This window comes from Falco peregrinus, chromosome 8 (genome assembly GCF_023634155.1).
Source record: "Falco peregrinus isolate bFalPer1 chromosome 8, bFalPer1.pri, whole genome shotgun sequence".
NCBI classification, from domain to species: Eukaryota; Metazoa; Chordata; class Aves; order Falconiformes; family Falconidae; genus Falco; species Falco peregrinus.
The window spans coordinates 46,449,952-46,736,609 of NC_073728.1; the positions used below are offsets into that span (position 1 = coordinate 46,449,952).

Here is a 286,658-nt window from a genome sequence, read left to right on the forward strand (position 1 = left end):
CGCCCGCAGGCCGCCCGCTGCGGCGCGGGGCTCTTCGGCAAAGCCGTTTTACCCTTTTCCCCGAAACCACAGGGCCCGACGGCTGCCAGGCCAGCCGGCCGCCTTGCCCCAGGGCCCCAGGGCCCGCCCGTGGCCCGGCACAGCCCGCGGCGGGACCGCTGCCCGCTCCCCCTGCGGACGGGCCCGTAGGCAGGCGCGGCGGCGGCGGCGGCGCCTCAGGGCTGCGCGCGCGCGGGCCGGGGGCGGGGCCTCAGCGCCGGCCCGTGCCGGGGGGGGCGGGCCGCCAGCGGCGCGTGCGCGGTGCGGAGCGGTGAGTGGGGGGGGGCCGCGCCGGGCGGGGGGCGGGGGCCGGGGCCGCGTTCCTGGCACCCCTCGGGCCGCAGACGGGGCCCAGCGCTGCCCCGCGTCCTGTCCCCGCCGCTGGGCCGAGGGCGGCCGGCGGTGAGGCGTTGGGGGGGGTGCCCGCCGCCGGGCGCTCCCTGAGGGGGCCTTGCCCGGGCGCTGAGGGTGTAGGGCCCGGGGCTGCCTCTACAGAGTGGTCCTGAGGCGGGGGGCACGGCGGGGGGGGGAGGCGGCCGCCCCCGGGGCGGCCTGTTCCGGAAGGACCGGCGGTCCGGGCCCGGTGCGGGCGCCGTGCCGGGGCGGGGCAGGGCCCGGTGCGCGGCTCGGGCACAGCCGCCGCTCGGAGCGGCCGTGCGGGCCCTGCGGGGCAGGCGGCGGGGCTGGTGTGGGGTGGGCAGCTCCCTGGTGCCACGGGGGCGGCTGGGGGCCGTTAACGTGGGTTTTTCTTCGGGTACGCACTCGGTAACACGAGGCGTGGATTTTAAAACGGTTTAATTATTTTGGTAAAAGCTTGCCTGTGGCTTTCTTGCTGGAGAGCTAGCAAAGTTACACGTTGCACGAAGCCAGGGAATGAAAACTGAGCAAATGGGATGTTGCGTATAAGCATTATTTGGAATATTGCCTTAAAATGTTTAACTTCAGTGGTTGACTAACATTCACGTTGAAAGTAATCTTTGATAAATAATCAACACTACCCACCTCTCAAGATGGCCTAGGCTTACCCTAACAAGTTCTGTAGACACAATTTCTTCGAGGCAAGTTAGTTATTTTACAGTGTTCTGTTCTAACCTAGCACGGCTACGGCTCAGAGGCAGAAAGTGTGACTTCACTGACGCTGTGTAGTTCCCTCGCGGAAGGAGTGCAGTCTGCACAGGCAGAGCCGCAAGGAGGCTGCTTGGCATACGGCCCTGGTAGGGAACCTCGTAAGTGCCGCCGTGTCTCCATGGCTCTAGAAGCTGATGGCACACCCTGTCGTTTACTGAACATGCTATTGCAGTGTCTCTTCTGCGTGATCCTTTGGAATTAATTTCTGCTCTGGGAGCAGCATTATTAATAGCTGGACTTTCTTTTTTTCCTGTCTTTTCTTTCCCCCAATCCTGCTTTAAAGTGACCAGCTGGTATCATGTTGGTGTTTTTCGACAGCCTCCAAGGCATTTCTATGGTGGAAGCATCCAAAATACTGGATGTAGAACTGTACACACTTAAAGTGAACTTTAGTGTTGAAATGTGGCTAACAGAGGTGAGAGCAGTGTCTGCAAGTTCCATGTGCATGAGCATACATTTACTAGATTTTAAGGGATGCAAATATGATCCTTTTAAAGAAATAAACTGGAAACTGGCAATTCCTAGTGAGTTGTCAGAAGAACCCTTGAACCTGCAACGCTGCCCCTGCACCCTAAAGCAGCACAAGACCGGTGCTGGTGCTGCCACTGCCACCTTCTTTTTTAGGGTTGAGACTTTTTTTAGCCTGAGCAATAAAAAACAACCCTGAAAAACTCTAGCACCCCCAACCCCTCTCTCTGTCTTCTCTTGACGAGGAAATGGAAGACTACTTAAATGCAGATGTGGTCAAGCTGGGCAGGTGTGGTTGAAAGCACATCAGCTATACCCTGAGAATTTGTAAGGCGGTGGATTATTGGCATAAATTTAGGGATAATAGTCTTTCTATGTGCTAATCCTGTCTGCTACTGACTCCCTCTGTGGCTTTTATAACCCACCTCAGCTCTCTTACCACTCAGCTTTCCCCTCTGAGAAATAACATTTAACTTGTGCTCGTGAAGTAGGTGAATCAGCTTTAATTAAGATTTGTTGAGCAGTTTGTTGATGAGTTCCATATAAAGCTAGTTACTATTTTTTATTAACACAGAGATATTCTTAGCACCTGAAGGGAAAGATGACACAACACTCAGGATTTTCTGGGAAACAGCCCTGTGAAAGGAGACGGCACATGCTAATGAAGGCTTTGTCAAACCTCTTCTGGCTGCGGTTTGTGAGGCAGCTTGCTCCTAAAGCTCTGACAAAAACCCCCAAAGTCCCCTTGAATCACTGGGAAATCGGAAATGTTCCTGGAAGTTAAGCCCCACTTTTACATATGATTTGTAGGTCTTGTCCCCTTGCTGGATTTCTCGCAGAGCTTTAGGTCAGGATCTGCTGCAGCTGTGTGTGTATGGCATCAGCTGCACAGGCACAGCTGCTCTTGCCTGCTTTGAAACACCTTGTTTCAATGATTTCAATTGCTTTCAGTAATCATCGTCTCAAATTATTCTGTGTGGGGTAGGGAGGGCTTGCCTGCTCAGCTGTGTGGTGACACTTAATGGGCTACAGCCCATTGCCCAGGTTGGTGGGGCTGTTTGGGGATAAGGGAGGAGGAGCGAAGTCTTGCTCTTCCCCACAGGCAGCCCAGGTCAGCACCCTGCAGCACGTGGGAAGGCTGTCTTCACTGCCAGATTAGCTTGGTGGCAAGTTAAGCTGAAGAGCTTCGTTTATGAAAGGTAATGAAAATGTGAATTGAAATGGTTATGGCTGTGCTTGTCCTGCGTTGCAGTGTGGGCAGCTCTGTTGTATTTTGGGGAAGAAAAGGCTGTTAATTTAGCTCCAAGATGTCACTGCTGTAGTGGTATAGGAGTGGCCAGATGGAGGATGCTAAAATGAAATGCAGGGCTGGAAAAGCCTCCTTGTCCATGCCCCTGTCCTGGGGCCAGTTGAGAGATGCTCAGCTCCAGACTGGACAGCAGTGGATGTTAGCGCGGATCTGGATGGGGGCAAGTTCCCTCTGGGACTTGATGAAATGCTGGTCTCAGAGAGCCTGATACCTTGTCCAATTCACCCTTGCAGCAAAATAAGCCAGCCGCTTTGTCTCTTGTCTTCACAGAATGGAGAGCCCAAGGTGTGGTTGTCCTGCTTGTAAGCAGCTGTTAAATACTGAGAGCTGGTTCCAGACCCTGGACGGGAGCAGGGACAGAGAAACCTTATGGGTTTGGGGCTGTGTGTTTTAAACTACTGACTGCCCTGCTTGTTGCCCAGACCTTCCAGCTTGTCTGCAACTTTCTTAGGGGTGATACCCAGCACGGAGCATGGCCTTCTACCCCAGAATTAGGGATTCCTAAGTCACAGAACAATGTTTAGGTCTTTGCAGCTGGAGCTGTGGTGCCACAATGCTGACACACATCACGTTTTTAGTCTAGCCCCCAGTTTTCCTCAGCATTACTTCTGTCCAGAGAGCTTTTCCCGTGCTATATTTGGGTCCTTGCTCTTTGTTTTTGCTTCTTTCTGAGTGCAGTTCTTTGCATTGTTTTCCTTGCTTTTCTTTTTATTGATTCATGGGTGTTTTGGGGACTTTTCTTCAGTTCATCAATTCTGATCATGACCTCCAGAGTGCTTCCAGCTCTTAACTGCTGGGCATCCTTTCAGGTTTTAGCAAAGTACTTTCTCTTTCATTGTTCAGGCCATTACTGAAAACGATTAATAGATGCAGACCTGGACTGAGCTCCGAGGGCCCATATGTGAGGCTTTTCTCCCGTTGTGACAGGGAATCATAGATAGCTAAAGTGTGTGTATGAGAGGGTTGCTTTGGTTTGGTTTTTTTTTTTCTTAGTAATGAGCACTGTGCCTCGTTAAGGTGAGCTTGTCTAGTCTGAGTTCCTCTGGTTTGCCTGAACGTGTCGGACAGTTAGAGTGAAGAGCCTGTGTAATGCTGGTCAGAGGTGTGATGGGCAGATCTCAGGAGAGGGGATTTGTGCCCCATTGCTGAGGACCTGGGTGATTTTCAAGAGCTTTCATGAACCTCATGTAACTGGGGCTTCCTGCTGGCACTTGCTAGGACTAGCATTGCTCAGAGGCAAACCTCTGGTCACCCTGCCCTGCTTTCCACTGAGAGCTCCCCAGCTGCCTCTGGTTTGGTAGCAGTGGGGTGTGCGTGGGAGAATTTGTGTCTGTAGTGTCCTGCTCCCCTTTATTTATCCGTAGGTGTGTCCTTGGTGAAAGTTAGACTTGTTTGTATGTGACTACGGTAGTAAAAATACATTTTTCTCCTCAAGTAATTCAAAGTTCCTTGTGTGGTTGCTCTGCTCTGGGGGAAAAAAAATTACTTGCTCTGAAAAAATTAATTACACTCACTTTTATCCCTGAATAGTGTGTCGCTGTGGGAGCGGTTGCGGGATCCCTTGTTGCACTAGGGCTCTGCGAGTCATCTTCTCAGTGGGAACTAAGCTTAAGGAAGAGGAGTAACTTTAACTGGAATACCTTTAACTGGAGAAAAAGTCACTGTCCACACACAACCAGCTCTAAGCACCCCGAGTTCTGTAAGTACTGAGCTGCTGTGTTCAGCTTTTTGAACTTTAAGAGGTTGTTCTTTTTCTGAAGTGCACTTCTACCCACTATACCATCTTTCTTTGCACATCAGTGTAACTGTGGGGTAAAATTTGGGCCCTACTGAATTCAAGGACAACACAGGGTTCCTCTGTGGTTTTGGTCTCTTCCCCCTCTCAAGGCTGCTAACAGCCACAGTTGTTTGCTCAGGCTGTGCTTCCAGGACATCATCAATGGGATAGAGCTGTGCCCTGTTTGTTCCCCTTTATTGATCCATGGCAGACCAAATTTCAGTTCCAGGGGAGAATATTCAACCTCTCTAAAGCACTCCTGTGGTTTCTGTTGGATTCTTTCTCACTTCCCTCTGGGCAGCTGTGCGCTGTGGTAAATAATGGTAGAAAGGTTGTGCTCAGCTCTGGATTACAGCTGAATTTTGGTGGTGGATAGATTGCCTCTCCAGTCCAGTTTGCAAAGCCCTTTGGGCTTTGTGGGATGCAAGAAGCTGTATTTTATTCTTGATGTGGTTTGCTGATAATTCTGTAGGATTTTCAGTGAGCAGGTTGTAAGAGTCCTAATGATACTAGTTCTCTGCATAGTCAGGCTCTTTGCCCAAATAATTCAAACACCTGCTGCAGAGACAAAAAGGAAGGTGGAGGGATGATTTAGAAACCTCTGGGTCACTGGAATAGGTTGGAAGAAGATGCCTATGTTGATCTGAAGAAGCTGCTGAGCCAGGTATATGTGTTTAAGTATCGAATGAAAAGTCAGCATTTTTTTAACAGCTGCCTACTTTAAACCCAAATAATTTCTTTAATGAGAGTTTTTAAAAGTTTAACTGTTGATTTTAGAATTTTTATTTCAAGCATGCTTCCATAAAATTAACTTTTACAATGCAGAACGCTTTAACGTCTTCCATGTTGGTGCTCATTTTGAAGAAATCTATGCACAATTATTTCTTATGTACCAGTAAAATCTATCAGCCAACAGATGTCAAGTGTAGCAAAAATGCTATAATAATATTATGGTCTAATAATAGTTATAATTATTCTAATTACCTGGCGCAGCTTTTGAGAGAGGCAGGCTGAGACATTAATGCAAAGGAGATGTTTAACCTTGAACTGCAGAAGCAGGGCACTTTCAGAGGTGTCTGGGCTGCTCCCCCTCCTCCTTATCAGATATCCCATTCCCTTTATTTCCTCCTGCAGACTGGGAGTAGCAGTCTGGTCTGTTTCAAATGTTCAGACCTTGTTCCTGGTATGTTCAGAGGTGGAGAAGAGTGCTGGCGAGCTGTAGATGAGCATGTTTCTTGAAATACCTGTGAATGTGAAACCCAATCATTTTTAACCTCACGCTGCAGTCTAGCTGCCCCGGTTTCACTGCGCTCCTGCTGCCTGACGATTACAGTGTGCACAGATTGCTCTCACCTCGGGAAGGCTGCAGGAGGCTCAGCAATCTTCATCTTTTATGCAAGCTGGTGGTGCTGCTTTTAAGGAGGGGCGGGGGGGGGCTTTGCCACAGCCTGGAAAGTGCAAAGCCAACCTAAATCTGTATGAGTGCCGCTGGCAGCTTTTGCACTGTCCACTGATGGGAGAGCAGGTGTGGGGGTGTGCAGGCGAGTGGACGTGAGCTGTTGATCCTGAGGGAGGCTTTTGTGGGGGAGGTGAGGAGGGCATGTCGGCAGGTAGGAGCCAGCCGCCTGGCTGGTGCACAAGTGCTGCGCTTGCTTTGCCTTTGACAGTTTGGACCCGCACAGCCTCAGCGAAGTCTCCTTCCAGTGCAGAAAGGATGCTCTGTGTGCCAGCTCTGCTATGTTGGTCCCAATGCCCCTCTACCAACATATTTTCCTATTAGGAAGGGTCCTGGGCTGCATTTTCTGTACTCCAGTGGGTTTTGCCCAAGCTTGCTGTGTGCTGTGTAATACCTCGGGGTCCCAGTGCTCATTATTGTTGTAGCACCAATAAGGCGATGCATAATGGATCACCCCTTGCTGCAGCTGTTCGTTTTAATTTTGTGACGTTGGTGAGGAGTCCCTGATTCACAGGGAAGGATCCTTTCCACAGAGGAAGCCCTGCATGAGCTGGACATTGACAGCTTTCAATGATTATATGCCAGGCTGAACATTTTTCCTTTAAATAATAGATTCACATGCTGATGAGAACTTGGCAGGACCTACGGGAATTCGGCTGTCAGTTGCTGATCCTTGGCATGGGCAGCAGCAGTGAATCTCTTACTGTCTTCCTGTAAAATAGATCCGGAGGTGCCCTTGCAAGGTTTTCTTCCTTGTTTCCAGCCTGCTCCTAGGCCAGCATGCTCTGCTTCTCGTGAAAGCCCTGCCTGCCAGCGCTGCTGGTGCTTGGCGCACGCAGCTCACCTTTCTCCAGGGCTCACACCGGTGAGAGCTCTGCCATCTTCTGCCTTTTCATTGGTGAGGTTTGTCTTCTTGCTGGAGTCTGTACCTCTGTTGGTGCATCACCATGGAGATGGGGCTGTAGGAGCTGCAGAGCACAGCCTTTTCCAGTTGATGTGAGGAAGGATGTGGTAATGGGCTACACTTGTTTAGGCAAAATGATTTCTCGGAGTAAATAATTTGTCAAAGAACATTTGGCATTGCCCCAGATGCTATTAAGGAAAAGACAAATCTTGGATCTCTTCAAACCTGAGCTGTAAAGCTCATGTAATATTCACTTGCTTTTTAAAATGCTGCTTTGCTTTGTTCAGCATCAGGCATTGCTGCTATGACCAGCATTGACTCACTAACCTGCTTGTGTTTTTACTTACCCTGAGAAACCAAAGCTCCCTTTGTTTTCCTCTTCCCCGTAAATGTTAGTGCTGCATTTCTCATCCTGCCACAAGAGCACCTTTCTGCATCCCTTTTCTCACCCCGCTGGGAGTACAGATCTTCACTGCTTGGAGTTGGTTGTTGCAAGGATTTACTTCCCTATGACTGGTATGGCTCTGGCCAGGTTCCCAAAGGACGCAGAGAGTGCAGGCACCTCCCCGGCATGGCAGGCTGTGCTGGCGCACCCCAGACCCTGGATGAGCTTGTGCTGACATCCTTGGGGGCTTGGGGACACTGCCCTTTCTGCTCGCCTGGCACTGGCACACTCTGTCTAGTTTCTGGTACATGGAGAACCGTCTCGACAAGGTCTAGAAGAGCCCTCTGGCACCTCTCTGCCTCATTGCCTCCACGTCTGATTTCAGACTTCATCTGTAAACATCTCTTTGCCCTTGCTAAACACTGTGTCTCTTAATTTTTCCCTGCAAGAGTATTATTTAATTTGTAAATGTTTTAGGACATTATTTGAAAAATACAATATGAAGCTGTATTTCATTTACTGTAATGATCCACTAATGCGGGCATATTTCAAAGGCAGGCTGTGCAGTACTGTAGGGTTTAATTAAATTTTGTTTTTCAAGTAAGCATCAATAGACAGACAATAACAAATGGTGGACAATATGCATACAGAACAAAGTCACTCCATTTTCTTTTCTGAGACTCTGGAAGTGAAAATGTATAGCCCTTAAAATGTACTTGGCTTGCTCACGACCGCTGCTTTAGTGCAGTTACTCACTTTAGGGGGAGTTTTTTCTTCTTACTCTGACTTAATTAATTTTCTTGATGTCTTCCTACCCACAAAATAAACTGTTACAGTGTGGAAAATTTCCAGCAGGAGCCTTGGGTGATCTAAGTTCTGCTGCAAGCTCTGGACTTGGTTTCGAATAGTGCACTGTTGCTTAATGCATTATGGCTCATCAAGGTTACAAAACCAAAGGGCTGGGTATGAGGTGCTCATTCTTTTGGTGAGCAGCTCCTGTCTCTGGTGGCTGGACGTGGTGTGTGCCAGCTCTGGCACAGGGAAGTTGCCGGGATGTAAAAATGTTGTTGTTGTATTGTTGTACCGAAATCAGGAGTAAGCAAGTGGCCCTTGAGTGCATTTCATTCTTTTTCTTCCAGCAAGTGTGGGGTAATCAAGTACAAAGTGTCTGCAGAAAACCTTGGAAAGTCTGTTCAGTGTCAGCAGGAGGATGTTGGAAATCATCATGGCACTCACACGCGTGGCACTTGTACAAGTTTTCTAGGGGTAAAGAAATTCATCGGTGATGATGTAAATGGGCTCCTTTGTTTGGATTTGTGCAGAGCGTTGCTTGAGGAGCTGAGTGAGATTCCTGGCTGGAGCATCCTTGAGTTCTGGCTGGTTTCTGGCGGCTAGCGTGGGTTTTGTTCTCTCTTATTGTTCGGGAAATTTTCCATTGTTTAGAAACATAACCAGCATTTGCTGGTGCCCTGGACTCCTGCAGCACTACAGCCCTTTGATTTCTCTCTGAGATCTCTCCAAGTCAGAGAGCTGAAAAAAAGGTAAATTTTTCAGAGGAGGATCCCCTGTCTCGTGTTCAGAGATGCGAGTTCAAGCCATGTCCTGGATTGATGCCTACAGCTTTGCCTGCTTAAGCTGCCTGCAAACGGATCCTGGGCTGGGGTGGCTGGGAGCAAGGGTTGGCTGTGCCTGGTGCTGGCCCTCACCGCTGGCTCACCTGGCCTGGGTCACTGTCCACAGAGCTGCTGGGTGGAAACTGGGGCGTGTAAAACCTGGGAGAGGCTGTGGGAACCTGGCTTTCGACTGGCGTCTCTGCAAGTGCCTGAAAAGCATTGCTGTAAATGACACTTGTGTCTGCTAACCTCCTCCTTCATGAGATCTCGGTTTAACACTTACTGCATTACGGTAACAGCCTGTGTTTTGCTCCGTGCTGGAAAGCAGTGCTGCGAGTGCTTTACAGCTCTCCTGGTGCATGTACCGGCTGATGGCGTTTTCTGCGCTGGATGAGGCGCTTGTAGGCAACAACCATCCTGTCCAGGTAAGACTGGCAAGATGGTGTCCTGTGCTTGGTGCCAGTTCCTGTGGCTGGAGAGGAGTCCGGTACAGAGAAAATAGTGTCTAAACGTAACCTGTCATGAGGCGTCAGATTCTCTTTTAAATAAATTCTGTAAAAAAAACCCACACAGCTGAGGTTTGTGCTGGTAGTACCAATACCAAGGGGAATGTCCTGTGCCTGCTGCCTTTTTCTTCCCTTGTTCCTTGCTTTAGGCTGCCAGCTTTTACCTCTTCTCACCTCTTTTTTTTTTTTTTTTTTTTTTTGATGTGTAGTGTAACTCAGGGCTCTGTTGTTGGATTTTGGGGCAGGCAGTTGGTTTTTTGGTGACTTGAGGCAACGTCTCCTGCTTTTCTCATCCTTCCTTTGGATCTCCTGCCTTTCTCCTGTTTGCTCTCACTCTGGATAAGCTAACCTCCTCGGTGGGCTGGTCAAGCTTCCTGGCCAGGAACCTCAGGTCTCTTGCAGCCAAAGTTTTCTGGCGCCATTATTCATCCTCTAGGGAAGGAGCAGTTTTCCTGGCTGTGGTGGGACTCAGGTGGTTGGCCCCAGATGAAACACAGTGGCATCTGGAACATCTGGAGCTGGCAGCTGAGCCCTGGGCTGAGGGGTATGGCCTCTGTGCAGACCAGTAGGTGCTTGCGCCTGGTCTTTGCAGGGGCAGGTGAGATTTGGGTCCCCACAGTACTGGCTGGCATGAGTAAATCTTGCAGATGTGCCCAGAGCAGTTTTAGGGGCATGTTCTGCTCAGCAGGATAACAGGGAGAGAGCAACGTGCCCCACAGCAGGGCCAGTGCTGGGGAGTCCAGGGCCAGTGCTTCAATGGTTCTTGCAGGACCATGCGGCAAATAGGGAACCCACAAGGGGCCTCAACACAGGGGCTGGAATGGCACAAGCCCAGGGAATGGGAAGCTGCGACAGTGCTCAGGAGTGAACCAGAAAAGAGGCTGTAGGACTATTTAGAAGAAAAGTAATCTGTAATTCACTTTTTAGTGAGAAAGCGCAAGGCTGGCAGGGAGGGGAGAAGCGCTTGCTCAGGCAGATGATAATCCATCGCGGCGTGTTACCACGCCAGGGCTCTTTGATAAACATTAGCCTTCTTGCTGCCTCTCCAGGATGAGCGAGATGCTGTGCCGCTGCATGAGGAACATGAAGTTTCTGGACTATGAGGAGCTTCAGCCCAGACTGATAATTTAAACACCAAATTCTTTTTAATAATGGATATTGTTGATGGCTGCCTTGCATGGGAGTGCTGCACAGGAACAGATTGCATTGTACTGATGTGTTTTAAAAATGAAAAGTGTGCTGGTCTTCGTAAGCACTTGGGTCTGACATGGGCCGGCTAGGTTTCTTGGATTTCTCCTTTGGAGTTTGGCAGCCGTCTGCTTCAGGGAGTGCAGTGGCCTCATAAGAGTTTATTTGATCTGACACATGACAAATTGTTTCTGCTGGCAGGTACTTCAGGCGCAGTCTGTTAGCTGGCAGCCGTGGCTTTGTGTGCACCGGGGAAGTTGGGGAAGGCAAGCCTGCCCTCCTCTTCCTCCTCTTAGAAAGTGTCAGTGGAGGGAGCGTTATTTTAGCCCACCTCCCATTCCAGCCTCCTCTTTGCCCATTGTTAAATTGTGCCATTTGCATAGATTATTAAAGTTGCTTATGTGCTCGTTGTGCTTCGGTTTGGGGAGCAGAAGAGGAGAAAAGCCTGCATTTCTGGAAATGGACCCAGTTGCCATTAAAGACACTTTGTTAAGTTACTTTTTTTTAGGGCACCCTATTAACTCTGTAATGAGGAGTAGAATATTACATTCCTCAGCAGAATAAAAAGTACATGTCCCCTGTGAGATACTGTAAATACATTTTATCTGTTCTATTACCTGCAGTTTTGAGAATATGTCCCCTAAGCATTTTAGTCTTGTTTTCCAGAGTTGTCTCAGGGTGAGGAATCACTCCTGTTAGCAACTTTGGGAATAATTACTTGTTCATTAATTTCTTCTCTTTCTTGCTGTCCATCTATTATTGCTTCCGAGAGAAAAAAACCTCTCTGTAAATCTCCACCAGAACAGAACTGACTGCTTGATTAGAGGGAGAGTTATGTATGCTGGAAATGTGTTTGTGAGAGAGCATCTTGTAGCAGTGTGTGTGGATGAACCCACGGGTGTGTGCTGGCTCCTTCAGCGCCATCCAAAAGCACTTAGCCACATAGAGCTTGCCAGATGCCCAGGCTGGCTCAGTGCTCCTTACTCTACGATTAAAGAAGAGAGCACTGTAGGCAGCACGTTTCTGGGCAGTCATGGCACACCTGGAGCACTGTGATGAGGCGGGAGGCTGAAGGTCAGATCTGCTCACCCACCCGAGTGGTGCTTTGCCTCCTGAAGTGCTTTGCCTGCAGTGCCTGGCTGTTGTTATGAAATATAAATTAGACAGGACAATAGGGGAAGTGGTTCATCAGCTGTCCTGCTTTTGTCCAGCAACTAAAAGCCAGTTCAGAGATTTTTGTGGAAGCACTGTTTGCTTTTGTCCTTTTTTGCTCTTTAAGTACAGACTGAAAGAGCTGGAGGCCACTGTAATTATTATTTCTTCCTGAATAGCAGAATAAATGTGCCATTTAATGCATAAATGACAGGGTCCTTGCCTCGGAAAAAATACGTGGCCTGATGCTGGTGCTGCAAACCCTTCTACATGTGAGCAACTGTCTCAGTCTGGTTCTGGGTGCGCTGAGATTTCTCACTCCCTGGACCAGGGTTGGTGCCAAAACTTGTCTCAACGTGTGATGTCTGCGGTCACTGGAAGTCGCTGTGGAGGCTGTCATTGAAACAGCCGTGATTCACGTGGCAGCTTTATTTAGATGGCAGCTGATGTAGAAGCTCTGCGGAATAGTTTGTCCATCGTGTGATAAAATCTGCTTGCAGGAGGGGACAGCTGAGGTCTGTGGTCTTCATGGAAGTAGGCCCTCCATACAAATGTGACCTGGCAGTCCTGTGATGGATTTGCCATCTCCCCATCTGATGTGGCAAGATGAGGCTGTGGCACCACCAGGATGTAGAGGAAGCTGCTCAAGATGTTCTTTCTATCTCGCAGCAGAGAGAAAGGTGCTGCAGATCCATCTTCCGTCACAGCTTGAAGAGTGTGAGTGGCTAACAGCCTACTGTTAGCCTTTACAGCAGGCACGGAGATTTGGAGAGTTCTCCTTGGCTTTGCAAAGCTGTGCAGCAAAGGCCAAGAAACAGAGAGCGAAAATCACTGTATCCTTTGGCTGCTGCTTCCCAGGGGTCGGGTGCGTTGTGTGGGGTTCACAGAGGCAGCAGATGCGGTCACAGCCAGGACTGCCAAAGGAAGGCCCCTTCGTGTACTGGTGCTGCTCAGCTGCTGAGATACGCCAGTCCACAAAATGGCTCTTTATGGGGTATTCTTTAACAAAAGGATGTTTCTTTTAAATGACTGGGTCTCATGCTGTTGGTCCAAATGAGAAACTGAGTTGAGTCTTGTCTTTCTGGACTGGAAGGTACTGAGGTTACAAACACAGTCGTCATCCCTTGGAAGAGAAAATCGTGGAGGAAACCCACTTGCTTCTGGTTGCATCTCTCTTCTCTTCCTTGCCCGGTGTAGCCTGGGCTGCTGGAGCCTGCCTTTGCTGTGGCTGAGGGGCAGTGGGATGTAGCCAAGGTACTGCTCCTGAGGGAACCCCGCGGCTCTGAGCACAGTCGTGGAGCTCAGGAGGGACCTGTGGACCGGGAGCAGTCCTACTGCTTGGAAGGTGTAATACTTGGAGTCTCTCCACGAGCCTTCATTTCGCACAGCTCTGTGGCCCAGGCTTGCAGTTCAAATGTCCGTAGCGAAGCGGTTGCTGGAGCCTTCCCCGCGGAGAGGAGCCATGCAGACGCTGCGGCCCTCAAGCGCGACTCTGGTGGCACGTGCAGGGTCCCGTGGTGGCTGAGGCATTCACAGAAATGCTGTTTCATAACCTCTGCTAGGATTCGTGAGACATGCAGAGGCAGGTTCCCTGATTTGTCACCATGTCATAAGGATTTAAGGTTGAGGAGCTCTTTGAAGCACCGAAACAACTTGTTCTGCCATGACAAGGTGGTGATCAGCGGCAGCATGACTTTTCTTCCCCAAGGAAAACGCTCTTTTGCACAGATCACAAGCTGTGGCTCTGCCGCTCTTTGAAGAGACCAGACGAATTGCAGAGATGGGCGCTCTGTGCAGCATCAAAGTCTGCCCATCTGAAACTGAGATGCTAAGGAACTCCAGCGCAGCATCTTTCATGTCTAGGCAGCAAAAGAAAAGAAGTTTCTGAACTGGGAGTCACTCGGGGGATCAAAGCTCTACTTAGCGGAGGCTGATGAGGCAAGAGGCAGGACGACAGCAGGAAGGTCACAGCCCCTGCAGATGTTCTGGGCCATCTAAGAATGGCAGTTGGGCCTCCAGAGGGGTCTGTGAAACCTTCACCTTTGCTGGAGGACTTGGGCTTGCATCTTCCCCTGAGGAAAGATGTGTATTGTCCAGTGCCTGTGCTTGGCTGGAGCAATTCTGTGGTGCCTGAGGGATTTTTTTAATTAAAAGGATGCTGAACTGTCACATTTCAAACTGCTTTTTCTGTACATTGCTACAAGTAACATCTAAAGTAACTCTAAAAGGCAACCCCCCCCCCCCAACATTCCCCAAAGTAAAGGTGGCAGATGATGAAGAATAGGAGAGAGAAGGAGTGATGTTCTCTTTCAGCTTCCCATGTCAGTGCATTTGCAGCCCTTGGAGCGCTTTGCTGTTTTAACTTTCCTTAGGCCAAAACCTGCTGAACGAATGCTGCCTGCTCCTGGCTGGCTTCTGCTTTGGCTTTGGGCTGGGGAGGCTCTTATGCTCAGGGAGCAAGACTCGCTTTTTAATCTTGGTGGGAAATGCCTGGGTAGAAGAATGGGAATCATCATGAGAGTTGCTTCTGGATGATTGTACTGTTAGTCTCTCAGTTCTCTCCTCGTGCTCATTACTGTCCCAGGGCTTATTTAATTGCTTAAGGAAGGCATCCCCTGAGACCACTTTAAAAGTACTAATGCAGTGAAAAAAATAAACAAACTTGGATAATGCCTTTCATCCAGGCACGTCAAGATATCGCTGCAGACCTTAGTGGAAGGAGCCCTGCAATTCCCTTGGTTATAACCGTGGCAGCTGAGCCCCAGCATGAGGAATGGCTTGTCTGGATTCACGCAGGGATTCAGGGCAAAGCCAGGAGCGGTCCCGAGCGAGCCGGCTTGGAGTAGGTTATGTTCATCCCTAGAGAGCTCCTTATTCCCCTTCAGGAGAGGGTTTAGGATTGGCCTTTTGGGGCTTTATTCTGGGTTTTGCTGCCGGTGGCTGATCTGGCAGCTCCTGGGTGGGTTTGGCCCAGGAGGCAGATCCCAGTGGCCTTTTCAACTGGGAGCTTGTTACAAAACTGGAAGTGTGGGGGGAGACCAGTTCGCTTGCAGGTGAGGTCCTGAGCTGGGTATCTGGCCAGGCACCCTGTGCAATTAATCTGGTGGGCTCCCACACCGTGTTGAGCCTGGCCGCGTAGCCGGAGCACGCAGTGGGCGAGCCACATTGCTGCCTGTGTACTGTGCTGCTCCCTGCTGTGACCTGTACCCGTGGGGTGTCATGTCAGGTAAGGGCTGTCGGTGTTGCTTGGTGCACTGCAGAGAGGTGAGAAGATGTGTTTTTCATAAACGTCGCAGCTCACTGTTTCTGGCAGATCAATAGGGCTGCTGGAGGAGCCCTTGGCTTGCCCGGTGTCACGGCATCTCTGCGCCAGGTGCTCCATAAGGCCGCGGCAGGGGGTGATGGGTGATAAAGGAGAGATGGGAATCCTGATGGGAATCCTGATGGGAAACCGCTGAGCTGGAGCTGGGAGCGAGGGTCTGGGCCGGGGACAGGCTGAGTTACAGCCATAGGGGATAGGTACTTACGCTGGGGCAGGTGGCGTGGTGCAGGTGCTGCTGTGGGCGTTTGTGTGCCTGATACATCAGCGCTGGATTTCTCTAAGACCGAGCCTGAATTTTGCATGGTTTTTTAACCTGTTAATTGAGTCCCTTTATACAGAAAGAGACTGGCACCTGACAGGGGAAGGAGGTTGGTATTTGATGGGAGACAAACAACGGGAGGAACAGCCAGAACTTGGAAAATACAAAAAGCTTTTTCCAGAGGGGCTGGGGGTACATCAGTTAAACCTCTGGCTCTGCGGGCCCAGCTCAGCGGGACGTCGGGGTGCCCTGTGGCTGGGCTGGCGTGGTGGGCACCTGCGCTTCTGTTGGATTCTCCAAGCTTGTGGAAGCGGAGCGGGTAAAAGAGATTTGCTGAGCACTGGCAGATTCCTGGGCTAGCCTGAGCCAGGGTGTCAGCGTGCGGATAGGGGCTGGTGGAAACGATAGACACATGGGGGGAAATACCACTCAGTTGTATGTGTGTGGGAAGCTGCAGCCAGGAGAAGGGAGTAGGTACGGGCAGGAGGAAAGACGTTTTCAGCTGGGGTGTGAGGTGGTGAGGAAGGGGAAAGCTGTTTCATGTGGTTGAGGTCAGGCAGCGTGGCAGCTTTCAGAAAGTTTGACCTGAAGGTCCCTGCACATGTCTTATCTCCAGGCAAATCCTAAATTGGTGCAACTCAGCCCCTGTGCTCTGGTACGGACTTGAATGTGCTTGCTAGCCCCGAAGCTTTGTGGAGCGAGGGTGTTGTGTACAGGCAGTCGTGGAGCCCTGTGAGATCAGCTGCCAGAAATTCAGGTAGATGCATTTTTTTATAAATAATAAATGATGAATTCAGTCCTCTGATCTCTGAGGCATGCTGTGCTTTGGTACACAGCATCCTGAGTGGAGCAGAACATCCCCCCATCCTGGACCCAGGGCTCTTGGGCAGGGAGGTCTGAAGACTGCCGGGACGTGCCGTGCAGCCCCTGGGATCGGGGTTCTTGCTGAGCCACGGTGGAGAGCGGCCCCTTCTGCCATCCCGGCTAACGAGTGGGTGGAGAGGGTGACGGCAGCCTTGCTCCGACTTCAAACCACTGAAGTGTAAAGCTCTGCTCTTGCCCTCTGGAGAGCACCGTTTTCTGTGAGTGCTGGTTTCTGAAGAAACCCATTAAGTAAATCTAATTGATAGACTAAACGATGTTTAATGTTAAACTGTGCAAGGCTGTTTATACAAACAACAGGGTCGGAGTTCCTGTGGTCGGGTAGAAGGGGCGATGTTGGCTTTACCCACGAACAACCCACAACAGCCCACTCCTCGCCCCTGCGCAGAGCCACAACAGTGCCGGCGAAGCTGCCAGGTGCCGAGAGCTGCCCACGCCGTGCCTGGGCACTGCTGCGCTGTCCCCTGTCGCCCGATACATCTGTGCTCAGCTCTCGCTGGCATCGGCACCCAGCAGCGCTTGTAGGAAAGACCAACGTTAGGTGGTATCATAGCTCAGCTGTGTTAGAGGGGCTGCTGTTAGCTGGTGGCTAAGAAAGTAGCCTGTAGGGGTTATTAATATTTATTGTTATTATTTGTTAGTGGCGGTTATAAAAATTGCATGATTGCACGGTAGATGCCAGGCGCTGCCAGCAGGTGTTTCTGCCATGGTTACCCTTTTCTTCCCTCCCCATCCCTACTGCCCTGTGTCAAAATTTCTCCCTGTGCACTGGTCCGATTTCAGAGCGGTGCTTCTGCTGCAGGTCAGAGCAGGACCTGCTTCTTGGGGGCAGGCTGTACCTAGCCAGCAGAGCTCGAGCCGTGATTTATTCCTGTAAACCTAAAAGCATGGCTTCATTGGTGTGTGGGTTCTCTGTAGGCAGCCAAATACGGGAAGGTGTTCCCACAACTTTTTCCCTTGTGTAGGAGTGTTTTTAACACACCAGAGCAGAGTCCTGGTAGGAGTAAATGATGAGGAGCAAGCAAGGAGAATAAGTATTTTAAGCAATTTCATAAGCGGCATCAATGGGACGGTCTGTATTGCAGCTGTGCTCTCTCTACTGAAATGTTGGTAGCTTGAGGGTGTTTGCAAACAAGTGGTGCTTGCTGTCCTGTCTTTCACCCATGAGTGTGGGGCTTTGTGCCGGGGTGTGGGACCCTTTGGCAGGGGTTGGGGGCTCTTAGTGTGGTGGGCTCCTGCATGGAGCTGGGGATACTCGCTGGAGGCATGAGCGTGCCTTCCCAATAACAAAACAACAGGAGGAGCAGGGCTGCTGGGAGCGTGCCGAGCATGGCAGAAGTGGATGCAACATCAGACCTCAAAGAAAGCTGTGTGGAGCCTGCCACCAGCCTGGTGTGGAGGGTCTGTACCCAGAGAAGTCTGTTCCTGCCTGGTTTGTCCTGGGGGGCTCGAGAACAAACAAACCGGGGCTCCACTGGGAGCATTGCATCAGTCCCTGAAGGAAGCTCCTTGTTATGTTTTGCCATTCATGGCTCTTCTCCTGCTTTGCATATGGTGATAGATAGGTTCATTATTATTATTTTATTCTGGTTTTATTATTAGTTTTCATTCAAATCCATTTCTTTGATCAGTCAAGTGTATTCAGGTCTCTCCCACAATCTTTGTAGTTTTAATATTGGCTTTAATGAAGGGGGAAATTCACTCCTGCATCCTTTTGGAAATGTTGCTGATCAGGACCTGCCTGGCAGGAGGGAGCTCAAGACGGGTGCATGGAGCAGGATGTTCCTGTGCCTCCCGGCTGCCTGTCCATTAGCCATGCAGAACCACAGCAGTTCATCTGGGCGCTGCAGCTAGGACAAGTGCAATTAATTGCTAGGCCTTGTCTTGGGGAAGAAGCAGCATGAAAAGAAGATGAAGATGGCTTTTAAGGGGGGAAAATTTGTATCAGAGACTCAAAAGTCCTGTTCTTACTGAAGGCAGTAGGGAATGCTCACATCGTGCAAGGTTTGGTAGCTCAGTCTGGTTCATGCAGCATCCTGCCCATTGACTCGCATCTTCCTGCGGGATCCTCCACATTAAAGCGTACTGCAGGTAACCATCTCCAGGTAAACATGTTTGGCAGGACAGGACCTGTGCCATTCTCTTATGAGAGCCATTGAGTTTTTAATATGGGCAAGTTGTCTTCTTGTGGCTCCAGTTTCTCGAGGAAATCCAAGGAATCCTGTGCTTCATGACAGAAACCATGGTGCAATGTCCACGTACTGTCAGGGCAGGGAGAGCTGTGGCAGGTCTTCAGGATAGAGACCTGCTAAGTCACCTGGGCTTGTGCCCACCAAAACACAAGTATTTCTAGGCTGGCTTCTCTTAGCTTGGTTTGTACTTAACAGGAGCCTTTGTGTCTCTGTGCTTCTGGGAAGAAGTGATTGTGTTTGCATATTGGTCCTGCTCATCTCTTTGAAAGCAGAGGGTTGTGCAGACCTGACTGCAATGAACGGGGAAGGGCAGAATATCCTGTGGCCTCCTAGTAATCCTCTGTTTGCCCACCAGCTGTTTCCTCTCTTACATACAGGCTGAATTTCAGATTAAAACCTCCTCTTTCTCCTGTTGGTGTAGCAGCAGGCAGCGGAGGAGGGACTCCCAGCCACAGGACATTCCCAGGGCATCTGACTGACACTGCTCTGCTCTTCAGTAGCAAGCCAGCAAACCCAGGTGCTCATTATAGACCCAGGGACCCTATTGCTCAGAGGAAGAAAATTTCAGGTCAGGTCAGCTAAATTTCCTTCTCTTCCTCTGTTGCATTGCACATCGCTTAGGATGTCATGCTAGTCTCAGCCATAGATGCCAGCGTCATTAAAACGACATTGTGTTTGAACAGGGATCTTGGCTTGACACTGATTGCAGTATGTGTCCTGAGTGCACCTCTTCAATCAGACATCCCAATTTACACATCTATCTTTCAAACAGTTTCCTTGACTGTTATTGCCCATCAAACTGGCTTCAGCGTAAGAGGTTGTGAGTGCTTGGAGGTCTTGGTGCCACTTGGTGCCACAGCTGAAGGGGTGCTTGTGCTGTGTTCCTCGATGTCTTTGATTGTTCTCCAGCGCTGCCCTGTGCTCAGCAAACAGAGCTTTGTGAGTTACTTGTGTTTATAGACACACAACCTGCTGGTGGTGCTTTTGTTACCACCAGCCATCTCGATGAAGGGTGGCTGGGCAGATACTCACCCTGAGCTAGTAAATTTGCAGACAACTTTGCAAGGCTGCACTGCTCTGTCGATCCCTAGGTGAGAACAAGGATTAGCTTATTGTTACTGCTTCCAGTTGGCTGTAAAACCAGAGCCTGGCAAGGGGGCTGGGGAGCTCTCTGGGATGTCCATGTGCTCTCCTGGAGCAGCAGATCAGAATTCAGATGAGGCTTCAGATGGATTTATTGGAGTGGCACAGTATGCGCAGCATGGGCTTTGAGTTAGGACATGAAAGCGTGGTGCGTTCCCAGCAGCAGAAGGCATTAATGAAATATGTTCCTCGCGCTGCCTTGCTTTGAACTGTCACCTGCGACTACGGCAACCGCGTTCACAGGGCTGTGTGGCACTTACTGATGCATAGCTACTAAAATCAGTAAAAATATCCCTGCTAATAGAGAACATAATGGCGGCACTGCTGTTTCTGTGGCCGCTGGTGCAGATGGAGTTTTCTGGGGCCTCGGAGCACAACCTCCAGCGCTGCAAAGCTGAGAACATTGCCTGCTCTGACAGGAGGACTGCTGCCAGCAACAGAGGCTTCTGTGAGTCAGACCCTTTGCTCTTTTCCAAGTACCTGATTTTCTTTGACAAAAGAGGGTGATTGGGGGGAAAAAAAACCCACTTCACCCTGCACAAGGGGGGTTTGTGGTTCTGGTGCTGACCAGCTGCTGCTGTACGTGGGTGCTGCTGGATCCCAAAATGATGTCCTTACCTCAGAGCACATGCTCCCTATGCAGGTAGGGTCACAGTTGCTACCCTTTCTGCTCTGCAAGCTGCAGAGTTTTTTTCTAAAAATGCATTGTATCCACAGAACACTTGGTTTGGAAATCCTCTCATGCCCTCTGCATACGTCTGTCTTGTAACGAGATGTCAGCCTGTGCAGGCTTCTCTCCAGGAGCTTCAAACCCCCGTGTTTCACATGTTAGCTCCTCCTGCCTACCTGGGACCTAAGCAAACTGCTAATTGTTGTGCAGATGTCATCTTCCAGGCAGGCATGAGGTTGTAGGCTTTGAAGAGGCTGTACTGTCATTTGCTACCAGCCTTCTCAGTACACGTGAGCTCTATTTTTATGGGAGTGCGCGTTTTCTTTCAGCCACTGCTTTGTTGAATTTCTTTTTCTTCTTCTTTTCTTTTTATTTCCAGGCTTGCAGGTAAAGTTTTAGGGATACATCTATTTTTCATTATCCCAGTGCTGCTGCTTGTTTTATAACTAAAATAAAGAACCAAAACCCTGTATCCTGTGTAAAAAGCAGCAGTTTGTTCTGACTTGAGCTGAGGGGAACTGTGTGTCATGGTCAGTCTGAGACTGAAGTCCTGACTGTGGCATCAGGCAGAAGGGCATGTAGGTAGTCAGGGAGCAGATGGAGTTTGAGCCTGTGAATTCTGCTCTGGGCTTTCCAGCTCAGGAACCTGGGTGTTGGTTGTAGCCTGGTTGTGCTTGGTGGTGTCCCAAGAGAGATGGAGGCTTTGGCCACAGGTTGTCTTTGCCTGTCTTCTGAAAATGGAGACCTTTGCTACGCCAGTTGTAGTTTAAGAAGGGCTTGTGGGTCCTTGAGGTGGTTCTTTGACCCTTTAGAAAAGAAGAGACATTGAAGGAGCATATCAAGTACCAGGCCAGAAATGCAAGGTGAAATTTCCATGCATGGTGGGACTTGAGCAGGAGGACTCATTGCTGAGGGGTGCTGTGGGTGTCAGAAGTCCAGATCTGCTCCAAAAGCAATTAACAGGAAGAACAGAAATCCAGCTGATCTGGATTTGAGCTCTAAGGCAGAGGCTGCTGTTCAGGGAGAGCCTGGGTCAGGAGTTTTTGGAAGATGCAGAAGTGCATTAGGTGTATTCTCTTTGTGCTCCCTGCTCTGCCGCCTTTTCCTAGATGTCGGCCACTGACCAGCATGATGTGGTGTTTTGCCTTTTATTTTCTTTTCTTGGCTAAAGCAAAAACCAAGCAGGAAGAGGAAGAAGTAACGTAACAGAGTGGGGAGACAAGATAGCAGTAAAGGGGTGGAAGGGGAGGACTCCACTCCCTCCGTGTTCCTGAAGTCTTTTGCGGGCAGAGGTCCTTCGGTGGGAGGACTTGGTACTGGGTGTGCCTGTGAGCATATTTTCTGCTTTGTGGAATGGAAGATGGTTGCTTCAAGGAAGGAAAAAATCTGTGATGTGATGGGCCATCCTGATGGACAACAAAGACAGAAAGGAAGATATTTAGGACTGCACGTATGGGAGGAAATTCTTTTAAACCTGGATAGGAGTAGGAGCAGACTTGATGGAGGGATGAGTAATGAAGGAGTGTTTGAACGGAACTAATCAGCCCCATCTTCTTCCAAAAGACCTCATTTAGTTTAATTTAGCAGCGTGTAAATTTAGAGCCAATCAAAGGAAATACTTCTCCAGCCTGTGTGCTGGCAGGCTGCTCTGTTCCCTACCCCAGCGTGAGAAGCAGCGCGCTGAGCGCTGTGGGTGGATTTAAAGCCTTGTGTGGCGAGGCGGTGGGGACGCTCATATGTGTGAGCGTGGTTACACATGTAGCAGTGGGGCTACGAGCTCTGTTTCAGGGTGACTGGCAGCCACAAGAGCAGGACCCTTCTTTTACCCCCTCTCTTGTTCAGTCGGCGGTCTGTGGTCGGTTGGGGGGGCTGTGTGCCACGGGGCTGCTTCGTGGTCCGCTGCAGGCACGGGCAGAGCCCATTCCTGGGCTCACAGTTTGGGTGAGCTGGCGTTCTGAGCAGCGGGGAGAGCCTTGTGCTGTAGAAACCACGAAGCAAACCTTGTTGACCTCTGCAAAATGTTGTTTTCCTCAAGAAAAACCTACATATGGATTTAGATAAACCCCTGATCCTTTGGCGGATGGTAGTTTTGTTTAATTTGAACTAACGCAGCTACTTCTGTACTTAAAATGAGGCACAGGCATAAAAAGCCTTCCCAGGATTGCACTGATTTTTATTTTTCCTGTCCATGGCAGTAACGCAGTGATTTTAAACAAGACTTGCAGGTCTCTTCTTATTTTCCAGGAGACATGTAAGCCTGCGTGAGGTCAATATAAGCTATGTTACTTGTCATAAACTCCATTAGCAGTAAAATTGGCCCCTTGCTGTTGGCTGCCCCCAATTAGACCCATGCACTAACACCTCAAGGTGTTCAGTTTCCTGCGGTGTCACACCCCTGAACCCATGCTGCGTTGCAAAATGTCATGTAAAGGGTGCTGAAACCTGTGAAAACGTGGACTAAAATATTGCTGGTTTTGTTTTCCTTTGCATTTCAGGCTGGTGGCAATGTCTCACTGGGCTCATCTCCTCTCTGCTGCTGCTAAAGTCAACCTGCTGGTCTTGGTGGTTTCTGCGGTGTTTTCCTGGTCAAGCCTAAGCGACAGAGTTCCTGTAAGTGTTCCTCTCAGCCAGAGCAGCCATGGTCACAAAGGGCTGTCCAGCCACCTGTGTCTCTCCTGGGGTGACAGCCTTACCTGGTCCCTCTGTGGGAGGGATCAATTAAGCAGGGTGTGGAGTGGTTGGTGAAATGCCTCTCCTCAACAGTGGGTCTTCAATAACGATGTTTCAGAGGGCTTCTTCCTTCACATGGCTTGCCTCACCCCAGGAAATCCAGAATATGCTCAGTCCAGAGGGTGTGCAACAGTGCAACTCAGGCAGCTCTCGTTTGCTGGGTGCCCCTTTTTGTATTCGAAGTGGCTGCACACTGGCCCTGTGGCAGGAGGCAGAAGGAATTCTGTGGATGCTGTCTGCCCCTCTGGGCTTGCCGAGTGTGCGGAACTTCCCTGGTTTGGATGTGGCTGCTGAGCCCCAGGTGCCAGGTCCTGCTAGATTAGTAGACCTGGAAAGCTTCCTTGAGGAAGCTCAAGCAGTAGAGAGTGGTGGTTTTTTAGTTTAATTCATGCTGTGGCTTAAAACAGGGGGTCCCCCATCGATACTGGGACGATAGAGGATCGCTGGACCCCATGTTGCTGGACACCAGCTCCTGCCTTTGCATTGCAGCTTGGCCTGTTGGCTGTGACGCCGCTGTCTGGGAGCTGTGCTGTTAGCCAGAGCGAATACAAGGGACAGGTTACAGTATAAGCACTGTAGGCCAGTGCCTTGGGCCCACCTGGAATCATTTAATGATCAAGTAATTTGTCTTTATTTTAGGGAGGGAGACTGGAGAAAGAGCACAAGCACTGGGACAGCCACTCAGTGATACGTGCTGGAGCTGGCAGGCAGCCTGACACTGAGCTTCAGACAGGATTAATGCGATGGGTGGTTAACTGTCCCGTCACCTTCTCCTGCACTCCCCCTACGATGGCTCCACGGTGGTCATATCCCTCCTTTATTGCAAACAGACCGCCCCTTCCTTGCTGAGGCTTTTCAGCTTATTGCAGTTGATTTCAGACCGATAAAGCGAGGAGGCTTTTTGTCTTTAAGGAAATGTCCGTTGGTCTTCAGAAAACATGTTTCTTTCTACTATTTTAATTATGAAATCAAACTGAAAAGGATTTTACCTAATTTCTGCGTAAATGAAGAATTGTTTGTGTGTTGTTGCCCATTTTTGTCAGAGATACTAATGAAAATGGAGTATTGCAAAGCAGCTGTGGGCCGAGCAGGGGCAGTGACGTTTAAACAAACCAAGTCACATCTTTTTATTCTTACCGAATGTTTAGACCACGGCACTTCTCTTAAGCAGAGCCGGTAAACATCAGATATCTCCATTACATGTTTCAACAGATACGACATTCTGAGGCCTGTTGGTAAATTTACAATAGCCTGTATCGTTAAGTCCCTCTTGGATAATAATATAGCAGTGTAAATAAGCTAAGTAATAACTGCTCGGACTCATTTATTTTTAGTCCTGTTGAGTTCTGGCTCAGAAAATGTTAACATTGATTTTCGTCTGCAGAACTTGGCTTTTTATGTTTATGATCATTACTGAGCTTTAACCATTTGTCATAATTTTAACAATTTCAAGTCTCTGATGCACTAAGCAAAAGGAGGAGCTAAGCTCTGTTTTCCCATGCATTTCCGAAATGTCAATCCCTTTTGACAGATAAAATAAAAACATTTTATAGGTTTATCAAACATCTTCATATGTTACCACTGTTGTTGCTACTTGTACATGTTTTGCTCAGGCTGACATTTCTTTTGCTCAGAAATGCTCTCCTAGCCTGAATAATGGATATTTATATGCAAAGCACCCAGATTCTTCCAGAAAATATGCATGCATTTTTTCCAAGAAGTGGAAGAAGTGAAGGCAGAACATGGCCTAAAATTTCCAGTTAACCTCTTCACTGACTTTTTTTTTCCTTGTGAAAGTGTGGTAAGGGTTAATATCAAAACGCTTCATGAAGTGAGCTGTAACTCTTATTCTAATTGCCAACAATTAGGAGTAATCTTTCCCTATAGGCTGGTTATTTGAAATTGTTCACTGGTGGTGTTCTGGGCGATGTTAGAAGCTGATAATATTCCCTGCAACAGAAACTGAGCTGTCTGGATGATTAGCCTAGACCAGCTTATCTGCTCCTGCGAAAACCAGAATAGCAAAGACCTTCTTCCTGAGCCATTAATAGCTTGGTGTGTGATAGTACGAGGTCGTTACTTACTATGCACTCCCAATAATTTTATCTGTTGCAGTTTTACATGACTCCCACCAGCTCCTTAGGGAGACTTTCCAGTGAACAGCGAGGTTTCCCTTGCAGCAAGGATTTTTTTTTCCTGCTTTTAATCCTCATTTTTTCCTTTGCATAATGTCATACCACTCGTGCTAGCTGATCTACCACACCTCTGCCATTCGTGTGCTGCACTTGCAGAGTAGGTGGTGATTAAATTGCTGCCTCATTGTTTTAAAAGACTTGGAGGACACTGGGAATGGGTGGAGAAAAGGATGCTTGCGTTTTTATTGTGTGGGCAATTCGGTGTGTTTTCCCTGTGTCCTATTTTGGAAATAGCTGAACTATTTTAGCTGAAATCTTCTCCAAGCCTGAAATAAATGCATTTAAGAGAAACAAACAAACAAACAAACAAACCACAACAACGCTTGAGGCGTTCCACTCGTGTGGAAGACTTCAGCTGAACAAGTTAAAACTTTGACATATTTTTAAACAAGGGAAAACAGGGTCTTAGAACGTTACACAACCCTAGTAATAGTCAGGGCTCCTGGTTCTGGCTGTAATATAGGTGAGGCTCTGCGAAAGCTTGTTTAAAACCTGCAGCCTGCACTGGAATAGGAAATAAGCTGCGTTGCTTTGTTCAGCACAAATGTCACGCTAGTTATGCATGTTTAACCTTTAATATACTTTAAATCTAAATTTAACCATGTGGAAAGAATCTCGGATGTCAAAAAAAAAATCTGCTGGTGAGGGAAAAAATTCTGTATTCTCAGCTGGCACTAAATTACCCAGATGCAATTGCTAATGAGCTGAATCTCTTCTATCCAAAAGGAGTTTGCCCTTACAAAAATAGAAGAGAGCGACATAAAAGATGACAGTGGGAAAGAGCCGATAACAGAAGACGATGCTGATCCTGAAGACCTGGAAGTGTTTTACCCCACACATCAGTGGCAAACCATCCGTCCAGGTAACATGCTGATGACTAATTATAGCATCCCTCTGAAACCCCACCTGACAGCACTGACAGCAGCCTGGCAGAAACTCAAAATACCTGTTTGTTCCCATGACAATGTATTCTTTTGCTGGTGTTCAGACAAAGAGGTATGGACTCAGTGACCCAGTACAGGGACAGGACACCATCACCAAACTGGCCAGCAACAGGAGCGGTTGCTGAAGTGCTTGCAGTTCACTGGAGCAGGTCCGAGTGGGCTGCCAGTCACATTGCAGGTGGTGATGTGTCTCTGTCACTAGCTCAGAAGCCTTTTTTCTCTTTGTGCACTTGTCAAGGGACAGATTTTATAACGTTTGTTGGCATGCAGTATCCCAGGTCTGCTGTGCTCCGCTGTGGGCTGGTGAAATGCTGCACAGTGGCAATCTGATTAAGAACCATCAATGTAACACTATGCAGCTCTCTCACAATGGGTTTTCTGTTCCTTGGCTGTTTGAAATCCAGCTTTTATCCCTATCCATACATCCCACAAAAAAAATAATCTCTTCCCTTTTTTTGGGTTGGTATCTTTTGTTAGATGTCTGTGGGACACGTATGGTGAGAAAACACCAACTGAGCAGGCTGACTTCACTGCAAAAAACCTGTGCACTGGGAAGGGCTCTGGGGAGGATAAGCCCATTTAAACACACATGTGCAGATGCACGTACGCATACATATTTCAGCAATTAGGTTGATCAGTAAGCTTGCCCTCTGGGGTCTTGAACAAGGTATTTGATCCATTTGTACTTTGGTGTCCTCCTGTATATGCAGGCGTAATACCTTCCCACCTAAGAAAGGTGAACTAAGTAGTAATTACTTTTTATAAAGAGCCCTGAATTTAAGAGCTTTATCCTGTGTGCAGTATTATCATTGAATGAATAAATATGGGATCCATTTGTCTTGGAATTTCTGTGAGATATAGCAGAACAACTTTTCCAAATGTAAATCTTCGTATAACGTAAATGTCTAGCAAAAGCCCCTAAATTTCACAAAGCTGCAGTATATACTTGTATTCCATTTTTGTACCATTATGTATGGAAGGCGTGTAGTGTCCCTGCTCAGTATTCAGACTGGCAGATCCCCACCACCCTTGCTGAAGCAGAATGTGTATATACTTGCAGTCATTATAAACATCGTTGCCGGTTTTGTTCAGTAGCACCTTCTGCATCACTTAAGTGTCTTGTTCCGCTTTATTTTTGTAGCAATTGCACCATGGGCATGTGCAGCAAAGGGTCTGTGGAAGTGGGGAGCTTGTCAGCATTCATAGAGGAGAAGAATTTCAGGTGCTCTGGAAAAAGGCTTAAATGGTGGCCTGCCTCATTGCCTAGCCGCTGCGCATCCTTGTTTCAGGTGTGCGTGCCGATTTGAGCAGAGACATGTCAGAAAGAGGAGTCTTCCTTGGCCTCCCCCTGCCAGCCTGGCTTTTTGTCTCCTGTGCATTTCTCTGAAGCAAAATCTCGTGCATGGACTGTGACTCGCACTTCTAGCATGTGTGTTACCCGAAGCAAGGCTGGGCCACTTGCTGCCACCCTGAGCCCATCCCTGCAGCCTCTGACCCGGAGGGTTTGACAGGGCCCTGCAGGGGAGGGACGAGGGAAGTGGCTGCACGAAGGATATGCCTTTTGGTCCTTTAGCAGAGGCCTGTGCATTGGCAGTGTGTCTGGTCTGGTGGTTCTGCATCTTCCGATGTTTTCTGGTGTGATTTTGCTCGCTCGTAGCCGAGCAGGGTCCCAACTTGCCTGGCTGGCGTGTCTCAGCGCAGGCCAGTGAGAAGCGCAGCGCAGTGCGCGGTCGTTCGCTTCCTGCTGGCTGCCTCTCCAGGATGCCTGCACGCCACCTTCCAGGGATGGTCTCTCCTGGGGAAGGAAATGTTTTAAAATCTGGATCTTCAGTTTTGAATAGTGGAAGGGAGCTCAGTGTTTCCCCCCCCTTTGCATTCCTGTCTCATCTTGATCCTGCTCTGAGCTCAACACAGGATTTCTATGCTTCTGTCCAGTCCTGCAGTTGCTCATCTTTTATACATGTATTTCCAGTTTTGCTCTGCTGTTTTCATAGTTCCCTGTTGCTAATTGCATCAAACTGTGTTTCCACTGAGACTGCAGCAGTGTCATCAACCTGTAACCTGTCAAATCCCTCCACCAAATTCAATTGTTATTGTGTATGTAGTGCTGCTTTGTGTGGTTGTTCCCTCGCTGCCTACAATGTGAGCTGGATTTTGATCAAGTGCTTTCTTGCACTTTGAGCACGCTTCAAGCTGCTGGAGGTAGCTGGATGCAAACACAGAAAGGCAGTTACCTTAAGAGCTCTGCCACCTGTAATCTGGAAGCAAGGAGATCAGTTGTCTTTTCTGCCAGCCAGCTGGGAAGCTGACAGGCCGTGGAAAGGTTGGTGAAACTTCACAAAGTCCTTTAACACTTTGTTAGGCATTGCTGGTTTGGACAGAAAGGATGCACACGCCTTGGAAGGTCTTCTAACACCTCTATTATTTTACTTTTTTTTGGTATCATCTGCAGAAACAATGAAGGCATCTGCAGGGATTCTTATTCTGTTCTTGGTTGGCATCCGTAGAAACTTGGGTTTTAATGACTGGGACTGCAGTGTCCTCTGAATGTTCACAGCCGTGGTCGGATCACTTTTCATGGTCAGGTCACTGTTCCACCACAGACACGGAATTTTTTGAAGTTATGCTTCCTCCGATGTCTTTCTCCTTTCTGAATGCCCTTTTACCAGGTGATAGTACCCCTGTGAGTTGGAAGCTCTCTGGAGAAACATAGCAGAAGTGATTTGCTTTTGTTGCTGCTTACATTAAGCTCTGCCAAGTGCGTGGAGGTGAGTCTGTCAGCACACAGAAACACCCTACCACTTTTCAAGGTGATCTTGCCTGATAGTTACAGCAACTGAAGGCTGATCCTTAGTCTTTGGGATGACAGAGATGAATGGAAGGATTGGATAGTGTTGATGATTTGCAGTTTTCTTGGGGATTCTGTATATAAAACCACTTCTTCCACATTTCCAGGTGACTTCAAATCACCAAATGACCACTCAACATCCTAAAGCACATGAATACTTAATTTCTTGGGAATTACCTACTTTTGTTATCTGGGGCACCTTGTTTTCTTCTGTTTTGTTTAGTATTCCTGATGATGATTGAAAGTTGGATTGCATTGACCATCTAGTCATAACACTGACCAACAGATTTTCCACCTGACTTTATGGTCAGAAGTGGCTCCTCTGGGAAGTTATTGCTGTGAGGATTAAGAAAAAGGATGTGAGGGGCAAGGGTTTAGCTGGGAAAGGAAGAGGGAGTTAATCCTCTCCTCAGCTGCAACCAGCACAGTGGGGAGCCTGGGCTGTGCAGTGCCTCTGCAGAGAGGTTCTGTCCACCTCTGGGGCAGCAGCACTTTCCTGCAGAAACTCGCTGGCAGGTTTCTCAGCTGGCAGTTTGACGTTGGGAAGTAATGTGTCCAGTTTCCAAATCCAGATGGACCAAGCGAGAACCTCATCTGCCTGAAACATCAAAATATTTACAGTCTACTCTGCACGCTTTCCGTGTGAGAGGAGCCAACGGTGGGGCACAGAAAGGCTTCCTTTGGTCCAGGGCAGCTCCCTGCAGACCAGAGAAACAGAGCAGAATCTGGCACTGGTGATGGAAGTGTTGCAGCATTGGATCTCTCTCAGGTTCAGGGAGCACGTCTCAGCGCTCTGCCAGGCAGAGCATGCGTTACAGGAGCTTGGCTGGCCTGTACCTTCATCTGTGGTTAAACTTGGGGCTTGCAGAGCTCAGTGCTGATACCTGCAGTTACTCTATAGTGTTTGTACTGTTCAGAGTCATTTTCCTAAGTGCCTAATTATATTGCAGTTAAAGAATAAGAAGCCATGAACTGCTGCTGTTGATCAAACTGCCAGAGCGAAGTTGATGTGAGCATGCTGTTGTTGCTGCTTCTGCGAAGATGAAACCATCTTAGGTTCAGCGGGGAGCTGATGATACATTACTTAGCATTTAAATATCCATGGCTGCAGCTTCCAAGGATCCTCAGGCAGCTTTCTCCATCAGTAGCTATCTTTGCTGTTCATCCTTGTTTTAGGTCTCATTTGCTGCACAAACGAGGTTTTACATGTATGGAAGCATAGCCCTCAAAGAAAGTGTTCATGTTGGGGAGACTGTTTCGGAAGCTGCTTTGAAGGACTTGCCGTGGTTTTGGAAAGAGCGGGACTGAGGATGAGGAATAACTTGGTGCGGTTTCAATGCCAGTCTTTGTTTTCCGCGAGGTTTCGGTGGGTGGATGAGCCAGCACTGCTGTAAGCCAAGAAGTGGTTTATAAAGCTGGGAGGAGGAGGTAATGGCAGGAGGGATCCCTTTGGCTCCGCAGTCCTGTGCCAGCCTGTCCCACAGCCCATGTGGGGGATGGGCTGGCGAGGATTTCCTTACACCTTGTCAGTGCGCGTCTTGCCTGCTGTTTGCTGGGATGTCCTGAGCTGCACTGGCTCCTGCTAATTGCTTTGCTGAATTAATGAATCTGTCCAAACCATTGGCTTCTCAGTGACCTAGACCTAACTCATACAGCTGTGTGCAGGTTTCTGAAATATTTATGTCAGCACGGTCAAGAGAGGGCTGTGAAATACGGCATTAAACCACCAGGGTATGCTCATTTTTGCAAAACTTGACGTGTGTAATCCTGGAAATAGAAGCCTCATCAGATTAGCACAGATTTGCATGAAGAGGAAAGGCAAATGGGATTTTAAAAACCTCATTTATGCCGCATGAAATGCTTCTTTTCCAGTTTTTTTGATAAAATAACTTGTTACTGATGTGCAGAGGGGAAAAATCTCAAATGTGTAGTTGTTACAATCTTCTCTGGCTAGCAACAGAGAGAGGTGCAGGGTGGTTACAGCAGGTAGGAGAGCCCAGGCAGTCTTGAGAGCAATTGCAAATATTCACTGCTTGGAGGTAGAGTTATGGCCGCTAGTAGCTCTCGCTCTGCTTGTTACCCATCTGACCTCTTGCATACAAGGCTTTTAATAGCTTAAATGTATCTCATGCTTGTCCTCCTTTTTATTACCACGCACTTTCATGCTCTCTCAGCTTTGCCGTCCTCGTGGGCTTTCCTCGACTTCTCACCTTCGTATCACAGGGTGTGTGGTCTCCCTAACACTGGCTGGAATCTAATTCGTCCTTACACTGGAAGTCTTCTCTGGCAAAAGTGGCAGGGCTGAAGCTCCCAGTGCCACTTCTGGCTCTGGTGTGGGGCACTGGAGGGCAGACGTGTCCGTTTTCTGTGCCTTAATCCTGATCCATGTAAGAGGGATAACAGTGTTTCTCTGCCTGTTGGTAAGAGGGCAGGACTGGGACTGCTCGAGAGACACTTGGACATCGTGCCAACAGGAGGGATCTCAAAGCCCTGTTGGAGTAGGGAGTGTTTGAAGGATGCCAGCTTTTGGATGTGGAGATACTGTCTGTACGAGTGTCTTTCCCTCCGGCTCAGCTGCGCAGATGAGGGCAGCGCTGTTACCTATCTCCAGCCGTGCTCTGCATTATCTGCTTGGATTTTCTTTACCGACAGGTTCCCTGAGCTGGGGAGTCAGAGGGCACCCGCCGGGGATGCACACCTGGTCCTTGTCAAGCCATCTCTTCAGTGTGCCGACAAGGGCAAGGCAGCGCTGCGTGGGAGCAGGCTGGCGTCCCAGCTGCTGCTGTGGGCTGCCCGTTCCCAGCGCTGGAGCTGCCGGGAGCTGCCGCCAGCACCCCGACGGGATGCCAGTGTAGGTGATGCTGGGAGCGTTGTAGCCTCGGACCTGCGTAGTTGAAACACTCGTGAAACATCATGAACGTTAGTGAGCTGGGTCCTTAGGCACAAAGCTGACCTTTTCCAGGAGAGGACAGAGCTGCGGAGCCATTGTCATTCACGCTAAGGAATGCAAACCCGTAGCAAATAACAGAAACTTATAGGCCAGTAACTGAGCATGCACGTTAAAATAATAATAATAATAAAAAAAAAGACTCCCACTTTATAAATAACACTTTGCTTCTCTAATATGACAAGTGTAGTAATGCAGTTTTGATTATCTGTTTTGTAGCGTGTTGTAAATGCAGTGTGTATCTGTAACTATATATTTTAATTTTAATAACATGAGACCTCAGAACTATGTAGCTCCTGGTACTAAACCGTGTCTGGGAACTGGGCAGAGATAGACTGCTGTGTGTCAGTACACTTAACTTGCAGGTTTTAATTAAGCAAAATGGCAGGGGTTGGTGGCTGTGCCCAGCCCCAGCACAGCACAGCTCAGGGTGGCAGGATGGGTGGCAAGGTGCTGCTCGGTGGGGCACGTTCAGCATGGCCAGGTACCGGTCCAGCTCATAGGGTTATCCCCTGTGTTTTCTATCTGCTTCTCTGTGACCTGGGAGGTTTTGCAGCCGTTGTTTTCTCAGCATGTCCATGAGGGTATCAGGTTCAGCATTTGTGAAATGAACTGGGAGGCAGTTCCACTGCCCCTGCCCCAATCCAGATAAAATTTCTCTTGTTTTCTGTCATTTCAAGAGCTGCCAGTATCCTGGCATCACTGGTGTTGGTGAGAAAAATCTTTAAATCTATCACTCAGCTTGCTCAGGTTTAGGAGCAGAGTGGGGCTGAGGTGGGTTTTCAGTGTGCTGGCATGAATGCTGTCCCTTACTGGCTGTGGTGTTACTGGTTTCATTAAACAAGGTGGTTATAAAAGTCTTCTGCAGTGATGCATATACTGCCAAAAACTAATTACGCTTCTGAGGAGCAGAGGTAAAAGTTTGCAGCTCCTCTAACACATAGCCGTGGGCTTGGATGTTGGGCATAACTGAAACAGGGGTGTAATGATGCATTTTCACATGAGACAAACCGTGCCTCCTGCTCACTGCGTTTATGACTCCATGCTCCGCAGTGTCTTATGGGTTAATTTGGAGCAGTTATAAACCAGGGGATGGAGGTGTTTTAAGATTCGGGTGGCTTTTTTTGTGCAGCAGGAGGAAGTTAGGCTCCATTTTTCAAAATATTTTCAAACTTAGCTTTAATGGTTCTCTGATTGGTGTTATTGTAATGTAGGTGTAGCATTAGCAAAGGGAATAAGTGTATCAGCTGTGTAGTAGTAGACATAAGTAGTGGGAATCATTCACATGGTTAAATTTACATTGTTTGAAGGGGAAAAATGCTTTGAAAGAAGAGAGACTGTTTCCCAGAGAAGATATCTCTCATTCCTTTCTCTTACCTTCTTTCTGCTAAGCCAGGGATGCTGTGAGCATGCAAGCTGCTGAGAGATGCTGAAACGTGTGCTGGGTGATGAGGAATATCTTGCTATGGTTTTTACGTGTAAGCATGCTATATTTTCTGCTATAATGTTAATAACCTTCCTGTGACTGTTTAGAAGGATGAACCTCATTAAAGAGGTATTTAATAACGGGCCTATTTTTATCTCTGTCTTTATCTAATGTTCTGTGCATTTATTTCAAGCTTGTAGCACTGCTTTGGAAGAAAGATGTTTTCCCTCCTGGAAAACGTTTTGGGAGTGCATCCGGCTTGGTTATCTGGAATTTCCAGTCTGAGTATCTTTCCTCCTCCTTCCAGAGCAAGCAAGCCATACCAGGACCTTGGCTCTAACATTTGCATTGCATATTATGGGAAAATGTTTTTCAAGAAGTGTGACTTGGGTTCCAGAGTCACTGAAATGGTTCTGAAGGTTTGACCTAATATAATCAGAGCAATTCTCTCACACCTCAAATGCATGATCTTGTTTTGTGGGACAAGCATTCCAGGCATTGTAACGTGTGCTGGCTTAGCCACAGGTCAGACCTCCAACCCTGGGAAACCCTGGAGGTTGCTCCTGCGGCCAGGAAAGCATTGAATTCCCACCAAAGCACCATCACAGATGCTGGAGATGAGGCGAGTCCTCCAGCTGCTGCTGCACGCTATGGCCCCTGAGCTGCAGGGTCAGCCTCCTTGTGCCAGCAGGGCTCAGCACCTCCCTGTCACCTTCTGGAGCTGGCCTGCTCCTTCCTGGTGACAGAGGGCTCCAAGAGCAATTATTTTCCTGGTTTGGAAACTCTTTCCTGGGCATGACAGCAGAGCAGCGCTGCTCCCGGAGCACAGGGCTGGGTTTGCTGTGGGACGTGTTTGACCACACGCTCTTGGAGAGGCTGGTAGCTCTGGAGATCAGGCCTTCCTGCAGAGCTGAGTATTCCCCCCCCCAAATTTGTAATTTTACTACATAATTTCATAAATTAATTGCTGACCTACTGATATAAGGCAGATGTGTATTCAGATGGCTCTCCTGTGTTTTGTCTTGTTTGCTGGTCGAGGTTGGCCATGGTGGAGGCAGGTGGTCCGCCCCATCCCCGAGGGGATGCACTGTCTTTCCAGTTCCTTCCATGTCCATCCCTTCAGCATCACTGGCTCTGCATCCAGCCTGCCTGCCTGGACCGAGCGTGTCTCAGAGTAGAAGTGCCGCTGAGCCCACGCAGAACTGCACAACGCCAGTGCGTACAGCCTGTGGGCAGAATGAGCATTTCTGAACCCTTTTCCCCGACACACCTAAGGCCATGTGCTCCGGCACCTTGGGGTTTGGTCCCTGGGGTGTGTTTGACAGTTTTTACAAAAACACCTGGCTCTAGGAGCTAAACCTAGGAAAGGATTCATTGGTGTTCAGTCTAGATCACGTACATCACTAGAACACAGTTTCACAGCATTACCTTTTTCATAATTAGGAAGAAAGTATTTTTTCCCCATGGTCTTGCTCTGGCCATTCCTTCCTGCAGTCTCCCCTGTGGGCTGAGACCCCGCTTACTAAAATTTCTACAAAATTGATTTTAGGTGGGTGAGCACAAAGCCAGATTTATTTTTTTTCCAGGCAGTCAGCACACAGTCAAATGGCTCCTGCGAGGAATATTTCATCCTGGTCCTTCACAGTCCATGCCTGCAAATTAGTGTTCTTACTCAGGTGGGGCTGCTGCTTGCTTATTTATTTTAATTTTTCCATATATTTATTTATAGGCTCACACTGGCAACAGATCTTTTTCCACAAACCCTTTTCAGAGCCTTGTGCTGTGCCTCCCCCATTCTGGCTTAAAAGCACCTTGCTCTCTGGAGGAAACCTCTGAATATCCATCATGCTATCCTGATTTAGTGACGTGTTTTCTCTGACCTCTGCCCTCTGTTCATTCTTGAATCTGCAATGAATTTGGGACTTTAAAAAGCTGTTTGATGTTTCTTGAGGTCTAGAAGCTTGTTTTGGATTTGTTCTTGAATGCACACTGAAACAAATGTCTCCACTTTATTGAAACAACTTCCTTTAGCATCTCCAGGAACTTTCTGAGTTGAACAGAGATACATGTATGTTGTTTTTTTTCCAGCTCTGCTTTACCAGGATAAGCTTGAGAAAGAAACGTAATCTCCTTGGGTCTGTCTTTATGTTTTGTAGAACTAATTCCCATTTATTGCAAGAGCTCAACACTATATTCAAGTTTAATTTTTTATTATGTGTTTACATTTTGGAAGGAGTAAGTGTGGTGGTGTTGGAAATTCTAATTAAGGATAACATTTCTGATTCAAAAGACCTTTCTTCAGAGATTCTTTTTCCTCTCTCCTGATTTTCTGCCTGCTCCTTAAGACTGCAGGAAGTTCTGCTTGGGTCATTCACTTGCAACAGGATGTTATCTGAATACTAAATTAATGTATGCAGTCTGTCACTTGGTATTTCTTCTGTTCTTCTGCTGGAGATCTCCCAGGGTTGCAAAGACCTTGCAAGTGGCAATGGCGAGAACAGGAATGTGCCTATGATCCTGCAAAGTGAAAGGAGAAACACTAAGCTGCATGTCTCTCCCATCACTGCAGGGTGTGAATAAATAGATCAAATCAACAATTTACATTTTAACCCTAGACCAGGTCTTATTTTTAGGATTTGTCGCTCAGCCCAAGTGAAACGTTTCTGTTTCTGTCTGGTGGTGTTTTTAGAAAACACCTTGAATTTATCACTGAGACTGTATTTTAAGATGCATTTACATTTTGATGTAATCTGCTGCTTTTCTTATTTGAAACAAAACCCACCTGTTCTATTAATTATACTATCATATAACCTGTTAACCAGGTTGCTGCAAATTACAGTTATCTCTCTGTTCTGCAGCTGATATAATATGCAAAAATGATTAGACCTGTCTGTATCACAATTAGCTACAGCTGGAAGGAGGTGGCAAGTTGTGAAGGCTTGTACAGGTACTGGGAAGGTATTTACAGACTATATGATGTAAAGCTGGGAGGAGTGGGTGCTGCGCCTGTGGCGTCTGCTGCCCTGCAGAGGGGTCTTGACAGGGAAAATTGAAATGGAAGAGACTGTTCAAACACAGAAAAATTCGGTTCACCGTTGAGTGATTGAACGGTGGAGCAGGTCAGCTCCACCAGAGGGGTTGTGCAGTCTCCATCCTAGGAGATGCTCAAAACCCAGCTGGACACAGTCCTGGGCAACCTGCTGGAGATGACCCTGCTTGAGCAGGGCTTGGACGGGATGGTCTCCAGAGGTGTCTTCCAACCTCAGCCAACCTGTGTGGCAGTGCCTTTTTTAAAATGGAAGATCTGACGGTGGGCTTCACAGAGAGCTGCAGACCGTGGTGGCGGTGATGCTGACTGTTCCCCCTTGCTAACACCAGCTGAAATCTGAAATGAGCAAACATGGCAAGAGTTGTTGGAGACTTCTCTGAAGGGAGGCAGCAGAAAGTAACATCTGAGACCAGCTGCTGGGGCCAGCCGAACTGGAACCAGGAGCCAGAGGCTGGAGTGAAGGCACCCCGTGGGACCAGAGCCTTTGCTGGAAGATAAACCAGGGGGCTTTTCCTGTGACCCCTATTTTACCATCTTTCCACCAACTGATCTTTTCAGGTGCTCTCGAAACCTGTGGATTACATCCTGAAGTGGGAAGGACATGTCCTGAAGGAGGAGCAGAGCGAGGCTGCAGACAGAGGAGAGCTTGTACCTTACCTGGCTGCCTGTTGGGAGAGCCCGCTCTTGCTGGCAAGCAAGAGAGGAGGAAGAGACGAAGCTCTTCCAAGTCAGTCTGTGTCAGTCAGAGGTGTTAATGTGACTGCTTTATGAGGAGCAAGTGTATATGCTCTCCTTCATCCACTCCAACAAATGTTCTCGCATTAGGTCAGGCCGCCTACACTGGCAATTTTTACTGTTTGCTCTCTCTTATACTTGATAAGCTGATTTGTGTATGTGTGAGTTTTGTTGACTTTTTTTTTTCCTCCTGAAAATGAGAGATGGTTCACATGATTTCTTTTTTGTCCTTTGTAGCGTAGATAATGCAGGTAGGAGTGGGACAATAGCATCTTCATACTTGTCAAGTATCCATCCACAGCCCAAGTGTGCAGCCTGAGTGCAAAGGGGATTTTCTTGCAGGCTTAGGAATACTGCACAGACAGGTAAACCAGGACACTTGATGAAGACCACACTGGAGAAGGATTGTATGCATGGTCTAAAGGCCAGATATGGAGTCACCGAAGCACATGTTGCAGTGGTAGCGGAGCTGGGAACCCTGAACAGGGAGGTTTCCTTCTGTTCTGGCATGAGGAAGCAGAGGAGCTCTGGTCCACCATGGTTTTACGTGTGGACCTCCTGACGCCTTGCACAGAGCTTGCTGTGAGCCCGGGCAGGACATTGCTGGTGGGGCTGCCCAGCCAGCGCAGGCCACCGTGCCGCCTGGCAGTGCTCCAGGCGCGGCAGCGAAGTTTGCCCGTCCTCAGCATGCTTCTGCTCGGAAACCTGGCGGTGCGCAACGGTGCCTTGCACCAATGGCTGCTCCTTGTCTGCATCACTTCTGCTGGTGGAGCTGGGACAAAGCAGCGAGCCCTGTGAGCCAGCACCCCTGAGGTGAGGAGGCAGCCTGTACCCCCCTGTGCATCGCCTGGGCACTGCTGGTTCAATTAATTAATCAATTAATCGCTTACCCTTGTGCGTGCAAAGCTCTGCAGCGGTGAAGATGTGTGTATTTGGGGGGCTTAACCCCAACCGGCAGCTCATCAGGTAGGATTTGCAACACTGGCAGCTGGGGAGAAAAACTGTTATTAAGCGTAACGTGGCACCTTGGATACAGAAAGCATGGGGAGGCAATAAATACAGACTACCATAATGTCATTTTATAGTGTCACTCTTCAGAATTTATTAAGACTTAGTTGCAGTGATGCCTGCAGCTTCTTCTGGTTGAATCAGTAAATTCTGTTCATTATCTCCAGCACTTGTTTTGACCTACTGTGTTTTAAAAGAGAGGAAATACTGGAGGCATAAAGACACCCCAATTACTTTCTTTGGCAGCTGGGTTTTTTGGTGTAAATCCAGCTTTTCTCAGGTTTGCTGCTAACACCCATGTCAGTGCTCGTCTGCATGGACGGACCCAAAATGTGAAGTGCTGCTTGCCGAGAGCACTGCGAAATGCAGGCACCGGTGCCCTGCCTCAAGCACCGCAGCCGCCCATGGGCAGCGTGCGGCAACGCAAAGAGCTGTAGGGAGGAGGGATGTGACTCTTGGAGCAAGTTTGCACATCTTGTCCCCCCACCCTGGCACCGCTCCAGTGTGTGAACACCCTTGGACAGGCTAAGGCTGGCTGAAAGTACAGAAGGGTTCACAAGAACTCCCGTAACGGCAGAAAGGTGGTTGCTAAAGCTGCAGGCTGCAAGGATGGTTCACTTGTCACCTCGCTGCAGGTGTTGCCACGCATTCGCAGTTGGGAGCTCACTGCCTTGTTGGTGTTGAGAATGACACTGGTGTTTTTCGAGAGTTCCTCAGTCTACAAATGAAACTGTCCTTGTTTCTTCCATTTTTGTCAAGCATAAATCACAGCGGTGGTGTGTTTGTGTACCTTTACCCCTGTCCTCAGCCTTTAGCTCTCCAGGATGGAAGAAAATGAGTTCAAGCCCAATCTTCTGATAATTTATTACCTTCCTTGTGCTTAAGGGCAAAATTTAAGTTGCCAAAAGCAGATGTTTGCTTGCTCCTTTTTTAGCTCTCAAAGTACTTTCTCTGTGCTTGATTGATGGACATCCCTGCTACATTAATAGTTGGGCTTTGCAGAAAGCTGTTATTACCAGGAGAATCTGGTGTGGGTTTCAGTTTTTCTTCTTGCATTGAAAATCCATTATTAATGTCTTTTTGAGGAAAAAAGGCTTTAATTCCGGCATTTTGCTTTGCTTTCTCAGACTCCTTCACAACTGTCTTCTCTGAAGCACTTTTAAAATCAATATTACAAGCGTTCTTTACATTTCGCTGTGTGGTTGAGGGTTTCTGTGTCTTGCTATTGATTTCTAATTGTGTTGCAGGACATTTGGGTGCACACAGAGAGGCATGTGACGGATTACTTTGTGTGTGTCTTACCCATCATCACTGAGCTGGCTTTTTGCATGTTCCCTCTTGAAGGATGCCGCTTCTGAGTGTGGAAGCTACCAGAAGAGCTTTGCTGGCTCGTGGCTCGTGGGTGCGATCCTGAGACACTAAACTTGTGACCATTCATCTGATTTTGGTTTTAATTTTGGTTTTGTATCAGGCATGGTGGTGGGCTTGTGGGGTCTCCTCTTTTGTGTTGTCGTGGCAGAGTTGTTCTGCCCTGACTTCTTGGGCATCTTTGTGTTCAGCATTGTAGGAACGTAACAGGTTGTCCTGGTTTTGTTTGGGGTGGTCATAAAGCATCTTCATCTTTGGAGCAGCACTGGCACGAGCTGTGGCTTCACCCCTTGGATCAGCTCTGCTAGCAGATCTTGGCATTTCAGAAGCACAAAGTCCAAGTCTCGATGAAATAATATGGAAACATAGAGCGCATCTGTAGCTGCTGTAAAGCTGGATTTGCAGCTACAGGCTCTTGGAGCCCATCAGCGTTGGTGGAGCATGGGCACATCTGTTTGAGAGCTTGTTGGGATCGGAGGAGGGTGTGAGGAGTGACATGGCTGTGACCAGCACAGAGGCTCCAAAATGCATCAGTTACTGCAGGCGGGCTGCGGCAGGGGAAGGGCGCGTGCGGGAGGACAGGGGACCGCACGTCTGTGTGCATGTGGCAGGTCCTAAAAGCACAAAGGAGAAAGAGTGGCAACAGCAGCCGCCTGCGTAGGGAGGGTTTGCATGTGCCTCGAGCTCTGTGAAGCGGGGTGATGAGCAGTCCCGCTGCAGAGCTCTCCAGGCAGGTATGGGCATTGCTGTTGAACACCCGCCTGCAGGCAGGCTCCTTCCAAGCCCTTTGCTCCACGTCTGCTGGGTGCTTTGGTTGCAACAATATGCACCGTGTAGGTGGCCTGGGTGTACAGTGAATTGCTGCAGGGGGGTTGGGGGTCTTTGCTCGTCAAGTTTATCTTCAGTGAGGGTCAACTCCTTGACACGTAAAACACACCGTGCTTCGTGAAGGCCAATTTTAGCTTCTAAAGAATTAGTTGTACTTTATCCATCCATGCTGGGCACCAAAGCAAAAAGATGGCAGAGGCACTGGTCCTGTGTCTCTGGAGGAGCAGCACAAGAGTGCGGGTGTTTTGAACACGTTTGCAGAGGACACGGGCAGCCTGAGATCTGGGGTGCAGTGGTGCCTCTGTGTGCTGGAGCCGGCAGCCAGGAGGGGGATGGCGTGCATCACTGTGGGCAGGCTTCGACCTTGCTGCTGGAACTTAGTTAGCAATTCTGTTGATGTTCTGGAAACGAAAATATAATTCAGGCCACCTTCTCCTCCAGGCTGACCCTGAGAATCTGGGAGGAGAACAACTACTGAATAATTAGGGGCCTTTTTTTTTCTTTTTGCTAGAGTTACTGCTCAGTGTTGAACTGTGCTGTAAAGTGTCATTAGTTTCCTTGAACTTATCGGTCCAAGTGTACTTTGCATTAATATAATTACGTAAATTGCAGTCTTGTTAATCACTGAGTGCTGCCGCATATCTGTGTTGCCTTTTTTGGGGGTGGTTTGGCTGGTGGAACCCCTGTAAGTCTGGGCAGGGGGTGAAGGCTGTGGCGCTCCCCCGTACTCCTGTGCTCGTTCTGGCTCGCGCTCTGTACTCACACACCTCTTGCCCTGCAAGGTCTGGGAGCGTTTGCAGTGCTGCCGTGCCTGCGGAGAACCGCCACTCCGCTGCAGAGGGCAGCTGGGACAGCCGGGGACAGGAAGGTTTGTCTCAAGGGAGTTTTGTCCTACCATGTTCCTGCTGCTGCCGTTTCATTTTGGGTCCGTAGAGGTCCCGGCATGGCACAGCCTGGGCTCCTGCCTTTGCCGTGAATACCTAGAGCCTGAGGTCTTGGGTAGGGGTCCGCTGCAGGGCCGTTTGATGATGCTGTGGCTCTGTCTCTGTGGCAGATCTCTCAGCCTTCCTGGCAATGTAAATTCTTCTGGCTGCATGCTAAAATTACACTGAGTTATTGATTTATCTTTGAGAGGATTTCCTTCCCGAGGGACGTTTCTGGCCGTTGTAATGATTTAGTTCTTCTGCAAGTGCAGAATCCGTAGCAGAGCTGAGCCACCCTCCTGCCCTCGAGCCTGCAGCCGAGGGTTGTGCTTCCTCTGCAAGCTGGTTCTGTTCCAAAGCTGGGGACAAGGTTATACTGCTGTTACTTCTGAGTGACAACTGCAAATAAAAGGGCATTTTCAGCTTTTTGCTGAGGAAGCTGCAAGTCTCGGAGTAGCCTTTATGCCCGGGCACCAGCCTTGTTATGTTGGACTTGTTGCAAACACAGCTCTGGGGCTGGCATGTGGGCAGGTGTGAAGCTGTGCCAGTGTTACGCACCCGGGCTCCTGGGAACGTTTTGATTTCTTAAAGCAAGGTGTGATGGAAGGGGGATCATGCAAATATAGCTTTTGTAGTTTTGTTTGATTTGGGGTTTGGTTTTTTTCGTTCTAATGATGCAGGGTATAGCCTCTTTTCTTCCCTTTCCGCTGACTCGCCCGTGGCGCATCTCTAACACCCAGGCCAGCCCAGTTCCATTTCAATCTCCTGCTCGTACTGCTGAGGAGGCAAAGCCAATTCTCTATTTCTACCACCGGTTTTCTCCCCTTAGCCCTCAAATCACAGTCCACTGGTCATGGCTCAGCTGGTGAGCACTATCAGTAGGAGGACCTGACCCTTCAGGAGCTGGGCCAGATGTTTTGCCTGTTGTGTGTGGATGGGAGATGGCAGGCTCCGTGTCCCTGGGTGCCTGTCGCCAGCGGTGGCCTGCCTCAGGCACCTCCCTGCGGGGTCCCGCACTAGCCCCACGGTGGATTTGGATCCCATCTCTGCTGCAGTGTGCACGCTGATAAAACATCAGGCTGCTCGCATGGGCGGTGTTATAAAACAGCATCCCGTGATTAGGCCCAGGGAGAATGTAAATTTATTTTCCTGTGAAGCAAGTGTGGCACAACTACTTTCTTTCCTGGTGATCTGTCTGCGAAATGAAACGAGTCCTTAGTGTCTTATCTTAAATACTGCTGTGTTGACAAGTTCTCTTGACAAAAATGAGGCTAATGTCCCTTACGACTGCATTAGCTTTAGAAACAAGGCTTTAAATTGAAGCTTCGGAAAGCACTATACCAGTGCTCTCTCCAAGGCATCTTCTTATTCCAGCTTTTATTATTCAAATTTGTTCTCACTATAGCTTGGCAGCGTAGCTGGCAGACGGGTTTCTCCAATACGTTCTGCTGGTCTCGCAGCCAGGCGGTTCAGATCGGGCACCTTCCAGCGCTGAACCAGGAAAGTGTTGTCCAACCGTCGGTGGACCTGGGCTCCCTTGGCTCTGGGGGATGCTGTGGGTTCGGGAAACAGTGGTGCCAGGATGTTACTGTGGCCGCTGGTGTGAAAGTGAGAGATAAGCCAGCAGACACGCGTCGAGTAGTGATGCAGTCAGAGTCAATAAGCTGCACGCCTTGCCAGCAGCGCAGCGTGTCCTGAAACACTCCCGGTGATAGCTGGAGCTGGGAGAAAGGAGTTTGGTTTTCCTCTGTTGTGTCTTATCTTTTCAGTTTCAGCCTTGATTGCGTTATAAACACGGAATCTGAAGACAGGAACTGAGACCTGGTCCTGAAGACCCTTTCCTGAGCTTCCCAGGCTTCCTCTTGAAAATTGTGTCCTTTTTTTGCCCCTTTTTACTCCTGTTGGACAGTCTTAGTCATCAGCTTCTTGTTTCCAACCATGGATTAAGCATGGCCAGCTTAGACCTCCTGGTTCTCACACTGGCACTGGTCCTGGTGGATTGTCCCTCCCTAGAGAGCAGTTGTGTCCTTCCCATGCCTCTGCATTGCTGGGTTTTTTGGGGTGGTTTTCTCTGCCCTGATTTTCATCTGTCGTGACCACCTCAACAGTCACTGCAGAGAGGGAGAGGCTCTCTGAGAGCGACAGATGTGGAAGGCAGCTGTGCTTGGTGATGCTCTGGAGGTGCTAATTTCTGTCATAGTAAAGAAGTGAATGGTACCTGTCTCAGAAAGGTATCAGGTGCCTTAAAATTTGGCAGGATAAATATCATCCTCAGTTCCTTTTGTCAGGTTCTCAGTTCTCCTGGTCATCCAGCTTGTCCTTTGCTGCCAGAGTTCTGCTTTGGTCTTCTCTGAACGTAGATAAGCTTTCAGCTTCCGAGATGGCCTTTCTAGTATAACAAATACACCTTTGGGACGGTAGTTATTGAATAGGTTGCAGTGACATTATGAGGTAGCATAGGATTGGGGTTAAATAATTTAGTGAGTTGGAGAAGGATTAAAACTGGCTTTTGTAATTAACGTTTCTCTTGGATGTCGACTTGGTGGCATTGTGAGAGAAAGGGCGCTGCAGTGTCCCTGCAGCCTGGCACGCCATTTGGTAGCTGAAATAATCAGTGTGGCTGGACACCTTTGATCTTTGCATTTCTGCTGCTGTCCAGACCTTCGTGGGATTAAACTCTCTAAACTACTACAGTTCACAGACTTGAGCCCAATATCAGAAAAGAAAATAAATTGTGTGCTTTGTATTGGATCACTAAGTGCGCACATCGTGTCTAACCAAGGGTGTGTGGCAATGCGTAAGAAATGGGTGGCTTGAAGCTGGGGATGAGGATTTGCTTAGGAAGTGAAAACATTGTGTTTTTGCCAATTTTCCGAAAGGGCAACCCTTCCTCTTCCTTCCGTGCTATTTTTTTTTCCTGGTGTATTCTCTGCTGTTGCAGTGCAAGTGAGTGAGAAGCCTTTGCAGAGAGTGGGGTGGAAGGGCAGAAGCACTTGTTGCGAGGAGCTCTTTGCCATATGAAGCTTTTCTGTGTTGGCAGCAGCAGAAGCTATATCAGCAGATGCTACAGCAGCGACTCCCATCAGAGAGGCACCATATGTCCTCTCCCGAGCCCTCCCGCCGCTCCTTCCCCAAGAGCCTTCCTCCCCAGGCACCTCGCTAGCATCCGCCCTCGCTCCCACGGCGTACTGTCTCGGAGCATCCCGGAAAGCGGCAGACACCTTGCGGGAGGTCCGTGCCTGCCCTGCCCGTGCCAACCGGCTGCCTCGTCTTTGGCGATTGTCCCGCTGCGGGAGGGTCGAGGCTGGGTGGGATTTCAGGCACAGCTAGCTCGGCTCTGTGCATGCCCCTGCACGAGGCGACGCTACGTGGGCAGAATAATCTTTTTGGCTGCCAGTGATGGTGGGCGTGAGTTAAATGGTCCTGCTCTGGCAGTGTCAGCCAGGGTTGGTCCCTGCCACCGCTGGGTTTCCCTGCCTCTCCCTCCCCTTCCGCCCCCGCTGCCAGAGCCAGCGGCGAAGCCGAATGCAGGCAGCAGGGGTCTGGCAGGAGGCGTCGGGAGCTGGAGCCCGCTGCTCACGGGGTGCGCTGGTTTGGATGGCTGGGCTCATGGCCCCTGGCGCTTGCTGATCAATTGAGAGAACATAAATACTGGTGCCATGGGAGAGCACTGGATCAGTTTAAATTGGCAGTCGTAAGTGGTTGTCCAGCTGAGTGTCCAAATGTAACGGATGCTGTCACATGCCTACCCAAACATTACTTACCGGAAAGCCCCATCCTTGCAAGCCTTTGTTCTCTGCTAGCTGCAGATCAGATTGTGGAAAGAGGGATTTGATTCTGGCATCATTTAAAAAATGTTTTTATTATATCTGCCGAGGGAAACAAATTACAGAGAAGACCTCTGAGCACTAGGACAAAAGAGGCTCTAAAACCCTTTTCAGATAAACAAATGTTTGAGCTGTAGGCCTGATGGATGGTGTTTAAAGGCATGGTTATTGCTGCAGCCAGCAAGCAGTTGGCATTGAGAAATAGGATGCAAGAAAGAAAGTTCTCCCGAGGTTGGCTGCAGGCCCGTGTCTCCCTGTAATTCTGGTTGTGAGGAGCCCTTGGCACCCTGAGTCCACACAACGGTCTCTGTGGCACTGGCCATAGGAAAACAGTAACCCAGCGAGCACCAGTAAGTAGCTTCTTTCTTACTTAATAAGAAACTGGAATAGAAATGGCCCTTTCTCTGTACCCTGTTTGGTAGGGTTCAAGCCCAGCAGAAAGCAGTGCTGCTTCTTTGAGACACATGGGGAGCCTGGGCAGGAGCAGGGATGGTGGCACTTTGTGTTGGGATGTCTCAGTGCAGTGTTTTTGGGGTTTTCCCAGGGATGGCTTTGCTGCCAGCAGCAGCGCTGGGTGTGGAACAGGGAACTTGGCGATTGTACTTGTACTCACCACTTAATTGGGAGGAGTGGTGAGTGCCAGAAAGTGAACTAACGCAAGGGGCTGTAGATGGGTGAGCAGGGAAGTGGCAAAATGAAATTCGGGCTCTGGGCTCCCGCCTCCATCAGTAACCTGGCTCTTCCTGACCTGTGTCTTCTACACATCTTCCCTTCCTTTTGCATGTAAAAATGTTCTGTTTTGAAATAACAAGATTCGTACTTGGCGAGCTTGAAAGCATTTCAGGTGGCTCCTGTCCCTGCTCTGCTGCAGCATGGAACAAAATTGGAATTGGAGATGTATTTAGACATCATTTTGACAGATTGGATTGCAGGATATTTATTAGCATAGCTTGGTGTATTATATAAAAGATTTGTTAGATAAACTAACCAACTGAATTGTCTTACATGAAGCATCCTTGATTTTGTTGAAGATTTTTTTAACTGTTCGTTCAGTCTCTCAAGAATTTATCACATTCAGGAGTCTCTGGAAGACACTGGTGCGAGCTGGGGCTGAGAGCTGTGTCTGTGGCTTGGGGACTGGGCCACTCCTGCTCAGCGTTTGTCTGCCTGCTCCGGGAGGCAGGAGAAAGCAGCCGCCTGAGCTGTTTCTCATGCCGCCGTAAGGATAAAACTCCTCTCTCATCCTTTCCTTTGTAATCCCAGGAAGGGAAGGACGTCTCTTTATCCTTGTCAGCCCTTTGCACAGCAGGATCTTTGTATTGGGGTGCAATGATAAGACAAAATAACGGTGATAAAACCAGCCTGAGGCTGCCAGGACTTCTCATTAGCAGGCAGAGGCAGCCCCTCTGCCCCAGGAGTGGTTGCATGGTGCGAAGGGCTGTGGGGGGTCACGGCAGGGGTTTGTCTGGCATCCCATCCCCTGTGGATGCGACAGGCATGTGCTTGAGGAACATGGCAGACTAGAGTGATTATAAAAGGGTTTTCTCTATAAGTAATTACAGTAGGTAATTAGAGCCCCTGCTGCCACTGACGGTGTGGACCCGAGAAGCCGGGGGCAGTGACCAGGGTGGTGCTTCTCCCGGGATGAGCTGTGCTCAGCAGGCACCTGTGGTTTCCCGGGAGAAGTACAGAACTAATGGAAGAAAGAGATCACGTGAAGTGGCTTTGTAAAGCGATTCACATCGTAGGAGTGTCTGCCTGACATGGGGGTGCAGGTGCCTGAGCCCCCCTGCCCCTGGCGGGGACAGGAGAAATGCTGGGCAATGCTGGGGTGGCTGCTGGGAGAAGCTTCCAGGCCTGATGCCGTTAAACCTCGCCGCTGGCTATCTGGAAGAGGTGGTATGTAGCATATTAATGACCTTTTCCGATGGCACTTAATTGGGAGGAGTGGTGAGTGCCAGAAAGTGAACTAACGCAAGGGGCTGTAGATGGGTGAGCAGGGAAGTGGCAAAATGAAATTCGGGCTCTGGGCTCCCGCCTCCATCAGTAACCCGGCTCTTCCTGACCTGTGTCTTCTACACGTCTTCCCTTCCTTTTGTATGTAAAAATGTTCTGTTTTGAAATAACAAGCAATCCAAGGAGCCATATGACTCACCCTTAAAAAAACCAACCAAACCCAAAAAAAGCAGCCAGGCTTTGCTGCTTCCTTGCTCGATGGCGCTGCGCGGTGACTTTGGGGGTCAGAGCACGCACTGAGCCCCTTCAGACCAGGGCTGGCTCCTCCCTGCTCCTCAGAGCCCAGCGTTCAGCCTGAGAAACAGGCAGCATCTTTGTGCAGCTGGAGCACCGTGCTGCGTGACACCCCCGTCTCTCCCCAGGCCCACCCGCGGCAGGGTGGCACCATGAGCAAGTGCCAGCGCAGCTGGGTCCCCCTGTGCGTCCCCAGCATGTGTTGCCCCAGCCTCTCCTATTGAGCCACCTGTGGCACTGGTGGCTCGTGGTGCCTGTGATGCGCCAGAGTGGAGCTCCACTGCTTCCTGGGATTTGTCTCCATGTATTGTTTTGGTTTTTTGGGTTCTTTTAATCATTATTTTATTAAAGGAGTAGGTATGGTGCCATCAGATAACTTTTTGTGGATGCTCTGTCAGTCTTATACAGCCTTATTATTTTTAATATTGCAGCACTGCTGGTTTGTTTTGCTGGGAACATTCACGTATTGATTCACAGATTCTTTTGTTGCCTGTGTTAGAGAGAAAGTCCCTGTCCCCTCACTCCCCTGTGACAAAAGAAACAAAGAGTAAAGAAAGGTAGATGTTACCTGATGCTTGCTCTGATAGCGAGGTGATTTCTGAGAACTGCAGAGCCAGTTACTGACTCACAACTGTGGCTTGTTTTCGTGTTTTTAATAGATTTGTTTGGAGTTTTGGGGGGGTTGGTGTTGGTTGTTGGTTTTGGTTTTTTTTTTTTTTTGCAATGGCAAATAAGGATACTCACTTGGGGAGAAACCAGGGGATCTGTCTGGTGAGCAGGATCGCCCTTTTTTCTGCTTGCAGATGCCTTCCCAGGGGGGCATTTCTCTGCCGTAGGGGAAAAAGGGTGCCAGAAGGTGTTTCTGGATGGGGAGAGCCTCGTGTCCCTTGTGGGCTTCTCTTGCTGAGCAGGTCAATGGGTGGCGGCTCAAGAGTCCAAGGGGTGGGTAAGGGATGGAGAAGCTGCTGCCAGGAGCACAGTGAGTTACTGCACCATCTCGATATGGGATTTGTATGTCTATGTATGATGTTAAACTTACCTGTTTATTTTTAATGCCTGCCTGTTGCTGTGTAATGACTTGGGGCTCAGCCTTGTCCCCACACAGAAATGCAAAACCGCTTGTGGCCAGCACTAAAGGGGATATGTACTGGGAAGGAACAGGGCAGAAAGAGACCTTGCTTATTTTGTGAGGAAGCACAGTTGGTCGTTGGGTTGGCCTAGAAAAAGAGAGATGAGGTTACTTGGGTATTGCTACGTCATGTATATTCAGCACCGCAGCCTTCTGCTTTTAGCTATCCTGTATATTAATGCACCTGATTCTTGCCTTAGTTGTGAGTGTGGTAGAAGTGTGTTCTGTTTTCCATTTGTTTATTTATTTATCATCTTGTTTTCAACCTCTGCGAAGCTTGATATAGGTATAGAGCTTCAGAAACATACACATAACAGAATAACAGATAACTGTGATTTGGTTACAAGGCAATAATTTAAGTCGACAGGTTTAGCTGATAACATAAAACACAAGAGAGAAATAGCATCAGTTTATAAATGTCAGCAGAACCCCTGCAAGTGACTTGCTGCCTTGAAGCCAACTCCAGTGCTGTAACTCCATCTAATATATTATAAGAAGAAATAAACGGATGTCTGAAAAAATCTGGCTGACCAAGATTAAAAGAATAGGGCTATAAATTAAATTCTCCCTTGGCATCACTTTAAGCAACTTTCAGGACAGGCAGAAGACATCCAAATAAGATGAATGCTAATGCACTTGCAGGACCTCCAAAAGTCCAGGAGTTTTTAGGCTGCGGCTGCTGAAGCGGTGGAGCGCCCAGGCACAGTGCCGGTCTGTCCGGGGAGCAGTGGGAGTCCAAGCGGTTGTGGTCCAGCTCCCGTGGGAGAGCAAAGCCTGGCCTGGCGCTTCCGCGGCTGATAAAGGGATTAATCCAGAACGGCAGTAACGCCGTCCCAGCAGCGCCTTGCCACAGGATCAGTGTCTCCTGCTCGGAGAATAAATGCTGTCGTTTTGCTTTGACATTTATTTCCAATAAATACCTTGTCATTTGTGCGGCGGCAAGGGGTTTTTTATCCCCTGGGAGTATTTCACCTGGTGGATGCTATCATTCTGGCTGTGAGGTGGAGGGCTGAGGGACTGAGGGCAGGCGGGTGGCGCATCCCTGACAGGGACACTGGGTCGTCTGCTTAAACCCCCTGGCTTTCCCTTGGATCCGTCAACCCAAGCTGATGCAGTAACGTGTATTCAAATAATTTTAGTTGTGGTTTAAAAAACCCCACATATGGGATATTTTTAAAGTAGTAAATAGTACAAAGCAGTTGTGGGGGAAGGAGTTTGCTGCTTCCTCCTCCGACAGCTATAGCCTTTTCTGCGGGTTCACGGAGGGGTTTTCGCAGCTATTTCTACTAGTAGTCGATTTGGGGGTGGGGAATTAATAAAAATGGAAACTCTTCTTTCCCTTTATAGGGAGCAAGGGAGTAGGACAGGATGAGATCTAGTACCTGTAGGATTTGGATATCTCTGGAAAGTGAGACCATTCAGCTTCATTCACTAGCACAGACATGCAATGCATACCTGCTTGGATAGACATAATCTTTTTTTTGTTGTTTTAATGTATCAAAGAGAAAAAAAGTCAAAAATTGCTTAAATATAAACTTGTTTTTATATTTTTAAATTGTTTCTTTTCCCAAATGCAACTTAATACAAACAGTAAGTGAAAAACCAATTATTTTAGGAAAAAGGCTATTAAGAGTATGATTCTGTATTAAACAGCACGTGAAGCTGTGTAATTGCTTACATATGTATCGCTCCGGTGTGTGCTCCCAGTTGTTGAATAGTATCAAATTATAGGAATCAAAAAGAATCAGCTGTTTTTAAGGGAAGTGTCTAGAAGCTACATAGTGAAACATGATTAAAATTCAGGATTTCCAGCTTGCTCATTTGAATCGGCAATTTTAATCACATTATTCAAGTCAACCCACCCTCAAACACTCTTTATGAATAATACTTCAAAATACCCCAAGCTAAACAAGACTGAAGACCTCATCCTGTCTCAAACGTCTGGAATATTTTTAAGTGACTACGCCAATCTTTTTGCCGAAGAGAGAGCTGTGTGTCTTGATTTATTTAACAAAGCAGTATGTTTGTCCTGCTGCGGCATGAACCTGTGCTGCTGTGCGCAATAGCGAGAAGAAATCCCTGTAGCAACAAAAGGCGCTTAAATACATCGAGGCTGGGACTTCGCTCTGGGGTTGGATGGTCTCAGTCACATCTCGTTTAGCAAAGCGCGAAGAAACAGAAACAAGGAGAGGTTTGTGTCTTCTCTGATGGCAACCTCCTGAATTTGGTTGCGCTGGGTTTGTGAGCTCGTGCATGGTGGGGTTCATGTTTTCGTTTGTTTACTGCTTGCTGAAAATAGTAACTGGGAGGGCTGATCACACGGGAGCCGCTCAGCCCTTCTGCAGGCTGCTCCCGTACTCTCCCTTTTGATGCTTCTTTCAAGCAAAGCCCATCAGCCTTGTTCCTCTCTGCTGGCAACCGAGTGAACTAACGTGGCCAGATGAACCGGGAGCACGACAGTCGGAATATACTGTACTCTTCTAACGGGGACATTTATTTCTGGCTGTGTCTGACAACTCAGGAGTCGCTTCAGTGAGTGCTGTGGCTGTAACCTGGGCTGCCCCGGTGCCTGTGACCCGGCGAGGAAAGGTGCTGGCTTTGGGAGGGCAAGGACCCCGCTCGCCCCTCACCTTTGCCCCTGAGCGGTGTTCGTGCTGGTGGAGGAGGAGGACATCCTCGTGCATCTCTGTGTTCGGCACACAGTGCCGTTTGATAATTATTGCTTTTTTCTGACCCCTGCCTCAGTGTCTCCTGAAATTGGGAGAGGTGGTGCAGCGTGGTCCTTTTTGCGGACATCCTGCAAGCTCCTTTTTGACCGGTGTGTCCCAGCTGCATTGCCTGCATCGCTGTGACGGGGACAGCTCAGCTATCACAGCGAGTTCCTGCAAAGCCCACCTTTTCAGAGTGGGAAGATGCTCCTCTAGATAGACACACAGATTAAAGCTGCTGCGATTCACAAGTAAAGGAGCAGGAGGAGGTCTGGGGCCGTCGGAGGAGAGTGTGCCACGTGCGGGGGTGGCGTGTCTAGCCTGTCCTTGCATAGTTTAAGGTGGGGGAAGATAATCACATCTGTCCCCTCATATATCCAACCAATGCAACTCCCTAGGGACAGGAGATGGTGGAGAGAAAGAGGAGCTATCAGAAATGCACCCTGTTTTAATGTGAAATCCTCCCAAATGGATTTTCCTGATCTTTCTAAATGCACTTATACCTGCTGGATGGCTTTAGGCTTTGAAATGTTTTTGTCTGAATTATGACAAACATCCTGGTCTTATGTAGGAAACACCAGGTCCTTTGATCAGTGAAATGCCTCTTTGGTCTTGAAGAGGGAGGGATCAATCTGGTTGTTCCCTAGACTAGAGCATTTTGTCTTTGAGTACGTGTATTTATTGTACAAAATAATTATCCTTGTCTTCACTTCCCTTTGGTGGGAGATGCTACCTGTCTCCTGCGTGGTGTGCTGTTTTATCTGAGGCATCCTTGTAGGTAAAAGGAAGCAGATAAAGGAAAGGCTGAATAGGGAGACCTCATCAATAGTGTAGCCTGAGCAGTGGGGTCTGTCTGTCTGTCTGTGTGCAGCTGAGATCTCTGCATTCCTGCAGCTGCAGCCTTGCTCTCCTAAGCAGGCAGATTTCCTGCATTAAAAGAAGGGGGAGTGACATCGAGAAACAGCAGCCAGATATTGCCACCTCTCCATCCCGGTGCTGTGGCTGCCCATTGTGATGTGTTTGTGGTGAATTATGACCAAGAAAAAACACTCTGAATTTCCCATCTTTTCTGCATTTAAAACCAAACCTTAATGTATTCTGTGTATTTTTTGTTGGCAGATAGTAGTGATCATATATTCTTTTTAACAGAGTATTTCCAAACCGACACAGCCTCGCCTTGGTGTGCTTCATATCCGGCGTACCTGTCTGTACGCTTTGATTTCACTTGGGCAGCTGTATTTTATGTTGTCTACCCCCATCAGCATCCGATTCCCCTTTTCCCAAACAGCCCCCAAATCTGCTCCTGATGTGGGTTTTACCGCTCCCCAGGTGGCCTCGGCAGGGAGGAGGGAGCCGGTGCTGCGCTGGCCTCGGGGTCCCTCCTGCGCCGCGGCATGGAGAGGCGGGCGGTGAGTTGGGGTGGCATTTCTGCGAGGTTAGAACAGCCCTTGTGTCTGAGGGCTGCTGATGGAGGGCAGAGGGGCTGGCCGGCTGCTGTTCCCTTGCGGGACAAGGCTGTTCTCTCCCTGGCGTAGGCAGGAGCATGTGCTGTCAGCTCCTGCCTCCATGCAGAGCTGGGCTAATGCACGTGCTCTGGAATAACCCGACCTTGGTTTGCAGGTCAAGCCGTTCCTGCAGGGTCACACGTACGATTGAATCTGCAGACGGGAGACAGAGAAGCCAAGCTCTCAGATAGTGAAAATGGAAAACGTGACACGAGAGAAGAGAGAAGAAGAAAAAGGTACGGTGGTGCAAAGCATCAGGTGGGTGGGCTGCGGGGTTCATGTCTTTTATTGAGGCCAGGTTCCCCGGTTCACTTCCTTCCTGGTTCTTCCTGAGACTTAATTGCTGGTTTAAGAGTTCAGCAGTGCTGAGAACCTGTGCTTTGTGATCCCTTTGGGATGGCGGTAGCAGTGCCCTGAGTGCACATTCAGACACCTTCATGGCTTCTCATGCCGTGACACCGAAACTAAATTTGCAATGTGCCGCCTTTGAATGACAGCAGTCCTTTGAAACATCTGCAGCAATCAGCCTGAAACTACTTTCTAAGCTGAAACCATCGGAGCAGTTGTGAGGGGCTTTGATTGTGTTGACCTGATCCAGATACAGTGTTTTTAGCTCTGTACAGTCAGCGGGCTCGCAGCATTCATTTACACATCAGTTACTGCTGGCGTTCTCCTTGGATCAGACAGCCTTCCCTGCACCCACATTTCAAAAGTTGTTTTAAAAGTTTCACTGGTGCTGACTTTCCCCTTGGCACCCTCCTAACAAAGACAGGTTTAGTTACTATGGGAAACTTTCTTTTCCTAAAGTGTGTGGGATTTATCACTGCTTCCCTCGCTCCCCCAGTTACTCCTGTTCAGCGCATGGAGAGGCTCTTTAGCTTCACGATGCCTCAACAGTTGGCTTTCCTTTTTTCTGTGCAAGAGTGTGTGTGGCCCAGATAAACACTCTCTGAACCAATGAGATAGGTGTAAAGAGCAGCACAACATGTTTTTTTTTTAGCACTTCCATGTAATTTCTGCTTGCGTTTACCCTTGCCCTAACTTTGTGTGTGACGATCATCAGAACTTCAGCTGTAAATCTCCATGTTAAAGCTTGCAAGTCCTTAGCAATGATTTAGTGGCACAGTGGCACTTTTTCATTTTCCCTCTGAAACACTTCCTGCTTTTCTGTGTTGCAATGTGAAATTCAGAGGTATAAATTAATCGGCTATTTTTATTGTGTTACGACTTGAGATTTTGGGTCAGTGTGCAGATTACGGAACCTTTTTTGACTGTCAGGGTGAAGTGTCTGCAAACCATGCACAATACGTAGCACTTGGACTAATACCTTCTTGAGCATGGAGGGGTTTTGTGTGTTTTAAGTGAAGTGCATGGAAACATAGTGCTCTTGGGTCCTTTCCTCCTGACATTATCCGTTGCTAGTGTATCACAGTGAAAATATTAGAGATACAATTGTTTGCTTCTGACATGTTTTGTTTTGTTGCTGGGCAGGGTGGATGTTGACTCAAATTCATTCACATCCCAGGAGCTGAAGAAGGCATTGGCTAAACTGAAGGAAAGTGAGAGGGCAGAAAGGAAGGTAAGGGGAGTTCCTTGTTTCCAAAGAAGTGTACAGTACATGGATGTGAATACCCTATGTTATGCATCTCAGAAATGTGATGGTTAAAGTAGTTGCTTGGGAAAATACTGTGCAGACTAACCTTTTGGTGAATATGGACCTACAATACCTCTGCGAGCCTGTTAGTGATGTGGTTCCCTGGGCAACTCTCACCCCGTTTTGTGCTAATCCTGTTTTTCTGTGAGAAGGGAAGACTTCTGTTCAGGTCCACGTTAATAATTTCAAACTTAAAGGCCTTGTATTGCAAGCTGCTTTTAAGTACTTACATATATTCTCAGTTCCGGGGTTTTTTGGTAACGATTATCCCGTGGGCTGTTGAGGGACAGTGGGCTGGGATCAGCAGTTTGGCCCCAGATCAGCCATCAGATGCTGCTGCTTTCTGGTCTTTACTCGAGTGAGATCTCAGGTAGCAAACCAGGCACAGTGTCCACACAACCGTCCTCATGAGCCATGCAGACCCCAATTTCTTACTGCTGTCCTTGGTGTGCCAACACTCAAGTGAAGCCATGAGATCTCTCCTGGGAACCCAAAGCAGGTATGGTCAGTAGGCTCTCCAGTGTGATGCTGCTCCCCTACGTTCTCTGATACCGGTGTGATTAGACCTGAATTAATAATGCAGAGATGCTACTTGCACACACTTGTGTGGACCTGTGGGTTGATTTCCTTTTTGTTGTTTGGATGTATTTTTATCTGCTGTTAAGATGTATTTATTTATTCAGCTGCCACTTGGTTCGCAGAGGTGCCTGCAGGCCCCCGAGCAGACTAGATCACAGCGTGACGGTGTTGGTAAAGGAATTGCTGTTCACTGTCCTCCTTGGTTTAGGTTTCCAACTTGTGCCCTGTGTAGTGAAACCCAAATGGATGTGATGAAGCACAGGTTGAAGTTTCCTTATATAATTTCTAGGTTTCCTGTTTAGTTACAAGTAATGCATGACCCAAAGCAAAACAAAACTGAAGTGCTACTCTGAGCCCTCTCCAGGGCTGGAGCTGGTCCCCTGCCACTGCTGTGACACTGGTGGGATGACACACAACTCCTCAGGTGGATGGGAGCCCTTTTTCCCACTTCCACTCATCAGTATCTTCTTGGCCCCTAGCTTCTGCTGCCTTGACGTTGTCTCAGTTGAAGGAAAACTGAGGTAGGAATCAAGGCTTTAAAGACTTGGAGTCATAGAAAGGCTTTTTTTTTTTTTTTTTTTCCATATCTGGCACAAGGGTGTTATTTCTTTTTCTGTAAGATTATTTACGTAGCAGCCAGTATTACTGAGAGCAGGACTTCTTGAAGGAATGTCATTTAAATGCAAAAATTAGTGATACTCTATTATCTGAAATAAGCCGTATTTCAAAAAAGAACTGTTAGAATAAGTATTGTCCCAGGAACTGGGCTAAGAACAGCTACGTCTAATGGACCTAAAGTACTCCATTTAAAATCACTCCGGCAGGGAGCAAATTCATCCTTGAAGTAACTGTGTCAAAGTAAACTGAGTTACACCAAGCGCACTCCCATCTACGCTCCTGCAAAAGCAGTTCTGTGTGGTTGGGGTGCGGATGGCATCCTGTGTTACCATGTAGTACCTATAGTAATTAGGCCAGTAGTCATTAGCACCAATTGTACGGCTGCCATTAGATCGTCAGAGCTTTCATTTCCATTGCTCAATTATTTTTTTCTCTGACGGCTCCAGCCCTGGGCTTGTGTTCACACGTGGAGGAGCAGCGCGGTGCTTGCAGGGGGAGTGCTGCATGTGCAGACCCTCTAGTTGGGGGTTCCTCCTGTATAAAAACGTGTGTCGGTAATGTTTGTAACAGAATCCCTTTCAAAAGGGGCTTTCTTGTCTTCTCCTGCTCTTGGGGCAGCCCATCTTGAATCTGGACTCTGTTTCCTCCATCTTCTGCCACAGCAGGCTCTGTCCCTGCCTGTCCCAATGCCACCAGTGCTGATGCTGGAGAATTGCTCCCTGCTGGCTCTGGGGCTCTCTTAGATCTCTGGCAGAGCCTTTTCCTTCTCACTGCTCACCTTTCTGCAGCTCTCTTGGTTCATCACGGCCCTAGGGGTGCTGTTTGTACAAGGGAGACAAGCTGTGCTGCAGGACGAGCTATCTCCTGGCCAAGCCCTGTGGTGCTTCAGCTGTCCCCATCTGATGGCTGGTCCTCCCGCTTCACTTCTGACAGCTTCTGTCCCCAACAGAGTGCATACGTGTCCCTGAGGGAGAAGGCCATCCTGAAATGCATTAAGTGATCGGGATGATGGAAGCATCTTTGTGTGATCCGAGATCTCCTTGATGTCACTGGCATGGGGTCACTGGGCAGTTCAGGCTGGATGGGACCCCCGGAGGACTCCAGCCCCATCTCTGGCTGCAAGCAGGATCAGCTGTGAGACTGGGGGGCTGCTGAGGGCTGTTTGCAGTCAGGTCTTGAGAAGATCCACTTGCAGGTGAACAGAGAACAGCAGTGCTGCCTGCCTCTGGGCTTTACATTGTTTTGGAAGGTGTGTAGGACATAGAAAAAGCCCTAGGTACGGGCTTGGGAGGTGCTTGCTGGTACCCGAGGCAGGTATCTTACAGAGAACTCGGTTCGTGGGCTTCTCACCAGGACCACTCAGAACTGTCCCTGCGTCTCTGATGCACAGCAGTACACCCGTTTGCACAGACAGCCAGGGTCCCCGTGTAAATCTGGGGTGGGGGTGTCTTTCTGTGTCTTTCTTGGCTGTCTGTGTCACCTGCCTTCATGTCTGGTTTCCTCCTCCTTCTTTCAAGGCCCACGAGGAAGAGGTGAGGAAGAAGTTCCGGCCCATAGAGCAGCTGAAGGAGGAGTTTGAAAAGCTGAATGTGAAGATGGAAACGGATTATGAAATTATGGTTAAATTAATCAGCAAATTCAACAGCTCTGCCTCCACACTGAATGAAAAAGTAGCGGCACTTTATGATCTTGAATATTATGTTCACCAGGTAACAGAAATGCATTAGTAACTACTGTGTAAAATCCAGGGGATACGGTGTCATAAATGTGGTTTTATTTTTCTTACTGGTATCAGGTAATACATATTGCTTAATTATCATAATCCTGGGATAATAACAGACAGCAGGGCGCTATTGCAGGCTTATTTTGTATCCAGGTTTGAATAAATCATTGCTCGTGCCAGTAGTGGGCAGTTTCCTAGGGGTTAATGTTGCCTGATTTGTCGTCTGTTCTCAGGCTTTTTTTCTTGCCCTTCCTTTTTCTTCTTTTATATGCTTATATGTTATGAAATGGGATTTTATCTGCCATTTTTGGGTAGGTGGAGTGGTGGCTGCTAAGAAAATAATTATTTTCTTGCTCCTTCCACGGAAAGCCTCTGTGGTTGCGGGTAGGTGTCCTTGCACCAGTTTGCAGAGAACGTCTTCGTACCAGTGAAGACAACAGCCACCCAAATGCCTCTGTTATGTCTGGGAGTGTGTAGCAAGTGGCGTGTAGAGCCTCTCTCACAGCTGGGCTGGTGGCGATCGTGACTGAAGGCTCAGGCAAATGGCAAGTTGCTGAGCCTCAGCTGAGCCATGCCAGTCGGCTCTGTGTGAGGTTAAATATATTTCCTGAAATCTCGCTTCCTCAGGTTTATGCTCACGCTTTCCCCACCCCTCCCTCTGATCTCCCTTGCTCTGCTTTCAGCTCGCACATTTCTACCTCCTGTGGGTTGCAGGCTGTGGGCACACCGCTCTCCTCCGGGTGCTTGGTGCCTTCCCACACTGCAGCGGCGTGGGTGCGTGTCTGGGCATCAGGCTGTGCTCTGCCTTGTGGCAAAGGGCCGGGCTGCTCCCTCCCCAGCGACTGGGGAAGTCTGGAATGGACTGGGAGAGTTTCCACTGTCACCCTCAGTGACTTTGTCATTTCAGAGAGTGGATGGGACAGCTCTTGGGAGATGCCAGTGTGAGACCTTTCACTGGAATGACACTTCTTAAAACCAAACGTGGTATTTTGGGGGAAGGTAGTTGGAGGAGTGTGCTGCAGAGAGAGGCAGTCCATGCACAAGCTAATGGAAGTGTTATTTCCAGGGCTCTTTGTCTTGAATTTCCACACTACATCTCTGTCATACGCATGCAGAGGCTTCCTTGCTGTTTGTTCTCAACGCTTTTGTTTCAGTGACGGCATCTGTCTGACTCAGAGAATATGTGTGAACAATGGGCACCCAAAGAGCTTCGTATTTATACTCAGGGCTAATTCTGTCTGGTTAAGGGTGCCAGAGCATCAGGCCAGCATGCTAAAAAGCAGCCCAAAACACCCTGGGGTGCTTTGGATTCCAGCTTAACGGTCTGGACTTTTCCAGCATAAAATCCCACCTGCTTGCAGCCCGGGATGGGGCAAACCCTTTCAGAAAGGCGAGAGGAGTGGGAAGCGGTCCCCGCTCCCGGGGCAGGGACTGGAGCATCAAAGGGAACCACATCCAGCATCAAAGGGGTCAGCAGGGGGGAAATGGCAGGGGGCTGGCAGGGCGTACAGAGGGCTCCTTTGTGCATCGATCACAACGTCGCTCTGTGCCTGCGCTGTCAGGGCAGATGGCTGGGCAGCACCTTCTCATCAGGCAGGAAGCTGATAAGAAATATGACTTGTCTCTAAGCCAGCATGGCTTTTCCTCCTCTTTCTTCTTCCAGCCAGTTGAATGCGTCCAGAGCATTATCTCTGCTTGGTACTGACTTTAGCAGCACTGGCTTAATGTAATTACTGAATAGCAGCCAAATACGCTTGTGCCGCATAACCCTGGAAGGGCTGAACTTGTCGGGAGTCCTCTGCGGCGAGCCACAGCCGTGCCGCTGGAGGACAGGGGTCCTCGGAGGGGTGGGTGGCCCAGGGCACCCTGCACCGACGTGTGGGGCCGGTGATGGGTCTGCTGCTCCTTCTTCTCCCAGCCCCCATCTGAATGGTAATGTGCCATGGCTTTTGATAATTATTTGGCTCCTGGCTGTCCTGCTGCTCTGTCCAGGGCACAGAATGCCCTGTCAAGTGGAAAATGCCATGCCCTATAGGGGCTGCAGGCAAAGGATGCTCTCTGCTCCATGGCGTGGTCATGAGCATCCCAGAGCTCTGGGACGTGAAGCAGCACGTGCCTCTGAGCTGGCTGCCAGGGAGCAGAGGGGAAACTGTGGCCAGTGCTGAGCTGGGGCAGAGGTGCTTTCTCCTGCCATTGAAGGGTCAGCTGAAGGGCTCTGTGTTTGCTCAGCTTTTGGTTGCCAACTCTGGTTTACTTCTCATCAGTCAGGATTCAACTTGGCATGTTTGGGAGCCCGTCTTGGAGAAAGAGCAGGAAGGTTTGGCTTGCTAGGTTATCTGTAATGCATAAAACCCAAATGCAAATATGAAGAGGCCAGAGCATAACTCATTTATAAACAGAATTAATGGTGCTTGCACAGCAGCATGCAGAGCCAAGACCCCTTCTCATACGTTGCAGGCTCTTTTTCTCAATTACTTACTCTCCTTATCTTTCTCTCTCCCCTCCTCTGACATGCTACACCATTTCTCACTGCTAATTTCCTCTCTGTTGCATACGGTTGACATGCTGCTCTTCCTTGCTCTCATTTTCTAACATTTTCTCTCCCACCTTCCCTCCCCATTTTCTTTCTCCTCCGATTGAAAGCTGCTCCCTGAATAACTGCTGTCATGTTTGCTCTTCTCCCATCCCTCTCGTCTCCCACGCTGCCTGCGTACGTTACTCAGGAGCTCTTTTGATCTTTGGCTTTCTTCTGTCCTGATTTCAGTGGACTGAAACAAGGCACGAGCTGCTGCCTCACAGCATCCTCCACTCCCCAGAGAGGTTAATACCTTTACGTTGTTGAGTTTGGGGAATTTTGTTGGTTTTAAACTAGTGAGTGAGGGAAGGAGCTCCCACAACAGACTCCAGTTAATAAAAACCTGAACAACTTCAGAATAAGCTTTACAGCACAATTTATATTCTGCAGCTGAGGTGTCTCGCTGATGCTGGGGCTGAGCTTACAGTGACGGCTGGTTTTACCACGACTGATGCTGGATGCAAACTTCTGCCTGTCTATGCATTCCTTCTTGAGCAGAAGTCAATGTCCAATTCCAGATGTTAAAACAGCCTCCGAGTTTTTACAGAGGCTGAGCAATAAAAGGACCCACTGGCAGCTGAAATTGGGTTGCTGCATAGATTTCTTTGTAGACAAAGATGGGCCAGCAGAAAAGTAAGAGGTCTGGCAGGACCAGTTTATAGGGACAGTTAAAAGACTAGGATCTGAAAGGATACAAAAGCTGCTACAAATCCTGAATCAGCCCCAGCAGCCCTGCAGAGATCGGCTTTCTGTCACCAGTTTTGCAGAGGGACAGCAAGCGGTGGGTATTGTCCCGCTGGGGAGAAGAGACGAGCTGTAGCTCCCCAGGTCCTGCTTTGGTAAAGACATACCTGTAGGACATAAAGCTAAGTAGCTTCTTCATTCTCTTGGGTACCTAAAATATCCAATTTAACGGCCAATTTTGGTGAAGGCACACGGTTAAGATAAATATAACGCTAAGCATGAAGTCATTGTTGAGTAAAGGAGCGTTCACACTGCAGCATGGTGCGCGAGCCCGGTGTACCCCGAATGCCTTGTGGTGCTTGTCCTGTCCCACCCCAGCAGCGTGGTCTGCTGGCTGAAGTCGGGGAGGTTGGTTTGCCCAGCCAGTAACTTGGGTTTATGTTCTATTCCCGTCTGCCAATGTATGCTGTTGTCTACCTGTCTTTCAGGGAGGAGAAATGTTAAAATTCTAAATGCGATCTTTTTGCACACACAGTTCTGAGCGTCCATCAGATTCCCTTTTAAACTGGAAAAAAAAATCCTTGAGAACCAAAATGCATTGATTTGACTTTGGACCAAATTTTGTCCTTGAAGCACTTTGCGCTGTTTCTCTAAGTGTTGTTTGTGAGCCACTCGGAGCCCTTTTCTTTCCTCCTCTCCAAGAACAGATGCCCGCTGTGATTGTGCCTGGTCAGCTCCAAGTCTGGTTGAAGTTGTGGAGTGATGAATCCCCACTAATGTTTAAACTTTTCCCTACTGGTAGTTAGTCCAGTATTGTCTGCTTTAGAAAAATCATCGCTCAGGCTGCCCCGAGGGGAAGCCCCTGGCTGACCCTTCCGAGCAAGGATGACTGGCTTTTTGTTTCCATGTCCACGTGAGGTTGTTGACGGTACTCGTGCAGAATGCCCAGGACCGCCCATGCTCCTCTCTGCGAGCAGAGGTGATGCTGCCCATGTACCGCTGCTGCTGACAGGCTCTTAAACATCCCTACCTCCTGGTGCTACAATTAGAGCATCAATTAATTAATTACATTTGCAAAACATACAATTCCCTGGGTTCCCAGGAGAGGCTTGCTCAGGTGAGAGAGAGAACTGGGTTGTTTTTACATCATTAGACCTACCAAGTTTTTGGCATTACCTGAATTACTGCAATACGTGTTGAGAATAGTTTTGATAGCTTATCAAAGTATTTGGGTTTTTAGCAATGCCTTCTGCATGTGATAATAGCCCCCTGTCAGTGCTTCTGCAGCCAGGACATGCACTGCTCGCAGGCAGCATTGTACGGAATTCAAGCCATAGTCATTCCCTCTTGATTTTTAATTGCTTGTAAAACTCAGAGCAGGAGGGAAGAGGTGCTGTGCTTCCTGAAGCAAGGTGTTCTCCAAGAGGTGTTAAGCAGCATCTCGCTGGGGGTCTCATACTGACGGGGACCTGCTCTCTCCCAGGTGGACAACGCCAAGGATTTCCTCTCCATGGGTGGGCTCCGGCTGGTGATCGATGGGCTGAACAGCACCGAGGCCACGCTGAAGGAGCACGCTGCCTTCGTACTGGGAGCTGCGCTGTCAGGGTGAGCTCTGTCCCGCCTTGGGTGGCAAGGTGACGCTTGGGAGACCAGACGGGCTCTGTGCTTCTCGTCATCTCTCTTGATTTAAAATAGCAGGAACTGGAAAATTCTTTTGTCCTGTGACACACCAAATTGCCTTATCCCCTGCCTAGCCCTTTCCTTGCAGCACCACTTACCCTGGTCTTCTCCTCAGGGCATCCTTGTTCTGCTCGTTAGACTTAGCCAGAAGTAATTTGGTGTGGAAGCTGCGATTGTTTCTTGATTTGCCTGGGCTCCTCGTTTTTGCAGAGTCCAAGGGGAATAACTCCACTTCCCCTCTTCTCCCCTTGGCAGCCCTCTCTGGGGGAAGGTCTGGGGGGTGATGCGGTTATGAGCACCCCAGGGAGCACCTTCCTCCTTGGCTGCTTTGGGATAGCGAGGTGCTCATTTCAGAAATACAGCAGCTCCTGTGTGTTGTCTTTGGAGGGGGGTTAGCCCCACGGACATGTGCACCTGACACCGAAGGGGTGTCGATTAGTCGTGGGGTTCGGAACAGGGTCGGCAGGCTGAGCCAGGAGGAGACTGGTCTGAAGGGTGTTGGTGGTTCATTGGAAGGTGGCTGCTGCCTGGAGGAGCCCCGTCTGCCTCGTGCCGGGGCGTAGCGTGTGGTGCTGCAGGTGGTACCCTGTGGGTCCCAGCGGTTATTGGGGCCCGTTTGGTTTTGTGGGTTTTGGGGTTTTGTGGTGTGTGTGTTGCACATCTGCAGGTGCAGAGGCTTTAGAAATGCATTGGATGGATCAGGGTCAGAAGTGTGGAGTGAAGATTGACAGTCAGGGCTGTTATATCTGCATATTTCTATGCTTAAAGATACGGTCACCTTCTCTACCATTATAAATTATTTATCACTTGGTCTAATATATAGTCTACAAAACTGCATTTCTTTTCCAATCTTATATCCAATGGAGTTGGTCCTCAGCATGTGTGAAGTAACGTGACCTCGTGGACAGCAGCAGGTACCCAGATTTACACCAGGAGAGGACCTAGTTTATAGTCTGAAACAGCTTGACTTACTGATCACAGTAAGATACACTCTTCACATCAGAAACACAGACCCGCTCTTCATATTATGGCCTATCTTAATGTTTGAAACAATATTGTAATTATTTCCTTAGGTTCTTTAATAGCATCTAGACTCCTCATTATACGTTCCATAAAGAGAAAACCATTCAGAGGGTCTGGAAGCATTTGCAGGTAACTTGCAAAATGATGGGGGCTATTAAATTGCGTCTTCCCTGATTTAGCTAACCTGACATGATCAAGACTCAGGAAATTCATTGTCTTGTGATATGAGCGTGTAGCAGTGGCCACAAAACTAATGTTTTTGCATAGTATTCCTCAGCTAATTGAAATGCCTTTCTTTGGACAGAAACAATTTCTTTTCTGATATGACAATATTAAAATACTGCTTTGGAAACTTTCAGACCTTTTTTTCTTTAAAGGACATTCTGACAGATGGTAATTTCGAGTGGTTTAGATGATGTATTGTCTGAGAGCTCAGTTCCGAAATGTGAGGAATATTATGCCTGGGTTTTGGGTTTGCTTTTTTCCCCTTGCTGTGCTTAAACTTTCTCAATAGACACCTACGTGCCAACTCGTCTGCTTTGTGCTATCTGCTTAATTTGTTTATTCATACATTCGCTCAGCTTACTCCATGCTCCATTTAAACTGCCAGGGGCATTTTGAGTACTTCATGCTAAGCATTTTCTGATATGTTGAGTTTTTCTGAGGGGTTGTTGTTTATTTCCTTCACTCGTGGGTGTTCCTAGGGGCCTCAGTTAGGTGGGAGGACTTTCCAGGAAATTCCCAGAGGTGCCACAGCTCACTGGGCTGTAGGGGCATGATCTGATCCGTCCTTGTGTGCCTGGGGCTGGTACCAGATCCCGCGGTGGATGCTGAGCCCTGCCTGGGCAGTAGGCAATGGTCTGCTGCTTACCAAATGGGTCTGTGGCCGCCTCCCAGGTCTCTGCAGCCAGGTTGGCTCAGGCCAGCAGTTCCAAGCTGGGCAAACCTTCCCAGAGGAACGTCGGGGCATGATGATAGCAGCTCCTCAGCCCAGCCGGGAGGTCATCAACTCCTGGAACAGCTGAACCTGGAGAGGGCAGTCGGCATTGTCTGTAGGCAGGAGAGAACCACTGGACACCGAGCAGTCCCAGACATGCCTGGGTCACATCCAGGACTTTTTAGCTCTTACAGATATCCAGGTCTTCCCCACATTTGCATTGCCCTTAACTCTGGTCAGGCAGTGAAGCAGGTAAGGCATGGTGCAGCCAGCTGCATCACCCAGGTCTTGCCTGCGCACAGTCTGTCCGGCACCCGGCTCAGGGGTCTGGCTGTGCTGAAATAGGATTTGGGATAAAAGGGTTTTCAAATGGATCAGCATCTTGAGCCAACGGGCCAGGTGGCTGGCCGAGGCGTTGGGTCAGCAAAGGCAGTAGGAGGAGAAGGCGCACAGCCAGGGCAGCTCAGGATTTTTCCTGCCTGATACCGCCTGTATTTATATGGCTTACGCTGGTCCTGAGAGCAGCCTTAGTGCAGTGGAGTTCGGTCCTCGAGGCGAGGGGTCCCAGGGTCTCGCTGCCAGGGTGCTGCCTGCACGGATGGTGTCCTCCCGGCACCCACCTGCCCCTCTCTGTGGGCCTCTGCCATAGAAGAGGGTGACCTGATATGGAAGAAATCAAGATTTAATCTCTTGTTTCTCTTACATGCCCTTCACTTTAGGCATTTGGGTTTTAATCGCCGAGCGTGTGACCAGATCAAACATTGTTCCATCTGGTAGAGTTTTCTGAGCGGTGCCCTTATTGCGACTCTAAAACCTCATCACAGTCTTACTGTTTTTAAACCTTTAACAAAATGTTTTCCATTCAGCAGTTTGCAAAAGTAAACTTGATTTGAACAATTCTCAAGTGCTCTGATTGCAAATAAAAGTTAAATGCACTAACAAAAATAGTTGCTAGGCATGTGGGATTGTACATTTAGGTATCCATAATTCACTAACCGTATATGCCAATACACAACATTATCTGGATTTTCAGTGATTGCATTAGCATAAAAGCATGTTAGCATTCAGCCGGTGGTACTAACATTTAAATATATATAAGTATGAAATATTAAGATACAGTGTTTTGAAGGCAAGTAAAACTACTGTCTGTAAAATGTTCTTGCATATTTTTGAAGGTACACTCTAGTATCTTCGGATGACAATCAGCATTCGCACCATTGGGTCCAAACATTGCAAAAATGTCAATGTTTTATGCAAAGAGGAGCTATATTAAGCTAAAAAAGATTGCTGATGAGAGAAGTGTCTTCTGATGTCCTCTAAGCTATTTACAGGCAGCATCTTCCTTTGTTCGTAGCACAGCCAGGCCTCCGTGCAGTTTGTATCTAGTTGTTTCACAAGACTGGAAATGTTAGCCAGAAAGGATTATGCTTGTAATTAAAACCTCAATTTTTAAAAACTTTACCTCCAGGAAACGTTTTTCCACACCAATAATTTGAACATTTTAATATTTTGTAATAAAAGGATTTTTATAATCCGTTTAAAAGGGGAATAATAATTTATGTTGAATGCATTCTCAAAGCTTTTTTCCCAAATGCTGCCCGTATGCTTAGGGGTGAATTAGAGGTGAGGATGGAGAGAAGCTAAGCCATGGGTCCTCCAAGGCAAAGAGAAGCCATTTGTATTTCATGGGGGGAGGGCAGAAAGTGCAGAACATGGGCTTTCAGCATGGCCAAGGTAGGGAGTCTGGAGGAAAGTCGCTTGTGCAGCTGCCTTGACAGATCTGTGCCGTTTCAGCCAGTCCTTTAGGAACCCATGTGCTGTTCAAACTGGGGAGCTGGGGACGGGATGTCAAACTGAGGGTCTGAGCTTACATTTGCCATACATCCAGTGGGCAGCGCCCAGAACAGCCTCTTCCAACAACAGCATCTTCGCTGCTCCCGCTTCTGGCCCTGAGTGATGAAACAAATGATACAGGACTTGGTAAAGACTTGGCACTGAACTCATCACAGGTAACTCAAGCACCGTCATCTAGCAGTGCTTAGGAGTTTTCTAGAGGTGGCTCGCATCAGGGTATTGCTTGTCTTAACCAGTTCCCAGGAGATAAAACCCCTTAAACTACGCCAACGTGCATCGTGAACATCTGATCACTATTATTCATGTTACCTGACTCTGAGGCTTGTTTAGAGCTCATGCCACTTTGGCAAAGCAAAAAGAGGCATAAAACACATGTCTGCTTTTCAAGATAAGCCTAAAAAAAAGAGCCCAGAGCGATGGGCTGCGTTGCCTCCCTGCGCAGTGCCCTGCTGGGGTGTCTGAGTAGCGCTCGGCAGAACCAAAACCGGCCGGGCATCACGATGCTTCCTCATCTTCTCTGGGAGGAGGGAGAGGGGAATGCTGTCTCCCTGTCCCTGCTCTATCCATCAGTGTTTCGGTCGTGCCCGTTCTCCTAGGGTGCGTGGCTTGCCATGTTTCGTTAGAGAAGCACCAGCATCTTCAGGATGCCTTGTCAGGAGGAAAAAGCTTCCACCAGATTTAATGATTCTGAATTAAGTCCAGCTTCACAATGGAACTGGTTGACACTCACTGCTGTTAAATAACACTAAGGCCCAAGCAATAAACCCAGGAAAAGTAAAATTAAAGACCTTGCTTTGCTACTGTCTTGTAAGGACATAAGAATTTCTGGGCAGAGAAATAAATCTAGTTAGCTTAACAAGCACTGTCCCTACCCATTTATTTTAAATCCATCTTCATGTTCGTCCCTTCCTCCTCCAGCTTCTCCTTTTACATCCTACAATCTTTGCCAGTCTCTTTATGCCTTTTCACTGTTTTTTCCAGTGGCCCTGTTTGCCAGTGCCATGTGTTTGCCACCTTCCCATTGCAGTAATTCCAGCTCAACTCCCTGCCCGCTTGTAATTTCTTCCTTTGTAGATTGTCCCTTCTATTTTTATTTGAACTCCTGACTTGTGTGGAGTTATCAGCTTCACTGCACTTAATTTTAAATTAATTTGATTGGGTCACCTCAGTTTTTTTTTTTCTATAATGATAATGAACTCAACCTATTTAGCCTTTCCCCATTATGAATAACCTTAACAAAAACTGCAGTGCAGTATAAAACTCTGTTTCATCATGGTTAATTACACAGAAAAAGAAATCCCTAAACATTTTTCAGCATCTGAAATCTAACAAGAAAGTGTAATTAACAATTAAACAGTAAACTTCCATCCTTGTGCTCTCAGGAAGACAGGGAGAGCAGACCCTGCAAGAAAAATCTAGAATCCAAGTTTGCTCCTGGTTTTGCTTTCTGAAATGCTGGTGCCTGGAAGGTGGCAGGGTGCAGCAGCACAGGGCTGGGTGCTCGTCCCGTGGCAGGGGTGTTTTTCTCAGGTGGCTGCGATTGCTAAAGAGTGGACAAGGTGGGGTGGCCATCTCAGCCTCACCCTGTGGGACTGGTTTTCAGCTGAGGATGTTGTCACTCCTGTAAAATGTGGAAATTCTGGAGGTGAGTTACCCCATCCAGGGGGGCTGTGTTGAGCTGGTGGTGCAAAGAGGGGGACAAAGAGGTTGAGCAGCGAAGACGCATATTGCTGAACTTGGTGTGTTTAGCCTCACATCACCCTCCAGCAGCATGGTTCCGTCCCCCCCCCCCCCCCCAGCATGGAGTACTGTTGCATTTTTTCCGTTATCACGGGGCTCAGCCTCAGCTCTGTAGGTGGTCCCTCCCATGTGTGTCCTTCACAGAGAGGTGTGAGCGCTCCCAGAGCTGTGCAGTGTCCCACTGGTCCCCTGTGGTTAGCCCTGCCCGAGGTGGCCTGCCCTGAAACCACAGCCCCGCAGAAGGGCCAGCGCTGCCCGAGGACGCGGCGGGGTCAGGAGCACCAGGAAGCTGCTCCAGCGGAGTTGGCAGCACCTGCTCTTTAGCAAGGGTCTGGTGACACAACCTGCAGGAGAACCTCATCGCGGCCGGGTTGTGCATTATACAAAACACATGGGTCGTCTCTTCTTGTTTAGTGAATGCGCTCTGCTAAAGCATTTTGGTTATTGTGGTGGTTTCCATTTAAAACATGCATTCAGACCCGTTACCTAATCACCTTCTGCATAAAAAACCAGCCCAAACTTGCTGTTTCTCAGTGTAGACCTGGTTTCATCACTGGACGCGACGTGTATTCCCTTGTCTCTTCAGCCACTATTTATTCATCGTCTCTGTTCTCTGTTTATCCTTTTTACTACAGCCTGTGCTCTCGGCTAATGGCTTCACAACCTTCAAAGATTTTCCTGCCTAACCACCTACATTATTTTCATGACCTGCTGTGACTTTCCCATGTCATCCGTTCTCCTGCATTCCCTCCAAGTAATAGGTGCCAAACGCTCCACAAAGAGGAGGCATCTGCGTCTACTCTTTAATCACGGCATACAGGAGGCTGTAACAGCCCGTTGCTAATGTGTTTCAGAAAGGAGTTTGAAAAAGTGCATTGAATAGAACAAAGAAGCAAAGAATGGGAGGAAGATGAACAATGAGAGCAGGAAATGCAGGATCCAGCCTCAATTACATACCTGCTCCCAGCAGGGTTTGGGGTGGACAGAACTGACCCAGCGATTACGATTACGACTATTGTCTGAGCTTGTATAGGAGGCTCCAGATCCCGTCTCGTCCTTTGTGGGTCCTGCTGCGTGCACCCTCCTGCCCCTTTCCTAATTGCAGCTTCTGTTGGGTTTAATTGCTGATGGCTGTACGGTGCCAGCGTGCAGAGGCACATCCAGCCAGGTCTGTGGTCGGAGCGGTGGTGGCAGAGCCTGGCGTTCGGGGGGGGTCCTGGGGGGCTGCCCTAGCACCTCCGGGCCATCTCTGGCTGTAGCCCTGTTGACTTGCTGACCCTCTTGCTCCGCCACTCTTCCCCTGGTGCCGAGGAGAGGCGGGCAGAGCTGCCAGGCTCAGAGCTTGCGTAGGAGGCAAAATAACACCAGCCAGCAGCTGCGGGCTTCCGTGGCATCTAGGACTGGCCCTTGTCTGTCCTGACTGATGAGCGATCAAGTCCCAACAAGGGACCTTCTTCCCAGGTTGGCATCTTCTAGCCTACCTGTTCTCCTGATACAGTGTTCTGGTAAGTTTTTCCTCATCTGGCTATTCATGGCTTTAAGATTCATCGAAATGGTTGATTGTTCATCCATGAAGACAGTTCCCGGGATCTTCCAGCAGATCGGTGCCGGCCTCAGCCCCATCAGAGCTCTCCAGGTGTCTGAACGGGGTGATGCTCCGGGGGGACAGAAATCAATGGCTTACTGGAAATGATCTCTTTCTGAAGAAACTCATCATCGCTGTTGACTACTTGCTCTTCCCTCAGGTGCTGACATTCTGTGTCTTCTTCTGAGCTGGATTTTGATCTCTCTTATTTTAAATGATCTTATTTCTGCTTACAAGGAGATGTCCGCCAGAGCCCTTGGAGCTGCCTGGCATCTTGGAAGGGGATGACTCACTGGCTCTGCTGTCGGAGAAGCTGTGCAGCACTCCAGGCCCTGTGGTCATGGCAGCTGTCTGTGGCCACGAGACACCCCTGGGGAGCTGGACCAGTGGGCAGCCCCCTTCCCCGTGAGGCAGCTTGAAGTCATCGTGCAAGTTGGAGAAACACTGTAGCAGCCGCTTCCCACCGAGTCTTAGCCCCTTGACGCCACTGTGTGAGACCTGAATAGATTTGAAAACTAATTTGCTGCTCAGAGCATCAATAGATGTACGTCACTTGTCCTTTCTGCTGCATTTAATGAGTTTCCAAGGTACTGCAGCCAGTTCCAGAAGGCAACCATCAAAGGATTGAGTTTTCGCTTCCATCAGAAGTGCCTAGCTGCCCCTCCAGCGCACTTCCATTCTCACAGATTCTCTCTGGTTTTGTCTCTTATGAATTTAACGCGGAGTGCATCGTATAATTTCTTGCAGCCATCCTTTCCAGACTGTCTCTCCTTTTTTTTCTGAATGCCCTGAAAGTAGGGGGTGGGAGAGAGAAAGGACTCTTCCCGCAGTCAGACGATGTTAGCTGGAGCCCAGGCAATATGTGGGTCATGGCAAATGGCCTGTCACGCTGCTTCTCTCCACATTTGTGACTCTCTCAGTTATTCTCTCCTGTTGCCCAGCCGTACCTGTTCCCTCCTGTTAATCGCCCTGGAGCTGGCCTGTGCTTTGAGCATCCCTGCCTGCACCAGTCTCTGCTGTCACCCAGGTGGGACCGCATCTTTGCATGGGTGAGGAGTGAGCGAATGCATTGGTGCTGCTGGACCGACAGCTGGGAGATGATGGGCACAGCCCTGCGGTGGCTGTTTTGAGGGACAGGTCGTTAATCCTTAGCTCCATCTGCTGAGATCGATAATTAGGGCTGTTGCTTTGTATAAACCACCAGATCAACATAGGAATGGCCTTATTAAAGTGGACATGCCAGCCTGGCTGGTTGGGAAGCCCCTGTGGCTGGATTTTGCAGAGGTAGGAACAAAAAGCCCGGGGTGGTGACGGTATGGTAACATCCAGATGAGGTTTCCTTAAGCAGCTAAAACATGCCATACCTGATGAACCACGAGAGTTGTTGGGTTTTTTTATCTGTGTCTGCTAGTCCAGCAGAGAGGGATGGAAAGGGTTTCTGGATTCTGGTCCGTGCCTGGTGCGGCAGGGTGTCTGCTGCCAGAATCCCTTTGGTGGGCGCTGCACACATGAGTGTTTCTGATCTCCCTCTGCTTGCTCCTTACCTGCCTCTGGAAGCAGGTTGTGTTACATTTCCGTACGTACTCTGTCATAAAAGCCCATAAATATGATTTTAGTGTGTTTGCATGTCTTGGCAATGAGCAGGAATTCACCTGAGTTGTTTTCCAAATTAATACCCTGCTGCTTTTACTTAACAAGATCTTTTTCCAAGCTGAGAATGGTAACAACTCTGAAATTTTCTTTTTTAAAAATGTGTTTTCCTCTCAGGCACTTCATATTGAAATCTGTCTTAATTTCAGTTCAGCTAGTGTGTGAAAACACACGGTGAGGCATTATTAGTCCCTGAAGGAATAAAGACAGATGGAGCCCAAAATGGAATTGGCTTTATGATTAATTGAAACCTTCGAGAGTGGAATGGAGTCAGGGCTTGGTCCTACCCTGTCAGCAGCTGGAGATCAATTCAGCCAGCATGAATCTCCGTGAGCGCAGGCTGAGGAGCGCAGTGGAGAAGTACAGGTGTCACTTGGTAGAGCCAGCCCTGGGTTGTCCCCTTGGGGTGGGGGGACCTGCTGCTGGGGGAGGGCCTGGGGAGGGCTGGCTGGTGCAGCGGTGGCAGCGGGGTGGGGTGATGGGGAGGGGGTTGCAGGGCACATCGGGGTCCTTGCCGTGTGATGACGTGCTTCAGTAATGAGCTGCTATTTCTGGCCTCGAGCTTCCCGCAGCTGTGCACGATGGCTCTTGTGTGACTGCTGTGATGGAGAGCAGAGCTGGGAGGAGGGGAATTTTTTGAGGCATGCTCTGAAAAACTTGGGAACGGGAATGTGGAGGTGTGGAAGTGGCACTGGGGGAGGGCAGTGAATCCAGGCTCTGCTCTGGGCTCCTGCTTCACGTGTGACCTGAGCCATTTCCCTGGGGGCTGTGGTTTCACATCCTTGCTGGTGGGACACGGAGGGTGGACCTGCCCCTCAAAAGGGAGTAGTGGAGAAATACCAGGTGGTGTTAATCTGCACGGGCATTGGCGTCAGTGGATGTTTCTGGAGTCTGTAGCCGCAAACCTTTACAGCATTTCTAACGTATCTCCTGGAAAGGAAGAAGAAAAGATGTGGCAGAAAGGAGATCTCTACATCATGTTTTGGGAGCAAGCCCTCCCTGCACAAACTGGCTTTACAGCTCAGTAAAGCTCAGCTTTACGGCCACGCTTGCATGGTCAGCAAGTTCTGAGCAGCTGTGGAGCTGTGGAGGAGCGGCAAGTGAATGCAAAACTGCTTTGGAAAGGTAAAACCAGGTCAGTTATGGAGTTGTGCCAGCGCATCTGTTTGGAGAGGACACAAAGTGGGTGGTGAGGTGCGAAGGTGGCAGCCCCAGGAGGTGGCCCAATTTCCCACCCCATGGCTCAGTGCTTACGGTTGATCTTCCTTCTGTGCACGGGACGGTGCTGACATGGGGCACGCTTGCCAAAGGGGGGTTGTGGATGCCTCCACCTCAGCCGGCAGAATGAGGCCCAGGGGTCTAAAAGAACATAAGGAAGGATTTGGTCTAGGAAGCTGATGTTGCCTATGGAGCTCACGGTTTAAGGTGTGCAGAGTGGCTGTGAGTGTGCTTGGCAGGTCTGCGCTCCCTGCACACCTGAGAGCAGGGGTACGTTGAACTGATCTTCCTGGGGCAAAATGGATGGGGAGCGGTGTCTTCAGGTGCACATCAGCTGGGATGAAGGTACAGATCTCCTAGGTCCAGCCAGGACAGTCTTTTCACAGGTGCCAGCACCCCTTCCTGCAGTGCAGTAGCAGCACTTCCAAGTTAAGAACCTGACTTGGACCTTGCAAATTGTCCTAATGAGCGGGAGGGCTGCTGCAAATGGGCTGATACTGCAGATCCATGGGGAGCTGAGCAAACACGTGAAGCACATGCCCAGCACATCACAAAACTTCTGTTGTTAACTTAGTGGGACACATGCTATTTGATTTTTTTATTATCCCTGGTACCCCCAAGCATGGCAGCAAGTTTGCTGGGGTGTATTTTGCGAAGGGAGGAAGGCTCTGTAGTCTGAGCTCTTTCTGCAGAGGGCCTGGCCAGGAAATCTTAGAGAAATACTATAAGGCTTCTGTGGATTTTCTTTTCTTTCCCCGGGCACTCTGGGGATTGCAGATCAGCGGATAGTGGATTAGTGGATCAGGAATTAGAAATGCATTTTTCATTCTTATGTTACACACTAATGAACTGACAAATTTAATTTCTTTAAATCCAGCTATTTTGGCTAGAATAAGTGAAGTTGTCTTCTGTCTCTTTTGGTAACTCGGGAAAGGTTGAATCACGATCTCTCTGGGCATCACATCATCCAAATCCAGTTCTTTGTCTTTAGCATGTGGCTGTCTCAAAACCACAGTCTATTTGCAAGAAAGAGCTCATCGCTCATGGGTGGTCGCCGAGCGGCGTGGTGGTGTGCTTGTTGGGGCGCTGGGGAGGGGGCTGCAGCTCTGCTGGCCACGTGCTGCCTCGCTGGTACAGGGAGGTGAGTTCAGCCACGGGCTGCTGCCTCCGGTTTTGGTGCCTCGGTCCCCTAGCAGGAACTCGGGCGTCCCTACCAGTTGCTACCGCTACCCTTTTAAAACCCAGTGCTGCGGCTCTGCTGGGTGTCCCCACAGCATGTTTGCTTGGCTTGTGTCTAATACATTTTTCTTGCCTCTGGGCTCATTCCTGGTCATGAAGCTGAGGTCTTCCTCCCTCTTTTGGATCCCCCCATGGGAAGGGTCCTGGTGCCTTGGGCAGCTCCTTCTGCTGTAACAGGCTGGGATTTGGGAGATGCTGGTGCCGGTGGGTGTGCAGGCTGCAGCAGGCTCCACGTGCCTCTCCTTCAGCTGCACTGTTCTTCAGGTCCTGTGGTATGTACCTCCCTACCCAAAACCTGTGCCAGGGATAACGCAGAGCAGAAAAAGGCATTTATGTCATTAAAAGCCTAACGGACTGCGCTGTGGGACCCGATCTGCGGGGGGGAAACCGGCTCCATCATTACCCAGTCACTCTTCAGAGCTTTAAATGAGCGCTAAACAAAACGGCCTTGGCTTTCCAGAGCAGGCTTTATTCATTCACTTTGTGATGCTGAAAGCGGGTCTGAAACGCAGCCGCCTCTTGATGCGAAGTGCCGGCACCCCCGGTGGAGCCGTGGGCTGGCGCCTGCCAGGATCCCCGCACTCGCTGCAGGGTGAGCCCGCACCGGTGGGAGGAGAGCCCGGGGACGTCAGTTACTCCCCTGGACTGATGAATGGATTTTGGGCCGTGCCCGTAATATCTTGATTAACAATTAATGTGATGGAACTGGAAAATAGATCTCATTTCTCCCCCTGAACCCGACAGGTGAGGATATATGTTTCCTGGTTGATTGCTGTGCCTTGTTATAGCCTATTTACAATTGATTGAAAAGCAGAGGCTTTGTATGAAGAGAGACCTTTAATCTGGCACAGCCAAGTGCGTTTCCCTTCAGGAAGCGTTCCTTCTCTTCTGCTTATCTCTAACCCCCACTTTAAACCTGAACCCGGCAGAGACCAGAAAGAAGGCAGGATCAAAGCAAAAATAATTGGGATCCCTGGCTTCTGTGGGCAGCCTGAACCCATTATTCCTACTTACTAACTAGTTATTCCTAAATAACTCTTGCAAGAGACAATTCAGCAGTTGCAGCATCTTCTTGATGAAAAGCACTCAAATATAATAACCATGGCAACAGTTGCCGAGGGCCAGTGCAGTGAGGGACAGAGATGTGCTCTCTGACGCAGCGTTGGACAACAGGCCTGACTGTGCTACCAAATGACACCGTAAAGCACCAAGGAGGTGATGTCTGGCGAGCTCTGCGTGCTGGCTTCTCTCCCGGTGGGCACCCAGCCACGCCTGCGTGCTGGGAATGCAGGCTGCCCCAGTGCACCCAGTAATGAGTCACGCCTCGTTAATGGTGGGCATCTTCCTCTCCCAGTGAAAGGGGAGCTCATAACCTGAAAGCCGAGGGGAATCGGGGACACTTGGTCAGGAGGGAAGGGCTGGGGTGGAAGCCTCAGAGCAGACGCCACCTCTGATCCCAAAGCCACGTGCGATCTCCCGGGGTCTGACTGCTCTGGGAAAGACTGTGTCTGCTGCTGTTGGTCCTTGCCCGGCCTGACTGCTGCTGGAGATGGGTATCGCTCATAAATACTTGACGTATCTAATTTCAGAGCTGCTGATGCGTACGCCACCTCTGAGGCCGTGGTTGCAGCTGGGCAGGTGGCAGAAGCCACATGGCGATGCAGGCGGCCGAGTTGGATGAGAAATGGGGCTTTGGCACTGCGGGCAGGGTGCGCGCAGCAGCGTGCTGCAGAGTCCTCAGCCCTGGCTCCTGCTCTCCTCCTGCCCAGGGCTCTGCTGAGTGCTCGCTGTTAGCACAGCCCTGGCAGGACCTCTCCAAACGCTCCGGCCTTACTCCCGGCTCGGGGGCACCTTCGGTTAGGGGATCAAGGCCTCTCCGATCGCTTTGTGGGCATTTTTTATTAAGCAATGTTTTCTCTCTCCGTTGTCTTATTTAATTGGATGATTTTTAAGCCTGAAAAGTAGAAGGAAACACTTTGATGTTCACCAGCAGAGAAAAGGAGCCTGCTGAAAGGCAGCATTTTTACAGATTCCCGAGAAGAAGGCAGTAAATACTCCACCTCTGCTTAATAATAATAATAATAGGCAGGCTAAGCATCTCTAAAAATATAAAATAACGTGGGCCTATTTGGAATAGTCAACATCCTTATCAGCCTGCTGCCATCGCTGCAAACAAGTTTCGCTAGAGATTCTGGGCATGATTTTCAATGGCTCGGAGCAGCTGTAGCTTCTTTGACTTCAGTGAAAAGTCTGAGTGCTTGGCACGACAGCAAACCAAGCCTCTTCCTTTCTGCCTCAAATTGGGTCTTGATTCTAAGTGAGATGAATTTTCTCCTCCTGATAATTCTGTGCATCTGAAGTGATTACAGCTCTGCGTGAGTGCTCTTTTAGGAGATTTGAATGCAGCATTTTCTTCCGTCTTAAAAAGGTTTCTTCAAGCCTTATGATTCTGGAGAGGGGGGGGAAAATAAATCCTGGTGAAAACCGTCACATCTTCCTATGCAGATTAGAGATTAAAACTTTTATTTTTATAAAACACATACGGGGGCTAAATCGGAAAACTTCTGTTCAGGCGAGCGAGTTTTGGCTGGTGGCAACGTGCTGCCAGATTCTTATCTGGCGATGGAGAGGCAGAGCCAGCGAGTGGTATTATTTGGAGTTCTTAGAGAGTGAGCCTTAATGTTTGCTTAACTCCACTAAAAATAGACGCCACCCTCTTTTCCTAATAGGCAGCATTTGTCACACTTGATTCATTTCCTCTCCCAAACTGAGTTCCTTCATGAATATTCATTTCTACTCCCCAGGAATCTGCCTGTCCTCAGAAGCTGTGCTGGCGGTGACTGTGCGGTGACGATGCCAGTCAACCTTCCCAAGCTCCCCCAGCACCCGGCCCAGTCCAGCAAAACGTTGGGATACCAACAGCTCCCATTGATTTCTGCCTTCTCTGTGAGCCATGATTGCTTGTTATCCCTCTTGATGAGACCCTTAACGAGTTTCCATTCCTGTTGTCATAGCAGCACCGCATCGCCCCGTACCACGAAGTCTCTGTCACTGTTAATTGTGAGACAGGAGGATCAGTTTGGCAGGTTTTCTAGTGGGGATTAGGCCAAAAGGTCCCTTCTGAACTCTGTTGAATGCAGTTTCTTTCAGAAGATAATAAAACTTGGTAGTCACAGGAAATTTCTGAAGAGGGAAGCTTTGCACGGATAGCGGAGAGAGGGAGAGCACTCCTTACAGAGCGCAGCTCTTCCCATTCATGCTCAGCCACTACTTGCAGCAGGAGAAAAACAGCCAGAAGTGCCAAGGGAGCGTGTAAACCGGTTGATACGTGGTTAGGGAAACCTGTCAGTACCTCACACCTCCTAACCTTGGAGGTCCGAAGCATGTCAAAGACCCCTGCTACCATCGTGCTCCAAGTTGCTGCTGGAAGAGGAGGAGGAGGATGATGTCCTGAGGGAGCAAAGGGCTGGCGTGGCACTGGAGGGGTGTGGGGCCAGCAGGGTGCTGGGGGGTGCGGGGGGTGCATGGACGGGCATGTGTAGGATCTGGTGTAGGTGAGTGTGTCCCTCACTCAGCAGGGACCAAGGGGAAGCCCTGGTGTGGCCAACGTGCCCCTTTGCTGTGTGAAGGGGTGCTGCCCATCACCCGCAGCTGCGTGGGGCCTTCCAGCACCTCCGGCTGCAGGTCTGCTCCCTGACAGCCACTCTGTCCTCGCTCTGTTTGCTCACTGCGCTAACAATTAGCAAGGTTGAAAGGTGTTAAAGCAATCCAAGGGCTAAAATTGATAGTATCTCAGCAGGCTGGTGTCTGCTGGGCTCGTGAGGGCCACCCAGCAGGTCAACTTCTGTGTCAGTGGGGTCTTTGCCATCAAGGAAGACCATACTGATTTTCAGCAATGTGCTGGAAGAGTTTTATAGGGGTTGCCCTGGTGGTGTGGGTGAGAGATGTGCGTGGCAGAAATGATCTCATCATGCTGTTCACCCAGTGGGTCCTCGGGCGGCCACGTGGCCCTGCTGCAGGAGATGTAGCCATGGTGGCTTGAGGAGGGCAGAGAGGCGCCGTGCTGCTCGCGGCTCGACCCAGCGGAGTGATTTATCAGCGCGGGTGCCATCCTCGACTGGCAGGACCTGCCCAAGACACCAGGTCAGCATCTCTGCTCTTGCACGGAATAGCGCCGCGTGGTTTTTTGCCTGGAAGTGATGGGACCGGCAGTTGTATGTCACCTCCAGGGATGACAGCTCACCCGCAGGCTCGCTGCTGGCTCAGGATGAAGGCAGGGCAGAAGGGCTGGCTGTAAACACTTCCCTGGTCCCTGTGTGCCGAGGGACGGGGATCAGCTGTGCTCCTTCCCAGAGACCTGCTCTCTGCGTACGCAGGGTGGTTTGTCCTCCGCGCTTGTCACGGGGTTTATTCCAGAGCTCTGAAATGTAGCCAGAATAATCCATGAGCTAAACGTAGGCATGAGTGGCGTTTTTAGAGAATGAAAAAGAAAAAATAAATCCTTACTCCCCTCAATCTCTCCCCAAAAATGAAAAACTCCACTGGCCAAGCCCTGCAAATGAGATTTTGTTGTTTCATATGTGCAGTGAGGAGCCAGATTTCTAAAGGCTGGCTTTCAATTTTACAGGCGTTTATTATAGGCATGAATAATTGCTGGCACTGTGCTACCACTGCTGTTGTTTGCTCTTACGGTTAGGCCAATTACATATGTAAGCCCCTGATCTACAAGCAGAAGCAGAACCAAAGTAGCTTTGAGGCCGTTTTTAAGAATGAGTAACGTGTCCGCAGGCAGCTGTGGGTGCCCGGAGCTGTGCCGTGAGACACGGGGTCCGTTGCCATAAATGCGTGGACCCGGGTTGTCCATAGCATTATGCGGCATGTGCTGTCACAGCGCGGCGTGAAGGACACAAACTTGGATGAGCATTTGAGGGGCAGGAACTTGCCCAGAATCATCCCATAGCAAGTGTTGTAGAAGATTCATGCTGTGTTTGGGGAATTCACAGGGAACGCGTGTGGAAGAGAGAGAATTTGAGCTCAACGTGAAGGTTCTGCAAGATGGATTTAAACAAAGCCTGTTCAAGTCCTATTTCCCAGCATGGCAGTTGGTTTGTCTCCAGTTCTTACCGGCCTGTGAGCCCCCCTTGGGGAGAAGGATGGGTGCCATCCATTGCTGAATTTCGTATTGATCAGCAGAGATCAAACTGAGCGTTTTTTCTTGCTTCTGCACCATAGGCAGAAGAAGAGTGGGGAGGAGGCAGATCAGTGTGGTGGCTGATTCTCCATGGGGTGATGGTTTCCAGACCGCTGTTTCGGTGGGTCACATCACCCACGGTACCTGTTGAGCTGGACTCTGCGTCGCCTGGCTGTGCTGGTGCTGCTGGGGGTGCCGGTGGGGTAAGGTGAAGAGCCAGCCCAGACGGCGAGGGAAGAGGAAGAGCTGCACTGATCCTTCCTGCACCAGTGGCAAGCTGGTGTCCTTGCTGCTGGGGAGAGCAGGAAGGGAGGGATGTGAGTAAGGAGGGAAGGCAGGAGGTTTGTGGATGCTGATCTCATCATCACAAATCAGTAGTGGATATTGTCTGTGGGAGGTAAGAGCAGCTCCGCTTGGGAAGGAGCCAGCGCTTCACACGCCAGGGGATGGCCGAGGGAGGGTGATGCACTTGTGTCGTTAGTCACCAGCGCCGAGCAGGCAGTTTCTCATCTTGTAGGGTTTGTGTACTCAGCTGGAGGCCGTGGCACCCTCCGTTGGGCAGACGGCCCAAAATCAGCCTGGCTACTGTGTGCTGAGCTGATGGACTCTGGCAAGGAGATGCTCTGTGCCAGCTCAGTGCAGGGCGCTCCCATGTGGGTTCACCGGTGTCCGACTGGGCCGGAGGCATCAATTCGGGACCATCGGTTCCTGCGGTGATTTCCTTAAGCATCTACCGCTTCTGAGGGCAGATGCAGCACTCCATCACCCCCAGGGCAGGCAGAGCACCTGGCAGCAAGGTCTGTGCCCTCAGCAGACCCACTGGGCAGCAGCTTCCCTCTCTCCTTGGCGCAAGGCAGATGTGAGCGCAGGCCCAGATTTGTTTACTAGGCTGCGACCAACTGGGGTTTTACGTCCCGATAATTACTGCCACGTCTTCTCTCCTCCTGCGCCTTCACAGCACATGTGTGAACTTCTGGTTGTGTCACCTTCCCATCCTTTCTTAACGAAGTCTAGCAGTGGGAAGTGATCATCACAACTAACATTTGTGTAGTGTATGTCTTTCCGCAGTTCCAGAGCGTTGAATAAATTGAACCCCGCGTCCTCCTTCACCCTTCGTATTCAAGCCGTTTCTGAATCCAGGAATCTCATCGTCTGCAACATGTCTCAGTTCTCGGAGCTTTCTGCTGCCCTGGCGATGATTAATCCTTTATCTCCTGCCTTGTAGAGCCCACCTCTGATGCCCGGATCACTGCTCTCCATCACAGAGACAGTGTTCATCTCAAGATCTTTCTGGCTTTTCCCTAACTGTTTCATTGCCAGGCTAAGTCTGTCTGTTGGCTCCCTGCTCCACCGCAGCAGATGAGGGCTTTTTCTTTTTGCCTTCAGGGTCATTAAAACTTAATTTGCATGTCAGCTTTCTTTGTCAAGGTATCCATTCTCTCCATCTGTCTGGGAGGTAGGACACACTGCTGGAATTCCCTTCTTCTTGCATAATTTGTATTATATGGCATCTTTTGTGCAAAGTGTTCCCTTCTGGAAGTGCTCCCTCTCCTTGCTCTAGCCCTTTCCGAGCATCCAGTTTAGCCGTGGTACCTGCCACAGCTTTGTTACTTATATATATATATTTGCACATGAATGAATTGCATTATTACCATATTTTATTAGCTAGCTCGGTCATTTTAACTCCTTGACAGCTTGATTCAGGTGTTCGTAGGTGTTTCCTTCACCCTGTCTCTCAAGGTGGGATCCACATCACTTAGCTTCAGTCTCCCTACGTGAGCATCCACCTCAGGCAATATCCAGGCTCCATCTCCAGCCAGGAGAGAGACTCCTCCAAAAGGCAAATCATCCCAACATCAGACAGCAGTCAAAGGCAGCCCCATCTCCCATGGGGCAAATTATAATTTCTGCTTGCTGCTGGCGACCACGAATTCCTCAGACACTTTTCAGAATAGATGCAGCCCCTTTCAGAGTGACTTGAAAGCCCGGGACTGTATGCTTGTTTCTCTGGATTAGCCTGGGCAAGTCCTGTGGAAGTAGAGAAGCAGTGGCTGGGTCTCCAGGGATGCGCAGACCATGGGCTGGAACATGTTACTGAGGGAGCCCAGGCAGCTTGGCTGAGCTAGATGTCTTAATTTTAGGTGTTTAATGTTGAGCCAGATGAATCTGACACTTAGAAAGGTTTGGGGAAATGTTTCCATCTTATTTTGTATTTAGAAAATATAAAGGTATATAGCGAATGTTTAAAAAACAACAACAGTAATAACAGTAATTATAGGTGGGTGCAATTTTCCTTTATCTTTTAACTGAAGTTGCTAGAAAAACTACTGCTGTGCTGATACTTGGCAGGGACACTACTGCGAGTACCCACTTGTTTCTGAAAAATGCTGTTGGATTTTTAATGACCATCAGCAGTACAACCTTGATTTTTAAATGTCATCCTAAATGTAGCGGTTCCAGCCTCCTCTGCTGTGGCATGTGGGTGTTTGAGTAGGGATGAATCAGAAAGCAGAAAGAATTGCTGGTGCTTTCTGTGACTCGCAAGCTTTCCTCCAGGGCTTCCCACCCAGGAACTGGCTTGAATCGTCTGTGGGTTGTGTTGCAGCATCGCAGTCCCTAGTCCCGTGGCAGCACTCCTGCTGTCGCTCTCCCCTCTATTAATGGGTGATTAAGTTGCATGATGCAGAATGAGTTCATTAGATTTCTGCAGGAGCTGGTGTTCCACAGGTCATGCTTTCTGTTTATCAAAACCAGATAAATAAAAAAAAGGTTTCCCAGCTTTTGCAGATGCAGGTTTTCCATTCTCTCTCTGGCTGGAAGCATTCCCCAGGCTTCGTTTTTGGAGCTGAAATCTGTGCTTGGCATTTGCAAGATGGTGATTTGCTTTTGTAAATGGAGCAAAGTCTCGTTTTTGAATCATGACTCAGTGAAACAAATCTACTTTTCTTGCCTAAAATGATCCTAATAGCAATGTTAAACCCTGTGGGACTCAACAGCTGGAGTTTAAAGCATGACATTGCGGTGGGTGTGATTCTCCCTGTGATCCAGCATCTTCCCTTGCCAGTGGAGAAGCAGGGTGGGTTGAGATGAGGCTCATAAGTGATGGGTGGATCGGTTGTTTAGGAGCAATACCTTCGGTGTGGCACCCCGGTGTGCTCCAGGGCACGTCCGTGAGCGAAACGGGTGGGAGATGATAGAAAGATTTGCTTGATGTAAGGCACTGCCTTGCTCGGCTACGGGAGGAACGCAGGGAGTTGTGAAACAGATGGCAGGGTTAAAATAGGACAGTGCATTGCAGAGATGCTGCTGGAAGGGAGAGGAGTGAAGTGCCTGTTCTCACACTTCGCTTTGTGTCTCGTGGAAGAGCTGGAGAGTGCCTGCGCTCCGCTGGCATTCCCAACAGGGATACGCCAGGCAAAGGCGCTTTTTTGCCGTTTTCTTTTTTTTTTTTTAAATATTATTAGCACTCGTCTTAAAGAAAAATCAGCTCAAATGAGCAAGTAAACAAATGAAGCGAGTAACGGTCGAAGGTCTTAGCCTCAGGCCACCTTTTACCGTCTCTGGAGATTATTAGTGGGATGTGTTATGTAGGTACTCGCTGCCGCTGGAGAACGCGAGCTGCAGTGTTAGCAGCCCGGCGGGGAGCACTAAGGCTTTCTTCTTGCCGCGCTCTCCGACAGCTTTTTGCAGTGATTTCCTGTTACCTAAGGCGTGTGAATGGGTTTTGTTGGAATTCTTGAGTAACTCCGCATGCCTTGAATCATGCGCAGCGCGGTGTGGCAGACCTCGCGGGGATGCTTCTGTGCGGAGCTGCCCCGCTGTGGGTTACGGCCGCAGAGGGGTCAGCTGGGGGGTCTTGCGGCAGCAGCAAACAGGACGGTGGGGCCTTGAGTGTTCCTGCGTTTGCCCCCATCCTGGGCCAGTTCCGTTTTGGAGCCAGGAGGCTGGAGGCGTGCAGAGAGGAGGAGTGTGAAGAAGGGGAGGAGCGGGGAGGCGGGAGCCCAGCACTCACACTCGCACCCTGGAGCGGCTGCTTATGCTCCTGGGAGCGCTTCAGTTTCCCTGTCTATAAATCAGGGGTGTTTTGAAGCCCCTGTGATGAAAAACACTGGATGAGCTCGGGGACGTGGTATTAATCCTGCAATATTGTTCTTGTTCCTTGCCGTGTTGTGATTTTTTTAAAGGAAATACAACACAATTTTTGTGGGCTATGGCTAAAATGGCATGGAAATAAATGAGTTCTGCTTGCACTTGTAGAGAATTGCTTGCTGTTTATTAACGCGGCCTCCGGTGAGACAGGCCCCGTCCTTAGGCACTGATATGCATTTGACCTATGGTAAAATAACAGGCTTTCAGAAATGCATAGGGAGTGTTTTGTAAGCATGGCACATACAGGCATGAGGTTGATTTACGCCTCAAAATAAAGCATCGGTTTGGGTGATTGAGCGCTGGGGGGAGTTCCTGTGATGTCCTTCTCCATGCGCCATGGAGCACTTGCTCATACCTACCTGGAAAGATCAGTCATTCAACACGTTGTGCTGGAAGAGAGCTCACCCGGTTCCCTTGATTGCTGCAGATGGGGCATGAGTCACCTCGTCCAGCCCTTAAATCACAGCGGGCTGACAAACCCCCACCACGAGCGGCTGCCCGGGCGCATCCCTCACCAGCAGAATGGAGAAGACGGGCTACTGGCCTCGGCGGCGCCGCTTCGTACCCTTCCTCTGAAAGGCTCCTCCGGCTCCGTGCTGGCAGTAGCCCCGAGAATCCAAACCCCTTTGCTTTTTGATCGTAAAGTAATGTATGGGTCTTTGATTAAACGTGGGTGTTTGATTTGTGGAAGCTGAGCTGGCATCTGAGGCTCTTGGAAGCTGCACCCCTCCACTGGGCTGGGTCGGTGGGACACCGAGGTGCGCAGCCCCCCTCAAGCAGAGCGGCTGGTCCCTGGCCTCGGCACGGGGGTTGGCGCAGCTGGGATGTATGCACTGGCACCAGAATACAGCCCGGAGCCAAGGGTCAGGAGAAGAGAGGGGCTTTGGGGGTGTCCTCAGGGAGCCTCACGCGTGCCTGGGCTGGCGTTGTCACTGTCTGCGACCTCCAGCCTGTTTCATGGGACCTGTTCCCCTTCAGATAGAAATACAGCCTGTCGCTGCTTTGTTTGTGTGCGTTCAGCGGCACAGTCTGGCGCAGTTATTTTGTTATGGCAGCGAAGGTTTTATTGTTCAGAGCTGGTGTGCACTCTGCTGCTGCACTCCGCAGGGGTGAGGATGAAGAGGGGCTTCGCTGCGCCCTGGCAGGGTCCCTGGGCGTGCATCGCTCCTCGCGCAGCCGTGGTGCTCCGGGAGATCCCTTGCTTTGGCTGACTCCGATGAGCGCCCTGGCCGCGCCGCCCGCTCCCCAGCGGCTGGGCCACCAGCTCTGGCTGCGGGGGCTTTCTGCACCCCTGCAAGGTGTCTTGCTGCAGTAAATTCACTATTCTGTATTTTTATTTAATTCCTTACTTTTACAGCTCTTTGTATAAATCTAATTATCCATCTGTTATGGTACGTTACAGCACTGCTGCTTGTCTGATGTTTTTTGGTGGCTTTTTTTCCTCTTCCAAAGCATTAGCCGCCCCAGCCCTGCGCCGCCTGGCCTCCGGGGGGGCAGGTCCCCTCACCATGGCTCTTGACTCCGGCCGTGCCGTGACGAGTGGCTCCGCTCTGCACTCCAGCCCGAAGCCATTGTGCCTGCAAAGGGCCAGAAACTCACGCTGGGTAATTCCCGCTTGCCTCCTGTGTCTGAGAGCAGGCTTTTCCCCAGTTAAACCCGGTGCCACTGCCCCCCCAGGGACTTGGGGTTGTCTGTGAGGGGGTATCACACCCCGTGCTTTCAGCAGGGAGGTTGCAGGCTCCTGAGAATCTCAGTTCTCCCTGGCCAGAGCCGGGGCCGCAGGTAGATAGCGAGCCAGGGTTCCCCCAGCTTCTCCCAGGCAGCCTGCCACACCATTCCCTGTCCCTGGGGTGACTCATGCTCCCTGGGTCCCGGTGTCACATTAGCCCATCAAAATCACAGAATCACGTACTCAGCGCTAACTTATTCTCTGCTTCTGTTCTCTTCTTAGCAACAAATACTCAATAACCAAATTGCTCATTAAAAAACATACTTGCATCTAGGTAATCCATTATGTCACGTTGAGACGTGTTGCTCTCGCAGGGATGCTGCTGCTCCCCCACTACTGCGATGAGCGCCTGGCTTGGTAGAAAGTGAGAAGGCAGCATTGCATTGAAGTGGAGATTTTCATCTTCTCAGGGATTTTTTTTTTATATCTCTCCTATATTCTGTGCTTTTGAACATCTAACATCTCTTTTATGCCTCACATCTTTCATATGAAATTGTTGTATTGTGTTGCCTATTGAAACCTCGTTTTTCTTTTGTCAGATTTTACCCCCTCACCCCTGCTTTCTTCTTCGCTGTATTTTGATCGGCATAGCTACTTAAGGCTCCATTTTTCTGTGTGGTTTTTAATCTCCTTAAGTCGTAGCTCTGAAGGTCTTTGTGATCAACTCCAAGCTCAGACCTGGTGCTTGGCGAAGAGGCTTTCTGGGCCAGTTCTGCCGCACGCGGACCTCGCTGGGGGCGTTGGGGGTGCCTGTGCTTCGCCCTCCTCCTCCAGCTCTGAACGGTTGCAGGCAGCCTTGTTGGAGTTATTTTATTATTACACTCCGCATCTCATATTGCGCATGCAAACGTCCTTTCCGATAGCTCGGCAATAATGGGGAGCCTCTGTGCTCAGCACGTGTCGGTGTGAGAGGTTCACCCTGCACTTAAGCCCCCTTTGCTGTTGTCCCGGCAGAGCCAGCGTGGCGGTTTCAGAGGGCGAGGGGGCTGCGGAATTGTTCGCGTTGAGTCGTCCCAGTTGTCCTCCTCTTAAGAACAAAGTTTGGAAGGGGATGTAGCCATCCGGTGTGCGTGTACCTGGGAAGCAGTGGATTTGGAGCCAGCTGGGCCCGCTTCAGCTGCTCCGCAGTTATTTTCCATGGGGATAGTTCCTGCTATAGCCAGTGCTTTGAACGCTCCCCATGTGTCACTTCTCACTTGGCCTATTTTAATGCTTTTTTTTCTTGCTTTTTTTTTTTTTCTTCTTAAACCTGCAATCTAAAATTCAGTCGTGCAAGTATTAACAAGCTGCTGATCATCCCGCCTCTTTCTTCTGCCCTTTTTCAGAGTCTCAGATTTACAGCTCTAGCTCAGGCTGGAATTACTGAATTCCAGTCGAGCCTTTAAACGTTGACGTTGTAACCATCAGTTTTATCTCTCTCTCTATTATTTGTCAAGTAATTTTAACGTACATATACTTACAAGAGCTGTCAGAAATCCAGATACAGAGGCCTGTGAAAAAGTCGGCCTTTTCACGTGTGACCCTGCTTGTACTGGTTTGCAGGACTTACCAAAACAACCTTTTCCATTGCCATTCACGTTCTTACCCAGGTGTGACGGCTCGAGGGGCACGAGGGGCCAGGAGGGCTTGGAGCTGTAGTGCCCTTGCAGGCACGTTTCGGTGCCACTTAACTCTCCTGCGAGCAAAGCATCGGTGCACTCTCGTTTTCTTTGTTAACAGATTTTGGAGTGAAAACTGGGAAGGGCAAGGTAAGCCATGCTGCCTTGCTGCCTGTTTCTGATCCTCAGGTTATAGCACAAGCTAAATAGACTACACTAAATTTTTTAGGTTGTTTCACAGACTTACAGTCTTTGATCCCTGGCTTTGATTTCCCACGCAGCATCGCAGACCACTGGTTCTGATGAGAGAAAAGACCCATTAAGTCCTGTCTAGCCTGGTGATTATCCTGCCTTTTCACCATCTCACTGGGCTTTCATCAGAGCATGAGCTCTCCACGTCCCTCCTGGCACCCTGGGGAGGGTGCTGGTGCAGCTCAGCACCGGCAGCCACCACAGCAGGTGTGTGCCGGTGCCGCGCGACACGCTGCAGCCGGGGCAGGTGAAGCGCTGTGCTCAGCACCCTGCTCTGCCAGGCAGGAGCATCCCCTCCAATGCCCTCCCCCATTCGCACCCCTTCTTGGTCTTTGCCTGGCTTCAGCAGGATGCTCAGAGTAAGGAGGTGACCCTTTTTTTTTTTTCCTAGGGTCTCGTGTGTTTTCTACAAGCAGCAGGCCAAGGAATAAATATCCTGTGTGTGTCCTTGCCAGAGCAGTAGAGACAAGGGCGTTTGCCTGCCTGCCCTGCTCTGTGCTTCCCAGTCCCCAGGTCCCTCCACACCACTTGGCTTTCCTTTTCCTTTTTTTAAATTTAAATCTAATTTTGCTGTCATATTGCATGTTCCCACCTAACTCAAGAGCCACTCTTGCCTCAGGGCTGTGTTGCTGCTTTTCAGTCTTCCCACGCCCCTCGTGTGTGCAGTCTGGAAAAACTTTGGAAAGTCTCTCCAAAATTTGTGCACGTGTACTTGGGGTCACGCTAGGAGGAGCAGGGTAAGGGTATCGCTTAACGGACAGTACTCGTTAAAAAATCCCTTCTTCAGCAAAACGGGAGCTGGTTCTGTGTAATGAATTTGCTGGTGAAATGGTAGGGAAGCGCATGTTGGATTTTCAGGAGCAACAGCGGCGTTCCCCGAGCTGGTGCTGCTCCTTGGCACACCGAAGACAGTGTCCAGGGAGCAGGGGCAGCTGTCGCACCAGTGGGTCCCTAATAGCCCACCTGCACGGTGTGGGGCGATTGCAGTGCGTGGGGACCGCGCGGGAGGCTGGAGGGCTCTGATCCCAGCGTGTGAGACCACGGCTCCTCCAGGAGCCTCCATCGTGCTGGCAGGTCCTCTGGTGTCATCCCTGTCCTGTCATCCGCGTCCTAAGGTCTTGCTGCTTCCACAAAGAGCTTTAATGGAAGAAAAAAAGGAAGAAGGATGCAAACATCTTGAGCTGGCAGCTTGTGGAAGGTGCTGGGTCCCATCTCTGCCCGATGGTGCCTTCACCACCCACCCAAGGCAGGACCTGCTACCCGGCACCGGGGTGCCGCGGCAGCTTCATTGCAATTTTGCTCCGGTAGTGCTGATCACAGTGCCTCAGCCCTTGTTTTTATTACTTTTGCTTCTCTCGCCGTGCACTGTTGAGGCTTGTGGTGTTCTGGCAAACAAGCCTTGACTGTAATAATTTCTGGCCCCTTATGGGAAGTTGTAACTCCAACGCAATGAAATATAAACTGGCAGAAAATGGAGTGGTTCCTTCTGCCGTTGCAAGCTGCAGCAGGCAGGCTTAGATGGAGATTTTCTCTTGGCTTTCCCTCCCCTGCTTTTGTTTTTTCCCCTCTCCATCAAAGGGCATAATCACCCTCCTCCAGCCCCCGAGAGGGAAACGTGCTGATGAAATGGCACAGTAAATCTGTGCTCGGCAGTGTCACAGCTCCAGGAGCTTCAGAAGGAGGTGACAGTGGGAAAACCTGGATGTTGTTTGTCTTGTGGTCAAAAAGGCGCGTCGTAAGCGCTGCAGCGTGCTTGCGAGGGCATGGATGGCAGCCCCATCGCTCCTGGGGGAGCCTGGCTGAGGGGCGCGGGGAGAAGCAAGGGGGTCTGCAGGCAGCAGGACATCGTGAATCGGGGGGAGGATCAGCCTGAGCTGGGACTGGAGAGCAGAGCACAGACCATACCCTGCGCCCTGGGAAAGAGGGTATCATCCCCAGGATCCCTATCAAGAGGGTCTGGTGGCCCATGCCCAGAAGCGTTCAGAGGTTCCTCATGATCTGGGATGGATGGCCCATGTCTCAAGAAGCTCAGGAACTTCTGCTGAAGACCAAAGCCCACCTTGCAGGGACCAAAGCTTTCTCAGGAGTGCTCGGAGGTGATGATGGTGTGGGCATCTGTGGGCACTAGAGATTCCTGCTGGTCTCCCCGAGCTCTTCACCCCTGCTCAGCGCATCTTGGCCAGCATGAACACCAGCAGTGTGCCTGTTAACTGCCTGGCCCAGCACCCAGGCAGCTTCTTGCATGGATCGGATCAGTCACGATGAGCCTGGACTCAGCCTTGTTTTCTACTCCTCAGGAACAGCGTGAGAGAGAGATGTAAGAGGCGTGGGCAGCATGGCTGGGAGGCCCCAGGACCTCAGGCGTGCAGTGAGAGCCGCATCTGGAGGGGATGTGGTGTCACCCCACAGGGGGGTCGGTCTTCCCAGGGCAAACTGGGGCTGTTTAGCACATGGGGGTCTCACTTGGGAAGCTGCTTGAGCCTGAGCATGGCGCTTGTGTCGGGTCCCCATAGACCTGTGGCTCTTCCTCACTCAGGTTTGAGGCTGGTTAATCTCATCCACTGAGTGCGCCCCGATCTCTGCCATCACTGCAGCATCACGGGGTGTCGTTGCAGGCTGTATTCCATCCCTGTCCCAGCCTCAGAGTTCCATTTCAGCGAATTTTGTTGTCTGTGCCACCATCCCCTTATCCATTAGCAGATCAGCACAGGTTGAATTTCCCATGCGAGCGCTCCACAGTCTGTCTTATATTTGTTTTGTTCAGGCTGCTTTTCCCTGGGCTTGGCAGTGTAATTTGTACAGATCTCTGCTGAGTTTTCCAAACCTTTAAATGAGCTTTTTTGTTAGCATGAAGCCTGGACTATTGATAGTAGAGACGTTAAACAACAGAAACATTGAGAGACATGCAGCAGAGCAGCACACCTACCATCCAGGAAGGCTTCCTAACCTCTAGAGGTGCTCCTTGGCAGAAGCTCCATGGTTCAGAGATTTAATTAGATCTAATGCTCCAGCTGACCAGCCAAGCATTAAAAGGCATACCAGTTTTTAACTTGCGTCCCTTGCTGGAAGAGCTTTTATTATTTATTTCAGATGGATGTGGCAAAAGAGCTTGGATGTCCCAGACTTAATGTGTTCCTTGAATGGCTCTCTGAGGTCTGCAGCACGGGGGTCTCCTCTCGGCGCAGCTATGCCCAGGAGCAGGGCCTGCCTGCCTGCCGGCTTGCTCTGCACTGACTCTGCTCTTCCTTGGCTGGAGTGACATGCCTGTGAAATTTGGTTGAGTTTTCAGATCAGAAGTTTTATTTTCTGAGTGTCAGTTGCTGACTCTTCCTTGGGGCCTGGAAATGCAGCTGGGATTTCATCACCTCTCATTCACACCGGCCTGGAGCCCCAGTGCTGAAAACGTGCCTGACAGTGGGGCTGGTGATGCGCTGGGCACAGCCGAGCCTCTGCGCTGCGCCTTCCCCTAGAAATGCTTGAAGCAGAAACAAGCCCAACCCAACTGTACACAGACAAAGCCAGAGACCAAAGCTGTCATAGCTGGAAAAACAGAGCTGAAGAAACCTTCTTCATCCCCCTCCTGCCTGGTTTGCAGTGGTCATCACAGCAGCAGCGCTCTGGCTGTGCATCTCCTGTAGCAGCTAGCTGGGGCTTGGGGGTGCATAGGGCTCTGGATCACAGCCCTGATGGCTCTGCTCATGTTGGGCAGCCTCTGCAGGAGAAGGTTTCATGCTGTTCTAGTGAGCATGGCCACGCTCAGCCATCCCAGCTCGAGCACCAGCCATGCCCAGCTCGCTGCTGAGGGCACCTTCTGCGACCCTGGGAGGTGTTTTTCTTCTTACTGCTGCATTTCCTTACTGCATTCTACGTATTGCGTCTCCAGGCTCCCGAAGGAGTCTAATCATAAGCCGTGGCTATGTCTGGCTTATACATCCATCTGAACTGATGGGAGATGCAGGATTTGTTCACTTCTGTAGGGCAGATGTTCCTTATCTCTCGCTCTTTGGAGGTGAGGGTCATGCTTAGGACCTTTGCACCTGCTAGCGTATGTCAAACAGGTCTCCAGCCAACCCCTGGGTGCTCTGGGTGCTGTTTGTCCTCCATCCCAGTGCTGTAGTCTTCCCATCTTTGCCCTGGGAGGGGTCGCTAAGGCTGGATGGGTGCCACGATGCTGCGGGGCTGCAGGACTGTCCCTGTGCTGGAGGGGCTGTGGCTGCCTGTGTGACTGGGGTATGGCTGGAGATGAGGGCAGCAGCAGTAGGCATCCGGCTCCAGGGGCTGCCTGGGGGCAGCTGAAGGTTTTGGGGCTGGGGCTGGTTGCCCGTGTTGACTCCTGACTCCAAAGCCAGACCCAGGCTAGGCCACCAGGGATGCCACCGCTGCTCTGCAGGGGGAGGGGGTTGGCCACGTGGGCCGTTTCCCACCATGTAGAGGTGGAAAAGCACATCCTGCTCCTGCAGGAGGACGCTGCTGCGTCACATGGTGGGGCTGGGGGATTGGCACGTCTTGGTACGTGCATCAGGTCCCACCTGGACCCAGGTGCTACTAGAAGCTGGTTTGCTCCCAGGGCTGCTGGGGCTGCTGCAGTGGCAGCGCATGGAGGTCTGCAGAGTGTGCTGTGAAAATGTCTTCTGCAGGAGGATCCCGAAGCTCCTGGGTTTGTTCTTTCTCCTTCCTGTCCTGTCTGGGCAGGTTATAGATGTCCCCCTCCTCAGCAGGGTGCCTGCGTGTGGCTCTGCCTAGGTGCCTGCTGCAGTAGGATGCAAGTAGGTGAGACGAGTAGGCGGTAGTACCAAGTGGATGAGGAACCTCCTTTTCCTGCCTTGAGATTGAGCTGGTAATTGCAGTCAGGAACCTGCACACGCCACCTGCCACCTCTGAGCTGTGGATGACTCTTTGTGGTGTGAGAAGCAAAGCCTGGATGGGCAGGGCGGGCTGGAGAGGCTGCTGGCACCTTGGCTGAGGCAGATGAGCTTAGTGTTCTGCTGTATTTCTGGGAGCCACAGGTTTAATTCAAAGCTGCTCCCTGCCCAAGTCCATTTGTCTTCTGCTTTTGTTTTTGTATGACCCTGTCTGCCTCTGTCTCTCTTATTTCTTGGATGATGCTCGGTACTGGCTGCTCCAGCAGCTTTCTGGTAGCGGTAAGAGCCGTGGGTGTTTTGCTGTAGCAGGGATCCATGACCTTTGTCTGGCTGCAGTGCAGTTGCTGCTTCAAAGTTGAGCAAAGGCTGAAATGCTGGAGCTCTTCCTTGGAGCGCAAGAAACCTGGGATCAGGGATGCACAGCTGGTACGTTGTGCTCCAACCGTGAAAGCCCCGCTGAAGAGGGACCCTGTAGCATCTGACCTCCACACCACCTTCAAGGATGTACTAGAAGTGGGGTGGCAAAGTGCTGGTACCGGGGAGCGGTGCAGCCGGCAAGCACAGCTTGTCTGCCTGCCTGCACCTGGGGCAGCTGCTCGCATCCGGAGCTGAAACTCTAGCCTGGCTCTTGCAGACGGGAGGATGGATTTAGCCATTTTGTAGTCCTTGGAGAGAAGCGCTCGGTGCGAGAGGCGTGTGGGTGGTGGGATCAGCCGTAATTTGTGATTCAGAGGTACTAGGGACAAGCAGGACCTTCCTCCAGGTGAGCTGGAGCACAGGAGCATTTAAATAAATCAGTACATTAACGGCAAGACAGGAGTGTGGGAGGGGGAACGCAGGAACTGCAATATAAAAGGCTGTCCAGGAATAGGTGCGGTGTGAAGCGGGAGGGTTGATAGCTGTGGGGGAAACACGGGGAGATGGGTGGGATGTGGGCACGTGGTGGGGTGGCCCGGGTGGCCCTGCGTGCCCTTCCCCAGCCCTGTTGCCATCATTTGGGGTTGCACCAGTCATCCACTGCGTGCGAGGTGGCCCGCAGGGCTTCGCGCCTTCTCCGTAACCGCAGGCTGCGGCCGCTGGGAGCTGGGGTGGGGGTTGCTCTGGGATCGGGATGGATCGACCCTCGTTCGTGTCTGCTGCGGCACCTGGGGTCTGTCCCACCCTGCCGTGCCTCACACTGTTGCTGACCTGCCTTTTGCTTTGTGCCTGCAGCAACCCCAAAGTGCAGATAGAAGCAATCGAGGGGGGCGCGCTGCAGAAGCTCCTGGTTATTCTGGCTACGGAACAACCCCTGGCTGTCAAGAAAAAGGTGAGCAAGCGGGGATGCACCACTGGGTAAAGCTGGTTTTGTGCTGAACTTGCTGTAAGAGCGCTTTGGGACATCGCTGGCATCGTGTGGGATGCTACGCTGTCCCCCCATGCTGGGTGGGTTTTACTCTCCAGGGGTGCGGGAGGGTGGCCCTGGGTGCTGGACCACCCCCAGCAGCCCCAGCTGGCCAGTGCCTACTGGCCCCCCGGCACCGTGGGTCTCACCCCCACTGCCAGCAGCAGCACGCACGGCAGCTCTGCCAGCCCTGTGGGGACAGGACTCGATGCTGCGGCTGCTCTGGGAGGAAAGGTGAGGGTCCCCATGGCAGGCGTAGCGATCAGAGCCTAACAAACATGGGAGCTGACGTCTGGAAGGAGCTAATTGCTGGAGCCAGCCCCGTGTCCTGCCTTTGGCGGTGGCTCTGGAGCAAGGCGAGCAGCGCCGAGAGCCCCCAGCCAAATGTGCAGTGCTGTCCATCGGGGTGGGGGCTTCCTCACCGCCTCCCTCCTGCCCTCCTCGCCGTACTCCCTGGAGCATGAGATCTCATTACCCTCTCTTCAGCATGTGATGCCACCTCTGTTTACGGGCTGTAAAATTATCTATCTGCTCCCAAAAGCCCAGCCCCGCTGTTTTAACACGGTGACCTCCTGCAAGAGGGGGTTTGGCAGGGCAAGGAAGCCACCAGCTCTTTCATTCATCTTCCATGCACCTGCTGTTCCGCAAACAGCTGTGTGCTGCCGGTGTTGTAACTAGCCCCTGCAAACATGTTCTCATCCAGTCCATGGTAGGAGTGCTGCAGTGAGGGAGAGGCGTGGGAGAGGCTGGGGAGCCCCTTTGCTTTTGGCCGGGGGTGTGAGGAGGTCCTGGCTGGAGAGGTGCACTGCAGGATGCTCCGTGCTCAGAAGCTCCTCCCAGGAGTGCCCATGGCTCAGTCCGGAGCTCGTTTTGGGGTTGGGGGGATAGCTGGGTGTGCAGAGGCCTTTACCAGCATCGCTTGCACCCCTGGGTGGTGGGTGCGGGACCGTTCTTTCCAGCCTGAACACGTCCCGCTGGTAGCCCCTGGAGAAGAGCTCAGGATTGTCCACATTTACATGTGGCCTTACAAAAACCTCCAAGGGCTGAACCCCTTTTTCCAGGATAGAGGCTTTTAATTTCCAGTTCCCGTGCTGCATACAGTCTCCTACAGCCAGGATCCCAAGAACGGGCTGGTGCCCCAGCCCCTTCCCTCACAGAGCAGCAGCCCACAGCTCCCGCTCTGGTGGGTTTTCTGCCCCAGTGCTTGCAGCAGTGCGCAGCAGCAGGGCCAAAAGTGCATCTCTTCCCTCCCCCATCCTTTGGCCTGTGGTTGAAACAGGAGACAAACATTCTCCGATTCACCAGCGGCAGCTCAGAAGATGGAAAATAGAAACAAATGGGACCGGGGAAGACGTGGCTGTCAGCTCCGATCCGTCCGTGGGGACCGGGGATGCGCAGTCCACCTCGGTGCGGAGGGGCCGGCTCTGCTCGCTGGCGGGCGCCTGGATGAGCATCCCCGTCCCACTGCCTGCGAGCGGCATCAGCCCGTCCCCTCTGCAAACCACGGGTGTCAGAACCAGATGAGTGTAAGAGTGTAAGAGTCAGCTGCTGGCCCCTCATTGCTTCCTGGTTTTAACCCTGTGCCGCTCAAGGCCCAGGAGGCAGGGGCGGGTGGGCTGGTGTCTCTTGCTCGCGGTGCGTGGTGCTGCACCATGACAGAGCCCTGTTTTGGGGCTGTGTCCTGGGAAACATCATGGTGTTGTTCTCTGGCCACGTGGGTGCAAGGGAGAGGACGTTCCCCGGGTGTCCAGATCATCTCAAGGGGATCAGGCTCTGCTGAGCGGTGCTGGATCCCTCCTTCACCTCGTCCTTAGCCTGTAGCTGGGCTCTGTGCCACGGACCGGCAGGGGCAAACCACATGGAGAAATGGTGGCGTTGGGTCTGTTGGGGTGCTGGCTGCAGGGGCTGTCATTCTAGCACATGCCATGACGGTCTGGGTTGGAGTTCGGGTGAAAGTCACCCAAGTTTGGGCAGCCTCACAGCACCAGGGAGAGCTGGGCTCAGGAGAAAATGGAGCTCCCGGGGATGCCCCTCAGCAAGGAGAGCTTTGAGCTGTGCACAGATGGGCTGGAGAGTGTTTCTCCTGTCCCCGTGGGCGCCATGAAGAGAGGTTGTGCCAAATGTGGTGGCCGCAGCCACGTTGCTGATGGAGCTCTCTCCCTGCCAGGCTCTCTTCGCGCTGTCCTCCATGCTGAGACACTTCCCCTACGCCCAGCAGCAGTTCCTCAAGCTGGGCGGCCTCCAGGTCCTCAGGAGCCTCTTCAGGCAGAAGGGGATGGAGACCCTCCATGTCCGTGTGGTCACGCTCCTCTACGACCTCATCGTGGAGAAGGTGAGGAGCCGGGGGGGGGGGGGTCGGGACCCAGCCAGGCACTCCCCACCTCCACCCCCTCCCCACACCACAGGAGCCGCACGAGCATCCGTGCTGGTCTGTGCCGTCGGGATGAGTTTCCCCCAGCCTGTGGGGCACGAGCGCCTGGGAGAGCCCAGCGTGGGCTTAAACCTTTATTTTTCATTAAACTGCTGCCACCGTTTCCACCCGGGGGTGTTTAAATAACAGAACGGCAGGGACACAGACAAGGAGCAGCCTGCGGTGAGCTGGGCTTGGCGTCCAGCCGCCAGCTGCCCCCTGCCCCTCGCCTGCCTGCCCGTCCCTCGCTGGAGCCCGGCCCACAACCTTAAGTGTTTTATTTCCAAATACCGTGGATTACCACTGTAAATGTAAGTTTAAAACCTGTCTTTCCTTGCCATCGCTCGCTGTTTAGTCTGTGTGTTTCTCTTACTCCAGAGAATGGAAATTAAATCCACTTTCACTCAGTTTATAGCCAGTTTGCCCTGCAGATTATTACTGCTGTAATACTTGGGTTTCAGGCACCGCGGAGCGATGCCTGCGTTTTAAAACAGCTGTTTTCCAGGAGACTTTGTAAAGGTGCAAATCATTTTAGTGGGTCTCAAACCTCACCAGGTGCTGGCTCCAACGTGCCGTGGTCCATCCTCGTGCCTGCGGGGGGAGGGTGCCCACGGGGGCATCTCACCTGCACCGCTTCTGCCCGTCCCGCTGCAGGTTTTACAGCAGCCCCATCCGCTCCCCGGCCGCAGGCCTGGCACGTCCTCAGGTTTATGTTCAAATAATGGTTTTTCCCTGTCTTTCGGACTGGGAATGCCGTGTACCAATGCCGGCTCCTCGTGGAGGAGATGGGGGAGCCGGGGTGCCCGCGGGGCACAGGGCTGGTGGAGCCGGGGGCAGGTTTGGGCTGGCTGATGGCCATGGCTTGGCTTGAACGTCCTCTGGCCTTGTCCTCGGCAGCTCTCCGTGCTGGAGCGGGGGTTGCTGGGGCTCCGAGTGGCTTCTTTTGCCGCCTTCTTTCCTTTTCACCCCAAGTCCTGCGCGGCCGGCAGGGGGTTAGCCAGCAGCTCTCTCGGGGCACTGGGAGAGGGGGGGGTCTCCTTGGCGTTGTCCCTCCTCGTCCCCACTGGGGCCTTCCCGTAAATCCATGGGACCGAGCCGCCGGCCACCCGGGGTCCCTTCCAAGGTGGTGAATGGGTCACAGAAAATCCTACGGGCACCCTCGGGGGTGCAGGTGGCCCCCGGGGACAGGGTCAGCCGGGTCTCGTGGCAGCTCCTGGGCACGCTGCCTGCCCTCTCCTCCCCCAGGGCTGCATTTCTGCTCGCCACCCAGCAGAAGCCCTCATCTCCCTGCCAGGGAGCAGCCCTGCGCTATGCAAAAGTAATTAGGGAAGCGAAGACATAATAATTATTACAGGGGGCCACCAGCCAAGCCAGGCGGATCCACTGGGGCAATGGAGCCTGTTTGGGGAACTTCATGCTACCCACAGCCACTCGGCCACCCAAGCCCCAAAGGGTGCCCGGGTCGTGGGGGTGGGACGTGTCCCTGCCTCCCCCCGGCGCTGTCGGGGCAGGTCTCCGGCTGGGAGGGGCTGGCAGCCCCACCTGCCCCCACCGTGCTGCTCTGGGCACCCTCACGGCAGGGCTGCGGTGTTTGGGGTCTTCTGGGCTGGGCTGGAAGAGTCAGGTCTGCCCGTGGCTGGAGCAGGGGGGGGTCTCCATCGGTCCCCCAGGAGCAGCGCAAAGGCTGGCAGTGAGGTGTGCTAGGTGCTGCGGGAGCCTGCCCAGCAGCCTGAAGCAGCAGACTTTTCAGGGTCTTCTGCTGAACTGTCTTCATCTGGAAGTTCTGCTTCCAGGGCCACGTGGTGCTGAACCCCCGGGCACCGGGAGTTTTCCAGGGTGGGCGACCAGGGACACACAGGGAACCGGGACCAAACCTTGTCTTGGTTTTCTGTTGTAAGTCACTCCCGAGGCAGGTGTTCGGGGTGTGTGGCTTCCTCTCCTGCGGCAGCCGCTGCCTCTTAGGGGCATTAATCCCTGTCCCACCACTTGCCACAGATGCTGCTTGAGGACTCCCAGCACGGAGAGCAGACGGAGGAGAAAATCCAGCAGTACAGGCAAGTCAAGCTGGTCCCGGCGGTGGTGGAGCAGGACTGGTGCGTGGTCGTTTCCAACCTGCTGGCCATGCCGGAGCACGACACTCGGGAGAAGGTCCTCAAGATGGTCAGCGTGCTGATGGCCTTCTGCAAGGACCGCTACCGTGGGGACCAGGCACTCAGCACCACCCTCAGCCTCCTGCGCAGCGAGTACGAGGAGCTGGCAGCGGAGGAGCAGAGGGAAGGGGACAAAGATGGCTATTTCAAGGAACTGCTTGGCTCTGTAAATACCATCATTCAGGAGTTAAGATGAAGAGAGCTGTAGGTGCGGTTCAGTCCCAGATGATTCAGGGTAACAGTGTGAGTTTCGATGGCACCAGTGTGAACGCATTTCTGAATAAACTGCGGGAGTAAATGAGATGCCACCACTGGGCGAGTGTGACAACAGCTTTGTTATTAAAAGACAAGTGGTTGGGGTAGATCTTTTGCATGGGGTACTGCTGGGAAAATAGAGATATATACCTTACGGGGAACGAGGTAGAGTCCCAGCTGGCATTGCCTCCAACCCTGGTACCTTACGCGTGTTCTCGGTCCGTCTGCAGGATTATTCGGGGTGGGAAGGGCAGAGGGATGCAGGACTGGCCTCTGCTGCGCGGAGGGGAGCGTTTGTTCGCGCAGCTCGGATCTGCCTTTGTTCTTGCCTGGCGATGACCCACGGTGTCTGTGATCTTTTATTTTCTTCTGTATAATCCATCTTGGCACTCAGGCAGCACCGTTTGCCTTCGGATTGCTTTGTGCTTGTACAGGAGAGCTGAGTGGTGTTTCCTTGGAATGTTGCTTGGAGGGGTGGGCTCTCCGGGGGTCTCCAGCCTTCCCTCGGAGCAGGACTGTCCCTGGTCAAGCCGGTGTGGCTGTGAGCGCCGCCAGGAAGCCCGGCTGTGCCACCCTGCCTGCACAGGGGCCAGCAGCTCTCCCGCAGCCCCTTGCTGCTCGGGGGCAGCCACGTCCCAGGGGCTGGGGGTTCATACGTGTACCCAAGCCCGGTTGTGGTACAGCCGTGGAACCGCTCCTTCCAGCACAGGGTGTAGCCAGCGGGTGAAGCTCACTTCGCCCTACAACAGACCATTGAGCTTGTCTGCTTGCCGCCTTCGTGTCTTTGGAGATGGCCTCCAGGGTGATCTCTGGGGTTGGGGGTGGCCAGCCAAGGCGTGTTCGTCCCCGACGTCCAGCAGGCTCCCCTTGCCGGGGCGGCCGTCTCCCTTCACACAGCCCTTTCGGTTGCATCTTCTGCTTCCCTTTCCTTCGGGCTCATGCCCTGTTCCCCCAGCGGTGTCCTTGCAGGTCCCCGTGCTGGATGGGCGGTTGGGGAAGATGTTCTGCCCTGTCCCTGTTGAGCTGGCTCTGTGTCCCCATGTTGTCCTTTCTCAGGAGAGGAAGAAATCAAAGTGCTGCCCAGCCCCTGGCCTGGAGATGAGTGTTGCCTCCCCCGCCATCAGCAAAGAAGATTATAGAAACGAGAAACTGAATTTTGTCATTTTGTCTGTTTAATTGCAGTGAAAATCCTCTCCTTGTTCTGAACTGTTTTGTAGGGAGAGGCGAGGGGAGGGGAGAGGAGAGAGATTTGGGGTCTGCAACAGACTCAGCAGCACGGCATGGCGGCTTGGGGGTGACACTTGTCTCGCCCCCACCCTGCAGCGGTCATTTTCCTGTAGCAGGATCCCGATAGAACCGGAGTGTTGTGGCAGCCGGGTGCCGACCACTGGCTTGGGCAGTTCAAGCCGTTTTCCTGCCGACCCCTCTTTGAGGTGCCTTTTGCGGGGGCAGCAGCTTTATCCCTGTGGCTTTGCCCAGCAGCACGAGAGGCGATGGCAGAGTGCGCGTTGGGACGCCCCAGCACCGGGACAGCCCAGCACCGGGACGCCCCAGCACCAGGACAGCCCAGAACGGGGACGCCCCAGCACCAGGACAGCCCAGCACGGGGATGCCCCAGCACCGGGATAGCCCAGCACCAGGACAGCCCAGCACCGGGACGCCCCAGCACCGGGATGCCCAGCTTTTGGCCGCAGCGCGCCGCTGCAGCCGCCCTGGCCCCGCTGCCGCCAGATCAGGCCGAGCATGCCCTGCTCCCAGCGCCCTGCCGAGACGATTATTTGTAATTCCTGTGTTCGCTTTCAGACTTGCTTTCTAGCAATAACAGGTATTTCAATCACCGCTGCTCTCGCCACCAGCTTAATGGGACCCAGGGGCTGCTGCAGCACCAGCGTTGCACAGGGGCAGAAACCACATGAGTAACGAACGCGGGGGCTGGTGTCCCCCAGCCCCGACCGGGGGCTTTATGAGGGGCTGGGATTCACCCCCCATCCGCTGCTGCTGCCCCAGACAGGGACCCCCTGCAGCCAGCCCAGCCTGGCAGGCGATCGATCAGGCTGTTTCAAGGCTGTTAGCCTTTCCTGATGCTAAAATATTTCTGGCTACTGTTTACAGCATGTCAGTTGTCACTGTTAAGTAGTGGGGCTAATTATAAATATCGATTATTTTTTTTTTTTTTTGTCCTTTCTGAGTTTTGGTTCAGGCTGTTTTTCTGGGATTAGAAATGATATTTTTTTTATTTTTATTTTTTTCTGAGATGCATTTCCCAGCCGGTCCTGCCAGGATTTTGCTTTGTGGACTAAAAAAAGAAGTAAAAATCTATAATGGCAACAGCCAGGGAGCAGAGCTGGGGTGTCAGCAGAGGGATTTCCCTGGCCCTGTCACTGTTTCACAGCTGGATTTAGCAGGGTCGGGGAGGTCTAACGCCTCTTTAAGGCTGGGCAGGGAGAAGACCAGCAGCAGCAGCCACCCAGCTGGCTCCCTGCCTGTCCAGCCCCCACTCGGTGATGCAGCTGAGGAACTGCATGATATTAAAGGGGAGCAAAACCCCCGACAAACCCGCAGCCGTAACTCCTGGCAACGTGTATCCCAAGCCCTTCGGAAGCTGGGGACGCTCGTGCTGCAAAGGCTTTTTGAGGTCCTTGGCCAAGGCTGATGCTCCGCGACCTTTGCAGCCAGCAGCTATGTCCCAGCCCTGCGGCCTCCCCACCACAGGGCTCCAGGCTCCGGGCTGGGACCCCCCTGACACCCCCCCCCGGTGGGACCCCCCGACCCCTCTGCACCAGCGCTGGCATTTGCTGCAGCCCTGTGCCCCTGGGCGAGGTGTTGGGGGAAGCAGTTGCATCTGGGGGGGAGGTGGGATTGCGCCCCGTAACCCCCCCAGTGCGCTGCTGGTTCGTTACCCGTGCCGGCGGCTGGTGCCCTGGCAGGACCTTCGTGGCAGGGGCTCTGGCTGCTGGAGGCCTTTCGGCTCTCGCCCCGAGCCCTCGCTCTTCCCCCCTGGCCCTTGTCTCCTCCGGGCTGGGGTCCCTGTGCCTGGGGGGGTCCTGGCAGGGGGTGAAGCTGCCAGGCACTGCCCACTCCCAGCACAGCTCCCCTCGGCCGTTGAATACAACAAATTACCTCAAATTACCTGGAAATCCTCAGCACCCTGTTTGACATTTGTGCAGGCTCTGACCCCCCCCCTGCGGCAGCAGGTGACTCCACTCCTGGGCCGGGCTGCGGGGCCACCCCCCGCTGTACCCCCACAGCCCCCCTGAGCAAAGCCCTTCCTCCCCCCAGAGCCCGGACACCACGGGGATGGGCACAGGGCTCCGTGGGGCCCCGCACCCCAGCCGTGGGCTCTGTCCCCGTGGGGTGACAGGTGCGCAGCCAGGGCAGTGGCAGCCACAGGGCCTTGGAGGGCACGGAGGGCAGCCACGGCCAAGGCTCGGTCCTGGGGGCTGCAGCCCGAGAGGGGCAGCCTACCCCCTGCCCTGCCCCCCTGCCCTGCCCCCCTGCCCTGCCTGTCCCTGGAGGGTGATGGAGAAGCACAGGTGGGCGCTGGGCTGACTCCCCCCGCCGTACCTGCTGGCCCAGGCTGGTGTCCCCACTAGTGACAGGTCCCCAAGTGGCGTTGCTGGTCCGCAGCCTGGGGTAGTGAGGGGCTGAGCCCCACTGCCTGCCCCGGGGGCCGTGGGCAGGATGGGGGCCAGGACCAGCCCGTCGTGCCCCGGCTGCCACGTGTGGCGGCACAGGGAGCAGGGGCGCGGGGCGATGCGGGTGCATCCCGCTCCGGCCACTGACATCCCACTGCCCCACACTCCTGCAGCCTCCCAGTGTGGCACAGCACCTTCGCCCCCCCAGCAGCCCCCCTGCACCGGGACCACAGTCTGTGTGGAGCAAGCAGGGACTGGAGGGGCCCTGGGGCAGCTGGGGACCCCAAGTAGGGTTCGCTGCACCGTGCGCCTCTGTGGGTCTGGGGCAGAGGGGCTGGGATAGGCGCTTCCATCCTTGATTTTGGAGGTAGCCGGGTCCCCCTGCCAGCAGCCTGGCTGGGCTGGCGGCGCACAGGGCCAGGCCAGCAGCAGCGTTGTTTCCCCTTGCAGCCGCAGCAGCACCGGGAGGGCTGTGCCGGCTCAGCCCGAGCTCCCCAGCCCCAGATCGCGGCGCGCAGCGGGCAGGGAGGGGGCTCAGAACAGAGACCACCGCTGTGCTTCCCTGGGCTGCCCGCCAGCCTCCACAATCCGCACCACAGGGGAGTCCTGAGCCTTCCGCGCTGGAGCATCTGATGTGCCTTAATGGATTTTTCCTTTTCCCACCCATTTGTTGGGGGTTTTGAACCCACACACCCCCCCCACCATGCTCTGCCCTCCTGTGTAATTGCGTATTTGAAGCTTGGCTGCCTCGGTTTATTTTGAACCCAGCACCCGCGCTTGCTGCTGCCGTCCTGTTGGAACGTGCAGTGTAGGGCGGTTCGCTCCCCTCTCCGCACCCATCCCGTCCCACCCAGCGGGATCCCCCCGCCAGCCAGGAGAGCCCCCAGCCCACCGCCCACCTGGGGCTGGGCTCCCAGCCTGGCAGCGGCGAGGCTGGTCCGAGCAAAGGGAGAGCACGGCGAGGAAAAGGCAGCCGTTGAACAGCATCAAACCTCGGCACAGAAGCCTTCACACGCAATTAAAGCAGCATAAATTCAACGTGGCTTGATTCACTGCTGAACTGAATTAAGAGCACTTGAAATGTACAATAAGACAATCTCCTGGGGCCTTGGCGTGGTTTCACTAATACACCTCAGAAGACTCTGTGGGTTCATCTTCCTGAGACAGGTCCCTGCTCCCGGGACGGGCCAGAGGGCGGCTGGGCTCGGGCACGGCCTCACCCGGTGCTGCAAACCCCCAAATCTTCCCTGTTCAACGGATACTTCGGTGTGTTGCGGGGGGCGATGGGGGGCAGCCGTGCCTGGCTCCCGCCCACGAACGCCGGTGGACAGGGAGGTCCCACAGCCCCTCACTGCCCAGAGGTGCTGCGTGTCCCCTCCGTCCCCAGCGCCCAGAGCCCCGTGATTTCTTCTCCCGTTAGCTGGAGAGCGGCGCAGAGCCGCAGGGAAGGGGCGAGGTGATCGCCGCACCCATGGCGGAGCGCACTGGAGACCCTCCCCACCTGGCACCCGCGCGGCTTTTACAACCCAACACGGTTCTGTTTGCTCCCTCCTGGTAGGAGAAAGCATTCCCCTCCAGCCGCCGCAGCAGAGACCAACTGCACAAACCCTTCCCCAGCGCTTAATTACATCAAGCAGTAATTACTGTAATTCTTTTCAATTGGCTCTCTAATAAAGTTACAGTTTCCCTTGCGCCCGGACCCCCTCGCTGTGCAGCGCCGCTGCCTGCAGTGCTGCTGCCACTTCCACGTGGGTTTAAGGCTGAAATTCTGACACGCCAGGGTCAGCGTGTTGGCACCCAACTGCCGAGTCACCCGCTCGCAGGGGCCTGGGTCTGGCCCCTTTCCACGCGCAGGGACTGAAAAAGCCCCGTCCATCCCCGACGCCCACCGCTGCCACCCCCTCCCCCGCAGCAGGGCTCTCTGCCCACTTAACCGAGGTCACCAGCTCAACCCATGGAGCCATTCGTGAAGAGGCAACGCGGAGCTCGCCCAGCCTCCAGAGCAGCTCGCACCACGGCAGCGTCCCTCGCACCTGCGCGCAGAGCAGGCTCGAGCCGGTGAGCAGCAGCAGCGCAGGTACCGATAACCACTCGTTCCACCGCCGCACAGCCACTGCACTGGGGCTTCGCGACACGAAATCCCCGCTGTGCTCTGGGGGAGGCAGGGATTTGCTTTCCCCCCAGCCACTGCTGATGCATTCCCAAACAGAGCAATTAAATCAGTGACAGACATTAATGGTTTACCTCGATGCGCCCCGCGCAGCTCTCGGAGCAGGGGCACCCCTCGGGTGAGGAAGAGGGGGGTGAGCTGCGCCCTGCTGCCTCCCCCTCCGGCCTCCTGCTTCCCAGCTGGGTGCTCCAACCAGCTTTCATCAGGTGGAACCAGTATTTTAATTTGCTGCCAACTTGATGCTCGAAGTCTGTGGCATAAAATAAACTAACATTGATTTAAAAGCACATAAAGCATTGATTTAAAAGCATATAAATATTTCTGTACATTTTAATATATGGGTTGTGTTTTAAAGCTCCCTAATAGATTGCGTTTTGGGGGAAGTAATGTATGTATTTTGAAGAGAGCCACTGGATAGCCCAGGGAATGTAGCCTTTAAGACAATCACATTAATATCAAGAGAAAAAAAATCATACTTATAAAAACAGTTATTATTTACAAAACAAGATCTAGTTTATCTATTTCGTTAACCCTTGAATGTCCGTGGAAGGAGCAAGTCAGCTTACCCTCCAAGCAGATGCCTGCTGAGACGTTAAAGGCATATGAAAACTAGCAGATAATTCAGCTGTTTATTATCTGTACTCAAGAGGCTAAAATGCTTGAAAACATAATATATTTGGCAAAAATATCCCACGAACTATTTAGCTTAATTCTGATCAGCATTTTGGTAACATGACAGCAATAACCTTGATATAGTAAATTATAAGCTGATCAAGATAAATAAAATTATAACGTAATGCTGCCAAGGCTCGGCTCTAAAATTTAGATGCAGTTTAAAACATTAACTACAGAACAGGCTGCTTTCCATTTTAATGGATGCTTTACAGAAACAGCGAACGCGACTTTGACCTGCACAAGTGCCTCTTCTTGAATACTGGACTTTATTGGTACATGTAAAACACACTGAAATTCATAAAATTTAAATAAGACAGCAAAATTATACCTTGTAGCTATAGTTATCACAAATAATGTATAGTCTAAATTGCAGCCTGAGCAAACATTATTTCCTGGGTGCCTTTGGAAGCCCAAGGCGGGATGCAGAGCAATTATGAGAAATGAGTACAAAGCTGATTTGCATCTGAATGCCGGGGAGGGGGAGCAGGGGCGGGCTGGGAGCCCGCTCCATTCACAGCACCACAATACACCAGCTGGTAAAAGCAACTTTATTAGTGTCCCGCAGCAAAATACATTAGTAATTTGTAACCAGGCATTAAAATTCCCGTCCGGTGTCATACAGAAGTAATCAGCCGCCTCCATGATTGTATGTTTTACTGGATTTACTCTGGGTGCTCCCCCAGCAGAGATGCGTGTGAAACTCCCCCCTCCCGCGAAAAGGCCGGTGGCAAAGCCACCTGTGGGTGCTGGTACGCCGGGCACCCGTGGGAATGAGCCGTCAGGCACACAGCTCTAGCACAGCCCAGGAAAAGCAGCATCACGTAACCAATAAGCGCATCAACAAACACTCCCCCTCCCTCCGTGACCCCCAGCAAAACCCAGCCCAGGCAAGGCTATACAGTTTTTCCAGATATTTTCCAGCTGTGGTCACACAGCTTGCTGCATTTTCACATCCTTTGAGCATACAGAGCTTGTTCCCTCTCCGCCCCAACAGCAGGAATACACTAATCCATACAATACTTTAATTAATTTTTTTTTTGAGTAAAACAATCTAGTTTTCCTCTCTTGATCACCATGAAAAACTGCAGTCTCTGCATAGCATGATTCAACTATTAGTGTTAACCGTTAGTGTTACTGTAAAATCCTCTTTGGTTATAGAATATTTTATTTAAAGCAAGATTATACAAAACAATTTTCAGCTAGAAATACATCCCTGAAATCTAAAAGCAATCTAAATTAACACACTTCCGCAGGCTGAAGCTATATTGATAGGATGTATAAATTTGAGTATTTCCCCATGTAATCTAAACAAAGTTATCAAAATTATATTAAGTAAATACATTTTGAGGAATAGTACACTTTTGAAAAATCCTTAGAATATTAGAAGTAGAGTTCTGGAAGTAGCAGTAGTGGGCTAGAGAAAAAAATAACCAAGGCAAAGACCTCTCTTTAAATACTCTCCATTGCCTTGAATTCACTGAGAGCCTGCACCGGGTTAACGTGTTTCTTCTGGGACGCCCGCTTGATTTTAGTTTGGGTTTCATCTTGCTTCTCCCTCTTGACCAGGGGTTTCTTCTCTGGAGCCTTCATCTTCCAAGAGACGGCGGGCAGATTGAGCGAAGCCATCCCCTGGGACTTCTGGTACTTGGTTGATGCCACGTAGGAAGCCTTCACGGTTTGCACCACCGCATTCATCAGGTTCTTGGCTGCTTGGATAAGAGACATGGCACTGTCCACCTGCCAAACGGTAACGTGTATGCGTTACACGCCGTAAAACCCACACAAATACAGTATTCCACAAAAATGACAGTCTTGGGGCGTAAAAGCACTCAAAATTTGATTTTTCTGGGGTTTCTTTTGAAATCTGAGGTTCCAAATTTGAGGTGGTATTTTTCTTTGGGCATGAAGGAGTAAAAACCTGGCTTGTGCCATCAAAACTAAAAGCGCGAGGTTTGCCCGTGATCTCTGCCTTTTCCATATTAATGACAACTGAAAAGATTTGTATTCTGCTGTTTGCTTTTGTGACTAGGCTTTAACAGTAGCTTATTCTCTAATGAAATCAATAAAGCCGTAGTAATATCTTAATCACTGATAATAAATATTTAAATCGCCCTAGAATATTAAGTTGTATTGGAAAGGAAGGAACGCGACTGCATCTTCAGACAGGCCTGGAGCCCTTTCCCAGGTGGTTCTTGATTTACAAGAGCATTAAAATGAGGGGAAAAAATGCCTTTGCTGAAGCTTTAGCACACGGCAGAGATGAAGAGCCACAAACAGGGCAGGGTGGAAGAGAGAGGGGATGACCACTGAGGTCACCTCAGCTGGGACCCCACTTCTCCGGGTGCCAGTGCCCTGCTCCCAGGGGGACCTCCGGCTGGTGGACGCCAAATGGTCTGGGGCAGGGTTTTGGTCTGGGGCAGGGTTTCAGCACCTCTGCTCGGCTTACACAAGAGCGCAGCTGCCTCTGCACACTTAAATTCCCGCATTGCAAACATTACAGGAAGGTTTTGGGGAAAACTTGAGGCCGTGGCTTGCCTAGCAGCTCAAGCTGAGCCAGCCAAGTTGAGCAGGGGGATGGTCGCTTTTCTTACGGCACTTTTCTTACGACCTTCCTTCCCATCACACTGTGCTTCCAGCACCACAACGGCAGGTCAGATCTGTGCCCTCCAGCAAACCAGTGTCCTGCGTTCCTCACCCCAGTCGTCATGCTGGAAAGCACTTCCATTGCCTTTGACTGTTTCCATGGATTTTCACAGCAGGAAGAATTGTGTTAAATGCAATGAAAGCAAGGAGGCATTTTTCTAAATGAATTGTCAGATTTCTTAGGGTGCAAGCTCTTACTGCCTTGATTATAGCTCTGCTGCCACAAAATTTCTCTGGTGTACGGATGGGGAACACCGAGAAGAATTTTACTTTTAGACAGGTTAAGTCCCTGGCCTGGCAGAGGTCTTCATTTGATAATCTGATAGAAGTTTAACACTGCTGCCGGCAATATTTAGCCCCAGTGGACAGACTCGTGAACAGATAAAACCAGGAGACTAGACTACAGATGCCAGCCTGTTCATATAACTAATTTATGGCAGAAGGGTATGTAAATTCTGAAGACAGCGAACAACTGCAGTAAAACCCTGGAGTACATATTATGGCATAATGACACATCTACTCCTTTGACAGCACGATGCCTTCAGCCTGCCAGCTAACAGGACGCCAGGCATGCAGCAGAGAAGCACAGCAATGTGTTTCATTATATCCCATCACTCGGCTCCACTGTGCTGGAAATCCGAGCCTGTGGGACGGGCAGCAGCAGGAGGTGCAGCGGCGAAGCCCACCTCCCCTGCGAAGGCCCACCACCACCACTGCTTTTGCAGCAGGTTGCTGCAGACCTCCCTCAGCTACTACTGGCCTGAAGCACTTCTACAATTCCAGCTTGTCTGCAGAGGAAAAAGATGTCCTAATACGTTTAAGTACTTGAAATATCTAAATGGCAGAGGATGGGAAGTTTTTTTTCCATTTGCTTTTAAGGATTCAGAGAGCAATACTGGACTATCAGCCACTTCCATCCCTTCTTCAAACCTGCTACCTCAGTCATGACATAGATGGGCAAAAGTACCAGTGATCAAGCATACCTGTGCCCAAAGAAATTAAAAATTTAGCTACACTTCCCTCCCTGCAAATCTGTCAGACAGATTCCTCTTGGGAGGAAGCATTTCATGAACTACAGTGAAAAAATTATTTCCTAAGTAATGGCTAGAATAAGGAAGCAGGCTGGCTGGCCTACGGCAGCTTTCAGCTGTCATCAACCAGAGCAGCCGCTAAACCCCTGCGCTCTCCAGGGCACAGCCATTCTGGAACACCGACATCTCCGGAGCATCGCAGGATCCCAGCGTGTTCCAAGGCTGTGCAGAGACACGCGGTAGGTTTAGCTATGCTGCTTAAAGTGCTTTAACCTCACCAAAAGTGAAAATCAGTCTGGAAAAAACAGTAGGTTGCACAAAGGTAAAGTGAATCTGCCTAAACCCACTAGTGAGTAAGGAAAAGTGAAGTCTGTGTTCTCCCCCTTTCAAACAGTAAGCGTTTCCTCCAAGAACAACGTGGCAGCACAGGCAGCATTATAAACTCTGCATACATTAAAACTTTGACTGAATGCTCTGAAATTCTCTTGTCTATATTCTATACAAATGTTTAGTGTAAAAAAGCTTAGCTTGGAATAATTGTTACCCCTGGAAGAAAAACTGCACGAACTGGACATGTCGTAGCTCAAACCTACCCCAGACACAACCAGCTCCCCTCCGAGGTTTTGAACTTCAGCCTTCACTTTGCTGCAGATATTCAGCTGGTGGCAATACAGCGCGATGCGCTGCAGGTAGGCCAGGAGGTCCTGCTTGCACGCAGAATCGGGACACTGGAAAAACAAAGGTGAAGTTTTACCTTGCCATCAGGAAAACCGGAACAGAAAACATTTAGGGAGAAACCAGACAACTCCATTCTCTAATAGTGAATATGCTCCAGAGATCATTCCCCTTTCTGGTGAGCTTTGGTCTTCTAAAGACAACTGAGCAATCCATGGGCATCACTAAATACATATAAAAAACCAGAAGCAATAAACACAGGCTATCAGAACACAGGGGCAGCTGCTGGACAAAATCACTGGGGCTCCTTTTAGCTGCACGGCTGTCCTTGAGCTCCCTGTGAGGAAGAGGAAGAGGAGGAGGAGGACGACAGCTACCTAACTTTTCCAGAGCAGGTGTGTTAACTATAGAAGGTCCTTCCTCCACATGGTACAGGACACGGCAGCAATGAATTTACATCCAAGATCTCAGGTTGGAACTAGCAGATGTTAGCAAATCCAGCCTCAATTCTCAGTCTTAAGCTAGGAAGTGATAAACCCAACAGTTAGTCAATTATATCCAGCAAAGTAGGTATTTTCCTGACTTCTGCTCCCATCTCTTAGCAGTGTGGAAACTAGATTCCTCACCAGGCATGAAATAAAATTTTTAAGTGCTTGCTGAGGCACTCATCCGTAAGATAAAAGTAACTTTTTCAGCTTTGCAATTGAAAGACTACGTAGGTACCAGAGACTGCAGTGCAGTTCAGAAAGCTGTTTTCTCGGACAGAAACGAAGGGCCATCCCTTGCTTTGCAGAGCCAAGTGGTGAGATGATTAATGAGCCAGCCTCACACTGGATTTCAAAACAAGAGGAGCCCTGCTGAGGGGCAGCCACAGTCCAAACGGGATCCGCAAGCATAAGACAAAAAGGCTATGGGAAGCCTTTTACTACCCATGCCAGTCCTGCAGCATCTTTAGAAATGGCAGTGAGCACGGTGGCCAGCGTTGCTTCTCCCAAGACTAACAGGCCATCTCAGATCTACTGGCACGCTTGGCTGTGTGAGGGCTAGTGAATAAAGCAGCTGGCACGCACTGCCCCCACGAACACTCTGCCCACCAGACTCTCACGCTGCTGCTGAATAAACCCAAGGGCATGCGTGGCACGCTCCTGCCCTGTGCGTGCAGCACCAGCGGGGCACCTACAGCTGCCTGCACCCCAGCGCGGGGCAATACACAACTCACGACTGGGTAAATACTCAGGCGGGCCCGGACCTGCAGACACTGCTGGCGGTGCTGCAAGCAGTGCCCAAGACGACGGATTTTTCAACCAGTCTGGGTATTTTCATGATGGCAGAAGCCAGTGCAATAGGGACGCAGGGGATATGACAGCCCAGCAGGCCATGGCTTGGTGCCCGCCGGTGAGGACACCATGCTGACGGGTGTACCTTTCCGACCAAAGCGGGAAGTTTAGAGCAGGGTGTTACGTTACAGAACACCTATGTCTTCAATGTCCGTGTGCTTTACATTGCATTGTGTCAAACACACTCGCATAAACCCTGGCCTGAGCCCCAGAGCAAGCATGACCAGCTGTACCGCACTGCGCGCTCCCGTGCGATCTCCTCCTCCGAAATGGCCACTTTGTGCATTATCTTCCCCCTGAGCATTCCCAGGCCTCCTGGGCAAAACCAGCATCAGACTGACAATGATTCTTAAGTTTTCTGCTCTAAGGCAGGCAGCACTGTACTCAGCATTATTTCACCTCTTAGCACAGTACCGGCAGGTCAGGAATCCAACCGGCATTGACCAGGGACAGAGCTGAAGGCAGACCCTGCAGTGGTCACCATCCTTCCTAGACACCTGCACCCCATCCAGAAACTCATAAATCTCCAGCATCCAGGGTCTCGGCACACAATTCCTGGTCATTACATGCAGGCTTTCCAGCCCCCCCTAGGCACACACACTCATACAAGATCTAAATGCTTTTCCCTGGCCCCCCAGCCCAGCTTGAAGGCAAGCAGGGCACACCACCCTCCGCTTTTCCCCGCCAGGCAGCGTGTTAGTGGCTGTGGTTAGTGTCCACCCAGCTGCTCATCCTGGAGAAGCCTCCAGACAAGCACCAAAACCCCAAAGAAGCCATGAGTGGCCACAATGATTCACCAGCGTTAGACATGAGAAGGAGAGAAGAGCCTTGCTCTAAGCAGCATTTGCTTCTCTTCGCCCAGCACCTGCTTGCTCTTTTGACCGACCAGATTCAGAGATCTACAGTCTGCAAGAGCTCTTCTCCACACACCCCTGTTCACAGCAAAATCCCATTTCATCTAGTACCCTCACTCTGTACAAGGGACCATCAAATGAAAATTCACAATGGTATGACTGGAAGAATAATCTCAAACGTGGCACCATTTTACTATTTTGTGCTTCACTCAAGCTCAGGTTTCTTGCTTACAGCAACACAGCCTCTCCTCTCCTTTCAGGGCAAAGTCAAAATCCCCTCCTGGGTGTCAGCAGCAGAGTCTGAGCCCCAACTCTCACTGCAGATCTTCTCTCCTTAGCTGCAAGATGGAAGCAAGAACCGAATTCTCCCTTATATAAAAGGCACAAAAGGAGACTTCACCAGAACAGATCGCTGCCTCGCACAAGCAGCGGTGTGCAAACCGGAGGTCACATTTACATGGAGCATTTGCTTCCCACAACAGTAACTGATCTGCCATGACAGACATTCAGCTCTGAAAGGGTGGTGAGCGCAGCTACTAAATACATTTGTTTTTTCCAGGGCCAGAACAAGTGGGTTTTCTAAGCCAACGGGGCATTTCAGTACAGCAGAGAGAAAACAGCTGTACTATATGTTGCGTATAGAGATGCCTCTGTATGGCAGGCTGCTGAGCTGTGAGCGAAGGCAGCACATGCACGTACACACAATGCACCACAACAGGAATTTTGGCAAGCTGGGACAAACACATCAGGATGTGTAGCACAGGCGGCGGAGATCTGGATGGCTTTATGGGCATCTGACCCAGTGTGGCCATAAACTAACAGAAATCACCTTCTTAGTCCCAAGGAAAGTAATGAAACACCTGAAGTATCTGCAACTCTTACGCAGGCACGTTGCTTCCATCAGTAAAGTGAAAACTGTGAATAATGAAGCAGCAAAGCTTGCAGGTTAATTTTTCAAGCTAATCAATATTAGTCAGCAGCACAAGATGTTTTAGAGAAAGTCCACAAATAGCATCGGCCAAAGAGCTAATGAAAAGCTGAAATTACTGTTTTGGAAAATGCTCTCCATCTCCCAAACAGCTCATCTAACAAAGCAAACGAGCAGCACAGAGGCAGATTGAATTGAATGTTGACAAATGCACAATACAGCACGTCAGAAGGACCGCTAAACAATTCAAGGTACTTTATGGGTTGTGAGTTTATGGAAACCATTTAAGGAAAGACACTCTGAAGGAAAGAAGCTGCCGCATGTTTACCAATGGCTGAAGAAGGCAGCAAAACGTTAGTGGGGGAAGGAGTGGAACAGGAAACATTATTTGGTTAAATATATCAATATGATGTGAGTTGGAAAACCACATCCTATACTGTGTATGCTATTTCTATAAGCAGAATAGGGAATTAAGTTCAAAGACAGATGATGTTTAAATAGAGATAAAACACAAGATAAAAAAGAACAGCAACAAAAGGCACTGCAGATGCCTCTATAAGCCCTGTCCTTTCCTACACGGGAACACTCAGGTAAAAACAAAAAAACCCAAAAGGCAACAATTTCAACACTGATTAAGAAAGATTACATTATTGTATTAACCTACAACAGCCACAAAAACACCCATCTGCAGAGCTAGCTGGGGAGGATTCCACAATGCAGTCACAGCAGATAGCTGCTCTGCAGAGAGAAACAAATGGGTGTTGGGGGACACCCCACCTCCCCAACCCCCCCAAAATGAGATGCTGCCACAGCCTCACTGGTGGTTGTTGGCTAAAGCTAAGCTGGGTGCTCCAAGTCAAATCCAGGATCCATCCAGGACAGAGCAAACACACATGCACATTCACTTCCTACCACCCCAGCTGAGCCTGTGGAGCAGCAGAATCACCTTTTTCTCCCTTTTTGCAAAGAAAAGGGGCAGGGGAAAACAGAAGAGCTCTCCTGCAGCGTGTGCTGATTAAGACAAGCACACAGCCCCCCTCCCCACCTGTCTAGTAGGTGTAAGCAAGCAACCAGAGACTTCTCTTCCTCCCGCTGTATCTCCAGTTTAGGGTATGAACACTGTTGTAACAAGAATTCACAATCAAGTGCCCCCACCAGCCCTATGTAACAGCTGGGCTCGGCGCTGTGTGGTTAGAGAAGCTGCAAGCAGGCATTCAGGTGAAGCAGTTACCGCGGCAGGACGGGTGGGTGGCAATGCGTGCCAGCAGCTCTTACCCAGGACAGCCACCAGCCCGTGCCTGGAGCACATCCCTGGACCAACCTCCGCAGCGGTGACTGTCTCGACAGCAAGAGGCTGCTGGAGCATCTCCATGGCAAACAGCGCAACCCCTAAGCTTGCCCCCGGCTCCTTTCGATTTAATGATCAGACACTGATACAACCTCTACCTCCCAACACCATCAAAGAAAAAAAGCAACAGAATTTTTCTTTTGCTTTGTAAGTACTTCAACACTGAAAAAAAAATAACGTGGAGAATCAGAATCTTGTTGCAAACAACTTTCATTTTTGTCGTGCTCACAACTGCTTCGTATTCATTCCCCCATCGAAAACAAGCAGAATGCCGCTCTGAGCGAAAGATGGAACACCTTTGGGAAAATCTGCTGGCTGATGGCTAGACACTTTTCAACAGACGTGAAATACCTTGGATAATAGCTTTTATAGTTTCAAAGGAAATGTGCTGTAAAACTGCCTGATGGCAGGAGTTAGGAGTTCCTGACACACTAACACAGGGGGTCATGATTCACCCGGTGTCACATGGCAAACAGGACATAAAACCCATCCATTTGTTAAAAGCCCGTATTAGGCACAGGAAGGCATTAGTGCTCCGCTGAAATGGTTGCATTGTATGTCCTCTGTAACTGTCAGGTAGTTCTACATTAACAAGTTTCTAAAGAGTATGTAAGCATATCTAATGAAATATGCAAGCTGAAAGTATTAGCAGAGTATGGAGTCGGGAAAAAAAGCTATATTCTTGTCAAAATGACTAACTGTACAGTCCTGCTCATATTTATCTTCAAACATGTGCTTAATCTTTTACATTTTTAAGGACATTACTTCTACTAAAAGGAGCCATTTAGTTTTCTTCTACATTTTGAAATACCTTGGTGCAGAAAACCATATATTGAGGTTGCATAAAACAAGTGAATTAAAAAAAAAAAAAAAAAAAAAAGCATTGTAAACCTTCAGTCCAAGATCCCCCGAGATCTATAACACAAACTGCTCCTTGCTTCATTTACCTACAGCAGCAGCACACCTGGTTCCTCCAGAAATATGGCTGTCAAAATGCTACAGCAAGGAGACCCATTTTAAAAAACGCTTTTCAACTTCATCTCCCCATTGATCATTTCTCACTGCATCATTAATAAATTAGGGTGAAGACAACATCCTCTGGATGCAACATTTAAAGAGAGACCTGCATTACAAAGATTTACTTCCAAAGTGACACCGTTTTATTTAAAACCTTGCATTATGAATTTAGATTCAGAGGACTTACAAGCAAGTGACAGCTGTACAAAATCAAGTTTAGTCCATGATCTCAGACTTAACCTACCTGCATTTCAGGGTCTCTCTGGAAGGCAGAATATTATTACTAATGCTGATGTTTCCCTGCAATTTGGGTGTGGACCGAGACCAAAGGCTTTTTTGCTTGGCCCAACCCAGTTTCTGAAGCGGCTCAGGACAGGCAGATGCATTGCATAAAACCCGTGAGCTGCCCATACTTGTTCAATCCTAGAAGAATTCTTTTCAAAAACTTTTGGACATATAGCACAACAACATTTAAAACAGCCTGGGACAACACTGCAAAAAATCGGGTCACTATGTGCCTTGCTCAAAGTCTTCATCAGCTCTGACCAGACAACAAAAAAAAAAACCCAACAGAGTTTGTCTATGGGGCATTTGAAAATTGTTAATAATAAAAAGCTGCCTCAAAAATAATATTAAAGGTTATACAATAGGCCATATGCAATAATTATGGTGTTGCCTGCACAGCCTCATCGTTGCTTTGGAAAGCACTGGGCATATTCTGAGCGTGACAGAAGTGACACGAATTCAGTTTCAGTCCTGTTCTGTCAGAGAAACTGGCCTAGATACTACGTGACATGAAGCAGTGTTGGCATATTGCTACCTTAAAATGGTAGGTGCTTGACTGAAGCCAAGGAGCTGCTAATGCTACTGCTGGGCGTATTCAGCTGCTTACACCGCTCAGGGTGGCAGGAGAGCAGCTAGAAAGAAAAGGGTAGAATTTCCCAGCAGCAGATCTGGAAAATCAGTTAAAACCCCCTGAAACCTCAAAACTAAACACATTTTCTTCTGTTCATCATGTCTGCAGTACTAAAAGATCCCCTATTGCTCATTTGTGCTGGAGGCTTATGAAAATGAATTGTGACTTACGTGGTCAGCAATAGTCCGTCCCAGCTTGTCCATCCTTGACCCAGCCTCTGCAATCTTCTTGGCTGCACTAATCACATCTGACGTATTTTTCAGTGGACCTTTACCTCTGCAAAACAGAACCATTTACCTTCTAGCACCAGAAAACCAGAAAAGCGAACTATATATTGCTTTTCTCATTCTGTTCCATACAGTACTGGAAGTGATTCCTCACACAAACTGCACGAATAAGGTCGCACAGAAATAGGCAGGTGCAGCCATTACAGCACCTTCCTTTTCAAGAGAGTTTCACCCTTCCAGCCCCTCCCCATATTTAGAATAAATCTAGGCATAAAAAAATCTTAAATTTTACTGGTTTTAGCAATCTAATGATAAGAGATAACGTTTTACAAGACAGATTTGCAATTTTCATGGAATGCAACATCAAGTTTAAAAAATAGTGTTATATAAAATCCGGTAAATGAATTTCAAAAGGCATCAAAACCCCTCTCCTTCTTTTGCAAATAAGTGCGCTAGGAACTATTTCTGCAGTATAGCAATATCGAGAAGCCCATAGAATTTAATGTTGTAAAGAGCTGAGCAAATATAGATATATATATTCCTTGGGACAAGAATCACTCTTAAGAAAGAAAGAAGGAAAGACAGGCAATAACTGCTGTGATCAATTTAAACGGTTATTACCATCCAGTCACTGCATAGTAATGCATCTCCCAAGTTAATACACAGGCTTTAATAGGGTAACATTTAAAGGAAATTATAAGAAGTAAGACTCTTAAGAGTACTTGCAAAACGTTTCATTGAAAGATCAGCATCCCAGTCAGTTCTGAGAGAAGGTGTTGTGTGCTCAAATTATAAAGACTCACCTGGTGAAGTCTGTCATTTCCATCATAATCATACACATTTGTTTTGCCAGAACAATTATATCATTACCGCTGTCATCCCATTTTGATACTTCAGCATCCAATTTACTCTTTTCTTCCTGGAAGCTTGCAACTTGCTCAGCAATCTTAGCTTTTTGCTCTTGAGGGAGCTGAGCCATGATAGCCTGAAAGAGAGAGTTTTTTGCACATCGCCTTATGCCACCACTTGTAGAAGGCTTTTTGGAACATTTCACTAATAACCAATTTAAGTCACGTAGATGGGGATAAAACTTTAATAGCAATCCTCTACCCAGAGGCTTTACAGAACCATTTCCTTCCATTCTGAATCAAAGTTTATGCTCTTTCTTAAGAAACAGTTCGCAGAAAGACAAATCGACACCTGAAATTCAGGCATTTGCATGATAAAACTGTTAAGAATCCAAACAAGTTTGCCACATATTACCCTCCCTCAAAGAAAAACTGCATGGGTGGGTGTGTGGGGGATTGACTTTTCTATAAAATTTAAGGGTTTTGAAAGGAACTTCCACTTGGTTATCTTTCAGTGTTGCAATGCACAGAATAAATATTATGAGTCTCTTTCCTGTAAAAAGGTAGATGTACTATTTTGAAACATGCATATTGAGGAAAAAGTGAAAATAAAAAGCATGTGCTTACTCCTGAATAAAATCTATTAGACTAGGTTTACAGCCTGGATGAGACTTAATGCCCTTGCCTTCATAAATAGTGGGAGCATTCATGTCTCCAGGAGCAGGTGAAAAGGAGCTTCAGTACAGAAAAGGCTCTGGCAGCAGCTGTGCTAAAAGGTAAATTAGAAATGTCTGCATTTAAATAAAAGGAGGGAGAGGGATACAAGAAGAGAGAGTGCTTGTACAAGGAAGGAAAGCATATAAAATACTCTCAGTTAGTATAATTCCAAACCAATGTGGCAGGAGTTTGATAAATCAGGCCTAGCTACTCCTTGCTTAGTTTCAGGCTAGAAGAGCCTTTACAAAAAGTCTTCCATGGCACTTTCCCAAGGGTGTAAATTGTTATTGATCCAGAAGGGGACATGTCAAATAAAAACAACAGGTAAGGCCTGGTTTTCCTTCAATGTACTGATTTTAAGTTTTCACCTATTAATGATTATATATTGCCTATCAATGCTTTCATTTTTAACAGTCATAGGAAATGCGGTTAGTCTAAATGAATTCATTTTTGAGCTCCTCTCAACATTGTCTTGATAAATGCTCAGCGGCCAAACACACTCACCAACACATGCGGGAGAAAACACTCCTGCCCACAAACTCAGTATTTGCCTGTTGAAAATCACATTAGGACAACAGAATGATTTGCTGTGTATCTCCCTGCAGAAGCTCACCAAATAAATGGCATTGCCTACCACATCTGCCATGTCGAAGTATAAAGTAGTTTATTGGTATTAAAAGCGTTTTGATCTTTCTGAACATCCAAACCCAAACGCAGGCGCCTCTCACGTCCGTCAGACCAACATGCTGCACTTCATTTAACCTCCTTTTCAGAAGCAGACTGGAAACGAAGAGTGCTAGTTTTCTGATCCAGCATTTTCACCACCACCCCAAAAATATTCAACCTGGATTTTCAAAGCAAGTTGAACTGTTTCTTGAAGGCAGGTCACAGTTTTATAACACTTAGATTTCTTCCTTACCCTTGCACTTTGTCCAGCGATGAGCTGATCATCTTCAGTCTGAATACTTGTTCTGCTTCGGACATCAAAATCCTCGGTCTCAAAGTCAGAATCATCCAACTCTTCAGGAGTCTGAGGAAACAGTTATTCAGCCAGAGTCAAACAACAGATTTCACGGCTCTAAAAATCACCAAGAACACTGTTTTTCAAGCAGAGAGAATGGAAATCAGCGAAGGTAAAAATTATTCAATGTTTTCAACAAAAAGGCAAACAAAGGGACTGTATTCAGCGTATGAACACATGTGATTATACATGCTTGAGTGCTCATGTTAAACACCATAGGGATCACCAAAATTACATACCAGTAACTAAAAATCTGCGATTTGTTAGGACACTAATGCACTCAGGATTTGAAACACAGGAAAAAAAAGTTTTTGCAAAACGAACAGTATTTTTGCAACTTGGTTAAGTGTAAAAGCCTCACTCAAGATTCTGAAGCTAAAATTACACACAGCTTTAAGGCCTGGTTCAAAACCACAGACGTCTTTAGCACAATTATGAATCAAAGCATCGACTAAATTAACAACAGATAAGATATATCGAAATTTATTCTTATCCCCCAGGAAAAGCTGAAAATTTTTAGCTAGTAAGGGCCAGCTTTTATGCTGTAGGCTAAACACATCTGACCTAGTTCCTGTGTGCCTACAATTTATTTTTGCTACTGCCAGTCTATAGCTGGCAAACTTTTTATAAAGCTTATCAAGTTTAAACAGCATGTTTGTCAAAATACTACTTCTTTGCCTAGAGTGGCACTTCATAACAATTTTGCAGAGCTGGATCAACAAAGAACTTGACTGATAAATGCAATAAATCGTGATTAACAGATAAGATGCAAATAAAGTTACTGCTCTTCAGATTTCTTTGCTCCGATTTGAATTTTACAAACTTGTTTTCCAGTAGACACATCTTGTGATACAGCTAAAATAGAGATGGATATGCAAAACAGTTGCCAAAAAGCAAAGGTGAGCATGCTGACAATCAAGACCTAGGGTATTTCAGCCACCATCTTTTCTCCATGCTTTGAAGAACAGAATATATCCACAAAATCAGCATAAGGACATATACTAAGAAGTAGCTCAGTGTATCAATATTTAAAAATTAAAAAACAAAACAAAACAAAACAGCTCAGCTGCATCTTTAGAAACTGTTGATGATTCTCAAGGCCCCTTCTCTGCTCACCCATCCCAAATCTCATCCAACCTGGGGGATACAAAGTGTAATTCTGCCTTTCAACCTGTCATCAAGGGCAAAAAGTCTTCTGGGGGTGGTGCGAGATAAAGCTTTACTTCACCACAGTAAAGACAGAGTAAAATTTTCATTTTGAAAACATGGCATAAAACCGAAAGATTAGGTGTTTTGAGTGACTTTTCCTTCTGGTTCCTGTAAAGAACAAGTGTCACTGGACAAAGTTTCAAGTGACTCAGCCCGTTTACCCCAGCTGAGCTTAGCAGCATCCCCCTGCGAGCATGGTTACTCCTGCGGTCCAGTTTGAGACAGAGCCCTGGAGAAGTGGTGGCCTGGTATCGCCATTTGCATGGCTCTCTTATCCTAAATACATTCTACACCTTACAGCCCTCTGGACAACAAATACTAACATTTTAACTTTTATAGGTCACCGATGTGTCACCAGCGAGCTGCCGTTAGCTACTGGCAGCTGCAATAAAGCCGTGGCACCCTGACATCAGAGACGCGGCGCAAGGGGAAACGTCAGGATTCCTGGCATCGCCAGCTCAGCTAATTACTAACGACGTGGAATTGGCAGTCATGCCTTCATGTTCTGAATAAAAAGGACTTCAGCAGGGGGTGAATCAAATTAGTTTGTCTGCATAGCAGGAAAGCATTGATATCTTCATCTAACATTGGTTGTCTATAAATGCTGAGCTTAAGTTTGAAAAAAAATTATACAGAGAGCACATATGTGGTTGTCAGCTTTTCTTCTGATTTTCCATCTGACTCTTTGCTTTAAGCAGCAAACATGGAAGATACTATTGCAATGGTTACTATAATCACAGATATTCTGGGGCTGTATGTCCTTAATTTACTTATCACTAAAATGCATCTGCCATGGTTACCATTCTGAAAGATGAAGACAGTTTCTCTGCAAGGCATTTACATTTGAGTCAGAGGAGTACAAGGAAAAAAGAAAAAAAGGAATAAAACCTCTACATTTGTTTTTGCTGTGTCTGGCTCCTGCCCATTTTCACCATGCTAAGATTCAAGAAATATGCCCATAGGTCAGCCTCAACCAGAACTTTCTTTTCTGCAACCCTTCAATCAAATGCAGGAGCCCTTTTGCATCTTCCCTGCACACCTCCTACCAACCTAACGCTGCCTGACTTCCAAGTCACACTCACCGCACCTGAAACACGCAAGCACCGAAGAGACAAAGCCTCTGTGAACTGGTCCCTGTTTACCAAGGTTAGCCAATTAAGCAATTACACGCTCTGGGAACTACAGACTGAACTCCTCTAAACCTGTTTTTGACTAACTAGCATTAATTCTCAAAATGTACTTAATAAAGAGCCATCAGGTTTTATCTCTAAGCTCTCAAACCCTCAAAAAACATCTACAGTTATGAATCCACTCACTGTTGTTAAATCAAAGGTCACTGATTTTAGCACATTAACAAGCAAGGCATTAACATATTACAAAAGATGCGTGAAGGGTATTTAGCATTACAACTTTGGCTATCACTGATGCTCAGATCTGTTTAATGAATTTGAATCAAAATGTACTTCTGGAGTACTCCACAGAGTGATTAGCAGTTTTTAAGACTCTGAACATTAATATGAGCTAAATGAAAGTCTTACACTGCCTGCTCTCAGTAAAACTGATGCCTGTCAGTTCAATAAAGGTGGGGGAAAGCGAGCAGAAAACCAGAAAGCTCTCTGAAGTAAGTTATGCTCACCCGGATCATCAGTACGGCCTTCCTGATATCTCGTATTCCATCATACACCAGTCGCGAAGCATCGATAAATTCATTTTCATCCATTGGCTGGGCAGGGTCTGAACTCAGTGCTTCCACAGCAGCTTCTACTTGCTCAGTAAAGCGTGGCATAACTGAATTAAGAACACAAAATAACAGTCAGTCCCCACCCAATGCCACTTTCTGCTGGACACTCCTGTAAAAGATATGCGTGTGCCTGGTTGTTAACCATCGCTGGAAGCGGTGCAGCGGTTCCGTTTAAATTCAAAACACTTGTAGAAGGACAGCAGTACCATAGCTCCAGCCTTAGTCCACTTCCATTTCTGTTTACCTTGAAATGAGAAGTTGATCACACCCTTCTAGTGGACAAGGAGAAAACACCTGGGGAAGCAGTGAGAAACTATGGGATAAAATATTAAGCATTTGTTTAATGTTCCCTGCAGATGTACATATTTTTTGGAAAAAATACAATACTACCACTATGAAACTCAAGTTTAACGAGGCACTGGAAGAGGGCAGGTTGCACTGCTGTACTTCATTGACTCACTGCACCCCAGGAAGAACATGACAGAACCACTTACAATCTGTTAATTCCTTCAGTGTCACCCACGAATCTTCATTAAAGTAATTAAAGCAAAACCAACAACTAATGGTTGGCACAGGATTCAGTGAGGCAACCTTACCCTGTATGGACGCTACCAGCCAGTTCACAGGAGACACCACCCCCAATTGTTTAGGCATGGGAGACTTCAACCTACTATGTTTCTTTAATAGTTACAAAGACATTTTAGAAAATTTGCCCTAAATTATTACCCAAAATTTATTCTACTGGGCCAATGTGGCAGAAACCTTCTTTCTGGATCTTGAACACTTGCAGAGCCTGGTACAGCACTGCAAGACAATCAGCATAACTTTCAAGCCCTGACTCACGGTTTGGGACTCACTCCCTGGTGTTTTAGCTTTCTACGGCTCAGTCAATGACAGCAAGCACATCCAGGGAGACCTTGCGCACTGCTGAGTTTTAAGCCAGTCAACACAGCAAAATTACATTTCTCATTTTGCCACAGCTCTGCAAATAACTCCCACTAATTTTCATTATAGTATGTAAATGGAGTCTTTAATAGATTTCACGGGTACATTAGTATCCGGCTGCCCGTGCACTTGCAAGCAGGATGAATTCAGAGATCTTGGGAGTAACCGACTCTTACCTGTGTTGGACAGTAACTTCGTTGCTTCCAACACCTTCTCAGTGTAGACCCCAGGTTCGTAGTTATCCATTTCAGAAGTGACAACATGAATGACTCTAGCAGCACGCCCTCGAATTGCACCAGCTGTGCGGTCTAAACCATCAACATCTTTTTCTTGGAGAGCAATGACACATTTGTTTACATCTTCTAAAATATGATTCTCTGGTGGTAAAAGGAGGAGGATTTAGATGGTCATATCTTCTCTGTTGCAGTCATCAGCATTGCAATTTCTCAGTTTGCGACCTGCTCTATAAAACCCCCAGCAAGATGCTGTGAAGCATTAATTGTTAAACTCGCTACAACCAGCAAACAGCTGCCCTTCCAAACTGGGTGTCCAAAAAAATATCAGTCCATCCACCTACTGGCATCCATGCTTCCTGAGCCCGTTTGTATTTGGTTTTACCAACAGAAAAGCTGAGTTCAGTTGAATTCTCCCTTAAACTGTTTCTTTCCACATTCCTCCCCTGGCCTGCCAAAGCCCTTACTCCACGTGCTTGCGAACCCCTCCCCCATCACTGCCCTGCGTGGGGCGGCAGGCACGTTCCCCAGCACCACACCTCATCCACTCCACGCACTCACGCACTGGGCACTTGTTGCACGTCTCTAGCTTCCTACACAGTGTTTTCCTACAACCACACACATACCATCAAAGCATATTAAACTGTTAGCCCTCCATTGAAATTTAAGACACATAACATATGCAGTGATTTATGCAGAAAGCGTTCCAGCGACGGAGTACTCATTGCCTTTTAAGAAAACAAAAAATAAAGCCAAGACCTCTGTTTGCAATTTACTTTCAGAATATATGTTCTCTTTTTATACAGGGATATCTTTGCCCATTTATCAAGTCCAAGAAGCCAAAAATGACTAAAACCACCTCCTAAGAGATTTCTAAAGATGCCTAAAGAGGTTGGGATCCTCTTTTGGGGAAAGCTACCCTAAAGGTCCTCTAAACTCTGTTAGAGACCTCTTTAATGTATCAGTACTACTGCTTTGATGCTGCCATCCAATATCAGCATTTGGGCTGCTTGGTAAGAAACCAACTTGGAAACGTTTCTGCTCTGTCACTTAAAATAGTTTCCAGAATTACTTACCATTGACTTAATCATGCTACACTGCCAATCCGTGCCACTGAAGTGGCTTTTATTCCCTGTGCAGGTAGTAAAAGAGGCATTTTGCAAAAGTTTGTAGAGATGAGAAGCACATAGAGTTGACTGATAGAGGATTTGTATAAACTGGCTGAAAGGACTGCTGCTGGAAACGTTACGCTTAATTTACATAAAATTAACAGAGCCAGGTGCAATACTTCAGACTTCTGTAAGCAACCTGGACAAAACATACACTTGTGAAATACCTCTGAAGCAACTCGGCCTGAACCAGTTCAGCTGAGGGCAGAATGTGGCCCTAAGAGAGAGAAGTGCAGGTTCATTAGTGATGTGACAAGTCAGTGAGCAGGCAGCCAAGGTACAAGAGCTGCAGCAAGATGCACACAGAGTTTCGGTATTTAAAGCAAGAGACAGACATCCCTGCAAGTCACAACAGTAAAAAGAAAAAGCATCGGCGCCAGTCCAAAACACAGACTGTTTATTGCTTGAATTCCTTAATGAATAAATTAAGCCACAGACCATTTAAAAGCCTCTTTGGATTATAGGAACTTTAATAAAAGGCATGGACAAAATGAAGATGAATATTTAAATGCCTGCTGATCATTTAGCGTCTTTTGCAGATGTGAAGTGGCCAGAAAGACACTTCCAGGGAAAGAGAACCCCCCCACAGGGCAGTCTGCAAGGGGCCCTGGGGAAGTACAGGACTGTCAGGTGCATCCACTCTGGTTATACTCTCCCGTTGGATGATAACAAATAAGATTTGACACTTCTGTGTGCTTGTACATACACACACTGCTACCTGTCCTACAGGCATATGGACCACAAGTGTCTGGCACAAAATGCCATCTGCCGAGGCCGGGGTGGCAGAGCCCAAGAAATGCTGACACAGAGGTTCACCACCAGCACCTTCGGGGATGTGACAATGCCGTCCTGCATCAAAGCTAACAACCCTCCTGTTGCTGAGCAGGAGAAAAATCTCACAGCAACAGAATATAACACAGAATATAACAAAGGCAATGGCAAAGGCATCTCGTCCTACCGAAATGACGATAGGGAAAAAATGGTATGGTTTGGCAACAAGGTAAGAGGAAAGGCATTTTTCCAATGAAAATTATTTTTAGAGCAAACAATGAAATACACAAAACCGTGGAAAGCTAACAGAATTAAAAGTCCCTCCTGACTGTCAATCCTCAATCCACCCCCACCAAACAGCTTCCACCTCCCCCTACCTCCCCATTAAAGGGATTAAGAAATCCTTTTCCGAACATCCCAAGAAGTCTGCAAGGGAGTCTGGGGGCTGCAGGAGACCAAAACCTAAGAGCAACAGTCAGGAGATAAAGCCACAGACGCATAAATATAACTGCTTCTCTGCTGTGTCCCCTATGGAAGGTCTTAGAACAATTTCCATGCTGGACCCTGTCTTGACAAGGGACACTGGAGGAACCAGGTCGAGCAGCAGTGTCAGTAGACAGGGTTATGGAACAAATACTGGAGTGTTCATACACTTGTAAAAATAGTATTCATCTTGTAATGAAGAAGGACAATCATTGGGCCCAAGAAATATTCATCTGGAGGCTCTTAAGACAAAATAGCTCCGTTGTGATGGGCAGCCTCTTGCATAAACCTCTGTCAGTGGCAGAGTAACAGAAGGCAGCAAATGGAATGATTTTTTTGAGGGTTTCAAAGGAGATCCAGGTAATTTCAGAACACTGAATTTGACAATTACATGGTGCTATCAGCAACCGCTCCAAAGAACAGAGGTAATGGGCACACAAACATACCCAGAGTGCTTAGGGAAGGTACTGACAAGAGGGTTAAGAATTACAGAAGGTACAGAAGAGCTTTGATACGGGGAATAATGCAACAGGCAAAGACTCTGCAGTTAAGAAAGAGATGACTGACTAAGCGTACGGCAGAAATCTGTACATTTACAGCATGAAGAAAGTGAGTAGGGAAAAAACTCTTTCACCATCTCCTAGGGGCATCCAACTAAGGGGCATCCAACAAAGCAAACAGACAACACTGCAAAAACGAGGAGCTTCTTCACACAGAGCACAGTTAAGCTGTGAATTCTGCACAGGATGATGGAGATGCCAGTGGTTCATACTGGTTGAAAGAACAACTAACACAACACAACTTAAGTGAGGAAAATCTGTCAAGGACTGTTCAGTAGATATCACCTCTGATGCTGGAGCTCCCTGAGCTGCAAATCACTCATGGTTGGGAGCATACAGGAAAGATCTCTAGGCCACAGGACTCCCCTTCTATAAATCTCCTACGCCCTGACAATTAGCCAGACCGTTGTCCTAACTCAAAAGGCGCTTCTTGTGCTATGTCCTTCATAAAATACTGTAACCTGCAAGCTTATCTGCAATGCTGTGCGTTTAAGTACCTTCTTCCATGATATTCTGCTGTTATCTAAACCAACATCTCTTTCATCAAGCCTTCACTTGTGGATAATTGATAAAATTCTGTAGCATAGGCTGAACAATGAAGTATATACTTCATGATGGGTTGTAGGAATGGTGGGGGGGGGGGTTAGGTATACACACACACATATAGACTCACATGAACTCTTTTAAATTCTGCTTACATCCCAGTTAGTAACTGATACAAAATGCCACAAACATCCTAATAACCCCAAATGGAACCTGGTATAAATCATGCCCGTCATGATTTTATCCTAAGAGACATTTAGACTTTTAGCAGACGAATTGGGAGTTGTGGCATTTATATGGAAAACATTTATCAATGTTCAAACAAATAATATTTAAAACAGTATTTATTGCTTTAATATTTTTCTAACATCTCTTCGATAACGAAGCACGTACAAGTAACTGCCGAATGCACTTGAGCATCTGAAGTAGGCCCAAACTACAGCACTTCCATGGCATCGTTTTGGGTGGCAAGCAGACACTCAAGGTGAACTCTCTCCCAAGTCAGCCTGCTATCGCCCCAGAAAAGAAGCGTTCCCTGATTATTGCCAAGTCCTTCAAACTCTTCAGAGCGCCTCAGCAGTGGGCCAACATCATAACCTGTGCCCTCAAAAGCAGAGTACCCATGTCCTCGAATGACCTACACAAGGATGCAGCCCATTCTGTTCCAGTGGCTTGACCCATTTTGAGCCACACCTGTAAGTGAAATACAGCAAGGCAGCTTTATCCAGACTGTTTTCACCAACTGACAGCTTTTTCTCTTTAAAATGTTTTGTACACTTGTGGGCAAACTCTAAGTGGAGCCATGAACTTCTGCACACAATTCCCTCTAAATATATTTCCCCAGAAATAGGCTCCTCACAGCTGTGCAATTTCAACTACTGCTGCAGCGCGAGCACGCAGACAGACACAAAGAACTAGGACATTCAATTGCTTAGTAAGTTTATGCTAACTCACTGCAAAGAAAATTTTTATTCAGAACCCAGGGAACCACAATACAACATGTATAATAATACAGGTGACTCATCACATAAACACTACTTTCTGGGGTTTTTTTTTTTCCTTTTTCTCTTTTAATAAAAAAAAAAAAAAAGGAAATGGTCTTTTAATTCAGGACCCTAAATTTTTCATCAACGTTTTCTAGCTATGTTCACCTGGTACTTCTCACTCCACACATCTTCCTGTGAAATCTCTTTACAACAGGAGTTTTTAGGTCACTCAAGATGCCCAAGCCTGTTTGCACCAGGACAATCAGACCCTCAGTTTGTAGCAGTAATTTGTGAATGCTATTGCAGACACAATTCAAGTGGTTATACCACCATGTCCTCTGACTACAGCTGAATTAGAGGATGTGAAAATAAAAATGCCCACTTATTTCTAGGTCACAGCAGCTAATAGTGGGTCTTTATCAACGACGCTGATAAAAAATATTATCTTGGCAAGCACTTTGCCAAATGGAATTATTAATCTATTATAATGATCTAATCTTTTTCGAAAACTTCAATAAAGCTGTTAAAAATATTCACAGAACATTTTCTATATGAACAGTTTTATTTTAAGGAACTTGTAGGATGATGGTTTGCTATTCATTTTTATTTACATATCAAGAGTCTATGGTGAATTAAGAGATCGTCTTTTTTGCTAATTTGTAACTTCAACATAAACATATTCTATTTCCCCCAATGTTACTGGTGGGGTTTGTCTACAGTAGCTAGATGGCAATTTGTTGGTAGTTCAGCTAGCAATTACAACTCTTGAGACGTAAAGTGTCTTCTCCTCGTGCCAAGATCTCCTGCTCTATGTTCACACCTTGCTCAGCAGAAGATGACGCTTACCAGGTAAAGTGTACCAACACCATCCCTTCCAAAAACCCGAGAGGACTCTGGAATACATGTAGAAACCACCTGTTTCCAGGAATAAGCTCAGTTGCAACAACAATTATTTCTGAGATCAACCCCCTCCTTACCTGATACAGCCAGGAAGTCATCAATGGAAGTGATGTCATCAACAGCATCCGTCAGCACACGGACTTGCTTCTCCCATTGCTCTTTGAAGAGATCCATGTTTTCCTGAGCCAGCTTGCTTTGGGGTTTAGCAGCCAGAGCCAGTGCAGCATTAATGACCTATAAAACACCTCAGGATTTTTAAAATATAGCCTTAATGAAACAATTAGTTTCCCTGTGTTTATCCAGTGAACTCAAAAGTAAACAATGCAAGTTTAATAAGTTTTCAGGATTTTGATGTTTAAATAAAGAAGTGTTTTATCCTGTTGCTCTCACATCCAGCTCATACCTGCTTCCACATTTATTATGGTTAGTTTTTACAAGTGAAAACATTCACAAGAGCTAGCTTCACCTTTCTTTAACAGCTCATGTTAAAAAGGTGTTGCTTTCTGAGCGCAGGTTGTGTTGTTAAGTATTTTAGACAGGATGACATTTAGTACACTGGAGGCTGCATTTCCTATGCTACTTGCCAGAACCTGAGAAAAAAGGTCAAAAAAAGATTAATCTTACACAGTCTGAAGTAGAAACAATATGCAAATACAAAATTAAAAATAATGTTTGTATTTATCTTCTTTTCCTTAAAGCTTTACTCTGTACCTTGCAAATAATCGTTATACCTTAAAATTTCTGTTACGGTTGTGAAACAGCCAGATTAGCCATGGAGCAGGAGAGGATACTCTCTGATGATCCCCCTGAACACCCCCCTACTAATTTTCTTCAAACCTGAAGACTGTAATTCACTCCAGATCCTTTTTTTTTCAAGTAGAAAAAATGCTACGCATACTGCTGGGTAACAAAGTTTATGTTGTATCTACTAACTGGTCAGCTGAAGGACCAAAACAGCCTCTGTGGGTGTGGGAAGAAAGCAGTCTCTCAGAAGCCTGCTCCTGTTTTGCTGCACTATGCTCCAGCAGAATGACCTGGAAACACGCCAGGCGTGAGAAACCATCCACATCCAGACTGACATGACAATCCTAACCTTGTTTTCAAGTACCTGAGAGTCAGAGTTAATTAACTTACAAGTTCAATGTATAATTTTTCTTCTCTACTTTAGGACCATATCAATTCCACAAAGTTGCTGAGCACAACATGCAAGCACCAGATGTTCCTGGTTTTCCAAAATCTATTTTCTCTACCTGCTTCATTTAAAAGTGTCACAAAGCATTTAAAAAATATATATAACTCACTAAACATGGAAATGATGGTGATGTCAAACATATCATGATGGCACTGAATGAATCAGGCAGGAGAAGGAGGCTGATTCACTCAAGAAATGCTAGAAATTAGCAGTGACTGAGGAAAATCCACAGAAATGCTGTACTGCTCTCCATGCTACTGTCCTGCTTCTGGAGGTGGAGGCTGCGAGTCCGGGTCAAATTGAAACGAGCTCAACGGGTTTGATAACACAGACAAATGCAAGAAACAATTTGGCAAGAGAGGCAATCTGTTTAGGAGACCTGCAGGGATGAAACACACCTTTGAACCCTGGCAATAATGACAGCTACCCCATCCTTCACAAAGAGCGTGGGACCCTCTGCTGCTTCCCCTTCCTCAAACCCGCCACTGAACCTGGGCGGCTCACCTGGGCAGGCATGCCCTCTAAGATCATGGTTCTGAAGTCCCAAAAGCCCCCAAAAGAGCCTTGCAACACTCAAGAAAATGGTGTTTAAAATTTTTAAAGAGAGGTTTTAGAAAGGGAAACCTGTCCTCTGCTCAAGAGCCCTGATTCTGAAGTCTAGTCACCACCATTTCTTGCCCCAGTCTGATGGATGTAATGAATTATCCACCTATCAATCAAAATCTATATATCCTAAGTATTATGAAGGTGAATCCGAAAAACAAATGTCCTGGACACAAAAAGGGTAAACAGACAACACTCCAGAAATCTGCTTTTAGATCTTATCCTGCTCGTAACCATAACTACTGAGACACTGAAGATGGTGATACCATGGGTCAGGACAATTGTCTCCTGCTCTCTTCTAGCTGCCTTGGCTAATATCAGATAGGAAAACAACCTCTTAAGCACTGAGACAGGTCAGCATTAACGCTGATGGAACATATGGCCTGTGTACCTGTGTGATGTATGTCTGGACAGTAGCATCTGTCTGAACAATTAATCTTTGTCAACAGCACAATCCAACCCCAGATGCCCACATTAAGCAACTTTTCACACATAATGGAAGAGGTGTCATAAATACAGGGCTCTGCAAGTGCTCAAGAAACTCAAACAGGGTGTTGTCACCAAATCCAAATGCATGAGGCACAAGATGCACCATCATCCTCCTAACAGGCAGCTTGTCCAACTGAGAAAAGGAAATTCTTGCATACATTACAACAGCAAAAACACATGGCCAAGGCAAATATATTTCAAAAAAAATGTCCAAGTTTTATACAATCTCCCTTACAAGCAGACATGTCTTGCATTTGGAAAGCAGCCAGCAGGGCCAGAGATGAGGACAACATGGTGGGGAAATTGAAGGCTATCAACTATCACTGTGGAGCTAAAGACAAAAAACTACAGCTTAGGAAACCCATACAGGGATGTGTGTGCTCAGGAAGAAATTCAAGACAGCAGATACAGCCCAGGAGTCCTTTTTGCAGCACATACTCCATCTCCACGTGCAAAGTGGTCACAACATTCAGTTTTAGCAGGGGTGATAAAACCCGTCACTCTATGTACAGCTCAGCATTTATGTGGACAAGTTATCCCGGACATGTCTCACATGTCTGCTTGAGGTAATGTGCCAGGGATTACCAACAAAACCCTGCAAATTACCGGTTCGAGTCAATATTCTCTTACATGATGCCTGGTATCCAGTACAGAGTGACTGATTTATTTGCCAACAGATGCTTAGACAGACATGGGAAAAGGACAAGGATGCTGGATCTTAAATAGTCTGTGCATGCAGCAGGACCATGATTCCTTTATTATCTAAAAATGAACACTTGGAGGAGGAGGGAGAAGGGACTGATTAAAGTACACTATTGCTTTTCAAAAAAACCATGAAGCATTGGGAAATTAATTTAAAATATGAGTAACTTACAGGAAGGAGAAAGAGAGATATGAAGATAAATATATAGAGTTCAAAAATAGCATGAAGATGCCCAGACTACCTGAAATGCAGCTGCTTCCATGTAAAACATTTGGCAATTTCAGGGAAATAATCTGTATTTCAGAGCTTTTCCAAATGCTGCCAAAGCACTGTGATCACAATGACTCACTGAAGTTGTACAAAGAAAAGAATCAAACAGGGACATTTTGAGACTATCCAGAAGGAAATGAAGCATGGCAAGAAACCACACTATTTTTATCGGTGCTTTGTTTCATGTAGCAATTGCAGTGTTCAAGTCAGACAGCCCAACGCTCGATAACATGATTCTAGCGAGTTACTTGGAGTTGCTCTCCTCCACCTCGCAGCTTCCTGCAGCAGCAGCCAGGACTTGGCAATGCACGCCCCAAGATCGGAGAGGCTTAGGATTCAAAAGACTTGCAATTGATGTCTCAATCTGTACCTCAAATCTCCTTTTCATATCTTTCATGGGAAGAAGCTGCTGCTTTTTTTCGCTTATCTTCCCTATTGAAACTAAAGGTGTCAGACTGGATTTATATATTTGTACCTTTGCAGGACAGGACTCTCCCAGGTTCCCTGAGGAGTGACTTCTGCCTGGGTTACAGGACTGTGGCTGCTTTGCCCAGAAGCTCTCTTAAACAGCACAGCTAGCTAGTCCAGGACAGAAAACACCTTCATCTTAGATATACTTGTGGGCAAATTAAAGCCACTGGGTCACCCAGAATTAATTTTTTTAGGCTTAATTTATGATGGCTTCCAGCCTCACCTTTACAGCACCCCATCTGAAAGACCAACAGAGGCTAGAAGAAAGCTCTCCTACGTGGTGGTGTTCCCACGAAGAACAGTTTTGAAAATTTGGCTGCCATGGCCCAAGGAAGAAACATCACTTGAGGGAAGAAAACTATCACCTACTTATTTTGCATTGCAAACCCTACCTGTCGTACCTTAACATAGTCTCAGTGCACACGTCTGTAAGCCATGTAACTCTCCATTTCAGTGGCTGTAAGCACTTTATATTTTTTGTCTCCATCTTTTTGATAGGACTTTTTGCTCTTCACAGGAGACTGTTCTTTCTGCAGCTGGTTTAACTTCGCCCTGCTCCCTGTAGCATTGGTTTTCAGATGCTACTGTGCTACAACAAGGTTTTTTTCAGTTTCAAAAACAAACATCCAGTCTTCTCTCTTCACTATACAACTTTTCTTTACAACCAAAACATCTGTGATTCCTAAATAACTCACTTGGTTTTTGTTTTTAAATAAAGATCTTGATTTACCAGCTTCCTTATGACATCTGGGTAATGAGTTGGAAAGTAGCTCCATGGCCTTCAAATCCAGGATACTTTGTATTTGTTTAAAAGGAAAAAAAAAAAAAAAAAAAAAAGCTAATAAACCAAGAAGCCATCCATCAGCTATCATCTCGGGGGCAGAGGAAAAAGGGACACACACAAATCAAGCCCCAGCTGTGATGTGAAAACCAGTTTTATTCTGGAGTATGTGAAAGGGCGCTCGTCAAGCACACCACAGGATCAAGTTTGCTTTGGAAAGAAGATCCAAGAGTGAGCAAGGGCAGAAGCAGTGATCTCAGCTTTGCCTTTTAAAGCAACCTCCGTGCAAAGCTGAGTGGAAGAAGTCTCTTATTCAACCCGCCAAAAGTGGTAATTGCACCACACACTGCCCCTTATTTGCTCTGTTTTATTCCTGCTGACGGAGCGCTCCTGTGATACAGAGGGCTAGCTGTAAGGCAGAAGCAAAAATACGATTCTCAGATCACAGCTTTCCAAATGGTCAACAAATGGATTCATGACCTTACCACCAAAGCCACCACAGCAGCTGAGCCCAGCCAGGACTCTCTCCTTGCCCGCATGGATTTTAATGCCTGTATTTTTCTGTACTAAAGAAAGCATAGCTTGCTTATTGGCAGTTTGTAAGAAGCTGCTCATAATTTAATTTTACATACGCCAGATGTCAAAGTTACTTCCAGTGTTCACCCTACTCACGTCTCCTTCCTCACTCCTAATTGCATTTTGTTCTGAGTGGAAGAAAAGGTTCATAAGCAGGACATTTCAGTCGCTTCCAGTTACATCCAACCCCAGGTTTGCATCCACATGTCTACGTGTGCTAACCCTCTATGTAGTTCAATACAGCAAAAAGCACTCTGCAAACTCTGATGAGCTGAAATGCCTGGAAGCAAAACATACAGAAGATTTTTTTGCACTTTCGCTAGCTATAATGGCAGTGACCAGCAAGTGTACGGAGGCTGATGCACCAAAAGAAGGAAAAGTTTGCTTTGATTTCCAATACTTTGTTCCGATGTATAAAAGGTACTTTTGAGCACTTTCCTTTCTTGCGAGTTACGCAGAGAGTGACCGCAGGCATCTCTGCAGAGATACTTACTCTTGTTGTTACAGTGCTATAATGACCCACAAATACACACTTTTACTGGAATAACATGACCTTTTCCAGTTCAGCATACACTACTGTGTGCTGGTTTTGGCTGGGGCAGAGTTAATTTTCTTCACAGTAGCTAGTATGGGGCTGTGTTTGGGATCTGTGCTGGGAACAGCGCTGTTAGCACAGGGGTGTCTTAGCGCTGAGCAGCGCTCACACAGAGCCAAAGCTGCTTCTGCTCCCCACAGCCACCCCAGCAGCGAGGGGGGGGGGGGGGGGGGGGGGGGGGCAGCAGGAGCTGGGAGGGGGCGCAGCAGGGACAGCTGACCCCAGCTGGCCCAAGGGCTATTCCACACCGTATGGCATCATGGTCAGCATATAAAGCTGGGGGAAGGAGGAGGAACGGGGGGAAATGGAATGATGGTATTTGTCTTCCCAAGCGACCTACGTGTGATGGAGCCCTGCTGGCCTGGGGATGGCTGAGCACCTGCCTGCTGAGGGGGAGTCATGAACAAACTCCTTATTTTGCTTTGCTTGTGCGCACAGCTTTTGCCTTATCTATTAAGCTGTCTTTATCTCAACCCACACGTTTTCTCACTTTTACTATTCTGATTCTCTCCCCCATCCCGCTGTGGGGGGAGCGAGCGAGCGGCTGTGTGGGGCTTGGTTGCTGGCTGGGGTTAAATAACAACATACTGTCGAAGTATTTACTGTTTTCATATTGTGTATAGATAATTATCCTATCAACTTCCCCATACATGGAAAAAGTATTTTCATTTGTAGCTGAGGACTGATACTATTGTACCAGTCAACGTAGAAGCTGCAAGAATTTTGCTGCCATTTGTTTTGGTGCCCATTTTTGTTACCTCATTTTGCATTTCACTGACTTCAAGTGCTGAAGCTTTGGGGGTTTCAGGGACTCTGACTTTTCTGGAAGCTTTTCTGCTATGGCACTCCGCAGTAAATACTGCACCTCTGAAGAAAACATAGGGTCCTTACACACTAACATACCTTGTTCTACAGAACTGAATCCCTTTCTCCTAACTTTGCTTCTTTTTATGCATCAGTAACTGCTTGAGGTTCTAATAGTTTCTTTGATGGCCACTCCTGTCCTGTGCTGGCTCTTCTTCACAGCAAGCCTGCATGACACAAAGCTGCAACCCATGTGTTAAGGTTTTAATACAAGTATTTCTAGTCAATGCCAATAAAATGCTTCAAGCACCTGTCATTAAAGAGTCTGGAGATAGAACTGCTAGTTAGGACATTCAAAAGATTTGACAGTCTTTCAAAGAGAAGAAAAAAAGGGCCACTTGTTCAATGTTAAGTCTTTACCGCAAGAAAAATCAGGTTACCTTCTTCTCCAGCAGCCACCAGGTTGCTGACAGTAACTGGGAACTCAAAGAGGAAAGTCTGCTGGTCACATTTGGGTTTGGTTGATTTGGAGGGGGGGATTGGAGGGGTTTTTTGTTTCTCTATGATGCTGCACCTTAAGTTTTTGTGCTATTTGGAACCTCTACGGGGGTTTCCTTATGCTTTGGTATTTTTTCTGTTTGTGTCAGTAGGTGTGATCAGCGTATGTAACCACCTGCCTCATCAGAGATCTATAAGCAGCAAATTGCTTTTCAAGCATTTCAAAATTGGAATGTAAGGATGTGGAACAGCAATTATTAAATATGATGTTATAATTATGTCAATTTATTTTTATTTTAAAAATGAATTTAATCCAAGAATTATCTGGATTATAGTGGACAGGCAACACTCACTTTACTGTTCAGGGGGCAACTAAACACGCTGTTTGTGCTATGGTAGATTTAGAGGGAGCAAGGAGAGGACAGGCAGAGAAGCTGCCCGGTGCCCTCCCTATGTTTCTAATGAGGGATGAGCGATTTGGGCAGCAGAGGAGGAAGGTAACCAGCCCTGGCTCAGAGCAAGCCCTACCTTAAAGTTGAGAGAGCAGGTCCTGCATGCCCTCCCCAAGGAAGTGCAGGTTACCCCGCTCCTGCAACCTGCTTCCCAGAAGATGATCAGTCTCAAGGGCAAGGGGCTCCAGCTTTTGCTGGCAGAAGTGAACACCCAACCTGATGGAAATTCTAATCCACAATTATTTTCAAAAAACTCTCAGCCTGACTGCAATTTGGTTAGAAGTCTATAACTTCAGGAGGCTTTAAAGAATGAGAAAGTCAACATATGACTGGTAAAAGCAGCTGCAAGTGACAGCAGACTGTCACATCAAAAGGCTGGAGCAATACTCTTTCCTTTCAAGAGCTGTACTGGGGCATTTTCACTGTTGCTTTCTAAACACCTACAGCTTGTATGATCAGAAACATTCCTATGGTTAAACTCTCTTCTCAGACATCTTTAATGCAAAATGCTGTTACAAAACAGCTTTTGCAAGCTCCCAAAGCAAGTACGTCTTGGAAACAGAACTCAGAAGACAGTTCCGAGTAAGGATCCAGGTTTTTGAGTCGAGATAAACAAAATCTCTCGCTAATTTACCATTGGCAAGCTCTGTGTTTAGCAAGGCAAAGAAAACCTCCCCCAGCGCTCTGCAAAGCAAGTGGAAGCACAGGCAACTATTCCAAGCATTTCACAGCAGTACTTTTCCATTTTCATTATGAAAGACATCTTCAGCTTTCATTCTTTTTTTTTTTTTTAAACATTTCAACTGTAGTGATGGAAGACTTTTTTTCCTTCATCTTAAGCCACCATAGACTGGCTTGTTTCCCCACCACCTAGCAAGGCATGAAGCTGCAGAACTGCAGGTAACTCCTGTGAGATGCTGGACAAAGTTGTTTCACTTTGATGTGCAGACTTTCAGCAGCATGTGCCCTCAAAAAACAGAATCTGGGCAGGCTTGTAAGTCAAGGCTTTATGAAGAAAGCAGCAGAGACCCCCCTAATGCTGCCTTATTCCTCCCCTGTAAACCCAGACCAACACAAGTCACCCTGCTATGGAGCCGCACTATGGAGCATGCACAGCTCTTCCTAACAGTTCCTTCTGCACCATCAAAAGGGAGCTCTAAATATCACATTAAGTCTTCAACTTCACAATAATTTCTGCGTTAATTGGCTAGGGACTTACAAACAGGAAGGATGATGTTACTCTTGAGGAAGAGCTGATTTCCAGTAACACAGCCACACTAAGCAAATTTAATTGCTTGCTTTTGTAGAGGCTTTTCACATGAAAAATTTTCTGCATCTTCTTTTTCCTCAAATAATTAAATTTTAAACCTGAGAACATCTGAACCTCTATGTGACACCAGCAATGACTGACTTCTTGTCCACTCCAACAAAACTTCCAAGTTTTCCCTAACCAGCTTGAAGTGTTGCATGTTCCTTACTTCTGCTGCCAGCTCAAAAAGTCTAGTTATGGCAAGGGACTGAGTAACTGCTCTATTTGAGATACAGCTTTTATAATTAACTCTACAGATTGATTTCTGCAGAAATCATTCTTTAACCAGGAGTTCCCTACTCCCTGAATGGCTTCTACTCAGCTAAGCTATTTAAGGTTACCTGGGACTCAAGTGCATTAAATTTCACTTTCATCCTTTCAACCACAGCAATACCTTGAATTAAATTCCATACATCGTATTTCTCTGTCATACTGATACATCCACTTGAGTTTCAGACACTATTGTAATTACTTATTGACTTGACTCATTCCAAATTGAGCATCTTCCTGGAAAAATACCATCAAAGCCGGAAAAAAAAAAAGGCAAGAAAAAAAGCGTATAATGTTGGGTTTGATCTGTATTTTATGCCTAATTCACATGTTTGCTCAGCAGAGCCACCTAAAAGGATTCAAGAAGCAGCTGTGACTCTCATTAGGAATAAACTGCAAAATAAACAGATAATTGCCTAAAGAAGGAAATAAAATCCCACTAGGCTGTTCTTTATATCTAGAAGCAATTAGGGATTATACGGAATAATCGAAGTTTGGTGACCATTCAGTAACACAGTTGAGAAGGGTGCTGCATCACTTAGACTGGCATAAAAGAAACTTCTGTACTGTTAGGAGAAAACACAGATGCCATTTGTAAAACAGTTTAGGTAAGTGCCCCTAATTATCTCTCAGGATTCACAACATGTTTAAATACTCTTAGAGCATTAAAGAATCAACCAGAGTACATGTAATGTAATATAAAAGCACTCCTTCAAGTTCTATGAACATCTATAGTGTCATTTACTAATCTCCTGGTGACGCCCCTGAAATTAAAGCAAGACTGTGCAGAAGAGCATCTGAACTGCAGACTTGGAAGTTCAGATATGTGACCTTTGTAAAGCCAAAATCCATTGGTTATAGCCCTTGTCCATTTATAGATAATCAAAGCTTCCAATGTGTGTTAAATATATTATCCTTAATCCCTGAAGTCTAAGGTTAACGGCTGCAGTTCAGTAGATGTGACTGCAGTTTGGTGACTACAGTTTGTTAATTATTTCATGTTGACTATCGTGGTGTTTATTTTAGAAAGGAGTATATTTATATTAGGAGGCAGTTGTTGGAAAAGCAAAGATAGAAGAATCTGAAATACACACAATTTGAGCAATGCAAAGGGGAAAATAACCCCCCGTCAGACTTGGACAACTATCAGAAACATTAGATTCAAAGAAAAACAAACCTCACTTTCTTAAGATGATTATTTTCAAAAGCATCAGCATTTGTTTGGAACAACATGCATTAGATACCCATATTCTTGGAGAGAACTAAAAAAAAATAAATAAATTCACATCCAGCCTAGTCAGCTACTTTAGAGACAAGCAAGCCCTTATACTAGATAAGGTGTATTTTTAAAAGCTTTTTCCACATGCTTTGTTCCAACTGTAAAAATTGACCTTTGGTTTTAACAAGCTATACACACCACTCGCCCCAGATGTGGGAGGCAAAGAACTTCACAGCCAATATAGCTGATGCACCAGACCCAGGGTCTGATGCTGGTGTGGGAACCACAGAAGTCCACCCCTGGATGACAAAAGACCTCCTAGATAATATTTAATGTTATCTTCACCTATTTAATAGCACTGTTACTTAAAAGTAACAGAAAACCTAAACCAGTCCTGCTCTCCATGCTATCTTCACCTGTTCCCTTAAAATTCCCCTCCTGCTGAGGCAGGTACAGGTGAACATACCTGTATCTCTCTTCATTTTGACTGGTTTTGAAAGGACCAATATATATGTGGGAAAACCTGAATGAATTCCAAATAATCCTGAGATGACACACTTTAATTTCATAAACTGCCATTTGACCAATTTTTTTGAGTACATACTTTCCGTTAGCTCCCCATCACCAACAACAGCTTGCTTAGATGTTTCAGATCTTAATTTCCTGTTGCTTTAGAAGATGTATATTACAATAATTGGCAGTGCACTGTAGTCTTCAGGGGTTCATCCAAGTATCTAGTTATTAACAATTAAAAAACCAGGGCTGTCAAAATGGAAGAGGATAGTCTAGTGCTTACATATACATGATTTCCTTGTTTCCATTAAAAAGTTATTAACTAAAAGGTAGTCTCAGCCAGGTTCAAACACTTCATGCATAGCCAGCTTCCTCTGATCCTAGTATCATGAAAATTTTTTGGCATATTTATATTCTACTCAGGCAAAAAATAATATAATTCATCTCACAGCCTGCACAGGAGGAGTGGTAGCATCTTCACAAGACATCTTCCTGAAACATGAATGTGCACAGATAACCACTGAAGGTTCCTGCACGTTACTCGAATATCCTGGCCAAATGAAATTAGAGCTATTATGTAAAAAAGATCCATTTGTATCACTAATTACTCTGTCACACATTTTAAAGTTTCTAAGTCTTGATGCTACACTGCACTTCCTTTTCTACATGCATTAAGGAAAAAGCCAAGTTCTGCAGCAAATCCACAGACAGCCACAAAAAGGCCAGAACATGCTCTAAGCAGGACCAGTTACCCAGCTTATTACAGTATGTCTTTTCTTCTTAGGCTCCTCATTACCTGGGGACACAGAGCTTCAAGTTGGCTGGCTGACATGCGAACCAATTTCACACCTTCTTCATTGTTTGAGATGGAACAGGCCAAGTTGGCAACCTGTGTCAGAGGTGGGAGGAAACAAAACAAAACTGTTAGAACTGGGTTTTACTTCCCTCTGTAGAAAATTTCTTGCCCACCCGCAACAGTGAAGGGTAACCCATCATGAAATACAAAGTGTCCACTTTCATTCAATTCCAAACAATTTTGAAACCACTAACGACATCTGTTCTTTCTCTAGCCATAAAGTCTTAACACATCAGATCAGAAATTCATAGTTATTCAAACCGGACAGACAGATCATTGTTACCACTGATTCGGTTAAGTTCTCTCCAGTAAAACATACAGAGCATCACTGGCAGCACTTGAAGTTACAATTAAAAAGCCCATTCCCACTCCAGTGAAACAGCAGCAACCACACAATTAAAAAAAACAATCCAGCTCCCATGCATGTGATGATGAAGTGTTCCAATTTGTATAAGCATAGGGATGCTCCCTTTTGCTTGAAACACTCCTATATCCTACTGCATGTCAACCCAAAAGAACTTGGGAAGCTCATCAAGCAATTCACCTATGCAAGCAGTGCACAGGTGTTGCAAAGCTCAAAACACTTTGCCGGTGTTGCACAGAGCACACCTCTGCAACAGGACACCGGTATTTGAATGCATTGGCTTAAATGTGGCTTAAACATCTTGATGTACTTTTTATCTACTCAAAAACTGCAGTATCAGGCAGGTGTTCCTCCAGCCCTCCATTTGCTGGTACAGCGATCTTGAAAATGCATCCACAGTTCTCCAGAATTTGAATAGCATCTCGTGATGCTAAAAACTTTACTCAAAAACCTTGACCTGCTGCACAGAAGCATCCTTAACTAGGTCATGTTGAAACAGAGGATCTTTTGAAAACACCTGTCTTTTAAGAGCACACAGGAAAGGGACAGCACAGAATTTTCTGGTAATTGAAGATATTCCTCATATCGGAGCTACTCTCAGGGGAAGGAAGTCTGAAGTAAGTTACATTTCTTAGTTGACAGGTGAATGACAAGCATGTTATTCTGAGCCATTCGAACACAGAAAGCTGTAAAAATAGCACGAAGTGAACTGAGATGAACACTCAGTACTGTCCTTTCAGAGACAGAGCAACCTGCAAAACCCCTCAGTACAAGCATTATCACAAGCCAGGAGATGCTCAGTAACACCACTGAACCAGATTTCTCCATCAACTTTTCTCTATAAGCTGGGGAAATTCCATTGTCCCTTTAATTAAACTATCCTGTGCATTCATATACAAGTCATTTTGAAGTAGCATCTGCAGCTATATCACATGCTTTCCCCCTCCCCAAGCCATTCCCTACGACAGATGTTCCCACACAGAATACATTACTGTCCCACAAACTGTCAACCACATGCCAATATACTCAAACTGTGGTTTTCACCAACCCCATTATTAATTTTGGGACCAAAAAGCAAATTCCCATTGCAAAGCACACAGCTTCTTCCTCCCTCCAGTTCCAAATCAAGTTATAAAGGATAAAACCCAGTGCACTGTTGAGAAGATAGGTGTGTTCCCAACACTGAAAAACCAAGTAAACAGATGCAACAGCATATATTTGGATGAAAACAAACTGAAGTTGAGAGAAAGACTGTGCAGCATCAACAAGACATAGAAAACTCTGCCAGCTTTCAGGAACAGTAGTGTCCCACTCCTCAACTTTCTTTTCCACTAATCTTTGTAGAAAAGACCTACATACTAAGAGGTGGAGTTGCAGTAAGTCTTCAGCTCGTTGCAAGGCTGTGCAGCTTGCACTCAGCCTAGCCAAGGCTCTTTTCTCCCTTCTTTCTGTTACAGCATTTGCTACAGTCTCCAGCACAGCTCCTGTCTGCACCGCACCACCAAACAGCTGTACTCTCTGTAATGCCCTATCAGAAAGGGATTTTATTTTGAACACAGGGTTTTTTGACCTGTAGATTTGCCATGTCTTAAATTCCTAGTTCACAGTAAGCTGTAGTATATTACGCTTTTGTTTAGAGGCTCAAAAAAATCAAAAGACAATAAGATGCCATGATTTAAAAGTCAAATAAAGATTTTGCTGTTGTTTTAAGCATGGGTTATATTTTTGAGAAACACCAGTTTGCCAATATTTTTTATGGTCCATATTTCCACATCGTTTCTGCCTCCACAGCAGCAGTTACAATCTCTAGGAGAAAGAAGAACACAAAGCTCTATTGAGTAGGGGCTGAATAAAAGCGACATTGAAGCACTACAAAATCAGCCTCTCCGATATCTGGAGATGTTGTGCTCTCTCTCAAGCCAAGTGTGATGAATCAAGCACACAGAAACCCCGCTCTGTCTGAATACAGAGAGGCAAAGAAGTTTATAATTGAGTGTCCCCACCATGGTACAATGAAATTTTGCTTTTTTGCACAGTCATTTTTGAACAGTCATTTTTCTTCTGAATACCTCACTGATGGCAATTCTTCTTTAGAAACTGCCCGACTGGGACTGCCAACCTTTATGAAAGAAGTGTGTGTGCTTCCCTGACTGAGGGTCTTTGGCAGTTTAAGACAATCCAACTGTTGGCTGCCGCAGCCCGTCCTACTGCTGCGTCTCCAAATCTCAACACTTCATTTCAGCATGCTTGTCCAAAAGAAAGCTATTCGCTTTGGCGGATTACTTTCTCTGCCAGATTAGCACACAAACTTCCCAGTAAACTATTTGTTGAACGTCAGAGCAAAGCAGAGATGTGGTGGCAGCAGAGAGGACTTCAGAATACTGGCAGACATGGCTGTAAATTCACAGAAACACATTACTGCACCCATGGGAAGACTCAGTCAAACTACTGGAAAACACTCAAGAACCTCTTAAAATCTGAAATTTAAGAAGAGCTGTATCAACTAATTAATCAAGTTGTAAATGATGTTACAATGAGATATTCTAAACTGTCATTAATTACCAGGTGCTCTACATCATGAATTCTAAAATTGCATGTACCAGCTGAGGTGGATGGTTGTATATTTAAGAAATTTAATTTTAAAAGTACCCGAAAAGAACCCATCATCAATAACTCGGGTGTGATACTTGACAAATAACTTCAAACTCCCTGTCTGTAGGGAGGATAGGGTACTGCTGGCCAGTTATTTGACAGGTACACATAATACATGGGATTTTTGCAGCTGAGATGAAGATCAACTACAGCCAAATTTGTTTTAAAGCATGCAGAGCACTTGGAAATCATACATCTCTAAAACTTCCAAATAAAACAGAGCACCTCAAGCAAACAAAAATTCCCCTTAAATCAAACGTAAATGAAACAGTTTCTCTATGGCTCCAACAACATAGCTGACTGACACAGTAAGTGGTCAGACTTGATTTAGAAAGAACACTTGTGCTTGACAGCAAAATAGCAATTGAATTCCCGCTGCATTTGTTCATTCTTACCATTCAGTATCATCAAGTCCCTTTACATAAGCACTACTGGCACAGGCATCAAAGGAGACAAAAAAATAGCAAATAATGTAATCAGCGATAATGAGCAATCTCTTGAAAAAAGTTAAAAATACATTGGGAATGAAGATGGACTAGAGAAACTAGACTGACGCGGTTCAGAGATACCTCTTGCAGCACTGACAGACCGAATTTAAAAGCATCCTTCTGCCGCAGTATCAAGTCTCTCTTAGTTCACAGAGCATACAACCATGTCCCAGAGATGGCTTCGTGTATCCCAAAAGGCAGGACAGACCCAAAGCAGCTGCCCACATTTAGATGAAGGAGATTAACTTTACCCCCGGTGACAAATGCACTGAGCACTAGCGAGAACTGCACAGACACAACCATTTCTATAAACTGAACTAATGAACTGGTGTCAAGTAAAACTCAATCTGGACAAACTCATCGGGAAAGTGGGTTTTGTGTGCTGATCAGTTTTTGCAACTCAGATGTGACTGGTATGAACAATGATATCGGAGTACTGCAAGATGAGATGACTTGAGCGGCTCTGGTGCCGGCAGGATTGGCAGGGCAGCGCTCCGGTGTGGTGCACAGGGGTTTCCCAAACCGGGGGAACCTCAGGGGGAGGCAAGAGACCCACTGGTCTGGGAGCCCGAACCCCGCACGACAGCAGCTGGCAGGAGTTGGGCAGGGCCAGGACCAACAGCGGCCAAGCCCACCGCGTGCATAAAAGAAGCCCTTAGGGAGCCGACAAACTTCAGAGCCTTGGGACAACTAGTTAAGAGATCAGAAGCACGAGCAATGTTCTCCTCCGTCCTTCCAGTTGCAGGGAACAATGAGGCAAGAAACAGGAAAAGCAGGTACGTGGCTCTGAGCCTGGTCTCATTGGCAGAATTTTGAGGGGGTTGTTCATGGGTCTGTCTACACAGCGTCAGGCCTGCTGGTGACAGATGGGGTACAGCTGTCTCAAAGGGAGAACCCGATCTTTGTCCAGGAGTTAGCAGAGCTCACCAAAAGAGCTTTAGACTAGATTTGAAGGGGAAAAGGGATAAAACCAGGCCCGCTAGAGATAAGATTAGGAGCAGCATGCCAGTGTTTGACGGATGGTGTGCTAGCAAGGTGTCCTTTGGTCTGCTGTCTCAGCAGAGGCAGAGGATGGAGATCCATGCAGCAGCAAAGACACAAGGGTTATTGATGTGTCAGAAACCACAGAAGCACCTGAGAATGGTCAAGTAGGAATTAGGGCTTCTCCCCTCAAAAAGGTGGCAGGATCAATAGCCCAACCAAAGTGCATCTATGCCAATGCACGCACAATGGGCATCAAACGGGAGGAGCTGGAAGCCGTTGCGCAGCAGGAAAACTGTGACGTGGTTGCCATCACAGAAACATGGTGGGATGACTCGCACAAGTGGAGGGCTGCAATGGATGGCTACAAACTCTTTGGAAGGGATAGACAAGGAAGGAGAGGCGGTGGGTAGCCCTGTATCTTAGAGAGCCTTTTGATTGCCTAGAGCTTAATGATGGTGACTACAGGGTTGAGTGATTATGGGTAAGAATTGGTGGGAAGGCAAACAAGGCAGATAGCGTGGTGGGAGTCTGTTGTAGACCACCCAACGAGGATGAAGAGGCAGATGAAACACTCCATAAGCAGCCGGGAGAAGACTCACAGTTGCTAGCCCTTGTTCTCGGGGGGCACCCAACTTACCAAATGTCTGCTGGAAATACAGCACAGCAGAGAGGGGGACAGTCTGGGAGGTTCCTGCAGTGTGTGGAAGAGAACTGCCCAACACGGCTGGTGAATGAGCTGGCTGGGGAAGACGCCCACTGGACCCCTTGTTTGTGAACAGAGAAGGACTTGGGGGTGATGTGAAGGCTGGAGGCCAGGATCACAAAACAGTAAAAGTTTTTGCTTCTTGGAGAAGGAGGGGGGTCAGTAGAACTTCTGCCTTGGCCTCCCTGAGGGCAGACTTTGGCCTGTTTAGGTGCCTGGTGGACAGAGTCCCTTGGGAGACAGTCCTGAGGGGCCAAGGTGTTCAGGAAGGCTGGACATTCTTCAAGAAGGGAAACTTCAAGGCTCAGGAGCGGGCTGTGCCCATGAGCTGAAAGCCCAGCAGCGGGGCAGACGGCCTGGATGAACAGAGAGCTTTGGCTGGAACTGGGGGACAAAAGGAGAGTTCATGATCTTTGGAAGAAGGGGCAGGCAGCTCGGGAGGGCTGCAAGGGTGTCACGAGGGTCTGCAGGGTGAAGACTGGGGGGGGGGGTGAAAGCCCAGCTAGAACTCAGGCTGGCCACTGCCGTAAAAGAGAACAAAAAAATGTTTCTTACAAATACATCAGAAGCAAAAGGAGGGCCAAGAATGAATAATCTGTACCCTCTACTGGATACGGCAAGGAACACTGCCACAAAGGCTGAGGTACTCAGCCATCCCTTTGCCTCAGCCTTTAACAGTAAGAGCAGCTTCCCTCAGCACCCAGCCCCGGAGCTGGGGGACAGGGACGAGGAGCAGAATGAAGCCCCCCCAGGCCAGGAGGAAACGGCCAGTGACCTGCTGCTCCGCTTGGACACGCGCGAGTCTGTGGGGCCGGGTGGGATCTACCCGGGGGCACTGAGGGAGCCGGCAGAGGAGCTCGCCAAGCCGTTTCCATCATTTACCAACAGTCCTGGCAGACTGGGGAGGTGCCGGCAGGCTGGGGGGAGACACCATGCCGCCCGTCTACAAGAGGGGCAGGAAGGAGGATCCAGGGAACCAGAGCCCTGTCAGCCCGACCTCGGTGCCGGGAAGGTGATGGAGCAGATCATCCCCAGCACCATCACACGGCACGTGCAGGACACCCAGGGGATCAGGCCCTGCCTGACAGCCCCGATCTCCTGCTACGAGCAGCTGCCCGGCCTGGTGGGCGAGGGAGAGGCTGTGGCTGGTGTGTCCTGGGCCTTAGTGAAGCCTCTGACACCGTCTCCCACAGCCTCTCCTGCAGCCACCGGCTGCTCATGGCTGCCCGGGGGGCTCTGCGCTGGGGTCAAAGCTGGCTGGGCGGCCGGGCCGGAGAGCGGTGGGGAATGGAGTCACATCCCGCTGGCCCCTTGAACCCTGGGTTCGGGTTTGGGCCCCTCACGGCCAGAGGGACATGGAGGGGCTGGAGCGTGTCCAGAGCTGGGCACGGGGCTGGGGAAGGGGCTGGGGCACAAGTGCTGGGAGGGGCGGCGGGGGGAACTGGGGGGGTTAGTCTGGAGAAGGCTCCGGGGGGACCTTATCGCTCCCCACAGCTGCCTGACAGGGGCTGTAGGCGGGGGGGCTGTCAGATTCCTCACCCCAGTAACAAGCAGTAAGATGAGAAGAAATGGCCTCAAGTTGCACCAAGGGAGGTTTAAATTTAATATTAGGAAAAACTTCTTCACAGAAAGGGTTGTCAAGCACCGGAACAGGCTTGTCCAGGGAGGTAGTGGAGTCACCAGCCCTGGAGGTGTTTAAAAGGCATATGGATGTGGTGCTTAGAGACATGGCTTAGTGATGGACTTGGCGGTGCTAAGATAATGATTGGACTCTATGATCTTAAAGGTCTTTTCCAACTTGAATGATTTTATGCCTTTGGAGGAGGCATTACTTAACTGGTTCCTTCTAGAGGAAGGCACTGATTCAGTGCAAAAGGTCAATTGGGAATACGTTATTAGTAGGAAAGTATAGTTCCAATATTAAAAAAAAATATTGTGCCATCTGTCACAGAGTGATTCCATCTCAAATTCCAATTATTTTGTTTCTTCAGAATTTACTAATTTTAAATCAAGAAAAAATCTTGACATTTCTAAAGCAGTTTTTTTCCTTCATTAGTGGCAATTTGTCAACCTATGTTTGTGTTGTCAGCTGTTGCCGACAACTGCCTTCTCTGACAATAGGCAGTTTTTACCTTTTTCACCTGAAATACATTTTCAATTTATTTTTTTTAAAAAACTTGAAACTTGTTCAGATAATGACTAAGCAGCCATGTCTCCCAGCAATTCAAAGACTATAGCAGCCTCAACTACACAAGTTCAGAGTCATTGCTAAGCTTCTTAAATTACACTGTTGAAAATTATCAAGAAATACTGCTACGGCTTTGCGCTTGTTAAACTTTCTCTTTGCACTGACATCGTAGTTTAGGTAGAGGGGTTACTTTACATCAAGCTGTTTATCAAAGGATTGAAAAATTGCTTTTTCAATAAGAGACAAAGAACGCAAGAGAAAAAAGGAACTATAATCTCTAACCCATTAAATCTTTTTCAAGGATTTCAAAGGATAACACTGAAAGTTTGTATTAAAAGTTTTTGCTTCATATACCTGCACTGACTTCAGAGAAGCAACACCAAGTTTTTCCTCCTTGTTTACAGGTCATGTTTTTAGGACATCATCTTCAGGAAGTACACAGAAAGGCCTCCTAAATGGGTGCTGGATGCAATCATCCAGCAGTGGTGTAATCCAAAGAGGCTCTGTAATGTGTTTATTGTTGCATAATTTAAAATTGTCAGAGCTACCTCTGTCATGCAGCATTGTTATAAATAAGGATTATATATTGCTATGCAGGAGACAAACATACTCTAATTGAATCCTAAGAGCCTGACTACTCTCATTTGAAATTGCAGTCATAAAAATACCATTGCAGAAGAGTTTTCAGACTGTCTTACCATTGAAAAAACTTTTTAGTTTAACCAGTATCCTCTCATAACTGATGCTCACAAACCCTTATGCAAAAACAACAAAACCATATCCATTTATACACACAGATGCTTTGGGAATTTCCACAACATGGAAACAAAGCTTTTCAAAGGTGTTCCTAGCATTTTAATTTCTGATTAAACTTCCAAACTTCAGCTTCTTGTTCTATTTTTTGCTTTTCATTTTACAGTTTCTCTGGGAATGCAAATCCCCACTTTTAAGCAGCTTGAAATCACCTATTCTAAAAGGGGGGGGGGGGGGGGGGGGAGGGAAGACAATGGACAGGCAGCCATTCAACATTTTCCTCTTGAGAACCTGCTAAAGAAAAGTGTATCTGATATTCTGACAAAATTCAAATACAGCACATTTAATTCTTCCTTCTCCATATTAAGAAGACAGTCCAGATTCACTTCATGATGGTCAAAGCCCATTAAATTAATTTATCTGCAGAAACAACTGTTCTGGCAAAACGAAGTAGCAACTGAGGACTCTCAGAAGAGATGTGTCAATTATGTAATTTCCATCCCTCTTCAGAAAAGGCTTTTATTATTCAGTAAGTCCATACATTTATTAATTCACTTGTACACTACCCTCAATATTCAAGACAAATGTGAACATTTTAACGTCCAGTCTTAATAGGTACTGCATGAGGGAGAAGTCTGCATTATAGCCATAACCTTATAAACTCACCAGTTTTGCAGAGCCATAACTAATTATGAATTACACAAAACAGTTTCACTTCTTTAATGCATGGAGAGATGGCAGGAGGACTTCAGGTCCATAGGGACTCTGGAGCAAGTTACTGGGACTCACACTGACAACTACTCTGTGATTTTTGTAAGACTTAAGTACTCGCAAGTGGCAGCAGCTCCACAGAAGGTACCTTGCAAGAGTTTGTTATGGGCAACAGAATCCCAATATATTAACTTAAAATAGAAGAAGTCTTTAAATAAAACAAGCTACATGCAGTAAAAAATCCAGACATAGAGCACTGAGGGGAACAACGGACTAAAATTGAGCTAACTGCTATTTCCAGAGCTCTGCAACTTTTAATTTCAGGTCTGGTTATAAACACATGGAAGGGAAATTTCAGCTAGATTGAACAAAACTAGCAAGCAAAATGGTTTCATTTTTGATTCAAAAGTTTTAGACAAGGTCAAACAGGGGTTTTAGGGTTTTTTATTTCAACAGGCTGGCAACTGACCAAAAGGAAGGGGGTCAGAGACAACATATGGTGTACTTTCTGCTCCCCGTAATATTGAGGCAACTGCTTAATATTTTCCTGTGTAATCACCTTTCTTTTGGGATCAAATCTCAAAACTGGCACCTTTCAAGCCGTTATCTGTGTCTAAAAAACTGGTTAAGGAACATAGCTTTGCATTTGACTCTCAACCTAAACAAGCTGTCTCCAGCTACCTCCCTAGCCACCTGGTGCCATACTAGATATAGCTGTCCTGCGAAAGCTCAGTTCAACGCTGGCAAGCTCCTTCCAGGAGGAAATGTCTTTCTCCAACAGAGTGTAACCCCACATGTTCTCAAGGTGTCATGAAAAAGGGAAATTTTTCACACAGTTGGACAAACCCGGAGTTTGTGCCTCATGACAAACCAAACTGGGCTCCATTTACTAAGCAGCAAACACAGAAGGGAAAAGCACTTCTCTCTTGCCAACAGGAAAGCTTTCCAGTCAAAGAAGGGGACGAGGTGTTTGAAGAGAACTAACACATCTATAGCATAAAGCATATCCACAGTAGTAAAGTGCTAGCAGTACAGGAATACCTCTATTTCAGACTGGCAGATTATCCTTTCCATAGACCTGACAGAGCAGAGCTGGTAAAGGAATACCAGTGTGCTACGTGGGCACCGTGCCCCTCCGATGCAGCTGTAGCAGCAGATGTAACTATTGGCACAGGAACTATTCCTTCCTCAGACAAACAAGCTAAAGTGATAAAATGTTATAAGCACAAAACACATTAGTTACACAAGTCAATCTGAACTACCATGACCGAAATCACACCACTGGTATGTAATGTAGATCTTATCTTAAGCTAAAACTTTCAAAGCAAATTCCTTAGATGCTTCTTAGCAACACAAATGTTTTTCTTTAAAATAAAAGCGTTTCTAGTAGTGGTATTTGGACAGTACCTGAATAATTATCCTTAACCAAAAAAGCCTCTATGTTTATCAAAATAGAAATGAAGACAGGCTGAGAGAGTTGGGGTTGTTCAGCCTGGAGAAGAGGAGGCTCCAGGGAGACCTTATAGCAGCCTGAAGGGGCCAACAGGAAAGCTGGAGAGGGGCTTTTTATAAGGGCCTGTGGTGACAGGACAAGGGGGAATGGCTTTAAACTGAAAGAGAGGAGATTTAGATTAGGTATTAGGAAGAAATTCTTCACTAAGAGGGCGGTGAGGCACTGGCCCAGGCTGCCCAGAGCAGCTGTGGGTGCCCCATCCCTGCCAGTGCTCAAAGTCAGACTGACTGGGGCTCTGAGCAACCTGGGCTGGTAGGTGTCCCTGCTCGTGGCAGGGGGGTTGGAACTAGGTATCTTCAAGGTCCCTTCTGACCCAAATCATGCTATGATTCTATGAAATTATAATTCTTTCCTATCTCATTTTGCTTATCACTCAGAGCATGCTGCATTATGATCCTACTAAAGGCTTCCAATTTGGTATCTATTATTAGTTGTTTAAACCAGGTTTTGGTGATTCAGACAACTGTTCATGGCAAGTTTAATGGTAATAAGTACATTATGCTCTTGAAGAAAGCAATAAAATAGTAAGAGGAACTTACTATACACTTCAGTCAACTCCTTGATGACACTACATGACTAATATTCCAATATTGCAAATGACTAAGATGATGAAAATCCAGACATGCATTGAGGCTTTTAGTAATATAACAAGAATTAAAACATTTTGTGCCACATCTATAAAAGCTGTACCCAAAAAGCTACTTAAAAATGCTGTTTGGAATTAAGACAGAAATATCTGGAAAATAAAATAGGCCAGGACTCTGTTGGTTTGTTGTTTTTTTTTCAATCTACTTCTGAAGACATCATGTCAACAGCACCCATAATCAAGTGTGCTTATACTTCCCAGCCTCTTCTACAGATTTCCCCTTCCCCAAATGCTTCTATCTGTTTCCAAAGGAAAAAAAGAACAGAGTAAATACAGGGCTGTTGCTAGTGGGGTAAAAGCACATTAACATAGTTTTCCAAACCCTAACCTCATTCACCTCCAACTTCTACACCCTTCATATCCCCCTTGGCCCAAGTGTTTGAAGACCAAGAACATCCCCAAACACCTCAATTGCTGTCCAAATATGCAAGGGTTTGAATTAATCTTCTATCACTTCATCTATCCCATCAGTTTCGCTGTCAGATTACTGATCACCTTGCTTCTCCCATGTATATTTACAATGAAATCTGGATGGAAAGATTACCCTGTCCTCTTCTAACGTGATTTTTAATCTCTACCAGTGTTCTTCAGACCCCTTTGTACATAAGTTGGTGTAGCATTAGATTGGTCTCAAAAAAAATAACCTTACAAGAACAAGAGTTATCCTATTAAAAGGTCACTTGCCTTTACTTATGTATGATGCATTAAATTTGTACATCCAGTTTTGTCTGAAAATGGAAGAACTACTTCTTCTGCTGAGGCTTTCCTACTTTACTGACTGTGAATGCAAGGAAAGCATCTTCTATGAGTAGAATTTAATTTATTTATTAATCAGTTGACTAATAAAATGAACTTACAAGGAAAGTGCATCGGTTCTTGAAAAATGTCAGACTTTAGAAGGCACATTAGAGCTATAGTGGTCATTTAGTGAAGACATTTGTTTTATACTGCTGCCAAGGTTATCTATAGACAAATTGCAAAAAACGTTCTTGTTATTTGGAAGAGACATTTTGCTCTCCATCCTAAAATGGGAAATTTGTCTCGAGTTGGACTAACTCTGCCTCTCCTCCACATCATAGTGCAAGGACATTTCCCTTGTAATACACAATTACCTTAAAAAATAAAAGCAAGTAAAAGACAAACTTGAGTTTGCAGATTTCCCCACCCCCCCAGTAAATTAGCTTACTGAGCAGGAAAAATAGGTGCACAGCTACCACAGTAATGACTAATAATGACCCCAGCCCAGAAAATGCCAAGTTTTGAGAGATTAATATACCCAAAGTTCAGAAAAACATTCCAAGTCAGTATTTGATTTAGGTGTCAAGTGCTATGCTTGTCTGCACTTTTCAGCCAAGATACATCACCTCTGTCTTTCAGTACTGATACATACCTTTGATGGCAAGCATGAAGAAAGAATATTTAAAGAATAAGCAAAGACAGTCCGCTCCCACCACCAAAGATGCTAGTTTTATAAACTTTGTATATACAAACTTTGGAAATCAGGTGACTAAGACACAAAGGATAATCTTGTGAGACCAGATATATTTCTAGATCTGCTAGACACTTCAATCCATCCTTTGTTTTAAATAAATATATGAGATGCACAAACACGAAGTGCATACCTTTATAACAAAAGTAACTAGCTGTGCCCAGGGGCTAGGCAAGCCTCAATTTTTTCAAAGCATTTGCTGTGTCTGAAGTCCAAAAGCTAGCTATTATTTTAAAGCCAAGCTATGTTTTACCCATTTCAGGTTTTTTAAAAGCCTTTCACATGTAAAAAACTTGCAGCTGTTAAGACTCTTTGAAGAATATTTAGGCTGCAAGGATGGGGAAACCAGGATCAATTGCAATAAAAGTGTTGCAAATGTGCAAGGCTTTGGGCTTTTGGAGAGTGGCATTTTTAGACTGAAGTCTGAAGAATTACTCAGGACGTAGGGCTAGACAGTTAGGGCAACAGAAGGCAAAAATGTCAGCGTGAGTGGCTACAGATAGCTTACGGAGTCACAAGTGCCCAAATGTGATTCTTTCCAAGCAAATAAATTTGCAGTCTGCATCTGTTCGTGGGTTTTCACTGAAGATGAGAAAATCATCTCTCCATATGCAAGATACAACCCAGTCCATTAAAAAAAGGCACAGATCAGTATTTTCATATAAATTAAAGCAATTGGGGGAAAAAAAAGATGTTTATGAAACGTCATCGAGATTTTTTTACCTCCCTGGTCTTACCAAAGTTTCTCTGAGAAAGAGACTTAAAAGTAAAATTTAAGTTCAGAAAAAACATTTGACACAGGGGTACTGGGTTCCAGAATAAGGTTAAGATTAATTGCTGGTTTTAAGGAATTACAAACTCGCCCTTCCCAAAATACTCTTCAGCAAGACAACAGCTCCTGGAAGATTTTAACCTGGACGCTGTGCTTATCTACCTTTTAAGTACCTAATTTCTTCGGGTCTGAAAAAACTCCTCCATTAAAACCATGCAGTATAAACAGTGACAAATTGACAAACCTCATTTTTATTTTTCTAAAGCATTCAATACTGCAGCGAAAGTTTCTTAACATTGACGGCTTTTTCACTTTTCAGCAAATAGCCAGGAGCGCCACTGCAATAACTACAGGGAGCAGCACAAAGGCAAGTTGTGCAGAAGCACACTTCAGAGACTGGCACGAACAAGAAGTCAGCATGGTGCTAAGTGACATCATTACAAACGAGCACCAAGTTGCAGGACAGTCTGGTTTCTTCTAGGGAGGAACATTAAATCTAAGGATGGCAAGCTTTCCTTCCTCAAGAGCAAATTACAGGTTGGAGAGCCAAGGCTACTTCATCCAGCATTGTGAAAACCATCGGACACAAGTAAGTACTTCACAATCCGCAAATCAAGACAACTTTCGTAGTTCACAAATGCATTTCACTTTTTCTTACACTGTTTCCTGAAATGCTGCCTCTTCTGTTATTCTCGTGTGTGGTATTTAAATTAACTTCTCAATTCCAGAATTAAACTCCTTTAACAAAATTCAGGCAGAGTGCTAACTAGTTAATGGACTGCTAGTACAGAGCAATTTTGAAAGCTATCTTTGAAACATACTGTTCAACTGAGACAGGTCTCATTTTAGTATTTTACAGTTACTCAGTTTACAAAAGGCAGGATAAGGGGGTTAGTATTTTGCTACATAAGAAACAAATCAGATGGAAGCCCTTTTGGACACGGCTTTGGTATGGTTTCTCTAGAAGATACAGACCCAGCAGGCAAACTATAATTTTGTGGTTATTGCACCTTTTGGTCAAAAGTGGCTGCCTGAACTTTAGGAACCACAAAGCAGAGAGGGCTCTGTTGCCAAGAATGGAACATTTCAAAACCAAATTACCCAAATCTTGCATCTCTTTACAGCTACTTGGAGGGCCTGTAAATACCTCTGCACTGCAGGTCAAGAACTCCCCATGCAGAACCAACACTGCCACTCCTCCTGTCTCACCAACACCTGCAACAGTTTTTAGTGTGTGTATACACACACACACACACACACACATATATCTCTATATATATATCTCTCTCTCAACTGCAGTCCCCTCTAGTGGCTGGTTCACCAGGAAAGCAGCACTGAGTCCTCCAGGTCACAGGACAAAGGAGTACTAAAATCTAAGATGTAAAACCTCTCACTAATTCTAATAGGGATCTTCCAAGTTACCTAGTGCAGAGCAGGTCTTTCATGTACGCTTCTTCCCATCACTTAGCATTAAAGGAAAGGACACGTTCTCTTCTACACCTAATACACAGGAGCCTGTTAATCACGGTGTGGTACACAACACAGCTCCATTCTGCACTGCAGCTGTTTTGTCACATTTGATGTTTTGAGACGCTCAGCAGTATTTCTGAGGGTAGTTAGGATAAACTCCCCAGCACACTTATCTTCCCCTGAAAACAAGCAAAAGCAATCACTTATCTCACCAAGTGGAACATCTTCTGTTCTGCTCTTACACAATCTTTTATTGTTTCTCCAGATACCTGCAGTCGAGCTTTCTGCCCAAGAGCAGAATCATATGGGAACCTGCAAACATCCTTCTCCATTCTGGCAGAGACACACTGAGACATTATAAGTACAACCCACCCTGACCTGTCAAATTTACTGTGAAGGAAGACATCGCATATGACTCCACAGTGGCTCTCCATCCCCTCGAGACAAGGGCTCTGCAGGAGTACTATTCCCCTTCTGTCAAAGCTAAGCGTACATATTAATCCATCTGCATTCATGGAAGAGGTTTATGAGCCATCTAGATCATGCTACTCTATAGCTATAGTTACATTTTAGACAGCAAAAGCAATAAGCAAGCCTTCCAAAAGTTGTTGCAGCAGCATATCATTTTAGCAGAACCTTTTGATGCCAGTCAGAAGTACTGTTGAATGCATACTTTCAGGGGAATAGTCCTTCTTGAAAGACAAGGCTGTTTGGCTAAACAGAGGTTCTGTAAAATGCATTTGCAGCTTGGCATTTTGCACACAAGGTAAGGTCAGTAAAAAGCACTCTTACATGCCAGTGAGGACAGCCACCCACTGCTTTTCAGACAGCATATGTTTTCTGAAGGAGCAGGGAGTAAGAGCTCACCTAGCTAGGGTGGGAAGAAAGTTCGTGGATGAAGCAGATAAATTATTCCTTTGTAATTACACCGACAAACTCAGCGTGCGGACACCAGGCATGCACTGAAGAGGTGGCAGAACTATGGCAGAATAGGCACTGCTATTGTTATGCCAGCCAAGTTCTCCCATACACAAGCCCTAAAAATCATTTTCTAGATAAAACTGGGCTTGCAACATGAAGAAAGAAGACTTTAGACAAAACCTGCTTCACACCGTTCCCACCACTGCACACGGAACAGCAGTATCCTGCTGCCAAGGCTAGGCACAGCAGCACTGCCTTCCGCCTGCTGTTTTGTTGAACAACATTAGTTACTTAAAATTGAGAATAAAATAACTTTTAAACTGTATGAAGGTTGCATTTATGCTGAAATGCAGCAGGGCAAAAGTGAAGAAATGGTATCTTCAAAGAATTAAAGATTTTTCGTTGCTTGGACAGCCACTCTGAAGAGCTGGACTAGCTTGATGCACCCCAGACCACAGGGCAGTTGCTCACTGCACTCCAAGCCCCTAAGCCTTTGAAAAAAGTGAGGAAAATATACTGAGCAAGAGTCAGAAAATAGTTTTACTGATGTTCAATAAGTCTTACTCTTCAATATTTTAAATCTGCTGAATTGTGTGAAAGCATTCCCGATGAGCCTAGGAGACGCACGGGCTCGATTATCAAACACAGTGATACTAAGAGAGCAAAAATACATCAGCCAGTATCTGACTGTTCCCAGGTCGCTGCTGAAGTTTAAGCACATGAGCCAGCTGATGCCTCAAAGCACACTGAAGCACACAGGAGGGTTTCTGAAGTTTATTCCTAGTGGCACATTTCTTCAACACCTATGTTTGTCCCTTGCCATTTAGAATCAACAAGCACAAAACTCTCATGCAAAAACTATAGCAAGAGGACAAGGTTACTGAGGTGTAGTCATGAATACAGGCTATGAACTTACCCGGTGAAATCGATTACCTTTAATAGCAGACTAATGACCTTTAATGCATTTTAGTTACCACAGGTCAGTCCCATTTAAGCTGATCTTCCCACAGATTAGCTTTAGTCTTCAGTAACACCAGTCCGAGAGCCTTTGGGTTTTTATTAGAAAAAGGTGGCAGGGAACAGTTTTGCTGTTATTGCAAGTTTTTTGTTTGTCCATTGTTTGTTCTTTACACACACAAGAAGGCTTTCATTCTAACAGTCTTCACGTAAAAGGCCTGTTTATATTCAGTGGCATTTTACTGAAAAGCAAAAACTTCCGGGCTTCAAACAATAGGCCAAATTATACAGCAGGACAGTCATGCCATAGTCTGCCTTATTCTGTATCACCATCTCCAATTAACAGATCAAGTAAAGATAACAGTGTATGTTCACATAAGATCTAAACCTACATGGGCTATGTAACAGTAGCTGCTGCTTTTTTGACAAGCTTACCTTTTTAATTATTTAAGTATTAAATTTAATGTATTGAAATTCATTCAAACAAAATTTAAAAAGCAAATTTAACCGAACTTGCCATTTGTTTCAAGAGAATTGAAAAATGTGTTTTGCCTAGTTTCGCCTTAATTGAACTAGTGATAATTTAATTTTAAGTTGTACCATCTTACCTCAATCAATTTGTTGGCATGTTCACGGAAAACCTGGGCATATTCTTTAACTTCTTTTTCATTTCCATTCTTGGCAGCTTCAATCAATACTAAAAGTGGAACATTTGTTTCCAGAAAAGAGTCTGAGACATGGTCCATAACAGCTTTGCGGAGCTAAAATAAAAATAAAAGAATGAGTTATTTTTCAGTGGCTTTCTTTTACTGTATTAACATGTAAAGCTTGAAGTACTTTTGTCATTGATCTTTTTTCCATTGTATGACCAAGGCTTCCCCTGCACTAAGTCCTGTCTATACACTTTTTGCTTCAATTTAAATTAAATCTCCTTAAAAAAATGGATTAGTTATGTAAGTGCAAGTCACCAGTTTGGCCACAAATATTGATTTAGCAGCTCATATTGGTTTTGTATGAATAACTTTGCTGCTTTCCCTCAGCTGGTTAAACAACATGCTGATTTAACTTTTTAATTTTTCTACTAGAATAAAAACATTTTTCAACAAACTTGAACCATAGTCACACTTAGTTGAAAAGAGGAATGTATTGCTTTAAAAACCAACCAGAGATTCATATTACACAAATACAAAGAAAACAGGCTCTCAGAGATGAATACCATCGGAATTATAAAATGTACCTGATTATGTTCAAAATCCGTAAGTGAGAGTTGGGTTTTTTTAAAATCTCTCTTGCCACAAGGATGATTAAGAATCCCACATCTTTATTACACAGTTAACGGGGGATTACATTTCCACCCCGTGCTTCCCTGTGAACCAGGCACTGGAAGTTTCCAGCTTTTAATTTATTAAACACATGCAGGCAAGCCCACTAGAAACAAATCAACAGATAACATCTCCAAGAGGGCAAACATGCAGAAATGCACTCATTTGTCTCAACAAGTATCAACTTTATGTATTAATTACTTGTCTGCGCAAGTCTCTGGTCTTCTTGGTCATTTTATCAATTGCAGAGTTCAGTGCATCACTTCTTTCTTTGCGTCCAGCCTGAAAAACAAGAGACAAAGAAGTAAACAGATATGCAGGGTCTCAAAGTAAAAAATTTAAAAAAAAGCATTATTCATTTCAAGTACATTGTCAGCTTCTTTATTTATTTATATTTTTTAAAGTGATTACACACACTAGAGGTAAAGTCTCCACCTCCTTGATAAAACTCTGGCTGGTTTGAGCAGTCCAGTAACACCTGACACCTTAAGGTTTTACCTTTAGCGCTCTTCGGCTTGCTTTCAGGAGAAACGAATGGTTTCATAAATCTAGCAATCTTTTTTACTCCTGATCAGCTGGAGACCACATTGAACTTCTAATTTTAGATTCCTCTTTTCTGCCGTCTCTGTCAAACGCCCGACAGCTGGCACTGCATCAACCCTCAGCCTTCTACAGGCTCAGCTACAGGGATCGCCCAAGGCCAGCGGACCACACGCCAACATCTCACGCTGCCTTCAATCTGCAGGTCCGAGCAGTGCACACAGCCCACAGGGTTGCGCATCCGATGCAACACTGCTCCCCCACACGCCTTCACACCCAAGGCAAAAGACTGCTCTTGAGCCAAAAATCAATTACCTTAAAGGTAAAATCCTTATAATACATTTGTCACACATGAAATCCAATGTTTCAAGTATCCAGGCCCACCTGCCGAGAGCTGGCTTTCGCCAAGGTTCAAACCAGCAACTTTTGCATTAGCCCTGTTGTTAAAGACAGGACAAGGGGCCAAGAAGCAGTGGCAGCTTCTCTCTTTTTAAGCAGGGGCTGGGTCAAAAATACCCTAATTTGTATCAAATTGGGAGTGTCAGATAAAACAATGGTGGTGGTCTGGTTTTGCTGGGAGATTTTTCTGTATAATAGAGCTTAATATTAGAGTTTTGAAACACACTTTATGCAACTACAATACAATTTCTGAAGTTCAAAGCCACGATCAATACAATTACCCTGTTGAGAAGAAAAACCATTCACCCTCACTTTAGTGCTGCTATGGCAGTTATCAATTCTCCAGGTGACAGGCGTGTTTGAAATACCTGGATGAGCAGCCCTGAATCTAAAACAAGTAGTCCGCTTTACAGCAGAAATAAAAATTAAACAAAATTGGGGGTGAGGAGGGGAAATTAAGATGTTGCAATGTCATTGTAGTTTAAGCAATTATTGAAGATTTGTCACCTCCCTGATCAAGTCATTCGATTCTTATCACAAAAGATAACTGAAGTGTGACTGAAATTAAAACCAGGAGCTCGTTCCGACTACACCACAGCCTTCAGCAGACCTGGCAGTAGTCTGTTCTTCACTCCACATTCTAAAATCAAAGCTGAAGTCTCTAAATAAAGTGGAGATTACTGCTACTTATTTATTGAACAGTTTGCTGTCCCCATCCATGCTTGGTGGATATGAAACCAAAATACAGTTAGGCTAGGAAGACCCCGTTCAGCTTGCTCTGAGGTTGCTTTGTTCCAAGCTGCCACTCCGGGTTTGCTGCTGGTGGTGGGTGCTGCCTGCACCCCAAGGAGGGCAGCTGGCTCCTCGCAGCAGGCAAGGCACCCCAAAATCTGAAACCTGCCAATTGGCACTGCTTCAACTAACAAAAAAGCCTGCTCCAAGAGATAAACCTGCAATTGCAGCCACTTGCTCTTTCTGATGTTTTCACACCAGTTTACCTACTGCAACATGACTACCTCACTGAACACAGGGCACCCCCATCTCACACACTTTTTTTTTTTTTTTTCCAAGAATATCTTTGGATCCAAGATATATACTCATGTATTATGTAGAAAGTCAAACATTCAGCTATTCCAGGAAGTGCCATTTTACTTCTCCCTGGGTGCCCCTACACTACCACTTTAGCGCGAAGCAGGAGCACGCTTTTGAAGCGAGTCCACCCATCGCTTCCACTTTGCTGTCCCTGGCTTCACAGCCCCGAACAGTCTTGGTGCATGAGGGCCAGACACCTTTAGGATGAGAGGAAACCCAGGAGATGGCTTCCACTAATGGACACTCAGTTCATGAGACCAGACCACAGCCAGCCCTATGTAAAATGCCCTGAAAAGCATGCACGCACGCGTGAGCGCCTAACAGCACTGATTTCATACTGCTGATCCGTTCCTATTATGCTACGCCACACATTAGCACAGAAAGAGCTGTATAATCTAAACCCATTAGATTTTAACAAGGCAGCACCAGTTTGTTTCCACCTTGTTGGCATTCAGAAATTCTACTATAGAAGCTTGTCAAAAGTATTAACAGAATTTCCTTCTGAAGGTCACAACACAAAATGCCCTGCTAACTTAGCTGCGGTAATTTAAGAATTTTAGTGCATATAGCTACTAATCCAGCTCCTTCGTTAGTGCTGGTGCAGTGGGGCCGAACAGGACAAACATGGTGGATGCCTGCACCTCTGTGGCTACAGAGATTCTGTTGTTATTAACATCTTAAATCATCACAGCCAGTTCTAACCAAGGTCCTGGCCCAGAGACAAGGATGTCAAGTTTTACCCGTATGACGTTTCTTGACCTTTTTTGCATAAAATGAAACATAAAACATGAACTGTGGGAGTAACTATGCCCCATTGGGCCAAGTGGAGGCAGCTGGTAGGACAGTGGTCGTTGGAGTACATGAAGAGTTGTACAGCCTGTGGCTGCACGAACCCTCCAGGCACATAAAAGTCTTGAAGATCACCCTTGACCACAACAGTCGCTTCGTCCAGACTCCTCTCGCTCCATGAATTTTACCCACCGGTTCCACTCTACAGCTCAACAAGTCCCATTTGAGCTAGTCTCTCTCTCTCTCAAGTAATAGATCATGTTTTAACGGCTCCAAGTGACAGTTTACTACCTCTGGGTAATTTGTTCCAGTAACCAACTACCCTCACTATTAAAAAACTGTTCCTTGTTTGTAGTGTAAACTCTCACTGAGAAGCCAACTAATGACCCAGCAGCACAACACACGCCAGCCATCAGCTTCTTTTATCCATGCGATTAGAAAGACTCACAATAGCAAAGCCTGAATATTCATATTACTAATAGGATTTTTAGATATTCAGCACAAAACTCTTCTAGGAGAATCACAAGCTCTGCAGTCAGTAAGCAGCTAATAGATTCAGTAGATTTAATAGGATCATGTTGACCATGTCAGTCATTTTGCAGTATGATACCACAGCTGTGTCCAGTATCATGGACAATAAATTTAGCCACCAAGCAAATTTACTTTAAATCAAATCAGATCTTTATCAAAGAGACTTGAATTGGTGTTAAAAATTACTCATCCCCACCCGCCCCGTAATCTCTGCTCTTCCCACTACCGTTGCTACTCTGCTTGAAAAGCAATACAGGCAGTCACTGTCGCATCCTTGCTGTTCCAGCTCACACAGCAATCCCCACTAGGGTTTATTTTGATGGCTTAAAGCAAAGAAAGGGGATTTGTATACAGGGAGGCAAGTGGAATCACCGTCTCTGTCACAAAGCATTCCCTTTGTAGGCTTGCCATCTAAATTAAAACAAAACAAAACAAAAAAATACCCAAACTGAACCAAGCTTTTCCTGCAGCTACTGACGTTAAAATCTAACCCAAACTGATTTATAAAGGTAACAAGAGCAGGGGGGTGGGGGTGGTGCATGAATGTTGTCTTAAAGCCACTAGGATCAACAGCATACATATTACAGTGAGTTACTCAACGGTGTGTTTTTAGAGCCAAATATCAAAAACTTTCATTGTTAATCTCAATGGTTCATCATCAGTTTAGGTTAAGCTCAGACCACAGAGCTACTGAGAGAAAGTGTGCCTCCTCCTACCCGGCCCCAGCCCTCACAGCATACAAACCCCTGCAGAGCCCAGCATCCCTGCTCCCCAAATCAGCACCCAGATGTAAGCCAGATGTGCCACCTAAAAAAGACTGTTTGCTTCAGGTTATCTGTGAATTGTCTTCTGTGCTGCTTGTACAACAGGCAGCATCGTGGCTAATGATGGTGATTTAACAAGTGAAAAATGAATGCTTGGCATAGCTTCCTCTGGGCAAGCAGTGGCAAAGGCAGTTGTATGTCAGCGCACCACCACTGAGCCGTGCTTCGTGGGGAGGCAGGAGATTTAATGCTCAGATTCAGTTTCTCACATGCTTCATTTCTGCCTTGACACATATCCTTTGTAGACATGCAGTTAGGCTAACTGTCCACACCCCTCCCTTACCATGGCATTAGGGCTGCAAACAAATGCCAGATACAGTACTGCTGAGCCAAGACCAGGAAGGGTAAGCAGCCAGGTATGCCACACATGAATTTCAGCAGTGCTTTCACATCCCAGGTCTGCTGGTTGAGGAAGCAGGACTGCACACCGCTGGGCTGCAGGAAAAGTCTCCCACAGCAAGCCCATAGCTCAGCAAAGCACAAGGGCCGCATGGAATCACCTAGGGTTCAGCAAGGACTTGCATCAAAACAAAGATGCCTGCACTCCCCCTCCCGCAGAGCTTGCCATGCCTCGCTGCTCCCACCCGACCCCCCCCCTCCCCACCGCCAGGCTGCCGGCCCCACGCTGCCCTCGGCACCCACAGAGAGGGCAAGGCTGGCTCCTGCACTCATCCTGGTACAAAGGGGAATTAAAATGTGGGACCAGTGCCAGGTTCAGAGAGCTGCCAGACAGGGGAGGTGACAGCCACCACGCTATGCCACAGCATACGTGTGTCTTTCGCTCCTAGGAAGGCAGTGACACCCAACCTACAGTGCCCTGCCCCATCCCTCCCACCACCCTCGCCCAAAGGTAGCCTGCAGCTAGCCTGAAGAGCTGGACACATCTGTTGATGATGGATCGATCACCTTGGACATGCCTTCTCCTGACGTGTCTCGAGGCTCACTGCTAATCCAGCTCCATGGTGGCACATCCAAGTGATCACACATGCACAGAAATGCTACAGCCACACGTCTGCTCATCTCCTTTGCCTCACAGACTTACCGATGCAGCACTAAGACCATCTTTCAGCAAAAAAAGCAGCAAATAGGCTTGCGATCCTCAACAGGTTAACGTCCAGCAAAAATTAACGCTATCATTTCTTCAGGGAGAAGGGTGAGCTGTCTGTTTGCACGGTGCCACACATGGGGCTGCAAATCCCAGGTGCCCCGTCCTCGCCTGCAACTCCAGGGCTTGCCATCCTCCAACCCCACAGCACAAGAAAGTCCTGCAGCCCACATCTACATCAAGTAAGATTAGCTTATTTGTTGTTCTTAATACACTAGGAAGGCTTCCACAAGATGTCAGCCTAACTAAATGACAACGCTAGCCTAAGGGTGCAATTCTACTTTTCCAGCACGTGGGTTTAGCAGGAAAACCAGTTCTGCTGCTGCTTCTCCGGACATGGGGTAAGGGAGAAGCTCCCAAAAGGGTTATTTGGTCCTAGCAAGCTTATTCCTGGGGCAGACATGCCATTTTCACTCTTCATGTTGCACATGACTATTCAGGCTGTTACTTCAAAGCACCCGTTCTGGCAGAAGTCCCCAGATAGCACTTGTACATGGTTTTCCTCGTCATGCAAGTGGGTTTCCAGTATTGGGAGAAAGGCAATTGCATCAGTTTTGCCAGCAGCTGGGGTTTACTCCCAGCCTATTACGCCCTGAACCCCAGGCAGCTCTCAAGGAACAATGTGAATATTACTACAGAGTTCCAGACTTAAGAAAATCAGACATTTGCTTTCAGTAATATCTGTTATTTCATGACAAGTGCACATAAAAACATGTTTCGCTAAGAAAAGCACCCATAAAGTTCGTGTTAACAGTTTCCCAAACAGGGAACTTGCTGGCAAGGTGCTAAATAGCCCTTGTTTGGTTACAGGCCAAAGAACGGAGAGCTTTAGAAAGGAAGCAACTTACCGTGTTTGAACATTAACTCTTAACTCTGTGCCAAATAACACAACCTTAATGTGGGAGGAACCTACCAACAGATACTGATGCAAAAAGCAAAACGTTTCGAAAAGATACCTGATTTCAGCCTCCTGGTAATAGTCAATTGACGTAGCACAGGAGAGGTGTAACATTTGACCTTATAGCCATTGTCATTTTATTAATTACACCCTTTGGAATGTTGTTTTTAAATGTTACGTTGCTGTGTTTAGATGTTATTAAAATTCAAATCAACAATTCAAGACTTTGCACCAGATGAGCTGCTATGAGAAGCGCAACCACAGGTACCTCGGCACGGTAGATCCATCAGACAGCTGGCAACTGACAGCTAAGGCTGGATTTCAGCTTCTGTACTTCTTGTACAGTGAACATTAAACATGAAGAAACTCTTTAAACAGGTTTATGTAATTTCTTTGCATGTATTTCTTTCACTCTAGAGCAAATGTGAAAATATTTACAGTAGCAGAACAACTTGAGAAATTCATCTAGCATTTCCTAATTGTTTTACCGTGAGAGATAGTTACTTTCCTAATGGGTTGGGGTGTTTTGTTTTCCTTTGGGTTTTTTGGGTGGGCTTGAAGTTTTCGTTTTGTTTGTTTTCAGAGTTCACCTTTCCTATCCCTTTACTTCCCACTTAGTGCTTCCCTTCAGTGTGCTCTGGATGCGACAGCCCACCACAGAGAGGAAGTACCAGTCAGCATTACAATTATGCCATGGGACAGCAAAGGGAGAAGCAGGCAGAAAAACAAGTACCTCTAAGGAACCCAAGCTTACTGACAAAGGTAAATGGTCATTTTTATTTTAAAACCTTCTTTTGACACAATTCATCAACTTCTTCCATCAGCATGGGAAGCTTGTTATTCTCAGCTCATCCCATATCTTGAAGTCCTAACTGATACCTCACCACTACAGAGCAAACATTTTCAAGTGCCTTCTACTACATTACTGCTTTATATCTTAAGGTGAAAATAGAAAAGCTCATCCAAGTTGCTTGGAGCAGGAAGCTAGCACCCCCCCCATCCACACCAAGTCAAGGCCAGAGCAGCTGTGCCGAAGGCCTTCCTGCATATGCATGCAAAAATCCTAAAAAAGTAAAAATTAAATCAAGTCTGTTCATTTACCTTTCAGAACCAGCTGTCCTGGAGAAGAGTTTGCTCCAGATAAAAGGGCAATGAACCTTTAAAACAAGCAGCCATGACAGCATATTTGCCTCCTCCTCACTGTGCGTGCCTGCTCCAGCCAAAGACCGGCCTGGCTGTAACCGCGTGGGCAGCTTTGCAGGGTCACGGTTTCTGCAAACGCAGATTTCTGCAACTCTAAAACACACAGGGTAATTGTTATGGACCTGCCCAGCAGCGAGATGCTAATGGCAGTAGTGTCCCCCCTTTTGCAGGTTACACACCAGAGTGTAAGCGGTGACCACAAGGAAGCCCTCAAAGAGCTCCGAGCCCCGACTGTAAATGCCAACCTCACAACATCCCCTCTGCACTCCAGTCCCAGCAAAAAGCAAGCAGAAAAGCCACCGTCTGGGGGGCGGGAGGGGGGGGGAAGATTCTCTAGTTTCATAACTGCATGCTGTCAAGCTGGCTTCCAATTAAATTTTTCCTGTGCCCTAGCGCAAGCTTTGCTTTTTCCAGAAATTTCTCATCGCTTGAAACATTTGCTCCTGTCCTTTGCTCCCTGGCTGGGCGCTGTACTTTCTGACACACCGCCTTCATCCAAATGACTGCTCTCTCCCTTTACCACTTTTGCAGGGACCACAGCCACACACAGTTGTTAGGCGTAGCTTTAAGCTGCCAAAGCCCTCTCACCCCTGTGAAAAGCTGGTGCTAACTGGCACCCTCTATTCAAACTGTGCACATTCTGCACCTGAAAGTTCCTTTTATGCAGCAATATTTAACAGAAAACTGGCAGCAGCCAGCACTAAGGCACTTCCAACCGCAGCTCTGCGCTGCTTTTAATGCCAGCGGAATACAGCCAGCACAGATGCAGGAGGGGGGAGCGGGGTGGTGCAAGTCTTTCCTAATCCTATCGTGGGGACGAAGGACTCCTACCGTTGATTTCCCCCCCCATCCCCCCCCCCCCCCCCCCATCAGTGGTCTTTAACACGATCACAGTATGCACCACAATGCTTTAAAACAGCAAAGCTTCTGGAAAACCCAAACAAAAGGAACGTCACCAGGTGACGTCAGCCTATATACAGCCCTGTGTGGTCACAGCGCATAAGCAAATCCATTCTTGTACCGCTTCCCTGAAAAGCTTTTCAGTAAATGCACTCATGCTACTACAGGAGCTTCTCTCAGCAATAAGCCACCCATCTGCCATCAACAAGTTAGGACTAAAGGAAGCCACAGCTGCGGAAAAAGAAAACGTGAGCTTCAATTAAACAGCTGAGCAGCCACAGAGGACGAAAACTTGTCTTAAGAGTTGATTTAAAAATTGCAGACCTGTCAGAGGAGATCAAGCCAGTGATTTCAAAAGGAATATTCCAGGAGAGCATCGTGGATTCAATTTTGCACTAATATCAAAGGACACTAAACCCAGTAAATTATTCAAAGGCTATCTTACATTAGAGCCTTTTACAGACTCACCGTGTTGAGTCTAAAACTACGACTGAATGCAACCTCCAATGTACTCAAAAGAATGGGTAAGTTCCTGCGTTTCTATATACCTTGTATAATGAATGACCGGCTATGCTTTAAAGGAGCCGTTAGATGCTAAAGCAAATTTTTCTGCACTGAACCTTATGAAAAAAATGTTTTCCAATTGTGACACTGTAATGCTCCGTAATAGAGATAAAGACTCATCCTAAGTGTAATAACCAAGTATTCTGTTTTTCGTAGTAAGTTGTTTCTTGCATTTAGAATTAGCTTGTCGGAAATGCATGGCAATGTTATCTGCAGTGAAATCTTCCATCGTGATGTTCAAAGTGTACTGATAAGGCTATCCTATCTTGTTGTTTTCCTAAATTATATTCTGCAGGCTTACATTTCAAGTGGCCATTAGGGGCTCGTATGCTGGCAGCACTATATGCAATGAGTATGGTTTTAAAAATGCTGCCTGCCTTGGGCATGGCTTGTCCACCAAAATGTCGCTGTGAGAAGCTGCTCTTTTACTGTGACTCTCAGGGGTTTCACTCAGTGCCAAACACCACTGAAAAGGGCTCGCTAGGTTTGTCACTGAGGCACAATTATATTTCTGAACTTGAAAGGGATCAATTTGCAAGCTTCAGTCAACTTACTTGGCTTCACTTAGATCATAATCAAATTGCAACAGTCAGAGAAGATTCTTTTCAAGGACTGTATAAACTTAAGGAATTAGTCTTAAGTTCCAACAAAATCTTTCATTTGCCAAACACAACTTTTAGCCAACTGCTTAACCTGCAGAATTTGGACCTCTCTTTTAATCAGTTATCCTCTCTGCACCCCGAGCTCTTCTACGGCCTTCGCAAGCTACAGACCTTGCACTTGCGATCCAACTCTCTGCGGACCATCCCGGTCCGCCTGTTCTGGGACTGTCGTAGCCTGGAGTTCCTGGATTTGAGCACAAACCGCTTGCGAAGTTTGGCTCGCAATGGATTTGCGGGATTAATCAAGCTGAGGGAGCTTCACCTAGAGCACAACCAGCTGACAAAGATTAATTTTGCTCACTTCCTCCGGCTGAGCAGCCTGCACACCCTCTTCTTGCAGTGGAACAAAATTAGCAACTTGACATGTGGGATGGAGTGGACCTGGGGCACCTTAGAAAAGCTCGATTTGACTGGAAACGAGATCAAAGCCATTGACCTAACCGTCTTTGAAACTATGCCTAACCTTAAAACCCTCCTAATGGATAACAACAAGCTCACCACTCTGGATTCCAAGATCCTAAGTTCCCTGACAGCCCTCACCACCGTGGGCCTCTCCGGCAATCTGTGGGAATGCAGCCCAAAGATCTGCGCCTTGGCCACATGGTTGAGTGGCTTCCAAGGTCGGTGGGAGCACTCCATCCTCTGCCATAGCCCCGACCACACCCAGGGAGAGGACATTCTGGATGCAGTGTATGGTTTTCAGCTTTGCTGGAATTTATCGACTGTTGTTACGCCCGTGGCTACGACATACACAGCTCCAACTACCGAGTACACAAAAAGAATAAGCTCTTCTCATTTCCATATGGGAGACAAAGAGATTCCAACTACGGCAGGCATGGTCGTTACCACCGAAGAACATTTCCCTGAGCCAAACAATGCCATCTTCACTCAGAGGGTAATTACAGGAACAATGGCTTTATTGTTTTCTTTCTTTTTTATCATTTTTATAGTGTTCATCTCCAGGAAGTGCTGCCCTCCCACATTACGAAGAATTAGGCAGTGCTCAATGATCCAAAACCACAGGCAGCTCCGATCCCAAACACGGCTGCATATGGCAAATATATCAGACCAAGGACCCTATAACGAATATGAACCCACCCACGAAGGACCCTTCATCATCATTAATGGCTACGGACAGTGCAAGTGTCAGCAGCTGCCATATAAAGAATGTGAAGTATAATACCTACATGCCATCAAAAATTAAATCAGATAAGTAACCTATTTTAAAATTGTAGGGGACCTACATCAGATTCTAATTTTTACAAATGTTGACATAAAGCCTAATTTTCCAAGCTACTTAATGGAAACATTGTTTATGGAGTGGTGCCGTATTTTTAAGTTTTTTTAAAAAATAAATCCATAATATTTTCAGTGTTAAAGAAGCAATGATTACATTAAACTTGCACTCCTAATGTTTAAAAGTCTAAAGAGATGCTCACCTCAAACTATGTAAAATGTTTCATGTTATGTAATTATATGACTGTGTGTAAACATTTATACCCGAGTCTCCATATTCTACTTTTTCTAATGAGAACAGTCTGAGGGGAAGGATGCTGGATATCTGCACAGAGATCTGCGGGGGGACATACACTCCGTTTGTTCCACTGCAGCTGTAGGATCCCAAACACTCCAGCTGGCTCCATTCACTTTAAAGGCAGCCGTGGAGGAAGATTTTCCTCCTCTGGTAATTTCATTCCAGTAAAAAAGGGGAGGGGAAACAAACAAACAAAAAAATAATAATGCAGAAAGAGCAACAAAGGTCCAGGTGGGGATTTAAAGTGCATTGGGAACCAGGGAATTTAGTTTAAATACAATTTTCCTATCTGCACATTCATAGTTTGGCTTGCTTAAACAGACCTGGCTAAAGATCACAACAGATACAGAAAGGAGCAGTTCACACGGTCACAAATTAGCAGGACAGTCACAAATTCGCAGGACAACTCTCCAGGTGCTTACAAAGTAGGCAGTGTAGCTTATTTAGGAAGGCTTAGTATGACGGGATCAATTCTATAATATTAAGCGCATTCAATTCTTATCAGCTCTCTGATTTGACTTGACAATGCTTTTCATGAATTCAGACTAATAACTTATGACTAGGAACAAACAGCATTTCAACACCTTTTCATGTGTAAATAACCTTAATGCAAGTTTTTCTTAATTAAAAGTAAATATCAGCCGGGAGGTTAAGGAGAAGAGGGAAGGAAGGAAGGAAGAAGCCTCTCTTTGTCCCCCCGCTGCCTCCCCCCAGCTGAGGCTTCCTCTCGCCTGGAAGCTATTTTCATGCACTAACTCCACTGGTTTCTCTGGAGACAGAATTAGCCCCTGTAATATAAGCTCTCATTTGTCCTCCTCTTCCAAAATTCAAGGTAATTACCATTTTTTTAAAAAAGCAACCTACACCTTCTTGTTAAGTTTGGATAATGTAATTAGTTTATAGAATAGTTCACTGAAAAATGTTTCATTTCTTACTTGACATGGGACAGAATCTAAACTAGTACGCTGTTTAAAAGAATCACCTATAAATATATACACACACACCCCTCATTCTTAAGGAGTAATTTGATTTCTTTAGCCAGAAGTACCATATTGCTATTTATACTATATTATGAAATTATATGTAAATATTTGCAGAACTATGCAGCGATGGTGGTACTCGGATGCCACGGGGGTGGGGGGTGGGGGGGTCTGCAAAGGATTACATTATTTTTAAGTCAACTGCTCAAATATTGTAAACATTCTAACCAAAGCTAAAAGGACCGGAGGGATGGAACATTTTTTTAATATAAATATATATATATATACATGTCTGTATAACTTAAAAAAAAAATGTGTTGTGTCCAATGCTGCAGTGTTAAACAATTACCAGCACACACCGATGAAGAAATTCCTCACAGTGTTGACATACCTTGAACAAATCAGTAATTACAGTATGCTAATTGTGTTGTACTAAACTATTCTGCAAACTTTTTAAACAGAAAAAAAATCACTGCATAAAAATCTGTTAGCTATTTCACTCTGCTTTTATATATCTGTATTACCACTTAGTGAGCTATTTAGGGTGCAATTATACAACAGTTTGATGTTTTATTGTGGAATGAATTCGTCCAAGGCAATTACAGCAAGCTAAGTGACTTCTGTTAAGATTTTACATAAAGATTTTTCAATTACTGGTTTTGAAGATATTAATTTGCATCATTTTATTTTTACATGCAGTGCCCTTATTATAAAACAAATATTTTGTTTACTTCCTGTGACTCTGTACTTTAATGGAAAAGATTCAGTGAAGCCTAATGGTTTTCTATAGATACACCTTTGAACACTTCTGTTTATACTACAGTGAGCCGATTTACACCTATTCTAGGAAATCAATTACTGCTTTTAACTGAATACGATAAAACCTGTGGGGCAGGTGGACAAAGAGCAAAAATTCTGTTTGATGAAATCCCACACGAGCCAGAAAGCCAGACCTAAGCTGATAAGTACAAAAATGTATTGGTATCCAAGGATATTTAGCTGCTTGTAGAAAGACTTGCTTCGTTCCTTACCATGAGTAAGTGCTCGCAGCACTTCCCTGACATCCAGGCTTTTGCCCTGCTCTGGGCAGGTGAGCGTGCATCGCTTCCTCAGCAGCGACCTGCCCCTGACTGTGCACCTTCCCTTACCTCGCGTTAACCAACATGATGGTCTGCACCGGGGGAACTGGAAAGCAGACACTTTTGGAATGGTTTTCATGTACAGCTGCAGGGTACCAGCAGAGAAAGTTATAACTGAACTCGTTAATTACACTGGCAGCCAAATAGTCTGACTACACTACCATCAACCATCAGGTATCAATACTGAAACTCTGACATCCTCAGCTGCATTTGCAAGAAGGAATTCCACCTTTCTCCTCCACACCCAGCCAGAACCCCTTGCTGTGAGGCAGTTCAAAAGGTACCACGTCAGTCTTCCACATGGTAACAAGAAGTGGCTGCTTGACTGAAGTGCTGAGGTTCTTCCCAAGGAGGTGCTTTCCTAACACCCCAGCTCTGTGCAGAAACCCACTTCATCCTTATTAGCTTATAATTATGCCAAGAAGAGTAAAGACAGATGTTCCAGCAATGCTGGATTTAATCCTCCTCTCCATCCTAGCCACTCACGCCAATCTTCCAAGCATTACAGCACCGTTCCAGTGTCTCTCAAAGCAAACACACCCAGGCACCTAACGTCTCTCCCGCACCAGCATCCCCAGTTTCCACTGGTCCCAGTGCTGCTTTGGCTTGCAGACAGGAAAGCAGGAGGCCAGCAGACACAGCCTAGCACAGCACCGTTCAATTTTCCTTTGAGTCTGTACTACACACTAATACACAGCCCATCTCCAAAATGCCATGGTTTATATCTGCCATTTCCAAAAGCATTTGTTGCCAGGTTCCAGGCATAAGCAAAGCAATTCCACAAACATTACATTTAGGGTAACAGGTATCATAAAACTCACAGAATGTCAAACACTGGCAGTGAAGTCAACTTAAATTCCCTTAGGAGGGACAGCAAATGGCAGGAAAAGCCATCACTCCACACAAGGACACAACCAGAGGCTGTTAATTCTTGCGTTTTTTTTCTTGTGTGGTTGGTCTGCGTGGTTTTTTTTTTTTGTGTGTGTGTGTGTGTGTGTGTGAAGTTACTGTCTTCCATTCTCAATTGCTTGTGACTGCTTCCAGGCAAGGAGGGTATTGTAATAAGTGCATTACTCAGCAGTCTCCGATTTATTTTGTTTATGAAAAAAGAACCATGACAATTTGGTTTAAATTAATTGTATTTCAGCATGAGCACTGGCTGATGACAAGAGGCTGTTAACTTGCTCTCCCCAAATATCATCTCTGTTGCACAGCCTCGGTTTCTACAGGTACTAAATGGCATTATAGGTGCTTCACCACCTCTAGGCACCGCCTCATGCAAGTGCTCACGGCCTTCTGGAAGTGAAAATTTCTTCTACTTCTCTCGAGACCCTCATCCCATCCAAAGATCTCCTCTAGCCTCCCTGATCTCCAGCCAGCTTTTCCTTGTCCCCACCCTCATGTCAGTGAAATGCAAACCCAGCAGTACAAGTTCAATTTTTGAGTCATCATACTGGAATGGGTCTGAATTTATGCTTTTAGTTCCCTTCTCGTTAGTCGCTCTGCATTAGATCATCATTTAAATGCACACAACTAAAAATTACTCGATGAAGAGTAAAATGGGTTAGCGTTTAGTCTCCAGCTGAAGTGTTCCTCTGCACAGAGCTCCCATTTCCTAGCAGACAGAAATATAATTAATAATGCTGTATCAATGTTTGTTTGCTTTTTCCCCCCAAGCAGAAATTATCTGATTTTTCAGCAATAAGCTTAGCCTGCATGCAAATCTAAGCATCTGAGCTTATGTCCCATTACCCCCCTTAGAAGACAGTGCCTACTACTAACATTAAAAATCAGAAATATCCTGTGGCTTTAAACCAGAAATCTGCAACACACTCATTTTTTAATGTGTCTAAGTTAATTTCTATACTACTTTAATGAAAATAAAGTTGATTTAATTTTGTGATCTGCGCAGCTATCAAAATCCATCTGTTCAGGCCTATGAAATCTACCCAAAAGCTGAATTTCATCTTTCTTATAAAGTTTTCCATAAAAATTAAAAGTTCAGAGAGCGATATAGTATTTCTCCTCCTCCCCCAAAAAAGGAACAAGTGAGGAACAACAAAAATCAAAGGCAGCTGCACAGCAGCAGCTCCTCCCTCCCCCACATTTTTCTCCATTGCAAAGGGTCCGATATCCTAAAACTGGTGCTGGGCTTTTGATTTTTAAGCCATCACAATAGCAAGATGCTTTAAGATCATTTCAGAGTCAGCTGGAAATGGAGCATTTCACATCTTGCATAAAAAACCTTTTGAGAAGTATCTAGGGAAAGGTAACAGAAGCTTTGATGGCTATAATCAAGCCTCAGATGGGGCAAAGCTTGTGCTAAGGGCAAAACACCATGCAGCCTGTGCACCTCTGGCATAAGCACTGAAAAGCTACACCTGCTATTCTTCAACTGCTCCTTTGTTAAAAAAAAACACAAAAAAACAAAACAAAACACAACAACAACAAAAAGCAAACAAAACCCACCCCATTTTTCTTTTTACTAATGTAAACATTAGTAAGTGAACTATTCTACCAGCTTAGCAACCAGAGATTAAAAGGAGTTCTAGATGCATTGTATTTAAATTACGTTTAAAGAGCCAACTTCTGGTGGGAGGGGGTGTAAGTAATGGAGTAAAATGAAGTGCAGTGTACAGAAAATTTTTGTTATTAAAATTGTGTATACTGTAAAACTGGATTTGCCTCTTTCTTCCTCCCTTTTCAAACAGAGGTGTCAAAAGCTCATTATTTCACAACACATTAAGGCCAGCCTACATCCACTATCCAAAGCAGACAAGTCAGGTTTGCCAGCCCATTTGCCATAACCACATCAAATACAGCACTTTCTGTCATGCTACAGTAAATGACCTGGTCTGCATGGGTTCTTCCCAAACCACGTTTTTGCTAGTCAAAGAGATGTCTTGTGTAAGCAAGATGAGAGAGTGACAACCAAACCAAAGCCAAATAAACTCTTGGGCCTTGAGACTGAACCCCTGTTGAGTACCTGCATCAGCAGCAGCACAGGCAGCATCACCTCTCCAGCATGCTGGCACAAGCCCCAGTGTGACCCCCCCAGAGGCTGCCTGCAGGGCTGCCAAGACCTGGCTCTAACCCTGGCTGTCCCCCTTGGGTCACCTGGTAGACCACCGTGACCACGCTTGTCATGCTGCCAGCCAGGAGCATGGCATTTCCAATAGGACCACCTCGCCAAGAATTTAGCAAGGACAAATAATCCATATCCTTTTATAGATATGTCAAACTAGCAAGACATCACTTCATCTCTGAATTACAGCCATCTAGAAAGTGTCAGAAATACATCCCCTGTACAAGAAATGTTCTTTATACGGGCTACCACAATGAACGTACCGTTCAAAACCACAGTGCTTCAATAACATGAGAAAGATTTCTGACTTAGAGAAGTGACAAGTTCACAGACACAAACCAAAAGCCTTGATACAACAGCCGAACAAAAGAACAAGTTTTGGGATGTTCCAAGATGATTACATGCACCGAACTGCCAGCTAAAGTAATTTTGGTAGCTAAGCCTTAGCTGCATTTACTTTTTTGCAAAAGGTTTGTCTGGCACAAGTTCTCAAGGGTTTTAAATGTCAGTCAGCTAACTGCCTCTCAATTCCTTCTAATACTTCGAAGAAGCACAGAAATCTAATTTCTTAAACCCCCAAGAAGACTAATTTTAAGATAAACAGCATCTCAAATGCAAACCTAGTTGTTTTCACAAAGGTAAGATACATAAGAGGAAAAAAAATGGTATTCTGAATATGGCATGCAAAACCTTTAAATCCAATTAGTAACAAGGAAATGTCAACATCCCTAGCAACTGGCTTTTAAATGTAGGATGTATTAAGACAACTGCAAAAAAAATTGAGACTCAAGAATCTGACCAGAGAGGGCTGCACAAGCAAATTGAAAACTGCAGCACATCTGGGAAAGCGCCAACTCCCTCCTCCGGTGAGTGCACAGGCTAAGGGACAGAATTCAGTCCAAGTGCTCATCCACCATAAAACCCTGATGTTAATATTTACTGTAATCTGTTCTTAAGAAAAAAAAGCTTTAGGAAGTCATCATTACCTATTCAACAATTTCATTACCACAAAGACACTAGGAAAAGAATTGTTCTATAATGAATTAAAGCTCCATCATATTCAACATCAGGAACAGTGTGCTCTAGGAGTTATTTCGGAAGATTTTTACAATGAGGGTGGTGAAACACTGGCTCGGGTTGCCCAGAGAGGTGGCAGATGCCCCATTCCTGGAAACATTCAGGGTCAGGTTGGACAGGGCTCTGAGCTACCTGATCTAGTTGAAGATGTCCCTATTGCAGGGGCGTTGGACTAGATGACCTTTAAAAGGTCCTTTCCACCCCAAACTATCCTATGATTCTACAAAACAAAAAGCAAACAAAAAAAACCAACTAAACAAAACCAAGCAAGCAAAAACCAAAACACAAGACTACAATTGCTCCATTAACAAAATTTCATGTTTATTTCTGTGATGCATGATTAAAGAGATTTGGCTACTAAGGGCATTCAGCAAATGTTTCTGGGCTGAGAGGTAACTAAAATGTTATTTTAGTTCTGCAGATTCTGTTTTAATCAACAAGGTCTAAGAAATTTGACCTTTTCTTCATTCTTAGTCTGCTAAAAGGGCAAGAACAAAAACTTAAATATAGACAAAAATCATTTGAGACCTTCTGAACTGGCAGCATAAAAACCAGCAGCTAGGAGCTGAATGGTGACCAGAGGGGATTATATCTTTGGTTAAATACAAGCTCTTCTCCCCAGTATGTAACAAAAACACTTCCAGTATACACACAAGCAAAACTAAAGTGGTATTTTCTGCTACTAGGACATTTTAAGAAACTAGTAAGTCTTCCTTTTTAAAAATAGAGTATTTATTTTAAATGCTGTTCAAGTAACTTACAAGTAGTAGAGCCTGCTGGGAGAAAACAGGGGTATGTTGAATACTCAAGCAGACTAGACACAGCGAAAGTACTGGTTTTCTTTTCCACCAATCCTTACTCCTAAAGAGTGTGCAGTGCATTTTTGCTTGATATAGGTGCATTTATACTAGTTTAAAAAAGCAGCCTTATTTCATGAAAAGTCTTGAAGTAAGTGGAAAAGGTTCATCCATCAAGAAAGTTCTTAAATAATGAATGGGTCCTAATTCTTTACAGTCAAAAGCAATTAATTTTCTGTATTATAATCAGGAGAATAAATCTGAAAAATCCATTCTCATGGTTCTGATCTGAAGGTAGTGTTGTTGCAGTTGAATTTTTATCTCTAAATGCAGGAGCAACGAGGACTTCTGCTGTTTAAACATACAATCTTCTACCAAACAGAACAGCTTTACTGCATATTTAATAGGTAGAACCGATTTTGCGAGACTGCATGAGATTAGAGACAGCACTAGATACAAGAAATGCATTTCAAGTAGAAAGGTCCTTCCATGATACCTCTCAACTGTACACCTACAAAAATTCTTGAAATATCCTTTATGAAGTGTACAAAATAGTGCACAAAAGCTTACTGCAAAGAGTAGTTTTACTTATATGTTTGCAAAGAGCTAAAAATATCGAGAAGAGTGTTAATGCGGAATCCAGCTCAGCCTACAGCAAGTATTCTTGCTCTCATTTGCTCTCTTCCCTTTAACTCCTAAATAATCCATCACGTACCCAGAACCTCTGCTTCAAAAGCCATGTGCTGTTAGCTGGGACTATCAATTTCTGCCCTCAAATAGACTGCTTCAACCCTGATACCACCTTAAGGTTTTAATCTCTCAGAGAAGAAAAAAGCCTGTGAAATTAATAAAGCTCTTACTAAAGCTAATAATGATGCAATCTGCTAGCAGTGAGAACATGGGAAGGGGGACAGGGACACAGACGACAAGTGAGTTTCCATCTCTAACAAGGGGAATGTACATACGCATTCTCCTCACTGCAGAGACTTCCAGAAGCCTTGTTAATCTCTGCTTGGACCAAGTCAAATTTTAACTACCCAATCCGACTCACCTGACCCAGAAGGGAGTCGCACAGCAAACACCCTCAGCACACACCTCTCAAGGGGTGCGAGCCAGGAGCAAACTACTAAGTCGGGAAAACCACACAGCAGGCCATCCTGCAAGCCCCCAGGTCTAACCGTATAGTTCTCATTTAGAGAGCAAAAGCATCATCTATGTTGTCCTCAGGACAAGACAACATGCTTCAGTAAAGACGTGGAACTACTTATTGATTGAGTCTAGCCCTGAAGCATGCCATCCCCAAAAGAACAGCAACATCTGTTGGCCTACAGAGACTTAGGATTAACTCCATGCTTGAAATTCTGGTTGAATAATTTAAACATTAAGGAATTCTTCCTCAGTCTTTCCAGATAGCCCTGAAGATGCAGATAGCTGTATCACTGCTTCCAGGTCGGACGAACACCAAGCTCGGCACCCAGGGGAACAGGAGACCACTGCAAGGCAGACCCAAAGCACAGGCAGCCAGGTTTGGCAACTCCTAATGACAGCTGAAAGCTGTATAGGTATCAAGCGTCTATCTTTAGGGTTCAAGCTTTCAGAAATTTAAAAGCCACAGAGCAGGCAGGCAAAGCCATCTCTAGTTTTATTATTCTCTATGGATGAGCAGTTTAGCTCTGGGACACCTATTAGCACCATGGCAGCTGTGAAACTTAGAAATGGGAGAGCTCTGACTACATGACAGATGCCTTTTGCCTGCAATTAACATCCAGTCCTAAGACACCAGAAACTTCAGAAAAGGCTAAGATTAGACATTTAATTATATTGAACTACAGAAAAAAAAAATACGGTTAAGCTTTGGCAGGTACTACTTCTTCAACATGACACTACACTCTTGAGCAAAACAAATATAACAGATACCTTTGACAAGTTACTATAGACTATGGTGACAGTTTTAGGAGCCGTATATACATCCTTTACTGAAACTACAAAGTAGCATGCGCAATGTCCCATGTGTAATGAGCTTTTGCCAGGTATTACTCTCTGCCACCCTGAGTAGAGAGCAAGTCTCCAGACCAGCTAAAATAAGTCAGTCCTTTGGATAAGGGACATCTGCTGCCTATAGTTAAAATAGTTAAACACCCACATATGCACAGCGTAACATAACGTAACAATGAAATCGGGACTAAGGCATTTCAGGTATTTATAGATCACGCGTGCAACTTCAAAACACCTTCAGTGCTGGGAACTGCTGAACAAGTTGCAATGCCTCTTCCACTCCATGTTTTGGATTTGTCAGTGATACAGATATTTGTTGAGAAACCTGAAACTCTGAGAAAACCACCACTTTGTTCCAAATCTGAGAAGTGTTTATGAAATGAACTCAAAGCTCCTGTTCCCATGCTGCCCATGCTGCAGGGATGTACCCTTACCAGCAGGGACCAGGACAGCAAACACCGCCCCACACACAGCGAGGTTCTCGTGCAAAAAGCACTTGCACAGAAGCAGTAACATTACACAGAGACCTGGAATGTGGAAGTGCTCAGCACCCTCCTCTACTGCAGCTCAAGACTACTCCAGGACCTGCCCGTGACTAACGCCATAAAACACAGCGGACAAATGAAAGCACTGACAGTGGAGAACGATTCCAGCACACCACACAGATAAATTTCAGGGATATTACCCCTTCATATCTACAACTGTCTATGGACAACAATTAACTTGACAAAGCATGCCAATGAGAGCATCTAGAGACACATGAAAAAGTTTTATACTACATTCAAATGAGCCGATGCTACTAGACTGCAGACGGCTTGCTGCTTCTTAGTGGGCACTGGATCATTTGAATATGCCACAGTAAAGCTGCATCATCAAGATAGGAACTTCAACATCTACTTTTAGTGTCCATTTATTCAAAAATAGTAATCTTCATCAAGCAAATTAATAAGTGATCATCAGCTTTAAAAAACCATTTCAAATGTTTATGCAAACCTAGCTACATTGCAGCATATTCTGTTAACTGCGACTCTGCTGGAGTTCAACCTGTGCTGTAACAGTCAAGAACCAAAATTAGTCTGTACAAACTGACCATCAGATACCCACCAGGAACCATGAAAATACAAGGAAACCACTCAAAAAAAGATGAGGTTACATAAATAACAAGACAACCCAACCATCCCATTCTTCCAAAACATCGATTATGCACACATAGGCAATGAATTAAAAAAAACAAAACAGGTATGTAACACAGTAAATCCACCTGAAACAATATGAAATGTATGCAACCAGTGATCCTGGGGTACTAACTGAAAGAAGTATTTAGAAATCAAAAGTATATCTCAAAAGAAACCACTAATGGGGAAGTTTACCTATGGAAGGCAGAAAAACTTCTAAAAATCAGTGTCAAGAAGGGTTTGGGCCTCTGCAGATGAGATTCGCTGCAACAGAGACAGTTTCAAGGATATAGGTATTATCTTAGATGAAGATAACGTTAATTGGTTAACATAATAACAGAGAAGTCTAGTACTAAAAGTACATTGGCTTTGACCACATCATCCTACCCTAACCTATGTCTATTAACATTGTGTGCTGACTACTTAACTGAGCTTTTCACCCATCACTAGCTGCTGGTCATCTGTCTTGCAGTTTGGGTATCTCCTGGGGGCTAAACCTCCAGCCAGTCTAAGTATTGCTCAGTTGCCATGAACTGATTCAATTGGGTAAACTATGCTAAAAACAATACTAACGCTTATCCTGGGTGGTTGGTTGTTTTGTTTTTTTAAATAAATAGTATATACTATTCCCTACATTTGTTTGTGCAAGAGAAATGTTTTAAGCTACTGACAGGATTAGGACTAAATGACAAGTCCACATTTTTGATACAGATTGCTCACAGAAACAAGGTGAAAAATATGATAAAGAACATGAACAGTTTCAGTGATCTGAGCCAGGAAGAAAAAAAACCCGCACACCAATGTTAAACAGAAAAGAGAACAACTTTGTGAATCTTAAAACAGCTTCTACCAAGGCCATTACACAGCTTGATTTCTGTTTTGACAAGTGGTTTGGGTTTTTTTTTTTTCTTTTTTAAATGTAATGCAGTTGTAATCAGGAAAGGCCTGTTTTACCAGTGTGTTATCAAAAGCATTCTATGCCTTTGGAACAGATATTTCAAATTAGTAACATATTTCCAGTCTCTTCATTAACAGAAAAAAAATCTTCCAAAAGCTTTACTTCCTCATGTGATAGCTATAATTTGCAACTTCACTCTTGCAGAGTCTGTTCCCTAACAAAAAAGGAAAAATCAGGAGAACATACAAGTTACTCTTCCTACGCATTTCATAACATCTTTTACCTCTAAATGGCAGCTGACCAAAATCTTCAGGACTGCCCCAGGCTAAAACCCATTCCAAATCCCTGTAACTTGCTCCAGAATTCCCACTTGAGGGCAATGCCGAAAGCAGTGGAAAATGCTGGGGCTGGTTTGTAAGCAGTTCACTTCTTAAGGACAATCGAAACTCCACCATATGAAATGATAAATTTGAACCCCAGCCCATGCAGAACCCAGTTACTAACTTGTATATATGCATACACACAACCCTTCTGCTCCAGCCGCAGGGGTAACCAGCTATTTCATTCAAATACCTTCACAGGCAACACAAACTGAGAAAGTCCTCTTTTAAGCAATGGTGAAACCAAACCTTTAAGATTACTGTCTAGTATATCAATGTGTTATTCCTTGGGGGGGGGGAAGTGGTATTTTTGTGCAACAGCACAAAGTAATTGGTTTTTTTTTACTATTCTTTTCACCTATGATGTGGGGGAGGAGGGGAAGAGATGAAGAGAGGTGTCTGTCTGGCCTGGAAAACAACAGATTCTCAAGCATTTTGTACTGCTTTTGTGCCACTACCAGGTAATGGAGCTACTGGTGTTCTCCTAAGGCTTACATCTAAAGAAGTTAACAGCACAGGTTTTATGATATAGAGCACAAAAGTTCTATACCTCTGAAACACATTTCCACTACTATGAGGCAAAAGTATCTATTCATACAGATAAAGTAATGGCAGAAAAGTGCCAGGGTGTCAGGAAATCATCCTGCAACAACAGACATTTTTTTTTTCTTAAGAACTCAAAAGGAAACTAATCCTGGTGACAATACATCATATGCTAAAACAGAGATTTTATTGAACTGAGTTTTCATAGTTTCCATTAAATCGTGATATTGGGGCAAAGTTAGGACCTTACAAGCCAGACTTGGACCCACCATTAACAAAGCAAACATACAGTTTGCAGAAGACTTCAGGTAAAAGGTTTGTGCTTCTTATTACCTTAAACGTGTTTTCTAGTTGAGCTCAGAGCCACCACGACGCTGAAGGGCTCTAACTTGCACGCGGTGAAGTTTGCCAGGTCCCCACCCACACCTCCTCCCCAGAGGCCTCCATCAGATGGCAGCTCATGCCTAGTCAACCGATGGGAGGCAGGAGAGTGTCTAGGCTCTATTTTACACAACTTCAACTGTAAAGAGGTTATTTTGCAGTGGGTCTGCCATCCTACTTCTTCAGGAGTTTGCAAGCTTGTATTCTTCTTCTCTTCCCTCCCCGCCGTGAGCAGGCAGGGTACTTGCCAGGGCTGGGGCTCAGGACTCCAGCAGCCCAGGGCCAGGCTGCTCTTCTGTAGCCAGCTGTGCCTCCACGGCACAAGGGCTGCCAGGGCTCCTCCTGGCCATAGCCCCGAGCCCTGGCTCCCACCCAACCCAGCAGAGAGCAGAAGAAAATGTGCAATGGAAAAGCAGCAAGACAGCACCATCCTGCAACAAACAGCCTCCGCAGCCTGGTAACATGGGTCTACACAGACCCTAGAGGTGGGTCGTAATTGCTGATAAAAGCTCTAATTCAAGCCTACAGTGTTTCTTCATGCAGCGTGCAGGTGAAGATGACACTGCATCACCCCCAACTGCTGTGCAACCAGGTGAGGTCTGATCCAGGCTGCCCCTGAATGACAACCACGGAGCTCAAGGAGGGCAGCACAATATTTTGTCAATACTTACAGCTGTTTCCTCACAAGCTATTTTGTTGAATGACAACTAGTTAAGCTTGGCTACAGGTCAATTCATCTCACTTTCAGTGTGGCTGGGTAGATGGGAGTAGCAGGATGGATGGGGGAATGTCTCAGAATACCAAATCAGAGGGACAAAACACTTCTGCAGGAGCCATGAGACAGCTGCTGGGGCTGGTGAGTAATCCGCTACTGTGGAGCCGCCTTTACAGGCTTGATTTTTCATTTTGATGTTAATTAGTAACCTTATCTAAAGAATATCTCAAGTTTTTCCTTTGCAAATTACATGAACTAATAGATATATCCAGAAATATGAAAAGCAGGCTGAAGTTTACACCCACTGTAATTGTAAGAGCCTTCAAATATTTTAGTTTTTATCATATTTTACATGCATGTGAAAGGCTTTAGAAATAGAACAACTAAAATTGGAACAACACAGACCCCTGCAAACTCAAATTAAAAAAGAGTGAGCCAAGACAGCATATGCCCTTTCCAAGAGGAAGAGAATGCATTATAAATCTGGGAATAAAGCCACCGAACTCCTGGCAAGACAGCTCAGAAACAGATAATAAAACAATCCTACCAATACAGTCATAAGACATTCAAAGCTAGAATTAATGTATCCTTTACTCATTATTAGAAATACCAATAGCTCTAGTTTGTGACGGATCCGTATGCATTTCCTGTAGGAAGGGATTCAGCAGCCTTAACCTGCAATTATAGCAACAAGAAAACTAGATATGAAGTTGCCTTCAACAGGAAGCAGAAGGTATTAAAAACTGGAAATAGCATCAAAAGCTGACTATCTGTTGAAGGGCTAGCTATGGAGCACCTCTAGCCTTACCAGCACTAAAATGCAGAAGTATCTCCTCTCCATCCCACAGGTGCACCTTGGTAACTTCACTTGCCTCCACAGAAGACAAAATTGCTTCAAACAAGAACACTCTCACTGCCCGAGAGGTTGACACTACCAGTTGGGGTTGAAGAAAGCCAGCGACCTCATTCACACACCTCCATTTACCTAAAGCAAGTGACTCGCCAAGGAACCGTGCAGGATTAAAAAGGCACTAAAACCATGGCATGCATAACGTCATCCTTTACAGAGACACTATCAAGCCATTATTTACTAAGCTAACTAATTAGCCAGCCACCCTTGCAGATAATGAAAATGCATTAAAGTATTTAAAATTCTAGCACAAGCCCGACACATACAAAGTGGCTGCCCTTCTTCAAAAGAAAACGAATGTCAAAGGAAATAAGCCATTTAGGAACAGTCAGCACATCTGAGGTGGAGCGGGAAGGTAGCATCACCAACAGTAAGTGTTCAGAAAAAGGAAGTAAAGCAAAGCAGAGAGCTACAGGATGCAGAAGTATTTTGCATCTTTATGGTATCAGCCTCTACTTGTAAAGAAATCATTAGATATATGACTTAAATTAGCATTAGATAAATGATAAAGCAGCAGCTATTCAAAACAAACAGAATTAATGTACAGAACTGTACAATCTGGCAGAAAAAAAAACCCAGGGAAATTGCATGTACTTAAGCTGACAGTGATCCGAAAAATCCAGCTGGTTAAATTCAGTTTTACACCAAGAAATAAGCTTTAACTGAATATATACTTCACTGAAGTCTAGTTCTGAAAGCACCCTTCCCTTTACATAGGCACTGCTCCAGAAGTAGGTAATATAACCAAAGTCATAGAGCAAGTTTACAAAATACATAAAATAAATTAATCCATCTGCTGGAAATGACACCAGGAATACTCCCAGGGGATACAAGTTCCCTGTGTACTTGTTTCTGAAAGAGCAGGACTATATACATTCTTATACTCCAGTTGAGAGCACGCATGATTTTTTTGTTTGCTTGCTTTTTGGGTTTGTTTGTTTTGGTAGGGTGGGGGGAAGAGATTTTTCCACAGCACTATAAAACTGAAAATTGGAGATTTGAGCACCTGTCACCAAAGAGCCAGTTCTACGTTCTCTATGAGTAAGTCTTCATGATAGTGTATGGAGGAGTATCAGGACATGAAGATTTGCTGCTTAATTACTACCTTTTTCTCTACACACATATTCCTCATAGGATCTCCTCATTCATTTCAGTTGCAGTTCCCATAGTAGAGTCCCACAGCATATGCATACACAGAAGCAGCCTTTCGGGATGCGAAAAGCCGTGTATGACAACAGAAGTGGGAGGCCAGTAAGAGACCACCATACCCAGGGCAAGACTGGGCAGCAATCCCGCCCACAGCTACAACAGAACCAAGCCTGTTTCAAACCAGCTCTTGCAACACAAGAACATAAACTTTTAAGTTTGCAATGACTGCCCTCCTTAATTAAAAGATCCCATAGGAAGAAAGGTGACCATCTTGTAGGCTGTTAGCTCCAAAGGGGTCAAGACAGAAGGGTTTTCGGCTTTCTTTTTTAAACGTTTCAGTTATTTCTGCATTATCTTCTCATTTTCTTGGCTTTTTTCAGTCCAGTGACCTCTAGAATTGGGATTCTTTGACTCCTGGAGAAGTGCCCAAAAGCTCATTCTGCCTCTAAGGAAATTCACAATTTGGCATTTAAGGGGAACAATATCAAATGATATAGCTGCAGTCCTATTTTGTACTTGACATTAGAGCTCCCATGTCACCTTCTTCCCCCAAAATGACTCAATAGAGACAGTTCTCAAAGGAGAAATTCAAAGGCATAGCAGAGAAGAGTAAGCAAGCCACGTTACAGATTTTTCCCTATTCAGTTCAAGAAGCTGACAGGTGAGGCAGGAAGACACACAGATGAATCCTCTGAAAAAGGAAAATAAAACTGAAGCCATGGACACAGAAACCACCTTAGCGATGTAACATGGCCAGCTGCTCAACCTCTACACAAGTAGCATTAATTGCTAAGGTTTAGTTGTTTTGAATAAAACTAATGCATACCTAAAAGCAATGCACAGTACTAAGTTAAAAACTCATGGGGATGGTGTGTAATGGAGGTATATAACTTGGGCCACCACTGCCAGCCACAGCTGTAATTAAACTGCTGGGAAGCTTGAACAGGAGAAACATCCATCAAGACCTTCCAACACTAGGCACAGGACAGATGATGTGTGCTACAAACAAGTCCCAGGATTATCTTCCTGCTCGGGAAACAGGATTTTTTTAAAAGCATCATAAACCCATGATGCTAATTAATATCTGGAATGAACCTGAAATCTGTCAACACAAATGACCACAGGCTGATACCAGGAAAGAAAAGAAACTTCAAAAAAGTCTCAAGTAGGTGATGAGGGCTGTCTTGAAGTCACAGAAGATATCTGTGTCTCCAGTATTCCTTAATATTTGTGTGCATTTCTTCTAATTTTGAGAAAAATTATGCAACTACATTCATACACCAAGACAACATAAAGAAATTTAACAGTATCAGAATTATCTGAAGTCTTGACTAGTTTAAGATAATCAATGCCCTGACTCCTCCAAACTGCCCCTATGTGCAGCCTCACACTGCATGGACAAATCTTAATCTGTCATGATATTAAAACTCAAAACAAAACAGTACCCACCTCGCTTGTAGGTGGGAACCTTGGACTGAAATTCAATCAACTGAAGACAAGGCCATAAAAGGTACTTTTTTTAAAAAAAAAGAAAAAAAGGAGTCCACATGAGACTAAAATATATTCCCTAGACCGCAGCAGATGCAAGACAAGCTAGAAGGAAAGTCTGGAGCAGGCAAGAAGCAGAAAGGGCTGAGTGGCCAGAGAACCCCCCACCAAGGACACCTGAGCCCAGCAGAGCTGGTCAACTGGTCAGCAGCCCCCAAACTAACTCGTGTCACCCACAAGAACCGTACCTCAGCCCTCCCCAGTTTTTCCACTGCACACTCCCCCATCACCCTCCTTTCCTTCGCTAGGCAGAGGTACTTAGCTCTCAGACACCGCACCTACGAAGTGAAACGGTTTCTAAACCAAGAGTCTTTTGTTTCGCAAAGCCTCCCCTGCCTCCAAAGAGCTACCAGGCTTTATTTTCCAAGTTCTTTCCGCAGGTTTCACAAAGTAACCGATAATGTCAATTCAAGTTATCATATTCAGTAAACCACAGATGACAGCACCTCAGGCATACAGAAAAGATCCTGAGCCGAGAAGCAATGTTTGTTTTTTTCTGGCCGCATATGGCAGCGGTAGAGCACCCAATGAATGGCAACAACCTTATTTCTTGACAGTCTGAGGTTAACATATATGCAGCATGAGTCAATAATCCATTAATGGCTGCACATCACGCAACATTTGCATTCAGTCTGAAACATACATACGTTGACGAAAAATACACCCAGTTTACAAAAGGCATAATTATTTGTGGAAGCACGCTCATGTGACTTTGCCTTTTCACTGACTACTGCTACTTTTGCAAATGCCCTAGTTTTCCCCCTTGTGGCCTGATGCCCAGGGAAAACTTTTTTTAATTGGCACTGAAGAAAAAGCATCTTTTAGCACACCTTTGCAAGGCAGCTCTTGGCCTGTGAGGCCATAGGTTTGTTGCTGTTATTGTAAAGAAACTACTCTAAAAGAGTGCCAATTCAGCAAGAATAATTTCTGAGTACAGTCTCCAAAGTCATGCGGTAAGTCTTTTCAAATAGCTTTGAGCAGAAGATTTTTAACCCTGACATACAAATTGTCTCTGCTCTGTTTCTCCTCTTCCCATTTGCCTCCAACTCCTGTCCCTCCTGCTGAAGAAATGTGTTCCTGTGTAGACCAGGAGGAAGCCAAAATTTCCTCCTCTTTCAACAGTTTTCCAAGACACAGCTTAACCCTCATCCTTTCCTCAGACATGAGAAGGATTAAGTCACCCTTCTGCCTCTATTTACATTCAAGGGGGCTAACACTACTTGGATAAGCCACAAATGCTAATTATTCTGTATTGATTCAGTTGACTTTCTGGGACAAAGTAGGTCTAAAGCTCCAGGACATCAGCTTTCTTACACAGGGTAAAACAGCTTCGGCAAAGAGCACAGTCTAGATGTTAAAACCACATCTAGAATAGAAATTCTGGGTACCCATCAAGACCTCTACTGCTTGTATCAGGATCTATAAAAGGGGCAAAAAGATACTGGAAAGCAAAATAGAAAGAAAGATAGGAACTTAATCCAAGGTCTGTATTAGATCACAGCTAAAGAAAAAAAAAAAAAAAAAAAAAGGAAGTCCAGGACTTGAGGTGCAAGTATTCTGTTATATCACAAGAACTACAGTATTCCAACTTCACACTAATTCCCTCATCCCTTTCCTTCAACAAGAGAAATTCAAAAGCCCAGTTGTGCAATACCTCTGCATACTGAGAACATGATCCTGCTGGAGGCTAAAACACTGTTTATCCACAGATCAGCAGTCACTGTGCAAACTTATGTGCTCTGTTCCATCTATACTCAATTTTGGCTTTCAGGGAGTACTCAAGTATCACCAAATGGAGCTTCCTTAGCAGTGATTATGTATTTAATTTTACATAGGCAGATAAAGTTCAAATATTTTCCTACAAAATGGTAGAATTCAAATGAATTGCCACAAAACACAGAATTTTAAAGTAGGATCCATGCATAGCATTACAGCATATTTATGTAAAATGGTTTACAGCTCAACTAAAGTAAAACGCTGCCAAATAACAACCACTGCATCGCAAACAAGGGTACACACCTTATTATTTCAGGTCTTCCTTCTACCAATCTTAAATGTTATTTGGTCAATTGATTTGGTCAATAGATTGAGAAAGGTCTGGAGTTCTAATATTACATTGTAAGATACTAGATATGTGTTAACACTGGAGATAGACATGTGTCTAACAAGAAAGGAAATACAGATGCTTCATCGATACAGACCTAAAGGGGTGGGGAAGGCAAGGAGGGATCAGGTGGGACGGAAGCCTTCACTGCCACACAAGGTACCCAGAGGCCTCAATTCTCAAGTTCAGAGATAGCATTAGACTGCAATTCTGCTGCACACACAAACGGAGTAAGCATTGTAAGTGAGGGCAGCAACCTTCCTTCTTTTACATATGTGAAGAGTCTACAACAAAAATGCTGAAAAGTGTGGAAAGCCTGCAAGGTTGAGCACTGCTGTACAAGACTGTCTAAACTAAGTCCCAGCTACTGTCAAATCTATTCAAGTTAAGAGTTATTACTAGCAATTTTGCACCAAACAAGCAGCAAAAGCTGAAGGTAGTAGATAGAGAAGAGCAATGATTTAAGGTTTCAGACCGCTAAGCTTGTGCTGGAACTAGACTTCAGGTGTGAGTATTGGACTCCGTTGGGTTTCCTTAAGTTGGCATTAAGCCAGCCATATGCTTCTTTTTAAGAAATACATTTTCACTGCATAGCACAAACACTGCCTTGGGCCTGAAAAGTATTGAGGGCTTTTAAGTTGTGCCACTTGTGTAAGTGAACTGAAAGCCTCAGCAGAGCTGGCTGCGCTGACCTTTACCACCAGCCACCACAATCAACCACAGCTCAGGTGTGCTGCCCTCCCTCCCCTCTGAGGCTGAGCACCCCCACCTCAGCAGTGTTTGGGATCTCTAAACCAGCAATTCTACATGTGCATCAGGATAAGCTCATAGTAACTGCTGGGATGAGGGAGCTCTGAAGAGCTTTAAAACCCAAAGCTCAGAAGGCTCAAAGCTTTGCATGAGCTGGCTTCTGTTTATTTCTACAGGCCCTTGTATTACTTCCTAAGAAACAGAAGTTTCCAAAATGTCTTCTGAAAATGTACCCCATGCTAAATCCCAGACCAGGATGATGCTGGGTAAGCAACCTGGAAGCTCATTTCTGTGGCCTGAAAATGCCTGATGCAGTATGAAATTCTCATCAACTTTATCAGGCTTCACTCAGAGTAAATAATTCAGCATACTTCATGTCAGCCTGTAAGCATTAAATTTCAAAACTGTATCACTTCAGAAATGTTTTGTTTTAAAAACAGCATCTTTGTCAAACTGATAATGTCTATGGAAATTAGTGCTCAGCATAACAGCATAGCTCTCTTCACTGAGCAGTGAAGTCCATGACAGGAAAATCCATCTAGGCTTTCAAACCATGTCCGTCACGTCAGCATCCAAGCATCTTAAACTGGCAGAAACAGTATTAAAAAAGAAAGTGTACATTATCTCAAGGCAGAATTTTTATCAGCATCTTTATCATAAATACAGATCAGTCTGCCATTGTAATTCACATCTATTTCCACAGAAATAGTTGCTTTCATTAAAAGGGCTATGCAAGAGCCCTTTCAAATATAGAGATACTTGCTGTAAATAAATTTTACAGTCCTGTGAAGATTCACACTTGTTCATTTCCAAACTTGGATCCTTGATGGAATACAAAGCTGTGCCTATTAATAATGTTGATCCAAAATCATAATGAGAACACACCTCCATTCTGTAAATCATAAGTGTGTCAGGAGTAGAAGTAGTATTCGCTAGTAGTTCCGAAGACAATTATTTCTCCCAAAATATACTGAAGAGATAAGCTGGGCACTTTCTTGCCCATTCATTTTCAAGCATCAGAGTTGCTCACAGAAGCTTAGGGAACAAAAGCAAAATAGCGCAATTAAGATGAAGGAAAACAGTACTTGGAGTGGTACGTTTCCATAAGCACACTAAACACAGAAATGGGGTGCAAGCCAAGCATCTAATACGTTACAAGACCAGCAAGTCTAAAACCAGAAGTATTGAGACCTACTTCAGACATCCTCACCACCCAACCACACTGGCCAGCTTGCAAGGGCCCTCACTAGGCAGCATAGTGCAGCAAGCTGGGGTTCATTCACCTCACCTCCAAGTTGTGCTATATGACTGTAAATTAGATTAAAATATAACATTAAATACAACCCCACACCCAAAAACAGGCAGCTATGGTACTCAACCACTTGAGGCCAAACAGACGATGGAAACTAGGGGGGGCAGGGGGGTGTGCGGTGGTAGAAATCAGCTGAAGTAATCTGTGCCTGGAACGCCTGCTCCAAAACCAGCCCCCAATGGTTTTTCTCCATTTGCTGCCAAGCACCTCTAATGCAATCCAGACAGTCAAGGACACAGTCAGAATGTTAATATGAAAGCATTAAAATTCCCATTGAAATAGGGCCTGTCAAGCTACTTTATGTAACATGATTTATCGTTTCCAAATGTAGTAACAAGGGATTTTATTGTACAAGAGCATGTTGTACACAATGGGGCCCTGGGTTCGTATTCCACGCTAGCCAAACTAGAATTTCTGACAAAGTTTATGCTACTATATGTCCGAGTTACTGGTGTGTGTATGAAAGGGTTGCTATATGCATTAGAAATTGATGGGGTACAGAATAGACTTAAAATGAGAGCTCTCTGCACATTTCTGTGCATATTAAATAGAACCGGACACCTCTGATCACTGCTGCTGAACAGCTCTGAAACAGTGTTTATGGAAAGAAGCAGAACTGTCCCCATCCCTCAGGGCACTTCCATCAAGCAATAAAAATGGACTGTCAAAAGCTTAAGGAAGCTTTTATTTTCAGCCTTACACATCATCCTATAACTGATGTTATCAAGTTCAATGTAGTCAAACTGAGAGCAGACTGGAAACTTCTGGCTAAGTTTGCAGCAGATGGCCTGCACTTTCTAACCTGCTAAACCCAAAACTCAAAAACCACTATCTCCTAACGTTTACCATATTTAACACAGGAACTAAAATCAAGGCAAGCTGCCCAAGTTCTGCACTAACACCACCCATGGAGAGTTACAGCAGACAGCACACATCCTGTCACGACTTAAAGTCTGTGGATTTATGTGTCTGTAGACATTTTCTTACCTCTCCATTCTACTTATCAGCTTCTCAGAAATGCAGAAATATTTTAGCTCTATCAGCCCACGGCTCTTTTTTATGCATTTGCTTTAAGTCATTTAGATAATGTAACTGCAATGAAAACTACACATATAAATCTGAGGCAGAGCCGAGTAGTACAGAAAAGCAGAGAGGCTGACAAGAATTGTACTTGCTCTGTACACTGGGAGAGGTATCGCACCAGCTGCTAAGGCAAACGCATCGCTGGGATAAACTGGCAGTAGTGTCAAAAAATATTCTGCTTCACAATTTTTACTTGGAGCAAACTGCAACCGGTCAACATCTACCCATACAAGATTACGGAGTTAGACAAAAAGACTGTAGCTGTGTGTTTCGTTATATTGCTGCACTCGGGATCCTCTCTTTCTTGTTAACTTCTTCATTGGTGTACCTTTAATCTTGAACACCATTCAAGAAGATGCTTTGTTCTGCCCTCTTCCCTTGTCTAAGTCTGGTATCAATGTCCAACTAAACTCAAATATGCTTTGTATTTTTTTTTTTTTTCATTTAATTAATAAAACACACACCAAGAATGCCCGACTGCAACAGATCACACAAAGATCTGGATCTTGCCAGCAATTATTTATATTACAAACACTGCTACAACTGATGTGGTCAATTTATTGTATTCCAGACAGCTGATCTCAGATCCAAGACCTTGGACTACTCCGCTTTCATAATGCCAGTCAGAACAAATAATGAATTTTTTTAGGCCTTCCCATTCTTGCTCTGCCATTCAGCACTAGCAGTAAGAATCAAGTTTACTCCAAGTAATAAAACCCAAATGCATACAAACATTTGTATTTGCTATTTCAATCCAGGAGGGATCTGCAATGCAAGTTTAAAAGGGAAAACTATTTTCTGTTGGAATTGTGAGAAGTGAGCAAAAGCCATAATGGAAACCAGCTCTCCCCAGGCGAAGCCGAAGATGAGGGGAAAAAGCTAAAGAATCAGATGCTACAATTAAGGGCTGAACAGCTGGCATTTTAAGGAATGTGGCTTATAAACCAAGAGGCTGGGTAATAAAATGGCAGTTGAAGTTCAGTGGACGTAAGTAGTAAGTGATGCACAAGCAAAAAGACCATCTAACTTAACATTCACAGGAACAGACTCCTACCACTATGACTCAGAATCTAAATCTTGATGGTAGTGAGGTGGTTTGACCCTGGTTGGATGCTGGTGCCCACCAAAACCACTCTATCACCCCCCTCCTCAACTGGACAGGGGAGAAAAAAAAAAATAAAAAAAGGCTCATGGGTCAAGATAAGGACAGGGACATCACTCAGCAATTACTGTCACAGGCAAAACAGACTTGACTTGGGAAAAACTAGTTTCATTTATTACCATTCAAATCAGAAAAATCCCCCTACTCCTCCCTTCTTCCTGGGCTTCACTTAATTTCCCGTTTCTCTACCTCCCCCGCAAGCAGCGCAGGGGGACGGGGAGTGGGGGTTACAGTCAGTGCACCACAGTTTCCGTCGCTCCTTCCTCCCCCCGTTCCTCCCCTCCTCCAGCGTGGGGTCCCTCCCATGGGAGTCAGCTCTCCATGAACTGCTCCAGCATGGGTCCTTCCCATGGGTTGCAGATCTTCACAGGCTGCTCCAGCGCGGGTCCCCCACAGGGTCACCAGCCCTGCCAGCAGACCTGTTTTAGCGTGGGCCTCCCTCAGGTCACAGCCCACTTCGGGCTCCCACCTGCTCTGGCATGGGGCCCTCTCCGGGCTCCGGGTGGGGATCTGCTCCACCGTTCACCTCCATGGGCTGAGGGGGACAGCCTGCCTCTCCATGGTCTTACCCATGGGCTGCTGGGGAATCTCCACTCTGCTGCCTGGCGCGCCTCCTCCCCTCCTCCTGCACGGACCTGGCTGTCTGCAGAGCTGTTGCTCTCACACACTCTCATCCCTCTCCCCCACTGGTGCAGACCCCCCCTCCTTCTTAATATGCTATCACAGAGGTGCTACCACCGTCGCTGATTAACTCAGCCTTCACCAGCAGTGGGTCTGCCTTGGAGCCAGTGGCATTGGCTCCATCAGGCATGGGGAAAGCTTCTAGCACCTTCTCACAGAAGCCAACCCTGTAGCCTCCCCACTACCAAAACCTTGCCATGCAAACCCACCACAGGTAGCCATTTCACTGAGGTACCACCTCAGTGCTCAGCAGCTATCAGAAAGCAAATCGAGTGTTAGACACTGTCAGTACAGACTAAAGAACACCTCCAGAACATACCGTGACACTGCCTGAATCCTGAACGGCAGGTGCACTTCTGGTCCCCAAAAGGAAATATGAATTCCCCAAAGGGAATCTGAAAATCCAGACAAGGTGCAAGACGAGATTGCAGAATGTGCCCACATCAGCATTTCGGCTCAGGTTAGAACTGCACTTCTGAAACTCACCTCCCCGTCACCGCCACTTTGTGCGCTGCACTTCGCATCTCTGAGCCTTCCTGGGCCACATGAGCTGGATCCTCTGAGTGAATCTAAACAAGGAGACAGCCACTACCCACAGCAAATGCCAACGAGCACCCACTCCACAGGACCAGACTAAAATCAGCTGATCCAAGTGTCCACAAAATGCAGATAAGCACAGGCATACAGTCCTAATTCACTCTACAAATCCCGTCCTAATCCACCACGCTGTTTGATAGTGAAGGCACAGCCAACGCTGAAAGGTGATGTTGCATATCTTGTTTATGACAAGCACCTAATAAAAACAGGACATTTCATTCTAGGGAAGATAAAACCAATGTCTCCTACATGATATGGCTCTGAAACAACGTAACTGGCATAAAGGAGGAGCACTGAGTACCTGCTCAGCGTCTTTTCCTAAAGGAGATGCAAGAAATGTCCAACAAAACAGGCAGAAGGTCGTTCTGCTTCAAAGCAAAAGATGTTTCTTCACACAGCACCTATTTAAGCAGGAGAAGTCCTTGCTAATGAAGATTATGCTGTAAATTTATAAGGGTTTAGAAAGAAGCAATACAGATTCGTTGGGGGAAATTAATTCAATTGGGGGAAAGTCCATCAAGAGCCATGAAATGCAGTCAGCAATGCTAGCTCTGGAAGTATCTGAAATGCAGACTGCTGGCAGCTGGGGGATACTGTGGGCAAGTAAAGCTACACACCTCTCGTTATTGTCCCCTCTCTTGTAGGATCCACTACTGACCGCTGCCAAGACAGGATACCAGGCCCCGATGTACAAGATTTAGTCTGACCAAGTTGGACTACTCTTGAAAATGGCAAGACAGTTGTGCTAGATGGAAAAGGAAGCAAAACACACACCAATCTAAGAAAAGGGAAACAAATTTCTGTAGCAAACTACTAACAAGCAAATCTTGCATTTCTTCTAGGGTCATAATCACAGGCTTCATCACCACGCCAGCAGATGCAGCAGGGGTCAAGCGATCCTACAATTCAGTTTATTACTGACAACTGTTACTCAGACAGAAACTCCTGCCACACACTGTAACACAGCCTGTAATGCTTGTAGGCTCAGACCCTTGGGGACAAGCCCAGAGAAACAGTTAAACTGTGGGTCCAAACACTACACTTTTTAAGTTGTACGCTATCAAGAAAATTGTGCTTTTATTGCCAGAAATCTGAAAGGAATCCCCAAAAGCTAGAGGAAGTCACTAAAACAGAAGACATTTAAAACTAAAAGGGAATCTGCCTCAAGACATTCCTGTGCTTCAACCTTTCCAGTGTGTTCCTCATTCAATTTTCTCTCTGAATTTTTACACTCAGCCAATAAATACCTCTTATTCTAGCATTCACATAGGATTTATGATGCACTGCAAGTGCCGTGCAATTAACAGATTTAATGCCCAATTCATTTCCTTCTTCAAAGGGAGGCTGAAGAAAAGCGTAAGAGGAGTCGGCTGCGTACTGGAGCCGTGGGTACATCATACATACACATTTCCTCTACCACTACTGTAAGTCAGCACATCCCCAGCTCTTCCTGTAGATGTATCAAACCTTTTTCACCATTTAGATTCCCAACTATTATTCATTCTTCAGCTTAATCATTGAGGGGTTTACAGTATGGATTTTTTACACACCATCCCACATTTTCACCATAATTTATCAATTGCTTTTTCCACTCCATTTCACTGAATTTCTAATCTCATTTCCCCAACTACACTGTCTACAATCATAACATAGCAGTGACTTTAAAAAATTCAGTATGCTCCACTAATTTCACAATGTGTTAAGAGAGATAAAAGAGAGAATGCATTCTTTCTATCTCAGCATGATGACTTTACCTTGCATATCAGAGGCAACAGTACACAGCCAGGGAGGAGGACAGGCATTTCTGCGAAAGGAAGTCAAAGCTCTGCAACCCTACACAGGTAGTAGTGACCAACTTCCAGTGAGAGAAATGATACCAACTCTTATGTGCAAGACCGAGCATTTCCATCTTCCACATTTTTAATTAGCATTTGGTGGATGTTTTATTCTGAATCACGCCGACAGGGCTTCATCTAGTCCAGCAGCACATTCGTTCAGGAAATTATTACAGATGCATCATACTAATAAAACACCCTGCTCTGAAAAGAATTTTAAATGACACAACTTAGCGGTTTGCTTCCCAGCTGCTGTCTTTAAGTTCTATATAATGTCAATGCTGAGCACAAGCTACTTTCACAAGCAATTAAAGGCAGACTACATGAAGTACCTAGCTCAGCCCGCAGGCTATATAAGGCTTGGCTTTCAGTTTTGTTCAATTACTTTGTCCTTGTCTTTGGTAAACAGAAATCCTTGTTTTACTTACTCTCTACCACACACAGCACCTGTTCTCCAAACTATACAACCCTAATCTGCACATGGCAGCCTTTGGACCAGTTCTACTCTACGCTGACATAGTTTTCACCTAAAAGTCTGAAGGTAAGGTACCCACCACAGTAGTGCTCCTCAATAAATTCTACTGTCTAGAAAAAAGGTATTTGAACCAAGTTTCACCTTAAACACGCCAAAAAGCATAAATAAAGATTTCTCTTCATCCCATTAAGATTTTTTCAGCCAATTTTACTTGTGACAGTGCAACAAGCCATGTGGTTTGCTTAAGTTGTTGCTATTTCTGCAACTTTATTTCTGAAATCAACTTCAGCAGTACTTAAGTTTAAAGACTAGATACGGTCTAAATCCTATGATATCCCAACCTAACCTCTCAACACAGTGAGAGCTATTCAGATTAAAACCCACTGGGATAAGAACACAGAGGCAACAGAGGGCAGAGAAGTCCAGCATTATATCATGCTTCTGCATTTGAGGGTATCTTATCCGCATGACATGACACTCCAACCATAGAAACATTCTTAGGCTTCAAATACTGTGTGGATGTTAAATGCTTAAACACTGGGGGGGGGGGGGGGGGGAAAAATGCTCGGAGTCCAATATTTACACCACACTGTTCTCAGGATTTCTTACTAAATATTTAAGTTCATACATCACCTCTACTCAAACTGAGTAGCAACAGTAATTAAACTCTACTCTGAGAATCTATGCCTGTAGTTAAAGAGATGACAGTTAAGCTTCTCGAGCTTCAACAGAAGTGAAGTTGCACTACTTTTTCCATACAAGTTGAATTTCTATGCAAACCAGTATTAACAGTCATTAAATAAAAACAGTGCTGAAGGGTTAACACTGTGGTGACAATAGTTGCCTGTAAGAAGACTAGAGATCAATTTTAAGGTAAGTATCATTGACAATTTAGGTATATTTGAACCTGCCTCTTGACCAACCTTTCAGGCCTACTGGTTACTGCTCAATTTCTGTTCAGGAACTGAACAAACCAGCTTCAAGACACACAGCTTCAATTCCACATTTTAGATTATCACACTGAGCTAAAACCACACAACCTAAAACGGAACGGAAGATACTCACATTCCCCATGTATTCTGAAAGTAGATCCTGCAAGGCCTGTCGCACTGCATTACACTCGGCAACTATACGTTCCCGTCGGTCATCACGTGTGCAGGATGAATCAGCCATCAGGGCTGCTCCGCTAATGATGCTCTCCAGGCGCTCTTCCAGGGAAGGCCTAAAACGTTCTTCACTGAAGGTCGATGGATCCACGATAATTTGTTTCTAGTAAAATAAAGGTTTTAGAAATTAGTAATCAGACCAAGCAGTAAAGTACTGGTTAAGTCATCAAGACAACAAACATTTACAGCAAACCCCTGATCACACATAAAAGGCAAACACCACACAATTTTGGCACCAAGGATGATTTTCATGAGTAGTTTTGTAAAATTACTAAAAGGTTCCCCAGCAGATTACATTGCTAGTCATTTCTTGTGCTGCTTTGACAGCTAAACAAAACTTGGCCACAGGAAGCCTTGTTACATGAATGGCAAAAATCAAATGTGCCAGCACAAATAAGGTTCAAAATACAGAACTCTTCTTAACTACATGTCAATCTGGACAGGCCTTCGCTAGTTAACTTGTCAGATATAATTATCCCATCATGAACAAAAGAAACCACAAGGAAAACAAACATCCAAAATTAGCCCTACATACATAGTAATCTGTTGTCCTCATTTATCCAGTCTTTCTTCTCTTCACCGCTATGTAGGTAAATACAACAGCATTTTCAAAAATTCTTAATGTGAAACATCAACACGAATGTTTCAAACAGCACAGAAATCAATTTCTTCATGGCAGAAAACCATCACAGGTTTATCTTGACAAAGTATTAGTAAGCACAGCTCATACTGAGACTTAAGGCTGAAACAGCACTACTGACACAAGGGGTCCTGCACCACCACCCCTACAAGTTCACCAGGAAGCCACAGGGTAGTATTTATCACTTTATAAGTACTTTCAGGTGATTTATTTAAACAGGTTTGCAATTTATTAAGGAAAAATTATTCAGCTATTTCAAGGTTTGATAGTTTGTTTCGGGTTTGGGTGGGTTTTCTTCCCACTATGGAGGTGGGAGGGGAGGACATTGCTGACTCTGTAAGAAGAGGCCCCAAATTTTTTGAAATGGAAATTTTCGCAGTCAGTTCATGTGCCAGCTAACCTCAACAGCAATGTCACCACCACTACTTCTTCTGCCAGCCAGCACATTTTGTCTCCCTACAGAGTAACCACGCAGCCTTCACAGTAGGATTAGAACATGGCATGTGTTCTCCAACATGCTCCTCATTTTTCCTGAAACTTTCAGCTGTGCAAATAATACAATAGTAGTATGCTACAACTCCAGAACTGCACCATCAGAACCAGAAATAATAATTATCTTGTTATCTTCTGGTAGTCATTTAATATTTTGCCATCACGGTAAAACACGTTGGAGTATTTGGGGGCATTTGTGTGCAAAACCTCTATTACAAGAGCACAAGAATACTCAAACATTAACAGGAAATGAAGTGCAGGGATAACATCTGCCAAGACCTGAACACATTTGTTTTGTCAGTCTCCTTTGGCAGGAATGAGACGACAAAGCTATTGCACACAACATGCATTGAAGCTGGCCTGCTGAATGAGCCCTGCTGCTATTAGAGAGCCTCACAAAGCGGAACTAAAAGCTTAAAAGCTCCATGTGAACCGCAGCACTCAAGTCTCCGGCCATATATTAGAGGGTTCATATAGTAAAATATGGCCATATATCAGAAATCACATTAAATGGTTTGAGCTAGATAAGCCAATCCATGAACCTGAACTGAATTGTTTCTTCAGTCCTGCGTACCCCAGTCAGTCCTTAACACTGTGTACTGTTAGAGGACCTGCCTTCCCTTCCCAGATACCTGCTCAAACCTGCAATCCCTCGGGTGCTGACCTGGGGCACGCTCTTAAGGTCTATGTAGCTGAATATACAAATAATGGAACTCAAGAGAAGCTGATTTGAAGCTGAAATCGTAGTCACAAAGATTAAGACAACCATGACATCCTCTTGTTACCTAAGGGATCACATTGAAAGGCTTCACACTGGGCACCGCGAGAACTCAACTAGTACTTTATCCTGGTAGAAGAAACCTGGCAGAGAAAGTAGGGGAGGAACAGGAGTGGTAAGAGCAAAAAGGAGAAGGTGAGCAATATCTGGCAAAACCAAAATGTATTAAACACCTTTTGAATGATAGCTTTGCAATATTAAATAAAGTTTTAGAGGTAAGTTAGTGCCAAGGTGTTTAAAATTCAGAGGCTGAATCAGTGGTACACACAGAACACTGGCTTCAAAAGGGAAGTGTTCTCAGTAAAAATGCATGGCTATCCTCAGCAACTTACTGAATGCAAGATAAAGAATATGACAGATCAGTACAACACATCAGTGTGAAATGACTTCATCCCTAACCCAAGATCATATTAAGCTTCCCACTTCAAGTTCCTCTCAATAGGCAGTTTGGGCAATTCCAAATACATTATTCACTTTTAATAAGTCACTTCTGTCATCTACAAGAATGCATTACATAAATATATTATGAAATAATCAATTTCAAATAAACCAAGGGCTTACATCTAACATAGCAGTAGGCTAACTGCTATTTCAGAGCTAGTTTAACTTGACAGCCTTCAATCAACAAGAACCACATATGTAACTTTCTATATTCCATCAATCCTAGTTCGGAAAAACACTTTTTAAAAAAATTAAAGCCTACTTTACCAGGGACTTGCTGTATTTCAGTAGAAAATGATCTTTCAGGCAATATGAATAAAACCAGGCTGTTGCTAGTAAATCAGGTGAACAAACACAAAAGCTGAAGTTACTTTTTTTTTTTTATTAACATAAAGGGTTCAAAACTTACATCAAAGTTGTTCAGAGCATAAGCCAGCTCTCCACCTCCACCCTGCTGCTGGGCAGCATCATCTGATGCAGTTGCTTGAGCTGCATTTGAGATGCCCGTCACTGCCTGCTGAAGCTGTTTGTAGATCAAGTCCCTGTTAGCTTTGTAAGCAGCTACATCAGGGTGCTGCAGACAGGCCTGGGACGCCGTATAAAGAATGGGAACGTTCTTCTGCAGAATTCCTCTGGCTGCTGCCATTTGATCACGGTGACCCACATCTTTCAATTCCTATTAGGAAAATTAAAAAAAAAAAAAAAAAAGCATTTGAGAATATTCCTCACACTTAACATCCATACATTGGCTGCTGGGATTTTCAAAAGACAGGCAGGTTCTTTGCCTAGTATGCTCAAATCTGTCTTCTGATTGAGTACCCTTATTCTTAAGGGCTCAATTAATGTCAAAACACAACAATTTTATAAAAGACAAAAAAAAAAAAAAAATAAAGATAAGTACTGTAGGGCAATCCACAACTCTGCAATTCAAAAATCTGAGGTTGGATTTGTGCTCTTCTCCACAGTACAGGACTAGCATTTCGGAAGCTGGTAAAACCTGTAATTCAGGAAGATACAGAAGCTGTGAGCACAGATTTTTCTCCCCACTCCCTCCAGTTTACATCTGAAAAAAAAAAACCCCACAAAAGAAACTTAAATCCTCAAAATGAAATACCTTACATTTTTAGATAAACTAAGGACCAAGCTAATTTTTAACTATCAAATTAACAAGAAGCTTTCTCTGCAATACTTCCTGCTCTTGCACATGAGAAGCAAGATCCTCTTTAAACTCCTAGACTCACAACCAGACTGTTTTCTTTAATCACACCTTGAAGATGGAGTTTACTTTCCTCAAGAGACTAAGGTACTTAATTTTAGAAGAACAAGTATATCATCTCATTCAACTTCTTGTTCACTTCCAATGAGACGAAATTAATCCAATGACTGTAATTACCACTAATTTAAGATTAGCGAGCAAGTCCATATGTCTTTTCCCCAACACTCACTGGTACAATTCTCTAAAGCACTATCACCTCCATTATGGAATAGAAGCAGTATGATTAGATAAAGCTTCTGAGTCCAGCACAAGCCGTAAGTTTATAAAAGGAAGAATGAACACAGTTATTAGCAGCATCGTAAATTTCAAGTTACCTCTTAAATCTAATGAAGAAGTGATGAAAATTAAGACTGCCTTACTGAGAAAAATGGGAAAAAAAATATCTGACAGACTCTTCAAAATGAATGGATAATATGCAACCTTTAAGATACACACTAAGCAGGGAGGGCACTCCAAGCAGGCTTACAGATTTACAGATTTAGTATAGCCACTTCCCATAGCGTGAAACAATCCATCACAAAGCAGTTTAAGAACATTTATTGCATTGCCATCACAACCGTACTCCCATTTACTGCAATCAGATTTCAGATACATAACCAACTGGCAATCCATTTTAGACTGTACCCAATGTTTTTTCAAAGAAGAATCTATGCAAAAAAAGCAAGCAGTGTCAGGAGGTGTGTAAGCAGTTTTGATTTGTACCTATCAGCAGAACAAACAAACAAAAAATGCTCTACAAAACTATGGTATTTCTGATAAATGGGACTGCCCACACTCCTGCTTCCTTTTGAAAACTTACCTACACAAGAATGAGTCACAACAGTGCTGTTGAACAGAACAAATTTTACACACAATTTAAACACAAGCTATCCAAACACAGAACATACACATAACAAACAGGATTTTAAACCCCTCCTCAAATGGGCATTTCAGTGCAAGACTAATCAGCATCCTCACTCACTTTCTTGGAAAGGGTTTTAATTCTGTGCCCAGCCATGGCTTTGCTCCCTGTTTAACCGCACACATCAGTCCATACGTGTGAACTACAGAGGCAGTGTGGTCTAGCGTGCATCAGGCACCGAGTGATATCTCAGTTCTCTTACCCACACCTGCACTGCTTCAAAATGGGAAGTGCAAGGGTTGGGAAGCAGCATGAGGTACTAAAGCATTAACATAAACAAATGCTACTAGAACAAATTCCATCAGAAGCACTACACTACAGCTGAGCAGACTTTCTGCTTACAGGCAAGCTCAAATGTCCTAAACACAGCTGAGTACAAAGTACTTGGCAATAAAAATACAGTAAAAAAAAATATATTAGCAGCAACAGGTACTGCCTAAGAGCAGCAGGGCTGCCTTATTATTTTGAAAAAGAAAAAGAAGGAACAACATACAGAAGAAAGACATCACTATACCTGTTGTCTTTTGGCTGCCATTATGTTAAGCTTGTCAACTTCTGGTTTGAGGGCTTTGTACTGGATACCCAAATCCTGCTCTGTGCCAGCATTTCTTAGTTTCAAGATACCTTCTTCCACCTAAAAGAATATATAATCACATATTTTTCCAGGTAATACAGTCCACAGTTGAGGAAGTAATTCAGAACGTACTTCACAGCAGCCAAGAGAAAGCAATCTTTCTCTCCCCCCTTTTCTCTTCTGGGGAGAGATACTTCAAAGGTTAGTACTACTCAAGGCTTAGCTACTGCTTCATAGTCACCAGCTACTAGAGACAGCCAAGTGCACACATTTGAAAAGTATGAAGGAGCCCAGGGCCCTGGCAGTAGCCATTGAAGGGCATGAGGAGAGTCCTCAAAGCCCTGATGCAAAAGCAGGCCCAGTATCAAACCTCATTTCATTTCAGATTCTGAACAAACCACCCACCCACACTTTTGCTTGTGGGAAGAAAAGGCTTCCTCAAATCTCCACATTCATTTTATTTAGTCTACCAAGGCTACTCATCCCTAGTAGCTACAAGGGAGTACTTGTTATAAAAAAGCCAAATTATTTCTTTAAGATGAAAAAGCCGGTTATCACCTGCAGTTGCAGACGATAGCACATTTAGCTTCAATACTAGAAGTCCAGAATGAAGTGCAACACAATGTCAAAAACTACTGACATCGAGTGTAAAAACAAGTGACAAAATACCCATTGCACATGTCAGGAAAACCCCTAAAAGCCTCCCTGCTCCAGAAGTGAGCTGCTGACAGTGCATACACCAGGGTCAGCACACATGTGTGAAACAACCCACTTGACAGAGCATGCCCGGTGTGCCAGGCACAGCAAAGTGAAACCGCAGAAAGAACTACACTTACTACTTTAAGTTGAACGAGCAGCTTGTAGACATCTGCCATGTCAGCCAAAATCAGCAGTCGGGTAACAGCAGAAAGGAGGGCACGTGCCGCACGGACCATGTTTCCTCGTTTCACGGAGGAGCAGGGGTCATCTGCAAACTCTCCTGAAGCGCTCTTCATCAAGTCACCTGCACAAGGGGAGAAGATGACTTTAACGTCACACAGCATTTCTTAAGGGGCTGTAAGGATTCCCGGGCAAGCCAATCTAAGTCTCGAAAACAAAACGTGTTTGCTTAAACACAGCCCGCAATCAAGATTGCATATAGCTACCCTTAAATACGGTTATCACACGGTATCGGGGTATAGGGGCTTGTGCAGGGAAAAAGTGCTGGGAAATAACGCTTTGGTCCTTACTTCCAACTGTACAGGTGTTTTAACGTGCCAGAATCCTCTAGAGAAGCGAATTCAGCATGCCTTCGCTATTACATGCAGGACTGCAGTTATTTCACAAACTACAATGCTTTCAAAGCTTCAGCAAAAGCTTTGATTTGTGTGCGTGTAGGAGTTAAGCACTAAGCAGCAGAAAGTACTGTAAACACACAAGGAAACGCCACAGCCCATGGGACTGTAAACAACTCGGAGCGATGACCTGGCTGGATATGCCCTGGTTTGCATTCAAAGCAAGGCACCGCTTAGTAAAATGCTTCAACATTTCATAGCCTGTGGGTCTGCATCTGGTGCAGGAGGAAAGAATTTGGGTTTCAGATGGTAACAATGCAATTGGTTAACTATGAAAAGCAAAAGGCATTTTACACAGCTAGAGAAATTCCTCCAGAAGGCATTTGGAAAGCACAAAAGTAATGTCTGCATATAGTCACAGGAGTAAATTTGGGCTATCTCCCCCCCTTTCTGAGGCAGCATTTTGCTTCTAGTACCACGGTTCCTACATAGCAGTAAGTTTTGGAATCCACATTATTATTCTTGGATCTCTTTGCATTTCAGAAACATTTGGTGAACAGCTAGGATTTAGTTCAGAAAATGCTAGGTACTCAAGGCCAAAGATTTGCAGGCAGCTGGAGGTGGCCAGAAAGCAGACAAACTGTGCTATAACCAACTGCTGTGTCAGAGGCTTCCCGAACCTGTATGAAAAAGCATCCGTATGGCCAGATGCCAGACAAAAACAGCACATCTGCAATAAGAAGAGAACCATGAATAGTGCTTCACCAGTGAAAGCTGACAGTGATTCCCATCATGCCCACTACCAAACAAGTAGCAAGATTTGCACTAAAATCTTAAGATGATGGAGCATCATCATCCTGCCGCTGGCATGCCTGCCTGCTCCCACAGCTAGGCAACCAGTGCAGCATATCCCCAGTATAGGGGATGTTTCAATTTTAACAACTTTTATATATATATATATATACACACTATTATTTTAACTACTCAAGAATACCTACAACTGGAGAGCCTGGGGTTAACCATCCACATACTTACCATTAAGCAATCAATATCTTGCCCTGGAAGATCTTCTAGCATCCAAGCACTCCACACCTTCATAGCTAAATACAGCCCAAACACAGCTGCCAGCCTGTCCAAGCAACTTCAACAAAATATTCAATTTTGTTCAAATGCTCACTCCTATGTAACACCCTTCCATCATCTTAAATAATACAACATCTCAAGATAAAAAATATGCTACTGCAGTACTGCGACATATGAAAGCTTCTGTCCAAGTACAGACCACCTATAAATATCAATCAAAAGCTATCCTTTACTCAACTTGTTGAGAAACATAACTCATTATTTTAACAAGTGTTAAAAGCCTCAGACTTCCAGATGGGTGAAAGACATCTCCAATGCTGAGAAACTGCAACCAGCCACGTGATTATAAAACCCCTACATAGCCGACAACCCTTTATTCCTTCTGGAAGAAGCTAATAATAGCGAAATTAATATCACCACCACAAGTATGAAATCCATGAACAATATCAGCATTTAAGGATACATGCCAGAACCAAAATTCACTACCAAATATTTCCTCCTTGATTTACTTATATGCAAAATTCCCACATTTCCAACTCCCAAAAGAGAAGAATGTTGTTTTATTTTCCATTTAAAATAACTTAAGAGAGTTGGCCACTCACTTCATCTGAAGCCCAGAAACTGCTAGCAAGTCTAAAAACCATAATTATCCTCTACTCATCTCTTAAATTGCAATCTTAGAAGCCAGTCCTGAAATAAAATGCTATTCCTTTTTACTTTAAAGGGAGACTTTAAAAGATTTAGTGAATTTCAAACAGCTTGTCAGGGTGTCAAAAAATAACCAGCTTCCCAGAATTAAAGGAAGATTATATTTAAAGTTGTTGCATATATATATTTTTTTTTCCTTGCAAATTAAAGCAAGCTGGCTTTCAGACTTTTTTTTACAAAGAAAAAGCAACAAGGGGTAGGGTTTTTTTGCTAGATTCAAAGGGGAACTCTGCCCTGGCCTAAATATGCAGTTAATGCATTATGTTGCACATTAGTGGTTCAAGTTGGATCCAGCATAATCTTATTTTCAAATCTGAACCATAGGTAACACAGCAAGTTTGAGAGCAGGATTTCAAGAGTTAAAGAAATACACTGCAGAAGAGTCAGACAGGCTCAGATTATACAGCTGGTACAAATTCTTATATGAGTAATCTGTTTTTCCAATATAGCCGTAGATTTTCACTAGATATTACAAGGGGAAGATAATAAAACAGAGTCGAGAACAGAAGAGGCAACAGTAGCCATACTATGATCTTGTCAATAAAGCACTAAGAATTCAATTAAATCTAATGGAACAAAGCCCATTTCAGAAATAGTAAGATTTTAGTCCATCAAAAGAAAATTACCATTTTCTAGTCTCATTCCCACCATGCCCACAGGGCCTGACAGCACATTCAGACAGCGCTATTAATCCTCCTCAGCAGCACGGTACACGATGACCATGACAGAGAAGGCTTTCTTGATATGAACACTGAAGGAACGGGAAAGCAGTAGAGAAGACAGGCAAGCCAAGGCAGGGAAGACCTAGGACACACAGAGGCATCGATGCTTTTTTCCCCCCAAGCTAGAATAACCTTGTACCCTTCAGCATCTTCCAATACAAAGCCTGTCTCCGGGCTGCTTTGCCAGCAGCATTACAAATACAAAGAGTGCCACCAGGCCATAGCTCTCTACCTGCTCAGAACACCCTTACCACAGTTCCCTAGAGATTCCCTATTCCCCACTGAAGTGTGAAATCAAGAGTTTCTACTCTTCTGGATACTGAAGCCCTATCTTGCCTCTCATGCCACCTTCAGTGTCCACCAGATCATCACAACCGGCTGCCCTTGCTTTCTACCATAAAGGACAAGGCCCTGTATCTCCTTTTGCCCTATCAATGTAGGAGTCTATACATAAAACAACAAAAGCTTCTGTTGATCTCGTCTTCAATTAAATCCATATACTGCTTACAATATTCCTACTGTTTGCCATGAGCCATCTCAGAGCTCTCTTCGGTTATGGCTTTTCAAAAAAATCTCGAGTCCTTCACTGGAAGATTACTTCTAATACAAGTGGTACACTCCTCAAATGTGCTTCTTGCAGGAAAACAACTGAGAACTCTTTACATCCTTCCAAGAAATTAAGCTAACTGGTCACAACAGAATTTAAAAGTTGGGATTTTCCAAGAAGAATGTGGTGTTCAACGTGAAATTATTCTGCAGCTGGCTTCCTTCTGTTCCTTGGAAATCCTTACGCCATGTATCTCGTGTGAAGTACAGTTGAAAAAACAATAAACAATGTTTTACCCTTTCACAGTTTGCCTCCCTGTTCAGTTCTGGAGAAAGCTTCACTTGGAAACGCAGGGTGGGGAGACCTCATGCTGAATTGGCAGGTTCACTCCCCTGCATTTGCAACCATGAATCATGATCAAAGTCCACAGGATTCACAAGACCATAAATCTATTCTCTTGCCTCAAACCCTATGCACAGGCTTAAGCTTTTTAATTTCAAACTTCAATTTTTGGTCTTCTATGTACAATTACCATAGGAAGAAACACAGCAGTAAGAGTGTAGCTGATACCCTGGATCCTCACCTAGCATACAGATACACAGAGGCGGTGAGCTATGGTCATCAGTACTCCAGGGAAACGGGAACAGCCTGGTCAGCCTGACCTGAAAGGAATTTCCTTCTTGACCCCAAAGTTTTCAGCCTGCCTCAGTGCCAAGCACCTGGGTAAGAAACCGCTTCAGTTCTAAACCACCTCCCAACAGCACCAGAAGAGCTGACCATTTCAACGTACAGTCTTCATACTTCATAAGAAGGTAATTATAGTGGGGGGAATAAAGACTGGGCAAGACCAGTATCGCCCCTTCTATTACCCAGCAAAACTTCAATGTCAGAAATTAAATGTAACACACACTGTAAGGAACGCTGAAATCTAAGACGTTCACATCAGACATTTTCGCAGTACTAAGTCTTTTCTACAACCACTGCAAGATGTATTCCGAAAAACTTCTGTGCTTTGTCTCCGCTATTCTGTCCAAAGTTTTATTTGAAGAAGTTTCACTAGAGTAAGTCAAAAGTCCAAAGCTTTAAAAGGCCAGAAATCTTGCTTTAGGATATTTCATGAACTTGTTTAATATTTAAAGCAAGTTTTAATTTATTCTTCCATTGTAAAAAAATCAGGAAGACTTTGAAGATCCACTTATATTGATTTAGTATGTATCCATACTATCCTTCATTCTAAATAGCTCTTTTCACTTCTTTGTTTTTACCCCCAACAAATGGGATTTTATGAACAAGCATGCTCACTAAAACTGTGTACCCTCTCAATCATCTTCTCGCTAGGCTAAAAAAAAAAATTTAATTTTCTCTGATGAGACAAGTTATCTATTGTCCTAATCATCTTCATAACCTCTGTCTACATTCATTCATCTTTTTTTATTATGGTAACTAAACTGCTCCCTGCTCTAAACAGAGGCATTATTAATTCTATTTTCCTGTCTTCTGCTGAAGATAAATTGTGCTACGCATCCATAATCTCACTGCTGCCATCAGACATGCGGATGCTGCCAGTTGAGGATCACCCTACTGCTGACCGTCACTCAGATCCCCCTCCCTGCTTCTGCAACTCCATTGCAAAAGGCAGATAAAGGCACCAACAGCTGGAAGTTTTGCTAAGCACACACACAGGCTTGGCGTTACACTTCCCTCATTTTTCCAGTTCATGAATTCAACTGGTCTACCACCATACTGGAAACACTTCTGAAGCACACAGACTGTATACAAACATGTACATTGAGAGTCTGTATCTCCTTGCTGTTTTTAGCACTACTGAACTGCAATCATCCCCGGGTGTTGGCAGCAATAAGCCTTCCCTCTGTTCTACCTCATTTTTCACCATTTACTTCCGATTTCCTCAAGGGTTTTTTTCGTTTTTAATTTCCTTACAGAAAGTTGCTCTGCTAAACCTGACTGAACACAGGCACCACGACTGGGCACAGGCTTTTATCCCCAGTCGTGCTGCCCCAGCAACCCAGACACACTGCGGCTGCATCCCCACAAACAGTGGTGGGCACCACTTGTACTCAGGCAGATCACTCAAGCCTAATCATCACCCACTCAGCTTCAGAAAAAACCAGATACTGCGATCCTCTCTATGCACCAGATTTCATGCAAGCTGCAAACAGTAAAAAGGGAGGAAGAAGTGAAATGACATAAAGGTGGGAAGTTATTTCACTCCAGCACCTCTCTGCTAGGAACTCCACCTCCTCTGTCACAGATCAGCAGAGCAAGGAGGTTTTGGCATCAAATCTATGTGTAGTCTCAAAATCAAGCAGGGGTCAAGAAACAAGTGAAAGGGTCATACTGAAGGTTTTTATATCTGTCTCTCCTTCCTACCAGCTTACCACTGTACACACAACTACAAATTCAGCTAATGGAACTTCTCAATCCTGCAGACCGGGTACAGCTCCCTCGCTCACTAGTATTACTAAGAGGCATTTGAAGGTACTCACAGATGAGCTCTGACTCTCAGTTCCGAGCAGCAATCAAGCAAGCACAAGGAATTAAAGGCTTCAAGACAAAGGGGTCTCTTTTGCTGTTGTTTGTTGTTGTTAAATTAAGCCAATTCAATTAGCCCCTTATATTGCAGCCTTCTTGCATTGATCTTTCTTTGGTCCATCAACCAGGCTCATCCAGAACTTAGAACCATTTTCAACTAATATTTCATCACTGTGCAACTTCAGCTACAAATAAGTAATTAATGCTAATGAGTTTTCTTTTTTTGCAGCAGCAGCAGCAGCCGTCACCATTAAGACCAGTTGACTGGGTTTCACTGAAGCATAGAAAGGCTCATGACTGGAAGAATGATAGATGATTTATGAGCAACAATATTTACTAGTGCATATTTTACAGTAATCCAGCTCCATAGGCTTTTCTTGCAGGTCTTCTCCAAGAAAGTAAAACAGAAAATTATAAAAATCAACACTAGATGTGGGGGAGGAAGCCTGGAATATTTAGTCAAGGTCTTCACATTCTGTTTGTTAGTTTACATTTTGCATATTTGAGACACCCAGCTCTGTCAAGTCAACACTCAGCTCTTCCTCCTACAATGCTGTTTTGTATACATTCAAATATTGAAGAAGTTATTGACATATTTGAGATGTAGTTCCATAACACGGGCAGTGGGGGAGGGGCTCTTCATAGAATCAGCCCTTCTCCTCTTCCCAGTCTTTACTTGGGACATCAGATTTCCAGATCCACACAGTTCATATCATTCCTCAAGGAAGCCAACAAGACAAGCCAAGAATCTATGCAAGCAGAGAGGCACAGAGTCATTTGAAATAACAGCAAAAGGGAAATGGGAACAGTTCTACTTACTCTGAAAACCCATAATTTTAGAAGCTATCAGATATATAGCTCTTACCTTGCTTACGAACATCTTCCACAGCTGCTACCAGCTCCTCCTTAAGGAACTGGCTCTCTTTTGCAATTTTGTCTCCTTTCTCCAGGAAATTCTCTGTTGCTTGTTCAACTGAAGCAGCCAAAACATGGGCCTTTTTAGAACGCCCTCGTTTTTTATTAGAGGGTCCTTTGTTGCTAGTGTTAACCAATGTTGTCACCTAAAGGCATAGATGGAGGGGAAAAAAACCAGAAAACATGAAAGAAATCAGAAGTTTATCAATTTGACAGCAAGGCCATGTGGTTTTTTTCTAAACAGCATATTGCTAATGCTTGCACTACTGCCAGCTCCAAAGGTTAAACTCATGAACAAGTGGTTTTCACGTCTCCTTAAACACTATCATGCTTCTTGATTTCTTAGATGAGCATTATTAATTCAGCTAAACTGCTTGGAGATTTTTCTTATCAGCAGCAAACCTGAAAATTTGATTTTAAGAATCGAGATCTATTCGTATTTTTGATAAACTGCAATCTCAGTAACAGGCCAGAGCTATCTGGCACCACATAAAAAGAAACCAAGCTGGGGATAATTAGTTTGGAATAGCTCTCCAGGCATAAGACCCCAAAAAAGGTTGAAACCATTATGTACAGAAATCTAGCAACACAGTATCTTTTCAGTCAAAAAAGGCACTACAGCCAATGGAAGCTCTTTATTTCCCCAAAACAACCAAAACTGAAGGCTCACAATCCTCCTGCAATCAACAAATATTTCTAAGTTTCATGTTTTAGACTAAAACCCTGCTAGGAGCTCGTCACAAGCAGCCAGATGACCACCAAATACTCCGTTAGCTTAGGATCAGGATCCATCTTCTTCAATCAAATGCAGACAAATGTCAAAATCCACGCACACTTTCCCATTTGCCTTTTGTATCCCCCTCTTCTTTTTGTTAAGTCTAGGAAAATGCATACAAAGCTGCTTCAGAAGGGCATTAAAATACAATACTAAAAATATTACTACTCTAGAAAGCCCAAGGACTGCTGACATAAAGGCCCTCAGAGATGAATCCATCTTCTCAGTAAGCTGATTCAGAGAGGGAAAGCCATCAGCTGGGAATACAGCTGCCAGTTAATGGGGAACATTTGTATTGGGTAGTCTCAGTTTACCACGTACTACAAATAGAACAAGTTGCAACAAGGCAACTTACTCTACTTTCCTCTCTGTATTTTGCCAGTCACATCACTCACAAAACTTGGGATTGCCAGTACAGCCTATCGTGCTTCTTGGGGAATAAGTTAGACACTGAACTTGGACAAAAAGGTCCTATAAACAAGTTTGCCAAATTAGGACAATTTCCCTTAAGGGAAAACTCCACCAGTAACTCCAGCTAAAAGCTATCTAACAGAGTATCAGCTGCCCATCTGAATATCTGGAGGAAACAAATGGCAGGTACACACAGCAGCTTGGTGATTAAAGGGTTAACACTGGAAACAGAGCTTGATCGTTGCAGTTTGTGCTTGGCAGCAGTTGTGCCCAGTTCATGCTGACATTTTAAAAATTTCATATTGCACAAAACAAATGCTAAAAAAGATGAGTTAACTGTCTCCAGTGCACCTCCTCTTCCAGACATCCTAGAAAGTCTCTTCCAAGAATCTTCAAAATACCCAATAGGCGTAGCTTACATTACAAGACTTGCTCTAGGTTTCCTACATTCTTCAGTGCATTTCACTGGCAATACACACCATGCAGAAATAAGCTATTATTCACAAAGTCAGCATAAAGCATAGCCAGCAATTAAAACAAAGCACACGTATCTTGTAAAAGATACACTGAAACAGTAACAAATGCATACACCTTGGGCCAAACTCTGTTAGGAGGGGACAGCAATCTATTTACAACACAAGGCTGTTCTAGACAGGTTGCAAACATTGCTCACCACACACTTCACCATTTACCTGAAACTCCTTCCAAAGGGAACACTAAACACAGGTAATCTCAAAGAAAAGAACACACACACCAAAACCCAAACCAAAACCAACCAAATTTATGAGACCCTACTTCTGGCAAGTGCTAATAGCTTCATTGCAAGGGACTTCTGTCGTTCCCAAATACCAGTTTCTATATGATACATAGCACAGCTTTTTAAAGACTCAACAAATAAGCAGCATGCCACCCAGAACACAGGTGAGAAACAGCACAGCAACAACACAACATTAGTTACTAACACACATCTCTGCACTTTAATTGAAATACTGTGTCTTATCAGGCGCTGAAGAAGCAGCGTCTTTCTAGACTCATGCTCAGTAACTCCTACAATAAAACTGAACAAAGAAATCACTTGTACATTCTTTTCCATCCTTAGTTTTGTAGCGGTTTTACTTTTGGGATTTAAGCTTTCAAAGTCACTTAATTGAATTAATACATCAAAACAGGTAATCATCCTTATGGAAGGTTCTTTTGCCCCTTCCCCACCCTTTTTTTTTCCCTACCTGTGTAACAAGAGGTTCAAGTAGTCTTTCAACCGCCAGCGTTCTTATCTCCAAGCTTTTGGGGTCCCATTTGAAGTTAACGTTGCCTGCAGTAACAGCAGTCATTTCTAGAAGAAAAGAGCTACATTAATACCATTCTTTTTTATTATTAATGCTGTATTTTAAAAATAAATTAAAATGAAGGCTGTTATTAAACACACAACATGCCCATCTGGCATAAGGTAAGGTTATACCTGTCTCCAGAAATACCAGTTTTGGTTCAACTGGTGATAGTTTAAAAAAATGGCTTGTTATGCCAATATACAGATATTACCTGTACGTTTTAGCTAGAAAATAAAAACAAAACCTATTTAAAAGCCATAATATTTTATCAAAGCAACAAGACAGGCGATTTTGGTCAGCTCATCAGTGGTTCACAAGCAATGAAAAAAGACCCCACAGGCAATGGGGGCACTGGAAGCTGGAGGCTAAGCAAATAATCCTTTCCCGACTTCTGCTGCCTGCCTCCAGGGCCGGCTGCCCCATGCTCCCAGACCAGCTTTGAGCCAGCCCAAGGTCTTGGAGAAGCAGAAGGGAACACCTTGCCTTCAACAGCACCAGAAAGCTGCCAGGCTTCCCAGCTCCACCACGAGTCACTACCCCCAATGCTTTGTCTAACCAGAAGTCAGGGTCTAAATGAACTCATTCAACCTACCGTTCATCCAATTCACCGTTTGGAAGTACAAAGGTAAAATAGTGAATATAAGCCTTATAAAGCCAGAAAATCCAGCTGGTTCATATTTAACAGCTTATGTATCTACCACACTTCCCCTTAACATTTACATAGGAGGGAAAAGCAGATTTGCATGAAGAGACCTGTTAAAAGCTGTCACTGAGTCGTTCCTTCCCGTTACAGATTTATATCAACATCCCAACGGAACGGCAAATATGGTTATGGGAAAAGTTTAGTGAAACTACTAAAATAGCTCTGCCTTTGAAACCAGTAGTCTAAAAAAAACCAATAAAAATAATGAACTAAAACAGATCACCACATTAACACTGCGATGCTGTACAGCACAAAGGAATAATCAGAACCATAACTTCAGTAAAAAAATTATTTAAAGATTTAAAGTATTTACAGGTCCATAAAACCAGTTCATACCACTTCAGCTTTAATAAATCCCTGCTTTTCCTGGCTTTGGGTTGCCCTCAAAATTCAAGATTAGAATAAACACACATTTGTAACTCTTTGTTTTTAAAAAAGTCAGGAAGATAAATACATTTCCAAAGTCTCCTTTCACCCCTTTTCCTAAGCTGCTGAAGTTGGTTTAAAGCTTATTAGCCAATATTTTTAAATCTTACTGTGGACAGGGCATTGTCTGCACAGCATCTCAGCAGACAGATTGCTCTGGCAGCAGCAGATGTCCCCAAACTGCCAGACAAGCACAAAGTCTCATTATTTTTATGAAGCAGGAGGCAAGATACTAATTTTGGTAACCAGCAATGTTTATGACACATACCAACAACCAACCGTTTTATACCGACACCAACAGTTAAACACGCAGAAACAGCACAGACATGGCTGCTTGTTTCCATTGAAGAACAGAATCTCTCAGGCGCTGGAGAAGCTCAGCCTGAGCACACGTACAGAACCAGGGCTTAGCAGCACCCAGCTTCAGTCAACAGCACCTTTGTGTCAGGTTGACCCCGAGACATTACATGGGCTCGCCCACAGCACAGACAGTACAACAGGTTAAGTACTTGCTACACTACGGAAAACCTATGCTTGCCCTGAAAAGCCTACACATTCTCAGACACTTCAGTGCAAGTTTGCAAGGTGCAAAGCAGGAACATTCACCTAACCTGCATTCAGCTTTCCACTTATGCCCACATTCCAAGTCCACACTGCTGGAGAAAAAGAAAACTTAAAAAGCCGAAAGCTGGAAAAAAAAATAAAATAAAAAAAAAAAAGAGAGAGAAGCTAGGAAGACACTGATCCATGCTAACATACCTATAATAGTTCTGAGCAGTTAAAAATCAAAAAGCTTAACAATGAAGATGAAAGGACCCAGCTCCCACAGCAGAAGGCAGGCCAGGCTGCAGCTCCACAGTGAGCAGACTGCAGCGGGGTGGAGGATGGCCACGTCCTCCTGCTCACCCTCCCTCTACCTCTGACCCTTCTCACTGTGTCTGGTGAACTCACTAACCTTCTCTCCCAATCACATTTTTTCTTTTACTGGTCCAGCTCTGCACTGGCTTGCGCCACGGCCCAGGCACTCGAACAGGGCAAGCTGCGAAATGCCCTTCACCCCCTGGCAACATCCTGCCCTCAACAAGGAATTTCACTGTTTTATTCACTCCCAGTTAGCTCAGTGTGAACGCTTCCTACGTAAGAGGCCAAGAAAAATACACTGAAAGTCTTTATGGTTTCTGAGAAACATATCCAGGGCTCTGGAAAGCCCATTAGGTTTCTAGGTAAAGGCTTTTTCTATGTATTTAATGCTGTTATGCCTCTTGCAGAAACAAAGTGCAGGACAAGGTAACTATGAAAAGATACGTTAATTGTATTAGTAAGATAATGAAGGCAATTCATCTGAAAACACGTTACTATGATAGTTCACAAATTGGCCAAAAGTAATGGTCTATAAAACTCCTTATTACTAAAGTTATTGAAATTTATCTTAAAAACATAGCTTGATATCAAATACACTGTTTGGCAGCAATGACTTGCATATCATTTGTACATTGCAGTAAATACGTTTATTCAATTAAATACTTGTGAAGAACACAGGAACAGGCTATAGCTTTCTAATGCACGTGTGAATGGGATGGGTTTAGGGGAGAAAAGGACAACTGGAGCCTGGGCCACGTTAAAAGTAGGGCTGCACTCCTGCCAGAAGAACCCTCCAATTCTCTGGAATGTCCCTTACTCAAGCTCTTGCCTCATTGAATTCAGATACCGTAACAGGTAGTAAACCAAGTCTGAGGATATTGTAGCAGAGTGGTTAATTGTTGGCTCTGAGAGCCAGAGCAACTGCAGTAACTTAACATCTGATAAAGAAAGAGGATGTCCTCTGGAACAGAGACCCAACCACAAACATCTAGCACTGGTTTCAGACAGCTGGGATGACAGAAACAGGTTCTTCATGCCACAGGCCCACCAAGGACAGTACAGACAGCAGGGTATGCACTCGAAGCAGGAATTTCAAGGACAAAGAGCACAGACCACACAACGGAAGAGTGAGTGACACTGAATCTCAAGTGCTGGAATATATAGAAAGACACCACTGCACAAGGAGTTGCAGTTGCCCAGCCTGTAGCAGCAAGAAAGCTACTTAAAACCCAATGTTCATCCTCCCACACCCCTCTAGGAACTCATTCCTGTCTTCACATCACACCCCCCTGTACTGGCACAGCTTTCCCCACGGTTGAGCGATTAACCAGATGGGGAAGAACTGATTTGGCTGGAGGGAAAGCCATTTTTGCAGGGTGGGCAGAGATCCCCATCTGGTTCACTGTGCCACCATAGATACCACTGCGAGTGGAACTGGTGGTGGCAAGAGGAGAGATGGCTACGTCACCTGGCATCCCTGGCAAAGCCATTCAAGTGGCAACACAGCCGGAAGTTGGATGTCACATAAGAGTTGAACCAGGTGTCACTGAAAACAGAGCATCAAGCAGGGCCGCTGCAGAGCGGCAATGCTCTCCCAGCACACCTAATATTCAGACACATGAAGCTCTAACCTTAAACCATGCTCACAGCCCAGCATGCTAACTGTAAACCCTTCAGGTTATTACACAGATCATGATGGTGCTCATTATCGTAGTAGATGGTTCAAGAATAATGCAATTATATCTTACAGGGATTTAGTGCATTTGCAAGGACATGAGGGGTGGGGGAAGAACAGGAGTTTAAAGCCCCTTTCAGAGCTCCTGCTCCAGCCAACAAGCAGCTCTGCAAGCAGAGCTATCCCAGGGCAACCAGCCCCTGCTTTCTGCAAAGAATCAAGATCTCATCAACAGCTAAAATTAGGAACAGGTTTCTGTTCCGATCCACACTACTTCAAGCAAACGTTGCTACAGTCCTACTGCTCCTTCCTCCACCACAAACCTGCCTCAAACAGGCACCCACCCGGCGCGGTGAGCCACCTGAAGGAGCACAAATGCTCAGAGTTAAGGCGGTAACTGTGAGCATCACCTTGCCAGCTTACTGCCCTGAAGGAGGAGGTGGGACTGCACAGGGAAGTGGATGGGACTGCAGCAGCACCAAGATGAGCTCCTGCGCCCCAGGGCAGGTCCCAGCCTTGCTGCGGAGAGGCGAGGGCACAGACCCAAGCAGAAGCGTGTTAAACTGCTGGGGACGCATTTACACACCGCGCTCAATGAGCTGGCCTGCCCTGGACACACTGAAGACAACGTGCAGACAGTGCTCTTTCCAAAAGCCACAACTGAAGGTTGTAGTGTTTTCAAAAACTGGTAGTTCAAGGTTTTAAGCATTACTTCAGATACCTACTTCCAGAATACTGGCATGCAAATATTTTCTAAACTTTGGCAAGCACAGGAATGCAGCTCCGCAGCTTCTTTGCAGAAGCTCCTGAAGGCACTCGAGGCTTTTCAAAAAGCAGCACGAAGAAGCACTATCTCACAGCGAGCTCTGCACACCAACAGGATGACAGAAAGGCCTGCTGCTCATGGTCCTGTTTTTCCAGGCTGCGCTCCCACGCACACCCAAAGGCAGCGCTGGCTGTACTCAGGCACTACTGAGCTGGTGTTTTCACCTTGATCTGTCCCAAGAGATCCTGCAGCCCCCCCAGCCTCTGGACCAAAGCAAATCTCTTCTGGTTACACAGCAGAAGATCTAACTGCCCATCTCCTGCGCTGAAACTTAAGTCCCACCGCCTTGTGCTACCTGAAGAGTATTTTATAACATGCCATCTTCTATCAGCCTTCAAATTTTAACTATACTGACAGGCTACTTTTTAAAAGCTTTTGACTACACTCAGCATTCTCTCTTGTTTTATTCTTAGGGAAGACTGTATTCAACCAGTGGTCTCCCTAGCACAGCGGTGGGCTAACCTGGGCCAAGTACAATAGCCCACCTGCTGAATTCAAGCGCTATGCTATCCAGAAAACCTAACAAACCAACACGGTACAAGAAAATCCTATACTTGGGAGGCCATTCTCCATCTGAACGCCCTTTCTGCTAACACCTAGTTGTTCCCCATTTTGTGCAGCTGATTGTGCCCAGGCACAGTAATATGTACTTGATTACATTATTTTGCAGCTTCTTTCTCTCACATTTCTTTAAGCAGTCACAGGCATTTTGAAGGATAGTCCTGTCCTCTACCACACTTTCAGATTGTCTTTGGATATTCTGTGCAATGTAATGAGAACAGCCCTTAATCCAGGACTGAAATCATGGGGACAGAACATGGTGGAATTCACAACACAATGACCTAGCTTCATCTTCCAGCCAAAAAATGAACCAGTTTCCCCGTTCCTAAGGGAATCCTTTTGGATTTGTTTGGTTTGTTACTTAAGCACCTAACCCATCTGACAACCAGCAGGGATCCTTTACCCCTGCTGAACGTAGATAACAAGACAGTAGATAAAGATCTCTGGGAGTGGGGTATCTAACATACACCATTAACACAAATCTTCTGAACATTTTTGGTTTCAAGAGGGTTAAGACACACCTCATATTAAACCCAGCTTACATGCAGGGGTTTCATCATGCCCCGCTGACAGTTCAAAACTGTTGTCCATATAACTAAGAGCATCCAGAAAAAAAATTCATTCTTTTCTCTTTCCCTTCAGTGTCTTCCAATGAATTTTTCTGTCTGATTCCACAAATAAAGCAATACTCCTCTCAGCACTGAGGAGCTAGTCAAGGACATTTGGGATATGCAATGGTTTTCAAGGAGGATTTACAGGAGGTTTAAGCTGTTTGTATTTAACACCAAGTATATGCAACTGAAAACAGAGAGTCATCCTCTTCTAACATAGCCTTCAATCTTAAACTTCATCTGTTCAGCTACCAAATCTTCTCCTCCACCATAAATGCCATGAAGGTAGTACCTCCCTAGAAATCCTTACTATCAGAGTTTCACAATCTGAAATATTAATACAAACTTAGATGTTGCACTGACTATGTTTTTTGATTATCAGAACATTTCTGCCATTTGAGTATATTCAACTTGGCTACACATTTTTCGACAGACTACAGGTACAAGCCAAGCAAAAAGAAGAAATTCTGGTTCAGATAAGCCTATTTCTCACCAGTACCATTCCAGATCCAGCTTTCATAATCCGTCTTTTATGTTTTTCTCTCTGTTGCTCTACTGGAAAAGGGCTGTAGAGAGGCATCTGAACCTGCTTATCAGAAAGCCTTACACAGTCAGTAATAAACAAATGCTTCTCTACTTCTCCATTTGTTTAGCAAATCTTTAGACCTTGCTACTGGGTTGAGACGCAACCTAATACAACATCCCTACCAAAAAATCAATGATGTTTATAACTCTGTTTTCTCTTCTACACAGCTGTTATCTCCTGCCTGCTGCCCTGTTACCGAAGCCAGCAGCATGCCACAGCCAGCCTGTCAACTTTTCCCCTCTGGGAAGCACAACCCACCCAATGCCACGCACCATCACATGAAAGCAGGCATGGGGCATATCACCACTTTAGGATGCAACACACTTTTCAAAGCAGTACGTGCCATCACCGAACAGCTTCCCAATTGCTATAGTACTGTGGATTCAAGTAACTTATTTTCATTCCAAAATCAGGAATGCACTCTGTAACAGGCTATCACGCCTTCATTCTGGTCTACTATCACCGAGAGAATGGAAGGCACGCTCTGCACAAGCGGCTTCATCATGGTGTTCCTGGGACCACAGCAGTGATTTCACAGGTACAAATAAACTGTTTTTTGGAGACACCAGTGCTAACAAAAGCCTCTTGCCTTCAGTTATGTAAAGTGTTAGGCTCTGATCATTTTATTTTTGCCAGGATTGTTTTGCATCAGAGGAGCTAGAAAGGAGGTGCATGGCAAGCAAAATCACAGCAAGCACAGGCAATTCGTGATTGACTTAAGTCACACGAAGCTCCAGCTCATGAATGACATCCTAAAAGAATGCAAGAACCGAACTCATGCTTATACCTATTTAATTGTCCAGATAGATATCCCAGTACATCCTGACAAGCATCCAATTTATTTCTGCACAGTTTTCAGTTTCCAAAACTCAAGCAGGATTCCAACTACTTAAAAAAACCTGACAGGGTATCAAGATACTGCTTTAGAAGACACGTGCATTTTCTAAAAGAACCTCCTATGTAATTAAGATTACTTTTAACATTCTAGCTGCAAAACTTTATATTTGGGAAAGGGAGAAAAGCATTTCACGAATGGCAATCTATTACTATTAAACCATTAATTCTGTCTTCACAATAACAACGGTGCATTTTATGCTGAAGACCTGCAATACTAACATCATGAAAGATAACTAATCAGAAACAAATCATCACTAGATTTGTAACTGCTGTATTTTAGCTGCCTGCTTTTTGGATCAGGACTGAGACACTCTGGCCATGCAGAAGGGCAACACATCTGCATTTTAAGGAAACAGCAACATCTTTCATGATCTTATCCCTGCAGCAATGGTAACTTCAAAGTCCCAAACCCCAGCCCTCCCACAGCCACATTTCCCACATTTAAGCCTACAGCTTAACAGTTAGCACTTTCAAACAAAACAAGGGGACTTGGCCTGGAGAGGGGATATTAGAGTGCCAAAGAGCTGGACCACTTTGATTCAACTGAGAGCCCTTCCAACCTCACAGTATCTCTTCCCACCCTTGAAGTGGAAAACTGTGTGAAGCTTCCTAAAATCACTGAGAATGAAAGAACAGCTTACTGCCACTCTCAGAACCACGGTATGGCATTTCAGACTCCAGGGATACAGAATCAATGAAGATAAAATAACTAGGCTGTGGCTACAGAGCACAGCTCTTCAAATCCCAAACTACACTAGCACAGATTTCAATTACCAACCTTAAGTTAGCAATGAATGCAAGAAAGGGTAACCTTTTAACAAATTAATTTTTGCCACAAGTAATCCTCAAATAAGAGGAAGTTTTTTTATAAATTAGCCTACTTTATCAGTTGGCACAAGAATTTGCCAGTGCTGCAAAATTAATTCTTGCTTAGCTTGCAAAAAAACACTGATGGCTGGCAATAAAAGGAAAAGAAAACCTGGGAATTTTTGTTCTGATCTTCTTCAGCACTCAAACTGCAATAAAAAGTGCCATTTAAGCTACAAAGTCAGAAATAACCAGAATCTGACCCCACTCAAACCACATCTTCATTCCTAAATTGATACGTTATGCAATACCCTTCTGCGCTTTTAGCTGACCACATCATCTAAATCTAGACCTTCATTAACAATTTTAAAACAGTCAGACGCATACACATACTGGAGTAGTTTGAGCTGACATACATGTTTTGGAAAAAAAAAAAAAAAGAGAGAGAGACTCCTATAATTAGAGGTTTGATGAGACAATTTGCTTAAACATGGAGGAAATGGACAGTCTTGTACTAACAAGAGACTAAATACCACATTCTTTCTCAACTACATCCCCAGCATAGTAGCAACTAAAGACTATGTAACAAAAACCCATAGTGTTACATGAGTGAAAGAAGTTTTCCATACTTTTCTCCATTTGCAAGAGCTACTAAAAGAAGAGCACCCTCTGAAACAAAGCAGAACATGAATGTAAAGATTCTTCAAAGTAAAATGTTTTCTAAAGTTTCTAGGAAAAGTCATTTAGAATTCCTTTTTCAGTCCTTCACTTTGATTCAGGAACACTCTGTCAGTCTTATCTAAAAATTACAAAGCAATTATTTTTTAAAGAAAAAAGTCACAAAACCCACAGGTGATAAGGCCTACAATTTCACTTTATGCTCATGGCAGCCTTCAGCAACATCTCTTACCTACAAGCAACAAATTAACCCTGCTGGAAGAAGAATTGCACCATCACTGTACACCCCCAGACAACTCTCGACTTGCAGCTCCACCCACATATGCTGCAAGTTAAGAAGGGGAAGGCAGGGGGAAATCAAAAACAAACCCCAGAAGAAGAGCGAACATGAATGCAATGCACAAGCATTATTTCGATGAGTTGAGCATCTTTTAAATGACTGCAATTATCTGGAAGAATAGGTAGGGTAGGATGCTCTAACACATATCATCTCCTCTCCCTGCAATGTGTCAACAAGGCTGCAGACACTGAGAACACTGAGGGCACTGACGGGCAAGAACTTTGCAGCTTCTCCAGAAGAGCAAAGCAAGTAATAATAAAAACATGCTGGTGCAATTAATTTTTGGATGCTTACCAGAGCTACCTGCAAAGCCATAACCTCCTTCTGTCAAGTACAAACGTGCTAAGGGTGCGCAGTGGTGCATGAGAATCAGAGGTAACAATCCGCCTCAACAGCAATCCTTTCCAGTCACTGCCTTAGCATATGGATAACCAATTAAAGCAACTTTTGTTTAAAAAAAAAAAAAGTCACTGACCCACCCAAATTTCATAAAAGCAACAGGAAGGAACCGTAAGGTTTGAAAGGAAAGAGTCATTGCTTGGCTGGTCTTGCTGGGGGTGGGGGGGTGGGGGGGAAAGGACTTTAACACTGCCATTTACTGAGTGGAAACGAACATACATCTGATTAAAGACACATTTTCTCCCTCCACCCCTTCTCCTCACCCCCAGTAACAGGAAACAAGACAAAGCTACTGAACAAAAAACAGATGAGCTAAGAAATCCCATTCAATTGACTCTGCACCAGTGCTTTGCCTCTGGTTCTGCTGAACACCACCTCTTTCACTGATAACCATTGACTTTTCCCTAGCCTAGGATAATATGCTGTTAAACATAATCAAATTGTCTTAACCAATTCTGCAAACTAAGTAAAACATCTTAAAATACCTGATGCTACAATACTGATGCATATAGACCGGAAGTTAACATTTTCTTTAGGTTATAAGCTTTTAACCCTGCACAATTAATCAGCACTATTCTGGTTTGCTACAAACATTCTAGCGTTTGGGGCGTGGGGGAGGCTGCTACTGTTTACTGCATCTTATACTGTTATTTTCTGTCCCTAACCCCAGTAACCCCAGGAGAGGGGGAAAAAAACCAACCCACACAATCATGTTGCACTCTTCACTGTACCAGTACAAAATAAAGGTATTATGATTGAGGACTCCACCAGCAGTGGAAAAGTTCCATGCTCACTTTCCTAAAAGCCTTGCCCCCACATTTCCAACTTTCAGGATGCATTGTTTAATGTTAGCTAGGAAATATGTCCAGCTGTAACAGCAGTAGTTTGCGATTAAACCCATCTTCCAAAAAGTGGAAGTGGCAGAAACTACAAAGGCATACTTTGTACAGAAATCTAAACTGCTCTAGAGCTTTTCATTCAGCCAGACCAGATTCTTGCTTTTTACTCTCAAAAAAACATGTACCTTTCATTTCACTTGTAGCTTATAAGAAGCCATTCAACTCTCAGAAAGGTTTCTAAACGTGAAAAGAAATTAAGTCATTGAACTGAGCCTATTGAATACAACGAAGGTACAGACAGTCTGTACCAGCAGACAAGCCCACCAGCACCAGAAGCCGAGCAGTACTCCTGCCAGCACTGGGTACCGGCCACAAGAGCCTCTGGACAAATTTGTGGATCAGAAGTCAGCCCGAGTTTGAACCCCTGGCTCAGGAAGCTCCTGCGCTGCAGAAGATTGGTAAAGCACCTCAGAGAAGCAATGCTACTTATTTGCCCTTTTCTCATGGTTTTATTGCTTGCCTGTTTTTGGGGTCCCCTTTTAGGGATGGCTTTATACACTGCCATCACCCAAGCAAAAGGAGCGGGGAGGATACAGGGAAGGGAAGCCAAACGATTGTGGGGGTCAATAAAAAGAAAGGTGGCTAGGGTCAGGAATTATGACCAGAGAATCAGAGGGGAACACCAGACACCACCTAGCAGCACCCATCACTCCTCAAAGGCATCAAAGGAGACAGAGGATACTGCTCAACAGTGTGACAAGCAGGGGGAGTGGAAATGACCTCAGAGTTCCTGTCTTATTCCCGCCTTCTGTTGCTGTTAACAGCCAGCTTGGCCAAGGCCAGGTGAAGGGCTTGTAATTTAGGGCCTCAGACAAGGCTAACAAGAAGTTGATGGGACTAGTACAACCAAAACCTCATGATGAGGATCATGGAGACGGGACATTAAGCTGGATGGAACTCAGCTATAGTAATCAGATTGCATCAAGACGCCTGTGCACAACTTCCAGTTCACCGTTCAACTTCTCATCCTTTAAATGAATAAATAACTTCAGTTTAAAAATGTTTAGACTCAAACATCTGAACATCAGGTACTGGCTGAAATGAACCTTACGGTAAATTGTATGTGAAGTTTTATGATACTTGTCACTTGCATACATGTCCACAGTCTATCACAGGTTATCCAAGTTCGTGAGCAACAAGACTTACTAGGTCTTTAAGTCATACTAAAGGAAATTTCCTCTACAAGTAACATTACAAGGACACAATTGCAAGAAAGTGGGTAAAGAACAGGCAACTTGTACATCTTGGTTGTTGTGTTCACACAGAGGAACACCCACTTCCACCTTCTTGATTCTCAGCATACTATCAGTTCTGTCCTTCGCTGTTTCTGAATTCGTTATCCTAGTCAATTAAAAAACCATTTACCCATCTACAGATTCAGATTAAGATCTCAAAAGCACTTTGCAAAGATGAATACTGACCTGCTCGGTGTTACGCAGGTTAAACACCATTTTATAGGCATAGAGCTCAGCTGCATTTACATGAAAAATTAAACTGACTTTTTCAGCTATGTAAAGCTACATTCCTTGCATAGACTGTTTGTTTAAGTGGATCTTCTCTGCCGAGTTCATACCATCTAGAAAAAGATATGGAATGAATAATCTCCCCCTTAGAGCCTTAGATCTGCAGAGATACCACCTATAAAAGTACCCAGAATAAACCAGTGAACGAAAACTCTCTGAACCCTTTGGGGAATAGGAAAGGCAGTTGACTGGGGAGGGGTGGGGAAGCAACACCAAACCACACATGCCATCAAGGCCGCATGCTCCTGATAGCATTAATTCTTATTGACTTGTTAACTGAAAAGAAGCAAATTTACCTAAACATTCTCTTGATCTTATGCTGAACAACAGCAATGACAGAATCGTCCAGCCTGCAGTCTCTCCTCTTTTCTTTCAGTTAATCTCCAGGTAAAGAAAAAACTAATTTTTTTCTCCCGATCCTTCATCAGCTATCCACAAGCTCACTAGTTTCAGTGTCTTAAAGTAGCTAATAAAGGCTATCCCAGAACAGCGTACACCCATGGGTTTACAGCCTCTTCTACCCTAACTTCCTCTAATGTCTTATCTGCTCCCAAACATCAGCTCCACGCAGAAATTCTTAAACATACAGTCATATGCAGATCTATTCCATAACAGGGCACAGACAGCTAGGAAAACTGGGCGTTGTTTGGGGAAAAAAAAAAGCACACCACAAGCTTAAGTTGTACCTCATACTATCAACAGCGAAATCCTACCTGCCCACACTGCTGCTAGTTCCCCAGCTTATCCGCTCTCAGCCCCCTCGCTGCCTTGGAAACGCTACAGGAGTTTAACTCGCTCTTAGACTGTAACGTACATAAACACTCCTCGCTCCTTGTGTCATTCAATGTATTAAAACATATCTACTGGGGAACCAACCGGCACCCAGCTTGGTTCTCAGCACTGTTCCACTCCCTACCTTGGTAACTGCTACCCCTTCAGCTATAGCCAGCCTCACATTGGCCGTTTCCACCCACAGATGCCTGAACTTAAAGCCTTTCAAGAGAGACTCTCAGGAGTCTAAATGATCCATCGAGTAGCTGTCCTGTACATTAGAGAAAGTATAACAGAATGGAATGCCAATAGATTCAGGGAAAATTTCCCTTTGCAAACTGTGTTAGTTTAGATCTGCACATTTAATAATTTCTTTCACTTTACAAAGCATAGTGAAAAAAGGTTGCTCCGATTCACCAGAACGATTTATAAACACATGTCAAAGGACTAGCAGATGTCTTCTGTAGTACATCTGGGATTAACAAACAAAACTATGTAATCATGTTTAGTGAAAAGGTAGCTGGCTTTTCAAATACAATAGCCAAGGAGGAATTACAAATCATATTTAAGTATCAGATTTGCCAACAGAACACTCTATACTATCCTACTGCATACCAGAAACCAGAGATAACACCCATTCTCACCCTGACGGAACGCTAACAAGTCTCAGTCATTCAAGGAGAGAGATCCCACTTAGGGGTCGCAGTGACTGCATTACTCCTGCGACTCCTTTACTTCAATACACCTATCTGCACCCAGTTCTGCCTTGCAGCACAGCAGGTCACTTTCAACACTTGTCTTCTCAGCACAGCTCCTTCAGTAAGGGTGCTGGTATACAATTTTGCGGGTAGACTCTATTTTAAGTCTCATATGCTAGATGAAAATAGCATGGAGTTAAAAAGTAGTAATTATCAAACATCTGCACTTTCTCTAAAGCTGCAATGCTGTTTAACCAACGCATGAGCTATAAACTCATTGAATGGAGCTATTCCAGATTAGTTATAAAACTAAATAAGGGTGAATTCCCAGAGTAGTAAAGGATCCACATTCTCAAGGTTACATACATTGAAGTTCCACAGCACAAGAGTTTTGAGTGATTTCCAGTTAAGGCACTATAGTAGAAAACAACAGGCATTCATCATCATGTTGGATGACAGTCTCAATATGGCACTGTCCTAACAAAATAGTACTCAGTCCTCTTCTATTCATCATGTTTTCTTTACTGTCCAGCAGAGCCAAGAGAAGCCAGTAAAACTGAATACAGAGAGCCCTTTAACAGAAATATCACAGTCATGTAGGTCCTCACTCTAGCCTTACTATCCACCTATGATGAGTAGATTGGTTTTGCTGCTAAATATTTTTGTAAGCCTAACTAATTCTCTGCATAAGAAAGGTAATTTAGAAATCAAGTAACAGTAGATGTAATTTCAAGGCAGGGCTGAAGTCCCACTGAAGTATATTTCCAGCTCATGAACATTTCTACTAATGTGGATTCCTTTGCAAATCAGTTTCTCAATCTTACAGCTGCAGAATGAAGATATTCATGCTGCTGAAAAAACACAAATTATTTTTCTATTACATCTTTCAGTTAACTTTATCAGACCAATGGAAGCCCTACAAAGAAGCTGCACATTAATGCCTGCCATTATACATGTCAGCACAGAAATGCCAATGTTTCACAAAGCTTGAAAATTTATTATGTGATAAATATTTACACTGGTATTTTAAATCATCAGTTTGGCTGCAGGATTTCTAATCTCTGCCCGCTGTGCTCCCCCCTGCCACCTTGTGTAAACTTTTAATCCCCGATGCAGAGGCCTATTAATAGAGCTAGCTGAAAAAAAGACCAAAGACTGAAGGCATGTTGTTTATTATGGAAAAGGTTAGGGTAAAGCATTCTTAACACAAAACCTAACAAACTTTTGTCTGTTTCTCGTGAGAAACATCAAAAAAACCTCACTGATGTTTTAAAAACTGATTGTCTGTAAATAAAAAGGTTAGTGACCCAACATAAAAATTACGCCCTTTTCAAACAAAAAGTTTCAATTGGACAGGGAGAAACAAGTCCTAGTAAACACTTAACACAGCCTTAGTGCCCCAAGACAGACCAGAGGGTGCCTAAAAGGCCGCATATAACATAAGCTGGGCTTCCACCTCCCTTTAAACACAAACCTGCCTACAGACCAACCCGGCAGCTGACCCCCCAAGCTGGGCTTGGAAGCGCTGGAAGCCTGAGCAGGCGGCAGGACGGAGGGTACGCACGGGCACAGGGGTGCAGCCAACGGAGCCTCTCCCACCTCCCCCCGCTTCCCCACTCCCAGCGCAGGAAAACGGCAGGAAACGAGCAACCCAGGCACCGGGAATACCTTTCACACAACCCCCAGCTCAAAAACACAAAAGACAAAAGGGGGGGGCGGGGGGGGGGCGGGGGGGGGAAGGGGAGCAGCAGCAGCAAAGAGCTCCCAGACTAGTTCAATACAGACAACCCAGACATGCCTCCAGTCGGGGCTGGAAAGCCGGAGCGAGGCCCGGCCCGCGGGGGCTCGCAGCCCCGCCAGGGACCGCTGCCCCCCTCCACAGGGCCACCGGCCTCCGGGGCAGGGCTGCGCAGGGCCGGCGGCCCACGGGCGGGCAGGGCAGCGCGCCTCCATCACATCACTTCTGCGCTGCACAGGAGTGCGCCACACGCCTCCTTCTCAAACTTTCAGCCAGCAAGATGCTCACACGTGTGTGAGCCAGCTCGAGCGACGAATAAAGCCCTGAAAGGCGGCGGGCACGGCGAGCCCAGGCGGGGGGCAGGGGCAGGGCCGGGCCCCAGCTGGGGGCCGAACGCTCTCGCTGCTTTTCGGCTGGAAGATGCGGCACGAAACTTCTTGTCCGCAAACAAGCAGCTCCCGCCTCGCTGCCTACTGGCAGATTAGAGGCGGGTGTCAAAAATCGTGGCCAAGCCAAGCTAAGGCGAGGGGGTGTTCCCAGCAAGGGGCTGGGTTCCGTGTCCTGGGACAGCAACTCGGCGGCAGAGAAGATGCTCGTCCAGCCGCGCCGGGAGACCCTCGGGTGGGGGGCGAAAGGGGGCGGCGGGGCCAGAAGCGGCTCCGTGCCGCCAGGCAGCCCTGCCCGCAGCCGCCCTGCCCGGGCCCACCGCCGGAGAGCGGCGCCGGGGCGGCCCCGCCGGGCTGTGCCCGGCTGCGCGGGGCGGGGCCTCGCCACACAGCCCCGCTGCCACCGAAACTTCTCCGGGAACGGGCTGGCCCGGCGCCTTTCCTCCGGGACACAGCGCTCACAACCCACAGCACGGCCTGCTCCCCGCCGCGCCCCGCCACCCCGGCCCAGCGCGGCCTCCGAGCGCGGCCGGCCCAGGCCCGGGCCCGGGCCCAGGCCCACGCCCCACGGGCGGCGCGGCCCGCTCCCCTCCGCCCGCTCCGCCGCGCTCCCCGCCCGCCCCGGCCCCCGCCGCCCCTCACGGGGAGCCGCCGCCCGGCCGGGCCCGGCCCGCCGCCCCGCACAAAAGTTTCCAAGTGGGACAGACGGGGCGGCGGGGCCCGTCCGAACACCCCGCAACTCCGCCGGGGCGCAGGGGATCGCCTCACCGCCGCCTCGGTCCGGCCCCCGGCCGCTTTGTCTCGGTCTCTCCCGGCGCCGCTCCCGTCCCGCTGAGGAAATGGGCTCTTCCGGCGCCTCCCCGCCCCGCGCTGCCCGGCCCGGCCCGGCCGCTCTTCCCGGCACCGCCCGCCGCGCCGCCCCCGCGCCCTTCCCGGCGCCGCCCGCCGGCAGGTGAGGGCTGGGGCGGCCGGAGCTCGCCCGGGCCCGCGTCCCTCAGGCCAACGGGGCGGCTTCCCCTGGCCCCGGGCTCCCGGGCCGCGCCGGGCGGCCTGTCCTGGGGCAGGGCCGGTGTGCCAGGTCCCAGCCTGGCCCTGTCCCGCCGGGGAGCGGGGCGGTGCGGCATGGCGGCTGGAGACGTTTGGAAAAATACAGCTCGGTGCCTCTTGCGTTTTGTGAATTGGTGTTCGGTTTTCAAAGCCTAATCATCTTAACTTTCTCCGGAGCCGGTGCCTTTAGGAAAAGGCTCGTTCGCATGCAGAAGCCTCTAACAACACGGGCATGGGGGGCGATCCCAGGGCGCGGCGTGCTGAGCCCTCGGCAGGGCGGGTGGCCTGGGGGCACAGCACCCACAGGGCCAGCCCGGGGCCTGGGGACAGCTGTCTGGGAGCCCTCACTGCTCCAGAGCTTTCTGAGGAGCCTCAGCTGGCCCTTTTCTGGGGCTGACCGTTTTTATCCTACGACAAATCACACTGGGATTTTCCATGGTCTGTTTTGAGGTGTTTTTTAATACAGATGTCTCTTACAGAACTTACACTTGTACTGGGTTGTAAAACCAATTGAATACGTTTAGCCAGGGGAGATGGGCATCTGTGCGGATTCCCTGGGCTGGCCCCCAGGACAGTGTCCCGGCAGAGGTACACCATGGCACGGGACAGTGGCTTTCCTCCAGGCCCCGGTTCAATGGCACGAGTACAGCTGTGTTTCCGAGTTTTGCCATACTCCTACAGGCCCTTCCTGGATAAAGACAGACGGTGTCTTGCAATGGTTTCGATTGCATTTTTCCTTTCTGCAGGTTTAATCCAAGAAAGGGATCCAAGACAAGGAAAGAAACAGAGTGCTGTTGTTTTACAATCCAGAAAGAAAATAGGGATCAAGAGTCCAACCTTGTCGGTGAGTGAAGTTAATAGAAAGAAAGCGAGACCCATAATTATGATACTGACTGAGATACACATTATTGAAACAATATAGGGTCTTCAGTGCCCTAGCAAACAGGCTGTTCTCTGGAAACCCAGAGAAAACAGGGGGTTTAAAGCTCTTTGTATTTCCTGCTTGTACCAAACCATTAATATTTTGGTGTCAGTTGCACCAAGGATTCAAACTACTCATTTCTGATCTGTAGCATACTCTCAGTAAAATTGAGTTTACACTTCAATAGCTTGCTTTCTGTCATTACTCCTTTTAATATCATGTCTTGGCCTCCTGTGGTGGCTTCCACATTCGGCAGTTCTGCACATCTCACATCCTTTCAGGACAAAATGTTAGATTTTTTAAAAAACCAAACCTTTTAAAACTACAAACTCAAAGGTAGAAGGCCTGGAGTTGTGGAGAATCACACATCTGCACCGTGCCACTGAAAAGCAGAGGGAAAAGTCGATCAGCTGGCAGCTCTGTTGGTTTGTGGAGCAAGTTAAAAGACTCAGCGAACAAAAAATAAAATTATGTAGAAGTAGAGCCAGCTAGGTTGAGATTGGACTTTGTCTCTTAATTAACAGCTCTCTCTGGAACAAGGTGGCAGGCTCTGTCAACAAGACTAAAATGCAGGGTGTTGTTTAGATGAGCACCCAGGAACAATAGCTAACACTTCCCATCCAGTAAATACCATCAAGACAGCATCAGGCTGTACCGCCAGCTTGAATTCTAATCCATTTTCTGAAATGAGCTGGAAGTTTTCTGCTTGACCCCAAATCTTCCTTTTAACAGTGTTTGTGGTTTTGTAATCCCATTTTCCTGGGTTTATTAAAATATTTCTTTTGCCCCTTTTCGCTAGGTGAAAGCCAGAGGAGAGGAGAGGCGACAAGAGGTTGTCGCAGTGATACTGCAGGTAGGTTGTTAAGTATGTAAAATAAACAAATGCTTTCAGTCTCGTCTCTGTTAGGGAAATTCAAGGTTTAGCACGTCAGAGCAGAACGTGGTTGGTGATTGCGCACTCCTGGCAGCACATTCACATTAGTCAGATGTGTGCACAAGGGCGATCCCTGAGTGGTGCCACTTGAAGACACCCATTTGGGCGTAGTCACAGCTGGAAAGCTGCCCTTTTGCTGTTAAATCCTGGGGCAGGTTTGTATGCCAAGCAAGGAAGGGTCTTGTTCATATAGCACCTGGTGTAACTACACTGTCTGCTAGTCCCAGCATATGTGGGGTCCAAATTATATGCTTCACCTGGAACTGAATTTTCTTTTCCTGTGACATTGCTGAAATGAAGTAGTTGCTTCCTGTGTCCATTTGTGCATGTTTCAAAACATGTGTTTGATCTTTGTGTGTTTTTAAAAGAGTAGTTTAGTTTTGTTATTTGTGAGAAGCAAGTGTTGAAACAGAAGTGAGGAGAGCAAAGAAAGGACTGCTGGGGGCAGGAGATGGTAATGGGGGAATTAAGGGAATGAGAGAAGGAAGGAAGTAAAAGGAATGAGGAAGGGTAGCAGAAGTGTAGAGCGGTGCAACAACAGGTGGAAGTTGCTGCAGGAGAAGCTGAAAGGACAGCAGTTGACCATTTGAAAGAGGAAGAACTAAAAATAAGATAAAAGAGTCTCAAGGTCCCAGTACCAGAGGGTTGAGGCTATCTGCAAGCTGATGCCATGCTGTGCAGTGAGGACAGCTCCAGGACAGCCGTACTGTGCCACCAGCTGCGCTCACTGCAGAGGAGAAGCTGCAGGGTGCAGCCTTGTCACCTCTGCTGTGAGGTGCCTGTCCCTGGTCTACCAGTGAGGGGCCAGCAGCAGGGTAGGGACCCCGCAGCTGGGTCAGCTTTGCTATGGGGATCACCCCAAAATGCAGCATCCCCTGAAGACTGGTGGCACTGGTGAAGCCAGTGACGTAGCAAAGTGACAAAACTGAGGGTCTGGCACAAACATCATCTCATGCATGCTATGGCTTCAAGTCCTGGGGACTCCCCAGTATTGGTCTCAGCATTCCCATGCAGCTGGGAGGCATCACCATTCCTCTTCAGGGCTCAGGTACATAAAGTAAGGTTGTCTCCCAACATCCAGTTAGGAATCAACATCTGCACAGCTAGAAAGCAAATCCCAATGTCCTGGGGCCATGCATGCCTCAGGACTGCAGTTAGTCGGCTGGAAACACTTGCAGGTGGTGCTTTTGGTGGAACTGCAGCTATGCCACCTAAGCTATATGTCCTATATGTCGCAGCAGAATAAACAAAACACCCACCCCAATTAAATGAACTTCAGTCCGGAGGAGAATGGATTTACCAGTACATCTGCCTCTGCACCTGGCCTCCTTCTGGCACCACTGCCTGCCCAGGGGTCAGGCCTTGCTGCCCTGTCCATGCTGCAGTGCCTCCGAGGCCAGCACGGGCTATGCCAACCGGAGCTACAGCCATGGGTGCTCTCCGCTCCAGGGCTTACAACTGCTGTGTTCACCATCACTGCCCACCCTCTCCAAGAAAAACTGTCTGCTAGAAACAAGCCCCAATTCACGCTGGGGAAACCACTGGATCCTAACAGAAACACTGCCTCATCCTCTACCGCCGAGTAGACTTGGGCGTTGGGAAAGAGAAACCCATAAGCAATCCATAATGCCAGCACGACTGCGAGCACAGGGGCTGCTTGCACCAAGCAGCATCCCCCCAGGCACACACACTACAGCACAGGCATCCTGAAAAAAACAGGCAGAAACTGTAATGAGGAGAAATTATGCTGTCCCAAAAGGGTCAGCATGAAGTGGGTTCACTGGTTGCTGCTTTGCCAACTAGGGAACAGCTTAGCAGAGTAGTTTGCATTCACCTCTAGTTCACACAGCCTTTGTATAATAAACTGTCATAGCCCCAGAGAAGGGAACATTCAAAAAAGTGCCCTGAGGCGATGCATAGCAGAAGCCTGAGACTCCTACTGCATGAGTCACTGACCTCCACACACTGCATCTATTTCAGCCTTTAATTAATAAGGTTTTACATTTCTATGGCACTTTCCATCTGGAAAGATCCTAAAATGCTGTGAAGACTAAGGGCATACAGCACCATTGAAATGTGGTTCCCTGAGAGGTGGGTCTGTGCAGGGAAGGAAAGCTTAGCCAAGGGCACTGGGGAAAAAAAATTCTTAATTTTACATGGAGCTTCTGTTACATCACTGAGTATTTCATATCTGTGGAGAACAGACAATAAGATTTTAGTTTCTAAGGCAGCGCTTGAATAAATAGGCATCGTAGATTGCTTTCTTTATCCAGAGGGGACGCAGTGCAAAACAAGTAATGGGCAATTTTAATTTATGGTGTTAAAGGACCACAACTTAAGCTACAAATTTAAACCATCATTGGATCAAGGCTTCCCTCCTTCCTGATGAGTAAACTATTCCCAAATGCCAGACATAAAGCAGAAGCCAGTGGAGGAAACAAATCCCAGACTGACAGCACCTGACCCAACACTTGGAGCATCAAACTCCCTTTCAGGCTCCCTGGAAGCTCAGCAGCATCGCACGGGGCTTCAGCAAGGTAAAAGCTGTCCTCAAGCACCAAGTGAGGCAATTCAGAAAACAACATGGAAACAGTCCTCCTGTCCGGAGGCTGACTCGACCTCCAAGGGGAGCTAGGGCTTTGCTGAACCAGAAAGAAAAAAAAAAAAAAAAAAGAATCCTTTCATTTCCATTTCAAGAGATTAGACTAGTTGAATTGCTCTGCTCGGCAGATGAGCAGGGCCTGGCTTGCACTAAACTGAGGGCAACCAAAACGGCTGTCAGCCACAGTACTTGGCTGTTTACTAAGTACTTGGCCACAAAGAGTTTTCAAAGGAATGTTAAAATTCTCTTTTTCTCAGTATAATTCCAACCTATTTTTATCTGCCACTGTCTGGAAGAGATACACGAGCATTGCCATGGCTAGTCGTAAACTTTCATTGCTTCCCGAGGAGAAATTGCAGGCAAATTACAGGCTAGCGCACTCTTTTTATGTCCCTCCTGCTCGGGGCATGCCAGCGCTGCTGCATTCCCTTCAACCCCCAACACATTTCTCCCTGCCACGTCCTCTCTCATCCTTACTGACAGACATTAATGACCTGCCTCTGTAATTAACACACCTAGCACCACATTTAGCACGAGATGAGTCCTCAGTGCTATGTCAACAGGATGCTGGAGAAATCACTCCTGACTTCCACCACCACCCAAGCGTCTCGGCCAAACTGCACCTGAGCTTCACCTGCTACGTTAAGCCAGAGCAAGGGCAGGGCTTGGTCCTGGCTGCGCGCGTATGTTCAGCCTGTGGCTGCACCATGTCTGGTATCCCCTTCCCTGTGTGCTCCTGCTAACTGGCACATGTCGTGCGAAGCTCCACATCGCTCCTCTAGGTACACTAGGTGTACCTAGGTACACCTAGGACATCTAGGTGATGTCCTCACCTCTCCAACACTGCAGGCTGATGTTGAGGAGCAGCCTTAATCCTTCATGTTTCTGCATTTCTGATGAGAAGGTATTACTAGCAGGTAATTATATCTCTCCCATGAAGACAGACAGACATACAAGCAGGTTTTGTACTGTTGTAGTAGCAGGGAAACTGAGGCAGAGCAAGTTAGTGCTTGGATCTCTACAGCTCCCACCCCAAGCTTGTATCTCCACCATTTCCAGCCCTGAGTCTAAGTCCAGGACCACGCCGCCTACACTGCACCAGAAGGCCCTCAGGCTGGAAATCCCACAACCATGTGGCTTTTTAGGCATCAAAACTTCATCCAAAGGGAGAAATCCTGTCATCAAGGTGAAAAGCATTGCTACCGAAATGTGATCAAAGAGAGAGTTATCAACTCAAGTGTACTCTCAGGAGTTTCTGTTCCAGACGAGAATTATCAACGAGAAACCAATCTTATAAGGTAGCTGCTATTGACAGGGAAATAAAAGGAATACAGTTCTTACCAGACAGACCTAAGTTGCTCCAAATTGCTGTCAGCTTGAAATATCTTGCTGGTAATTTGTTTCCAAATTCTTTCTTCCTAAACTTGATTTGTTGCTGTGCAGTGGATGATCTATTCTGCACAGCATCTCAAAGAGCATTCCCGTTGTCCTCTCACTGATTGTTTGTGAGCTATCACTTCTGGGAGTTGGCAGCATTTATTATAAAGAGGGACATCATCACTTGAAAAGCAGATTTTGTCTGAGGATGCGGTATCGGCTGCCTTTACAAATAGCAGCTAAGATTACTGGGAGGAAAGTCGTCAGGGAAAAAGCACATTTCCTCCCATCTCTGAGCTTGTCCGTACGGGCAAGTGATCATGCTGCGTGTCTGTACCCTGCAGTGGGGGAAGGATGGGACAGCATTTTCTAACAAGAATAAATCCTTCAACTAGGGTCCTTTTTAACCAGGAGAAAAATTAGAGCATTTCTCACCTCCTGTGGTATCGTAGCAAGAGGATGAGCACCATACCCAGCAATTTTTTTTCTGCTGATCTCTGCCCTTTCTTACGTGAGGGAGGAGAAGGTAACTGACTTACAAAGAAGCCTGCTGGGTTCAGTGACGTCTCTTACATGGTGTGTCTGGGGCTTTCCCATGCCTCTGAGCAACCACCCCCAGCTCTCCAGGAACTTGGTCACTGCACAGGACATTTTTTTGCACACTTGACACAGCGGTAGAAATACGAAAGTCTCACCTATCTGTCTGGATCCATCCAAGCCTGTGCACATCCCTTGCCCTGGCTTTCTCATTCAAGAACATACAGGAGAAGAAACTCCTTCCTCTCCCTGCTTAACCCACTTTGTCCAATGGTTTAAACAAATCCAGAGAAATTCTAGTTTTGGGATGAGGAGCTACCTTGGGTTACTTACATAGCCTTCAAGTGTGAGCAGAATGGATAGACATGCCCCAGGCTTCCTGCGCCTGGCTCAGATACAAGCAGGGCTGTCCATGTGGCTTCTCAGAAAATAAAGGGTCTCAGTCTTCTCATGTGTATGGCTGTCTTGTATGAAAGAGGGAAGATAACGTATATACCTGGTACTTGTGTATTTCTGGATCTTTCTGGGAAAGTACTGACAACTGTAGCATGTTCCTGCTCACCAGCTTGTTGGTGGGACCCGTTGGTGGCATTGCTGTGGAGCAGGCACTGCAGGCACCACGTCAGGCACTTCAAACCACGCCAGGAGCTTGTGCTGCGCTTTGGCCAGGTCTTGGTGCCATCCAGAGCATGGAGAGGACCGGAGAGCTGCGAGCTGGTGAGAGGATCACACTCCACCCACTGAGGCACTAGAAAATTAGTAATTGTTGCAAATGCTCAACAGCAGCAGAAAACACAGCGCTAATTCAGCTAGCTGTTATTTTGCCACATAGTTTACCCTGACATCGTGTCAGGGAAAGCTCCACTTAAGCAATTGTAACATCACTGTAAAGATTGAATTAAGAAAAAAGAGAAGGAACATAAACCTCCCACTATTGTTCTTTTCAGAAAGCAACCGCAGGAAGAGCCAATTAAAAGGCCTTGAGGCTCTGAGCTGTTGTTCCAGGTAAGACACAGAAACACCCTGAAGCACGGGGGAGGTCTGCTCCGTGCCCACCCCAGGGGACATGGGCCGAAGCTGGGGCAGGTCCCCACCAAGGGCTATCTCGCTGCCCCAGCTTCGGCCACCCTTGGTGTTTGCTTTGCTGTGCTGTGAGGTGCCCCGGACCAACGGCGTGATGCTGTGACCTGTCCGGAGCAGGGCCACTGCCAGGGCTGGGCCACCACCGTGTCCCCAAGCACAGCTGCGCCAGCGGGGCTGCTCAGGAGCCAGCAGTTTCGCCTTTCTGCAGGAACAGGCTGAGCCTTTCTGAGGTGACCGAATGCAGGTGTCAGCAGAGCAGGAGCAGCACAAATCAATCTCTCGCTGCTTTAAAAATATATCTGTATATCAGATCCAAACCTTTTCCTCTAGAGTCTTGTGGCAGAAATGGAGTTTTAAAATGTGCAATTATTTATAGCTGAAATGCTGGGAAAAAAACAACCTAATTTGTCCTGCCAGAGCAGAGCGTGCTGGTCCCCGTCACCCACTGCTTGCACAATGCCCGAGAGTGATGAGACCGGGATGGGGTAACGAAGAACAAGGAGGAAGGAGTAGTGCCCAAAAGCAGGGTGAAAGCATGCCAGAGCAGAGCCAGTTCACACAAGGATGTGGTCAAACCCAAATTATTGCAATCCTGAGGTGTTTCAAATGTTGCTTTCATGCCTGGTTATTAATTATCACCAATTAGGTGGGGTGGGTGGTTCATTAGGTACAGGCTGCTTCTGGCAGATTAGGGAGAAAGGACAGGTTTTGTAGACCCACAGATGTTGTGTCAAAGGGATGCTTTGGGGAAGTAACAGTTTTTAGGAGAAAACGTGTGGGAGTTCTTCTGGAGGAGGACTGTCTGCCTAAACTTGCCTTTTTCTTTTTTTTTTTTTTTTTCTTTATCCTTTCCCTGTGAATTGGAAGAGCTGCCAAGGGCCCGGCATAGGGATTGGGCATTGCAGGTGTCTGCCTGGTGAAGGAAGAGACTGTAATCTCTGGTGACACATGGCATGAGGAGCAACAAGCACAGATGAAAGAAAGAGCAAAGATGAGGCATGTAAAGACAGCAAGCGTTGCATGACTGCTGGGCAGGGACTGGAAGAATTTTGTGTAGCTTTTGGACATAAAAAAATAATTATGGCTGCGCAAAGTCTCTCTCCCTTACTGATTTCCTCACTGCTTTTGCCTAGGACAGGCAGTGGCATGGGCAGAATGATGTGGAAGGATGGTTTGAAGCCAAATAAAGTTCCTTCACTTGCTTGATCTAGGCCAGAAGAAGAGAACCACCAACTGGGGTCCCCTCTTCCCTACTTCTTTGTGGGGAACAAACTGCATCCACCCTGTCCTGGGGACCGTGGGCATTGAGAGGGGTCTGAAATGCCAGTGCCTTTTGCTTGGCTGCTTTGTGGTGCATCGCCCTGAGCAGTGGTTAGAAACAAGGACGATGAGGACGGTGCCTGTAACCTTGGCAGTCCTCTGCAGCCACATCCTTCCCCACCACAGCCCCAGAGCAGTGGGCATGGGGGCCACCCCTTGCCCCATAGCAAGCAGGGGGCGAGTCCTGCTTGGGGGCAGGTCCTGCCACCTGCGTTTTCCAGGGAAAAAGATGCAAGCTGAAGGAAAAACTCACCCTAGATAACTTGGAGATGGTAACCATCACCTGTACCACCAGCCAGGCGCCAACATCTCCCAAAGCAAGGGTTAGGGACAAATGTGCCTTAACAGAACCTGCCCAGTACAGATGCCAGCAAGAAACCCTGTCCATCCCGCTCTGCGACAAGCATCACCCTGCTCTGGCTCTGCAGCATCTGTCCTTTTGCAGCATGATGCTCAGGCACTGGGGAGATTTTGGGTCGTCCCTTCCAGTGAAACCAGTAAGATGAGGAACTGGTGGTTTGGCTTTCTATCAGGATAAAGCTGTTTAATTCCTTTCCACCTCAGCACCGCCTTCCTGCACTGCTCTGTTAGTAAGGCCTACACACAGAGTATCAAGGATTAATGAGACAGGTGATTAAATACAGTTCAGTCCCAAGAGGATGGATGTAGAACTGCCCTGCTGTGAATTAAGCAATAAAGCAGGAAAAAGTAGAAAACGTGGCAGGGAAGTGGTTCTGTTTCATTAGCACCGTCGTGCCTAATGATCCCAGCACCTCTGCCCACGTAAGGTGCGACTGCAATGCGATTTTGGTAAACCTGCACAGGCTCTGGTCTCAGCTTGCAACAGCTATGCTCCAGCCCTCTGCTGCGGCTCAGCCAGAGCCAGGGACAGGTGCTCATGCAAGGGCTAGTGATGCAGTCAGGAGGGAGGAAAAAGGGCGAAACACGACTTTTTATTAAATTACGGCCACTTTCTTGTGCTAATACTCTATTTAAAAAAATCTCATCTATGCCACACATTTACCTCCAGCACCTCCTCCAAACCACCGTAGCTGTATCAGCTCAGCAGTTACCACTGGGCATGGATGTGGCCCTGGGGGATAGTGCAACAGGTACTTTGTCATATGGAGCAGCAGCAGGTATTTTTCAGGCAGGCAGAGCCCCACAGTATCTCCTTACATTTACAGAAGCCATCCGAAGCCCTGTGCAAGTCTAAATGGAGGAAAGCTGGGGAGAGCAATAGCAAACCCCTTCCAGTGGGAGCACTTCAAATCCATGGCTCTCAGAGGGCTCAGAAGTGGCAGCCATCATTATTATCCCCTCCTTACAGACAGGGAAACCAAGGAAATTTTTGCCTTGTGTAACCCAGGAGAGCAGGAATGCAGCAAGATCCACGATTAGGGAAATCTGAGCCCTTGGGCTGTAAATGAGTCGTCAGATGTCAGCATCAAAGGCTGTAAAATCTGAGCCCTGCTGCCCAGCTGGCCTGTGCAGTTGGGGATGTCTTAATGCTGGCAGGTCTGAGATGCAGGCAAGACTGCCCAGCTCCATGCCCTCTGCTAGCAGCTTCGTTTTCCTTCCAAGATACTGGGATAAAAGCTTCCCGTGAGCATCACTAGAATCACTGAGAGCAGATAGCTCCAAACCATCCATCTGCTTGCAAGTCTCCGCTGACCGATAGCCACAAGAGCGTGCACAGGCTGAGCTTCCTCCGCCCAGGAGTAGTGGTGCGATGCCCACTAAAACACCTGGATTTGTGCTCTTCTAAACTCCATGTCCAGATGAAACGGTCCCTTGTGCTGATCACAAAACTCCAGTTCTTGATTGCACAGTCACTGGGGTTCAAATTCCTATTTTCTCCCCCACTGCCTGGCACCAGGGTGTTTTATTCGCGCCCTGGCTTCTGCTGTCATCTATAACACAGGTACAGGGGACTACTCAGCCACTCAGGAGTGGAGCAGCCTGCTTGTAAACTTAATATTACTTGAGGCTTGCTCAGAGTTCATGCCCCAGGTTGCAGTTTGATGGAGTGAGCCAGTCCCAAGTGCTTCTGATGGATATAAAAAGGATATGCAATCAGATGTGCACTTAAGCAAGTATATTACCAAGTTAAATGACTTCAGTTTTACTAAGCTAATTAAAAATGGAACAAAGCAGGGATCAGATTAAGGTCATAATTAATAACTTTATAGGTTCAAATTATCCAGTCACCAAATAAATACCATATGTAATCAGAGGAAGCTGCAGCTGATAACTTGAGAGAATTAGTGTCCTGCTCAGAGGTCTCTGAGAGGCAAGAACTACCTTTGGAGCAGTGACCTCAGCTCACCAAGGCAGCGTGTTAACCTTGATATCAAGGAGACCCTCTTCCTAAGGCTTGAGTGTCTATAGAAGGCCATGCTGCTCCTGTAAAGGGAATCAAATGGACTCAGGATGGGCAAGAGCCCCCCAATCCCCACCTCCCAGGTAATCAAGGCAAGAGCTACCACCCACCAGCAGAGCTCATGTCCCTCTTTCCATGTAGCCATTTCTCCTTTTTGGCCATTTCATTGCTTTGAAAATTTCTTAAAGTATCCCAATTTTTTTTTTAATATAGCAGCAAAGAATCAGGCAAATAATCAGGCTTCTAAAGTATTCTAATAGCTTGTAACATAAAATATAGAAGCAGATTGCCTCTTTAGGAGCCTGAAGTTAATGAAGTTTCCCAGGCCAGTTATGGTGTCCTGGTTTCGGCTGGGGTAGAGTTAATTTTCTTCTTAGTAGCTGTTACTATGCTGTGTTTTGGATTTAGTGCAAGAACAATGTTGATAACACACTGATGGTTTTGGTTGTTGCTAGGTAATGGCTGTACCAAATCAAGGACTTTTCAGCTTCTCGGGCCCTGCCAGCCAGAGGGCTGGGGGGGCACAAGGAGCTGGGAGGGGGCACAGCTGACCCCAGTCACTAAGGGGCGTTCCATACGGAACGACTGCAGGCTCAGTATACAAGGTGGGGGAAGGAGGAGGAAGGGAGAGACATTCTGAGTGATGGTGCTTGTACTCCCAAGTCATGGTCATACCTGGTGCAGCCCTGCTGTCCTGGGCATGGCTGAGCACCTGCCTGCCGAAGGGAAGTTGTCAACAAATTCCGTGTTTTGCTTTGCCTGCATGGCTTTCACCTTATCTATTAAGCTGGCTTTATCTCAACCCACAATTTTTCTCACTTTTACCTTTCTGATTCTCTCTCCCATCCCACTGGAGGGAGGGATGAGCAACCAGCTGTGTGGGGCTGAGTTGCCACCTGAGGTTAAACCGTGACATGGTGTCGGACCAGGACTGAGCTTCAGCAGCTCAGTGGGAACCCAACAGACCAAGCACAGCCAGGAAGGTCGAGATCCATCAGAATTGCTCTGCGACACATCCATCACCTAGATCATCCTTAAAATGGCACCCGAAGAAGGCACCTTACCGTAGGCAAGGACAGGATGGTGATTTTCACAGCGCTCTAATTACTTCTGCCTTGTACTGCAACAAGCACCAGCAGCCTTAGCTGCATGGCAGAGCCAGGGCGTAATTCCGCAGCTGCCTGCTTGCCGACAGCCGCCGCAGTGCCTGCGGGGAGGCCAGCGTGGCTTGGCCACGGGCAGCCTGGCGGCAGGCTGGGCAGGGACCCCCCGCATGGCCCCAGCAGCTTTCATCGCATCTTGGCTGGCTTCTGCTGCCTCTTGCTCTGCTTTCAGCTATAAAGCTGTTTCTCTGGTTTTGCTGTGATACAAAAGAGCAGGAGATGTGTCTGTTGCTCAGTCTGCAAGATGGGGCTTTGACAGCTTTTGGGGAAGCTGCTGTGGAGGGTGGACAAGCCCAAGGGATCTGCAGTGTAAGGAGGGGCTCTGCCTGTGCGGGCTGTGAAAGACAGACCCTTCGAGGGGGAAAACCTTCCCCTTCCCACTCAAGCACCCAAGCCATCAGGGAGGGGGCTGTGAGCAAAGGAAGGGCATTTTCCAAGTACTGCCAAACTGGGGAACCTCACAGCCTCTGGAAGCCAAAACCCATCAGTGGGCTCAGAAGGGATTAGATGAATTCAGGGCAAGAAAAGCTTCATTAATGCTCACTGAGAACAAGGCTCCAATGCAAGCCCAGCTCTAGAAACATTAAGCGCCTCCACTACGGTGATGGAGTCCCCTGACTGTCCTCTCAGCCCTGCCAGGGGCTTCCAAGGAGGGGCTACAACACTGGAGGGAGGGCTTTGGCTTGACACTGCATCCTTTACAGCAGAAATTGCATCCAAATTTAGATACAAAAAACAAATTCCTGCATAAAGCATGCAAGTGTTCACAACTACCTTTACAAAGCTGCTGGGCTGGTGCAGGCCAGGAGTGGCTGCCTGCAAGGACAGCTGCCTGCCCCATGCTGGGACTCTCCCATCTCTCCTGGCAGATGGAAAATAGATACAACCATGGACACACACCTGGAGGAGTCCTTTGCATCAGCCTGGCAGGGCTTTCCCACAACGTTTTTCTTTAATTTTTTAATATTAGTAACAACAACAAAAAAAGCTAAGTCTGCTGTAAAACTAGCATTTAGCTGTTTGCAGTGCCAGAGGGACAGGTGTCGGGTGGGGATGCACGAGAGGGCCTGGCAGGCAGCAGGTCACTTTACTGCAGGGTTCAGCTCCAACACCCAGGGAGCTGTCGTAGCTCAGGGGAACCACATCTCCTCCTCCCCAAAACAGGCTCTCCACCTTTGGGAAGGTGCTCCTAAGCTCCACCAGCAATGCCCCAAGCAGTACGATAAGCCACAAATCAATGTGATGAAGAGCCACAGCAGTCAGGTCTCCAAGCAAAGAGGTTCAGAAAGCCATGTTACCAAGCATCTTGGCTCACATGAGCCCGCATCACTCTCAGCAGGGCTGAGCAGCCAGTCCACGGCCACCTCACCTGCAGAGGAGCTGCTTTGACCTAGGTGAGTCTGCCGGCATTCTCATGGGGATGGCCGGGAGGTGATTTATTTTTTCTCCAGGCCAGCCCTTTTCTGCTGGGTTTCCTTCCAGCCCAGCAGCCTGGAGGGGGGACAGCATTGACATGCTCAGAGCGGCTTTGCAGCATCCTCAGGCTTCTTAATTAAAGCAGACATAAACACCTTTGACACAGGCTGTGAGGTTTCTGTCCTGTTGCTGAAACACCAAACAGGCTTCAAAAGGAGACATGATAGCTCAGCTGGAGCCACCAGACCCTGTGCTTGCTGATGTGCTCGCCTTGTGTGCGCAGCCGCAGCCCATTCAAACCCCACTGGCTTTCAGCTCCCCTTGCACCCATCCCATCCACATCCCACAGCCGCACCAGGCTGGGCTGTGCGGGGCACAGGGACCTCACAGCACCCCAGCACGGAAGGAGAGCAGGCAGGAGCACAGCTACAGCATCTTGCACCACCACATCCCTCAGCTCAGCACAGCTTTGCTGGCTGTCGGCAGGGTGTCAGGGCCAGGCAAGTAACACATGTGCTCTCCTTGCCTGGGAACATAACTTACCCTGCCCTGTCGTTCACTGTGGGCTGGGCTCTCCCCCTCTGAGCCATTTGTAGGTGAGCACGTGGCAGGGGGGCTTCCTCACCACAGCCACCAGCTGGGGTCAATGACCTGATGACCTGCTCTGCCATCACCTCCACCAGGGGCAGCTGCTTTTGGTCCCTTAAGACGTGATGAACATCAGTTGTGGGTGAGCAGCACCTGGGATAACCTCCTGCCTGCAGTTAACCTCCCCCTGCTGCTGGGCAGCTGCTCAGAAAGACACATTATCTGGATTTTATCTCACCACGGGCAGACCAGCAGCCCCAGGCTGGGGCTGGGGGTCCCTGTGCTTCCTATGGAGATGCAATTCTTCCAGCTGTCAGAATCCATCCCTGGAGCTGAATACGTCCGCCCACCCTTTGCTACACCTCTGCACCATGGCTAGGCTCCAGCAGCCGGCTGGGGATGCTCCGGGGGGGCTGGTGAGGGGCTGCATCCCCCTGCATGGCTGAGGCCGGGAGCTGATCTGCCTGACAAAACCTGGAGACTATAACTTCCATGCAAAAAGCAATTTATTTTGACAAGTCAAAAAAGGAAGCGATGCCGTTAGAGGCAACAAAGGTCGTCTGAGTGCGCAACAGTAGAAAAATACCCATTGCTTGTCCTGGCTTCAGCAACCAGGGGAGAGAATAAGCTTAATTGCTTTTGTAAATTAAATGTACAGGTGATTTGCTTGTGGCACGTGTGAGTTTTGCCCTTCATTGTTGAAGGGAAGATGCCCTTTCTGCTGTTGTAGGTGTGTAATAGATGCACACCAGGCACAGGTCTGTTCTGCGCTCGCCAGCAGCGGCTTCACTGCCGCAGGCTGTGCCCAGCCCCTGCTGCACCGGCCGGGCTAGCAGCAGGGCTTGTATTTACAGCCACTTACTGCTCTGCACATCAAAACCCACCCTGCCCAGGGCTGACCCGTGGCCAGCAGGACTCGTGGCCAAGTCTGGAAGAAACCCCTTGTTCAAAGAACAAGCCTGAACCCTGACTAGGAGTGGTTTGCAGAGCCGGGGCAGCCAGCCAGCCCTCCCCTGCCCTTTCCCCTTCCTGAGATGGGAAAAAGCATGAAGAGCTGCGGGCTGCTTCCTCCGCAGAGTTGGTGCCCTAGTGCACGGGGCACAGGTGTAACGCAGGGACCCTGTGGTGACCGCGGTGTCCTCCCCCAGCCATGACCATCCACCCTGCCGGGAGATGGCCTAGGAAAGGCCAGCAGGTCAACTAATTTCCAAAAAAATATTTCCATGGTACATTCTATTTCCTAAAACCAAAGAAAAAAATGCCCCAATCACACCCCACACCTCCCAACACCCCCAGTCCACTATTGGAAAATTAGCAATGATTTAAATCCCTCAGCTACTGTACAAAGGCAGGCAGGGATGGAACACCTAGACATTTATTGTTATTTTATCGCTGCTGGCACCTGCATAGCCCCTCCACCTTCCTACCCTGAGCTACACCAGAGCCGGAGCAGCCCAGAGCAATCATGGTTTCTTTCTGAAACCCCCATTCCTTGCCAAATCACACCCAGACACCCAAACAGATGCTCTCAAAGTGCCACAGGAGCCCTGCCTCAGCCACCCAAAATCTGGCCTGTTCCCTGGGGCCAACCTCCTGCCCCTCCATGTATTGGCACAGCTGGAGGGCACACCACGAAATCCCTCCGGCTTTAATAAAACGGAAACATCTGATTCCACAAATGCATCCTGCTTATCTCCAGTTTTTAGCATGGCTGGGGCTTCTTGCAAAGAGCCCAGCGCTGGGTTTATGTTCTATTTACACTCAGAGATTTTAAGACCTTCTTCTTGGTTCTCTCCAAGCAGTTGAGATCCAACATCTCTCCACTGGCTGATGCCAAGCCCCTTCCTTGGTACCCAGCTGCAGGGGGGCAGAAGGGGCTGCCCAGCACCTCCCCTGACCTGGCTTGGCTCCTCCTCACTAGTTCTCTGAGATGCCTGTGGTGTTGGGTCTCAATGCCCATAGTGCTGGATCTCAATGCTGGGATTCGAGCCATTTGTGTTCTAAATGCGCAGGGTCTGGGCAAGTTAATGTTTTAAGAGGCTTGTTGGAATGATTTGTTGATATGTGCAGGGTGGGTTTGTCCTTTTGGTGCTCACGGCCTGGAGCAGCTGTAAAAGAGGAACTGAGAGCAGGAGGATTTGCCAATTACATGATCTTATTGTTAATTATCTGAATTGTGAATGACACGCGGCTAGGTGACATCTCCACCCCAGGCCTGCGCTGCAGCATTCAGGTCCCAAATCCCCAGGGCTGTGCACAGAGACTTGTCCCGACACTTCTGGGGGCTCCCGGGCACTGGGGGACAAGCCCCAAGCAGTGCAGGGGGGACCCCATTGCCCAAAGGGCTCCCCAAAGCAGGAGGGAAAGAGGGGGGAGGTGGGGTGCTGGGGCACCTCTCTGCCGGGGCTCCCCAGAGCTGAGCCCGGGGATGCACCCAGCACCCCACTGGCAGGGTCTCCACAGCATCCCTGAGTGCCGGGATGCTGAGAGGGTTTTTTATGGGTTTTTTTAGTACGAATTTATGGGGGATTTATGAGGAAACTCGAATGGGCCCTTCTGGCTCTCCTCTGCCTGCAGCCTGACCTGCCTGGGCAGCTGTGGGAGCTGGCCCCAGCCGTGGGGTGGCTGTGTCCCCACTGGGGCAGGTCTGGCAGGGGGTCAGCTTGGTGCCCAGGCAGCATTTTCTGCTCTAAAGGGACACATTTGCAGCCATGCAAAGAGGTGGCAGCTCCGTGAGCCGTGCTTTTTTCATCAGAAAGTGGAAATCAATGCAAACAGTGGGCACAATTTGGGGAGGAAAATACCGAGTCATTTCCAGACTGTATTTGGGAAAAGAAGGTTTCCTTGAATGCTAAACTGAATCAAATGCTCCAGGTTCCTCTTTTTCTTTCCCTTTTATCTCCTGAGAAAACGAAGTCTCCAACTGAAACCCAACCTTTTGCCTAATTTCATTGGAAATCAGCAGGACTATAAGGCAGTTAGGGCTGAGTTCCCAGGCTGAAGATGGGCCCTTGTCTGGAGCAGGGGGAGTTCGGGTGCAGGAGCTGGCTCTAGTACCCACTGGCCCATTTCTCACCCAGCCCCTGGGCCAGGGTGGCTTTGGGGACCGCCATCCCCCTCGGGGGCCACCGCTCCTCCCTGGAGAGAGCCTGTGGCTGTGGCCGTGTCAGCTGCTTCCCACCCCGCACTGCCCTGGCTGAGGCTTCCTGGGGGATGCTGAGGGTCTGCGAGTCTCCGTCCATCCCTTGCGCTTGGGGAATCCCCTGGGCTAGAGGAGTAGGATGGGGAGCAGCACACTAAACATGCCAGACAGACCTCACCCGTTTCATCCCCGCGTGCCTTCACACACCCAGTCAGGTTTTTATCCTCTTTGGGGCTAACCCAGCTGGCAGTGAGACCAAGTGAAAAACTCCTGCTGATCCCAGCCTGCCCGGCTGGGAACCTGGGCAGGGGTCCTGGTGGAGAGCAGGCTGGGGACCTGGGTGGGGGTCCTGGTGGAGAGCAGGCTGGGCACCACGTTTGGGCATCAGCACCTTTATCCCCCACAATAAGACATGGGACACGCTGGCAGAGCAAGGTGGGGGGCCATCAAGACAGAGCCTTGCCCCCCGGCCAGACACATTGCAATCTATATGATTTGTTTTCATTTTCCTGACATTTTTCTCCAATGCCAGGTGGGTTTTTGCCTCTGGGCCAGGGAAGAGCCAAGGCTGGGGGCTGCTGCGGCTTTTCTCTCTCCATTAGCTTTCTTATTGAGTTGTCTCTCACACCATTCACAGCAGCAAAATCCGCTACAGGCGTATTAAGGATTCTCCATGCAAAACTGATAAGCTGAAGCCTCATTATTATCCCACAAAGTGATTATCTTCCCTTGATGAAGTCTCATATTTGCCCAATTTCAGATGGAAACCTTCCCCTTTTCAATTTAAGACTAATTCATTTCTTGACTCCTGGTTACAGTGCAAGATATCACAAACACTCCCTGGCTCTGATTTATATCGTTAAGAATCATTTACTTGCAATTAAAATAAGCCTTCAGGGCTTTTGCAAACAAGCCGGATTAGCTAACAGTAAAACATTTGCTTTTCGTAAACAGTGACTTCAGGCTATGAAACCATCTGGGAGGGGAGGGCACCAGCCAGAGCTGCCCTGGGGCTGTGGGCGAAGGAGAGCCAGAAGGGCCCATTCAAGTTTCCTCATAAATCCCCCATAAATCCCCCTCTCAGCATCCCAGCACTCAGGGATGCTGTGGGGACCCTGCCAGTGGGGTGCTGGGTGCATCCCCGGGCTCAGCTCTGGGGAGCCCCGGCAGAGAGGTGCCCCAGCACCCCACCTCCCCCCTCTTTCCCTCCTGCTTTGGGGAGCCCTTTGGGCAATGGGGTCCCCCCTGCACTGCTTGGGGCTTGTCCCCCAGTGCCCGGGAGCCCCCAGAAGTGTCGGGACAAGTCTCTGTGCACAGCCCTGGGGATTTGGGGATGTGGGACCCTCTGGGACACCCAGCAGCAGGTACAGGGGAGCACGAGGGAAGGGGCAATGCTGGCACCAACAGTGCCCGGCTTGGGGTGAGGCGGGGGCCCTGTCTGCCCGCTGCAGGGGGTCCCGGGCAAGGGTCCGTGGTGAGACCAGCCGCAGCCCAGCTGTGCCTGGGGAACACCAGCGGGGCTTTGATGAAGCTTTCAGCAGCACAGCAGCTGTGACTGTGGCGGTGAGAGGGCTGCAGGGCTGAGCTGAGTGCAGCATCAACTTGTCCCTGGCAGACAAGGGGCCCGGACTGAGCGGGGTGTCTGTGTTGGTCCCCGCTCTGTCTGTGCAGCGCGGGGCTGGCAGGACAAGCTGCCTGACCGGGGGATGCTGCAGGAGCACCGTGTGGGCCCTGCACAGTGAGTTCCCCATGTGCCAGGTCCCAAGGACGGCTGAGGCTTGTCCTGGCTGGGTCACCTCCAATGTCACCAGCATGCTGCTGGGACCCGGCCGCACATGGGCAGGGGGCACCCACCCACCACAGCCACACAGGAGGACACAAGCAGGCGGTGGGACCCGCCAGACTCTGAGGGCTGCTGCAACAGGAGATTTCTCACAGCAGAGCTGCTGGACCTGTTGGCCAAAAGGCTGTGCGTCATGCTTGGTTTACCCAAATGGCACCTAATGACTTACATACAATCCGAAGAGGGCTGTAATTGCCCTGACTGTAATGTCTCAGGCTTTCAGGAGGATAAAGCCAGGCTGGCCAGCACAGAGAACCTGGCATTGAGCCAGGCAGTGGGTTTGCAGCTACCGAGGCCATGCCAGTTCATCTCAGTTCATCTCGCTGTGCCCTGACCTCCCCGCTCAGAGCCCAGGACTCAAATTTGCTTCCCATGGAGCATCTCCCCCAGGCCAGGATGGGCGTTCTGACCCCCTGGGCAGTGGTGGGGGCTGGGGGCTGCCGGCTGGGGAGCAGGTGCAGCTGCTGCTGAGCAGAGCTGTGGGTTCATTACCAACCTCTTCAAAACCCGTACTTAAAAATATCCCCCACTCGCATCGGCTGGCTCAGCTGCACGGCTGGTCCTCATCTCCCTCTCGGGATATAAATAGCCACCGCTGAATAGCAATGCTGGCCCAGCGCTTCTCACGCTGCTGCACAGGAGGGGATGGTGGCATGATCCCTGATGGGCAGCCAGGGATGTCAGCCAAGTAGCCCAGCCAAGTCCCACCAAGTCGGGCTGCAGCTCCGGGCATCCCAAGAGGAGCTGCTTCCAGCCAGGAGCTCAAAGCAAAATGCAATCAGGGGGGCAGCCAGGAAGAGGGATGGGTGCAGTTTTGGGGTGAGGATCAAGGAGTAAAGCTGTCCCCACTGGCTGGGCACTGCAAAACCCTCCTGGTGCCCCAGGACCTGCCCAGGGAAGGCACAGGTAAGGGGAGGCATTTCTGAACAAGCTTGGCTTTCCTTTCACAAGGTTTTACAGATTTTTGGGAAGACGGGTGATTTTGTGATGAATTTTGTGGCAACATTAGAAATCTGCCATTTGCAGAAGGGAATCTTCTGCATTAGAGTCCTTTAGTGGCAGGGGATGAAGATCCACATCCACATCATGTGTCCTCTGTGATATGTACAGGATGCAGGATGATGTACCCAGGAGGAAAGAAAACAGATGCTAAAACAAAAGAGAAATTATTCTTCCCTTTTTATCTTCTACCAAGAGCCTGGTATTTAATAATGGAGAGTCAGATGCTCAGATATGCCCTTATTAAATGAAAGGTGTAAACGTCTTTACTTAATCCACTGCGCAACTATCAGACTAAATGCAGGAAGAAAGATTTTTACCTTTTCTGAACAGACAGATGCTCTCGTTATTCTCCAGTGCAGCTGCAGCTTCCTCTGTCCAGGAAGTTCCTCAACTGCTTCATCACAGTACCCCCCAAACTAACCCCTGCGTCCTGCCAGGAATTCATCATTAGTCTCCACATATCAAGAAGATGATCCATCACACAAAGGGAAGAGGAGGAAAAGTTCATGTGAAACCTGCCCTCGTCGTGGCAGCACACGGCATCCTTGGAAGCAAATTAGTCATGGTGCCACCAAGAGATGCTGTGAAATAACCCTGGGTGCTCAGTGGGCTAATCTAAGCAGGAGGAAAAATCCATGCCCAAAGGCAAGGTGAAGAGTTTCTTGGTTGTAAATTATATTTTTGAATTGAAGGTGAAGCCTCTTGTGGGAAAGGATTGGAAAAATTGCTGGAAACTCAGAAAACCTTTGTATTTCCATCGTTGCCCACCCTGGCTAGGGCTTGGCTGTGGAGAGCCACCAGCGGTGGCTTTGACAGCACAGGCAGGGGCTATGCTGGAGGGTGGCACTGAAGCTGGTGGTCCCTTTCACCCCATGTCCCTCCAAGCTGGTGTCAGTGGCCCTGGCTGTGTCACCACGCTGAGCGGATGGGCACAGCCCCTGTGGTGACGGAGCTGATCTCTGCAGCCCTCGGGATTCCCACTGCTCCATGGGGTCTGGGATGTTTGCTCTTGCTCTGTCTCCTATTCATTCCCACCAGCAGCAGGAATCTGCTCCGTGTCCTCCTTCATTTAATCCAGAGGAGAGGGGCAATTATCACTCATGTTTCCTCCACTTGAATTGTTTCCCCTTCCAGCATCTCTGCTAGAGAAAAGGGGATACTCTGAGCCAGCCACCTGCTTTGGTGGCCAAGGAAATGTCATGCACGCTTGCAGGCATCCTTGTCATCTTTGGCCATATTACCTACACCCTTTAAAAGGTACTTTTCCAGGAGCTACAGTCATCTCATAACCAGGAAAACAAAGCAAAGCTCAATTTTGGACATCCCTGCTGAGAAAGAGCTGAATCGGTGCTTTGACTGCGAAAAGTTGTCCCTGGGTATGACACTGGGAAGGGCCGTGAGTCCCTTCATGGCCAGAGATGGCCTTTGCCTCTGTCCCCAAGCCAAAAAAAACTGTGGCTTAGTACAATTTTATGAGTCATCCCCAGCTCATGAATCACTGCTGCTCCCTGAGTTTATCATCTCATTGGGAATGGGCTCTTGCTTGTTCCTCTGCCCAAGGCATGGTGGGACAGGAGCCGGGGCAGGGCGGGAGGGGACGCCTGGGCCAGGCTCTGTGGCCACCCCTCCAGAGAAGACATCTCTCCCTAGCTAAGGCATCAAGCCAAAATAAATCCTGCCAGAGTGACTCTACTTTGGATCTCTAGCTGTTTTCAGGAAAGCTGAAATGGTGGTTACACTCATATCATAAGAAGATTTTTTCCTACACTGGGCTTTTTGCCTACACACAATTGGTTACTAATCGTATCTTTTTAGGCAGTTAACTTGGGGGTTTATTGGTCTGAGCCCTCGCTTTTATCAGATCTCAGTCCTGTTGAGCTGATGAGCATCTCTTACGCTTCCTGGGCTCCCTGGAAGATCTCTGCCACTTATTTTAAATGTGCTGAAATGATGCCAGGCTTGGTGAAACTGCCTTTTCTGGAAATCCTTGCAGCTCTGAAAGATGCTCCCTGGCCCAGTGCACAAATGGGAGCAAAGCAGCACCAAAAAGCCTTGTACCCCGCCATGCCACATCCCCAGGGGGTCCATCCTGGGCAAAACCTCACCCTGGGTGATGCAGGCTCCTTGCAGAGCTTTGGGGAGCGTTAAAGCAATTGCAGGGGGCAGTGAGAAAGCTGCTGCTGCAGCCTGGGCTGCCCTGTGCATGGTCCCCAAGTGCACACACAGATGCACACGCACATGCACACACACACTCTGCGTATTGGACTCAGAGCTATAGTTCTTCTCACCCATGATGTGCCCCAAATGATGCCCTTGGTGCCCTGAGCGATGAGGAGATGCCCTGTTTCACAGGTGACCTGAGCTGGAGTCACCAAGGAGGAGCTGCACTGCAGTCCCCAGCTGCAAACCTCCTCCAGCCCCAGGGGGTCACAGCAAAGCCACTGTCCCCGCATCACCCCTGGGAGAGCCTTGCCATTTCAAGCCCTGGCAGCACAAGTCCGGAGCTGCAATTTATTCTGCTGGCTCAGCAAGATACCGGGACTGCATCTTGCCTCTGAGGCTTTTGGCAAAGCCCCAGCACTGCCTGTGCTGCAGGGTGAAAATGAGCCTGGAGCCCGGTAGGCAGGTACAGCTACAGCTGGAGCTCTGCTTTGAACACCTGAAGTGCCAGGCAGTGTTACATCCTCAGGCAGCTCCAACGGGGCGTGCAAAGTGAGTAGCCGTTCGCTCCCTGAACTGCCCTGCATCAATTCCTTGCTTGCAAAATAGAGATGAAAATACTTCAGTATGTGGCAAGGGAGCTGGGAAAATAAATGGGTTGTTTGAGAAGCGCTCAGAGACCAATGACGAGTGCCACGTGGCAGCCTGGGTGGAAATTGATACCCTCGGCTCTGCTGAGCAGTGTGAAACCTGGGTACCAAAGTGATGCTCGCTACCCTGCATCCTCCACAGCCAGTCCTTGAGCAACATGCATGAAAGGCTGGATCCTGCCACACGCCATCATCACCTCGGAGTTTCTCAGCTTGGCTGTGTTTGTCTCTGCAACCTGAAGAAATCACTTTAGGTAGGAAAGCACACAGCTCTGAAGATCTCTCTGGGGTCATCGTTGCTGCAAAGCCCAGGATTTTGTACACACAGGGTATTTCTTCAGCTGCCGGTGTCGGGAGCGCAGTGGTATGCAAGGGTTAACAGCACAGCCGAACCCCTGCTCTGCTTTATTTTCTTAATTTAAAATAAGCTTTTTTCATGGGAAACGGCTGGGTGTGTGGAGCGAAACTCATCACTCCAGGGATGCTCAGTGCTGCTGAAGCTAATTTCAGGAGTAAATACATATTTTTAATGTATTTCTTTTTATGAGGCAGAAAGGCGACATGGCTGGGTGGTGGGGAACTTACCTGAGCTAATGGCCCAGCTGGAGCTCTTCCAGCCAGCCTGTTTAAGGGAATGGATAGTTTGGGGCTTTGCTTGGGCTTTAAATGCTTTTAAAAAGATCTGTCCTATCTAGCTGCTCCCTCAGTCCCTGCCATAGTGAAGGAGATGGGTTGTGCTGGCCTGGCCTATGCGTGGGTGGGAGGAGAAGGCCAGAAGGTGCTGAAGGTGGAGCCGGTGCTGGCCGTGCTAGCAGGGGGCTCGCTCCTCTGAGCCGTGTGTGATGACAGCAGCCGAGGAGCCACCAGCTCCAGGTCCATGGTTTGCCCCCAGGGGAACAAGGACTTTCCCTGCCAGGCAGGGGCCAACCAGCTTGTCACCCTCAGTGGGGGCCACCTCTGGCACAGGCTGCGTGCAGTGGGACTTCAGCAGGTGTTAAGAGGTCCTTGCATGCGCAGCTGGATCCAGAGTTCCTCGTGGATGTTGGGCTTCTTCCCGCCACCGTTGATGAACCGTGCAAGGGGGTTCTAGACTCCTTTGTGGCTTCCTACCAGCTCTGTACCTCCACCCACAGAAAGAAGCAGCGCTGTCGGGCTCTGCTACATCTAGGTCAGTCTGTGTGATACTCTGCCATTTGTTAAACATGTTGGAAAGTTACTCATAAGACAGAGTGCTCCTGCTCTGCTCTCACCTGCAGGAGAGCCTCCCACCAGCCCAGCTGCCTGACCTTGCTCTCTGGGCTAGCATTCCCTCATATCTCACCCAGACCTCTCTCCTGCAATGTCTCCTCACACCCTGAGAAACTCACGGCAATTCCTTTCTTGAGCACTTCAGTGGAAACCACCAGCTCTCTGCAGCAGGAGAGCTTTGCATCCCATGATGGACACATGCCCAGGCAGCAACGGGTGAGCAAGGCACGGGGCAGCTGGCCAGCAGCATGCCAAAGCCAGCTTGGATGTGCTTTGCAGGAGGCTCTTGCTTGGAGATATCTTTGCAGGATATTGGCTTGGAGAAGTCTCCTCTCCAAGCATCATGGACAGGGTAAACATTTCAGAGCCAAATCCAAATGGGCTCTGAACTTGGACTCATATAAACGAGAGCAAGGTTTAGTCTGATGGCGAACGCCTGCCTCGGCAGCGCTGCTGAGGAATCCTGGATGGAGCTGGTTGTACATGGTGGGAACAGCCACCCATCCCACCCACAGAGGAGAGCCCTGTGTGGGGACCAGAGCTGCTGGCACTCAGTTTGGCCATTTGGCCACCTCACAGGTGGCTTTCGGTGGCACAATGATGAACTTTGAGCTGTGGCACTGATCTGATCACAGAGCCAGGACATGAAGGTGCTGGCTTAGAGAAAGTAGCTCTTCAGCTAAATTCCCGTGCGGGACTGTGTCCAAACAGCTTCAATAATCTTTTCAGCCCCACAACAGGCTTGAAAATAAAATTCCAGCAATGGATTTAAGCAAGCACGTCTTTGTCAGGCCAGAGGATGAAACAGCGGTGTGCTGCTTTCAGCTCCCCATCCCTTGCTCTGATGTGGCTTTCAATTAGCTCCAGCGCAGGTTTGGCTGCTTCCGCTGAGCCGGGAATGAAAGAGTTGAGATGAAAGGCACTGGCCCCACGCTGGGTGGGCTGGAAGCACGTCAGAGAGGTGGCCTGGGCTTGCAGGGGGAACTCCCCGGGACCCTGGGGGGAGCCCTGGCCAGCAGCCAGGTGCCTCGCAGCCCCTCAGTGTGAGCAGTGCATGCTCCACCCTCGCTGCACATGCTCCCTGCTCGCTGGCTAACTGGGGCAACTGGACAGCTGCCACCGGCCAGCCGTGTGGAGGGACTGAGGTGGGGATAAGCAGCTTTGCTATTTGTCAGTGCCAATGCCTCCTGGCTTCCATCTTCTGCAGGGTCCACACATGGGAAAAGGGCAGGGACAGAGCCAGACTGCAGCAGAGGAGGAGAAAAGGTGAGGAAGAGGAGCCAGGAGCAGCATCCCAGAGCATGCTGTGCCTTCCATGCATGGACTGGTTGTGTGCACCAGGACCTTAGGAACGGCTTTGAGGTTTGTGAGACGAGGGCCAGCAGCAGTGCGCCACGCTCAGAAGGGCACACTGCATCCACACATCAGTGCCCAAGCAGCGGCCACCCCACTCCGGTGATGTATCCCAGCATGGATAATCAGTGGCACAGCAGGCACCAGCTACACGGTGCTGGCGGCTCCATCTGGCAAGGACACCACCAAGGAGAGTGAGCCAGGACAGAGCATCCCAGCCTGTCTTCATCTCCTCCTAATTAGCAGAGGAGACCACAAGCCTGAGACTTTGCTGCTCTCTGAAAGGATGCGCTGAGCAGAGACACACGCAGCGCAAGGCTGTGGTGGGAACCGAGGAAGCTGTAAAAATAGCTTATCTGCCTCTTAAAAACTGCTCTCCCAAATGAGGTGCTCACCTGACTCCCTGCTGGGGACTCCTCGTTAGGACCTCCTCATTAAAGGCTCAGTGAGGAGTCTCCAATGGGCTCAAACGCATAGGCACATCACCCCCTCCTGCTGCCCACCCACCATCACAGGGACCGCAGAGACCCCAGCCCCTTCCCCATGCTGGGTGGGCGTATATACACACACACACATATATGTGTACATGTATACATTTTTTTTTCCCCTTCATCACAGCCTTATTGCAGCGTTTGCAGGGCGGTGGGGACTGCAGGGCACAGCAAGGCTGCGGTCCCCTGGGAGGGACGTGGCCCACAGGCAGCTGGAGCCGCAGGCGGGCAGGGCTGGCAGGGATGTCCTCCCTGCCATGGCTTCAGCATCCCCATCTACCTGCAGACATCCTTATGACCCTGTCCCGACCTCAATAGCTGCTCCCAGGAGGGATACGTTTGATGATCCCAGCAAGTAAATGGGCAGGATTTCGCTGCACTTGCCAAGGGTAATCAGGGGAAATTCCCCAAATGAGGAACATCTGGGGCTTATGTGTTCCCCCAAATCAATGAAATTGATTTCATTGGGATTTCAGTGGGACCACTGAGAGGCGAAACCCCTTGCAGCAGGCAAAGACCCTCCCTTGCCCTGTGGCCCTCATCCGGCAGTGATGCCTGGATGCTCTGAGGACCACTGTCCCCCCACAGGTACAGCCCTGCTGGGCACCACTAAGGATGCAGGACTCAGAGGGTGTCAGGAAGGGTGAAATGCTGCTCGTGCCAAGGGAAATTCATAAAGGTGGGCTAAGATTTTTGTCTCTCCCTGCAGTCTCCAGCCAAAGTAACCAGGGGTGTTCAGCCATGGCAGCAGCACCTGCGACCGGACCCCAGCCTGGGCCTCAGCACCTCGCCAGGGCTGCAGGGAGCCCGTCTGCATGTGGCTAAAGGGGCCTGGGGAGAAAAGAAATCACTGTTTCCCCCCCTGTAAATGACAAGAAGGACCAAGACAGACTAGCTCAGAAACTCACTGAAAAATTGAGTATTTTATATATATTTCTATATAACAGAAAGATTCTATTTCTGTATAATCTACACATAGAAAAAAATCATATCGTTTACCACAGTGTGACTTAGGGCCCCTCGCCACCTCTTCCAGCTCCAGGGACACACACACTGTACCGGCTCCTGCCATCCTCCCCATGCCACGTGCCCGCTCTCCTGCCAGGGTCGTCACCCTGTTTCTCAGCATGCACGTGGGAACGTGGGTTTTGGGGGGCTGACAGCCTACCCCATCCTCATCTTACCCATCCCTCACACATCATATCCACGGCATCCCTACTCCAGTGGGCACGAGGTCCTCCTGGGAATGGGGATGTTCTGGGACATCTCACCTACTCTTGACTGCAAGGCAGAAGCTGGCCCCGCCAGCCCTCAGCCCAGCCGTGCGGCTGGGTACCCCCATGCCAGCTGTGTGGCTACAGGGACAGCAGCAGTGCTAGATGGCCTTTTGCTTGCCCAGAGCAGGGATGCTGGCTGTCCCATGGCACACCTGGGGGCTCTGGGGACATAGCAGAGTGGCGATGCTGCTCTCACAAGCCTGTGCAGGGACAGCATTCGGGGACAACCCTGCTTTCCCCCACTGGGTTCCAACCTGGCAGGAACTGGATGCTTCCTTGCAGCCTCCACAAAACATCTGCAGAGCTGGAGGTAAAAGAGCTCAGAGAAACCCCTAAACATTGGTATGTGTCTGAACGGAGTCAAGCAGCACGGCAACAGCCATCTGAGCAGCCAGAGCCCGGGCCAGAGGGATGCAAAAGAGCCTGGGGGATGCTCCTGTGCTCCCATCCGTGGCACACACGGGGACTTTAATGAGAAATCGCTTTGTTAATGCATGCAGTGCTTTTTGATTATTGAGCTACAGTGTGACATACTCTGCTGACACATTACAGGGCTTAGAAATCAAAACAAGAGACGACTGTTTAGGTTTATGGCAGGAGGGGGCTGCTGATCTGCCAGGGGTGTTGTGTCTCGCCAGGCTCTCAGGCTGCGGGCATGGGCTTTGTGTCTTTTGTGTGCAAATTAAATATCAGCTAGGAGGGTAATTCTTTCCGCTTGCTAGTTTGGGGTCAGGGGGTGCCATGTTGTTGCCTGGCCTAGCTTGTTTCTCCTTCTCCCCTGCACCCCAGTAAACCCCTTTGCTAGAGCTGCATCTCCCCTCTCCCCCAGGAGCTCACTGCACCCACGCCTGCCCGGGAGCGCTGACCATCCTCAGCATCACTTTTAAGGACAGCACATCCATTCTGCAGTGCGTGAAGCTGGCTGCCACGACATGGTGATGCTGCCACCATCCCCTCAGTAGCCATGAGTGGGACAAGCCTGGCTGGAGGTGCAGAAAGAGTTACGGGGGGAAGCAGGAAGACCCTGATGGTTTTGTAGGTGCTGAACCCAGAGCCCCACCTCCTCCTGCGGAGCAGGGACAGCATGCAACAGCCTTGTCCCAAAGCAGGTGGTCTGTCCACGAGGGACTTTCCAGGACAAGCTATGCCTACACACACAATGGTGGAAAAGAGATGGGGGGCATGAGGGTTTCACCCCAGGCAGGGGGGATGCACCCAGGCTGGATGCCTCTGCCTGCACCCCCAAACCACCCTGCCAGGCCGCGATGCTCTTGCCACAGCTCCCTGCTTAGTTATTTTTGTGCTGCAGGTAATAACTGGGGTAGTTGGTCTGTGTTACCCTCTCCCCCCAAAAGGGCATCGCCCGCTGCAGCTCGCTCTGTGGCTCTGCCTCTTGGAGGCTGTGACTTGTGTTCCCTCAAGTTTGCACTGTGGTGGGCACCGCTGGAGCAGACCAGCAACATGGCTCCCCCTGATCAGCATGAGATGGAGCTTTTAATCCAGCCTAAAGCCTCTGCGCTGCAGTGGGACAGGTCCTGCCTCCCCTCTCAGGGCCTTCATAGGGGTTTAGCAGAAGAGGGGGGATGAGAGTTGAACTAGGAAAAATGCTTGTGAAAGGGACACCCATACAAAGGATGGGCAGACACGGTGTAAGGACTGTATGATGTTTTCCCTGAGGTATCTTCCTTCCTGGGCTCCACAGGGCTGGTGTGCAGAAGGACCCACCGTCACAGCATGGCTTTGGTCAAGACTTGGTCCCCAGGGCTCAGATGCAGCACATTAGGAACTTTCTCAGCTCCCTGATGTGGCTCACACAGCACATGGTAGGTCATGCCAGGGACCCCATCTGGGCTGGCAGCAGGGGTGCTGGCAAGGAGGAGTGGGATGCCCTGTCCCACTGTGTGCAGCCTCAACTGAGGGGCTCTGAGCACCGAGACTGGTCGAAGAGACAGTGGGTTTGAGACACAGGGAGGAACAAGGCTGCATGGACAGAAGAGTATCACCACCACACACTCCCCAAGCTTATGCACCCAAATCCTTCCCCTTCAGCCGCCCCCCTCACCCATCCCTAGATGATACATTCATGATTTGCCACCTGCATTTTGGTAGAAGAGCCAAGCAGCCAACATTTCCCAGCAGACGGGGGTCCCATCCAGTGACTTGACCCTGGGAAGCACCCAGACTGGTGTCTAGTGGTTTGCCAAGGGCACAGCAAAAGCTGGGGCAGGGACAGTGTGATGTCCTCGGTACTGTGGGTCCCCCTCCCCCAACAGCGCCAAACCCAGCCCCCCACTGCACAGAAGGCTGCTGCCAGGCACAGGAGCCGTGCTGGCCCCAGCAAAACCACTGCCCGAACAGGCAGAGATGCAGATGCTTTGCTCCAGAAGGCCTGTCCAGAGCCAAGGCTATAGCCCCAGCGCCCAGAGATGCTGCCCCTTGGTCTTATGGTCCTGCCACTGGTTTCATCCGATGTGCAGCAGTGGGCGATGGCAGCCCCTTGATCGATACTCACCAAAGCCCCTGCCATGCTTCAGTGGGCACTGAATCAAACTCACAGTCCCCAGGCTTCACCCAGCCAAAACACACACATGATGCTGCTCAAATGCATCTGGGATGCTGCTTGGCTGCCTGCTAGACATCACATTTTGGGGCGTTATTTAAGAGAAAACCAGCATTTTGCTGGATGAAGGCAGGAAGACCAGTTTTTGCCTCTTCTTAATAAATGTAAGTTCCACTTGCTCCCAAGTTGACCTAATAATTGTAATTCTAAATTAAATGTAAATGTATTGGCTGCTGGTAAAGGTCATTCCACAGAAGATGGCTACATTTGCCTCTTCTTCAGATGCATGAATACTAAACATGTATAATTCACAGAATCATTAGCAGATAAAGATGTTTCCCACCTCTGCTCCCTAATCCTCACACAAACCCATTTTATATGTCAGCAGGCAAAAGGAAAACCATTCAGCTGTATTTCATGTCTATAGATCAGTCTATCTGCTATAAAAAAAAATAAAAAATGCAAGTGCTCAGCATCCATCAGGATCCAGCCCTATGGAAATGAGACTCATGTCTTAGGGGAGGGAGAATGACCCCAGGTTGTCCTTTAGGGCTTCGTGCAATTGGATCTACTGCTCTGCCAAACCATCATCCTGGCCTAAAAAGGATAGCTGGCTGTCCTCTGCTAACGCATGGACTTGCATGAAGGTGTATGAAACCTCCTCCAGACCCTCTCCCAGGGGAATTAGGGAATGCAGGTGTGGCAAGGACCAAGTAGAAGGCACCAATTGCCTGTGGAGCTCCTTGGGGTGAGCTGCATCACACCATGTCCTCTCAGGGAGCTCCCAGAAGTGGGGAATAACCACCAGGTGCTGGTGGGTCAGAGCTTTGAAGATAATGAGGACCTTTACACCAGCAAGAGCTGGAGAAGGAAAAAACCACAATGTACAGCAGAAGTTATCCCTTCAATAGGAGGAGATGGCCAGGCAGCTGCCTCGCATCAGGCTACAGCAATAATTCACAGCAGCCTCGAAGAACTGAGCCTCTTGTTGTCTGAGACTGTCTGTTTCCTCAGTTGTGACTGGAAGTGTTTGGGGTGTCCCCCCCTCCCCCCCCTTTGCTGACTGATTAGAAACAATCTGCCACAGCCTGCTGGAGCACACCACGCTGGAGGCAGCGTCAGCAGTGGATGCTCATGCCAATGGCCCAGCTTTGCTGGCAGGGACCTGCTGACAGCTGCTGAGCCAGGTAGGGGTCTCAGCAGCCCCCCTCCCTCCCCACCTGCACGGCACTTCCCCAGGGCAGCCCTTTCGCAGGGGCCAAGTGGCTGCCAAATCCATTGCCTGGGTGCAGGCTTCAGTTCTCACTTGCCTCCCTGGTGCAAATTCATTCCACACGGAGAGGGATTAACCCCTGCAGCACCAGCGATCCTGTCAGCTGCCTGGGGAGCCACCACTGTGCAACAACCCCCTTTGCCACTTGTGCATCTGCTGTGGCCCCAGAAAGCTGGGTAGGTGGGAAGAACCATCCTCTGCATCCGCAGACCAGGCAGAGGGGCTTCCCAGCCTTAGCACCAGCTGTAGATACTCAACATCTCATGAAACCATGTTTAGCCCAGGGCTGTGCGACTCCTCCACAGCTCCACATACAGGGACTAGATGTATTTCCTCCCCTCCTAAAATTAATCAAGGGTGACGCCTAGCTCCCCCCCATACACAAGGCTACTTTAAAGCAGAGCTCTATCCCTGGTACAGGGATGAGGAGGGTCTCCCTCCCAAGCAGCTGAGCCAGGTGTGTGCTCTCAGGGCAGCAGCATCACCTGCTGTTCACCACCTGCAGTTGTGGGGTCCCTGGGGTCTGCTCCTGCAGCCCCACTGGATGCTCATTCCCAAAACACACTGCCCTGGGAAAGCACGCAAAGGCTGACAGCACAACATACATGAGCACAGCCCCAAACAATCACAAAGTTGGCCTGCAGGTGGGTACAGAAGCTGCTATTTGCCTTTCCTGATCATCTGAGTCTCAAAGGTCCTATGCTGTCAGGTTTTGCAGTCAGCCACAGCCATGCTCCCCACGTCACCCAGCTCCAGAGCCCACAGACAGCTCTGCTCAGGGTGGGGACAGCTTCACACATGGTGAGAAACAGGAGCACGTCCCTTAGAGATGAGACGGTACCAGTAAGCAAAGGCTCCACAAGCACACTGAAAGCCGTACCTCAGCAGGCAGAGCGAGACATGCCTCCAGCTCAAGCACCCAGTGTGGGTACACCCAGACCTGCCCCCCTACCCCCACTCAGCACCGTGCTCTACAAGGCTCAGGGAAAGGCTGTGCTGGTGGGGGGGCACAACCCTACCAGCTAGGACCAAGCTGCTGCACCTCCCTCAGATACCCCAAGAGGTGCTGGGACAGTAATAACCCTGGCCAAAGTCTCTCCAGCTAATAAGAACAAAGTCAACAACCACTTCCCCACCACCACAAGTGCACACAGAGGTTATACACAGGTGCATGATCCCCACTTACAGCAAGAAGACCCCTCTACCCAGGAAGGCTGTGCTGGACCTTGCTTTTGTTACTGGTCTCAATTGCCCTGACCAGCCTCACCTGGGACCCCCCAGTTCTATATAAGCTCCAGCTCTTCCCTCCCAGCCTGGGGTAGTTTTTGGGGGGTAGTAGCAGCTGCTCTAGCAGCAGAGTAGGTTCACTGATGTTAGTACCATCCCATGGGGCTGAGCGAAGTGCTAGTAGCAGGCCTGTCAATATTCTTAAGTACAGTGAAGCAGCATCAGCTGGAACAAAGCTACAACCCCAGCCTGGAGCCACCCTGGAGATGTGGCTGGGGGTGAAGTCACCTACAGTGTGTATCTGCAGCTCCTCAGGAGACCAGTCAATGAGCTGGAGCAGTACTGGGCAGAATGGGACACAGGTAGGACAGCAGTATTGTCTTAGCTGGGTTGGGTATCTGGGCTTTAGGGGGGCTCTCATCTGTGGGTGAGGGGCTGGTGTGCCCAGGCTGCAGCTGGGCTTGCTGGGCAGGTGCTTTCACTGGGTCATCACTGCTGGGAAGGCAGCGCTATGCCCATCCCCAGGGCTGGGGTGATGGGGCACCTTCTCCTGTGTGCTGAGGAAAAGCCAAGCCTTGGTGGGGCCCTGAGGTGGCTGGGTGCTGCCCAGAGGTGGTGAGACACTGGCTGTGTTGCGATGGGGTGAGCCTGTGAGTGAGGGCTCCTCTGCAGGGCCAGAAACCAGGCGGTGCAGCCCTGTCCTGCTCGAGCTGTTCTCCCTCACCCTGGAGCATCTCTGGGAAAGATCTGTGAAGCTGGCAGGACCTGGCACTGCTCCACAGCTGGGCTGCTCCATCCTCGCTTCCTCAGCTGGCTGCGGAGGTGCGAGGTGGGGGGGAAGCTGGCAGCCCCGCTCCTGGAAGGTGTTCATTCATGCGCTGACATGTTTATTTGCATAGAGACATTTTAGGTTTTTTTGTTGTTGGCTGACTTATTGTACAAGTTCTCAAAGCTGTGATATTGAATTATAAATTGAGACACTGTATCCGTGAAAGATGCTCTTTGACTATAGGCAGCATTATCGAATATGACAGTCACAATAAATGCGTGCTATAAAGCCAAACTAAATATGCTCTGCAATCCAAGATGTGCAAATCAGGCAAGTAGAAAAATAACCATAATATTTTTTTTTTCACAAACAAATCCCAAACCTTGGGTGATGATTTCGTTTAGCTTTATGTCTTGGCTTCTTGGCAAAATACTCAGGCAGCAGATAATGAAATGACCTACTTTTGCTGTCTTTGTTCATGATAACACATAAATTAAGAATTGTGCCCTTTCAAATTAAACTGATCGTTTTTGTAGAAATTAGATTGTGAAGTGGGGCTACTGGTTGGAGGTGAGGGAGGGGAAGGTGGGCACTGGTCCAGCTTCTGTGGGGGTTCTGCTGGGCTGTGCCCCACTCCCAGGAGCTGGGGGCTGGGCGTTAGGGTGGTCCTGGGCTGGTACCAGCCACCAGCTGGGTCTCCTCCTCTTACCAGCTTGTCTGCTGCACGAGGCTTTACCTTCTGGTGAACTTCTGGGGGCCTCGGAGGCTAAGCAGTGCCATTTAGCTGATTATTTAAATAATGCTCTGGGTTTAACAGAAATGCTAACTTGAAAGCTACCATAAACGGGTGTCATTTAGAGCAAGTGCCCAGGGAGACCCTCCCTTTGGATGGGAATTGTTTTGCCTCCAACTGCATCTGATGTGCAATGTGTTGTAATGCTTTCTGACTGGGTGACAGCAAAATAATGTTTGCTTTAATTGAATTTCAGACTGGGCATGTGGGCTGCAGGCTGCGGCGCTGGGGGGTGTTGTGGGTCTTGGTCAGAGGTGGGGGCTGCTGAGCTGGGGGAGCGGTCCAGGCTTCCAGCAAGGATGAAGGGATAAAGTGAGTGTTGTGTGGGGCCACGGCTGCCTCAGAATTGGATGGCTGGGTCAGAGCGAGGTTGTTTAATAATGCCGGATGATTTCCTGCGCGTGCCAAAGGCATGGAGAAGGGTGGAGAGCAGCCAGGGAGTGGGATGCAGGCAGCCCTGCAGCAGTGTGGGTGAGGGGGGCTGCTGAGTCTGGGGTAACTTCTGTCCTCTCCACACACCACAAATGAATCTCGTTGTCTACAAAATCCATTATGAAACCAAACAATGTATTTCCATATACAAGAGGCTAAATATAGCGCTTGGAGCTTTCCATTTCTGGGCCCTGCAGGCATGGTGCAAATCAGTGTGTGCTACAGCTGCGGGAGCGGGGCTGGGGGTGAAGGCAGGGTCCCTGGGGACCCTGCTGCCTGTCCTAGACATGGTCCCCTCCTGGGCTGCTGAGCCAAGAGCCCATCCAGCCCCTCTTCCTACAGGCTGGGATGCAGAGGTGGCAGCACCAACTCTGTCTCCATCCCTGGCAGAGACCAGCAGACATCTGGGGTGGCATGTGGGAGGATGTACGGCAACACACCCCACCCCCCCCATGAGATGAGCGGGTGTACCTTAAATACATCCCTGCTGCCCTGTAACCCCCCAGCTGAACACGAAGCAGTGTCTCTCTTGCAGAAACCTGCTCCTGGCTGCACTGGGACTTTGCAGGGCTCCCTGCTCCCTGGTAGAGGACTGCTGTGGACAGCAAGAACGATGCTGGCTTACCCCAGCCCTGGGTCTGGCCCTGTTTGCACTGCTGGCATGTCTGGGCCCTGAAGAGGTTTGTGCCACAGCTGCTGGAGTGCTGTGGTGTGACAGGAGGCTGCGGGGAGCTTACGTGAAGTTCTCCTGCGCCACAGCGCCCTTGCACTCCCATCCCAGCGAGCTGCCCGCCGCTGGTGATTTCTCAGAGCTCCTGACTCCCACACACACTGGCAGAAGGATTTGAGGATCAGAGGGAGATGGGGCCATGCTGCCCAAGCCCTGTGCGTGCGGCAGGGATGAGGGGTGCTCAGAACCAGACTCATCACAGATGCCAAACCACAAAGTATCCCAAGTGATTTCCAGCTGTGTCTGTAGCAGGGGCTTGGCATGCAGCAGTTTGGGGGATGCTGTGCCTGTCTCCAGGCTCTCATGTAGTTTGGGCAGGTGCAACCACTGCCCTGCAGGAGGGGGAGAGTGGGGCAGACCTGGGCTGCTGGTGTGGGGTGCTGTGCCCTGCAGCAGAGACCCTCAGCCATGGGGTGAGCAGGGCTGACAGCTGTGACCCTGCACTGGTGACACCTGCTCTGTCACCTTCGTGTCACCAGAGTTTCCCAGACTGGCCCCCAGTGCTGCTCCCAGTCCAGGCGTGCAGTGGCCCCAGCGGTGGCTCTGCTCCCTCTCTGGGCTGGCTCCCGTGTCCTGCTATTTTTGCAAAGCAGCTGGCAGGGTGTGTGTACTTCTTCCTTTCAGTCTGTTGTTTCCAGGTTCAGTGAGTAATTCCTGATGAGCTGTAATTTCTAAAATTAAATCCTTAAGATTACAAACAAGAGGCCTGAACTGATATTCCTGTGAGGTGTTAACTCCTTTGGGGATGTCTCATGTGGTGGCTGTCTCCCCTGCAAGCCTGGCCCTACTGCCCTGGGACCCCTGCTGCTGTGGCCAGTGAGGGCAGGATGGGACCCTCTTGGTTTGGACCTGGACCCAGCTGAAGATGGACCTGTTGCTCCAGACCACAGCTGCTCTCCATGCTGATGTCATCTTTGAAAATGTCTTATTTAGGTCAGATTTTTTTTCCAGGCAGATCTTCTGTCAGTCTTGGCTTAATTTGAGCTGTCTAATTGGGTGCCCCTAATTCAGCTGAACATGCTGTTAGTCTTATTGAAGCAGCTTGGGCCTCATGGCTTGATTTTTTTTTTCCTTTCCCTTTTTGCAGTGGATTGATTTTCCTGTCAATGTGATCTCTCCCCACTGAAGTTTCCATTGCTGCAAAGTTCAGGTTCCTCTTTGTTCTAATTATCTCTGTCTCCACACAAAGTGAAAGAGGCAAATGCTCTGGTCTATTTTAAGGTGTAACTGAGATGATGATCCTGCACAGCTGGGAAGGCTGCAGGAAGCTTCTGCTCAAAGGATCATCTTTCCTTGCCCAGAATCAAAGGAGCAGCCAGTTTTTGTTGGGAACACCCAGGGGAAGGCCGTGTCTACCTGACCATGCCGCCCTCGTCAGGGAGCAGCATCACTGTGCCCTGGTTGAGGCAGGAGCTGCTTCCTCTTCCCTGTGGAACCTGGGGATGCTCCTTGTCCTCCTTTGTTACAGGAGCAGAAGATTAGGGCAAGGAGCCCTTGCATGGGCTGCTCCGGTGTTGCTCTTCTCCCAGGCTGGAGAGCGGTGCTCCGGTAAGGAGGATTTTGCTGCCATTGCTTAGTTATTCCTCATTCTCCAGTGAAGTCCCCAGAGAACACAGGGTTTTTTCCTCTCCCCAGGCCACCATCAGTTGCAGTTTCACATAATTAGATCAAGTAGCAGGAGCAATGCAAGCTCAGCTGTCCTAACCCCCCCCCCCCCCCCCCCCCCCCGGGCTCTCCTGGGAGCTGGCCTTGCCCAAGCAGCAGCCCCTGGCACTGCCCCAGCTTGCACCAGCTCCATCTCTCCACAAGTGGAATCCCTGGGGGGTGAGGAGCCCCAGCAGCCTGGGAGGGGGCCTGGTGGCAGGTGAGCTGTGGCACTGGCACCGTGGGCATGTCCTTGTCCCCAGATGGATGGGTTGTTGCTCTGGGGAGGGGAAAAAAAAAAGGTATTTTGACACTTCAGCTATTGGTCCTGTGGTGCATGTGGGGAGCCAGAAATAGAGCCTGGAAGGATCGGGGTGACTCATGTACCGATGTGGCTGGGAACGGTGATGCTTTGTGTGCTGTGGGGCTGGCAGCTTCAGGCTGCTCTGCAGGTGTAGAAGATTTGGGGCTGGGAGACTTGTCATTCCCAGGCTGTCCCAGTGTGGGGTGCCTGGGGACAGAGGCTGGGGAGCAGGAGTGCAGGATGCTGTGAATACCCCGAATACTGGAGCAGCCTGTGTACAAGCGAAAAGCATCTCCAGGGACTTGGCCAGACCCTGAGCGTGGTGCCCTCCCCATCGCATCTGCATTTCCAGCCTGTGCTGGGCAAGCCCTGTCCAACTGCTCGGCATGGTCCTTTCTTAAAGGACCTGAGCATAGGGCTGTGTAATTTGGGGGGAAGTGCAGCCAAACTGGGAGCACGGCATGGCCAGGTTTAAGTCAGGAGCACAGGAGTTATTGAGCCCAATGGAATTTTTCAAGTTAAATGCTCTTTTATTGCTAAGATTCAGATGTTGACAAAAAGGCTATTTTCTGAGAAGGCTCTTTCTGACAAAATATTTGAAAGCGTTTTAAAATAGTTTGCGTGGAAATGTGGGGGAGCTTAGACTGAAAGGAGCTGTGGAGATCATCTGTTCTGCCCCCCGCCAAAAGCAAACCCAACCTGAGCCTAGATCCAGCTTTGAATTTATATCTTATTTTTACATTTTTCAGTGCAAATCTGAATTTTTTTATCTTGAAGCAACCTTCAAAATCTTTGTCAAAACAGTTTCAGTTAAACTTCTATTGAAAGATTAAAAGGTTGGTGTGAAAATAACTATTCCAAAATAAAACATATAGTGACCTCGTCTGGATTCCTTTTAGTGATTTTTTTTTTTTTTTTTTCTTATCTGTCTTAGAACAGGAAAATATTCTAAGATCTTCAGGTCTGGAGGTAGAGATGAGCTGTGGCTGAGCCAGCTTTATCTTGCACTCTCGCCTGGGATGCTTTTGCTGTGCTGAGACCTTTTGGCAGCTGTGGGGCAGTGACTGGTCCAGGGATGGTGGCACAAATGGCCACAAGTCTTGCAGATCAGCAGCAGACGCAGTAGCTGGAGGATGGTAATGAGCATCACCATGGGCTCAGCTCAGCCCTGCCCGGACCCGCACAGTGATGGGGGGGGCTATGGCAGACAGAGCTGGGGGGTGGGAGGTGTGCCTGGATGTACCTTGCCCCAGTCCCTCCACCCCAGAGCATCGCAGCGGGTCACCAGTCCCTTTCAATGCCACTTGCTGTTCTGCAGCTCCTGCAAGGTCCTTGTGCCCTGACTGGTAATCTCTATTTTGATTAAAAATTAAGAGTTTAAACCTTTTCACTGTAGGGTGAGAATGGGACTTCTAAAGGCAAAAAGACTGGTGTGTGCATAAAAAGGATCTGTATTTTATTACTCTCATTTTGGTTTTTTTCCTGTTACTAATCTCATTATGTTTAGGAGTATAAATTTAGGTTGGCAGAAATCTGTATTGCTAAAATATTTTACCTTAAGTTCTTAGAAGCTCTCTCCATCTGTGAGGATAATACCAAGTGTTAATTAACTAGCTAATCCTATGCAGTGCTTGGAAAACATAAAACACGACAGAAGTAAGTCCAAAGTGCGATACCAACCTAACAAAAGCGAACCTGTCCTTTTTCCAGAGGAGAAGGCTTTGGGATTTCTTTTTTCATTGAGAACAACACTTGGCTTGCTTCAAATATCTGCTTGAAGCTGCAAATCTCTTTTTAAATCGGAAAGCGAGACTGGAAGGTGGCCAGGAAAATACCAGCATGCTGTTGGGTGCTTCTGCCCCAGCTGTTTCGCTGTCCTGGCTGCAGGTGAAGGGCTGCAGATCTGAGCTACCCGCTGCCCAGGCACCCTGCACCGGGCACTGCTGTTTGCTCCCTGCGTCTGCTCCCCCTCCACGAGTGGCTGTGCCTGGCTCCTTGGCACACTGCAACTGTGAAAAGCTTGTATGAACCCGCTCCCTCACCTGAGGGAGCATCTCTGCAACACAGAGCAGCACCTCCACGGAGGGCTGTGTCCTCAGTGGTGTCCGGGGCGGCCCCGGAGTGAGTGCATGTATAGCGAGGTGGGCTGCGGTGGGCTGGCATCACCCCAGTGCTTGTCATCGCCTTGGCATCCTCTGCCATGTCCTGAGGTTCACGGGCACATCTTTCAATAACATGGGGCAGGGTGCATGTTACAGAGAAAGTAGGTCTGTGGGCAGCACTGGAGGCCAGCAGCGGTTGGGGGCGATGCTGGGGATGGAGCAGGGCGGCAGGGCGGCAGGACGGCCCTTGCTCGGGCCAGGGTCTGATGCAGGAGGCTGGATTCCATTGCTCTGTGCTCCAGGTAGTTGCTCATGCATCTGCAGATCACAGGCTGGGGATCTGGAGAGCATTTAGCGGTATCTTGAAAAATTGTAGGGGCCTTGGCCCTACCTCACATGGGTGTTTTGGAATGTCCTGCTCTAGTTCTTGTTTTCACAGACTTTGCAGAAGCCTGGCTCGTTCACCTCCAGACAATGCCAAGCGAAATGATTATCTTCTAATATCATCTCATGGTGCCAAGCTTGACACGAGCAGGTTCGTTGCATTTGTGCTCTACAGTCACAGCTGCTGATCTGCTCCATCCTTCTCCCTCTGTGCAAGAGAGCTGGGCAGGGCAGTGGCGGGGGGGATGGCGTGGGTGGGAGCCAGGCCAGCACCGGTGCCCTGTACCCCCTTCACCCGAGCTCCATTCATCAGAGCTGTAAAAGGTGTCTGTGCAAGATCTTATGTTAATTGGAGCGGGGTAACCGAGCTCCTGGTTGCTGATGAAATCTGCCTTCATGTGCCAGTGAGTGTTGCCCAAGCCTGGAGCTTGCCGAGGCAGGGTGGGATGTGCCACCCTGTCACCACGCTGCAGGGTGGTTGTTATCTCGTGGGCACAGACCTGGAATACAGATCTGTCTCCCGTTCCTGCTTTGTGCTATGTTCTCAAAAGCACTTACACTGAGCCATCCATTAAGAGATTACAAGACTGCTTGGCTGGACGCCGTGAGGAGGTGAAGTCGGGGCGAAGGGTTGGACGTGGCGTAGGAAGCTCATCCATGAGGTGGTGGGACAGTGTCCTGCCCAGGGGATGGTGCTGGGGTGAGCACAAATCAAATCAGATTTTTCTGCACCCATCCAAACACTCCACTGTGCCCTTCCTAGCAGCCAGGTTTTCTTTAACACCTTTCTGATAGCAGCATGATGACTCTCCCATTTGCTGCATTGGTGAAGGGCAATCAGGTTACCGGGAGAAGGAGACTATGGACCAGCTCTGTCAGGAGCCTGCCGGCTCGAGCACCCTCTCTGCCCTGCAAGCAGCGGCCAGGTCTGTGCATCCTTCCCGCATGCACCCAGCTGCTCCAGGAGGAGCTGCGGAGGGTGTGCGCCACGTCAGCACGGTGCAGCGGGAACGTGACATCTGCTTTTGTTGTGTTTAGCAGGGATTAAGGAAAGTCAATATATTTCTATGTAGCATTTTCTATTGGGGAAACGAACTCCAGAGCAGAGCAGTTAATAAACCTTGCTGCCAGAGGGCCTTCCTGGCCACCAGGGCACACTGCAGGCCCATGGCCACTTGCTGCCCACCAGCACTCCCAGATCCTTCCCCGCAGAGCTGCCCACCAGCAGGCGGGCCCCAGCCCGTACTGGTGCGGGGGTACCACGGCTGCTGCGAGGCAGCCTTGCAGCCAGCACTGGCCCCAGGCAGGAGCCCTGCCGAGATGGATGCTTTGAGGGTCAATGTATATGTGAAGGTCTCCTGGGCCGTGTGGGAAGCTCCTAAGAAACAGCTGGAGCCCCCTGCAGAGAACCCTGGGGAGTGACTGGTGATTGCCTCATATTCCAGTGATTTTTTTGTATGACAAAGCAATTTGTACGGTGTCACTCAGGCCAGCGGACTGGTTTTAGCTCCTTGGCTTGCTGAGTTGGTGTCAGCCACTGATGTGATGCTGGTGTGCAAAGCTTGCAGTGGGTGAGGGACCTGCCAGAGCCCGTGCTCCGGGATGCTCCACACCCCTGGAGAGCTGGCACCCTGTGCATGTGCTGCAGGAAGCCCCTGCAGCTCAGCAAAGCCAGGCAGGCTCCACGGTCTGGCTCACCAAGCACCAAAGCCCTTTGGGAAGCACGTGGCCGGACTGGGGCCTGGGCACTGCTGGCCCTTCAGGGAGGCGAGGATGTTCTGCTGCAGCTACAGTGGAGCCGTGAATGCTGACACTGCCTCTGACTTCAAATCAAACTCCCATGCTCTCTCCTACTTTCAGTGTTCCCTGTTTTTCTTCACTGTTTTTGACCCTGTAAAGCATGGCTGCAAACTAGGATGTGTGGGGCTGTAAATGGAGGCTGGGGGCAGAGGTGTGATGCAAACTGTGGGATCGAGTGATCAGCATGATGTAAGTTGTCAGCAGCCTCTGACCAGCCCGTTCATCTCCCTGCACCCCATGAAACCAGCATGGAGAGGTGTTGTGATGTGTAATGAGTGGGGAGCACTGAGATCCTGAGGGTGGACCACCAGTGTGCCAACAGCTGGGTGCCCAGTTACCCAGTGCCAGCAAAGCCCCATTCTGTGTCGCAGGAATCCATCTCTAGAGCAAACAATCTACTTCAAGTATTGCTCTGGTGGCCTTAGATCAGTGTCAGTATTTGAAAAACTTGCATTACTCTTTGGAAAAACTCAGATCAAAAGAAATATTTAAAATAAGTCCAGCCAGGTAGAGTGTTAAGTTGGGGAGGGTGGTCCTTAGTAGCATAAACCAGAGGGTCACAGTGCATGAAGCCAATCTTTCTGCACCCTCAATGGAGAAGAGAAAATCAAAGAACGTGAGGAATTTTAAAAGGGGATCTGAGACCAGGTGTTGCCTGTGTGCCAGGAGCTCTAAAGCAAGGGACTACTTCATGCAGTGCTGTATGAGGAGAGACTTTGCTGCCCCAAAAAAAAATGCTCCTGACCTTGGTGTGAGCCAGGACCTTGATTTGTCTCTTGTCCTGGGAGCAAGGCTGGGGTCCCCATCCAAACTACCTTGTGATGGGACCAGTTTTTCTCTCCCTCCTGTTTGTCCTTCATCTTCCAACTTGGCAAGTGCGGCATCTGCTTGAAATTCCTCAGCAGAGCTCCAACAGCAGCCCAGGACAGTCCTGCACTGCCTGCCTGGCCCACAGCCACTACCTCCAAGAAGAGTTGCTCCTGCCCACCAACAGGCATCATCAATCCCAGCAACAAATGTGCTAGAAATGCTGCTGCTTTCAACCTTCACGCTGGCTTTAAACAGTAAATAAACTAAGCAAGCAGACCTGGAGCCCCTGGAAAGAATAGTATCCCCCTCAGTGACTCTTACTCAGAGGTATGAGGCACTGTTCCTCAAGACTGGAAATGCCACCTGAGAAATGCAGGCTGTGCCCAAGGCAGTCATCAGCAGAAACAGGTCTTGGAAGCCCAAAGCTGGTGCTGCTGGACCATGTTTCTTACTGTCTGCACAGGATCTCTGCAGAAACTGGAATATAGTCTGTATCTTGGTGTTGTGAGGCTTTTTTTTTTTTCCTTCCTTTCATCTTGAGTTATTGATCCAAGTAGTAAATGTCTGTCCTTCCATCATCAAGAACTGTAGAACCATGGAAAGATTCTATCATTATTTTAACAGCCTTGGTATTGTCAAGGTTTGGGGGTGGGGGGAGGGGGGAGGAAATTCCAGCACAAGTATGCACAGTGCCTGGGAACCGTGTGGGGAAAGAATTGCATCAGCCAAGGGGCTGGGAGATGCACCCACAGCTCTGGGAAACAAAACAGCTCCAGGGAAGCACTATCTGTTGGACACTCGTGATGGAATGCTGTTGCACCCTGGCACCGTGCTAACCTTCAAGCAGGCAGCAGTGACACAATTTCTGGGGTAGCTCCCATGGCTGGGAGCCCTCTGCACAGTCCTGTTGCAAGTCACTGCTCGTGCAGGTTTGTTACGAGTGTTTTAGCTTCATGCTAATCTGAGGTGACATGCCACATCTGTCCTGCTCACAGTGTAAGCGTGGCCTGTGCTAGAAAATATAGCGCTAGACCTGTGAGCTCTCCTGGCATAGCTCACCTCCCACCAGCTGGAGGTACTTTTGTTGCAAGGCTTATGCCAGTTCTCCCCAAGAAGTAAGCTGGAAGCACTTTTTGCTGTTCTAAATGCATAAGGATTTCTGCCAGTGATGTCACATGGAGATTCGCTTCTGTGTACATACCTGTTACCTCTTGACCAGCAAAAGCTCCTGATGTGGGCTTGCCCGGACCTCTCCAGTGTGAAGGACTGATGTGAAATCGGAGTGTATATTTTCTCAAAGCCCAGTTTAAAGAACCTTATTCCATCTGCAGCGTGGCTGGGCTAGGAGTGCATCTCCTCCTGGCCTTGGAAATACCACCTGCCCATCCAAGGCATTGCCTCGTGGCAGGGATACACGGACCTAGGGGTGTTGCGCTGCCCACCTGCAGTCAGATCTGAAAGCCTTGAGCCCCCCAGCTCTCCTCTGACCTTAGTCCATCTTTATCTTGTAGATGAGCAATTTCAGTGCTGCAAACGCAACGCTGGCCTCCCCAGGGGTGTTTCCCCCTCCGGGGGCAGGGTGCTGCCCTCCTCGTGGGCTTGCTGCCTGTGAGGCATCCCTGGGCTGAGGGGTGCAACGTGGTGGTGAGATCCTTGCTGTTAAATGGAGATAAAACCCCTGCACCTTAAACAGCATCCTTGGTCACAGCAAAACAGCAGGAGCAGCCCCAATCGGCCGTGGGCGGTGGCTGTGCCTTGCGCTGCACTGGGATGTGGATGTATGAGCTGCTTGGGCTGGCTTGGGCAGGGGTCCAGCTCCTGCCTGCCCGCCTCGAACTGCAGCCCAGCTCCCTGGGGTGAAACCGGGATGCAGCCTGTGCTGTCTGTGCTCCCCTGAAGAGCTGCTTCAGATCTGTTTATAGACACCTGTGAAATCCTCACGCTGCTGAAGTCAAAGACTAAACTCCTGTTGACTTCAAAGGTGGGATGATTTCACACCGAGCCTGCAGCTCCCATCCCCCCTTCTCAGATCTCACTCCTGGACCTTTAGATATCCTCTTTTAACTTTCCATGATTTGTACAGTCTGGAGCTGTATTTGGCCTGGAATAGGTTGTGTTTGCCCCCTAACATCATTTGACAAGCAATTTTGAGCTGGGTTTTGCATCACCTGTCAAAGGGCTGTGTCACACATAGGTGCTGTCAGATGTGTTTTCTATAGGGAGCTGGTCTGAGAGCAGATGCATCTGAAGGCACCTGTGCCCTCAGGGTTGGTTGTTTTTCTGGATTTTAGATTTCTTCTGAATTGGAAAAACCTTGTTTCTCTCTCTGGAGAGGCACAAAGTTCTGCCCTGGCTCTATGGGCTGTTGGGAGCCTGGGGAGCCTGTTTCGAGGGCAGTCCCAGCCCTGCCTGGTTTCCAGCTGAACTTGATTGAAATCTCATTGGAACTTCCCAGTTTTGACAAATCACTACTTTCTACCAGAAAACAGTTTAGCTCTGAATTTTTCTGGCTACCAGTGATGTATCTAGACTCCAGTGAACAATCAAGAAATGCCTTCTCCTTTCCCCCTTGTGTCCCAAAGGCACCTGTGAGCCAGCCAGGGATGCTGGGGAGCCTCTGAGGAAATACAGCATCTCTGGAATCATTTTCATTGACATAGTGTCGCTGAAATCAGAACCTGAAATGTTATCTATAATTATAACAAAGTTTTTCTCTGCCACTTTGTATTTTCTCTCAGCTTCACAATAGCCTGATAATTGCAGCTTTTCCCCCATCCCTCTAGCTTTAATTTGCAGCCCATCACAATGCTGGTTAAAAGAATCAATCTTTAAGTTCATTACCTCAAGCTCTTTCCCAATATGTTCTCCTGTAGTTTGAATAGATTGTGGTGTTCTTCCCTCAGATCTCTATTTTTCTCCTCTCTGGCTGATTGAGACAAATTACCCCAGGGTGAGGAACAAGCCTGATGCTGCGTCCTCAGCACTAAACATCACCAGCACTGGCTCCAGCGAGCACAAAGCGGCCCCACAAAGACGCGCCCTCTGAAGCATTGCTTGCTGAAGATGTCTGGTGGTAATGTTGTGGAGTTTCTTGTTTCTATTTCTGCAGCTGTGATGATGGAATCTGAACGTGGGTCCCAGGGAACACTAAGTGATGCAGAGCATCCCTCCACGGGCGCTGCAGGTGTGCATGGGAGTCTGCAGTTTTTTCTAGCAAAACCCACTGTGGCGTGTTCATAAGCAAGTGCTGGAGCCCTAGGCTCCAGAGCGGGCCTGAGGACATCCCTCCCTGCCCACCCTCTTCACCGGGGCTTCAGCAGGGACCTGAGCCAGGGCCGTTCCTGCTTCGCCATCTTCCCCACCTGCAAAAAGCCACGCAGATCCGTATCCCTGCAGCGGTGCGCTTTATCTGATTGGCACCGTCCCTGTCGGCAAAGCAAACCAGGCGACGTTACCTGTCATGGGCCCGTTTGCTCTGTCAGAGCGGTTGTGCTTCCTGGCGTGGTGCGGGAGCCGCGGCACGTGGCTCTGACGTGGCAGTGGTGCAACGTAAGAGATGGGCAATGTCAGAAAAATGTGATATGGCTTTTCTTTTCCTCTGCCCTTCAGTATGTAGCAAGGGCAGTTCAGTGTAATATATAATTATAGCTGCGCAGCAAACAGGGCTGTATATGGAAAGAGTTTTCCCTCCTGCATGCTGGCTATAAATCACCTCTCGATGCTGAGTGCTACCTGTAAAAGCTGAAGCTTTTCTTAGCACCTCAGCATCCCCAGTGGGTAGTAACGCTGCACGAGGCTCTGTTTGTATTCAGGCAAGCTCTTCAATAATTCCAGATGTTCTGTATTGATATTTTTTTATTTATAAAGCCTCAAACTGTTTTGTCCCCAAATTTGACTGTATCTGTACTGACTCTGGGGATGTCTTTGCTGTTTACCCTGTAGCACCTCTGTCCTGCCCAGGAGGAGGTGGCTGTGGGTCACCATGCTGCTGCTGTACGACTGTTCTTTTCCTTGTGGCAGAGCTGGGCTGCGGGTCTGAGGCTCACTGTTGTAGTTGCAGCTTTTTATCACAGTCCTTTGGTTTGTCCTGGGAGCTGGGGAGCATCTCCCGTCCCACAGCTATGGCAGCAGGTGACGGATGAGCCTGTGGGTCAAGTTAAGCATCCAGTGAAAAACTGAAAAAAATCACAAACAATTATTTTTTTAAAATGCATTGGCCTTTCACTGGACATATGGCAAAAGAAGGAAAAACAGTTTAAAGGCTTGAAACGTGAAGTCTCAAGTGAAGTATTTATTTTAACACCACCCCCTTATCCCTGTTCCTTTTAAGCAAAGTGAGCTTTTATAACCTTGTTTGGCCACTGTCTAGATGGTGTTAAGGATGGCAATAACTGTCTTTTTGGGGGCGGAAGAGAAAAAATTAGTCAATATGTGCTGCAGAAATTGCTGCTGTTCTTCTTCTCGATGCCTGACCCCGTTTCCCTGAGGACAAAGACCAGAACAGGCAGAGCAGGGGAGGGAGCAGCAGCAGCATCTGCCTGGTCTAACCCATCCTCTCTGCCTGCGGTGACCCCATTCCTGCTCCCCATGGGGTGACAGTGGCACTGGGCTCCCCTCAGGGCTCAATCTGCCCAGGAGGGTGCGAGGAGTGTGTGGGAGCCAGGGCACGGGACACCTGGGGGTGGGGGGAGCTGCCCCCAGGATGTGCCTCTGTCTCGGTGGCCTCTGGCATTGCTCCCCAGCCCAGCTGCCAGAGCCACCCCTATTCGGTACCTTTGCTGAAATGTCAACGTTTGGGCAAACCAGTAATTTTGCTGCAGAGTGCAAAATCCCAGTGGATCAACCACAAAACCTGCGTAAAGGACACATCCTCCTGGCCCTCATATTTGTGTGCTGGCCTTTGTCTGCGCTGTCCCCAGCTCTCATGAGTGGGGATTAATCCCTGCAGTGGCTTGGTGGGCTGCCTGCCCATGCTGCAGGCAGATGTGCCGCTCCTGCCCTTCCCAGTGGGATGAGCAGCGGTGGGTACCAGCGTGTTGGCTCCATCCCTGGGACCCCGGTCCTCCCAGAACAGCTTCCCGGCTGGGTAAGAAAGCAGATTTTCAGCTGATTCTCTGTTCCCTACTTCATTTGGATCCAGCAAAAGCAGGACAGCAAGCAACACTCACTCAATAGCTGCGTTCAGGTGCGACCCCGCAATGCTCACAACCTCTCTGCAGCTGGGACCGCTATTTGCTGCTTTCCTGGTTTATTATTGCACTGCAGAGATCCTTCCCCAAAGCTTTTACAACTGCAGGTCCCATCCTGCAAGCACATGCATACGATGACTTCCCGTACATGGGCTGTGCCGGCGGGCACACGTGCACCAGGCTGTTGCTGGACCTGGTGTGCGGAGCCGGGTGATGGGCTGGCAGTGCCAGCAGCGCCAGGAGGCTCCCCGGGATTTGTTTGCTTTCCTTCATTCCTCTTGTTGACTTTGCAGGAGCAATATGTGTGTGCAGGGGACCTGAATACAGATGTCCCCAAGCGGCTGGGAGCTGAATCATGCATTGCCTCCTTTTTTTTCCTCAAGCCCAGACCCCGCTGACATTGAATTAAGGGCTTTTATTATCACTTGTGCAGGGATTTTTCTTTTTCCGAGCGTTCTCCACAGAGCGGCGGCTGTGCAGCCGCATACAGGCGAGCTGCCGTCCCGGCTGCCCCGCTATTAATAGCTGCTTTTCTCTTTCATGTGTGAGGCCCCGCACTTTTATTGCAGGCGAGAAGCAGCTCTTTGGATGTACTTTAGGTGTTTCCAATTCTCCCAGCAATGTCTTCTCCTATTTCAAATTCTTGCTGCCTATTTTTATTGCCTTTTATCTCAAATCCTTTTTTTCCCCACCCAGAAATGATCCTGCCAGAGGACTATTTTGTCGGTAATATTGCTTTTGCATTTTAGACTTTTCAAGGACTAATGAACTTTATTAGATTATAATGAACTTATTACTCAGTGCTGCTGACCTGCTTTCTAAAGAACTTGAGTTATTATTTGGAACAGGCCTGTTGAGGGACTGTATTTTTTTTTTTTTGCAGGGTAGTATGAGTATATTAACTATTCAGAGTCAGATTTTTTTTGCTTGATTTTAATTATCTAAAATTAATGTGAAATATAGCTGCTCCACATTGATGGAGAGCCACGGAGCAGGGATGGGGGCTGCTTCATCCTGTGCGCAGGCTGGAGGAGCTGTGCTGGGATGGATTATTTGGTTCCCATCTCTCTCCTTCCTCCAGAACGTCATTCTCCATCACATCCCTGAGGCTCACTGCTTTGGCTTCTGGGCTCCAGCTGTGCCAGCTCCCCCCCTCAGCAGCCAAGGGATGTTCTTAGTGTAGAACCCCAGCAGAGCTTCACCCCTGCACTGGCTGGCAGGGTGCTTTGATGCCAATTTCTCAGCCTTGGGGTGTCCTCAGGTGAGTGAGCGTGGTTCTGGAGGACGACTGCTCCTCACCATGTCACGGGGGTCCTGGCCAGCAGGTGGGCATGTGCTGGGCAGGAGCACTGACTGGGATAAACTCAGGGATGCGGCTTGGTGAGTTCAGGCAGTCCCACATCCATCAGTGGCAATAAACCAGCACTGCTAAATCCTGTGTGCTGGGAGCAGGGTAAGGCAGCCAGCATGGGAGGATGATAAACCATCGCAGCCAGCAGTGGGAGGAGCGGGGTCCAAAGCTTGGTGCTGATTAAAGCCCCAGACACTTTCTCACCCTGGCAGGCGAATTGGTGCCCCCTCCGTGAGCCAGGGGCTGGCTCATGTGAGTTAGACGCCAACACAGGCTCCCTCAGCCCTGCTGCTCCCAGCCTGCCGGCATGTTGGCCATATGCAGGGCACGATCCTGGGTTAACAAGAGGCACAGCTGGAGCAGGAGCTCCACGCGAGCCCCGTGCCTGTAGCTTGCTGTCTTTCCGTACGCCGTGCTTCTCGGTGTGGATCGGCTGAGCATCTTGCCCTCCCCGGCCACACTTTCACCATCTGCTCCTGCTCAGTGGGGTTTGGTTGCCAATTTTCACCTTTCGCTGCCTCCCTTCTGCTGTGTAAGCCCTAGATATTTTCTCTGTGTGCTGCAACTCCTCCTCAGCCCTGCTGTGTGTCTTGGGTTTGTGCTAGTGTTTTCTCAAACCCTTTTAACACTCCTGAATGTCTGCGCTCTCTCACAGAGCTCCCTCTCCGCTCGGCAGCACGATGCTTTATGAGCAGTGGGGGGGATGTATGCGGAGTGAATGGATGAGTCAGGCGTTGGCAGGGCACCAGTTCATTGCAAATCAATTTTCACCTGCCTGAAGCCTGTTCAGAGGAGAAAAGGGAGCGTGTGGGGGAGAGAGGGCTGAGGAAAGAGCCTCCCCTGCACCAGCCAGCCACCAGGGTTTGGCTGCAGCCCTCTCCTGAGCAGAGGAGAGGAACAGCCAGAGCCAGGAAGGCAGAGAGGAAAGAGATCCTGGCACGAATCCCCAGCCACTGAGCAGCAAGAGAAAGGCATGGGCAGGAAAGAACAAGCTGCTCCTTGCTGCATCGCTTACATCAGGGTGGGATCCTGCAGGAAAGAAGCCCAAAACGTGGTCTCTCTGGCGGTGTTTTGCTGGTGGGTGGGGACTGAGGTTGCTCAGTGCTCCTCAGGAGCCCACAGCTGACCCCAGAAATGCCAGTAAGTGGGGATATCACCCCAGAGAGGTGGCTGGAAGGCACCTTCCTGCAGCACAGCATCTCCATGATGCTTGAGGTGCCTTCTCGCTCCTGTAGTATGGACAGCTATGGGGCTGGGGACAACATCTATGGGACACTGGGAGTGTGTGGGCAAGCAGGGGGTGAGAGGTGCTGCCAGGACTGGTGGAGACCTGCAGCCCTTCTCCCCCTTCTGCAGCGGTACCTGAATCCTCCACCTTGCTCCTGTGTGGAAACCCACTCTTTTCTGGAAAATCATCACATGTTGCCATCATCTGCCGTGGCAGGGCCAGCTGGGACCGGGGGGCTTTGGAGGGCATTGTAGGAGGGTGCAATCAGCCCGGCTTTGGGATTCAGGTGCTGCCAGTGCTCCCGGGATGAGAACTGGCCCTTGGCATCTCTGCCTTCATCCCAGGAGTGTGGTACCTTGCTTTGCCCCTGGACACTGGCTGCTGTCTTGGGGCAATGCAGTGGGCTCCTTATCTCTTGTGGCATTCCCTGTTTGCCTTGTTGCAGGAGCGATTCTCTCCCAAAAGTGTCCCCATGTTGTGCTTGGAATGGTTTTTCCCTAATGATGCCTGGGAGACGGAGAGCCGCAACCATGGGGTGGAGGTAGGGCTGGCACACAGGGTCACAACCGTGGGGAAGGACTTGCCAGCTCCTGGCAGACAGAAGGTGTTGCAGGGTGGTGGTGGCAGGAGATCCATGTGCTGCATGGGGAGGCAGTCCCCATAAACCTGCCCTGCTCCCCCAGAGCACTGCCATCCCCATGGGCTTCACCCAGGGCTCCACACAAGCCAGACAGCTGCTCTGCGTTGGGGTTCCCCATGTTTCTTCACTGCATCAGACCCATTGAGCTGAGGTGCTCTCACTGAGACAATCCATGGCAGAACAGGGCACCCAGCACCTATTTCCGAGGCCTGGCTGGCCCCATGCTCCTGTAAGCCTTGCTGGGGACACTGCTGAGGCTGGGAGTCATAAATCAGAGGACTGAGCTTTTTTTCCCCTTTAGCTGCTAATGTTAGAACCAACCAAACAAAAAGCCTCCTTGCAGCATCCCTCCGTGCCAGCCTGCTGGTGCGCACTGGCTGAGAGTGGTCAGGAGGGTCTCACCCCTCCGGTTAAACAACCAGCGCCGTGCGCAGGACGGCAGGACATTGCTTCGTGCTCTTTGGGAGCTGTAGGGATGGAATACTTGTGGAATGTGTAAGCACAGTCCTAAGCAGCGCCTGGTCAAGGACAGCCCAACCACACTTCACACACTCGCCGTGTCCCAGTGCTGGTCCCCGAGCTGCCTGGGCTTTGATCCGCTGGGATGCAGAGCAATAAATGGCTTGGGCAATCCCTGACAGCACAGCACAGATAACAGTGACCCTCTCTTCTGTAATTATCTTTTCTCATAAAAACCACATGCTGAATTTAATAAAAGAGAGAAGGGAAGTGATGGTTTCATATATGCTGCCAAACAGGAGCCTAATCTGTCCCTCCAAACCCAGGGAGTTCGGGGACCCCTCTCAGCGCTCGGGAGGCGGCGATGCTAGTGGCTGGCTCCACTTTGCTCAGCAGGGTGACACTGCCTTCAACATGGTACCGCTCACCTGGATGTGGCGAAGATGTGGATTGGGCAGGCAGCTGGAGCACCTCATGCCTATATACAAGGAACGAGCATTATTCGTTTCAATACAAGGGGCAATGTGCATCCCCTGAGCCCAGGACCTGGGATTTCACCCGGGATCCAACAGCCCAAGATGCTTTAATGGCATTGCTGGTAGGTCTGCTCAGCAAGGGCAAGCGACAGGGAAGAAATGCCTGGGATGTCTCTCTGCCTGCCCTGGACTCCCACTAAGCCCCGTTTGCAGTGCTGTGGTTTCCAGCCTCTCCCCTGGGTGCAAAAGGGGGTCAGAGTCCGGCTCTGCGCTGCCCATAACACAGCCCTCGGTACAGCCTGCTGCTGCCGCAGGTGCCCGCCTGCAGAGCTACCCAGATAGGCAGCGAACCATGGGCGGGATGATAAATAACGTACCAGAGATTTACATGACCCTGCAGCTATAAAGCTAAGGGGAAGAGTTAGTGCTAGGCCACTTGAAAATTATGGGGCATTGTAAAAGCAGCCCCTTCCACAATGCCACAGAGCTCCCGGCGGGGAAGGATGCTGCTAGAGCTTGTGTCTGCTCCGAGACCAGTGCTGCTCCTTCCTGGCTGTGGACTGCTGGGGAAGGGTGTGTGGCCAAACCGGTACCTGTTAGAGGGATGGGGAGAGAACCCTGGGATGAGGAGAGATGCTGGATGGTGCAAGGAGCAGTGTGGGCGCCTGCCTGCCCTCTGCCCCCACTGAAGACAAGCGGAGCAGCACGGCTGGTTGCAGAGTGGTCGCTGGTCCCCAGTGCTACTGCAGCAGAGTCCAGCCCCAGGCACAGCTTGGAGCAGCTGTGGGCCAAGTCAGCGTGGCCAAGTGGGATGTAGGCAGCCAGGGTGGCAGGGGACCAGGGAAGAGATGCCTGTGGTCCTGCTCGGCTCGTCGTTAATGGCTGTGCAGCACTAGCACCTTGCAAGGCAAGTCAGCTGGCACGCTCACTCTCAGCCTTTTTTCATGTTTTATTTAAACCTTGTGTTTCTTCTTAGCGCTGCTGGAGAAGGAAGGTGCCTGTGAATCTCCAACGGCTCGTGTTCTGATCTGGCCTCTCAGATGCCATTAGAGCCCATGTGACATGTACTCGGGGGTGGCGGCAGCGCTGGGAGCTGGAGGCAGGGTGAGGGCAGAGCTGCTGGTCTGCTGGGACGGCCCGTTTCCAATCACAGCTGCTTCGCTCCGGAGCCATCGCGCCCTGCTCGTGTCCTTTATGGAGAGCAGCTTTAATTTCTAGTGTGCCCTGCTTATCGCTTGATCTCAGACCGTGCTCTATTACTTAATCTATGACCTCTGCCCACTCTGAGCGGGATCACCAGACGTGCTGGCTAGCATCACACGTGGAGCTGACAGCCTTGTTATACCCATGCCCGTCTGCGCGTGTGTTGGCTGTGCGCACCCACGCATGGTGCTGGGGACCTTGGGGTGCTCCCTCAGCCAGTGATGCTGGTGCATCAGGGTGACACTCCGTGTCAGGTCTTTCCCAAAACAGCCGGGACCTTCGCAAGGAGAAGGGGCAGGTGGGCAGCACCAACCACTCGGGCAGTGGCGAAAGGAGACTGATGCTGCTGGATGTGCATTTATGGATGGATATCGCTGGCAATTATGATAATGGCTGGAATATCCAAACTTGACATCTTCCTCGTGGATGATGAATAAGCTGTCTGACTCCTGTTCATTTTTTATTCAAAACTTCAACGCTGGCTAATCCGGAGCTCCCAGTGCTAAATGCTAATGAGAAATGCTCTGCCTGACTCCCATACTTAACAGCAAAGCAACTCCCAGGATCAAGGGGGTTAAGTATTGAAATTGTCTCGTACATTAAATAATTAGTAGACAAACAGATTGACTTCTCGAGCCATCACCGGCCCCATCTGTTTCCTGCGCATTTGCTCCCTCTCTCTTTGCTTGATCGGATAATTGGGTAGGGCTTCACCGAGCGGCACTTCCCATTATTTGGGCAGTTGCAGTGTGTCAGGAGGGGAAATACGATGTTGTGCCTCTAATTGAGGCTGGCTGTGAAGCCAGAGCGTGGGCACACTGTGAGTGTAAAGGAGCAGTAAAGCCACGGCGGGACGGCTGGCATTGGCTCCTCGCTTTGTTCGGAGGGCTGAGGTGGCTGGTAATTAGGCAAATGATGCGAGGGGTGAGGGAAGAGGTTGGGCTTGGTTTGATTCTTTGCTAGAAGAAGGTATGAGCCCGAATCTCTGTGTGTGGGTACACCGTGCACGGCAATGAGCTTGAAGGGAAGAAGTGAGGGCAGAAACATGGGAGAGCCACTGCTGACGTGCCTCAGTCCAGCGTGTGCTGAAAGGGTGGGAGGTACAAACACCATGGCCCCCCAGAAGAGAACGCTTTAAAAGGCCATTTGCTGTGCAGAAATTTTTTTGTAAATGTTTCAAATGGGAGTTTGGAAGCTTTTATTTTTTTATTTCCTTTTCAGTGCTAATGCTTGAAGGTTTCCTGTAATTGCTTCCCTGTTTTTACTGCTCTGTGGCTTTTCTGAAATATTTTTGTTTTAATTACAATATTGATTTAGATACAATGCTAGGAAGACCCCTGAAAAAAAGTAAATGAAAAGCAATTACTAGAGAGTGCTCTAATGGAAGGGAGCCTCACGTGGGGAATCAGCCCAGACCTCAGCAGTTATTATTATTTATAGACCCCTGGAAACAAGCACTTGGCCATCCTGGCATGAAGAGTTATAGATGGGCGGGCTGTTTCCGTCAATAAAACACCCAGCGCCTGCAGATAGGGACCTGCTGGTGGTGGCCACCCCAGCCTGCTGCTGCCCGGCCCTGGATGAAAGTGCCCGTGCTCCCCGCGCCCGGCGCCGCGTTTGCACCCCAAGTGATCCCTGGGCAGCGAGCGGAGCCTTGGCTTTGGCAGAGCGTGGCGGGTCCCAGGCAGCGGGAAGGGGCCCACTGAGTAGGTGAATCCTGCCAAGGGTGGCTTACGCACGAAGCCACTTAGGCAACCTTTTGTGGTGTGTTTAGTTTGGATTTTTTATTTTCAAGCCTTCCCCATCAGGCTGTTACCGTGACGGACCACTGTTCAGCTGGAATGCTGTGTGAGGGTGGTGTGGGCTGGGGAGGGAAAGGCAGGCATTGAGAGAGGAGGTGAATGTTATCTTGTCAAGGTAATAAAAGGGACGAACCTGAGGCGTGCCGTACAGAGGAAGTTGGCTTTTCCCTAAAACACATAAGACATATTGCTGGGAAAACTCTATTAAGGATTTTAAAAAGGTGAAAACCTTTCAGCCAGTTGACTCTCGAGAAAGGTTCCTTGGCACTGAATAGATAAATAGAGGCTTTTGCCCTTAGCTATTCTAGCATGAAAAGAAAGTCTTATGAATACTCACCAGATTAATGAGACAGAGGACTCATAAATATGTCAGAAAAACACAATAATAGTTGGAGGTGAAATTGATGCCTCCGTGGGATGCAGATTAATATTCACGAGGCTGAGGGGCTTGCCAGAGGTCCTCCCCCCACAGTGGCTGTGCCCCTGGGCAGCCGTGCCAGGCAGGGTGCCCACGGCCCCGCGCCCAGCCTGGGCCTGGAGCAAGGAGCTCATCCTGGGATGAAGGCTTCACCTTGCAAGAGCTTGGCCAGGGCAAGAGGAGCTTTCGCTGTCCCCTGGGGATGGCAGGGCTCAGCTGTCCCACACCAGCGGGGTGCTGTGCAGCCGGGTTTCATGTCTGCCATAAAAAAACACTTTTCATGGTGTGTAGATCGGGGTGTTCACGGTAGGAGCAACTCCAAGCTGCAGAATAAAGTGCAGCAGCTGCCTTGGTGTGTTCCCAAAATGCACTGTAGCCTGCAGTGGGCCACTGCTGTAGTCCAGCGTCCTGCGACAGCCCCGTGGAGATGCCGCTTGCAGAAGCTGCCCAGAAGCTGCCCCAGAAGCTGGCAGAGCGGTACCTGCCATGCTCCTGCGCTGCACCGGGCATCTCATCAGAGCATGGCTGGAGCTACGGGGTGCCCTGCTCGAAGCAAGGAGCTGTCAAGAGGTGCAGAGTGAAGAGGGGAGCAGGGGGCGATGCCCTCTGTGCAGCTCTGGTGAATGCTTGCAGAGGCTGCTTTTCTGGGGAAAATGATGTTTTTCTTCTCCTGGCTCTTTTCCTCTCTCAGGAAAAACCATGCTGCAGGTAGGTGACCCCCACTGTGACAACTCCCCTGGGCTGCTGCTGTGAGCCCTTGGGAGCCACTCGCTCCAGGGGCTGGTGGCTCCACGTGTTTGGGCAGGGAAAGGGAGATGAGGAGCTACCCTGGACTCAGCAGCTATTTCTCTTGTGGCTTGCACAGAAACCATGTCATTTCTTGCTGACAAATGCCCACAGGCTTGTACCGGGGGCGACGCTGCCCAGGACCCTGTGTGCAGTACCCTCCTGCCTCTGCATCCCCCCAGAAACACCCAGCACTGGGAGCAGGGACTAAAGATGGTGTTAGCCTCATAAATACTGTATCAGGGCTGCTGAGAGGAAAGTGATCCTAAAAGATGTTGCGTGTACAACACGGCAAGGTACTTCATGTTGTACAAGTGCAACAGGGCCACATCGGGATTGCTGCCCATCCCAGGGAGCTGCATGCCAGTGGGTTACACTTTGCCATGGCTGCACTGAGGTTATAGAAAGGTGTTTAACAGTGGCAATCTGGATTTTTAAAGTGCAGGTTGAAGGCAGTGCTTGCTGCTGGCCCGAGGTTTGTGGGCATCTTGCCTCCTTACACCCGCCGTGCGAGCCCGTAGCTGTGAGGACCAGCATACAGGGTCGGCTCTGACCTTGCGTTCACCCTCCCGCTGGTCTCTGTGTGCTCTGGGGAGTTTGGGAAACTCCCTGGGGATGTCAAGTCACTGCATGGCAAAATAGAGCAAGTCCCTCCAGCAGTCGCTGTGGTCCTCTCTGTGGGCAGGGAATGGACAGGATGGGATGTGGCTGAGCACAGGAAGAAGCTGTGACATGGGGAGGGGGAGATGGGTGAAGGCCCCTGAGTGCTCGAGGAGCTTGTCCTCAGTGGAAACAGCCCTGAGTGTAGGTGTTTAATAGGACTATTGCATCGAGTGGCACTGCATTAATCGCCATGGTAACACGGCAGCAGTAAACAGTCTGAAATCATCCCGGAAAATATCAAGCCAGTGCTCACATCGGCCCTAATACGAATTAACAACTAAGTTGGCAATGACTCAGTGTAGCATAAAATGCAGCCATAGCATTGCAGAAGTCCCCCAAAGGGTAATTGCAGAGTGTGCCAGCCGGGGAGCAAGCCCCGCACCCCCAAGAGTGGGGTTTGCTGGGTGCCGTCCCACACAGGCAGCCCCTCGTCCGTGGGCAGTGAGTAAAGCAGCTGGAAATACCCAGAGCAGACATCTCCTCCAGCCAGCCCCTCGGGAGGTGCTGCGGGATGCGGGCAGAGCCTCGGGGCTACAGCAGGACCTGCCACTGGGCTGCTCTGGTGGCCTTTTTCCCCGGTGCCACTCATCATCACTCAGCATCTCTTGTCAAGCCTTTTTCTGAGCAAAATTGGCCCTTCCCATTGCCAGCAGCTCAGTGTGGAGTTCAGCCTGCAGCCATGCTTTGCCAGCCTGTGCATCCAGCAGCAACCCCAAAGGATGTACACTGTAAAACCTTCCTAGCATGCTGTCTGGATTTCATCCTCCTCCCCAGCTGGATGACAATCCACCATGTGCTGTTGCCGCTCTCTTGGCCCCAGCATGTCAGTGCCTCCCTGGCACATCACATTAGGGTCCCTGAGCATCTTGCCCCCAAGCAGCATCCTGCCCCCAACCACTAACAAGCAACAGCAGCAGCTGCAGTACATCCTCAAGCACAGTGTGTGTTGCTGGTCCCCAAAACCACCTCCCCTGGGGATGTCCCTTAGCTCTCCTGAGATGTGCGCCTTGGCAGAAAGCGTTACACAAGCTCCCAAGGTGTTTGGGGTGTCCTGGAGGAGAGCGTCTCTGCGAACCCCTGTGGCAATGATTTGCAGCTGATCGCAGCTTCACCAGATTGATGCCTCAAGTCTTTTCCCATTTTTCAAGTGTTGCTGCCTGCGGCCAATGCCTGCCCTGGCACGTACAGGGACATCATATCCCAAAATTGCTGGGGAAGGGGAGGTGGGGGTCTGTGGGGAGCAGGGTACTAGGGGCAGGGAGCTCTACGTGGGATCAGCACAGGGTGGGAGATTGCAGGGACAGAGGTATCGTGCTCATGTGAGCAATTTCATCAAGTAGCAGAAGCAAAATAGGGAGAAGGGAGGCCTGGAAATTTGTGATTGGAGTCTAAATGAAGGCACTGTGCCCCAAGCATCCCCCCAGGCCCTTTTGTCACATAGTTTGAACCCCAGCTCTGCTCTGTGTGCTGAGCTTCCCTGTGTGGGGAGCAGATGATGGTTGCAATCCACAGCCAAGCCTTTTGCTTGTCCCCTAGGCTCTTTATAGGACCCTCCAGACACCCCTGGAAGCTGCAGAGCACTGAGGATGCTCATGACACCTGTGATTGCCTCCAGATCTAACTGCTTTCAGCCTAAATCGCTGGAGTCAGGAGCCAAACTCTCAGTTCTTGAGTTCAGACTGTCAGATCTCATTCCCACCGAAAAAAGGGTAGCAAAAGGGCAGCCCTCCCCTCGTGGGCATTGCCTGACTTATTCACCTTGCACCTGAGCTCTGTGCTCAGCCCCAGCTGGGCTCTGTGGTAGGTATTTGGGGTCTCGGGGCTGCCTGGGCGCAAGCATGCCAGGTGTGTGCTGGAAGGGCTGCCCCAGCCACAGCTTGATCTTGGGTCAGACAAAGAGCATTTTGCTTTTCCTGTTGTATTTAATCCCTCTTGGTCCAACAGATGCATGTGTTGATTTGTCCGGCTTCGGCCTGCCACGCTCTCTGGCTCCTTCCTATGGTCCAGGTACTCTGAAAGGTGCTGTGTAAGTGATTGCGATATTGTCTTTCATGGCAGTGCTGGGCTAATGGTGGGACTTGATGATCTTAAAGGTCTTTTCCAACCTAAATGATTCTTTGGTGGTCATGATACTTGTGCAGCACTTGCGTCACCCAGATGGCAGAGAGCTGGGTCTGGGACCTTTCCACAAAGCCTGCGGAGGTACCAGATTCCTGCAGTCTGGGATCTTCTTAAGGTCAGCTCCAGCACGGGAGCAGGATGGTGCCTGCTGCATCCCTGCCGTGGGTGATGCTCGCCCCCAGACGAGCGTCTGGCTCCTGGCTCGCACAGAGGGGAAACACCTCTAACACGCTGGTACATGGTGCCACCTTGCTGGGGCTTTCCATGATGTCAGCCACCATGTTAGTCATTGTCATGGAAACAAGGAGCCTGCGGTAAACAACAGGAACCGTCCCCGGAAAGCGCCCTGCCCTGCAGGTCTGTGCAGCAGCGGGCAGGCTGCTGGGGGGGAGGCGACAGGGCAATGGTGGACCTGGCCAGCAAACAGCCCAGCAGCTTCCCTCAAAGGGAACTCCTGGCACTGCCCTGGGACAAGAGAGGGAGGATGGGGACCTCAGTGGGTCACCT

The 286,658-nt window shown here is 47.8% G+C and overlaps 3 protein-coding genes and 1 long non-coding RNA gene across 13 annotated transcripts; 3 read left to right on the forward strand and 1 right to left on the reverse strand.

Annotated features, from left to right (window-relative positions):
• Nucleotides 1–263: 263 nt before the first annotated feature.
• On the forward strand, nt 264–97,608 carry SIL1 (SIL1 nucleotide exchange factor). Of its 8 annotated transcripts, none has more exons than XM_055812311.1 (12): nt 348–441; nt 1,136–1,265; nt 4,475–4,643; nt 22,889–23,003; nt 26,045–26,180; nt 52,929–53,049; nt 54,305–54,392; nt 57,182–57,373; nt 62,130–62,251; nt 92,566–92,662; nt 94,905–95,069; nt 97,143–97,608. In XM_055812311.1, exons 4-12 carry the CDS (start codon nt 22,899–22,901, stop codon nt 97,491–97,493), a joined length of 1,377 nt encoding a protein of 458 aa, XP_055668286.1. In that variant the 5' UTR covers nt 348–441; nt 1,136–1,265; nt 4,475–4,643; nt 22,889–22,898; the 3' UTR covers nt 97,494–97,608. The 8 variants fall into 8 exon arrangements, with proteins under 8 accessions (XP_055668288.1, XP_055668290.1, XP_055668286.1 ...); XM_027779696.2 differs by lacking the exon at nt 348–441 and adding an exon at nt 20,072–20,171 and having other exon boundaries at nt 751–1,265; XM_055812313.1 differs by lacking the exons at nt 348–441; nt 1,136–1,265 and adding an exon at nt 264–310.
• Nucleotides 97,609–104,566: 6,958 nt separating this feature from the next.
• On the reverse strand, nt 104,567–227,366 carry CTNNA1 (catenin alpha 1). 2 transcript variants are annotated; one of them, XM_055811816.1, is made up of 18 exons: nt 227,218–227,366; nt 210,963–211,069; nt 208,501–208,696; nt 201,585–201,751; nt 200,689–200,808; nt 198,407–198,673; nt 195,546–195,749; nt 156,870–156,950; nt 155,955–156,107; nt 138,676–138,768; nt 127,212–127,368; nt 121,666–121,866; nt 120,440–120,591; nt 117,493–117,603; nt 115,812–115,993; nt 114,952–115,057; nt 108,300–108,434; nt 104,567–105,769 (listed from the first exon to the last, which is right to left on the reverse strand). In XM_055811816.1, exons 2-18 carry the CDS (start codon nt 211,065–211,067, stop codon nt 105,482–105,484), a joined length of 2,718 nt encoding a protein of 905 aa, XP_055667791.1. In that variant the 5' UTR covers nt 211,068–211,069; nt 227,218–227,366; the 3' UTR covers nt 104,567–105,481. The 2 variants fall into 2 exon arrangements, with proteins under 2 accessions (XP_055667791.1, XP_027635498.1); XM_027779697.2 differs by lacking the exons at nt 195,546–195,749; nt 198,407–198,673; nt 200,689–200,808; ... (2 more) ...; nt 210,963–211,069; nt 227,218–227,366 and adding an exon at nt 163,948–164,062.
• On the forward strand, nt 162,915–164,042 carry LOC114010768 (uncharacterized). The gene is made up of 3 exons (XR_003552412.2): nt 162,915–163,110; nt 163,465–163,608; nt 163,955–164,042. It is a non-coding gene; the product is annotated as an uncharacterized LOC114010768 (long non-coding RNA).
• On the forward strand, nt 164,920–167,672 carry LRRTM2 (leucine rich repeat transmembrane neuronal 2). Of its 2 annotated transcripts, none has more exons than XM_027779698.2 (2): nt 164,920–165,473; nt 165,809–167,672. In XM_027779698.2, exons 1-2 carry the CDS (start codon nt 165,470–165,472, stop codon nt 167,353–167,355), a joined length of 1,551 nt encoding a protein of 516 aa, XP_027635499.1. In that variant the 5' UTR covers nt 164,920–165,469; the 3' UTR covers nt 167,356–167,672. The 2 variants fall into 2 exon arrangements, with proteins under 2 accessions (XP_027635499.1, XP_027635500.1); XM_027779699.2 differs by having other exon boundaries at nt 164,921–165,473; nt 166,237–167,672.
• Nucleotides 227,367–286,658: the final 59,292 nt, after the last annotated feature.

Coding starts and splice junctions, on each gene's coding strand:
- SIL1 (XM_055812313.1), top strand. CDS start 22,899: ATGTCTCACTGGGCTCATCTCCTCTCTGCTGCTGCTAAAGTCAACCTG. Junction 23,004..26,044: donor GCCTAAGCGACAGAGTTCCT/GTAAGTGTTCCT, acceptor TCTATCCAAAAG/GAGTTTGCCCTTACAAAAAT. Junction 54,393..57,181: donor GTGAGAGGGCAGAAAGGAAG/GTAAGGGGAGTT, acceptor CCTTCTTTCAAG/GCCCACGAGGAAGAGGTGAG.
- CTNNA1 (XM_055811816.1), bottom strand. CDS start 211,067: ATGACTGCTGTTACTGCAGGCAACGTTAACTTCAAATGGGACCCCAAA. Junction 198,674..200,688: donor TGGCAGCCAAAAGACAACAG/GTATAGTGATGT, acceptor TTTTCCTAATAG/GAATTGAAAGATGTGGGTCA. Junction 108,435..114,951: donor GACGGACTATTGCTGACCAC/GTAAGTCACAAT, acceptor TTGTTTTTCCAG/TGTCCCGATTCTGCGTGCAA.